Here is a 245,835-nt window from a genome sequence, read left to right as displayed (position 1 = left end):
GAAGCTCAACATATTTAGGGTATGGATTTTGCAGTTGGAATAACCAAAAATTGCAATGTTGTAAAGAGGTTTGTGGACCACTAGTGAATCTTAAATCAATTTGACAAATACCTGCAAAAACTTACTCTAAAGGGCTGTTTAAGCAACCAGTCTTTATAACTTCAGCAGTCTCCACATGAGCTAAAGATGCATTGCCTTGGTTCTGTTTATTGATGTCACTTTAGTTCTACAGTTTCGACATGGTATCTAGCTGGTGTTACAGTTTGTAAAGATGCCTTTCAGGAATCAAACATTTCTGCAACAGTTGTTTATGATGTTTTTTGTTTTGTTTTCCCAGAGTTGCTGTTCATTGTTTAAGTCATTGAAAGATGGAGGAATAATACCCATTGCCTGCTCCTGATGCATTTTTTCTTTATCATGCCCAGAAGCTTCTGACCCAGGATGTCTCATTCAGATCCTTTTTCTTCAGAGAAAATAAAGGCACGAATATTCCAATTGCAACAAATATGGGATTTCATAGAGGGCTGCATGCTATTCAGTGTAGCTTAGTGCTTATCTGCATATATGTTTATCCAGATATTTATTGCTATCTAGTACAGATTGCAACAGAATGTTGTAGGACACAATCATGTACCTTTTACACATCTTACATCTCTGAAGAACTTTTAAAATCTTTTATAGAATAGAGAATGATAAAATGGGACAACCCAAGGCAAAAATAATTTTAAGACCTTTAAAACCAGTATTGCAAACTAAAAATCAATGCTCAGATATTTCCTAGTGACTTTTGTTTCTATTTTCTTTTAAACACTACCATTAAAAAGAGGAATTACAAGGGAAGATGCCCCCCGTAGCTTTCTGTCAGATGCTATCTTATTTGTAAATACTTTTTGTGGTTTAATTATTCCCTTTGTTGTTATTTTTTGCCTTGGTTAAAGAATAAGCCTTCAAATTGTTCTGTGATCTTTGTATCTATGCAGATGAGATTTGGAAATTAAGGAAACTTGCCTTAGCTACATAATTAAGTGCATAAAGAGGTCTGCCACACTTTTGGGGGTGTTTTTATTACTTACAAACACATATAATATGAAACATTTGGGGGTTTTAGGATTTAAAGAAATATTTTTGGCAAAAGCCCTACTAACATCAAGTTGTGTAAGCAAGTGATAAATTGCTGCTTTAGCAGAAAAGCTTTTCGCTTTTCAGTCCCACTGCTGCTGTCCATTTGGCATTACACCTTCAGCCCTTTCATCTACTTTAATGAAATATACAGCTGTCTTTACTTATGGCTGGTTTTGTACAAGCATCCCTGGAGCGTGCTGTACAAAACTGAGGTCATGAGCCAGAAGACTGTAAAAGGAACAAATTAGACTGTACACCTGGGACTGGGAATGTCACATTGCTTGTTCCTAACTGTTATGAAACCTTTCAGTCCTCACAGAGGTTTTTAGGAGCATTTGAATGCAGAGCTGCTATGGTACATTTTGCCATAGAGTTACTACTGCACTAATCCTGCAAACAGATAAGAGAGGAAGTAACAGGTTATTTGATTCTCCTCTCAGTGTGTGCTATCTATATGTGTCAGGAGGTTCAAGGATGAAAGCCCATTAACCCAGAAGACATCCTCCTCTTAGAGTGTGTCCACAGGGAACATTGAACAAGGCATGTGCCTCCTCCAGACAACCAAAAAATTGCTGGATGAAAAGGTATTTTCCCCAAAATCTTTAGAGACGGGACTTGTAAACATTGCTAAGAAGGATTTTACAAAAATGCCCTCAAATTATCAATGGAAACAGAGTTGAAAACCTAATTTATTTTTACCTGATTGCCCACTTTGATCACAGGCTGCATAGACAACAGTCTTGGTTCTTACAAAGGAAACTGGTTTCAAGGCAAGAGGCACTTCATGTGTCTGTAAATATCCAACACAGCCCATTGTCATTTATTTACTTTTCCCATCATGAAAGCACCGTGAATTCTGCTCTGCTCACACATTTGGGGCTGTATCATCAAAAAGATACAGAAATACTGCACATTTTTTAGGTCCCAAAGGTCAGATGGGTCAGATGTTTGTTTGAATATAGCTCAGCCAGCCGTTGCGACCCAAATTCCCAACCAAGGAGTGTCCCCAGAGCCCAAGTACTTCACAGGGGAGACAACAAAAGGGAAAAGTAGAAATATTTTAGCACAGACATAAACGCCAGGAAAATTCTGTCCCTGTTTGATGTGCAGCTCACACAATTTTTCCACTCTCTTGCTGTGCCAGGTGTCGCACTGTGATATTTTCGAACTACTAACAAAAAGTTCAGTGCCATACCCCAGAGAAATACTTTCATCAGGGCTGCCATTTGAGGAGAAAAATACAGCTCATAGAAACAGAGAAAATACAGAAAAATACAGAATCATAGAAGTCTAGAATTGTTTGGGTTGGAAGAAACCTTATAAAAATTGCCTAGTTCTAAACTCCCTGCAATGGGCAGGAGCACCTTCTACTAGACCAGGTTGCTCAAAGCCCCATCCAACCTGGCCTTGAACGCTGCCAGGGATGGGGCACCCACAACTTCTCTGAGCAATCTATTTCAGTGCCCCACCACCCTCACAGTGAAGAATTTCTTCGTAATATCTTATCTAAACCTTCCCTGTTTCAGTTTGAAGCCATTACCTCCTGTACTATCACTTCATGCTTTTAGAAATGTATAAAATTAATTTGCAAATACATGTGCATTTATTATCTCTCCTAGAAACTGCCTCCTGGTTTTGCACTACCACTGGGAAAGTACTAAAACTTAAAGTGTTGGAGGAGTCATTTCAATCTTAAACACAACTTCAAATGCATGTAGACAAGATGAGCAGTTCGGGACAGATGAAAGGAGACTAAGTTCCTCTCCCATACCTTATGATGCTACTTTTCAATCTCATCCGGCTTTTTTCGGGATACTTGTTTCCCTTAAGTTTTTCTTGTTGCCAGTGTCTCACACTGGCAACCCCTCTTGGTTTCCTCATCTATTTTCTTCAGTCATTATGGCACCAGCAGATCTCAAAATACTCTTCTCATGCTAAGGTATCTGTGGGGCTCAGGTTTCCCAAGCCATTTTAGCCTAGTTTTTTAAAGAAGGAAGACTGATGCAATTGAAACATTCAGTTACTGCTCAATCCCTCAATTTTACTTCAGGAGTTCTACCTCAGCAATTTAATTTGAATATATATATATAAATTTCTCATACATTTTCTGAAAAGTTGCAGCTGGAGAGAAGGAACAGTCCCAGGTTATCATCTTCCCTCTCTCCCTGAAAACCTGTTGAGTGAAATCTGCCTGTTTTCCACTGGGTTTTTCCTAGCCTGAGTCAAACCAGACAACCTGGCCAGGCTGTGCCCACCTAGGGATGAGCCATGATGGGCACAGCCTGATGATCTGAGGGTGCTGAGCCCTGGGAAAGCTGGCATGGGGAGAATCAGGGCCAAGGACAGAGGAGAGGGAGGTTGAGAATAAAATGGGACATGGGGGAAAGATGCAGGCTCTGTTGTAGTGGACATGAAAGGATTGAAGATGGAGAAATTAACATGGAAATTGCCAATTTAACCAACTGAAAATCAGTTTTCATTAATTTCACCGTTCACAGAACAAAGTGTTTAACAAAGAAATTAGTATTCAGCAACTCAGTGGTTTTATAATGGTGATCTGAGGAGAAATGGAAAGAAGTGAAATTTACTTTAAAAAATTGACTTTTGCTAATGGAAACCTACCTTTAGCCTTACTGGCATCATTGGCGTTTGCAGCCACGTTTATTAAGGAGACCATGTCCTCATGCAGAAACTGCAGGCAAAAGGGAGCTCTGCTGCCTAGCTGTAACCCCAGCAGTCAGCACAATTTCATTTTGTTAAAATGAAAGTCTTGGAAGCAGGAACAAGGAACTAATCTGAAAAGTTTTGAAAAAATATGCAGAACTGGTTGTGATCTTGATGCACTCCCACAGAACATTTTGAAATCACTTTGCAAAAACCTGCTGCTTCAGGGAGGTGTGAGAGGCGCCACCACAAAGATGGGGAAGGAAAAGAATAACCTGTAAGAGGAAAAAAACACTCTTGCACTGCTACCCTTCTTGCCCACAGGCAGGGGAAGGGCATCCAGAGGGCTGCCCTTACAGCTTGCTTGGATGAGATGAGCACAGCCTCAGTGAAGTAATTTTGTGCAGAGAGCACTTGTATTTGCCATTGTTCCAAGGGGCCATTAATCACAGACTTTCTGATTTACTAGTAGATAATCTAATTTATAGAATTGACAGTATTCTTTAGCAAACTGGCTGTGCTGTGTAGCAATCCAATTCCTGCCTTTCACAAAAAGAAAGCATTTGTTTAGTTTGATTCTTTTTATTTCTCCTAAAGATGGATATATGTATAGATGTTGCACATATATATAGGTTTTGCATTGTAACATCTAATTAATAAAAATCCTTCAATTTTACTGAAAACTGACATAATTTCACATGAATACTGCAGAATTTCCATACTGCTGGTGTGTGACATTTTTAGAGAGCAGCAGGTCGAATCTGAAAGCACATAGCAGGGTTTGTGCTGTATTAAGTATAGAAAATAAACCAAAAGAAACAGTTCAATTTCCAGTGTTGTCTGCAAACAGTGCCCTGCCAAATTGCATGGAAATGGGCAGAAGGTTTGATATGCAATACTAGAAGGAAAATTCCCTCCAAAAATTAGAGATGGCAGCAAAATATCTCTTTATTTTCTCCTCTTTAAAGAAAATACATTGTCTTTGCTTTCCTCCTCCCCACAAAAAATACCCTTTCTTTTTCTCCTCTCCTGACACCCTTTAATTAATGCTCTTTTTTAGGTGACACTGGGCTCTGTGGTTGTGTGGCTGAGTGGATGCCTAACCTGCTGAGGGATGAGGCACCTGGGGAGCACCAACAAAAAGCCCCAGCACCCACCCCAGCTGGGCTCCTGTGAGCAGCTCACCCTTCTCTGTAAGAGATGTGAGTGCCTGTGTGTGCCAGGTTGGGAGAGGGAGGAGACACACATGTCTAGATGTAAATACAGCACATCTCCAGCAACACTCAGAATGTTATAGGTGTTGCTAACCCCAAATGGGATGTTATCCTTGCCAGCAAGCTGGAGTGCAAATATTGTTTCTCAACCAAGGGCACCACCACACCAAAACACAATGAACAGAAGATGCCAACCAGATGTGTCCTGCTGCCCTGCCCTAAGGGCAGGCAAGATCATCCACCTGCTGTGGGAGACCAGCAACCTTGGAGGAGGGAATGGGCCAACAGGGTGTGGGCTGTGTAGCCAGGGAATGGTTAAGGTCTTGAGTTTCAAAAACTTCAGCAGTGACATCCAAAAGGCACAAAGCACAAATGTATCACTGATGCCAGCAGAGACTTGATAAACACCCAACTCACCTACACAAATTTATATGGATTGGTACCTAAAGCTAACACCATATAAAATTTCAGGTAGCAGCCACAGCAGTAACTTGCTCCTGACCCTGCCTCTGATATGTTAACATGAAATATCATTCAAACAATGCTATTTCTCAATTTTCTTCCAGCCGAATTCTCATCATACCAGGTACGCTCAACAGGATGCAGGTCACTGAAATAGAGGTAAAACCCAACAAATGCTGCTTGATGTGCAAGGGAACACTTGTTTACCTGGGGCACAATGGTGCAAAGCCTTCAGAATTCTAATACATGTGAATAAAATTGTGACGTAATCTACATTTTAATTGTGCAGTTTGTCACTTGCAGGAGTATTATCTGGAAAATAAACACACAAATAGATGTGAACTAGAACTGCTGTAGTCAGTCAAATTACACAGGAAAAAAAAATCCTGAGGCTATATTACAAGGAGCAGAGCCCAACATCTTATTTTTGCTCTCTTAAAATCAAGAAAGCATTTACTGACTTGCAAGAAGTTTTAGGAACTCTTATCTAAACCTTTTGACAAGTTTCAGATGGAAGATATGGTGTTAACAGAGCAGAGCTGCCCCTGACACCCTGTGTGCTGGAAGAGCTGCATGGTATGGGTTGTGTACACTGAATTATACAGCCCACATTCCCATCGCACCTTGTGTTGTATCCTGGTGTGTGTTCACCCCGTAACATCCTGTGGGTAGCTGTTCCAATGCTGAAACCTTGGGTTAACCTCATGATATTTGACAATTATTGCACCAAATGTGAAGGAATCTAGATGAGTTTCCACTCTTAAACAGAGCTTCATGTTGTTTTCAGTAACCCAGCCAAGTGGTAGATAAAGACTTTGCACAATGCCTTTACAGAAAGTAGAAGTGCAGAGGATTATTTCAGGATGTAGGTGGCAACTGAAGGGCTAATCTGTGGTGAAGACCCTGGTCTGAGGTTCAGGGGGCAGAAATCCAGCTCCCAGCTCTGTCATACCCTGCAGGAGTGATTTTCAGCTAAAATCAGAGCCAGTAGAAGTCCCAGATGCTTTTAAGTTAGGGTTTGCTTCCAAATTCAGTGCTTGCTGTCAGCTGCCCTGGGGAGGGCATCTCCTGAGCCATGTGGGTCTTCTACTTCCTTTGATGTCAGAGGGAAAGATATGAGATTTGACTTTGTGGTCCTGGTCCTTGGACATCACCTGGGGCTGGGGAGTCCTGGAAGTTTGACCTGGTGTCCTACAAGAGCCATTGAACAAATGTGGACAGAGCTTGGATCACAGGGACAGAGCTCTGGGCTCCCCTTACTGCTTCCCTACACACAGCCAGGAGCCTTTAGCAGGATGCAGAGTTTGGCTCCCTCTTGTGCTCTCTCCTTTTAACAAATTCATTTAGGAAATTCAGTGCAGTGGAATATTTTTAATATGTGGCTTAGAAGTACATTTAACCTTGGGCTGGGCCCCCCATTCATGCTGCCATGACCTTGAAGACATTCAGGTGAGGAATTCAACTTCTCACTCGTCTGGGTAAGCATGCTTTTAAAAGTACAGGAAAACAAACAAACAAACAAACAAACCACCAAAACCCAAACAAAGGTGGAATGGGATTGCCAAAGTGGTTTTGACAGCCTGAGATATGGCAGCCTGGGATGCATGTGAACAGCCTAATAGGGAAAGGACTTCTCTGTAGAGATGCCTGTTTCTGCCCTCTGCCAGATATAGGTTAGGAATTTCTGAGGGAAGAAGCCAAAGCACTAAGATATGACATTTCTAGTGTTTTACAGAAGGTGTCATTGTTGTGCTGTTCCATTTGACAAATTTCTCTCCAGTGTCCAGGATGCTGCAAGTCAGTGCAGAACATTAATCTTTTCATTCTCTACAGTCTATCCTATATTAAGCTCAAGGTTAAATATTTCCTGACAGAGAATTTAACTATACATTTAGGCAAATATCACAGGCTAGTCCTCCCCTTCATTTCCTTTTCAGAAGGATTAATCAGGTATGTGTGTGTGTGTAATCTCCAGAATCTAACCTTAAATCACTGGTAATAAAAGAAAATCTCTGTTTTAACCAAGTGTCAATAAAAAGCAGACTGGAGAGGGTGTGACAGTGGTTACAGAATGTTACCTGCACTCTTTTGCCACATCCAGTGGTAATGCTCTGATCATGACACAGACACCGGGAGCACAGAGGCTCCCAGGACCAAAGTTGGCCCCAGGAAGGTGCCCAGCAGCCATCAGGAACCTGCTGGTTACACCTCTTCAGCAGTGTCACACTGGTTATCACAAGCATCCCAAATATCATGCTTTTCTGAAGGCTGCCTGACATCTCACTCACAGAATTAAAGCAGAGGAAGTCACTGATGTATAAAAATAAAGAAAGCCTAAAATACCTTCTGCTATGGCTGCTGAGGAATGACCCAGGATGCCAAATGCCTGTCTTACTGTGGTGTCACACACTTGCAGCTTAACCACCACAACCCTCATCATCCCATAGTACTGCTATGGCCGTATTTGATACTTTTGCTCCAATTGACTTTTTGCACTTTTGCTTCAATTGACCTGCTATGATGATGCCATTTTCCCAGATCAGATTCTGCCATAGACAGTGACGTCACCCACAAATGATTTTTCACTCCACACAAGCTTTCAGTGAAACAAATGAGAAGCTGTGCCATAGAAACAAGAGCAGAATGAGGTCAAGACCACTGGAGAGAAATGGCCCACTCAGGACTTTGCAACTGAGTGAAGAAAAAGAAAAGTCTCATCTTGTTCCCTGCCAGAACTAAAATTAGTCTTTCCTTGTCTGAACCAGATTAATGAAATAGTGAATACTGATCTACGTAGTTTTCAAATTCAGGACTTACCTGACAGCTCCCACAGACTGGGCATAAGTGCCTAAAGCTCCTGGCAGCAGATCTCTATAATACAGTAAGGCTCTCTCCCTTGTGTTCAGAGGGGCTGAGCACATATCATCCATGTTTGGAGCTGCTCTTGCCCAGGTAAGAGCAGTTAAAATGCATTGCCAGCTCCCAGCTAGTGGGATTTAAGCACAGGTAGTCCTCTCTCAAGCAAAGGAGCCCCTAGATGGCATTGTGAGACTCCTCTTCCACTCACCAGCACTGAGCTGAGCTGGGATATTTCCTGCCTTTTTGTTCCTTTTTATTAAAAGAAATAAAATCCTCTAACCCTCGCAAAACAAAAACACCCAAACAAACAAAATAAAATAATAAACAACAATCAAATTTAAAACCCCAAAACAACAACTACGCAAACTTCAGGTTTATATTAATTAATCTCACTTGCATGTTATATATTTGAAATCAAGACAGGAAACTTGATCTGATGCCTTCCCAGCTTGCTCCAGCTAGAAACATCTCTTTGTAGATTAAAAGGCAAGCCAATATGTCTTCATTATGAAGTACACTTGTACTATTACCTGCTTTGTGCAACTGCAGTTCTGCCTCAGGTTGGTGCCATTATGGCATATTCAAATCGTCTTGCTTGGCTGAAGCAAGCACCTTTCTTCCTAAAACATTTTGCTTATACTCCTTAAGTGAGCTTCAGAAAAGATGTTGTAAGGTAGTCAAACATCAGTCTTTCCATCATAAAATATTTAGGACAGAAATAGGACTGATATTCAGGTTTTTGTTGCCCTGAACTGCTCTCTTCTCCGTACTGTGGCTGTGGACTTAAAAAGACGTGGGAGAAGAAAGCAAAATTACTCCTGCTCCCCATTAAATATACAAAAAATATATACTGCTGTTTTACTGGTAGCAATCAGTTAGGAATGAGATAGCAGGAAAATTAGGATATTATTGGAGCTCACAAATGGTCACTCTCCTGCCTGAGACACATCACCCTCTTTGCAGAGGGTATAAAAAGCAGGACTGGGAAAAAAGCAGGGGGGAAGGAGTATAATGGACCGAAACAACATCAGAAGACTTTCCTAAGGTGGTAAAAGCAGGAACTAAATTATGGCCCTGGATCAGTACCTTGCTAACACATCCAGACACTAAACCTCCAGGGTGAAAAGCAAGGTTCACTAGTGGTACCTTGCTCAAATGTGCCCACACACTGATTCCTATGACCAGCAAAATTTCCACTGGGCAAGAACTGACATGAATGAGGGAAGAGCTGGCTTCTTGCTGGCCACAGAGCACCACAAGGATGAGGAGCACTGCTGCAGCCTCCTGTTTTACCTCTCCTCATCTCTTCCAGCTGCCTTTTGAGTTCCCTCCCAGCATATGTTTATTTCTGAGCCCTTCCTGACTCTTCTAGATTTGGTCAAATACATCTCAAATACCTAGAAATCTATAAGGGACTAGAAAGGACAAAAAAAATCAGTCATTTTTCTTTAGAAACTAGGTTAAAACCAGTTCTTTCCCCTCAATTGTATCACTCATAAGCTCTCTCCCACAAGTACTCTCTATGACTCCAGAAGTGACTGCTGGTGTAAAGAACACAGCTCAAAAGTAAAATTTAGTGGCATAGTTCCCTAATCTGTCAATCAACTGATGGTGCAGCCCTGTGCACAAGACAGGACACAGTTTTCTAGGTCAAGTTACCTGTTTTTTGGCCATAGTATGCATTTGCTGGCATTCAGACTGAGATCCTACAAACTGGGAATAAAAAAGTAGCCCCCTTTCTTTCATTTAAGTGATTAATAGAAAAAAAGCAAAACCAAATAAGCTAAATGCTACTAGAGCCCAAACTATTAAGAGCTGGTTGGTATTTTGGCAAAATAAGAGACCCAGGTAATAAACCACTGTCAGTGGCAAGCCATTGAGAAGATGCAAAGGATCAGACTGGAAATGTGCCTACCTGTGTCCCCACACTGGGAACAGACCCCAGGAAGAGGAGGGTCTGTGTCTGCTGAAGCAGGTTGCTCCAAGGAACCTAAGAAAGGTGCAGTGCCTTTCTCCAGTTTTCAAAATACTTCCTGCATGCTTGAAATTGTGGACTGCATCATCTATCTCAATACAAGTCCCCTTCCCTACCTAATAAAACCATCTTATTTCCCCAGAGTGGGCTTATCCAGCCCGTCAAGCCAGCACAGGGAACAGACAAGGCAGCAGAGGAGGAGCAGCTCTGTAGAAAGTTCACCATCTGGGATGGGCACCCTGCTAAAGAAGACGAATATTTTCCAAGTCACACTGATTTCCTCAAAACAAAGTAATAAATGCCTCAAGTCCATAGAATAGAGAGCCTATGTAAGCAACACCACAGCTGCTCCACCACGCAGAAAATTGGGCAGTTCTCTGGAGGCAGAGAGGCTGTGAGCAGCCATCCAGGAGAAGGCTGTGCCCTGCCACCCTTCTGCTTCCAGTTGTCTCCATCAGGCTCTTGCCTCTTTCACCTTCACTGACTCTTCTACAGTGTGTAACTGGCTTAGCAGGCAGCCACAGGGGAAGCACCAGGGATGGGTGAGGCTCCATCTGGATGGTGCACTAGTGCCATGGGATCTTGGCCATGTCTCCCTACTTCTTTCTTTCTGAAGATTCTTTTCCTTAAAACAGCAACTCCTCTCTGCCTCCTGGTGCCTAAAACTGGTGAGTATTTTCTATTTGCCTTCAAAGCCCTCTGAGGGGCACTAAATGAGTAAGACCTATTGACAGTATTTTCACTGCTGTCAAGGAGCACTCCTCTTCCTCAGTCCACAAAAGAGCAGGTGTCAGCAGTCCCTGTCATGGACCCCAGGCTGTCACTGTGACCACAGCTGCAATATCACAGCAAGTCTGGGGAAACCCCTAGTGAGATGCACTCATTAGCTGCACCAGTGGTGGGGTGAAGCACAAATACCCATGCTGTGTGTGTAGCTGAAATATGAGGTTTACTATGCAGAGGAGGTTTGCCTTGTATGTGACTACAAAATGCTCCTGTCTTATCTATTTATAGCTTCTCTGTGACACCATGTGGCAGCTGCAGCTGGCTGGCTGCAGCTGTGCTCCTGGGGGTACCACTGATATGGAGAGCAGAGCAACACACAATCACCAGCCTGCCAAGAACACTTATACAACAGCACCTTCAGAAAAAAACCCAGTCCTTGGGCTCACAAAACCCATCCTATGGCTAAACAGTGAATTCAGCCTCACACTGAATTAACCCAGCAGGCTTGCTTGTGTCAAACACACTCAGATAACTATGCAGCATGTTTGGAGAAGCTGCCCCAGACCAAATGCTCTCACTAAAGGCAACAGCTTTGGATGAGATGCTGACTCCAGGGGCTACTGACAGATGAGAAGGCAGCAGACTTTATTCCCATTAGCATCTGTCTTAAGTGAATGTGCACTCTCATCAGAAAGCCTGAAAGTTAAATCCAGGGTAGAACATGCACAAAAAAAAAGCTGAAAAGATAATCCCATCAGTCCACTCAAATGGGAATCTGAGTCAACAAATCTAATGAGATGGGGTCAGTGGACCACACAGATGACAGAGGAGCCTCTCACTGCTGCATTATGTCCTGCAGTCCCTCAAGGTCACACCAGCAGTTTTGATGCAATAAACTAACTCTCCGGGCACAGGATTTCACCACTAGATGTCAATGGTATTCTGAGTTTTTGAAAGGGAAGATACCGTTAAAAGCAAGTTAACTGCAGGAAAAGTTTGTTCTGGCTGACACCGGCCAACCACAAGTCAACCAAACTCTTTGCTTGGTCAGAATGCTGATGTACTCTTTGCAGAGATGCCCCTAGTAAGAGCCCTGTCTGTCTTACAGTAACATGTGGCTCCAGCAGTTTCTTGTCTGGTTATTATTGGGAAATTATACCAATCTTCACCATACTACTCTCTCTCAATGTCCTCTGAAAACTTTCACATTTAGTCTTTCCTCATTTGCATTTGTACAAAGCTGGACCAGGTTCCCTGGAGTCACTCAAATTACTCTGAGGAATCAATCAAGTTTACAAAATGCACAGAATTAAATTTGATTGACTAAATGACTTTATACTCTTCAGCAAAAACTCCAATTTAAAAGCAAAGTGAATTATCTCACTTAAAATTAGGTAAACCTCATCAATTAAGCAGCAAACGAGAGTCTAAATGAATTTGAGACATGTGTGAGTCTTCTTCAGATTTGCATGCTATTTTCCCTTAACAGTACTCCCCTGTTCTACCTCTGCTGCACTGGACTTGCTGAGTTCCTTCTACATCCTGTCTTATGCCCCTCTTCTAGTTCCTACTATCATGTCATCACTTATTTGGACTTAAAATGTGGCCTCCAACTAACAATGTGCCCTGAAGCTGGAGCATATAGCTGTAGCCTTGAGCCAAGTTTAATACTGGCAGCTGGTGTCAGCCACAACAATTTTCATCACTGTGAGTGTGACAGAGCACCCAATGGTGCCTGGTCCTCTTCTGGCACTGCACCATGATGAGAGGGATTGGCCTTGTATGAAGCCTAGTATCAGTAGCAGATAAAGTAGTTCAGGGTTACTTGCTACTTAAAAGTATTTTAGATTGAAGAGAGAGAGACCATATTCTGTTTTGTAGTGTAGCCAGAGACCCAGTCCAATATTTGGGTATCCTGGAGTTTTAAAATGCAGTGGAGAACAATGTACGTTCAACTTGATTTCACACAGTCTTTCTGAATGAGAGTGAGACAGACTTATGACAGCAGCTGGCTTTGTTTTGATGAAAGTTTTACCAAGCTGCTTGACATAACTTGAAGACTTCAAATTTTTGAGGGTTTTATGGCCTAAGAATTGTCACCTGGAGCTACTGAGCTGACTTTCTCAGCGACATTTGAGTATACCACAGTCACCCCCACCAACAGCTACGCTTGGCTGGAGACAAGCCCACAGTGACCTCAGTGACAGCTTCATTGCTCATGAGGCAACAAAATCCCTGACTGGTATTACTGAGAGCTCTCACAAACATTTGTCAGGAGCCTCCATAACCTACCAAGGAGGTGCTTGATCTGGAGCTTGATCCTCATCATCCTTTTCCATTTCTAGGTCTGAACCATCCCTGTTTACATTAGCTAGTAAATTCCCTTCTAGCAATCCACAGCTCTTTGCTTTCAAGCCATCTGTCACGGCTGGCAGTACCTCTCTCAAGGGGCACTTCACCACTTAGGTTAAATAGACGAGTTCTGCCAGTGCCATTTTTGCCTGCTAAGTAGCACTCCCATCTAACACATTTCCTACAGAGGCAGCCCTATGCTCAGCTGGGACAATGGCAGGACTTTTCCTTTCCTTTATTTTTCTTTATAACCTTATCTGGAGCACTAGCAGTCACTCTGAGCCAGCCCTTTCTCTGCTGCAGCCAGGAAAGGACTTGATGTGGTATTAACAGTAGAACAGAACAAAAAGCTGCAAGTTTTAGAAGCCCTGATAACTTTCTGCAAGAAAATCTGATTGAAAGACCAAGAAATTTATAGCCCATCTCCTTGCACAAACCATCTTTTAAGACCTATCTACTCAAGGCAGGCTGCCCACCCCAGTTACTGTCCTTCAGTGTGGTTTTAGCTCATCTGATTCTGCTTAAAAGCACCTTCATGTCTTGCTCATGTACTTCTATAAACTTATACAACTGAATCACATTTTCAGCTATAAAGGGTGAAGTTTGGTTTTCCAATCAAATTTTATTCTCAGCTATGTTGATCCACTATTCCTTAGCACCCCCAGCTCTACTCTGACTCCTTACCAGAGAGATGAAAGGTGAAACCTCAGGCACAGGAACTAGTAGCACTAGGAAGGTAAAGAGACTAAAGGCAGGCCACAAAAAACCTCTTAATAGGAATCAGCCCTGCTTACAAGCAAACCCAGCCTTATCCACCTCTCCCTGCAAAGTAACAACTTCAGCCAAAAATCCAGGAGCAATCAATCAGACCCATGCAGAGAATAAAAAAGGCAGAGTTTCCTCTTCATGTGCTGCATTTGAGTGACCTCCCAAATGGCTCTTCTCTTTCCTCTCCCTAAAATGAGTTTTTCCCTGGGTTTTAGCTGCCTGGTTTCTCTGGGATGATTGTGGGGTTTTTTTAATGGGGAGGATTGCCTCTACCTTGATATTTCCCCTGGGGAAATCGAACCTGGAAAAGGTCAGCAGCACTGTTCGGGATAAAGGAGGTTTTCCAAGGCTTTCCAGATTGTACTGAGAGGAAAGGTAATGTCTTTACAAATATTTTGATGGGTAAACTTGTGGGTGTTAACTTCCTTGAAATGGGTCTTAAAGCCTCTACTAACTTCAGGCTGTAGGTTTGTTGCAGAGCCCAGACAGCTCCTGGAACAGACAAGGGTCTGCACAAGCCTGAGTTTCTGAGTTTAGGGGTAAAACAGTAGGTGCAAGCGGGGAATATGTGGTAGGCAGCTCGGGAATGCTGTACCTCCCGAGTTCCTCAGCAATGGGAAAGGAAGAGGGCACCATGCAGCTGGGAGTTCAGGGTAAAAGGAGGCTGCTCCCTCTGAAACCCACAGAGAGGAAAGCCTGCGGGTGTGTGCCCCAGTGGACTCTCTCTCTTTGTTCGAATGAAGTTGCAGGACTCCTCTGTCTCCTTTTTGGGCATAAACCTCTGGTGTTTGTGGATTTTCCTGACAGTACCACTTTCCCTCCTTGGCATAAGAAGCAGATGAAGAAGCTCTGCTGAATAGTTCAGCCAGTTCCCTAACGCAGGGATTCTCTACATCCATGGATTTGCACCTCTGCAAGTAAAAGGGTTGGAGGTACAAACCTCCTGGGGAGACCAGCTGTAACTGCTTAAAACTGCAGTGGGCAGTGGAAATTAAAATTATGCAGACTGTATCACTGACATACTTTGAAAGGCTCTGACGCAGATGCTACTTAAAGGTTTTAACAGGGGGTTTATGAAATGACAGAATATTCTGAGTTAGAAGGGATCCAGAAGGATGATCAGAGTTTCTCTCTTAAATGAATGGCCCCTACTGGGATCAAACCCACAGCCTTAGCACTGTTAGCACCGTGCTCTAACCGAGTCAGGGCCATCAACAGACCTTCCTCCAGACAAGAGGGAACGAACAACACATCTCTTTTAACAATTGTTTGTTTGGCCCACCTCTGCAGGCCTCCTCAGTCTCCCAGACTTTACCAACACTGCTCAATTCTTTTAACTCTGTTACAGAATTAACTACAAGCATTTCACAGTGTTATTACCATGAGTGTAAGGTGCATCCCACAGGTCTCCAGTGTAATATGGTGGACATTGTAGGAGTGAAAGACTTACTTTCTTTGGGGTTTGCTGTTGTATCTCAGTTGCCATCCCACGGCAGAAGACAGCAGGCTCTGTGTGGCATGAAAGTCTGCCGGGATGTGAAACACAGCAAATATTTGGGACATTTAGTTTTCAGGTTGAGCAGTTTTTTTCCCCCTGAGAAGAGGAAATCATCTCTACCTGGGGTAGAGCATTTGTCCCCATGCAGGTCAGTGCTGCTCTGCAGGAAGGGCTGTGCTGGCCCCGAGCAAACTGCCCCCACCTGCTGCCTCTGGGGTCACACAGCTCCTGCAGCAGTGGCTTATCACACACCCCTCTGATCAGTTCAAAGCCACAGAGTCCCTCCAGCAGCTGAAATTGCAGGCCTTCGCCAATCACGCTCTTTGTGTTGGAGAGGGGTGGAGGAGTCCTTATTTGAACAGTTTAGCAAGATGGTCTCCAGGGACATCTGCAGCCCAGCAGCCTCTTCTAGCACAACTGGAGCTGTAAGGCAGCTGTCCTCAGCTCCACACCCTGCCATTTGTAAATTATCTAAAAGATATAATCACTCTTCTTGTGAAAGTCTCCTATTAAGAGCAGTGGAGGGAAGGAGACTCCTTTCTGCAAAAAAAGGAGCTTGCATGTAGCCACGTGTGGCCTAAGAACTGCAACAGGTTTGGAGGTTCTCTCCCAAACTTCTGGTCTACACCATGGAGAGCAATGCTATTTAATGAAGGGACAGTGATAAACCACTGAGACCATAAATTCTTCAGATTATGCAACTGGATCTGGAAAAGTATGTCTGTCCGTAATGTATCTTTAAACATCCTTATGGAAGAGAGTCAACAATTCAGGCTTTTTTAAAATACTAAGGTTAGAATTCACCCTGTCTGTATAGTAACACTAGCACAAAAGCTTTTAAGGGCAGGCTTAAAACTACTTAAGGTGCAGGCAGTCAGAGGATTAAGTACTGCCTATTTGTAAAGTACTCTGAACAGACATCATGTTCTAAGTACCAAATGTTATTTCTGTCTGAAAGAGCCAGGTTTGGCTTGCTGGTTCCCGGGTTAGCAAGTGGAAAGAAGGAAGGACAGGGCAAGCCTCGGCTGCTTTACTGTGCACTTGCAGCCCATCCTGAGCTCTGCCTCCCTGCTGCAGACCAGCCCAGAGGAAGGAAAGGAAACAGCACCATCAGGGATGACTGATGACAGGGGAAAGCATCTGCTGTCCTCAGTAAGAGGATCAAGTGCCAATAAGCAGACTACAGAGGATATGAAGATAGATTTACTCCTCCCCTCTCCCACAGGGACTTCTCATGATGGCTCGAGGCCCCTCTTTGGCTGTGCTGTGATGACAGGGCACAGCTGAGGCCCCATTAACATCATTCCTGCTTTAAAATGTTGTTACCAGCAAGTCCCACTGACCAGAGACAGATGAGAAGCTCTGAAAGGGGTCAGGCTCCTGAGCCTCTGCGAGTCTGCATCCATCTCACAAATGCAGTGAGGGTCTGTGGAACTGAGTGACTGGAAGTAAAATATTCCACATAGGAACAGTAAGTATATGTGGTAGGCATAAAGGCACAGAGCCCAGACTTCATTAAGGTAGTTTTTATATTTTGAAAAGCAATATTAAAAAACACTGGAAAATGCAAGATAAACATAACAGTTGCTTCTACAAGTTTTAACCTTGTATTGCTTGGCCATTTTGACATATAAATTATTGCTTACTAACTCTCATAAATACACGACACAATAATATGTACAGAGGCAAACAAGCATGAAATATGCAAAGGAAAACATTGGCAACATTGATTCTGGTAAATCAGATTATTTCATACATACCAGGTCTCATGATGGTGGATAACTACTAGCTGTAGTCCCTGAGAAGTTAGGTAAATACCTTAATTTGGGGGTTTCTATTTTATTACTTTTAATGCAAGCTGACACCATTATGGCACTCAAGAGAGAACAGGCAGGTGTTCTTACCTCAGCTCATTGACTTCATCCCAGTGTTTAACAGTGTATAAGATGACAATAAATAGGCTATGCAAATAAATAGTACTCTGCTAAAATGTTTAGTATTTACATCTTTCTTTGTAATTTTACAGCAGCACAGGTCTTATTTCTGATAACACCCTTTCTTTTGCCACTGCTATGCAAATGGAATTTATTGCTATTCAAGATGATGTTGGAATCAAAAAGCTGTGCTAGAGAAACATCTAAATTTGTTGCCACAAAATCCCACATCAAAGAGGTATAAAGTGACACAGCTCTTTCCTTTGTTCTAATTACTCCTCTTAGGTACTAAAAAAAAAAAAAAAAAAAAGAGTATGCAGAGTATTTAATCCCAGATGTGATAAATGGAATTTACAAGATTTATAGATTTTATACCGTGTAACCCAATTGCACTACTGAAGGATGTAAAAAAAATCACACAGTATCACCAGTGCTGGACCCTGGCAGGGGCTTTATAATGTTGCCCTTCCCTAGTACAGGGTTTACTTCTAGTTCTTCTCCTAACTTCCACACCTTCAAACTGCTTGCCAGTCTGCAGCAAAGCTCTGCAATACTTTACCTGTGGAATGAAGACACAGAAGGGCCTTTTTTAAATAGACATATTAGCTACAGGTTTGGGCTATCTACTTTTCCTTTATGGTAACAGTTCTAAGGCCAAATTTTCAACATTAAATTGATGCAGCCACGTTGGATCCTCATGCTTGAAACTTAAATCCAAGTTATACAGTGCACTATAAAAACTAGTTTGTAAAGCTGTGACTAGTTGTCCAACTGGTCACAGCACAGATAACATGGTTAATGCTGGCTGTGTGCCTTCAGACTGATTTTATGCCAGCTGCAAGTGGTAAACACCTGATTTAGTGTGAAATTACAGCGGTGCAGAAAGCCAACACCTCAGCTGGCTCAAAGCCTGTTGGTATGAGTTAACCGATGCCTTTACTTCGAGTTGGCAGAGTGAGGAGTGTTCCAGGTAGGTCTGTCAGGCTTTCAAATCAAAGCCTTGACACAGAGTCATCTTTCCTCTTTTTCTTTCTTTTTTCCTTTTTCTTCTTTCATTTCCTTGTCTTTTCTCCAGCCCAGCTGCTGCTTCATCCATGGTAGTTACCAAAACCATCACAGAGCCAAAATGCAGTGAACTGAGAAACAGCCCCCCCTTCTCACCCTGAATACTTTTGAATGCTCCCTCTACCACAGATTTCCAAAACAACTTTGTGGACTAGAGTGTTGCACCACACAAGCTGAAGCATGCAGGCTGGTCTACACACAGGCTCCTAAAAATAATGCCACAGTAAAAAAATATATATATATCACAAGAGGGAGCTCAAAACCTAGGAAAGCATCCAGGTAGTGTGGCTACGTTAAGAATTCCGACTGCTGTAGTCCTAGGAGGAACTGCAAAACACAAGCAACAAACTGTATCTGGTTTTTGTTCTTACACTGCAGAAAGGAGCCCACCACAGCTAGTATCTTCATTTGAACAGTTTTGGTCTATTTGCACAAAAGAGTTATTTACAATATGTGCAGTCACATCTACAGAAAAACATAGGAAATTTTTACTCCATGGCCAGCAAGAGTTTATTTTTTTTTTCTTTTTACTGGGTAAAAAGAAATTTTTTTCTTAAAAAAAAAATCATATAGTATTTGATAATAACAAAGTACAAGCAAATACATTTCTGAAACATCTGTTTCCTTTACAATAGATCTATACAATATTTCACAGATGGGAAAACTGAATGCATTCTACAGATTCCCCCACAGACTACTTGTTAAAGCTGCTTTTTAAAAAATCCCTTTAAACCAGAGATAACACAATGATGAAGAGCATGCTACTTCAGTATTCCCACATTTTAGTAAAGGAGCATTTTCTTGGAAGCGTTCCTCATGTGGAAAACATACAACAGAGATGGGCAAGCAATGCAATGTATCCACCCTGCTGTGTGAAGGGACCGTCACCGTGAGTCAGTGCACAAACACACGCCAGAGAGAACCCTGCACATTGCCTGTGGCATTCACTAGATCATTTCAGGGCAACTCCTTGGCACTGGAAACCAGGTGATGGTGGTGCTCGAGATGTAGGTCAGCTGTAGACGTGGCTTTAGAAGTGCTGCCTCAGCACAGGCCCAGATGCGGTACTTTTAACTACATGAGAATTGTTGGGGAGGGCTGTGAAAGGGACAAAAGCAGAAAAGGGACCCTGATGCTGAGAGCCTGGTGTGTATGCAGGTAATTACACTGGTACCCTGTAAGGGGCACCTTTTTCTTTTTTAAAAACTAGAAGCATGTGCAAGTTAGGTGAAGTTTTACTTACTGAAATAATATTTCCATTGGGGGGAATTAGAAATGTAGATGGATCTAGGCATTTGCCTCTGAATAGATACCAAAGAGGCTGTAATCCAAGCAGAAAACAAAGCTCCTGCTATAATAATTTATAACACATTAACTACAGGAGCCAGTGCTAAATCTGAGATAGCTGAAAAGGAAGAAAATAGCATGTTTTCAGTATACAAACAATTGTGTCCATAAATTGCAACAGAAGTGGATTGGCTCTTACAGCCTGTTTTATAAAGCATATTCTTAAAGGAGCAATAACAGAGTGAACTGTTCACTGCTGACGTCCACATCACAACACACTCTTGAGTTTCATCTGGTTGCACTGCCTTGTTGTATTCCTGTTGTAGGTTGCTCACACATCTCAAATACTATGCTCCAGTGGACTCATGGGAGCTGCACAGATTGCACATTATTTTTGGCAACAATACTTTGGCAGCCTTGAATTAGTGAGGTACATACTGTGGTGAACTGGGAATCAACCCCCTTGCGGCATGTTGCTGGCTGAAATGTTTTGCTGCTGTGACACGATGATTCCTTTCTTTCTAATACTGGCAGGATCTGCATTGAAAGCTACACTGGACCAAACAATATTTTCACAGAAACCAAGCTCCTGAGCTCAAAGGACACTGCTCCACTCCCTCAGGTCCCAGTGACCAGCAGGAATGGCACCAAGCTTGCCCTGCAACTCTGTGAGCAGCTCCTTTGTCAGCTCTCGCCCGATTTTCCAGCGCATGTTGTGTGAGCTACTGATAAAACTCAGTAAACCATTCTCATATAGGGAAGCAACATGCTTGGCATAAACATTCACTTAATTCAAAGTGCTGCAGTTCCAAGAAGCTGTGTGCGCTCACGCTCGCGGCTCTATCCTGTGAGACAGCTCAAACAGCGCTTGCTGGTTGTCGATGACGTGCAGGTGGTGGACGTATGGCTTCAACTCGTGATGCTCTTTCGAGGGAACTTCGTTGCCTGCAAGACAGGAGAAAGGGGATGGATCAGAAAACTGTGCCTTGCCTGCTGCTTCTAAAGTCACTGCTGTGCCGCCTGTCAGGTGCTAGACAGCCACAGGAGAGACAGCCAGTAATCCAAAGGACTTGCTGTTTAACTGCAATGCCTGAGGTAGCAGCTAGATAGGGAAAAAGGGAGAAGAAAAAAAGAAACAGGCAATTCTGGGCAGCCAGCATGCACAAAGGAGGGGGACACGAGGACAGCAAGAAGCTGACTCCTCCCAGGAGGAAGATTTAGTTCTGCTGGCAGTACGGGTAGTCCATCCCTGCAAGGGTGGTTCAAGGTTTCCTTTGTGCTGCTCTTGCAGCACAGTGGGACCTTGAGCAGGGGTGGGCAATCCAGCCTGCAACTTTTTAAAAATTTTAACACAGTCTACAAGACAGCAGGCCCTGGATGATTTTCTTCAGAGCTGGTGAAAGGTGACAGTGCAGCAGATGGATACAAAAGCTCTTCAAAGCTGCTCTGACAGGCCCCCGTGTTTTGATCTGTTCGGCTTTTGATTTCTGATCTAGTAACAGAGACAAAAGTCATGCTGTCATTTCATGGGAGTTTACACAGCAAGAGGAATTAGCTGTGTAACACACAAACTGAAGGGTGGCCTGGATAGCAGCTCTTCTCTGTTACAAGCTGTATGCTCAAAATGGACCTGTGGGAACTCACTGCCTGTGAAACCCGCCAGCATGGCTGGTACTAGCGGAAACAGAGAAAAGAAAGACAAGCCCAAGATCCATCAAGACAGCCAGAGAAAGCAACATTGCTGACTTCTGGCAGATGAGCAAAGTTTGAAAGGCTTCATTTGTGTCCACGTCCTCAAGGAATTTTTGATAATATTACAGTAATTGAAAAAGAAAACCCTTCAAAATTCCCTGAACCAATCAGCTTAACTCACACCCTTCTTCCCTCTCCTTTGTTTCATTATCATCCTTTTCTCCACACTCTCCAGCTGTATGAGAAATTTTCCAGGAATCACCAATCCCCCTTGTTTCTGAGGACATCTCTGTGATGCTGTGTGGGTAACATGGATGTGAATGCAGCCATTTCTGCAAGTGGCTGCTAATGGGGCTCCTGGGCAGCTGTTTCAAAGAGCTCTTGCAGAGCTCCCACCTAACTTGAGCAATGTTGGAGAGAACAGGATAATGTGATAAATTTGTGTCAGGACACAGAGCTGACCTTTTTGTTCTGAGGGAACAGGATCCCAGCAGCTGTGCTGAACATAGTGAAAAACATCTGTATTTCTCATTAACACTTCAAATGACAAACGCTTGAATTATGTTATTTTCTCAGGCTGCTTTTCCTCACTTTGGAAATGCTATTATTTGTTTTCAGAATTTAGGATATAAATGTTATTTCCATTAAACAGGCATTTCAGTTTTCCTTGGAACCTAACCAGTTTCTAATCCAAAAACATTTTGGCCTGCAAGCTTAATACACGTGATACAGTTCATAAACAATAATAATATTCCTTGCTTAGTTTTCTTTGAATTCCTTCCTACAGTGAGATGCCTGCTGCTCTAAGACCAATCTGGGAATTGATGCAGTAGAAAGATTCACATTCCTGAGAGCAAAATAAGCCCACTAGAAAAGGAAACTGTCCATAAAGTCTCAATAAATATTCAGTGAATTCATTTCATGCCTAAACGAATTTTAGGGGAAAAAAAAAGTGCCTACAGGGATGTCTGTATAAGCTGCTTTTTAAATGCCAGCTTCACAATAAATCACGTCTGTGCAAAAATAAAATAACAATTGCCTACTTCAAACTAGCAGATTATATGATAAATCTCAGGTATTAACCTTGGATTTATCCTGCAAGACTTACAAAATCACTTGGAAAAATAAAAAAGGCAAAAATGAGATTAAATATGTTCAGGGAAAGTGCAAAAAACTCTCACATCACTGAAAGGAATAAATATTACTTTTCACAATACCAAATAGGAGATATTTTAATTTATAGAAGCATGGTTTGGATTGATCAATATTTCCTTCAGTATCTGAATTAAAAGAAAGCACATCTTGCTCCTTCTGCCCCTCTTCTTCTCTTACTTCATCTATATACATTTTATATATTTATATATATATATTTTTACATATATATTTAGAAAAATTACTCAAGAATAATACTGAGCCTTTCTTTAAAAGTAATACTGTATATGCATGTGGTAATTCTATAGAGCAAACATGTTATGTTTAACAAAACTCTTATAAGTTTATTTTAAGTATATTACCTGTTATTCTCCAAGGTACCTGTATTAATAATTAAAATTATTATTATTGGTTTTTTTGTTGAAGTCAATGCTGACAGCTACTGAAAAGTCAGTGGAAAAAAAGATATTATTCAACTCTATTTTCCCCAAGGCTGCAGCACAATTCTGAATTTCTCTTTGAAAAAGAGGCTTCAGTGGCCTCAATAAACAACATGTTTAGTGGATTTGGCTTAAAAACTAACTGCTTCCTAAAGTAGTTCTTGTGTTCCCTTCCTGTATTTAACATCTCTGCAGAGAATAAGAATACTGAGAAGGAGAAAAGCAAGGTTTCTCCTCTGTAAGCAGCAGAACAAAGACAGCTGAAGTTTTCTGGCGTTGGTCCCTTAGGGTTGGATTCTCTAGTGGCTAACAAGGCAGAAAGAACAAAAAAAATTCTAAAAAAGCAAACAAAAAAAAGTCCTCTGTGCAGCTGAGGCACTCCCAATCATTGCCTTCAGCACAGATCCTCTAGTGTCTAGAGCAGGCACAGCTATCTTTGCAGCTTCCCCTAGAAGAGGAAACAACCCCCTTATTTCTTCCTACTCAGCCACTTTCGCAAGACCCACAGGATCTTCACACCTTCAAGACTTCTACAGTTTTGTGACATGTCCTTAAGAACCCTGGAGAAGCAAACAATTGCTCCTGGTGAAGAGCTGAGTGAGAACCATGTCGTGGCTGCTGGAAGCCAAGGCAGCTGTGAATTCCTTACCAAAACACTCGGAGTGGTCTCAAGGTTATTGTTTCCCTGAGATTCTCCTTGGGGTTGCTGGCCCCAAGGTAGTAAGGTTTTTCCCCAAGGTTGCTGTTCCCTGGGAGTTTCCTCTGGGTTGCTGTTCCCAGAGGTAATAAGGTTTTCAGTCTTCTCTTTGCCCTAAGTGTTACACACCAGAGGTAGAGACGACACGTTGAGTCTGCCGGTGCACATTTCCAAGGTTGTTTATTCTTCATTATCTCAGTCCTTTCTCAGCTCTGCCAGGCCTCCCTGGCAGGGTACCTTATCTTAGTTCTTTCTCAGCTCTGTGAGGCATCCCCAGCAGAGCAGGACACACGGCAGACTGGGGCGGATCAGAGAGCCTTGTACCTTATGTACGGTCCCCTTGACCCAACCACTGTCCGAGACATATTTTTTATTTACAAAATTTTACCAATACCTATTACCTATACTAACATGTCAGTTCTACTCTAAGCCAATCTCTAAAACCCAACTCAGCACAAGATGGGGGACGAGAACAAGAACAAGGAAGACAGGGGCCACTCCCCAATTCCTCCATCTTGTCTCTTCAGCCCCATATGCTAAGAATCCTAATTTCTATATTTATATTCTATAATAAACCATCCACTACTTATTTCAAATTCTTAGGATTTGTGATTCTTCCTGCATGTGAGTGTTCACTCCCATGGACAGGAATCAGAGTCAGTGTCCTCCTGGGACCTGTGTGGGTCTAACTGACCCCCCTGTACAGATCCCAGACCCCCCTGTCCGGTCTCCAAACCCTCCAGGGTGGCCAGAGGGATGTTCTAGACTCCGACAGAGTGGCAGGAGACTGAGCTAGCTCGGTCATAGCTGGGAAAGGCAGACACAGCAGCAAACACCAGAGGCCTCCATTACTAAGGGCAGCTGGCACAGACCTTACACAGGGTTCTGAAGAGATGGCAATTTTTGCAAGAAAATAGCTTACTAAAATTTAGAAGCTGTTCCTAGAAACGTTTTGCAAACTAAAGCTTCCTCCAAATGTGGTTTTTGCTATGTTGATCTTCAAAAAAATGATGCCCTCTCTTGCCTATTGGTTAAATAGATTTTGGCCACATTCTGCTGCTGTAGCAAACCCAAGCAACTGGAAAGAAAACAACGGGAGGAAAAAACAAACAAAAAAACCCTCAACAAACCCTCAAGGATGTACAAAGGCAAAATAAGTAGGAAATTTTGTCTACTCACCAAATTGGTTATTTCTGCAATGTCTCAATGACCGAACAGTATCTGCAATCATGTGCTGTAAAGGGAAAATAATAAACATCAGTGCAAAGACCTGGGACAGATTCTGTCAGTAGAAAAGCCTGAAAAACTTCCTTGTCCTACACTGTATAGCAAAAACAACTGTGCTAAGGTAGAAAATGAAGACAGCAAGAGAAACGTAGCTCTTTGTCCTAGTGATACCATTTGATGAAACAAGGTTAGTCTAGATGTCTTATTGATACCACACAGATTAAATGAGAACAGCTCCCTAGGAACCCATGGAAAGTGGTAATGAAAATAACCAAACAATTGCTCGCTTTTCTTCCAGTGACTTTTATTAAACTGAAAGCCTGTAGCAAGGAAGGCCAGTGGACTGGATGAAGGCTTGGGGGTACAACCCCAACTTTATCTAAGGTAGTGTGTAGTCTGCAGCCTCTCCTTCTGTCTCCACATTTGTATAATTGGACTGTAAGCCTCTCTGTGGCACAGACTACACCCCTTAGTGTACTCGTGTAATGTCTACCCCACTCAGGCACCACTATCAGCCAAGCAGTTCTCTGCAGCCTAACCAGCAAAAAAAACCCCAAAACAAAACAGAGGCCATAGCCTAAATGATGCAGAGCACCCTGACACCTCCACACCTATGTACCAAGTAAAACTGTCCTGGAGGTATGCTATTTTCACAAAAGCTGGTGCTCACAGGGATACTGGATGTTCACTTATATTAAGCAGAGGAAACAAAAGGTTTAAATTGGGTTTCTCATTCAGGCTCAGGTAATCCATTTATACAAAAATTGGGATTACTCACTACAAATCAGTAGAGGGAGCTTATTTTCACCAGATACTACCCATAAAGTTCTTAAGCCATTACTTTTCAAAAAATTTTACTGTTTCTGAAGCAATTGCTCACCAAATCTTGTAAGTAACAGAAGCAAATTGCAGTTAGCAGGAATGTTCTGAAAGCTCATGCAAAGAGCCGATGCTCATTTCATATCTCCCTCAAAAATTATTAGAGGTGGAAAGGATTAACTGTCTTGAACAGAGTATGTTTAAGACCAGAATGATGCAGAAAAGCTCATCTCTCAACATCCTGGGAGTGGCTTACAAGGCTCTTCCACAGAAGCTTATCATGAGAGCACATTTAATGGCAACTTCATATTTCTTTCATCAGTAAATCAAAATAATTTTTCTTGTTACCTGCTGTGCTTCATTTGCCATGAAATTATACAATCTCTTGTGCTGATGTCCTTGCACTGATTATAATGAAGTTCTAATGAGACGATCTAGATTTCATGATCAATAATAATGTGAGTACTGGCAGTACTAAAACTTCCACCAGTGCTGCTGCAGTCATGTTTCCCAGCCAAAATCCTCTGCATTTGGGTTTTATAAGTCAGAGAGACCCACACACCACACATACTGTAACTCTTTGCTGTCTCTCCTTTATAGTCAGTGACTGTGAGGGTCCGTCCCAAGACTAGCTTCTGGAGGTGATGCTCTGGTAAGGAAAGAACCTTTTTGAGCGACATCTAAAGCAGAATCCCAAATCCTCTGGCTTTAGTACCCTAATTATGCATTTCTCTCTGGTTTCAATTCTCTGGGATCCAAAAGTAATGCAGAAAGTCAGCCAGTGTATCTGCAGAGCAAATGCTATCTCCTGACTGCTTAAACAGGTGCATGCATCCTTGTTAGGGTGATGAATAACACACATTTCTTGAGGCTTTTCAGCCTACAGCTACCCGGGATCATTAGCACTCCTTTCACTGAGGACAGCACAGCCTCAGGCTTGGGGTTGCACAGATATTTGGGGGTGTGGGTGGAGAACCCAGAGCTGCACGTACACAGTCCTTACAGCTGAAGGCTCTGGGTAAGCAGGTGTTATCACAAATGGTAATGGCCACTGACCTGTAATAGAGTTTGCTGGAGTGTGGCTAAGACATGTCATTGCCAAGACATAGCTGATGGCTGGAAAGAAAAACCTGAAGAAGCCACATTTTAGTGAAACAGCTACAAAAATACCAAGGAACACCTTGAGATGTGACCGTGTAGTAAGACTATATTTTCATTTATTCCTTCAGATTTAGTTGAAGAAGAAGGTATGATACTAAATATTGATCTAACACTATAACAGGCTAGACTTTATCCATAATGCAGTTAAACAAACCACTGCAACCCCTTCACCTTTGCTAAAGCTAGGTAACATTCCTGAGACAAAAGATCACTTCTTTTTCTTCTCTTTGCAATTTTCCTTCTTTACATTTTGAATTAACTTTGTATCCACTGCTATCATTTCATGTCAAATCAAATTCAGTCATGCTAGGATTGCTGAGTTCTAAGAACATTAAAAAAGCATGGATTGTAGGGAGAAAGACCTTTTATTAAGGAAACTGATATAGTTGGAAAAAAATAATCATTCAGACTGACAAGTCCTCTTTCAGGTGAGATGTTTAATGCAGAAATGAAATATTTCAAAATAATGATCCAAACGGAGACACGAGAAACCATCTTTGCTTTGAAATTCATAAGTGGAAATTCTAGTCATTTATGACAGTGAGTAAGTTCCTTCCCCAAAGCAGTAATCTGCTATGGTAGAATAATTCTTTTCTTCCTTTTCTGCAACAGCAAATTTGCAGGTGAGGTTCAGTGGCTTGATCCAAACCAAGCAGGAGTCAGTGTCAATCCTAATTTTTCTCTGCAAAGGCCAGAAAGTGCTCAGCACTTCAGTGTTCAGTACAGGAGAGCAAGGAGGACATTGTTCTTCGGGACAAAGCCCTTACAATTAGAAAAGGAACACGGGCTGATGAATACGTGATCACGGGTAATGCATCTTGTGAGTTCACGGCCATTGACTAAATCCCTTACCGTCCAACTGAGCCAGGGTAATACCAGTGTGCAGCCTGAGTTTCCACCACACTGATATTTAAATCTCTCCTAAGCCCCCACTTCCTAAGCTTGCACTATTGCCTGCATTCATATGTACAGGGCTGCATGAGACAGCATGTTTCTGAGAGCGTGATCTGAATGATAATTTGGAGGAAGTGTCAATCCGAACAACCCTCACCCCACAACCATCACCTCAGCCTTCCCCCCCTGCCATTTAAAATGTCCATTATCCATTTGAATGGAAAAGGTGAGATCCTGGCTCACTGAAGTCAATTAGCAAAGCTCCCACTGCCTCTGGGGACACAATGGAGACAGAAAGGAAAGGGGTTCCTACCCAGGAAGCTTGTATATGTTAAACATATACACGATTACACAACAAACAAACAAATGAACACAGCCTGCTAAGACTGGACAAGAATTAGATCCTACATATTCACTAAATAAATATATGGGTCGGGGAGGGGGGATTTTAATAACAATTGTGGTGCATCAAGGGCTAGTTTAATTTACATGTTAATTGGATGTACTTCCAAAAGGCAATGAAGAAGAACATGCTAATGAGTTTTATGAAAACACTTAAAGGTCAAACAGTTAATAGAGTTGGGACAAGGAAAACCTTTCATTAAATGCAAATCAGTATTCTTGTAAACTCTGCAACAAGAAAAGGTACAGAAATCAAATAGAAAACACGAATAAAAGGAGCTCAGGTTCAAAAGTCAGAGTCTACATCTGCTTGCAAGTTGAAAGAAACATATATTATGATAGAATGTGAAAATAAGTTCAACATCTGGTTCATTAATAACTCTGTGGTTGTGGGTTCATTCCCAAACAAGTGTAAACAGATGGAGAAAATAGTTGGGCACAATTCACCAACCACAGCCATCTGGACTAACAGTCTCATGACACACCTGGACAGTTGCAAAGAACATTTTGGTTTCTTGGTCAAATACTACAGGCCAACAAAACAAAAAAACACAAAACAAACAAAAAAATCCAAGCTTCTCTACTCCACCACTGTTCAGATATACAGACTTCGGCTTTCAGTACCATAGAATCACAGAATAAGCAGAGCTGGAAGGAATCCACAAGGATCACTGAGTCCAGTTCCTGGCCCTGCACACACCATCCCCAAGATTCACATCATGTGCCTGACAGCATTGTCCAAACTCTTCTTGAACTCAAGCTCAGGCTTGGTGCTGTGACCACTTCCCTGTGGGAACCCATTCCAGTCCCCAACCCCCCTTTGGGTGAAGAACCTTTTCTAATATCCAGCCTAAACCTCCCCTAACACAACTTCAGGCCATTCCCTCAGCTCCTGTCACTGCTCACCAGTGACAGGAGATCAGTGCCTGCCCCTCTTTCCCCTCACGAGGAAGTTGTGGACTGCAATGAGTTCTTTAGGTTGAGCAGACCAAGTGACCTCATGAAAACGTTATCAAAGAAAACTCCCCAAACCAAACAAAACCAAGCAACCAAAAAACACCCAATAAAAACTAAACAAACCACCAAAACCCAACACACATTAGGCAACTCAAACCTCTCTCAATGATACCATGCCAGAGTAGATGTCATATGAGACCTAGAGTGAATGAGGTCAAAAATACATCATAAAGTGGCCCTTATGCATAAAAACTACAATAGTGATATTTATAGTCAGTTTAATTCTTATTTCAGGCATTATTTTCTTCCTCATTTAACACAGATCAAAAAATTTCACTTTTATTTGAGTTCTGTAAAATTACAATACCACTGGCAGGTGATAAACTAGAGGAATCTTTCCTTAAGTGATAAACTAGAGAAACATTGAGGAAATAAAAATAAAGGAATATAATTCAGAGAAAGCTGAAGCAGGAGAGCTTAACTCACAAAAAGCAGCCCACGAGGTGGTGTGCAGGAATTCACCTCACCAGCTATAAATTAAGAGTGGACTGTGTAGCAGTGATGATCACCATTATTGGTTTAGCCATTTCACACAGAGGTAGAGGAGGAAGGAATGAGGAGAGGAGCAGAGGAAAAGGGCAGGGGAAAGAGATTTGGCTGCTTCATCCTGCTTGCACTTTTTTACCCCTGTTTATTTCTTCCTGTAAGAAGAAAACCTTACAGTCTTACAAGACAAGGAAAGCAAAGCAAAGAAGAGAAGATGTCTGTTTTGAAAAACAGGAAGGACAAAATTAGCTTACCAGCTTTTCAAAATTAACAAGGTTATCCAGAAATGTTTTATTTCCTTCATGGATGAATGTTACATCTGGAAAAAAAAACCAAAACAAAAAAACCCACAATTACTACTTACAACCTCCTTTTTAATGCAATAAATAAAATTACTAAACAGCAAAAAAAAAGGGGAAAAAAAAAGGAAAATATCCCACTAAGGATTGACACAATATCTTGTAACAGTGAAAAGCCTGGCCTAATGATGACATGCAGAGATTATTAGATAACAAAAATATTTACACATTGATAAGAAGAGTATTTTTTAAGTGGGGACAGGGACTTCTTATTAAACCTGATCTGTGCTACTTCTGGGATGCATAATAGACAGAGGATGGCTGGGAGCAGGGGAGGGCATCCAGAGGGATGGCCCTGCATGGCATGTCTGCTCTCCACACCCTGCAGCACCAATCCACACATTCTGCCCACGGCTGTGCCCAGGCTGGGACAGGTCTGTCCCTGAGCCCAGAGCTCCACAGGGGCAGAGCTACCAGATGCTGGAGCTGTCTCTGACACCCCTTCATCCCCCTCTGTGGGACAAATGACTGTGAAGTCCTCCCCAAAGACAAGGGCTACAGCACTGGACAGCCAGAGAGGATAAACACAAGACACCAAAGTGAAGTGCAAAGCCTTGAAATAAGCATCATGGCTAGGGAAAAAAACATTTTCATGTAGTGTTGTTTGAGGGAATTTGCAAAGGCAACAAAAAGGTCAGAGGAAAAGGAAAAGGTCTATATTTGGCTCCAGGAAGAGAACTGAACACAGTGTAATGAACTGGAGGGAGTGAATATCAGGCAAAATAAGTGTTGCCAAGTTAAGATTACAATTAAAAGAGTAGCTCAAGGCCATTTTTCTCTGTTTTTCTGATGCGTATTAGGTCAGAAGTGAGACCTGTCTTGGACATTAAGTACCAAGAATATGAATAGATTTCCCTGTGGGAGTGGAAGCTCTGACTTCAACAGTGCACCCTCCAAGTTACTGAAAACACTGGCAGGAGCACCACCCCAACAGCTCTCTCCTGAGTGTGAGGGTACCCAGGAGATCCCTGAGGAGAAAATGCTCAAGGAATGAATGGCACTGCAATGCCTTTTACTCCTTCAAAGTCACAGCTGCCACTGGGAGAAGGGTACACAGTAAATGGGACAAGTGTCCCTCTCAGCAGAGGTGTCAGCCTCCAGCCCACCAGCCAAACTGCACCTCAGCATTTCTCCTGTCCTCACCTCTGGGACTCCCTCTGATACCCACATGGACCCCATGGTTTTGGAGGATTTCAGGAGTGGAAACCTGCAGAGAAGCTTTGTGCCACACCGCCCTCCATCCACCTCCATCTTCACCCTCCCTCGAAACAGCCAACCTGATTTATTTCCTTGGGTTTCAAAGGCTCACTCTGTGCCTGAGGGGCATTTTGTAATTGCTTGGAATTGAAATGCTAAACGGCTTCAAATGCTGGTGGAAACCTGGGGCTGGGGCTCTTATGGGGGAGGTGGTGGAGAGCTCCTGTGCCTCTAGGGTGGCTGGGCTGGGACAGACAGGATGCCAGCCTGGACATGCAGAAAGCACAGCACATGCTGCCAAAACCTCCAGCACCTTTCCTACCCCTGGGCTGCATGCTAAAAAGCAGAGGGAAAGGAGGGAGCACGACCCTCTGCACCTCCTCTGCTGGGCAGCTTTGGGGCACCCAGGGAAAAGGACACCACTTCAGGACACGGGCAGTACTTGTGTCTGTATCAGTGCAGTTAAAAACTGTCCATCACTTCTAATGAAAAACCTATACTGGAAGCAGAAATTTCCACACAGCTTTTTAAGTCATTGACAGCAATGTGTATATCTCTGAGGGCAGAAGGAACAGAAATTTGCTTTGCAGCCAACAACTAAGAGTCTAGATAAATTCAGTGGAGCAGAAAATTGCATCTGAACTAGGTTATAAGGGGATATCACAGTATTTTATTACACATTTGAAAAATCTGCCTGATTTTCAAAAGCTGCGTCTGTGTGCTGTGAGAGCTCTGCATTTAAATTTAATTAACTTTTAAAAGGACACTCCGAAGTTATTTTTCATAATTTAAGATTTTTCATTTTTTTAATTGAAACTACTTTTGTTCCTATTGTGATGAAATACAGCAATTTGCTGAGTTATTAATGATTTCTGTGTTACCCATTCCTATTTTCTTGTCTTGGAAACGACCTTAATACAAATATGCTTGATATGGAATAAATTCCATTGCACTGTGCAATACTTTGTGAATTACCAACCTTGGCAACATCTTCTTATGGACCACTTTATTGAAGGACATTACTGCATTAATTTTAAAGTCTTCTTGCTATCTCTAATACAAGTTAAAGACACAAATGCTGTCTAGGTGCATGTTCTTACACACCACACCGTAATGCCGCACCAGTATTATTGCTACAAATGACTTATGTTTGCTGCCTTTGTTTGCAGGCAAGACATACTCCAGAACACTTTAAAAATATTGATTTTGAAGCCTTGATAATTGTATCCATCTGAATTAATGCAAACTCCTTTGATGTGTGCAAGGAGAGGAAGTGTCTGGTGGCTCCCAAACTGTCACCCACTGATCTGGAGAAACTGCCTTCAGACATTTCACAGCAGCAGCAGCAGGTTGGAATAAACAGCCTAAAGAGAACACTTTCAGAATACAGGAATAAACAAATGAATTTGCCATGTTCAAAGACTAGGCAATTAATAATTAATGACTCCAAGACAATGGAATATTTGAAATACTTGCCACTTAATTAGCTGCCCAGCTCATTGCATTAGCAAGTAGTTGTACTTTATTTTAAAACATTAAAAAATAGATAGTAGGATTTTATTTATTTCTTTCAGACCTATAAGAGATTTGGAAATCCTCTCCTCTCAGGACAGACAGACAAGGCAGGTTCATCCCAACAAAGCTGGGAGACATCTCCCAACAGGCATCTCAGAGCAGCAGTGTGACCAAGGCTGCTGGTTCAGGGGCTTGCAGGGTCACACTTCTCCACTGAAGAGGCTGTGGCCAAAGCAAAAGTACATAGCTCTATCCACACTTGACAGGATTGTATGAAGTTTTAAGACCTGTGTAAAAATTGGCATCTTCTCCATCTTAAAAGGAAGTTGTTTATTATCCAGAGCAAGTGCTATCTTGTCAATACCACTATACTGTCACATACTCATCTTAAGAGCATCTGAAGGAAAAATCACCTTACACTTATTTTAATTAACAACAGTGAAGAGCAGCCAAGCTTTAACGTTACCTTTCAGAAGTAAGGGCATGAAGGGGATTTTCGGAGACTTCATTTTCTTGAATGCATCTCTGTAAGCTTTGTGATTCAGAGAAGGATCCTACAAAACCATTTGAGTAATAGACAGAAAAATCAATAGGCTATAAAAAGAGCAATTCTAAATCCATTACGGGCTTATGATCTGAACATGATTTAGATATAAAAGGTTTCTTTGGGATGCAAGGTAGCTAAAGGTTTTCTAGGCCAGCTGACATGCTAAACTGAACAGGAAACGTAAACAGTGAAAGGAACAAAAGCAATTATGTTACTCTAGATGAACCAGTGTTAAATTGAGAGGAAGCTGCAGAATAGATTCACTTGGACTGCTCTGTAATTTCCCCACAAATTTCTATTAGCAAAATCTCTTACTATATAGCACAAAATGTATCCCTGAATGTATTGCTGATTAATTTCTTCTCAAAAAAAAAACCCAAAACCAACATCACCAAAACAGCAACAATAAATCCCAACAAAAAACTGCTTTAAGATCCGTGGAGCATGCTAGAGACTTTCAGAGAAAATAAGGCAGTATGTTTCAGTGGCATTGTGTAGGCAATTTAAGAAGTCATCTCAATTTCCAATCTAAACATTTTTCTACACCAGCTCACACAGAATCTTTAAAAGGCATTTATTTATAAAGAATTCCAAGTACAGAAGCATGACAGCTGCTAAAGGTTGGATCTCCTGTTCCCTGTGCCAAGCAGCGATGGTACCATGCACCCACTTCTATGACAGCCAGAGAAAACATTTGTTTATTCTGCTTTGATAATGCTGACAAAGACCCTCAAGCCTCAGGTTCTGACATTTGTTTTTTAAAACTTGAGCTCTCTTTTTCTCCTGATCTGCAGCATATTGCATCAGAGGAAGGCTGATGAGCTACCAGGGCAAAAGAACAGCTCCCAGATTGATGCTGGTGAACCGATACATTTGCCTCTCTGCCTTTCCTCCCTCTGTCAGGAACAGAGCCTCTTTCCTTTTCATATTTGCAGACCACCTTGGAGAGCCATGTGGCCTTCAGCAAAGCATGGATCTGACATGACAAGTCCAGCTCCACACAGTAACCAGCAGACTCCAAATAAATTAGGAAGAAGGAAGGCAGGTAAAGCTAGCAATGTTTGTCTGCTGTCAACACCATACTTACTGTCAAACTTTCAAGTTCAGTGAAAAGTTTCTTGAACTTCCCAGGGATTTTCTGAAGTGTGGAAAACAGAGGAAAAAAAAAAAAAAAAAAAAAAAAAAAAAGAGAGAGAGAGAGATAATTTAGGCAGAAAAGTGCTGAGGTTTTTTTTTTCCATGAGACTGCTCTGGGTGAGGTGCCTGCTGAAAGCACCAACACATACTTAACCCTGGCTCCTCAGCTCCCAGAGCCATGATTACAGACCATGTTCAGTGCAATGCCAGCAAGGCTCTGGGCCCTACAGCCTCATCTTGGGGACCTGCCCCCTTCTTTTATGGAAACTGCTTGTTAGCAGCTGGTTTTATTTTCTTCCTCAGCTTCTGTGACTAAATGTCCATATCAAGCTAGAAGCAGTAACACAGGCTGAGAATTCAGAAACTGATCACATCCATGTTAAATCATTTGTTGTAATCAATCTTCCCCCAGAACATGGGTTCTAGAAATCAACAGGTGTCATACCAGTGCTGTTTGATGCATCATGCCAGTGCTGATCAGGGTTAACACTGGCACTGTACTGGTGCCAAAGTGAGACATTTTCTTAATAAACTGATTGCTTTGTCTCTGGTATCTGACCCTAATCCCACAGAGAGGTGCATAAAACACTTTCAAAGGGAGCCCAGCCACAAAATACTGTCTTGCCCCTCATGCCAACACCTGCTCTACTCCACAAGCATCCACTTTCTTTGTTTCTAAGATGCTTTAATGGATTCACATTACTACACTCAATGCCATTGTTTTGCAATTTAAATTTTCATGCTGGTATTTCAGACTTGAAGAATGGTGTGTGGACCTTAAAGCCTGTCTATTTTTTTGAGCCATAGTAATTAGACTAGTAAAAGAGATCCCCTCTTAGTACAAATCCTGTCTTGTCTTTGTCCTTAGATCCTGACAGCCACAGTGACACTACCAAGAGAAAAGAGATTTAGAACAATTATATTAAGTGGATGTGTACGATTAAAACGCTAAAATGATTGAACATGGAACTGCAATTGCATGTTTTTCTCTGTCTTAAATCAGGGAAAGTGAGGCTCATTAAAACACTGGATACTGTAGGAAAAAAAAAGTAGAATATGCTTGGGAGCACACTACTTGTTTAAGAAACCAAGTGCAGAGCCAATATGATTTAGCATCTAAATGGCTGCTTAAATTTAGGTTCTTTCATCCACATGTGTAAGTGATTATAATTAATTTTAAAACATTGCTCTACTTTCTAGAAGTCACATTACTAATGCAAATAACCTTCCGCTTTTGAAACTTCCAGTGCAATGAAGTTTTACAAATCAAAACAAAGAAAGGATGTGACTTGATAAATATTTTACACGCAGAAACGTGACATATTTGCAGCGGTACATATGCAGATGCACTCTTTGTTCCGACAAGCAACACACTCTGCTCTTCCTGAGAGAAGCCCACTGGCAGTGCATCATCTCCAGGGAGATGCAGATCTCTGCCTGTCCCTGCTCAGCAGAGACCTGTATCATTGCCTCTGAGACCACGCTGGGTCTCTTCCACCCTCCTGCCAAAGCCCAGAGAAATGGAATGAGGGCAACTTAGGAGGACGCCAGGGCAAAGGTTCCCCGGAGAGGTGTTCTAAAGATGTCAGAGGGGAGGGGTTTCTGTATCATCATGCTCAGGTATGCAGTTTTCTCTAAAACTTTTACTTCACCTCTTATTTAAGTCAGCTCTTCCTTGCCTATCTGAGTTCCTGTAAACAGCCACTGTCCTTGTTTCTCTGAGTGTCAGAGCCTCAGATATAGAAGCAATGTTTCCATAGACATGGTTTTGGCTAAGGGGCAGACTTTGCTCTGGACAGTGTCAGACAGGTTTGTAGGTCTCTAATGGCCCTTTGCTCCCAGTTGTTGGTGCTCAAGCAGATCTCCAAGGCAGGAGATCACAGCCCTTCTCTGTCACTCTGTATTAGACTGATGTTTTTGGAGTACTGCCCATCTGTGGTGCTATGGGCATGAAGGAGAGATAAGGCTTCAACCCACCCCACTCAATTACTCCTTCCCCAATATTTGGTTCATTGGCAGATGCAGTAAACTTGCAGATACTGTAACTCAGTGTGGATGCTATGACTCAATATGGATGCCATTTGGATGGAAACTAAAAATCCACAACAGAATAAATACAGATCCCAGTGGAACTCTCCCTTAAACACACTCATGCTCTGTGTAGCAACCAGTAGCTTTTTAAACAAATAATCTCCATTCTCCAGTATGCTCCTTATTCATGGCTCATCTCCTAAATTTGTTGCTCAAGATGAGCAGCTTAAAAAAAACCTGATGAAAGACAACTAGAGAAGGATTACTTCTACTTTGTTGTTTTGGCTATTTAATTGAATTATTCCATAGTAAGGTATTGCTTGTTTGGAGCCACCTATGCAAGACTTTCTGTTCTCACATCTACTTCAAATGCTAGAATAATTTTGTTTTAAGAGGATAAGATCTCCATGCTTTGTTCTTATTTAAAACTCTGAAAGGACACATTTAGGTTTTTTTCTTTTTTTAGTACCTGCATATCTAAGGTTTCAGGTCATAAAGAATTTTCTCCACCAACACTCCCTCCGTGTTTGATTTCAGCATGAAAAAACAATAATCAGAAAGAAAAGGTAATTCACCAGTATGCAGCCTTTGTGCAAAATGGTTTTGACAGTGGCTGAAAGATATAAAGATGTGTCTTACCTCCCAGGTCTGAGACAGCCGGCTGACAGATGCAGTGTTGAGACCCATAACAATTGCAAAGAATGAATTCAGATTTCTTTGGGCTTTACAGCTGAGGAATAAAAATATGATTTTTTTGTACTCAGAATCAGCGATAAATGGAATGCACACGTATCCTAGGTTACTGAGTCTCATTTCAACCCTCAGCACTAACATACAATCATCTTCCATATAATGAACTCATTAAATGTCCTCTCATAACCACCTGCAGTCTAGGTGATGGGGTCTCTAAGAAGTTTTTTAGAAAACGTTCTATCTCATCAACCCTGTTGTTGGCAGGTTATTTTTTTCCCTTTGCTGTCAAAAGTAATTTTCCCTTTTCAATGTTCAAGGTACTCCCAACTGTCCTTAAACATATAGAATAATTCCTTGACCTCTATTCTGTTGTATAATAAATATTTTCATCTTCTTTTCTATAAATTGTACAACATAGGTTCCTTCAATTTCTCTTTGTGGTTGTGGTCTGCAATCTGCTTTTCCATATTGTTATTATCCTTCACTGAATCCTTTGTAATTTATTTTAACTCACATTTAACACTTATTGCCTTCACTACTTTCTCATGTAGTGAGACAGTGGGAAGGGAAGAAGAAATATAATTACTGTTCTATGTTCTTATGCAAGCATAAAACAAACAGCAAATTATTTATTTGGAACAGCATCACATTTTGTCCTTTCTTTTAATTTGTCATCTATTGTCACCCAAGGACCTCTGTCACAGTGCTCTTCTTTACAATCATGCATTTATTTCTTCAGCTTGGTATTAGCATTCTGTAGCTGAATTACTTGGCATCTATCTAAATTAAATCTTATCCTACTGTTGTTTGCACATGCCACTAGACTCCTTAGATAATTCTCCTTATTTTTTTCCTATCTATTCTCCAATGCATTTGCAATCACTCATCATTTTTATTGTCTAGAAATCTGGTTAGTGTTCCATTTACACAGGCCTATAAACCAGTTACAGCTAGCACTGGTTCCAGTACAGGTCCTGATGGAAATTCTCAATATCTCCATTTTTTAACATTTTACTGTATACAGTCAGACCATGCTTATTTCTAGTCCATTCTCCAGTTCATTAGGAAACTTGAAATCCTGAAATACTGAGTCATTTTCAAACAAAAGTATTGCCCTGTCTCTTGCAGAACTTTGGATACCATACAAATATATGGGTGCATTTGTGTGTGAGAGTGCAAATCCTCTGTTAAGTTTATTTTAAGTATGAATGAATCCACTGGTTTCACTGGGATTTATCATCAGGGAAAAGTACATGCCAAGGCCTTAGCCTGGAAAATGGCCAGAACTTGTTACAAGTTTTATAAAGCCTGCCCTTATCACCGTGTAGTATCTTGAGACAGTGTATTTCTCACTTCACTTCAGCTGTCTTCAAGTTAATCCTAACTTTGTTGCTTAGATTCCTTTTATCATTAAAGCCAGGCAGCTCCCAAAGGCAACTCATTCCAAAACAAGGAAGGTGTCCAACACAGCCTGCATAAACTGTCTGCTGGGTGGGCCCATTCCTCATAGCAAGCTGCAGAGAGAAGGGATGACTCTCACAGTCAGCCACTGCTTGCTTGGGGAGCAAAGAGGCTGCTCTTGTCATCTCTTTGTTCCAACCTTACACTTGTTTCTTGAACTCCCCAGGATGTTAATTTCTAATAACATGCTAATTGGTTTCTTTATTGAACCACTTGTTTTCTCTTTTAGACTACTCATCAACAGAAGTGTATGAATTTGTTTCTTAAAAACTCTGTCTCCCTTCTATGTACAGACACACTTGTGTAAAATGTTTTTATTTTCTTCAGGCGTTCCTCAACAGAACAGCACACAGATGATGAACGTTATATCTTAGTCCTGGTGCTTTCCTGGCCAGAGGAAAATCACAAAGATTCCTGGCTGAATCTATGAGCAGAGAACAGGGACCAGCCAGAGCTGTTCATAGTTCCCTACCTCTCTGCCTTAGTCACAAACAAAACAGGAGGGCAGCTTGGCTTGTCTCATGATGCTGTCCTGTGCTTAAGCACACCACCCCTCCACCCTAATTGTTCCTCTGTCATCAACTCTTCCAGAACTGATGAGATACAGTGGTGTGTTCATTTAGAAAGCAGCTTTTATGATGAAAAAAAATCCTGTGAAAACCACACACTAGCTTATTTCATCACCTGTGTTCTCCAGTCATGGGCACTTCTGCAATACACTGGGAGAGCCTGGCTACTGACAATTGTGTTTAGTCTCCACAGCTTTGGCTTTTCACTTAGCAGAATGGAATCAGTAAAAATAGAGCAACCCCTTAGTCTGGTAACAAATATATTCTTATTCATGTAGGATTGACACAAAACTTTTCCTGGGATGCAAATTAATGCTACAATGGTGCAAGCAAGCACATAGAACCAACAATTTTTGGCCATTGATAAGGCAGAAAATGAACATATTACTGGATACCACACAACTTGCAAACTAAATCAGATCAGATTTATGAGTTACATTAGATTAGATTAGGAGAATTAATTTCTCTAAAGGCACTGCTTCAGCAGAGGACAGTCCTTTGTATGTAAGTGCCTTGCAAATTAAATCAGCCCAGTCGATGAAGGGAACAATTTATACATTTTCCATGAGCATGCATATTCAAATATTGCAGAAGACCAACAAGTGAAGAGAGAGGTGAGGAGGATGATTGCACATATTTAAATTTTCTTAGCAACCAAGGAAATGGAGCAAAGAGTGGTTACAGAGAAATCTCTGTGTGTAGTATATATTTGTATTCTGTTGCAAGACATAGAATAAATGCCAGTACTATTTAGTAACAGTGAAAGAGTAGACTGTCAAATCTAACATATGAAAAAGCCTACCTCTCCAATAAGTAAAAGGATACTCCAGAGAGGATTAGATGGGGCAACAGCTTCCTGGAGTAAGGTTTTTCTCTAAAGGCAGGACTTTCAAGTTTATAACAGAGTGTTTTGGTTTCTATCTGGTCTTGTGTGACTGTTTTCTGCCAAATAGTTCAGTCATGTGGTCCTCAGGTTATCACAGCTAAGAAGGAGCTATCTCTGCCCCATCAGGGATGTTGCAGCTGGCACTGCAGACACAGCAGCTCAGCTGCCAGGAGAGATTTGAGCAGCACACACTCCACCACGTCTAGTTTTGACCAGGCTTTGCTGTTATCTGTGTTATCTATGGACTGTTTTATTTAGGCATGTTTACTAACTATCAAAACACAGGATGACAAACCACGTGAATTCAAGGATTTCTGTTGCAAGGCCAGTAACTTACTGGGCAGCAATCTTGATGAACTTTTTCACTAGCTGTACACGTTTGCAGAGCTGGCTACAGAGGAGGATCTCGGTGGCAACCCAAAGCTGGACCTCATTGCATCTTTGAAGCAGAAGACTGAGATTCTCAGTGTTTTCAGCACTGCCCTGTCTGCTGAATGTGAAGTATATCAGCTCTTGCTGGAAGACATTGACAACATCATTAGGGATATAAAAACAATTTAAATATAAATGAACTATTAATAATTTAGAAGTATGTTTTTGAAACCAGCTCTGGTGACAAATGGTTATTTTTTCATTATCCATGAGCAGATCAGAAATTATTCAGGTTTGGCTTAGCAAAATCTAGAGACTTATTACAGAAGGCAGCTAGACTGGAAATCCTGCAAGGTACACTCTTCTTGTTAGAATTCCCAAGGTTCCATTTCTTGCTATAGCCAGGTATAAGACATAAACAACCTATTTCTGTATTTCATCACTTCTGTTCCAGTATGAAAAAACAACCATATCAAACCACTGCAGAATCTGAAAAAATTCTATTCAAACTTGTTTTTGTATTAGCCAATTTTTAATCAATAGAGTGTAGGTCTTGATTTCTCTTAAAAAAAAACCCCGAACCTGTCCAGTTTCAAATTTAAACTGTCTAAACTGAATAAAAGAACCCAAAATGAAAGAAAAGGAAAGCATCTGGCAAAAAGCAAGGGAATTTCACATTCATTTTCTCAGAAAGCCAACATGCTTTTCAGTAAACAGTATTTTCAAGAGAGATTTTCTGATGTTAACTGTGTGTTTTACTTAGCAACCCAAACCAGAACCTATCAAAGTCATTGAAACAACCCAATGGACCCTGAGGTGCACCATTACCCCATTTAATAAAGCCTGCCCAGTATTTTTCATCTTACTGAAGCCTAACAAGAACAGTAATGTGACCATCTGAATTGCTGAACCTGTGAATTCTTTTGTGGCTAAAGTAATATGAAAGAAAGCTATTTGTGGAATTCCATATTTACTGAAACACTCTCAAGTGCACAGGACATTTTGCACATGTAACACATTCACAGAGAGGGTTTTTAGAAAATAATCATGGTCTTTTACTCTCTTGAGGCAAATCTCAATAAAACACATCAGGTATACAGGGAACGTATGAGATGCCTGAACACAGGAAAGTTACAAACCTTTTCAGTCTCAAGGATTGCAAGATAACTCTTGGACCTGTCACCACTACTGAGAGCTGCCAAATCATGCTGTCATGACAGTGAACCAAGCACCCAGGAGCACCAATGCTCCAAAATGCATCACAATGGTGCAGTGCTGCATGACAGTAATATACCTGGAAGTGCATGTGGTGCTCCTTACCTCGTGAATTGCATTGAAGAGGCTCCAGTCAAAGTTTGTTAGCTCTAAGGCAAGATCCCAGGTGTTAATTCCCAAAATCCTCACAGATCTTTGCTGCAATTCCTCATTTTCAGAAAATGGGTTCTAAATGAATAGACAACAGCAAAACAAATTCCTCAAGAAATGCCAAAGGTTCTGCAATGAAATAGTTACTGGACTAAGGTACCAAACAGAGCTGAGCAGGTAATCTCCTCTAAGTGCAGTCCGAGGGCTTTTTTCCCCACTAATCAAAATGAAGGAACTATAACCTATTTAATAAATAGCTTGAAATGGGAAATGGGTCAATAAGATCAATGATTTGCTTTGGAGAGTGAGGCCTTCTCTTTCTCTCCTTCTCTCTCCCTCTCCCAAGCTTGAATATACAACACTGGCCAAGCAGACAGCATAATGAAAATAAAATCCCTTCAAATTATCAGAAAATAAAATCTAAATTAAGACATCAGTAAATTTTCAGGTAGAAAAGAATCCTTCTGAAAACACATCGGTTTTAGAATAAATACACAACTTGCCCTCCAGTCCACTTTTACAAATACCATAAATCCATGCATTTTATGATTAATCTATCCCAAATGTAATCAAGAAAGAGTAAAACACTGTGGGTTCTGATTCAGAAAAGTGATTTAGTATATTACTGTGGAGTGCTGTGGTACTGCTGGTGCCCAGGGTCATTTGACATTTCCCTTATTAGCTGGGATTTTCGAAGTTTTGCATTTCTCTTGGCTTTTTTAACCTCATCAGTCTGAAACTTGGCACATGAACCATCTGCCAAGATGAAAAATTATTCTTACCAGTTAAGCCATTACTTTGGTGCTATATTTCTGACAGTTACAGCAAGTTTTGCAATTTTTATTACGTAACTAATGAAAGTAGGTTGGCTGTCACCTGTCTACACTGGAAACCTTCCCTTAATATTCACATTTTCAGAGATGGCTCCAACGCCGGAGATAATGGGGATGACAGATTACAATGATAGTGGCATGTCAGCTCTTCGGGGCACATTGATCCAACCAAATGTAAATAGACATTTCTCATCCTGAGGATGAATGCACAGATCCTAGGGGTACTGACAACATGTAGAAGTCAGTTGTGATACAGCCCCTACTCTCTCCTGGAAACATCTGCATAATTAGCAGAAAATTATTGAAACAGCAAAGTGCCTGACTGTGCCTGCCTCACAGAGGTTTTGGGAAAGCATGGAGGGAGGCAGTTTGCTATCCTGGTTTCTGAAGACAGAGGGAGGGATGAGAGAGATCTGCTGCCTCTTGATCTGCTGACCTTCCCAGCCCCAGCGAGAGGACGGAGAGACAGGCGGGCAGAAGGAAGGAGGAGGACACACCACCAGTGGTACACACCAGCTGACCAGGGGGCTGCCACAACACAGGGGTCTCACTGATGGGTCTTGTGGAACTCACGAGAGATCTATTTCCACATGTAGTAATTCCATGGAATTTGTCCACCACTTGGTATGATTATGTATCAGCCAAAGTGCTACAGAGGCACATGGCAGGGCGGGGAGGAAAGAGTCACAAGAGCCCTGAATAATCCTCATCCCATCCATTCTGGTACAAACACAGGTCAGCTTTTCCAGGCTGATCTAGATTGAAAGATTTAAGCTGCACAGAAGCTTTGGTTTATTTAAAATTGATGAACAAATTCCATTACTGTTCAGTCAAATAACTGCTGTTAATGAAAGATTTTGTTTTTAAGGAATAGAGCAGCTCAGTAAGCTTTACTAAGGAAGCAAAAAATAAAGTCTGCATTGAAATAGCCCTCTGAGAGGAATACTAAGGTTTTGGAGTCAGACCAACAAAAAATGGAAAATATACAATACCAATCCTTACCAAAGAATCGGTCAGATCTTTTCGGTATACAAACATACGACTGGAGGACTCCAAAGATTTTGAGATAGCCAAATCATTTGGTTGTAGCTCATGTTTTTCTGTAACAGCAGAAAAAAACCCAAAGGAGTTTCAGAACAGGAGTAAAAGCTGTATATGAGGAAAAAAAGGTGCAATTGTATTTGTAAAGCCACATCAACCCCTTAGAAGGTAACTAAGCATCAAATTCAGTCTTTGTGGGAACCCATCATCTCCACCCTGCTCAGGCAAGATAAAGGCAAGACATTTCTGTTGGACTAGAGCACAAAAGCTTCCCGCTTCTGCTTCCAAACTGCACTTCACATAGACAAGAGAAGAGACAAGCCCTGAAATCATCTGTTCTAGTCTCCTATGCCTTATAGAACATTTAATTTCAACCCAGTGTATCTAGTACAAATGAGGTGACTTTTGTTAGAGCAGAGTGTCTCAGCCTCCAGAGACTGAGCTGCTGTGTGTCACTGGAGACAAAATCAGGGTGGAAATCAAATCAGTAGCCACAGCCATTCAACAGGAAAAGAAGTTTAAAGGATCCCAATACCATGAAATTCACCACACAGAGCCAAGCTGAGTAGTCCTTTGTAACACAGTATTTACCTAGAGTAATTAACTAGAGCTAATTCTAGACCTAGGGTAATTAACTAAGAAATATCTGAGTAAAAAAGAAGGACACAGATAGCAAAGAGAAAGGACTTTTTTCCTCCACTCCAGAGTACTGCTTCAGCTCTGCAGAATCTTGAATGAACTAGAGAAAGGTGGGAGAAAAATACAGCAAAACTCCAAACACAGCTTAAAAACTGCCCTGCAAAAACTGTCACTTCCTGCAGGCTCCCAGTAATCCTCTGGAGACCTGATACATGGCAGAGCCAAAACTACACCAAGCACAGCTACTCTGTACTCTGCCCATGACAAGTAGCACCAGGAGGAGTCTGAGGGCAAACACTTTCAGACAGTTCTCCCTTTTATCCATGCTCACTTATCCATTGATACACAGATACATTATGCTGAACTATCATTATATTTTTTTCAAGGTAATTGTGAACAAAGAGCTTGCTTATCCATTACTGGAGTACAATAAAAACAGGTTTTCCAATGCTCATACTGCTGCCCTCCTAGTGGATGAAAGACAAGAGTCCTAAGTCACACAAATAGCAAAAACACAAAGCAGAAAAAAAAAAGCATAGCAGGTTGGTGTTTATTACTTGCAGTACAGGATGCATAAGAAGAAAGATACCGATATTGTTGTATTTCAAATTAACTGTGGCAATGTAACTAACATTTTAGGGGTTATAGAGGTCACAGACAAATGGCTTTCCTACTACACCTGCATTATATTTACTGTTTCTCATTGAACAACCAAGTGGCAACCACTTCTATTTTGTGGCTTTCCTGGGAACCAATATAGCACGTTTCATTATTTATGAATGGTTGGTTTTCTTTGGCTAAGCAGGCAGTTAGAACCAGATTTATTGCTACCAGAGCAAAACTTGCCCTGCTCTGGGACAGGACAGAAAGACCTGGTTAACAACAGCAGCACAGTGATTTTGCAGTACTGTGAAAGGCACTGGAGGTGAGTTTGGGCACACACAAGGGTAAAAAGAGTACGTCTGAAAATGATGTAGCCTGGATGGCCAGGACACCCACGTGTAATGCTCCCAGTGGCCGCTCCATGCCCAGGATCCCAATAACCACAGCAGGACACCATCTTCCTGCCACCCACACCAGTGCACTCAAAAATACGTTTATTCAATTGACCTCAGCATGGGGGAAAAAACGTGACCTTGCAGTTCTGAATCAAAGTTATAAACAGAACAAGCACTTGTGTGTATTTCGTTTAACTAGACTGACAAAGAAAAAGCAACGAGTGCTGTAACTTAAAAGACACATCCTTTGTCTTAGGGTGTCAACACCAACTAAAGTTATCTGAGAATATTGCCAAGATGTTACACATTCTTAGACCTTTTGTAGATACAGTTTCACGATTCTATGCACCTAGTTAAATTGCTTCCAAAAAAACCACCACAAATATCAAAACTATCTGACCAAGGAGCTTGAGACCTGCCAAACACCAAAGATCTTGGGACTTTAGCTGGTCCCTAGTATCACTCCACAATCACTCTAGTCTTTCTCAAAAAGACCATAAGCCCTTCTATTTAATGACTAAAACAATAGGCAAAAGATGTCAGTTGTTACTTACAAAATATTGCTGAGATTGCTCTCAGTATCTCAATTGTGCAAATACGTCTTCCTTCTTTCAGCTCAAGAATATTTGTTACTTATGCCATAAATGAGGAAACAGCAATGCACATAGTATTTGCTATTCCCTTCTCTATTTTTAAAACAAACCGTGCCTCATTGCCTACAAAATTAATTTAGATTTCAAAATAGGAGATTCATCTGTGGAAAAGAAATAAAACCTTGCAACGCTGCTGGAGACTGAGAGTTCTTTACACTCACTTCCCAGCCAAAAGATGCTTCATCCCACAGTACCCAAGAAAGGGCTGTTGCCATGGAAACAAGTCTCTGGGAAGCAGCTCCTCATTGTTCCCCTGGTCATCCAGCTGTGGGCCCATAGAGGAACAGCTGGATCCTTGCATCAGAAAACGTCAGCCCTCCCTTACCCGATGCAATAAAAGGTAAGTAGTCAGGTGAAGGGAAGTTACTTACCACCAGAGAATGAGACTGTCACCAGCGCCAGCTCCTCCTCCGGGTACTGGATCTTTTCTGCCACAATCTTCAGTATCTCCTGAGCTGAAGTTGACACTTGAGCTTTCACACTGACGTAGGAGTGCTCCATTATATACACACGGCAGAAAACTGCACAAAGGAAGAAAGACATGCTCAGCTGTAAGCAGAGATACCTGAACAGAGCAAGGAACAAACTTGCAGACCCCACCACAGCAATGCCTCAGCTGCCTGGCTGCTGCAGGAAGGACAGTCACTGCACCCTGACACAAAGGACATGAAACTAAGCATAAACATCACCATTTTCCCCTCCCCACTTCCTGTCCCTGGGAAATGAGAGAGGCAAGAAAATGGAAACATAGGCTCCCACAGCAATATCTATTTAAGACTTCCTACCCTGAGGATTTGTCACAGACAACCTCCTTTGCTGCCTACCTTCTCTGAAACTCAGCTGTCACCATTCTTCTCCCTTCATTTTAGGTTCAGATAAATCACATTCCTTTCAGTATATTTCATATCTGCTGCAGAAATTATTTTGGACCTCCATTTCTACCTGGAACAGGAAGCTTTGCAAGAACAGTGCTCCCAGGTTTTCAACCACTCCTGATACCTTGTCTGTCTAGACATCTAAACTACTTGCATTGCCAGAGTGTTTCAGCACCAGCAGAGACTGCCCAAACAGCCATAGAATCAGTTCTGACAACTAATTTCCTGAATCACAAGCAGCACATATAAATGGGACTGGTTTGGAGAAATTCCCTGGACTCACTACTTCCACTGAGGTCCATGAGTAGGTTCAGTTCTGTGAATGCTGTGGTCAGCTCAGGAATTACTTTTTTCCACTACAAAAAGGGATGTACACTCTCCCTGACTGCCAGAATTTTAGGTTTACATCTTTTCCAGAGTTTGCTGTAGCTAGTTATTTGAAATACGGCTGCCACACTTAAAGCAGAAGAAACTGAGCTGTAGACTTGCATAAATATTTTGAAAATTATGTCTGCTAATCAGAATTGTCACAGCTCTTGGTTTCACACTCACTTCAGTGTTTAATTAAACTTTCAATTTCCTTCTACTCTAGCACTTCTTACTATAAACAGGCTGCTACCATGCACCACAGGACAACTTTTCTTCTCCAGAACTGTTGTATTTTTTTTTTCTATTATCTTTATTGACAGATGTATAGAGCAATAGCTCTTTATTTGTCCTACAGATCTTCATGGCTTCAGGGCACTTTCATTAGTGAAAACTATGCCAGAAGCAGTTAAGAACTCTCTCCTTGGGAATAGGGGATTTTTCACGATGTAGTAAAGAAAAAAAGGAATATGAGAAAGAAGGAGGAACTTAACATTGAGTATTGGGGGAAAAAAACCCCATTTGATTTTATAATTCTTTTTTAATCTGTCTCTGCTGACAGAGAACAAATGAGATGCCCATTCTATGGCACAATCTTTTATCAGAATGGATACAAATCATGAAGATAGAGACTTCCAATTGCACTTTAAATTACTAGGTTGAAAAATAAATTTTAAAAATTTCATAGGAATATTTGGACTCCATATGCAGAGGGACACACCTTGCTTACAGTGAATTCCTTTGAAATGTCCTCTGTCATTTGCAAAGGGACAATGGCAGGAATGTCAATTTATAAATGGGCTATTGATCTAGCCTTTCTTTAACACTGAACTAAATCAACCCACAGGTCAGATGCTCAAGCACAGCCACCACGGTGGTTGTGATTCTCCCCCTCACACCTTTCCAACGTTCTGTCTGTGGTATCTCTTGGGATGGACCATGTCAGCTCTTCCAGGAGCCTGTGCTACTCCTCTGTGAGAAGGAGGGAATGCCAGCAGGAGGAAGTGGCCATGGGCTGCAAGCTGCCCTGGTAATGATTGCAACAGAGGATAAAACACCTCTGCTTTGGGGGCATGGTGCAGCTTGGACAGACCCATCCTCCACAAGCACCATCAGTAAGAGAGCACTCCACCGCCCAGGGTTAGATGTCCACCCCCTGTATCTGTCTCTCTCTTCCCCAACTTCACTCTGGCTATTTCATTCCTTCAATCCCATCACAATCCATGGCTCCTGCTCTCAAAGAGTGAGACAAAAGCAATTTAACTCAGTCAGAACTGGCCTTTCTGGGCCCTGTCCTGGTCACTGTGCTACCACAGTCACACGGTCTGTCCCCTCTCTTGCACCAGTACACTTTCCTTTCCAGTCACACACAACCTGTGTCCAGCCTTGACAGAAGAATGAGTGGGGGGGTTCTCATCTACAAATAACATTTTCAGAAGAAACCTTGGTAACGTGAATCTCAAAGCCCCCTACATTTGAAGCACAAAAAGAGGATTATCTATCAGCAGAATGTACGGTGCAAGTCTTTCAACTTGGCATAGAACAAGCTCAGTTTTTATTCTGTCACAAATGAGCACTAAAAATACCCTGACTTCAAGTGAACTTCCGGAGGCTTGTTCCCAGTAAGAAATGAAGATACAGTGCCAAAGAGCGAGGCTGCCAGGCAGGAGGTCCTTCTGCCCTTCCCTGCTCGTGTACACGGTGTTCTCCCCTGTGCCTCCTTCCTCGCTCGGCATTACAGGAGGGGGAAGCCTCACTGCCTCACAGTGTTACTGGTGATGGAGGGAGATTGCCTTTTGAAATGGCTGACATTAAAGTGAAGTGGCACCTTGCACTACAGGCAGAGGTGTTTTTGAGCAGAGAAGGAGCTAGGGCACATTCCCAGAGTTAGCAGCTCCTGGCCCATTCCATGTGACAGGCTTATTCATTCACCTTTCACAACCAAGATATAGGTCAAGAGACCAAGAGCACGAAATGGAGCAGAAGCAATGCCTGGACTGCCAGCACACCTGGGACACACACAGGACTGTGACAGGGGTGCTGGACATACCAGACAGGGCAAAAACCCCTTGAGATACCATGGCACTATTGAGCCCTGCAAACCAGGAGGAAGGAAGGTAAACTTGCACAGCCAAATATCTCTTCATTTGTGTCCCTAAGATCTCGTTCAAAAGCTATATGTCAGCTAAAGAATATTTACATTGAAGTCCTTGAGAAACAACTTTATAGTTTTTGAGGTTTTCCTCCACTCTTTCAATTATACTCACTTTCTTCTGTTTCATTCATGGTTCCTCTGTGCTGCAGCCAGTTCTCCTTAACACTGAACTGGTGGAAAAAGGTTTTAGTCTGTGAGGGAGTGGAAAAGAAAGAAAGGGAAAAAAAAACCAGTGATTTTTTGCATCCCTGCTGTTTACAAAGCAGTAATTCACAGAATACAGCATTTAACCCATATGTCTGGCCAAAAGGTTTCTGTATAGGAAGTACATCCACCCTTTCTTGGAGCAGTAAACTGGGAGTTGCCTTACTAAATAATGGCCAAGGTGGGGATTTTGGAGGAAGCAGAACATGCCAAGGCTAAGCAGTCTGCACAATTCAAGGTTTTTCGTATTCATGTTCAGAGCCCATTTCTTATACACTTATTCTTATATACATTTCCTATGTACCAATCAGCCTATTTAGCAATTTCACAACAATCTCATGTTCTGCCTTCCACATTTTTGCAGTGACATTTTAAGCTTGTTACACACTTCAGCTTCAACCCAGTAAAACTGACGAGGACAGCAATTCACCTCTGAGCAGTTCGTATGCCAACTTTCTCTGGCTGCAACTTCTCCCTCCAGTTAAACAGACAGATTCGTGTTCCTCTCTCTTTGTCTGTCCCTGTCACAACAAATCCGCCCTTTGCTCTGTTTACTTGACATCCATGTCAATGCCTGTGTTCAGCCTGCTTTGCCCAGCTGCCTACATCCCTCTGGCTTGGTGGGGACACACTCCCAGGCCTCTCCTGAATTTTGACATCTCAAAGCATCTTGTTAACATGCTAACACTGTCACAGCCACTTCAGGTTAGTTCACACTGCTGATATCCAGGATGCACTCAAAGGAAAAAAAATGTTCCTTAAGCAGAATTGAGGGTCTAACCTCACTGATGTGTCCTGTCATGTTTTTGGTCACCAGTCATGTTTGGTTAAGAAGCCAAGAAAAGAGAGGGAGGTGGGCAGAGGGGGAAAAAAAAGGTGAGATGGTAAGATATCTAGCTATCAGCAACAATCAGGCTGGCTTTACCTTTCGATGAGGTGAATATTCATCTACAGTGCTGAAACAAAAAGGAAAATCACAATTATTTTTCCCAGCCAAAGCTTAGGAAGTTTTAGCTATTACAAATGTTACAATATCAGAACGTTTCTAACAGTAAATGGTCACTGCAGAAAGGCTGCAGAGGTTCTTCAGGAAAAATGTAAGGCTTCTGTCTCAGCCACAGAGCTTTCCTTTGACTTGCAAAATTGATATAGTGAAAAGCAATGCTGCCAGCCCATGAGCTGTTGGAGCAGGCAAACACAGCAGTCAAGGTCACCCTTAAAAGCACAGCTCCTTCCACTTCCCCAATGGCCAAACCATGGGAACAACCTCCATTTGTTGGAAAAGCAAGGCAATTATAGATGTCATAATTATTAGTAAAATAATAACTCTGAGATGACTATTCCAAGTGATTTGCTTCTCAGTACTGCAGAGAATGAAGGTACCATCTGAAGTGACAGACTGCAACTTCTGAGGGAATTTTTGCCAGCTTCTCCACAAACCATTGCTCTGTCTGTAAGTAATCCCAAATTAAATTGATGGGAGTGAATGCTGAATCACAAACACTGCCCAACAAACATCAGAAAAAATTGAATAATCCAGCTTTAGTTTTAAGAAGAAATGATTTGTAAAACTGAATATGCCACTTGCATCACTCATCACTTTACTGAATCATAGAAAGATAGCAACAAAAAATAAATTACATTCTGAATAAAAGAAGACTTGATCATAAACATAATCAATACTTACTGACGGCGATGCATCCCAAGAATCTTCTGAAATTCTTTCAGGTCCTTCTCAAGAATGGGATACTCATACACATCATCTAACACATTTCTGTATATTGTCTACAAAACAAAGCAGTATCTTTAAACACCTGACCACTCACACATTAATCTAAGGCATCACATTAGTGGTCTAAGTCAATTCAGATACTATCCTACTGAACCAAGTTTTATAATTATATTTATGCAAAACCTGTAAGGAGGGAATGTTCCTATTTAAATTTCCAGACTGGTCAATACTCAGCTTGCCTTTAGAGAAACACTCTTACCTAGTACTGTGTATCAAGAGAGAGGGCAAAATGCTTGTACTATTTTGTCTATAAACAGGAAAATTTAAAACACCACTTGTGGCTATTACATGAAACCTGGGTTAGGTCAGAATAACACATTCTGAAGCATGACAGCACAACACACCATCATCACTTATCCAAAATGACAGCAAATAGGTTCATTAGATTAAGACTTTTAAAATGGCAAATATTATACTTTACCTTTCCTCACATCTGCATGCATTTTAACCTGAGTTGATGTCTCCCACAAACTCCCACAACTCTCCCTAGCAGTAAACTAATATGTAAATAAACTTTACTTTTAATTGTGGGGGGACATAGTCATGATTGAAATTCTAGGAAATATTTTCTCTACCCTTTTTGCATGCAGATCCTTCTCTTTCCCTCCTAAGGAAACAAGGATCATACGTATGAGCTGAGTCACCAGGTTTGCTTTAGCCCCTACATTCATACATTTCTGCATGAATAGATTTTAGCCTCTGACCCTGTATGTTGGTTTTGCACATCTTAGCTACAACCACCATTAACATTATTGCTGTTTAATATTGCACACAAGCTTCCAGAAGAGGCACTGTGAGACAGTGCCCAGTCACACCTCCATGGCCAGAAAGCCCTGCATCCAGACAGGTGCAACTCAGTGTGACATAACTGATGCCTGAAATGATGTCCCCTTTCCAGCACAGCAATACACATCTGGTACCAAACAGCAAAAATCCCAAGGTCTCTGCTTCCATATGCAGTGTGTGCTACTTAAAAAAACAAAACAAACAAACAAAAGGAATCTCGAGATTTTCTCCACATTGCCTTCGTCTTGAGCGAGTGACTGCAGAGATAAAAGACCCTTAAGAAGATCTCCAGTTGCAAAGAGGCTCATCAGTAAAAGTGAAAGATACAACAAAGTCTCCTAAAATACTCTCATCTTTCAACCAGCAGGGAAAAAACATAAATTGAAAAAAAAAATCAGTAGCCACATTGATTTTAGGTTCATAACAATAGCACTATTTTCAAATTAACAAGGGAATTATAAGAGCTTTTGGAACTCATACGGAAGTATGAGAAGAGCTTTGCTAACAGGTAAGGAACAAAATTTTATTTATCAAAAATACATAAAGCTACATTGCTCTCCACATACACCCAGCAAACACCATGGAATAGGATGTCACTTCTCAGTCAAAATTGCATCTTTTACAGACACCTCAAAATGCTCTACGTCCATGATCCTCTGGATACCAACTGCAGACCCTATTCTGACAGACATGGTTGGTGTGTCCAAGGAACCTCCACATCTTTGTCATTTCATTTCTTACCTTCCTAACTTTTCCCATTTTCTAGAGACCAAGGGAGTTCCACAAGTTTCATATTTTAATATTTTTAATGTTGACTGTATTGACAGTACAGGATTTCTGTTCAAACTGACTATATTTAAGGCATTTAAAGAAGACACATGTAAATCATTTTATATTATAGATTTCATGGAGAAGATCTAAGTATGAAAAAAAAAAAGTTTTATAGATTTTGCTGTTGGGGAATTTAGATACAGTATGTAATTAAACAGTGCTGAAATGCATCACAGAAATTGTTTCAATACCTTTAAAAATTGTTTTAAATGCTCATCTTCATGTAGCCAGTCTTTGTAGAGAGAAGTCCACTGAGACACCAAATGCAAGACTTTTCTTTTCCTACAGGACACATCAGAGTCGTCTTCTTTCCCTTGGTGGTTCTTAGCACAATAGGTGCAATAGGTTAAGGAACACAAAACAGGATCACAAAGAAACCTGAAAATTAACTGCTGGCAAAGACTTCGCAATAATCTCATATGCTAATGAAAGGTTTTTTCCACTGCATTGGTCAGTTTTATCCTGTCTGCTTTAGTAGCTTTAGGAGTTTCATAACTTTTGGGAATTAAATTCTCAATAATAGGAACGTCAATTCATCCTCTGTGCCAACAGGATTTTTTTCCCTTACAGATTAGAGAGGTGAGTCTATAAAAGTAAAATCAATTCCAAAGGAATTATACAATGTTCAGTCATATCTTTTCTGCACAACTGAGAATGAACCTTTGTCCTGAACACCGATGCCAACATGAATGTCTGTGGGAAGGAGGGCAAAGCATCATTAACAATAACACAAAAAGCAGGCAAAGGAAGTCAGTTTCTTTTTGCCTGCACAAATTACACTATCTGCAGAAGTGATACTGTTAAAATTAAAAAAAAAAAAGTGAAAGATTATTTCTACCATTGTTCTCTATTCAAAAGGCAGAAGCACCAAATGCCAGATGATACTCACTTTGTACACTGTTCCAGTCTCTTCATGGTTCTTAGTTTTATAAGGTAAAAAACTGATGTTTTCACCACAAAAGTTAAAAATAGGGGAAAGATTTAAACAAACAAACAAACAAACAAATGACTCATTGTATAGCCACAAGTTTATTCAAACATTGATCCATAGTTTCACATATTATGGAAGTAATTAGAAACACATGAAAATAATTATTTTATCTCAGAATGAGTTAAGACTTATATCTTGTATTACATGATAAAAGGAGCAGAGATTAAAATTCTTTACTTTTTCTCCTTGTGTATTCTATAATGTATTATGCACATGTAGGTATTCTATGAATTAACATAACCTGGGGAGGTTTTAACCCCAATTAAAATTCTACCTCGTCACACTTATAAAAGTTTCTTTATCTTTAAACAAAGCTGACATAAAATTGCATTGTTGCTTTGAGTTAGGCATCTGTTTCAAAACCAGACATGTAACTTTGAAATAAGGCTCAAAAATAGATAAAGCTACAAGTAAATGTGTGACCCCTGTGAATACAACCTTCAGTAAAAGGATATTGCCTCAGAAGTGCCTGGCACAAGTCATCAGTTGTCATGAAAACCGTGTATGTGAGAAGGAAATCATCCAGGAGGGTTTCTGCAGAGGAAGACAAAAAAAGCCCAAGGTACAATAAATTAACAAGAGCAGGAAGAGAGTATATATTCCTGTTACTGTGCATGGCAGGAACAGGACCCTCACCCTTAAAAAAAGGCCCAAAGAATACAAAATACATAAACCTTTAAGTTTTAAAAAGTTAACAATGTATTGCCACTGCCGAGATCAGTCCTTTTATTTAACAAGTACATCCTCAGCTCCCAAAGCACCAACAGTCACAAATACGCACAAAATAATTCATCATAGCTCAGGAACCAGTAAGAAAGAGTCCTTATAACAAACACTGCCATCCTGGTTAGCTCAGCTGCACACAAAACAACCTTTCCACACATTGGCTTGTTCTAGAACTTCAGAACAATAGCTTTTAGCAATCAGAGAAAAAACTAGGATTGCCATGAACTGTGATTAACCTCTATGCACAATAGTTGAGAATCATGAAATAAATATATTCAAATCTTTAGATGGTTGGTTAGTCTTCTGGGCATCATTGTAAGTGCTGAGAAGTTTTCCCTAAGGTTTATTCAACTGTAATTGTAAATGTAATGGAGGCTTTTTCTCCCTTTGGTTTCCATCAGTGTTACAAAACCAGGCTGAAGGTAGCTGCTAACAGACCATCCCTACACGCTGAAGCTGCAGCACCTCAGGTTGTCAGGACAAACAGACAGTTTCAGATTTCAATACAACTTTTTCATTCCTCATTCCCTTGTCACACTATTTTTAAGATTTTTTCCAACCTTTTACTGCATACATTGCTGGGGTGAAAGCACTGGGTTTGCTCTTGGGTAGTAGGGCTCAAGGTAATCTCATGGTGGTCTTCAAAAACCCAGTGGCAGAACAGAGATAAGACCAAGCCTGACTTTTCCTGGAGGTGTGCTACAAAATGATATGGGGCAACCATCAGAGATGGCAACAGAAGAAAATTTGTCTAGATTAAGGTACTTATTTTTTCCTCTCGTGAGGAGGCCCAATGTAACAGGTTATCTGCACATCAGCATCCAACATCACTGTATTCAAAAGCAAAGCTCTGAGCATCCTGGTCTTACTGAAGCTGCTTCCAGCACAGGTTGGACCCAATGGTTTCACAGCTCCCTTCCAAATGAAATTATTGTAAAATTTTTAAACACATTTGATTCCAATTTTAGTAAACTACTCATGCACGATCCATGATCCAGAGTTTTGAGTTCACATAACAAAAATCTTTTCTTTTACGCAAACAGACAATGTAATTGGTCTTTGTAACCACAAAATAAAAATATTTCTGTTTGTTTCTCTGGTTTTGGGTTTTGGTTTTTTTCCCAAATTGTAGGATTTTCCTCAAGTTTTGAAGGACTCCTTTTGACTGTATTTCTCTTAATTTCAGCAAATATGCTATGTTCCCCTTAACAAGAGGGGAACATAGCATATGTTTGTTTTTTCAGATAAGAACGGAAACATGGACAGAGGCTGAACAATAACAGAAGTGATTTCAGTTATATTGTAGAGCAAAACTATTTTACCAGTATAACTGGCTGGTATTAGCACCAATTAGACTAAGATTTAAGTGGTGGATTTACAACTGCAGACACTGAGGGCCAAACCATACCTCACATGAGAAAAACGAGGCTGAGACCTGATTCCCATATCCTGATTTTCTCCCTATTTGTTTGTGATCTGTTCCGGTCAAAGCTAGCCCTTTTGTACAAGGGTGCAACAGAGAGCATCCCAGCAGCTTTCCACAGCAAGACTGCAATTTCACAATCATTTAGACCAATTTCAGTTGCAGGTGCTTTGGACCTTATCTGTCAATTATTGATCCCACAGCTGCGGTGCACAATGGCAATTCATCCATACACCATTCACAGACAGATGTCATATGGATGAACATGGATGGGTAGCTAATGACATCCCACCCTGTGAGCATGGGATTCAAAATACCTCCAGTGTCCTTTGAAAAAAATAAAATAAGTCTATCTAGCTCAATGCATTTAACACTGCTGGTCTAGAGTCCTGATTTAAGGATGCATAGTTTAAACCTCGTGGACTCCAAAGCAAAATAATTAAATTATTTATTCTACCCAACATTGTTAAAAATGGTGGAAAGTATTATCTCTGCATAAAAAGAGTATTTTGTCTCAGTAAATGAAAAGACATGGTGAACAGCTTGTTCTCTCTCTGAAAGGTCATCTATTCATTCTCTTGCACGTCTTTTGGATGGTACAATGAGGCTATTAAAGTTGGAGGTTTCACAAACATTTATTTGGAAACAGCTGAGCTTGGAGTCAACAAACACATTTTAATTCTTTATTGAACTATGTGACTGTGCACTGATCCCCACAAAGTCAAAGGGATTTTTTTTCAGCAGATTTACACCCAATTATTTCCTTGATTTCTTACTCTGTGTAGGTGATATCTGAATTTCAGCAAAACATAGCCATGTGTTGGGAAAAGAAATTAACTCCTAGTTGAAGCAAAGCTGCAATAGTATCAATGAACTTCTCTCACTGTTCAAAAGAGTGTGACTTTATCGTAATAACTGGTGTTTACAAAAGTACTTATATGTTTATTTTTTGTTACCTGATAATCTGTTTTCCAGATGCTGATTCTTCCAGCATCCCAAAGTGTTGGGATGGGAAGAAAGACTGGTTTTACTATAATGTCAGTTTCTTGCTTTTTTGTTTTATTTTCTTGCAAGAACTATTTTACAGACATTACTAATGCGATTCTCATTCAAAAAAAAACCCACCCCACAACAAACCAAACAGTGATGGAAAGTCTGGAACTGTACATTTGTTCAGATACCTTGCAATTATTTTTAAGCCCTCTGTTCATCTCCATCTCCACATCCTTCCATTCACAGCCTCTGGTTTCTAACAAACCCACCAAAACAAGTTATATCACTCAGCCCACTTTAAGCTGCACAAATATATACGTAGTGATTTCATTTATCCTCTAAATGCAGAAGAAAGGCTAAGAAGAAAAGTTAATAAATTATGTTTCCTACAGTTTGTGTATAGGCTAAATTTCTTAAAATTGCCTCTGAACATGTTTAGAGATTTAAACCCTAGAGGAATGTTTTGAACAAAAAAAGTCTGGCTTATACATGTGGTCCATTAATAGCATCACTCATCTGTTAAATTACTTTAACAAGTAAGCAATGAAAATGCTTTTGCAAGATTAAATATCTATTACCAGACATCACCTAAAGACTTTACAATAATAATCATATTTTTAAATGCCTGAACTAGCTTGTAGGTATTTCCCTGAAGTCTGACTGTTCACTGTAACTATCTTCTGTATTTTCTTCCTAAATGCTCTGTAATTTAAACTCATTCTAGAATGGTTTCTCACGTCATAGGAGGAACACAAAACCTGAGGGTGTACTTATACTTCAAAAATAATTTGCTCAAAACAAACAACTGCACACTTGTCAGACAGTTTTGGGTATTAACACGTATCCACAAATGATGATTTGCTGGTCTTAATCTACAAATGGAGAGACAGGGTAACCATGAGAGGATTTATTCACAACCTATTATTCATTCTGTTACTAATGGCCACTAAGAGCAGTAAATTTGAATGAGAAAGGTACAAGTTGGGCTGACAATTAGGAGCAAAAGTCTTTTTGGGATTTTTCTGTTTAGTCATATTTGATTTAAGAGTTAAAAAAAGGCAATTCCAGTCAACTCATTAATAATTTACAGTTCACCACACCCCCACTCAGAATGGCAGTGAAATGCATATCCCTTTTAAAATTTTACTCCATGTTCGAGTTTTTGCCTAAATTTATGACAATTTTCCCTATCATTTCTAGACAAAAATTTTTTCTAGCATTTGTAGCAAACAGGGAGAAAAAATGCATAGTAACTGTTGGAAAGGAAAGGATATTGAAAGGGAAATCTTGGTTCAAAAGCTTGTGATGCTATGATTTTTTTTATTTCTCTTTTTCATGAATTTTTTATTTAATCTTTTCCTTCTGGACATCAATCTAACTTTTCTTTGTTCCTCACAATTTTCCTTTATTTGGCTAAGCAATTATTACAAAGTCTGTGGTTCAATTGCAGCTAAGGACTATTTCATTTCAAAAACAATTTCAAACATTTTAAAGCTTCATTAAGACATGCAACAGAACCAGCATGAGTCCCATGGCCTCCTCTTCCTGCAGCTCTTTGGAGACAGCCTCAGGCAGTAATCTCACCACACCAATTGTGTGCGAGTTCCATAGGCATAAAAATAATTTAAAAAGCAGGCAGTGTGCTTGTTTGTTATTAAATAATCAATTTGCACCAGCTTCTGCTGAGAGAGTTTCTCCCAGGCTGTGAGTCCCCACCTTCCCCAAGTGAAATCAAGCACAGACACAGCTTTACCAGGAATAGTTAGTACTGCTCATCCCATGTTTCTGCAATGGACAAGTCCTTCTGCAAGACACATCCAGGGTGGCTGAGGGGTAGAAAGAGCAGTATAGAGACACTCTCACCCACATGAAACAGCCAGGGGACATTTGCTTCCAGCTGGTTACTGAAGGACCCAGCAACACATCTACAGAAGTTGCAACTGTATTGCGTGTATAGGGTGATGACAGCCAACAGCAGCAATGGTGCATTTGGTGGGGAAGGGGGACCTAGAGCCCAGAGATCGTAAATGATAAAATATTTAGGTGAACAACATATCATATGTTCCCATCTACTAAAAAAATGGACAGGATTCCCTGCTGCTTTCCATGTGCCCACTTACTTCTCTAACAGGAGAAACCCCTTCTCTCTGAGAAGACAACTCCACAAATACCAGTTCAAAGTGATGGTACAATTAGAAATGCCAGGAGGAAACAATAGGTTTCCTACATGGGTTTGCACACCAAGTCTGATTTTCCAATGGTTTCTTTTCTCCTTTCTCCACCCTGTTCTCTAGGCAGGCTATCAATTACTAAGGCTTAGGACAGAAATCAATACAGATCTGTAAAGAAAAATCATCTGTGACACACATTTAACAAATCAGGACAGGCAGTACACTTCTGGGTGTTGCCACATCAAACATCTGTACCCTCTTCTCAAACGGGAGCATTTTCTTAAACTACTGCAATGGTATGAAGGAGGCATCAGTGGAGCAGCCTCCCTTTAATAGCTTGTAACATAAAACATTTGAAGAAACTTAATCTAAAGGAAATGGCTTTGTCAAACACAGTAAAAGCTAAATTAATATGATTAAATTAGATATATTTGAGAACAGCTCTAAAAAGCAAATATTAAAAGAGATATCTCATAGAATGAGCAAAGAAGGAAAAGTATGGAAACATTCCGGTGTTATAGATAGCTACACATCTCTAACTACTCACCCAGCAATTCATGTGTTCCCATATTATTTACTGGCCTGCCTGTGCACCAACCAGCATCTTTAGACCACCACAATGAAACCAATAGTGCATCTACATCTACATTACCAACATGTCCAACAGCTCAGGCTGCATTTAGTGTACACCTATTGCCCTACTGCTAATATTAGACATACTGTCCAGCTAAGCCAGATATAATTATTCCTAATGCCTGAGTCATTAATCCCTTTATACCCACAAGAAGAGATAACTTGATGACAAATTCCAGTTTGTCCTGGTTTTCGAATCACACTACTACATCCTGAATAGATTTTGGTTTGTTACATTTCAGTGGCTACCAGTCAAAAAACAAAAACTGAATATACAAAAAACAAAAGCAGAAAAATAAGCCAAACATGTCCTCCCACTTTAAGTGACAAACTGACTGCTGAAATGACACGAACTATTCCCTTTTTTATATCAGACTTTACAGAGCAACTTTTCAGACTCTGTTCTTTCCACTCTGTGTAGTGTTTCTTTTTCCACGTTCTATCCTTTCCATCACATGCTTATTTAAATATTATGAAAAAAATAAAGCAATGCAAAACAAGGCAACAACAGCATTTAAAACATCCAATACATTGAGGTTTTTTCTTATAACTGCATGGCTTAAAAAAGGCAAATTCCTCTTCACAGAGGAGTATAAGCATATGGGCTCCATGCATATAGACTCTATATTCCTTTCTCTGCAGATTGCATATGTCATGTACTGCTAGTTGGGGAAAGGGTACTGACAGTGAAATCTGTTACACTGCAAAGAAAAACAAGTAATCTGATTTTTTGGGGGGGGCGGGGGGAAGGTTTAAACTTATCACCATTCTGAACCCAAATCTCTTCGACTCTGCACTGTACAAATCCATTGTGAATGGCTGTGCAAGAATTACAGAAAGATTTAAGAGGTTTTCAGGCTTGTATTCCACACTAAATCGGATTATAAGAAAATATAGATAAAGCACTGGAATGCAAGTCTTTTTCCACTTTATGCAAAGTAGTGATTCAGCTTTCTCCAAGGATTTGCTGGTGCAGGCCAAACCTGTATGAAGATTGAAAGAAAACCAAACACCACAACAAAAAAAGAAAAAAAAAAGCCTGAGTGAACAAGCCACTGGAATTCAGTAATTCACAGGTTAAAAATACTCTTGCCACTGTAGTGGCAAGCCTTAGTCATGCTACAGAGCAGTTGTGGTTGTCACTATGTGTGTGAGAGAGAATAAAAACCATGCCTGAATTAAAATTATAACACTCTAAACCCTCTGCTTTCCAAGCAGAGGAAATCGCTAAGTGTCCTTCCTTTCTGCTCAACTTATCTTTCAGAAATGTAACAAATAAAAAGAGGTCATAATATCTTCTTCATTTTCATGATGTAAGAACTTTAGTATAGTGTATTGTTCATTATCATCTAGGAACTCCAGCAGCATGAAATACAAGTGGGGGCTACACATGCATCTTTCAAGTATCAGTGCAAACTCTGAGGGACTTTTGTGTGAAAATGAAATCTCTTTGATGCTTGGGGGGTGGGGGGGGAATATTTTTGAGACAGACAAAGATGAAGAGAAAAAGATATGTTTTAGACAACATAGAACAAAATCTAAAACCCTTTAGCTATGCCATTTCCCATTTGTGACTATGGCAAAGATAATAAGATGACCATATGGCCAGCTCCTGACATCCCCTTATGTTAATATACTTACCAGTATTAGCCAGAATTACAAATTTAATAATCATCAACAGCTCTGCTCTCGTTTACATTCAGTGAATCATCCCTACCTTGCAGGATCAGACACTCTTCTGTAACATTTTGTGAGGCACATACCCCAGAATATATTTGGGAAAAAAAAGTCAACAGCTAGACCAGCTGAATCCTTTGGAATTTTCATCCTCCTGTGACTGAAATGCTGGGATCAATAAAACTAATGCACCTTCTGACCTCATAGCCCATATTGGAAATAATTTTTAAAAAGAAAATATTCACTGATGGGGTTAGCAACATCATTCTGATCAGAAACAGTTACAACATATATCTCTCACAGTCATCAAGAAAAGCAGCCCTATGAGAAGGGGTTACAGCTGGGCAAACAGACACATGAACCCTGTGCCTGAGTAAAATGGATGCTGATTACTTACTATTCTGTAGGGAATAAATAGTTTTTTCTATTTTAAATATTCAGTCACTTAGTTCAAATTAAACAAAATGAGGGCTACAGCCCTACAAGCTTTTCAGCCTCTCAGTGCCGAAAGCTCATAGCCTTGATAAATTCTTGTCGCACCTCTTCTTCCCTTCTGCAAAACGAGAAAAATTATAACACACCTCAAGGCAGACAATGCTACACGTAGATTTTTTGTGTGGTTTAGTTCACATAATACCATGCAGTGCTCTGAAACCTCTCAGCAATGCAAACACAGGTCCTGAGAGCTGAGCTGTAATCAGAATATTGCTTGTTCTGCAGAAAAGGAAAAATGATTTGACAGCATCAACTCTTTTCAAAGGTAGAAGTTTCTCAGTAATCTGTAATTCCACAGCAATTTACTAAAAATGTCAGGATGTCTCTGAGTACAAACAGTAAATGCAAATTGCTATCTGATCTAGCAAGATATTGCTGTTGTCTGAGAGGGTGCTGAGAGGTCCCAGCCCTCCCTTGCATTCAGCAGATGGTAACAGTGCTCAGGACCGTGCAGGATTAGCCCTTAATTCAAAATCGAATCCTCTAATAGTGCTATGCCACCATGGACACAGCTTGACGCAAAAAAAATGAAAATGATGAAAATGATGCTGAGAAAGAAAGGTCAATGAAAAAAAGGAACATCAATATATAGTTTGCTGCTAATGTATTAAAACAATTATAGTAGTTATGTCACCTAACCACCAAGGCACCAAGAAATCAATGCACAAAGGAATAAAGAGCAAGACATTAATTTCTGGCATTAGGTTAGAAAACTAAAATACATAAGGGCAAGATATTTAACCCGTACAACCACATTTTTTATTAGAGCATGAAAGTCAGAACTAGGAATCATTTCTAAGGTCATCTCCCAGAAATTCCCAGCAGTATTTTAACATCTGCAGAATGAATCAAACACATTCTGTCTGATAAGGTCAAAGAAGCTCCTGAAGTTGCATTCCAGTTGCTGTTATCACACACATTGGAGCAGCTCCTTATTTGGTTGGAGGGACAAAAAGCCCTGAAACCACAGGCAGAGAGCAAATGTCAAACTTGTCCAGCTTTAATGAGACACTAATTTTTCCACATAGAAATCAGAAGCTCTCTTTTTTTCCCCAGGTGGGAGGAAGCCCTGGTTATTCCTGTGCAGCTATAATGGTCAGGGTTACTTGAAATTATTGGACAAATCCTCTACGCCTTATCCATTTCGAAGCATTGGAGCTGCTGCCTATAGCAGTCACTCTAAGCTATTGATACTTTTTGTTAAAAAAGTGTCTTTGACTGCTGCAACTAAAACACTGCAGCTTTTTCCCTGCAGTGAAACTTGACAGTAAATGTGCATATTTTAATGCACATGTGAAATGGGAAATCCTCACACAAGCAGAAGGCAGACACTCCTTGTTCACATCGGGCATCTCCCAAAGTACTTAAGGAGAAAAACCCATCCTCTCTTTCCATCTATTGATTAAAATAAGCCAGCCAGGCCAGGATTGCCTGGAGCAGCAGGACAGAGGATAAAAGATTTAATGGTTCTCTTTCATCCTTCTGCCTGCAGACCAGCTGCCTGAGCACAGCCTGCTGTGATGTGCCCTCCTGGCTTTGCACCTCCAGCTTGCACAGTGCCTGGCACCCCAGGCACTGGTGTGGCTCAGTGAAAGCTGTATGAGTAAGTACAAGGTAAGGGTCTGCAGCTCTTCTGTCTGCAACAGGAACTTCTTTGAGTCAGTGCCACCATCCTCCTCCTCAGGCAACCAAGGAGGTGCAATGTCTCCATCAATGGCACAAGTTCCAGGTGCCACCAAGAGCTGTCACTGCCTCAGTGGTGCCCGCAGGACAGGACTTTTTGTGGCCTGGTGGCAGCACAGCACACAGCCATCCTGCAGCAGCTGACAGCAGTGCACAGAGAGGGTGCACAGTGCACCCTCTCCCCTCTGCCACTGGAAGCCTGGTCCTACCAACTGGGAGCTCTAAGGTGCCTTAAGGCTGCTAGAGCCGGGTCCATGAGTCCAGCACACATTCCAGTCTAAAGAGAACTTGAAAATCAGACATTTAGCTTTCAGAAAGTTAACACAAAGGAAGATGCACTTGATCTTTATTCTTTTCGTCTTTGCTGCCCAACACTTACCAATGCCATCATTGAAGAATAACCAAATTTCAAGTTCAGGATGCCTTTGTCATTGCTGAGTTGGAAAATCTATGCTTAGGAAACAGTAATCTTCAAATCTAATGTTACATATAAGCACAGAAATCATCACATCTTCAAAAAATGCTTATGAGTTTCTGATTTCTAGATCATTGAGATGCTTTAAAGCAGTCTGCTTCTCAATGACATTTCTGAGAACATGAGCCCACACTTTCAGTTTACAACCCAAAAATACATATATATTTGGATATATATATATATATATTTAAAAACTCTTAACTGGCATTATTTTCAAGTCGAGACTATTAGCCCCAAAAGGCTTTACTTCCAAATCCACTGTATTTGGACAACATCCAGCCTGGCAGATTATGACAACTGGAGTGTAGTGACCAGAATACATTCCATGCTGGGACATGACACGGATAAAGGACAGGTCAAATCCCTCATGGCAGTGCCCCACCTGAAGCTCTGCAGGTCAGGTACAGTGCCTAGACTTCAGCATGCAGCATTATCCCACCACCTGCTGCCAACTGCTTTCCATACAACCAGAGGGACAGGTCCCTTAGGGGAACAGAAATGTACAGATCTGCACTGTGTATTTTTAAAAGTGTTTAGCAAGAAGCTTTGATCTATTATTTTCCCCCCTACAAAGCAGCAAGGGGAAATTTCTTTGTGCTTCAGCCCAAGGAAGGAGATATAAGGAGTATCTTGTTTGCCCCTGGGAGCCAAATTATCATAAATATGCTAAGCAGTGCAAACTCCCCAAGATGTGGCACTGGAGCATGTGCAGTAAACATCACAGCATCTCTTCAGGGAAGCCTAGCACGACAAAGGCTCCACTGGCAAATCGCTCCTGGCTTCTGTACATTTGACAGAATTGCCTATAAAGGGAATGATGGCATTTTCATCTGAGCAAGAACTGTTTAATTTGGTCCAAATCACTGTACAAGACGGGAATAGCATGCACTAGGACTAATGAACAGACCACACATTTCTTCCAGCACAGGAAAGGTCAAGTGGTGGGATATTTTTGGTGTATTGGGTCACACACACTAGGCTAGGGTCTTGCATACACAGCTGTGGCCCCCTGTCACATAACCTCAAAAGCAGAGACTCACTTAACATCTTCTGACATGTGGAGGCAAAAGACCCAGCCAAGGTGCTGCGTGACTGTGGTGTGTTACAGGCTCTGCACAGAGAGGGCAGAGGGGAGGGAGGAATACATCTTGCAAACCCCACAGGAGACCCAGACAGACACTGGCATACTGCAGTGTCACTGCTGTGACACACTGAAGGACTGGGAAGGATGCCACTTCCAGCATTTTGCCCAGGGTATACCATACCTCAGGCTGATGGGCAAACAATTCTCAGATAGCTCTGAAATAATTTATTCAATATTTAACAACACATCTATGATGCACAGCTGAGCGGGGTGGCACAAGGGACATGGCATCCAAGAGAAGCCAAAACCCAAACAGGGCCATACTTGCATCTGGCATTTCCACACCTGTCTTCCTCCCCACGGCAGTGAAGCACAGCTTCACATTATAAAAGCAGAACAATGAGCACCGGAGCACTCATAAAGCAGCTGCATTTTGCTTCCCCATGTGGTGAATGGTTCCAAAAAAATCTGATGAGTTTCATGATGGTGGTGTTAAAATACATTGTTACACTAAGTGCAGAATAATTTATAAGATAAAGGTCCTTAAATTATGACCTGAAATTTTACTTGCTACACTGAGACACCCAAATCATTCCAGTGACAGGTTACCATGTAATTAAAGACAGCTTTTATGCTTATTATTATTATTACAACTTAATGGAAGACAGAAATAAAAAATGCCTTGCACATAGCCTGCATATGTATTAAGAACATCTAAAAGCTTCAAACAATTGTGTTTGTCAGTACAACCCTGTGCTGACAGCTGAATGAAAGCAATCACAAAGGTTCTTGCTTGCACTGTTTAAAGATCATACAGGGGTAAGACACGAGGAACAGATATTATCCAGAGTTCAGCTGCTTGTAAGTATTAAAACACCTGCACAGGCATATTTTCCCATGGCAGCTGAACTGTGTTTGTGTGCAATTTGGCTGCTTGCAATACACAGCACCTCAGTGCTACATTTTTAAGATAGAAGACCCTCACTTTGATAATTTTCAAACTATTTACACTCATTGGGGGGTTCAGCATTAGATCCTTGGTTCAACTGTACCATAATTACTCAGGGTTTTTTATTTGATGGTCTTGCTTATTTCAGTTAAATAAAGTGGAAATACTAAGCAATTATGGATGAAAGCAAAGTGAGGTAATTTTCTAAAGGTTTATATCCACTTTTGCCATCATTTCAGATTTTTAGTGTTATTTATTGATTCATTCACAAAAAAGAAATAGATGCAAAACAGCTCTCAGATAGGTAAAACTTTGGACTGGTATAGTCCAGCTTTCTCCCTTTGTCATCTTTCTTTTCCAGGTCTTATGAGATACTGTGTTTTTCATGCACGCACTAGAAAGCATCTAATGCAGGAGATGCATTCTGTATTTCATGAAAAGTGCTCAATTTTTAGTCCTTCATCAAGACAGCCAGCTGTCTCCTGGACTTCACAGGGCACAAAGGAGTCTCCTTGGCTGACAGGTAAACCCCACCTTTCTGCACAAGCACACACAAATCTGATGCAACATTAAGGAGAAAGGTAAAAATCACCAACAGATAACAGATAACCACTGTATTAAACAGTGCCTGTTGGATCATCTGCTCTGTGACCATGTTTCACCTCTACAGCACCTGGCTGTGACTAGTGCTCACTGCCATCTTTCATTTCTATGGCTCTTTTAGGCCACACTATTGAAACATTTCACTTATGGCCTAAAAGAGCAGTTTTCATAAAATGTGGTTTATTTTGCCAGTGTATAGAGAAAAGGAGGCAGATATGGGCTCAGGAGAGGGGGGAGGTACCTGCAAAGGCTGAGTACACAACCACTGTTCCATGCAGACAACACCAATGCTTTTGGCTAACATCATGAAAGGTGAGTCAGACGGTGAGATCTCACTGCAAATTGCCTTTGCCTATCAGTTTTTCAAACCCTCTCCAAATTAAATAGGCTAACAGCATAATTTCTCCTTTTTTTTAAATTAAATTGATTTGCTTATTCATTTAGTCATTAAAGGCAATTATAATTTTTTTTTTTCTTGCTAAGAAGCAGTATGCTTTCTATATCACCACTGCTTAGCCCAGGGGAAATCATCAATTATGTGATGACAGTCTCAGACTGCAATCACTTGTCCATGGCTGCAGCCTGGTAAACACTTCTGGTAGGTGTAACCCTTTCTACAATCTCTTTCAGGTTACAAAATAGTGAGCGTGTATTTATTGTTCCTAAACAGCCTGTCAGAGAAGGTAGCAAAGCATCTTAAAGGAAGACTCTGAGGATTACATACCACTCTTCAGCTAGATGAATACTTCATATATAAGAACATATATTTAAAAGTGGTTCTCCATACCAGTTTCTAGAAACACATCACTGATTACAGCAAACACACAGGAGCTGGAATTAATTCCATTGGGAGCTGCTGTTCTGAAGAAACAGTAGCCCACATCCCAGAAGGACAACGAACTATAATATGCAAGCTCATTTAATCACTGTATCCAATTACAAGGAGGAATAAATCATCACACACATGGCTATGTCTGAATTTTAAAAGGTAAATAGATCATGAATAGTCAAGACAAATGCTGTGAATATCTGGATTCACAGATTAGCAGAGGAAGTGGTGCATTCACTTTCCATTTGAAAATTTTGTTCCATTTGAAGCTTGATTGTACAGAGCTGACATTCTCTGCAGTACAGGGACACAAAACTCTGACATTCACCTCAGAGGAGTTTGTGTATGGTCTAATGACAGACTTTCCTGGTCTCTCTGCCCTAATGCACACCCAGGACTCCCCTAAGTCACAGGTGATCAGAAGAGGAGCTGACTTTCTTCCAAACACTACAGATACCAGCAATTTGGGCAACTGCTCCTACCCTTTGCTGTAAACCCCCTCATTCCAGACCTACATGACCACAAGCTCCAGAAAGATCTGAATCCTCTCCATTTGTCAAGAAAACCCAGTACAGCAGTTTCTTGCAAAGCTGATGGCATTTTCATGTTTTCCAGATGCTTTCAGAAAACTGTTATCAAATATTTATTGTTCTTTGTAATCAAGATGATAGTTGTAACTTCCCAAATTACATCTTACTAACCTTGGCTCCCTGAACAAATTTCCTATCCGTTAAACTATGATGTAACATGAAATGTCCTATGGCCCATTTGCATGTCAAAACCCTCACCCCAGAAGGGAGATTAGATTCTCATTAACAATAACAGGATCTGTATTCGCACATCAAAGAAAAAAACCTGTTCAAAGTATTTACATAAGCTGCACAAGCAGCCCATGACATATTTGCCTGGAGAGATGGGCCATCATACTGGAGACTCTAACAAAATTTCCTTCAAGCCTCAATACTACACACACCTCAGGAAAATGCCTTCTTTGCAATGGGAGAAGCCCAGTTTCAGCTGGCAGAGACCTTCCCCTGCCTACAGGTTTAGACTTAGCTTGTCCAACATGCCCAGGTTTCCCAACTGATCACATCCCAAAATCTCCTTGTGTGTGCTTTGAGGCTTCTGCCCCAAGCAAACCTCAGAGCTCCCGTGAAGGCAGTGGCTCCCCAGGGTGTCACACTGCCCTGGGGAAGGGCTCTGTGCCATCAGCAGCCCCTGCAGTGATGGAGCCTCCAGGGTGTTTGCAAGCTGCTGTGGCCTAGGAGCCCTACAGTGTGCAAGGAGAGCAAGGAGGGAATAGACAGTGTCCCTTTGATCCCTGGCCCTGCTCCAGGGACATCCAGGGGACAGGCCTGCAGCATGTCCAGGGCTGCCTCCTCACAACAGGCTGGGCTCCACCAGGCCAGAGGTCTGGGCCTGTTTGTCCATCCTAAGAACCCCTGGCTGCCCCCACACAGTCTCTTTGTTCAATTTCTGCATAGCTGAAGTGGCAGTGAGGAGGTGTTTTGCCTGCTGGAAGGTGGGATATATGTTTGTGGTAAATCGCTAAATCATCCTCTTGTAGCCTCCCTGCCACTGCTTGGTGGCATGTACCAGGATGGAAATTTTCCACCTGCTTGTTACAGAGTTAAACTTTACAGCCAGAGACAGTTAACATCTACAGACAGTAAGAGAGAAGCTGTAGTCATCTTAACAGGCAAAATGTTTGCATTTGCCCGTTCTTGGTGGTTTTCACTCTTTGGGGCAATGCTACATGGCCACTACTGCTTTAAGGCTTTGAATGAAAACCCTTTGACAATGGGGATCTGACAAATGCTATTTGTTTGTGGTTGTTTTTCTCTGTCTTTTGTTTGCTTCCAGCTTGTGGCTGTGCATCCCCCATGATGTTACTAACAGTATCAGCAAACAAAATCCCATGGACAAGGCTCCTATGGGGCAGGGAATGAAATCCAACAAGGGTTTCATTATTGTATTGATGCCAAGGCTCTGAATTCATGGCTGGGAAAGAACAAAACCAGGATCTGGCTTTCTGGTTTTAACTGCAGTGGCTCCTAGAGAGAGGTCAACCAGCCCTAAATTCCAAGAAGGGGATGTGAAGAGAGCTAAAGAAGGGCTGCTTGTGGAATTGGCAGAGCATTTTGGGCAGTGAGACGAGGAGGGATAATGGCAGGAGAAGGATGCATGGTGTAGAAAAATGAAAAAAGGAAAGAAACTGAAAAGCAATAAAATGTGAGGTATAAAAACTTCCAGCTGTCCCAAGTCAGACAGCATGATTTCTTCATGATTACATCTCTCATTCTGGCAATTTATATCTCCATCAAAAGTCAAGTTCAAGCAAAGAAATAAAATCACAATTCATGCCAAATGCCATCGCAAGAAAATCAAAGTTTTTTATTAATAGCTTCCACCAAAATTGGACCTATCAATGCTGCCACTTTATTTACATTCATCTATTTTCCCCAAACCCTAACCCCAAAACGTTTTTGCACTCAGTGTCTTTGCAGCCAACATATTTTCACGTCAGAGAGAATATGATCTTGGTTTTAGAAGGATCTCACAAGCTTTGCTGAACTAAGACAAGGTCATCTCATCATCTCAGCCTGGCTTGGGAGATAGCGGTGTGAGCCGCTGCCACAGCTACAGCTACAGCTCACATCGGTATTTTTCACCTTGTCTAAAAGATGGGACAAGTAATGTGTTTTATTGCAGTAACTGATGCTATTCTCTAAAGCTCTTTCTGTCAGTGCCAGCTATGAAGGTAACTGACATCTCATGAAAAACCTTTGGCTGTCAAAGTGCTGTAATTCTACTCCTATTTCAATCTGTGAAAGGATCAAAATTGACTCTTCAAAAAAAAAAAAAAAAAGCAGGACTGTCTTCAGTGCCAGCTACACAGACTCTTGTAAAAGGTGTTATACACCCCAAGTAATACCAAACTGGATCAAACCTTTCCCTTTAAAAAAGCAACAGCAATTTAAAGCTTGCATTATGAGCTTACCATTTGCAGTTAAGGCACAAAGCTTCTGAATTTATGCTCAGTGCATTCTGCTCCATTATCTCCTTTTTAGACAGGCCCCTCCTCTCTCACAAAAGTATTCCTACTACAGCCATTTATTTCTACACCCAACAGCCAATCTTCTCCCTTGCCCACTAAAATCAAAACCTAGCAAAACATCACAACAAACCACAGCAGAACACCCTGCCGACCTCCTCCAGCACACAGCAAATTTGGCCTTTAGCAGCTGCTGTCTCATCTGCTCTTTTTCTCCCTTTCCCTGCAACATCCCTCCCTTTTCCTAGAACATGCTAGCGAAGGCAGGAGCCGCTGTTAGGGCAGGGCAAGAACGTGGCTCTGCTGCACCTGGCAATCCAGAGTGTGCTGGCTCCAGTTTGCCAACACCCCAGACTTTCTCAAGCAATTGTGTTTATTCAGCTACACAGCAAGCAGAGTCTGTAATGCAGCCCAGGGTGCCCAGCTATTAAGGGAGGTCTTAAGAGCCCACAAAAAGCCCATTGGGAAATAGGCAGAAATCTATACCAATTAATGGTTCACAAATAGGTCTTGGGTTGTGGCTTTTTGTTCTTAATCTCCCCGGGTGACCTCTGAGCCCAGGGATTTACAGAAAGCAGTAAAGTGGGAAAGAAAAGGACTGCATCAGTACACTGCACAACCAAGCATCACCGAACGGCAGTAACAGGGAGCATGGCAGAGAGCTTAGTAAAGTAATAATTGTAGTTTGGCTATAGTCAAAACCAGTCCCACTCTTGCTCACAAAAAGACCAAGGCTGCTGCTTCCATAGTACTGTGAAACTGTTTGAACTCAGGGCATGTTGAGAAGGATTGCGGGGGAAGGAGGAATTAACAGCATGAGAGTAAATTTAGTTCACAAGAGGGAAAAAAGCCGCTTTGAAGAACAGATTTCTTTCAGATTCTTAATACACAACCTCAAAGCACAGGTCTGCAGTGAATCCATCCTTCCACCCTGTGGGCGGGGAATGAAGGAGCTCTTTATGTTCCTCAGAAAATGTTAATCTCACAAGAAAAGCATTGTATTATAGCAACTTGGAGCACTGGAAACACTGGAATTCAAACTCTGAGGACAGTGCATGAACTGTATTCCTGGACTCAGAGATACAGCAAGCACATCAAGATAATAGTTTTATCTTTTCAGCATTCTTACAAACAAAATTCTCTCATTCCATAAAAACTTTTTTCAAAAAAAAATTTAAAAATCTGAGTTTCAGAGCACCATCTCTGAGTTTTATATCATTACAGATTCTGCTTTCAGGAAGGAATGCTTTGCTGGATCCTGAGAAGAAGGTTCCAACTCAACATTCATGGCAGTAAGTGCTAATAGCAACACGGGAGCCATTAGTGTACAAACAGTTACTCAGGTCAGCAGCTGGGGAACCTCAGTGTGATCCAAGAAGAGCACCTGGATGAGAGTGCCCAGCTTTTCAACAGCTTGCAGATCAGGGGTTGATAGTAAAAGGCCTTAAGAAGGAAGGAGTGAAACTGAGCAGTGACAACGATAAATGGGGGACCTGTGGTGAAGGGCCCCATCCTTGGGGTTCCTGAAGGACAAGGTGGTCTGCGGCTCCTGCTGAAGGAACAGGATGTATGGACACTTTATAAGAAGCAGCAACATTGATATTTCATTTTTACACTTCCAGTTCCTACTCTCACAGCTAACTGACCTGCCAGCCCACACTCCATCTGTTGCTATTCCTCTTACGCTACTCTCTTAAAAATCAGGTTCCATTTTTCATCCACTAGAAACAGCACTTTTTAGATAATTGTACATGTTTTCTAGTCAGCTTCAGTGAGCCACATTCTGGGAAAATATGAAGCAGGGCTGTATCTGGGGGCTGAGAGGATCTAGAAAGCTGTGTTATCTCTGCAATAGAGGTCATCCTCTCCCATCATGTGGTTTGATCAAACTTCTGAAGGGAAGTGGATGTCTAGTAGACAGAAGTCAGTAAGTGCTACCACAGTTTAGATTCATTTCAGAATTTGGCTACGATTTTTCGCTAAGCTGATGTTGACTTGTTTTGGTTTTGGTGTTCTTATGGCTCACTAGAGGCAGTATGACACTAGCTGCAACAGAAGGTACCTGGCCTGCTTTATCTCCAGACCTGCAGCTGTGGAACTGACCTGACATCCTGTATAACATTTGAGCCAGACAGGGAATCAACCTAAGTGCTTGGCGTATATCTAAGGTGAAAGATCTCTTGATGAGAGAGATTTCTTTGGCATGACCCTGTGCAGTGACTCAGTTTTCCCTTCATGGTCCTCAGTCCGAACCTTCTGACCTGGGAACACGAGTTATTTCTGCTACATTGGACACTGACCAGCCACACTTGAGTGGTTAGAAAAGGATTCAGCCTAAGGTAGAAACTAAGAAGCAACATCTGCTATTCTTTTTACCACTAAAATACAGGAATTTTTATAAAGTCTTCCAATAATTTTTATCCCTTCCATACACTTCTTGGCTTAGCACCACCAGACAATTAAGAATCTATCAAAAGCATCATTCTGGAAAAAGTTCTGTAGAAACACTTTTCAAATATACAAACATGTCTTTTTATGATCTCAGCTACTTAATGCATCTGGTTATTTATATATATATAAAGATATATCATTTCATATATCTGAAACACTTACTCCACTGATTTGACAGTTATAATACCTAGACTTCCAATGTTATGAGGGCAAAAGGGATGTTACAAATAACTGATTAAACGTCTTTAGGGTTATATTTCCAGCAACCTTACCAAGTTCCCAGTGCCACAACATCCTATCTTCCAGGCACTCCATCAATATGCTTTTATTACCCAAGCTTATTTTTTAATACAACAAATGAACGTTTTCTGCCTTTTCTGACTTAAAAGCCTTTCCCACTGTTAAAAGAAAATTATTTTCCCCCTAAAAATATTCTCCTGATAGACCTACACTTCCCAATTCTTTTCTGCTTAAACAACTAAGATCATCAAAAACCCTGATACTGTCTACAATGCACATCTTCATAATAAATGGTTTCACACTAGGCTTTCATGACAGCTCCTTATCACTTTCTCACATAGCAAAAAGTGACAATTGGCAATAATGAATCATTGAATTACAGGGAAGACAGAGAAACGGAGAACACTATGATCCCATTGGCTGTCATATAGAATGAGTAGCTTTTTCTTCTGCAAATTTCTTTCTGCAAATGTTCTCAAACACAGAACATTAAACACTTGGGGCTCTACTGGGTATTCTTGCATTGAGTACAAAAATAATATATTTAGGTGCCTGTAGTGCACAAAGTGCCTCGGTGCTCCTGAGCACACCAAAGCCATGTGTTTTTCTGCTGGCTACCTCAGTTACTTTCTCCCCCTAAAAGGGTCTAACTTGCTAAGTGTACCCACAGCATAAAAGTATTTGCGGTTGATGAACTGAAAAAATACCACCTGTATCAACAGAGAGAGTCCTGATCAAGAACAAGAGTGTTTATCATTCCCCATGTTGACTCTGCTTTCCCAGTCATTGGATACAATGGTGGGACAATTCAGGAACAGCATTCCCAGACTCTGCCTTTCCAAAAGTTTGCCCAAACAAGTTTTAGTGCCCAAGTGCAAATAAATCCTTTTCAGGCTCCATGTCCTCATTTCTCAAAAAAAAAAAAAACAACTGTCTGAGCTCCTGACACAAGAGAGCATCTTAGACATATTCCCCTCATTGGCATTTCCCATTATCTTGGCACCGCAGCATGTCACACACTGTCTGTCTGCAGTGAATCCCAGACATGCTGCTCCTTCTGCAAGCTGATTCAGCTCACTACTGTGACAGAAAATAATCCTGTCAAAGGAAAAAAAAAATCCTATGAAGATACCTAAGTCTACTTGGCACAAGATCAAGCCAAGAGGAGGAGATGAGGTAGCATGGCAAAGTGCAGGTGGATGTTAGAGGATGTCAGACCTTCCCATTTGAGAAGCCAGTGTCACTGCTGGCAGACTTGGTCCCAACTTCATGCTATCCCCAAAGCTCCTGCTTCGCTTGTTCCAGCTTCAGGTTCCACCATGCCATCTGCAAAGCCATTCAGCAGAAAATGACTCCTACTCTGCTGCCAGCTCACTCAAGTTTTCCTACCTATCTTATTATAATCTTAGATTCCAATTAATTCTGCAACATGCTGCATGTAATACACTGGGTCAGGTCAAAGATCCCCATAAAAAGAACCAGGTCTTTGACAGAAGATGCCCAACAGAAGAAAAAATAGCTCAGAAAAAGATAAATACAGAGTTATCTGTATCAGACAAACCCTCCTATCTTCCAGCATCAGGCACTGTAGACTTTCCAAATTGGAAGTTGTATTGACATCACCACAGTAATGGAGCTTTTGCTGGATTTTGCCTAGTTTGTTTTTAAACCCTTCCAAGTTTTCGTTTCCACAGAATACTCACAACAACAAATTTCACAGTTTAGCTGTGCATTATACTGGAAAACTACTTCTCAGTTGCCTTCCTACAATGACCAGACCTAGATTATTTATTCACAGATGTATTTAATCTATAATTCTAATCACTCCTGCTGCCCTTTACTTCCTTTTCAACCTGAGCTGGGGGAGAAGAGGAATCATATTATACATTCCATATTTCACATTTCCACAATGGTATAACTACAGCTCTTGCCTGGCTTTTATCCTAATTAGCCTAAATACCACTCGCCTTTTGGACCAATGCTGATCAAAAATTTCCACGAACTTTCCACACTACCTCCATAGACCTATTTTCTGCATGATAATAGTCAAGTCAGCACCCTGCTGAATATGTATAATAAGAATTTCCTCTTCTTCATGGTAGAAAAACACATTACTTTGCATTTTTCAAACTTGGATCCCATGTGCAATTTTATCCTGCAGTCACATAGATTTTTATTCCTTTCATCTTTCTGCAGCCATAGGGCTGGTTTGAGGGGCCTGTTCCCAACTTATTTTCCCAGTTCTACACTGCCCCATTCTTATTACTTTCATGAGACTAATTCTGAGTTGGATTGGCTTCCTGATGTAGCACAGCAGCTCAAACAGGCAGTCAGATGTGGGAATAATAGGGTGTACATGAACATAATTTTGCATGGCCGCCAAAGGTGAAACTATGGCTTTATTTACTGGGAGACCCTCAATCATTTAATAATACCAGCACATGCTGTTACCTCAGATTTCATCCTACACTCAGCAGCACCCAGTCTTCAATGGTGAATTCCCTCCATTTTAAACACAGACAATTTATTCCTACCTTTCATTTTTCTCTCTTTAAGTAATCATCAGTCTGAAAAGCATCTCCTTCCTGATCAAAACAATCTTTAAATTTCTTTCAGGATTTTTGGCAAGGGACTCTATCGAAAGCATTTTGAAAATATGAATATAAGATACAGGCACACCAGATCATATCCTCATACTCTTTCAGACCTTTACCAGCTCTACAGGATACACAAGATCTGAACTGTCTGCAAAAAGCAGTCCCCACATTTCCTGCTTCTCAGTATATTTCCATATGCACTTCTTCCTTCTGCGTGTACTGTACTCCCACCCAATTTCCCAGCACAAATTCATAACTTCATGCTGAAATTTTGTATCTAATCATATTCCTGCAAGCAAGTCGAGCTGCTAAAGACACCAGTCCTTCTCTCCTGCTGTCCTCACCTGCACATCTCTCGCTCCCTGTGTCAGGGGGGCAAACTTTGTGTCACTGACAGATTAAGTGGATCAAGATACTTATCCATCTTAAAACTAATCATTTAGTATTTCCTAGGTTAGTATCAAGCAGGACCAGCTCCCTGCTTTGGTGTGCTACAGAATCACACGACAGACTGTAGAATCACAGAGGCACCAGTGGCAGGAGTGGCAGGGAAAGGCTGAGGTGCTTCTTTCAACTACAACAACAGTTTATGCTAGAATAATGTATTGATAAAATGGCAACCTTATTACTTAGATATTCCCCAAATAGAACCATTTCTTTTAATTGGTATCACATTTTCCACCTTCCTCTGCCACTCAAGCTGCTTTATATGATAGATTACACACCACTGTTAGGAGTTCAGCAATTTCATATCAGAGTTCCTTTAGAAGTCTTTGGGGAGTAACATCTGATCCTGGTGATTTGTTACTATTCATTTTATTGATTTATTCTAAACCTACTTCTACTGACAGTCTAATTTAGAGATAGCTTAGACTCACACTGCATGAAGCAATGGTCATCTGCAAGAGCCTCCCCAGGTTCTCTCATATTGAACACTGATACATATTAGTATTTTTTAACTTTTCTGTTAGTCTTACACTGATGTGATCTGCTAAACTCTTATTCCTCTCCTATGGGCATGGCAGTAATAAGCATTTAGCCCACTTATTTTACCAAATCTTCCTAAACATCAGGGAAAAGTTTACAAAATCCCTCAAAATATGACTGACAACATTTCATTATAAAGGACTGTTAAGAGGAAGGGTTAGCAGGCATTTATTTTCTCCATACTAAAACCTGGAAGGTAGGATCACAAAGTGTTGGGCAAATATTTATTCTTGTTGACATCAGTCCACATGCATCAGACACACTTACAGTGACTGTGTGGCTATCACAGGAGTACATTTTTCAACACCTTTTAATCATCAGTGAAAAGCAAAGTGAGCAAAACACCTAATAACATCCTTCATAACTAAGAAAAAAATATCAAAAAGCAACCAGACCTTTTTTCCTTGGAATATTAAACAAAACACAATCTAGAAAAGGCAGAGCTGTATCCCTTTTTCACAACTTCATTCAGCAGCTGACTACAGCCAGTTCATGCAAGATAGTACCATTCTCCTCCAAGGTCACGTCCAGTTCTGCAGAGGGTGCCACTGCCCAACAGCACAGCAGCGGCATGGGTGCAGTGTAGAAACAGAATGTGTTAAACAAAAGTAGCTCTTACTACACGGGACTTCTAGGACAAATAGACATGGTCTGAAGGCCCCTCTGAGGTGCTATGTCACAATCCTAAAGGTAAAACTGTCTCTGTATGACAGAGATAAAGACAAGGGAGAGTTCCCACTAATCCAAGGATCATGCACTGTCCCAGATAAGGTGACATAGCATGACACAAAGGTCATTATTCCTTTTTGTTTCTACTGCAAAGAAATCCAGACCATACTTACACTTTTCTGCCTCTCTTTTAGCTATGTCATGAGGACTCATCCTCTTTTTCTGGCCCTTTAATCTTTCTCCAGGCCCTCCATCATCTGCCATCCCAACTTCTGCAATAGCCTAATAAAACTGTCATGCCCCCATCTTGTCACAATCCCTTTCACCCAGTCCACTACAAAATGCATCTGTTAATACCGACACCACCGTGTTGTTCTAGCTATACCATTCCACATTTATTTCCTTTCTCCAGATCACACTTTCCCACTGCCCCTTGCTCTCAAAGACCTTCACAAATTAATCTCTTCTCTATTCATTCCTGAAAATGAATCCCATAGTAGGGAGGTAAAAGCTGTGGTGTCAGCAGATGCAATGGGGGAGATTATGTTCTACTTCAGCAATGTTCTGCTTAAACTGCCTGAGAGAAGTGACTCAATGGACTGAAAGAAATGCTCTGAGTGATCCAGGCAGGCCTGGAGTAGTAGCAGTGGATGTGATGATCGCTACAACATCCCAGAGGCTCCCAAATGTTGAATGTAACCACCACAAAGCAAGACAGTATGTTTGAACAGAGACCAGCTGGAGGAAACTCCAAAGATGACATCAGGATAATATCTAGAGAAGGAAATGCTGCTAACATCCAAGAAATAAAGATTTTACATAAAAGAACAATGATTCCGAAATAAATGGTGTAGTCAATGGGAAGGGATTAGAGATCCTGAGATGGTAAGACTTGGCCTCTTGGAGATGACTTGTTCAAATCCCCACCCTTGAAGAGGATTAGCCCAGGAGGTGTGTCTTGCATCTTCCATCTACACACCGACATATTTGAAGTGTATCTCTCTATTCAGGTCTTAAAACCTCAAATTACACTCTAAAATGCACACTCAGCAGACATTCCCCAGTGATTCCAACCACCTTAGAGATGACTCAGAAAAGTTGTTTGCTACAGAAATTTAAAAATTCCATCCATCCCATGGTAGGAAAGAAGAACAGTCTTCTTGGGGGTTGGCACTTTACAGATTATAGTACCTCAGTGAGATGAAAACTTCCTCCCTTTGAGATAGATGGAAGGCTGGCAAGCCTTTGTTAATGGCAAGCCCAAACTAAGGGTGATGTCCCAAGAACTCGAATATACTCCCTGACAGAGTCATCACAAAAAATCCCTCAGTCATCACACAATTACTAAGTAAATTAAGCCTAAAGAGTCTTGGAAACCTCAGGCTTTCCAGACACCCTGCCTATGGAAGTCACCAGAGCAACAGACTAGGCTAGCTTTGCAGATTGCAGTGTCCTCTTTGGGTGTTCTCAGCTGCTAACAGTGCTCTGTTATGCCACTGGGATAACTCTTCAGGTTGGGTCCTACCTGTTTATTATAGCAGAGTTTATTAAGCCGAGTGCTTAAGGAGTCTTGCTGCAGGTTTAGCCGCAGCTGAAGGAAGCCTTGGAGACTGTGCTGGACACCAGTAAAATTTGTTCCAGACCAGCCTCAAAACCTGCTTTATGCTCTCAGGTGCAAGTGGTGTCTGCTGGCTTGGGCTAGAAAATGGAGGTTGGCTGGGAGCAATCCATGGCACATCATTCAGCCATGCCGGCATTTACAAAGGGCAGCGTTCCACGACCACGCCAGCCCAGGATAGAGGATTGTTTTGTTAACAGCCATAGACGGCTGCAGTTATGATCTAGTGTACGAAGGATGGGAATGAAAACATGCAGAGCATCCCTCCTTGGGAAGCAGTGCAAAGGGTCAAACAGAACAACAGCCCCCTGTGCACCAGCAAATGTAAGAACAGCCCTTTCTCATGTTCTCTACAGACACAAATAAGGAAACAGCACTGGGGGCTGCAGGGAAAGCAAGAGGCCATGGAAGTCATCCTGGAACTGGCAAACTGACAGCAGGAGCAGCAGCTGGGTACAACAACATTGTTCTTTTATGTTCTGTGAAGCTATGCCTGCTAAAACACAAGCCTGCAGGGCTCTACAACTCGATCGAGATGGGCCAGATTGGGACTAGAAAAAAACCACAAAACCCAGCAAATGCAAGCACCCAAACGACAGAAGGATGCCTTCAGGTACACACACAAAGCTGTACATATGCACAATTAGCATCCCATACTCCCTCATGCCAAAGGCAGCTGAGTCTGCAAAACAAGCTGGTAAAAACCATTACAGGGCATCCCCCTCACAAACCACTGGGAAACATAACTCCTGAAGTCCTTCATTTTGATGAAGTTCTGTATTACCAGATTGATAAAGTCAGAAGAAAATGACATCTGAGGAACTACTCTTGAGGGAGTGGAGGGCTGCTGGGCAAGGTTTAGCACACATCTTTGTGATGGCAAAAAATCGAAGGCACAGTTACATTGTTCTGTCCCTGGGATCCAGTTAACCCTGGCTACAGGGCAGAGTCTAATTATTTCTTTCCAAAGGAGTTAGGATAAGGCAGAAGTGAGGGGAAGCTAATCAACCTTTAAATACTTTACTATCTGCTAACAACCAAGCAAGTGGTGGTTTAACATTTGCTTTGAGGACAGTTTACCAGTCCCTCAGTACAACAAAAAGACCAGGCTTAGGAACAGCCTCTCTGTGATGTGAAGGAGAGAGAGCAAAGAGGTTTAAAAAAAAAGGTAGTACATGGGAGGATGTATACAGCATCTAAGGTTTTGCATAAGGAGTGCTTTGCATTTACAAACACCAAAATATAATGCATATCAATACTGAAAGTATCATTGTTTTCCGGCAAGATTGTGAGCTTTTAAAATAAGATGAAGCAGACTATAAAGACTGGCAGCTCCCCAATCTGTGTGTGATAAACATTAATGAGAAAACTTATTCTGGATCCAATATTTGACCTCAAAAGGCCAAGGAAGGATCCTCACTACACTGCCTATGAGCTGGTTCAAGTAAATTACACCCATAACTAGCCTAGTGCATCTGTAGAAGGGAAACAGCCAGAGCCTCTCTCTGCACTAAATATTAATGTCAAGGCAGACAAAAGCAGCACTAGGAACACTGTAATAATATCACTGACAGACACCTCTATGTATTTCTTTGGGGCACCGACACATCAGCACTAGGAATATGCTTATTGTCCCACATTAAACTAATGACTTGTTCTGAGACATTCCTCTGGGAATCACAGATGTTATTTATATTTTCAGACATTTAAAAGGATTAAAGTGTGTTTATTCTCAGTAATCTCATCTGTAGAGAAAGATATATACAGGCATCAGGAGTATGCATTTTAACTCTGTTGGGGATAGACAGTGCCATTGGCAGCCACCTACCCTCCTCTTCAGCATTCAGGACCTCCAAAAGTCTCACCAACCTGGCTGCTTCCATTAAAAGTATCTATGAATTGCAGGTTACAGGCACTTCTGATAAACTATTCCATGAGCTTTTGGTGACAGCAAGCTGTGCATATAGCCATGAGATCCAGCTGGAAATTAAACTGCATGTCAAGTAGCCCTATTCATATAAAATTGCTCTAGGCTAGAATGTCTCTGGTTGAAGACAAACAAGTAGAGAACTGGGCGATACGGTGTGCCCTGGGCTATGAGGAAATTTATAAGTCATTTCTATTAAACAGACGTGCCAAAGTGGTGGCAAAACGAGCAGCTGGCCAGGAGGTGAGGTGCACTGCAAGCGTCCGGATGGGCAGAGGAGCAGCTGCAGGCTACGAGGGATGGCAGCCCAGCCTGCAGAGAGACGGTGCCGTACAAAGCCCGCCGCAGCCTGCGGCAGCCGGAGCCGAGGGCAAACCGCTTCAAGTTGCTGCCGAGCGGCTCCGCTACGGCCGGCGCTCCTGCCCCGGGGCCGAGGCCGCTCCGACACCTCCCGCTGCCGCGCCACGCTCGGGGATTCCTCCCCGCATCGCCCCGGCTGACGCCCGGCTGGCAGCGGCTTTCGGCCAGGGGTGCCCGGGACCGATCCTGCGCCTCGCCGCCCTGCCGACACCGGGACCGGCACCTCTCCCCACCCCCGGCCGCCGCCGCCTCCCCGCCAGGATCGCTCCTTACCCGTCTCTTTGTCCTGGGCGGCTTCCAGGTGCAGGTCGCTGAGGAGATGCTCCAAAATCTTCTCCGGCGTCCCCGACACCACCACGTATCTGTCGGAAAGCAGAGAGTCCCCGGAGTCATCCTCGGTGGAGGACTGCGAGCGGCTGCTCCACTCATCCTCCTCGTCCTCCTCGTCGATGTACTTGAAGTAAGGCACGTCGAAGGTGGGCAGCGGCCGCTCCCCGCCGCGGCCCGCCAGCGCCTCGGGCACCCGCACCCTGCCGCTGCCCATGGCGCCCCGCTCCCTGCGCGCCGCCGCCCGGCCCTAAGCTCCCCCCGCGGGGGCCATCGCCCTGCCGGGGCCGCGGGCCGCCGCCCCGCCCGCTGCCGCCGAGCCCGGCCCGGCCGGTCCAGCCCCGCACGCCCGGAGCCGCGGAAGCCTTACCTCCCGCGCCGCTCGGGGGCCGGGCTGCGTGACCACACCTTCCGCAGCACCAGCGCCGCGCCGGCCGCCTCCCGCGCCCGCTCGCCGCCGCCTCCATCGTCCGCCTTCGTGCGCAGGGGGAGAGCACAGAGAGAGCCGTCAGTGCCCGCGGGGTCGGGGCTGGGGCTGCCACCCCGCCGCCCGGGCGGGCCATGCGGGAGGCAAAAACTGGGGAGGGGGCTCTTCGCACCCCGGGACAGGGAGGAGGAACGGGCTCCCTTTGTGAGCGGCACTGGGCTCCGCGTGTTGGATTTTAATTCACAGAAGCCAGTGCGAGGGGGGCTTTGAATATGAGGGTTTCCGTGTCCCCAAGGTGATGGCTTGTTTAATTCCCAGACAGTCAAATAAAGCAGAGGACAGGTAACAATAGTCTGAAAGCGGCAAGTGCTCCCGAGCACGCCAGCAATAGAGAGGCAGAATACACCTTCTATAAAGCTTCTCCCCTGTACTATAATAAAGGCAATAAAAACAGTGGGGCAAGCAAGAAATGTGTGCCTCTGAGCATCTCCCAAAATACTCTGTGTACGGATTTCCCTTCTTTTCAACAACTTTTTAACTTGGGAAACCAACACCCCCACAGAAAGTTCAGCCCGGTGACCGCCGCGCGTGTGAATCCTGGCTAAGCTGCGGTTTATACACCGACCTTCTCCCGCCCTGCTCCCTGACAGAGGAGGGAGCTGGGGCACCACCCGTCTGTGCAGCCCGCATCCCCAGCGCAGGCAGAGGCAGCTGACTGAGCAGAGCGGGAGATGAGGGCTGCCTGCTGACTGAGCAGGGCGCATTGAAACGCGGCGGCCGCCCAAGAGCGGCGCGCAGCCCCTGCGAGATCCTCCCGCAGATTCAGTCACCGCACAGTGAGCGACACAAAAGAGGCAGCTGCTTCAATGCAAGGACATCGCAGTAGGTGCTGTTCCTCTATTCTGACCTGGTTTAGTTATATTGTTCAGTATGTCAAATGCAAATACGAAGGCCATACGTGTACTACTCAAAGAAGAGAAAACAGCATTTGTGTATCAAGTGTACAGTATCCAGCAGTGGAAAGGACTTCGAATGGGTAAAAAAATGCTGAGGAACAGAGCTACCTTGGCAAAACAAGGGAGAGAAACCACTTTACGATTCCTCTTTCTATTATTTTTTTATTCTAAGACCCAGTGAATCTGACTGCTACTTCTGGTTGTGTGTGGTGCAGGATGCCCAAAGATGCAGCCCCTGCCCTGAAGAAGTTTTCTTTATCAGTGAAGAACATGTAGAATTGATCTATTAAATTTCTGCAAGGTCAGACATACAGGTACTGAGCCAATTAATGTCAGATATTCATTGTAACACTCCCAGGAGACATTGCTGAGCAGCCGTGTTACAGGAATACTGATGCATAATTGTAATCTTCCATTTCACTGGCCCTGGTTTTTTGTTGCCTACATATTTGATAAACTGCAATGAAAGAAGCAGCAAAAGAGAAGGAGAGGAAGAACGAGAAGCAGGCACAGCATTAAAGCAATTCAGTAAAAGGGAGATTTATCCAAACAAATAAATCGCTCCATTTCTCTGTCTCTTCTCTGGCATTTCCATCCTCTAAAATAGCCCCAATCCTCATTTCCCTGTGCTCACTGACATTCCAAACTGCAGCACATATGGAGAATGTATGTGATGTATGGTGCTGTATTTGTACAAGCCATCCATTTCCTCATAGATGGGAATGGATTTTAAGCACACCCATATACATTACATACATGAGCAGCTGGCAGCAAGTCAACAGGGAGCACTGGGAGGGCGAAAGCTCTCTCATACTGAAGGAACATTAACAATGCTTGGTGTGGAAGATGGTGTTTCCCCTTCAGCATCTCACTAGGCAGAGATATTTTCAAAAAACCTTTGGAGCAGGTGCTTTCAAATTTACAGCATAAAGTACCCCAATGGTAAGATTTTAATAAGGCTCTTCCTCTTGTCTTTGCCTCTTTTAGCAATTTCAAGGAAGAGAAAAGTCCATCTATTTTATCAGGGAAGACAAAAATTGGGCAAAACTAAGGCCAATTGAGTTCAAGTTGGATTTTCATTACCTATAATAAATATTTCCACCAAAAAAGGAGAGGAATAGAGAATTCCTTTATTTTGCTGTCTTATATCAAAAGCAATCTCACTTTAAGAGAAGAATGACTATTTCATTAAACCTCCACTTATATGTAACATATTTTTGTGTTCAGTCAGACCCTTTAATCATACAAGCCACAACAATTAACCTGAACAAAGCAAAGCACAAAGGCGAGCCCTACATATTTTCACAGGTTCCGATTCCAATACAGATATTACTCTAAAATGACATCAAGGCACGCTTCATTTAGCAGAATCTGGAATGGTCCATGAAATAATTCCTGCTGGAAGAAAACCAGGCTGCTCTCAGCATGCTCCGTCTAAATCCAGTGACAGATGAGAAGGAGGATTCAAGGGGCCCCCAAGTGACAGCAGTGTGTACTGAAGGGCAAGGCAGCACCCTAGCAGAGTCCCTGAAAGTCAGCAGACTGACTCAAGAGACATTCCCATCACACTTCCAATTAACAACGAAGCTTTTCAGCAGTTTTCCAGACCTTCACACAGCCCTCGCAACCTGTGCCAGCCATACAGGGGCACAGAGGCACAGCATCACCATCTCCCATTTTATGGCCAGGCAGAGGAATCGGGGCAGAGGCCACCACAGAATCCCAGTTGGTGATGCTACACTGGCACCTGGACCTTGAGCCCCCCTCACTGCCTATCTGATATTTACTTTGCTCCAGTGTAGTGGGTAGGAAATTACTCCCAGCAGCCTTGATCAGAATACATTTGGACTTGAGGTGGGACAGGAAGAGGTAGAGCACCAAAATGCCACAGAGGTAAACTGCCATCTCACTTTTCATGTGGCCTTATGCACACTCTCCCTGTCTCCTCTGTACCTTCAGAAGCATCATTCATATCCTGTTAGGATGTTATAATCAATCCATGGTGCACATTACCCATCACAAGGAAATTTAGCTAGCTCTGCATCTGTCAACCACTATATTTCCCATTTATTACAGCTTTTAATTAATCATCTCTTGATAGCTAAACACAGCACTATCAACCTCGATGTCAGTTCCCAGCAGGAATTTCAAGTAAACAGCAAGGTTCTCTGGACTCAGTGGATCTTCCAACCAATATTACAGCCAGTTTTCCACTCCTCTCATCCATCTTCCTAATACTGAGGTAAGCCATTAATAATCCTGGGTAATATATTTTAACAGCAGACAAGTGCTACCTTTATTTTCAGCATGAAAGGAACCCTGGGGTGGTATAAATATTTATGTGCTTATAGGAATGAAACAGCTGGAAGTCCTTGCTTAGCGGGCCTCAACTTGTGAGTTACACTTTGCATGAGCGGGAATATGACCCCCTGAATTTAGCACAGAGGAATAAGGAAGCAGAAGAAACCTACGGCATTGTTGAAAACAGCCACAGTGGGCAGGCTTCCTTATGGGAGACATTAATTTTCTGGGTTATTTGCAATTGGCAGGGAAGAACGCAATCTTGGGCCAAAGCAACTGGTAACTTTGGTATCAGGGATATTTCTGTGTTCCTTGAATTCCTAAGTTTGGCCTTTTAATTAATTAAAAGAGGATCCAGCACCCAGAATGCACTGCCTCCTCTCTTCCTGTGAGAAACCTCCAATGCTAGAAATAGCAATTAAAAGCTGTTCTACTTTCTAACAGAAAAAAATAACAAACATTATGCTCTGCAACAGACAATATATTCAGAAGCCTGCTTCGCTGAAAAGAAAATCCATTTTCAGGTAATTTCTCTAGGACAGGACAAAGATTAATTTCTGTATCTATGTTACCCATTACTGAAGTGCCTGTTATGCTGGAACATCCCTAACCAGCAGTGCAAACTATGCACTTCTCAATGACAGAACTTTTGTCCAACATTTCTTGAACTGCTTTCTTTGAAAAGGGATCAGACACAGAGCTACCCCAGCCAACACCAGATCCAGACACACTGCCAGTTTCAGTGGGTAAAAAAGTAATACAGGAACCAAGACATAACCTATAAAGCACCTATAAACTGAATGGAGCATGGAAAATCCAGTGCACAGATTTTCCCGGTGCCAAAGAACCAAGCAAAGGCAAAGAGAATCTTCTTTGGGCAACATGCAGCAAAACAAACTTTACACAGGCTATCTGCTTTAAAATCACATTAAATAACAAAGAAATTGCCTCTTCTAGAAGTTATGGAGGGCAGGAACATTTTGTTTTCCTAGCATAATTTGGTAAAACTGACTCAACACAATCAGATAATGTCACTCACTTCTACCTCTATGTCTTTTGATGTGGGTGCCAGGTCATGCCCTTGACAGGTACGGGAAAAAGAGTATGTAGAGTATTCCCAGGGCTGTTTCTGTTCTGTAGAGGAGACTACTCCCCTCAGTGAATCTAAGGAGCTTCCCTCTGCACACAGGAATATATCCATGTAAGCAGAATGAAATACAAGAGCAGAGTCAGGAAGCAGGTTCAGAAGAACAAGTGTAGAGAAGCTTCCACTGCTATGCAGGTCAAATTGGTGACAGAGCCTGACAAAAGCCACAAAATAACAAGATCCTAATTTCCAAAGATTAAGTGTTTTGCTGGGCAGGTGTCTTTTTTCTTGGATATTATAATATCTCTGGTAGGTACTATCCATGCAAAAGAAGAATTACAAGAACAAGACAGAAAAGTCAAGTCAAAAAACTGAGAAACACTGACTGGTAATCTTTGTATTATCTAATGTAGCTCCTTTGAATAAAGCACTTGGGGTTTTTTGTTTGTTTGGGTTGTTTTTTGTTTTCTGTAGGTTTTTTGTTTTGGTTTTGTTTGTTTGTTTTTCTTTTTACTCTGTCCTGCTCCATCCCTACACCTCTCCCTTGTTCAGCATATTTTGAGACCTAGCATTGAAACGATGTCCAGGCTAAGACAAAAGGCCTTTGCAGTGTGGCACTGAGGTCCCCAGACCTGCCCACTGAGGTCTACGTTTGACACACCAAAAGTGACAGAGGTAAATCTCCATCCTGGCTCATCACATCCTACAAGCACATTCTGGTTGTAGCAGCCAGGAGCTGCAGCTGTACAGAAAATCTTTCACAGCTCAAGCTGAAGCATGCTCAGAGCTTCCAGAGCCTTCAAATACTAACCTCCAGAGCTCTAGAAACTCTTTACAGAGCTTGTACAAACTGCATTTTTTGGCCTCTAACTCGGGTCATATTTGGGCAAATACTTGTGAAGATGGCAAAAACACCCCAAAGGGATTTTAGATCCCAACTCAGAATAATAAGGGTATAAGAGTTTTTCAGAGAACTACTGCCAATTTTTTTTTAACCATAGCAAAACAGTATTTACCCCTAAGTTCACGCTTAGCTGCCTCTGAACAATGCTGGCTGCATTTTTCATATAGAATTACATAGGCTGATGCAGACATCTTTCAGAATAAACAAAAAATATGCAACAACTCCTAGAAGTAATGGAAAATTAAGTCTTACAATGTGAGACATTTGCTAGTGCTAATAATAAACAATAAGGTGAGTCCTGGTTATAAAATATAGGCACATTTATACTGCAAACATAAAAGAAAGGCGGGGGGGGAAGAACCAATGAAACATATTCTATTAACAGATCTAAGATATGCTTTCAGACAGCTTCTATCTAAAGAAGCTAGATTCTGTCTAGCTTCTAGACTAAAGATGATCACCTTCTTATACTTCATTGTGTTTCTCCCCATAATCTGTTATTGTGGAAACTGCAAAATCAGATCTAAAGTCACCAAAGTACAAACACATACAAAATTTACTCTATTCTTGACAGGCTCTCCCCCTTCATTTGACAAAAAAAAAAAAAAAAAAGGAAGTGAACAGATCACATTTAATGTGAATGTGGGTTACCATATCTCTGATCTCTGTGGATAATCCATCCCAGAATATGTTACTGCATTTCACAGTGTTTCAAGAGGGATCAAAATCTGTACTAAGATGTTTGATTCACTTTCAGCTACCACAGGAGAAGATCTTTCAAAGTCACTAGTACAGCTCAATCCCACTATATAAAGAGGAGACTATAAGGAGTATTTTTTCTGCAGTGATTACCTTCTCTTTATTTTAGCTAGATGAAAATAAAAAAGCAATTACTACTCCACCTCAACTTAAAATATCAAAAGATGAAACTTTTTCAATGGAACTGCCTGTTTTGTAGTTGCAAGATCACCACCTTTTCCAAATATCAAGGGAAAAATTACCTTACAGGACTGCAGGACCATCAAGAGAAGTTTGTCATATGGCAATTCGTAAGTATAAAAAAAAAGTTACATAAGGCTGTGTTATTTCATTTCATTACAAAATACAGCTCATAGGATATACATACTGCATTTTATTGTTTTTTCTGAGATCATGATCTTTTCCCCAGTTCTCTGTACTCCAATATTTTTGTTTTCAGCTGCAGCTGTTAAATCCTTTCATAAAACAGCTAATCACAGTATACTGGTAGAAATCAATCGGGAAATGACATTAAAATGTCTCACACAGTGACTTTGTTTTGACTCTCAGAGACTTCTGACCAGTATGTAAAACCATGAAACACTCTAAATATTTGACCACAGCCTCCCATCAGGAAAAAGCACTCAGGCATTGTTCCAAAAACTTCCTAGTGGTCTCACAGATGCACAACAACAACATTCGGCTCAACACAACCTCCTCTGAATTTATCAGCTACACAAATGGTGATAAAATGGGTACAAGTCACAACATGGGGAAAAAAATCAAAATCCTTTGTTGCTGAAGCCAGTTTTGAATACTGTGTCTGATAATGCACAGAACAAGCCCTTTTAGAAGAACCGGTGGTGCTGTCATCTGCATACTGAGCATCCCCAGCAAAGGCAACGTTAATAACAAGTTATCCTTGTAGAGGGGTCAAAAGGACAGTGCTGGTAAGACAGAGATGACAGACAACAGGCATCAGGGAAAAGATTAATATCCCTACACAGTCATACATCAAGGAACACAATTTTTGCCTGTAATCCCAAAACTGCTGAGAGTAGGATTATCTCTGCTTTCTCTATTACTAAGAAGAAAGAAACTGCTCATGGGAATAAGGCACTGCTAAATGTGAGTCCTTATGTGAGCCGAAGGGCTGCAGTCAGGTCCTAAGGAAAAAAAAACCCCAAAACCCAGTTGTATAATTTTCCCAAGCAGTGGTCCAACTACAGGCAGGGTGGGGGGTTCATTGTGCAGGCCACTTGAAAATATGGAAAAAGTTTTTGTAGTTAAAGAAAGGCAAAAGAAGTGAAAAAAGAGGAACCTCATGAAGCTTTTCATATAATCATAGAATCATTTATGTTGAAAAAGACCTTTAAGAGGAAGTCCAACCACCAGAAGGTTCACAGTTAAAAAGAAAAAAAAACCACCTTAATATTCTTTAGAAAATAACAGAAGCATAAAATCCATGACTGACAACAGGAATCCTGGTGTACATCTCCCTGTGGCACACTTCAATGGTGCTGAGCTGCAATACAGCTGCAGATACACTGTTTGGACAAGTATCCTAAATGGAGACCAAATTGTTTGTACCCCTGACTGCTCCCCAGTTGCCTCTAAATATATTTAAAGTGAGAACACTTTGAGGATTGGGCTTTAATGAACCTCTAACACAGGAAAAAAGGGCATATTTTCTAAATTAATATGAAAAAAGCCCACTACTGGTGTCACAACCACTGGAGTGATGTTATCATAACCTCAGCACTCCACAGCTCTTTATCAGTTAATGAGAAATGTGTTCCCACAACAGCTGAAGGCTGTGCATTTCAGTTTCCCCTTTCTTGGAGCCTACACTCTTCATAGCTGTTAGTGGGTAAGTTTGACAGCCTGACACAGAGCTACCACCTTGGCAAGGAGAACTGAGGAGACCTTCTCTCTGCAACCACAAAAAAAAACGAGGGGAAAAAAGAAAGGGGAAGGGAGTGAAGAAAGACAAAATTGGGAGGATGGTATTGCTATCATTCTCTTGCAGCTGGCAGGACAGCATTTACTTGAAAAACTGTCAGAATATGGAAGAATTGCAGAGCATCTGAATTTGTAGAAAAACCTGCACCACACCAGGGCAAATTAACATGGCAGTAGAAAAAAAGGCGGCAGATGTCAACCATCCCTTCCAGTGGCCCTGCAATTAATGTGGTGGGGTATGGAGCTGTTGGAAATTTCCCAATTAAACTTTTCACTGAAAAAAATGTTAATTCAGTACAACTGAAACTGTGCCAGAACATGTCAGTTTGAACAGAGCCAGCCAGGCTTCCCCCACTGCCTGCATGCACTACCCACCCCAGGCTGGCAGGGCTTCTGCATCCCCTGCGTGGGAAGGGAAGGGAAGGGAAGGGAAGGGAAGGGAAGGGAAGGGAAGGGAAGGGAAGGGAAGGGAAGGGAAGGGAAGGGAAGGGAAGGGAAGGGAAGGGAAGGGAAGGGAAGGGAAGGGAAGGGAAGGGAAGGGAAGGGAAGGGAAGGGAAGGGAAGGGAAGGGAAGGGAAGGGAAGGGAAGGGAAGGGAAGGGAAGGGAAGGGAAGGGAAGGGAAGGGAAGGGAAGGGAAGGGAAGGGAAGGGAAGGGAAGGGAAGGGAAGGGAAGGGAAGGGAAGGGAAGGGAAGGGAAGGGAAGGCACTAGAATAGTGTCTTCCAGTGATGTCAGCAGCAGTGGTTCAAGCCTTAGCTGCAGTGAAGAGCACGAGGGAAATGATATAAAAACTGCAGGACTTCTGTTTCAGCCAGGAAGCAAGGAGGAGTGCCAAGGCTTCAAGGAGGACTGCAGAGCTAACCTAGGACTAGTAACACATACTACTATTACCATATAGTTCAGGGAAAGAAAAATGGACTGTGTAGATATACAGAAATTATACTTCAGAATAATTCTAACATCAAATGGGTGAAATTCTAGAAATTACTGCCATATGAGGGAAAACAGATAACAACTTGATTAACATCTAACAGGGCTGGAACTTGATTTCTCTGGCAGCCCCCATGCAGCTTTCACTCAAGAATGAGAACTGCAGAACACAGCTCACCAACATCAGTAGATTTAATTTATTAATGTAGACTAATATTAACCTTGGTAAGGACACTTGTACAAAGGCCTTACAACCTTTATAATGGAAGCAGCGATAAATAAGGTCTCCTGAAGGAATGGAAGAGAGATGGCAGTAAATATATGACACTGTCAGCCTTATATTGCTCTAATTACCAGTTCTGAACACATACAACTTATAAGTCAGACAAGACCGATGATGCCTTTCTTTGTCTTTCACTCCAATTTACTAGGTGTGTAGCAAAATATTATTTTTAAAAACTCACTTATCCCCTTACTGTTTCTTAGAGAAACCTTTGTCTCTTGACTTATGTCCATAATACCTCTCAATGCTGTCAATGCCGTCACTCCAATAAAAATAAAATTAAATTAAATCTGTACTCCCATTATAAGCCACAATTCCAAACTAGGATGGTTAAAACTTGCCTATTGTTGCTCATTACACTTATCACTGTAAGGCATAGATCTTTTTGTTGAAGTGTTATGCTTGAGGAAGGATGCAGATAATTTTTCAAAAAAGAGTACTCAGCAAAGGTCAGGAGCTGATTCTGACATCATAAAAGGCTTAAGAAAAAAGGTTCTCTAAAACTGAGAATACTATATAAAGCTCAAGCTCATTCTCAAGAACTCCAGAATCAAACTCTCTCAAATGCACTGACATTTAACCACAAGTGTGAAAAAGCACTGAGTAAAGGAGTAAAAAAAAAAAATAAAACCACAATCCAAAGCTAATGTTTAAAATCAAAACAATTTATTTGACTTCTAGACCAATGGCAGTCATCATAAAGTAAAATTTATATCCTGTGGTTTAGTGGTTGTTTTCAACTAAGTTAGGCATAATACAGTGATTTCCTTTGAGGAAAGCATGAATCACAATGGCTACAATTTTCTTGGGTTGGGATGACAGTTCTAATTCTCTCCAAAATAGCCTGAAATCACCAGCTTTATTACTAATGCTTTCTAATGGTTCTTTCCTTATTAATTAATTCATGAATCTAAATCGTTCAAATATAGATAAGCCACTAATCACTCACAGACTTGATAAAGGATCCTAAGTAGACAGAAATGTGTAGAGCATGCAATAAAACTGAAAAAAAAAAAAAAAAAAAAAAAAAAAGGAGTTAGAGGGAAAAATAAAACTCACTCCTTCCACCTAACAGCAGGAGATTTGATTTTGCATTTATTATGCAGGATAAAATGCTCATTGATGTCAATAGTAATTATAGAAATGAGAAAAATCAGGCTGCTTCTATATAGAATGTTCTTTTCTAATGTTACATGCATAGGAGCATTTGTTTTGTTTGTTTTAGTGCAATGTTTGTTGTGCACATTTAGCAAAAGGAAAACATAAAAGAATAAGAAAGGTGGGAAAGAGCAGGTTAACAGTCAGTTCTTGTCAGCAATAATTAATTCAGAAATGGAGTTTATAGCACCCAAGAAATAAAGAAATTTTATTGCAGGATTACAACAAGGAAAAAGAAGAGTACTCTCTTGCATACCTATATAAAGAAAATACTATAAAATGATTATGTAAGTTTTCATGTATTGAAGAAAAGTGTCACAAACAATACAAATTACAGAAAAAATGTGTGATACCTCATTATGAAGCAACATTTTATATTTCTTTATATTTTATTATTTTAAATAACCATATATTAATTCCCTCTTATTTTGTGCCTGATGGACTCATGTACCTGCTTGTTACATGCCTACATACTCTAAATTTATTTCAGTAGGAATGTTGGGAGTCTCCTCTCTGCTTTCCTCAGATAACACAATCATACCCAACTTTAGAAGGGAGCTAAGTTAGTTATACCAAGGGCAACCTCAACATTTATTCAAGTTATGGAATGTAAAAAGCCTTGTTACCATGGCAACTAGTAAATGACATTGTATCTGCAATGAGATGCAAGGCACCTTGAGTAAACACTCATCTGCCTCCTTGTGTGACCTCCTCCGCAGGGAAGGGCTCCTTGGCGGAGGAACACGTGCAGAACTGTGGCATACTCCAGATTTCACTGTCTCTTCTGCAAAAAGTTGACAGAAGTCATCCAAAGTGTTATTTTTGCAAGGGGAGATTTAACCAGATCTATCATTAGAATAGGAAGAAATACTGAGGGGGAAAAAAAAAAAAAAACAAACACAAAACCAAATACTGAATGTTTTGCTGGGATTCGCCTCAGTCAAGACCATGAAACCTTACAGTGGCAGTGTACCTCAAACACACGCTGTACCCCCGGCCCCAGCAGACCGTCCACAAGAGCAGTGGAGAGAAAAGCGCTGCTGCCAGCACGGAGGCTGCCAGACATGCAGCAGCACATCGTGCTGGGGCTGTTACCGCCTCCAGCCATCTGCTCCACCCTTCTCAGGGATGTTGCCCCCCGAAACACGGACATCTGATCTACCTGTAACCAGGCTGCTGCTTGTTTTGCCAGGCTCTGATATTATCAGCAGCTAACATGCCAGCTCTGCCTGGCAGAGCCTTCCCTTCTGCACATGGTAGGGGAAACTGTCTTCAGAACAACCCCTCAAACCACATTGCTCAAGTGACAGTGCCATCCATGAAGTCACAGCCCATCTATCATCCACTGGGCCTTTTCTGTACTTCCCTGCTGCCCTTTTCTAGCTCTTTTTAAGCAACTACTATGCCTACATACGACTCCTTCTCTCTTCGTTAAATTCACCATGAGGAGCAGCATTGACACCAGCCTCCCTTGGGTCACTCCCCTTCTCCTTCCTCGAAGTATCTCCTCCTGAGCAAGCTGGTGCTACCTACAGGGAGGGAGTGACACTCCATGATGCCATTTATCAGCTTCTGATATCATCCTGTATGCACAATGATTTCTTCAGCCAACAAAGGCTGCACCAGGGGCTGCATTGTCCACTGACATATATCGTCTGATCCTGTTCTTTTTCTCTCATCACATCCCATTACTTTCACACTGCACACTACAGACGACTTAGACACTCTCAACACCTATAATGCCAGTCAAGGAATACTGAAACTCTCACATATCTCTGATCCTGGCTTTCCTTCCCCCATTTCTAGCTTTGATTCCTTCCTGACCATCCTAGCTTTAAACAATTTATACAGCTTTCTAGCTATCTCCTTTTCATGTTTAACCATGAGATCCCATCTAACAAACTTCTTTCTCCTTGCTCAGGATATTATTCTTATGTCATATATCTCATAAATTCACCTTCTCTCATAAGTCCTTCCAGAAATCACTTAAACCTGTTTACTTTGTCTTTGCTGAGTTCTTCCTTCTCACATGGCTGGCCATTTGCTGTTTGACCTGAGCTTTGATAGGTAAAGAGATGCTGTGGGTGAAGAAGACACACAGTCTGGAATTCACCATCTATCACAGAGCATTTGAACAACAGAAAGACAAAATGAGATGTATGAACAGATGACCAGGTCTTAACTCCCTAATAGAACCCTGTGGAGAGGGTTACAATATCCAAGTACTCCAGGGAAATAACTAATGATCCTTTCTTCAGTGAAGTCATGTTTCAAGAAGCAATTGCATGAGTTACTAAGTGCTTGAGACTGCCTCAGTAATTGCAATGATTTATTTTATGCATCATCACAACTACAGCACTAGGTCAGGAGGACATGTGCCTTATGGATGCCTTGAATTTTAACACAGGCACTGGAGACAATCAGAAACACAGGGACCACCATGGGGGCAAGGGGGTAGGGGAAAGACAGTGTCTTTAAAATCCTATCTAAAACATTAGGTTCCCATTAAATTTTTAATAAAATTAATTATATTTTCAGACAACCCTAAGCAAAAGCTGCTTACGTTTTCTTCTGCTCCCCTAAAATGCAAATGATCACAATCTAATGTTCCTAAAATGTTAGGAATTTTTTCCACTGTAAGTAAAGAATGTGCAGTTTACAGTGTAATTACCCACTCAGTAAAGACAAAAAAGTGAAAACATAAGCATCTTATCTCTGTCTTACACCTCTGTTTATTCCAGATGAAACCATCCCTGTGCACAGCATGTTTCTTCACTGACCCTTCCTCTCTACTGGTGCATTGGCTGCCTGCTGGCAACCAGCAGAGAGACCTGGGATGAGACTTGGGCTCATGAGCACTTACTTGACATGGGAAGTATGATCCCTACACACAGCTACTCACCTGACCTACCAAAATGAGGCTGCACCAAGGATATTTTGTCAGGTCACCCATCCATGGTGCAGGAGACTGTGTTTGTGCAGCTTCATAAGGGATTTGTTAGCAGCTTCCTGGGCACCCCCATCCTCCTGACATTACTTAAACTCCTTTCTACTTTTCCTTTTAGCTACGTAAGGCTTCACTGGCACAAAAGGACATTTTTAGGATAACGATAAGTTAAAGTGCTGTCATCACCAAAACTTTCAGGGTGTTAGAAGATCTTGAAGACAATTTCTCTCCACCCCCATAAACTTCAAACTATTCCCCTATGATAACTCAAGAAAAAGCACTGCTAACCCTCAGCACTGTTTTTCCAATTACTGTGTTTCAAGGTTAGCAGTGTAAAAACATAAAGCAACCCAGTTCTCAAGGTCAAAATAAAAAATGCAGCAATGATATTCCACAGTAACTTTCATTCATTTGGTATTCAGGACACATTCTTTCTGAATATCAAATCACAAAATCATTGCCAATTCATCAGATTTTGAGCTTTAGCTTATTAAATATTAGACTACGCTAAAAATAAAATGCAGGTTTTCATTTGATCTTATTAAAATGCTTCTGTACAGCATGATCTAAGTCTCTAATTATCTATATCTCCATATTATCTCAATTGTTATTTCAATATAAGCAAATCCATTACAACGCATTTTAATGAAAAATATTCATATACTAATAAGTGGTAAAGCCACTTAGAACCAAAAAGTTGAATGTCAAGATGCTAAAAATGAAAATGCTCCTCTACATTGTGTCTACCAGGAAATCAAGAGCTCACACCACATTTGGCAGTGATTTCCCATGATGAAGCAACTCTTTGGTGCTTTCATTTCCATAAAAGCTTTAGTCTATTTAGAGATAGCTCCTAGCTCCTTGCCCTTAACAAGGCAATACAGATAAAGTTCATTAAATATATTGCCTAAGGTAGGAAAGTGAAGAAGTTTTGTTGTTGCAAGCACTTAACCTGTGCATGGAAAAAAAAAAAAAAAGAGTAATATAATTGGAACAGATTATTTCTTACAAAAGCAAAGGTGATATGGACATATTTGTATTGCATGTTCTGCTGAGTTCACAAAATTGCCCAAATGAAGAATCTCTGGATGGGATATATTATTAGACCTTAATCAATAGGATTTTTTTCAAGCAGGGTGATCATCCAACTGTTTGATGCAGATCTCTTCCACACACGAGAGCACTGGAATACCGGAAACTGCAGCATTAATGAATTACAGGGAAGACTGCAATGCCTGTGATTCCAGAGCTAATCTTGACAAGATACTGGTCAAGCAACTTTTACAGCTTTTTGATACTTCTGCTGGAATGCTGAATTTTTGTTACTTCTTACAGCAGGTAAGACATTAATTTCAACCATACTTAAATGAGTAAATTGCTGTTTGTTTTACTGTTTTTATTCTTAGGGCATCCTTAATACATATTGAACACCACAGAGATTAAAAACTAATAGCATTTTAAACCAACAGTTCTTGCATGATTTACTATAAAGCTTTTGTCTAATGCAAATATTTGCTATTTATGTGCCACTGCAATGAAAGCAGTATGTGTCAATTGATTAACCAGTAAAAATACGACAGAACTGGAGAGCATTGCTACAGCAGCTGCAAAGGAAAGCGGTGTGGTGAAACCGTAGCCTTTTTGCCTACATAGTACAAAACCAAGTTTTGCTCCAGGGAAGAGACAGTCATAACTGCACACATACATATGTGTGTCTGTGTGGCAGCTGGGGGTGGGAGATGAGAACAGACGAGTTACGGGGAGCATACGGCCACCCAGTGCAAGAGCAGCTCTGCTCTGCGGGTGGCTGCGGATCCCACACAAATCAGCACACCTACCCACAGCTCTGCTGGAGAACTGGAACATGCTCTCCCTGTTCCTGCACACATTCCTACAAAGGAGCGTCTAAAACAAAGTAAGAAAGGCAGATCTTTAGGGGTCCCTGGAAATGAAAGCTATAGCTGACAGGCTGAAAAAAAAAAAAATTATAGGGGCTATTTTTGAGAAAGTATTGGATTTGAGCATCCCACATTAAAAAACTGCCACCTGCAGCAAGTTTCAGGTGGTTCAGGTGTTCAGACTTACAAAGGGTATCTGCTTTGACCTATCCACAGTATCACTCAGCCACCCAGTGCACCCTAACTACTCGAACACCCCTTCTGATGACCAAGACTCAGATTTTAATCAGAAGAACTGAAAAATAGGTTGAAACTTTTCAGAATCTGCTAGATAAAAACATGATGCAATCTGAAAAGAGGAAGAGGAGGAGAGGACTGTCAGAACAGATGGGTCACCAGGAGAAAGCAGCTTCTTTATGTTAACAACTGAAACTGTGTGTTTAAATGACTGGTTCATTCCATAGTGTGAAAAATGGTTCCATAAGTAGTCTCACTCTTATAAGTGAGAGATTATATATATATATATATATATATATATATATATATATACATATAACTCTCATAAGTAAGAGATTACCTTTGCTTTTAACAAGGTGTGCAGTTTGTTTAATGAATAAATATGTACAGCATATGCACACACAGGCAGGTGTGTCTACAGAAGGAGAACTGGGGAACCATGAGCACTACAAATTCCTTGGTGGAGAAGGATTTTGCCATGCCCTTGGTGAAATCCTAAGGAAGGCCCCAGATGCAGGAGGCCATCACCTGCAGGGTGCAGGATTTGATAGCTTCCCAGTGAGGCATCGGGCACTGCCCAAATCTGTTGGAAAAATCTCGTGATGCCAGTGATAAAGCAGGTAGGAAAATCTTACCTAGGCTCAAATTACTTCTGTCTCTGTGGGAAACAGGAGTAAAGAACTCACTGCAAACAGAGTTCTGCTTAAAAGTCACATGCTTCTTTTATATGAGTTCATTAAAATCCAAGAAACCAAAAAGAAATCAATAAGGCCCAAAGATTAGCTCAATACAAGTACTGCATAGAGACTGAGAGATTATTTAGACAGACTGAATTAATGTGTGGATTCCACTAAAAGGATTCAGGTTTCTCACCTGAGGAGACAAAGCCAAAGTGTCAGTACACTTCCAGCTATTTGGCATTCATACAAGGAAGCCCAGGCCTGAATGTATCTGTTTTTTAGCTCAAAGCCTGAACAACCAGGCTTTGCATATGAGAACTGAAATTCTGTCTACTTCAGTCAGCTCTGATTAGTGTCTTCACTGACCCTGACCACATCCAGTCTCTATTAACTTGCTAAATATGGCCAAACAGCATATATTACAAACAGTAAGTCGATTTAACAGTCGTATTTGTATCCGCAGATGTGTTTTAAACATTCCTGCGGTCAATAATTCCCTACTTGCAATATACAAGTATTTTGTAAAAAGGCCTAAACTGATACTGTATTCATTGAATAAATATTAGTACCTCTAAAAACAAGAGAGACACTGTGATATGGCAATCAGACCAAAAAAAGGTGATGCACATTTGCATTCTGTGCTTGTCTCCTACTCTGCCAAAAAGAGCAAGCTTGTCTTTGTTCCTCCCAGCACCAGACTAAGCAGGAATGCTTCTCCTGATACAACACACAGGTCTACTCCCCTCACCTCCAAGGGAAAATGGAGATGAAAGGAGGGATGATGCTCTCAGTCCAGCCACTCCAAGTGAGAAAGCAGCATCGCCAGGCTGGCAGGGGACAGGGCTGATGCACAGCAGCCAACAAAGGCATGTGAGCTGTAGGCCCTTCCCTTGATCAAACAGGGCTGTGCAGCTCAGCATCACCCCCTGTTCAGAGCTTACACTTGTTCAGAGCCTGGAAATCCATCTAAGATTTGATCTTCAGCAAGCTGTTAAAGGAATTACCAGCTACTATTCACGCTCTTCCTGGGTTAGGTCATCCTATTATTTTCCCAGTCATCAAAAGAGGCTAAAGTACTTTTTCCTGCAACCAGCAACTGCTGCCGCTCCCACGCGTCAGAGCCTTTCCCGCTCGGATGCTCGCGTTCCAGGCAGTGACAAAAAGAGCTGGGAACTGCCTGCCACACGGCATCACAAAAGGTATTTGAGGAAGGCTGCAAGGTCATTGCTAATTTCAAACCCTGTTTCATGTTTCCACATGAAACACCTAATTAAAACTTTTCACTGGGTAGTTAAAATGAAATCTGTGCATATGCACTCGAGACCTCATTTTCATGTGCTGTGAATTAGAATGCAGGAGGTGCTGCACACAGCGGTAGGAACACTAATCGAGGAAGGAGAGGAGAATACCTGCTTTGATTTAGAGGAAGATAGTCAGCAAAAATACCACTAATAGCCTGGGTTTTCTTTCCTTTGCTCTCTGAGCTGCCACACGGAACCAAGGAAAATGGATGCAAGTGGTACCAAATCAGCGTTCTCCACAGGCGGCCGTGTGTCAAGCACATCTTGCAAAATGCCAACACCTTCCACGGCTACGGTGTGACAAAAGCTTTTGACTCTACAGGCTATATCCTGCTCTCACCAAAAAATAGCTATTAACATCAGCAGGAGCTGAATTAAACTTTAACATGGAGGCACAGTGAGTGATGGAACGGCCATAGCAAAAGGACAGGCCTGGGGGGAGATTTTAGGGAGGTTTCATGATTAAAATAAATGAATACTGAGAGAAAAAAAGGAGCCTGCAAAAAATACAAGGTCAAAGTGTCCTTACATTCCTGCTGTTTATATGGCTTCAACAAAGAAGGCAGAGACAGCCACTTCACAGCTGCCATTTTTCCAAAACGTCCTCAGAACAGATAGCCTGACTCTGGTCCAGGAGAGGCAGCTGAACACAGGGAAAAGGCTGTCTCCACACTGGCATGCTCCAGGTGGTCTCTGAGCATGCCTGCAGGAACAGATGCCAACAAACGCTGTCAGCATTTATTCTAGTGAGGTCCTGACATAGGCCTCATTGACTCCAGAGCATCCTGCCACTGGAATCACCACAGAATTGCTCCAATGTAGTTTCTATTCAAATCAAAGCAAAGTTCGACATGCAGAAATATGTTCACTTGTTTACTGTCATTTAACAGGTATTTTCTGTGTTACTGGCCCAAATCTTCACTTTAATGAAACGGAACGTTCTTTCTGAACTTATTTAGGAGGAAAGGAAGAAAAAGAAAGAGAAAAATGGATACCTGGAGCACTGAATCCTTTTCAGATGACTCTGTTCTCTCAGACAGCTACCAAATCTCAGACTTCCAAAGAGGAAGCTGTGATAGACAGCCATCGGTTTCTAGCTTATCAGAAAGTTTTCCAGTTATCTTGGGTATTTCTTTTTAGCCAGGTCTAGAATATGAGCCAAAACATGATGTCCTTGATTGGTTTAAATCCCAACAGAAAAGTCTGATAAAACCATGAATTACTTAAAAACTCTGCACCACTGAAGGTGAAAGACAAAATTGCTACTTCTGAAATTCAGAAACTGCTTAAAATTTCTGACCTAAGTTTGCACAGTACATATTCAAAGCATTATCAACTTCTCTTTTTTATCTTCTTGAATTTAGGTAACAAATTCTGTGACTTAACAGAGAGATCTAGACACCTTCTACCCCAGAAAAAGGGTAGAAGTAACTGTACAGAAGTAGATGGCAGGATACATCCACTGCATTATCAGCATAACTGGGAATTTATTGATGTCATAAATCAGGCAAATAGAAAAAAGAACATTCAGGATGTCATCAAATGTATTTATCACACGGAGAGAGGGATAATTTAATGTCAGAAAACAAAAGAGCAAATGCTTTGACCTAATAAACTGGTAATTTCTACTTCTCCAAAGGGAGAATATGATAAATTAGTTCTGTGTAAGCCTTTGGACAGTCTAGAAACATAAGCAGGTTAGTGGTTCAAAATCTAGAGAGAAACATAGAAGCAGAGGACAGTGACAACCTGCAGATTGCAGGTCTCAGAGAGTTTCTCTACTTCTTCCTATGGATAAATGGAGCAAGGGCAGGACCAAGGAATCATGCTTTCAGTCTTGATACCCCCAGAACTGTGTAGTCCTGCTGTCCATGAGAAACAATCCTCCTGTTCTCTCCCTGCTCCTGGATGTTGACCCCCACTCATCACTCACCCCCTTCCATGTGCATGTGTGCCTTCATGAAGCCACTTGGTGAAACACAGGATCTAGATAAAAATACTGCCAAGAAAATACTGCCAAGCAAAAAAAATGCAGGGACATTTCATTTGACCCAGTCCAGTTTCTGGATTGGGTAAGTCACAAGGATTTGGGGAATTAAGGAGGATGGCTGTGTTTCAGCAGGAGCAGCAGAGTAGCTCTCTCCAGCACAGGTCGTCCCTGACACTGTATCTCATACTCACCCCATATCCATGCCCCCATAACATGAGGGGAACCAATCTGATTGGAAAATAACCCCACAAGGAAGGTGTATCCATTGTATTTTTCAGCTTTATTATTCCCTGTGTTGCTTCACAGAGCAGCATTACATGGGCCAACCCAGGGCTGGGGACAAGCATTTGGGGCAGCACAGCCCCTGAAGCGATGCCAGAGGCTGCATTTGTATGGACTGCAAATGTTCAGTCTGACCTCAGCCATTCTCAGGATTTGAAAAAATTTCCAGTCTGTCAATATTTCAACCCACTTCCAACTTCCTTGGGATCCTTGAACCACGTCTCAAGGATCCCAAAGCAATTCCTCAACATTCATTAACGACTGCAGGTTTTATGGCACCCTTCAAGGTCTCACATGTTTAAGACTTTATTTTATACCTGGGTAAACAAAGGTGCAGAAAAATGATGAGATTTGAAGAAGGTTATTTATTAAATAACCAACAGAGTCAAAAATAAAAATTCAAAGTTTTGGCTTGCAGGTTTTAGTCTGCTAAATACCATATGCCTTTTTTACCCCTTTCAGCACAGGACCTAAGTTATTGTCCCACACAAGAATGAGTCACCATTCCCCTCTAAAGAAAGCCCCGAATGCAAAATGTGTATGTGGAATTTCCTCCTATACAAAGCAGTATAATATTACAGAATAAATCAAAGAGGAGAAAATTAGGTTTTCTTCTCTTTTAAGCACTAGGATGAGCATCTGGAGGAAAGAAAGTATTGTGGAAATATGTAACTTGACTTAAAGGAAAATAGTGAGGTTTCTATTCAATGTGTTCCTATACTATGCTAACAATATATCATGGGAGCACAAGCATGACTCAAGTGCCTTTTTTTATAAGGAAAAGGATCACATAATTTCACCGCTCTTTTGCACTCCTGGCATGAGGATATTCTCCACCAAAATGTTGGCCACATTAAATAGACTCAATAAAAGGAATGGTAAGTCCTCTTAAAAGTACATAGTAAATAAATCTATTATTATTTTTATAGTGCTGCAAAAGACTGAAACAAGCATGCAGATGATCCCAGTCCTACATCTGAGTAGGAGGATCCTTATCTCTGGCAAACTTTTTCCATTTCAAAAAGATGCCTGTGCCTATTCCATACTGAAAAAAAAAAAAAAAAAAAAAAAGGCAGCCTAGGACCTGCAGAAGCCTTTTCTTCTCAGAAGATAAAGAAGCTGACTTATGAGGAACAAGTGATCACCTGGGGCTATGTATTCATTTCAGCAGATGAAAAATCAAGCATCTGGAATAGGACATTCCCTCCAGAACATGACAGAACTAGATTGCACTCCCTGTTTCCCCTGATGCAGACCAGAGACTTGAACTTCTGCTTACCTCCACAGCAAACATGCACCTAACTCTTAATTACTTATTCTTACTCAACAAGGAGCTATATCCTGTCAATCTCATTGATAGATCCATTTTTTCTTGGCTTGTAATTGAAGACTAAATCAAAATTGCAAACTATCATCTTACCCTGGTACAGCTGCTAGTGCTGGCAGGTCCAAGAGGTATAAAGAGAAACAGCAAACTCCTGTGCTGACATGCCTAGTCCATTCTGTTTAAATGACTTTAGACATCTATACCACCTCATAGCTATTCAAGCCATGAAAGTTTTTGCAAAACTGTGTTATAGTTGTCATGACCACTTGACACACAGCTCTGCAAGAGATGCAGAGCAGCTGCCAAGAGTCAAAAGCAGCAAACCTGTCCCCAAGCTGTCCAATAGATCTGTCCCAAACAGGGCAGATACAACAAAAGTGACAATGTTTTTAAAAAGTAATGCACAGATTTCAGTCACTGACTGTATTCAGACATCATTTGGTGTCAATGTTTTAAAGAATATTTTTCCATTAGCACCCTGATTCCTGACCATCAATCCAACAGTACATCAGCACAATGCCACAGCTTTGTCAAGCTAACAAAAACTGCAGCTCAGGACATGTCCTGACATTCATTCTTGTCTCCTTGCAGGCGTCCAGCTGGGCACCCTAAAAATACCCCTGGTGTGTCATGGCTGGAATTTCCTAAAGAAATTCCTTGGTCATGAGTAATCTACACAACCCAAGGCTCTAAATCGTTAATCTTCGTTGTAAGCCTTTCAACAGCTTCAGCTCAACCACTAACCTGCTTCGATGAGCAAATCATCTGTCTCCCTAATGAGACCACAGATTACCAAAGTCAGTACCCAGCAAATTAACAGAACTGTTCCTCAGTATCTGTTGTCCTTTCTGAAAACATACCTGTCTCATATAATATAGCTCTTCCATCTTGAATTAAGTCACAGAATCAATGCACTCAAGCTGTATGTACTTGTATTCTTTTAAACAGTACTTAGTTCTAACTAATATATAGATTAATCTGTAAAGGGATTACGGAGTGGATTTAGGAAATGTTCCCCTTCTGCTGACACAGAGAAGTACTGGAAGAGCCTCCTCTGAACACTACTGCCAGGTTATGAACATCTTATTCAGTTGATCTGACTATGAAAATGATACTATAATCTAAAGAACAGTCTCTCCTCTTGCTGAGGTGAAAAGCCCTTTTACAATTTTATTTAAACAATGATACTATAAACAGACATGATTTTCTTAATAAGTGCAACACTTCATGGAAATAATAACTGGAAATACCATACAACACATTTTCACATCTATTACAAAGGCACTATTCAAGTTGTAGTTGACTAAAAGGAATTTCAAAAACTATGGTTTAGTGCAAATATGTCTTGAATGCATCCCAAATGTATGTTGGAGGGAAAAAAAAGGTATGATAAATGACTTCAAATGGCTTTACACACACAGCTTGTTTTCTATATTATAATTAATGCTAATAACAAACAAACCTCTCCAAAAAGCAGGCTTGCTCTATACTTGAATATTTCAATACAGATATTTCATCTATTTTCTGTCAAGGCAATTTTTTTAAGGAAATGAAATATTTAAATTACATAAAAATACAAATATTCAGTTTCACATTTCCCTAGGCTGAGTATGATTTGCATGTAATGATGAAATTAGAACTGCAAGCTTGCATAGTTTTTTTATGCTACCCCACATTCCATATTAAAATAATTTCTGTGTGTTTTAGACAATAATTTAATTTTATTTATTTATCAATACATTATAGGAATGCAAAAGCACAGAGAAGAATCTTAACTGCCTATTTAAAAGCTTATTTAGTTCTATTTACTTCCTATTCATTAGCAAAGCTGAAGTTTTAAGAAACCTAACACATATCGTAGGTTCAGTGCCTTCATTAAGCACCTTATTCTTACACATCAGGAAGTGGGAATGGAGGAAAAAAATCACTGTTAGTTTTTGTTTTTCTCTACAAGTCTGTGAGTACCATTATGGTTAGAGCACTTTGCAAGCACTGTATTTACCAGAGAAGAAGTTGGCACTGTGTGCTACCAAGGAACACCAGTTCCAATATACCAATCTAACCTGGTCACTGTCAGCCTCCAGTGGCAAAATCAATAAAGCAACTCACATATAACAGAAATGGAGCACAGAACTTTTTAAGTTATGACGTTGTTCAAAGCTCTTTTTTCATTCAGACCATAAATGTGAAATTATAGCATACCAGAAAACTAAGAAAAAAAAGCAGTATGGACTTTCTGATTTTGTACAAATCATCTTACAGATATAGATATATATACCCCAATTCTACACCCTCCAGAACACAGCCAGACTAAAGGAATCCCTTCTCCCACCCACTATTTCCAAACCAAGCTTTCTTCCAGTGAGCCAGCCAGCTGTCACATATATTCCCTCTTCCAGACCATCTGCTTTTTCTGAGAAAAAATAATTATATTTCATCTCCTGAACTAGCAACCCAAACCAATCCATGCTTCACCTGTTCCTTGTGGGCCACAAACCTTCAACACCACATCTCAAAGAACATGTTTAGGTACTTTATCTGCCAAAAAACTTGTGCGTCCACATGTCATCTATCTTTTTTAAGTGAATCATTAACTTCTGTCCTCAAACTCAGATGAAGGTGATGACTATTTATTTGAACGACAGGAGAGTTTACCAGTCCTCCTAGTCAACCAGTCCAGCTCCCTGTCACAATCCACACTTCATTCACTGCACAGGAGAGAGTTACTGGGGTAAAAAATCAGTACCAAATTCTTCAGTTAGGCTGAGGACCCTTTCTTCTTCACAGGAAAGCACAAGAATCATCAAAGTTCAACTACAGTACATTTATATTTGCTGTTAATGCTGGAAACCCATGTGAGGCTGCACTAATCTGAAGAGACCTGCTTTAGAAACACAAAGGGTGTAACACCAGAGGAGTCACAACTCCATTTCCCATCACATGCCGGGGACACAGTACATGGAGAGAGGAATTATGCATATGCACAATTCTAACTGTTATGAACGGGGGAAAAAAAAAAAAAAAAAAACAAAAAAAAAAAAACCACCCCACAACTGACCCTCTCCTGGCTAGAGTAACACCCCCCACACCCCAGACAATCTGAGCAGGGAGAGCTGCCCTGAAGGAAAGTTGCCTGGCAACTTTTCCCTACCTAATTGAAATGTGAAAAGAAGCTGCCCACACCTAGATAGCCCTATTGTCCTTTGTAACTACCTCATTTAGCAAGAGTAACTTCGGCTATGACCAGGACAAATGCATATGCATTTGGATATGCAGATAGGGCAGGGCCGCCCCCGTGGATCCTGGGAGGTTTTTTGGGGGATACTGCACCCCGGGACAGGAAGCTGGATTCGTCAGAAGAGAATGGGATAGTGCCCTGGCTGAGCGGGGAGTGGATGCACCTCCTGGCCTGGTTTGAAGATTGGCCATGACCTGTGAGGAGCCTGAATGGAATGGGAACTGGCCAGCTGAGTGGACTTATGCAGAGAATGGGAAACTCTTGAAACTTTTCCCTGAGGGCAAAGAGCTGACTGCCAGTGCTCTGCCTTCTGATGGTTGACCAGAGGGAACTGCCAGCTGTTTCTATGGGAACAAGGACTCAGCATCCACTGGGACAGCACCTGCTCCTTCAGATGGCTGCAGTAGTGTGGAAAACTCCGATCGGACTTTGCAATCCTGCTGATGATTTTAATAATGAGCTGATCACTTTAATAAAGAGCTGAATATTAATAAAGGCATATGCCCTGTTCTTTTCATAACCCCATGTTCAAGTTGGGGTTTTTTGTTTTTATTCATATTCCTAGAAGAGAACAAACTGGAGAACTCTGCTTAAGGAAAAATTTCCCATTGGCCATCTTGGAAAGTGCAGCTTAACTTCCATGCAGGTTATAAAACCTCCAGCTTTTAACAGTGACACTGGCCCAGGCTGACAGAAACACAGAGAAATGCAAGCCAGCAGCATTTCTGCTTGGAGCTGGGCTGCCAGGAGGCCAGCCTGGATAGCAGCCTCTCCAAGGGCAGGGAGAACAGCCTGGCAGGGTGCTCAGGCCTCTCATTTACAGCCTGCATGCCATTCCTTTGAGGAAGGCAGATCATCCAAGAAAGCCTAGTTTGAGCTCCCCAGGAGGGAAGGCTGGTGAAAGCTTTAGTGCAGGGATACTTGCTGAGAAATGAGGGTCCTGTGGAAAACGCACAGAGCATCTCCATTTTAATCCTGCACTGAATGCCCATCACCCTTAGTGTTACAAAGAAAGCAGTGTAAAAATAAGCTATGCTTTAAAAAAAAAAAAAAAAAAAAAAGAAAGATGGGCATGTTACACATAATAAGGATGCCACACCCTGAACATGTTGTTCCTTTAACATTTACAGTGAACCCAAGGGACTGGAGAGTAAGCTGATGCCAATGAATCTGCCATCACTTTTGTCGCAGCAGGATGATATGGGAAGGTCTGAAATCCTGGATCCAAGCAGTACAATTTACTCACTACAATTCAGCCTGCTGCTTTTCTCCTTGGGGAAGAGGGGGGATATCTGCCTGGAGCAATGAACCCTGCCCAGCCAGTCAAATCCTGTCACCTGCACATGCACCAGCTCAGCTCACACGGGAGGAAGGGAGGGAGAGGAAGGGATGGAAGCTCACAGCTTCCTGAACACATGCAACCCACTGCCCTGCCATGGCAAAGTGTGCATTTTTTCCAGTGAAAGTCAGTTACCTGAGTCAGCTAAACTGAGAAGCTACGACAAACCTTGCCCATGTTCAGGGTGCCTTCTTGGTGACTATTCCTAAAGAAGTCAGTAGTTTAGCTGGGGGCTTACCAGACACACCCTGGCCCACCCTACAACAACCAGCAAAGTGCAGAACAGGGGGAAGAAGCAGCACTAGCTGTAAGACAGTCCCCACCCAGAAATAAAGGGCACATGAGGAATAACCTGGGGTTCTGAAGTCTTTTAGGTGACAGTGCTCTTTGCTGTCACCTCTAAAAGCATGCCCTAAAGGTCTAAAGGCATATCCTTGCCTGAGACCAGTAATTGTTGTGTTATTCTGCTCAGGATGGGTATGAGCAAATTGCTTGAGCTCCTGCTAAACTGAAGTCACTCATCTCCTAAATAGCAGCAATTGCTAAGTACCATACTTTTCAAAAGGAGAAGAAAAGCTGAGTGCCGCTTTCCTTTCCATTTTTGGAACTGTACTGCAATCTGTGCAGCTACAGAGCTGCAGCTGACTCTACAGCACCCTTTGCAATGACCAGAGTAGCAGCAAAAATATCCACTGAATTTTTGAGTATCTGTCCCAACATTCCCCTCTAGTCTATGCCCACATATCTATTATCGTGTTTCTAAATCCTGAAACACAATAAAAATCTTCCATGGATTAAAATCTTCTTTGCTTAAGCACCTAAAACTTTTAATTGTGTTTTGTGGATACAATTTAAAGATATATAGACATTCTCCCAGATGTCCATTGCTAGCAGGTCAGCTGAGAAACAGTTTAATCTTGGGGAATTAGCCTGGCTAATTGCCCTCCTCCTTTCTGCACACCTACTGATACAACTACACATCTAAGTAGACCAGATCCTCTATACTGCTCAACAGCATGAAGTTCTGAAAAAACACTTCATCGTTCTCTTTTCCTTCGTACAGCCTTATTTCAGCAGGAACCTGCAGATGAGCTTAAAAGTATTTATTTTCTAAAGCACATGTCTCTTTTCTACTGTCCAGTGAGCAGAAAATGGAATAAATTACATATACATAATGGCAAGAAACATAAGGACTAGATGGGATTTTTTGTTGTTTCTTGCAGTTATTATCCTCTGCACCTTTAGATGAATATGCAATCAGAATAGAAATCTTTACTAGGAGAACAAAATTAGGAGACATTGTCCTATAAGCAGAGCAGTCAAGTTTCACTGCATTTTCAATCTAGTTATTAACATCTGAATAAGTGCCTCCAGAAGCATTAAACAGAATGCTGCTTTCTTCAGTGTACCTTTTGATTGAAAATAAAATTTAGAAGGAAAAAACCCCACAAACTGCTGAATTCTCTATCCCTTCTTTTTAATTCGTGCTGAAAAGTTTCAGCCAATACTTGCATCCAAATATACCCAGAGTGAAGTAATTTTAAGATAATTTAGAGTAAGTACTTGAAGCACTCATATGCCTTATACATTATTTAAATACACTACAAAACCCAACAATTTGGTAAAAAGCATCCTGAAATCATCTGCTATATCCTATGTGTATAAGATATTAATAACAGCATCTGACAGTTAATGACAACATAATAATTTAAGTGTGTTGACAATTATTGACCTGAACGCACTTTAGAGAAATGTAAATGCCAGAGGAGAGCAGCTACAGCTCCATGACTAATGCGTGCCCTGGATTCTGACCATCAGCTTTGCTATTTCAGTTTTGTGACCTATATCTCCCTCCCCTACCCGAAAGAAACAAAAAACCCAAATAAGAAATGTCTTACTTGTTCTGGTTTCTCCAGTGCTTTTCTATCCGCCTGCAAAAACTGGCAGTTCTCTCTCGCCAGCTTTTGGACCAGCTCAATCCGTCCGATGTCATCTCTTCCCTGGAGCTTGCATAAAACTCCTGCCTTAAGGGTGGGAGAAAGAGCAAACAGATACTTAAATCCACAGTCCCAGGACATGACACCGCCACAGACTTCAACCTTAAAAGAAATGTATCTGTTTTGTCATATTTGCAGTACTTCGGTGCCACTTGCTGAGCACAAACAAGTCACTGCTTCCCGGGAAACAACTGGAGAGGAACAGAGGCACATCTGAATCTCCAAATGCATCTACTCTGGAGGGAAGAAGGCAGGGCTAACTAAATCAACCGCTCCTCTGAGTGCAACTATCAGATATGCTGTGTTTTATTTGTTCCTGTCAGCCTGTTTCCTGTTACATAAGAGAACAAGAGCAAGAGGTTAAAAACTCATGGGAAAGTTAGCCAGGAACAGCCCTGGAAAAAGAATGAAGTGCAACACAAGGCACTCCTAAAAATAACAGGCTACAACTCTCTCTGCTCCCACTCCAACCATTTTTCACATATGCAAGATTCAAGAGTTTAAAGACAGTTGTGCCACATTTATTTATCCCATAAATAGCAAATTTGTATCTCTTGATTTTGTTTAGAGAAGGAAGTGATATTTGCTTTAAGAAACATGTTAGAACTATTTTTTGGCTAAACCTGACATTTGTTCAAGCTATACCCATAGTGTTTTGTCAAAATATTCAGCAATGGTCGTTTTCTAAAAATGCTGGAAAGATGCATATAAAAAAATGGAGTCATGCCTGCACGCAGGCACAGTAGAGACTCATCACAAAATTAGCTGATATGGGCTAACCTGCTTCTTCCAAAGTCAGTGGCTGATATCACTGTCCATGATTTGGTTATGGATACAGCCTCTGCACAACTGAGACCTGGGGCAGTGATACCATGCAGTTTTTATTAGCCCAGATGTTTCCTGACGGGAACAGCAGATGCCTTGGGAGGGCCCATCATGTGGCATAGCTATGATATGGCTATATGACTTCAAAGACAATCTGCAAATAAACATTTCCCCCCCCTTTCACTGTTTTCTTTCTGCTGTTCATCTTGAGTTTAAATGAATCACTACCTACTCCAGAATTCACAACACATCTTGTGAGTCAGCTCCAAAACGAGGGATGCCCTGACTTGCTAACCCTGTAGGGTCCATTCCTTTGGCCTTGAGCAATTACTGTCCATGGCAGATGAAGGTGTGAGAGTGCCCACCCAAATCATCCTAAAGTCTGCTGATTTCTCCAAGGAAGAGAGAAGTGAGGCTTAAGATTTCTTCAGCTGAAGAAGAAAACAAATACACTTTATGAATAAGTTCTTGAATGCTGATGGAAAAAAATAGGCTCCACAACCAAGTCCAGAGTCATCCTTACCCAACTCATTGAAAGAAATTTGTACATGCCTACATTCTTCCAGTCAGGATGAAGACATCTCCCCACAACTCTGCATCGGACACTTCTGCTCTGATGAAGTAAAGGATTCCAGATACAGACTGTGCCCTGAATGTCCTATGCTCGTCCTGAGCCAAGCCCTCTGAGAAACCCAGCTTCCCCACATAAGGAGCCTCCTCACTGGTTTGAAGGTCAGAATCCCACCGAGAAAATAAGAATTGCATTCCTAATCTCAAATTCCTTACACAGTCTATGAGTGTAGTGCCTTATCTTCTAAATTGAAGACATTGGTTTATAAACCAGTTCTGACACACTCTTATCCCTTGCAGGTCAGCAGTAAGACTGATTTTATCAAATGTGGAAGAATATAGTGAACTAGTTCTCCAGACTTGTTTAATCAATAGAGAGAAGAGGGTATTTAGGAAGAGATTTTTGGGTTTTTTTTACTCTACAGCAGACATTTTAAAATGGTCAGATCAATTGTTTCCTAACATTCTCCTTTTTCTCCAGTAATTTACACAGGGAACCTAAGACTTGGGAGGCCTAATGTCTGCACTTCCAACACTTTGAGTGCTTGGAGACAAACTAAATCAAGCCTGCTTATTTCATGGGGGCAGGATGCTTCTAGCAGAGTATTAAATCAGTGTAATGTAGTCTAAGGACAACTTCAAACTGTTATTGTCTACTAGGACTTCAGGACAATAACGATTTTGACTCTCTCTGGATCTGGGACCTTAGTGCTGTGGAGGCACTTTTTGCACCTTCCTGTTGTGCTGTCCTGGTTTAGGAATGGCACTCCCCAGTTTAGTGCTCCCACTAAATGAGACTAAATGAGGTGCCACTTGCTCCCTCCAGCTTCTCCTCCCCCACCTCCTTCGGGTATCTGGAGAGGTGAATTGGAGGCACAAAAGGTAAAGATCACAGGTTGAGACAAGAACAATTTACTGAAAAATGCAATGAAGTAAGAAAACAAACAGTAACAGCAACAATAATAATGATATATAGGGAACGATTCACACGGAAACCCCTCGACAACAGACAGTACCCAACCAATCCCTCCTCCACAATATCCCAGCCTGGAAGAGAATCCCTTCTCCACCCCCACCAATGATGTGAGGTGGTATAGAATAACCTCTGGGTCCTGGCTACTGCAAAAACTAACCCTGTCCTGGCTGGAATCAGGACATGTGTCCAGAGAAGGTAGTCCATGACCTACAAGTGGAAGAGATGGTTATGAGTCTCTGCTGAACAAATATTTATTGATCTTCAGTGTGTGAAGCAAAACCCAATGGTTAAAAATATTTATGTTAAGAAGAGGAAGGGGGGCTTCAGCTTTGGGGCAAGATTGGCTTCAGAATGTTCAAGTGGGACAAACGTCCAAGAGAAGGCAAAGTTTTGAAAGCTGGGTCTCACTCTCTTTTCACCACTTGCCCTCCGCCTGTGTTCACACAGAGCATGTTGCTGCCTTCCACATGGATGAGCATCCCAGAGGAGCAACTCTAAGGACAAGCCCATTAGTCCTTGCACAAACACGGTCTGTATTCAAACTGGCAATTTCATTGAAGAATCACATTGTCCTATTCCAAATAACCACCACGTAAAATACTACGTTTTAACATGTCGTCTCCTCCTGTCACAGTTATTCAATTTAAAGAGTTGCAGAGAACAGGAAAAAAATTTATTTAATTTGGTTTCCAAAGGATAAAAATTTTCTGTGAGGGCTAAGGTATTATTAAATTAATTGCATATGTTTAGCTCTGGGAGTAAAGAATGCACTTAAAACACAAAAGGCAAAACATGTTTTTTCATAATAAAGAAAAAACTAGTAATCCTTTACTTTTAGTTTTGGTTTCCTCACTTATGCTGATTTTCCTCTACAAATCTTTCTGCTAAATGCTTGTAAGAAAACATCCAAGTCAATTAAATAATTAATTGATGACAGTTTCTAAACCTGGTTAGGAAAATGTTGACAGTCTCCAATTACTGGTCATTTTCACTTCTCAATACAAATTTAATTTTCAGGCAATATTTTGGAAGCTGTTAGACAAGCAGGTAAAGGCAAGTCACCTACTTGCAAAGCACAATTTTGATTTTCATTTTGTGCAAGCACACATCCTCCAAAACCCTTGTTGGTGCTTAGACCTCTAATTCAGGTAGACCAAAACAGATACAATTACTAACATATGTGAAGGTGAAAATCAAAAGGTTGCATAGTTTAACTAGCTTTACCTTAATGAATGATAAAAGAATATACATTATAATAAAGCTTTACTACCATTCATGGCTCAAAATTACTATAATTAAGTGTGTTTATGTAATCTTTGTAATGAAATTTTAAAAAGTGTAATGGAAATGAAAGCAAATTAGTCACTACTGAGGGTGGAAAAAGAAAGATGTTAGCAACATACTTTCTGTTTCAGCATATCCATTGGAAAATATTCCCTCTGCATAGGCTGTAAATTAGCATCCTAGCAATGACACAGAAGTGAACTAACACATCCCTAGGAAGACAAGATGGGATCTTTTATTTACATAATTTACATTGTTGATAGCATGTTTGCTTTTGAAAATCCCCTTGTCAATTTTTTCCACACTTTTAACAGTTTTGTCAAATAACTCAAGTGTAAATGAAGCCTCTCTCCCACAGAGCTTTGTTTAGAGCAGGGACCACACCCTTCAATTCTATTAACAGAAGGTTTGTGGTGGTTTGGTTTTCTTTGACTGTTCCTCTCTCTCTTTTTGTAGCTGGTAAAAAAACATAATTATTACTGACTTCACCTTTAATCAACCTGAAAACTTAAAGCCATGTGTCACTGCCTCAAAAGACAGGATCCCTTGCTTTGCTCCAGTCATATGCACAGTCCCACTAAGGTGGAAAAATCATTCACTCCTTTATAACAAACTGTATCTGGCCTTCACTGGTAACAAACTGGAGCAACCACTGCTTTGTTAATGCTCCTGCTCTCCTCCCAGCAGAGCACATGAATGCTTTTGTTAACTGCTCATTTAATAACTAGATAATTTTAAATGTGTTTCATATTCTTTCAAATTTTAGAAGCTGGTATACAGTCAATTAAAATCTGGGTGAATCAATACCCCAATAAAAAATTTTTATGGGCTTTTGTAATTATCCCAGATAATCTCATTAGCTGGCTACTTAGGAGCTTTGCACATACATTGTTTATGTCATAAATGGGGATAAACATTTAAAAAAACTATAATAACCACAGCAACTAAGTAAAACTAGGAATACATTAAATCCTTCCCCTCCCCCCAAAGAAATCCAACAAAAAATACAGAAAGCCAAATTTTCTGTGCAGTGAGGTCAGTGTTTCCCTCTGTGTCCTTTCCATATCTCTGTAATGCGCTCTTGGCTACATGGCTTGTACCCTTTCAACAAGGCTTGCTCACAGACATCAGCATAAATCCTGTCTTTCCTGCACACAACTCTTCAGTTTGGCAAGATGTTAGGGAGATGAATCAGAGGCAGAAACTGCAAGCTGCATACAGGGGAAGGAGAAAAGGTGGCAACTGGTGGAGAATGTAACATTTGCAAGAGAAACAGAAGGAGAAAAAACCAGTCAAGACTGGGAAGAATCAATTTTAAATTAAAAGCAATAATCAGTACCAGTACAATGAGCTATATGGTTACATTTGCACAGCTTGAACACATGAATGGAATGATTGAATGAATTGCAGATTAATCAAAAAAGATTCACAGAATTAAAAAGGGTAAGAAATTCAAATAAAATACTCTAAAAGGCAGTTTAGTTTCTTCTGAGCAATATCCAGAAGTGTGCTTTGGTTGTAAATCAGGGCAGTTATGGAAAGAAAGAAGATGGTTGTTGCTTGCACTTGAGTGACTAATAAGTATCCCTATTTCATTGCATGTCTACTTACAGTGATTAAAATTCAATCAAAATGTCATATGCCCTTGCCTCCTAAAACACATCTCATTTTACTTTCACATCTGGTATATGCTATGTGTATTATCTAAAAGGAGCAGAAAGATAGCTAAAGAATGCTGTCCAATTGCAACATCATGGGATTAATTCCCAGAGTAATCATCAGTCTTATTCTAAATGGTCACATAAGACAAGATCCAGCAGACTTTCTCCCTCCTACATGCTCCCTGCACAGAACATCGAGGAAAATCCATTTCCCAGAGCTATTGAAAGCAGTTCTTCAACTTGTAGATCTGAAAACATTCCCAAGACTCCATTAATCTTACACTTGTACCTGTGCATCAGAGGTATCCTTGAGCTCTTCTAGTCCTCTTATTTCTTGACTGCTGTTTTCTTCATTTTGATGAATTGCTAAAATAAGAAAGATGAATACATTGGAAGCAGGCAGGTTTAAATCACAAAAAGCAGCAAAGTTGCATGACCTACTTTAGATCAAATAGGATGACCATTCAAGGAATGTTTCAACTTCAGCATTCTAGTTAACTCCTGGAGTGGTTTTGGACAGATCCTATCAGGTACACCTTATTGGGTTTGGAAAAATGCTAAACACAGTATGCTTAATGTTTCCTCAGGCAGTAAAATCCAGTACTAAATAGTTATAGACAAACAGCTGTTATTCCTGATAAAACAATGACATTTAAGGAAACTCCACATTGTTACAAGATATCATGACTTGTAAGTAAAACAAAACAAAACAAAAAACCCAAGGTTTTCTCTTCTTCCATTCTATTGCAAAAGATCAGGTCAGACTAAACAAAATAAGCAAATTTATCCCTCACTTCAGACTTGGAAAATTCTTTGTAAGCAAAATTATGTCAATCTCCAGAAATAAATTATTGCAGGAGATGTTTTATTCAAAGTTCTTTGCTCCTGGCACGACAGAAGAAACCAGCGATCTCACCCAATTAATACAACTTAAATCATCTAAAATTAGCAAGTGCTGCTAGACTTTAAAGTTTTGTTTAACACTTGTAATCCCTTGAAGGGTCAAAACCAGATGTAGCAGTTTATCCAGCTGAAGAAACAAGGAATCTCTTACAAAAGAATGCCTCAGACATCTGTATTGCAAACAGCTTCATCTATAGGCAGTTTTACTATCTATACCCTGAGCTATCCTTTCAGTCAGCTCAGCCACCTGCTGTATTTCAGTGGGACATTGAGCCCTCAGACATTCTGAAACGTGACACATGGCAGGCTGGGAGAGTCCCGTCAAACCACACGCAAAGTGACTTTGTCTTATACCGTATACATCAACTTAGAAGAGCCACACTCAAATATCCTTGATCTTGAGTATGTCTTGAGTGATTTCCTGGTTTAGTCACAGCATTTGTGACACCAGCAGTGTCCTTGAAGCAGCAGAGCTGTCACATCTACTTCCTGAAAAACACCTCATGGCTTTGATGGATGGGTGGGAGGGCTGAGCTGGTGTGCTTCCTCCTGCCCAGCTCCTCTCTCCTTCGCCCCAGTGTACCTGAGCTGCTCATCAGGCAGCCACAGCCCACAGCACAGTGCATTCAAAGATCACCAGTCCTGTGTTGCCTTAAAACTATGTCTGCAGGTTGAGGCAGCCCAGAATTTGATTGATGAGCAAAGGGAGCAGGAAAAGGGCTGGAAGGTAGCAGTACAACCTTCCCCAGACATCCTCACCCATGCTATCCTCAGCCCTCAGCCTGAATCTTCAGTCATGACCAGGTTACCTTGGCCAAGCTAATACACCTAACGTGAGGTGCAGCTTGGTGTGTCTGCATGGATGCTCTGGATCTGCTGCAGACAAAAAGCAGCCCAATGTCTAGGCAGCATCTAGCAACTTGAAAGAAAAAAAAGTAATTCTGGACTGTTCTTGACCTCTAAAATAAATAGTATGGATTTATTTTTTCTTACAGCATGATTATTGCTGATATTACTAAGCCATATGCCATATATGCCATATAATTTTGTTCCTTCCCCCACAGTTATACTATCAAAAATAAACCAAGGTAATAAAGATGTAATTATAAAAGGGAAAATAATTCATTCTGTCAATACAGTTTATTCTATTATGGGATCTTTTTAAATCCATTATCAAAGGAAAACAGAGTTCTAACATAAGTCTTCACCATGGGGTTTGCTGGAATCACTTTACCAGCAAACCTCTGAAATTCAAGGTGAATACTGAAAACAGGGGGTCAGGCTATAGCTGCAACAGACAGAATATATAATGGGCATTAGATCCCAGCATATTTAAAGCTAAGCAAAACCAAAACACTCTTGGGATATTGTGGGATATCTCTGCCTCAGCAGAGAGCAGCCATGTGTGACCCCTGCTTTTCTAGTGCAGGGCAGAGTTTCTAAAAGCAACTTTATCCAGCCAGGCTGGGGGCTCTGTGCAGTACCTTCCTTTGTAACCCATTTCCCAGCCTTCCTCCCCAAGACCTGCCTCATCCTCTTGTAGTCCCACACATGCATGACCCTGTTCTACCCACTGCCACTGTGGGAGACACAGGGCATTCAGGACATTGATTTGTTGCCCACTACAGAACAACCTGCCTGAGATGGGAAAGCTGCAATGCCAGAAGGCATTAACAAATGCTAAAAATTGGTTGTTGAGCAATTTCTCAAATTGTTAAGTCTGCATTAGCAGAACCTTTCCCCAATTCTCTGTTCAATTTTCTGATTTCTTCTAAAATCAATTTGCTGTAGGTACTCATGGGCAAAACATCCCCCCAGACTCTGGGTATTAATCATGGCATTTAAAGGAGTGGCACCTTGATAGTAACAAGACCGTCGGTCCAGCTTTAAGTGATTTACATTGATCCAGGCAGCTTTTCCTGCACAGACGGGCGCTCCACAAACAGCTGTGCCAGGGCAAAAGGTTAGTGCCTGCCAAATGGCTTCTTGTCACAGACCTCAACTACAAGTGTCCCCTTCCCTATCCAGTGCCAGGGGAAACACCCCAGAGCATCTCCAATCAAAGTGGACAGGGAGACATTCAGGGAGCAGCACCTGTGGCTGACCCGGCTGGGCAGGCAGGTTGGAGAGTGGATGGTGTCTGGCCAGGGAGACAGCGACAAGCAGCAAACACCCAGAACTGAGAGCAGCAAGATCTCTTACCTGGCACAAAGGGAAAGAGAAAGAGGGTGCATGTCCACAACCCCCGATGGGTACAGCTATCCTTGACTGTGGAATGATTTTAACATGAGCAGTTTTAGAGATGATAGGAAAATTACCTCAGTTTAAGTGTACTCTAAGTGAATGGCTTAAAAAAGCAAAGAAAGAAAAAGCTTTTTTATCAGCAATTTCACAACTCAAGTCTAAAAAAACCTGAATAAGTTTATCATCTAGACCCAGCTCTCCTTGGCTTCAATGTTGTTTAGACTGTGTAAGGAATGTAGAAAAGAAGCAGTAAATATTTTCTTAAAGGAAGAAAAAAACAAACAGACCTCACACTGACGTTCTTGCAGCTCTCTTGGGAAAGAGGAAGCATTTTGCCTCTTTTTCATGAAATTCCATCACAAACTTGATTTTTTTGTCCTCCCTGCCTCTTATCCAAACCCATAAGAACCAGCCACAACTGAACCATTTAACTACACCCAGGGACCAACACTCAAGGAATCACACCATCTCATATTTTTTTTCCATCACAAGAACACAGTGCCTTGAAGGCTGAAGTGGCAACACAGACAAGCAACAACCCCTAATTATATTGTCTTGGTTTCTATAGGAAAATCTTACTATGTGTTTTGTCTATAAAACAGACAAAACCCACATGTTTCTTAAAATATTCTGGTGTATTTAGAAATTTATGTTACCAGGGGCCATCACATACGTGTGAGAAATTGATTGCAGTATTTTTAGACACAGTATGCCTCCTATCCCCATAACAATTCATAGACACTCCTTGAATGGGTTCAGGCACTGCTCTCATGGGTTATTGTGCATGCAATACAAGTTCTGTTGCAAAATATAAGAATTCAAGGATAATTTCCTACTTACTGTTAGCTGGCCATTTATTTTTTGATACAAAAAATTGACACTGCAAATTCAACCATAGGAAAAGCAAGCTTAGGGTGGGATGGGAAAGTATTTCCCAGGCAAATACTGATTCTGGAATTTGTACATACAAAAAAAAGTTGTGAACTTTGGAGCTGAGCCAAATGCTTCCTTCTCCACCACCATAAATCCAGATTTGCTCCCTGATACAAATATCCCAGCACATTTTACAAAGCAGCTATAATACGGAAAGGCAAAGGTAGCTTACCCTGATCTATATGTATCTATTTAATGTTACATTTGGGTTCAGGGTTGAGATCTGAGACAGGAAAAAATACAAACAAATGTAGAGTGACCAATTCCTTTTTCTACCTGCAGGATTTCTCCTTTGGAGGAAAGGTCATCATGAATGAAAGATGTCTAATGAGCATTAACTTGCTAATGTGCAGTTCAAATATGTCAATTTGCAAATTAGTCTAGGGAATTCAGGATTTTGATGTTTTATGGCCACTTAAGGATCACAAGGGCCATCGTCTGATCTGAGTTGCTTGTGTGTCCACAGAGCAGAGCTGAGATTTTAACAGATTCCTCTGTAAACTTATGTTATTACAGAGAACTCTTGTGGGGTAGAGTTTTGTCCTTTAGTAATTCCATTTTAGATTACTAAATCAGCAGAAAAAAAAATGAAGAAATAAGAAACCGAAATAAATCCTTTTGTACCTGCTACTGCAGCAAAATCAGCAATCACACGGGGTGTGAAAGGAAAGGGAATTTAACCACTGCTCACATTGGAACTAACCAACCATGCTCCCCCCTGCTTTTACAGCCGTGCCACAAAGTTCAGAGTAGACTCGAGGCACTGGAAGGGATTTGTCTTTCCAGCAGCAAGGAGCACAGCACACATGCTAAAGGGCTCACCTCAGCTACACAGGCTGGCATCCAGTGAGGGTGACCACAGACACCAGCAGCACTACAGACCTTCTCTTCCCTGTGGAAGAATCTGCCAAGGTTACCCACAGAGCAGTCAGTGCCTTCCTGACACCCTCTTCTTTATACCACAAACTTGCAGGTAAATCAATCACATTTGATGAGTAAGATTTTTAAAAGTCACATAATATTACAAGCACATTATTTCATTTTAATGCTTAGTCTTTTTCAAGGTAACACAATCATTTGTCCAACTGAAAGTGGGAAAGACAGTTAAAAAAATCCACTCATAAAGCAACTCCTGGAACCCACAGCGTTGTAATCTTCCCAGAGGCTTTGCTTTATTGTGCTTTCTTCCTTTTCTATAAATGAAATTTCTTCTTTCTACCCCTTCTGGCTGCAAAGATAACCTTTCAACACAAACCAAGGCACTAGCGTCATTCTGCTGCTGCAGCCAGCCAGACTGGAACAATAACTCCAGGAGAGGTGTGAACTTCCTCCGTTTGGCTTCATAGGGTGTTAACTGTGGAAGCTAATTATTTAAATGTTTAAGAAAGGACTGTCATCACAGTTAACCATTTTGCTGCTGAACAACAGGCAAAGACATCTGTAAGCAGCTGGCTCTGGGTGGCACCCACATGGCCATTCCAGGACGCCGGTTTGGCTCCCCATCACTGCTGCACTGACTGTTCCCCCTCTGTGCTACCGAAGGCATTTGGGATTTGTGGACTGGCAAAGGATTACTACTAACCTGGCTGGGTTTGATCACCCGGCTGAGAACAGCAGCCGGGGGACAAGGTCACGCTGCTGCCAGCGCCCTTGTGCCACACAACCCTCGAGCTTGCTGTGGAATCCGTCTGTGGGACCAAGACCGCTTGACTTTTGGGGACAAGAGCCCACAAAGCACCTTCAGCAGACGTGTTTCTGCACTGTCCTAGGCTGCAGCTGGGCTTGGGGGATTGCAGCTGCACAAACACTGCAGGCTCACCTGGGACTGCACAGGCTGGTTGAGGACTTCACTGTCCCCACAGCTGCTCCAGAGGTAGCTCTGCTTGCCATACAAAGCTTGGTCACCCCTAAGGCTACGTTGCTTATGTACTCAGAGATGCTCTTTCATTTCAAATGCAGACATTGATTTATTATTTAGTGTTGTTCTTTAACCTGATAACATCCTAGAACATCAAACTAGTCTGCCCTTTGTATGATTTCAGTCTTTTCAGTACCCTGTGATCACAATTCATATATGAATCTCTTTTATCTAGCCAGTAAGTAAAAGGCACCTACATGCTGTCTACAGATAGGAGACACATTCCCACCTTGGAAGAGTTAAAGACAACTTCTGAACACAAGAATTTCTTTTATTTGACAAGCCAACAGACTTCCACTGCCTCTCCCCTGCTGGATGCTTATAGCCTGCTGTGGGAATTTTTTTGTCCCTGTCAAACCAAAAAGAACTCAGGAATCTGCAAGAATATTCCCAGGGGGAAGGCTCCGGAATTGCCAGCAGCCTGCACTATTTGATTTATTGTCAGCTGCTGAGAAGCTCCCAACTTCTAGCACTCTTCTTCCATTCCAAATTTTTAAGAAGAATGTTTGTTTCTCTTCTGGATTTTTTTGGTTGGTATTTTTTGTTTTGTTTTGTTTTGTTTTCAATGGAAGTCATTAGCATGAAGCTTTAAAAAACCCCACAAACCTCCATTTTATTTTTTTAATCACATAACTAAGGCAATTTCATTATTTTTGAAAACTTTACTGTTATTTTGAACAATGGAACTTGTGATATCCCTTGCTGTTCTTTGTGGAGGGTATACAGCAAGCTCCAGAGAGGCTGGTTACTATGGCAGCTCTGAGCTGTTTGACAGTGTTATAATGTTTGCTGATGCTTATTAATTTATCAGAGTGGAAAAAAATGAATAGCTCATACTGACACCACTGGGGGAACTAAAAGCCAGATCCTCTAGGCTATGTAGAGCACTAGTGCTGAGCAATGGAAAAGATGAGCAGCCAGTAAATGCTTTGCAAACCTCAGATTTGGGGACCATGTTAGACCAGACCACATCCTCATGCAAGTTCCTGCATTTTCCAAGGTATGTTTCCAAACTAAAGAAAAACTAAGAAGCACTGAGTATCTCTGAAATCTCCAAAAGCTACTTGTAAGAGAGCAATAATCCTAAGAACAAAACCTCCCGACTGAGAATTGGTTCCTTATTTACCATGAAAGAGTAATCTTTTCTCAGAAATTACTGAAAAGAGACAGCTTTTTAAGCTCATCCTTAACATGTTCCCTTTTATTAGCAATATAAAATTGCCTTTGAGCTTTCTTATTCCTTCCCACTATTTCTGCATATATACATGCAAATTATGATACAGATTTCCCTTCACTGAGTACATTACATATCTCTGAAACAGTTGGCAGACCCCTGGGGGGGTGTTGCCCAGACAGCTGTGCAATCAGCTGAGTAAATCAGCTAATTAAAGAAACAAAGAAAATGCAAAAATTATTAAAGACAAACTCCTGCTTACAGCATTGTTCAGCACCTCTGTATGAAAAAAGCACAGCAAGCACAAGATGGAATAAAGGTACTTGTAAATCAGTGAATGAACTATTGCACAAATGACAAAGATGCCATTTTCTCTCAAACCCTGATCAGGGATGTTATGATATTTATGCTTTGTAGTTTAAATCAATTTAATGTAAACTACTCCAGCATTTTATTTTACAATTACAAAAGTGTGAAATGTAATGTTGGTCTCATAACTGACTTCTGTACATAAAAAATGGTCATTAACTTCTGCTTGACCTTAGGTGTAGAAGTAATATTGAATTTGCACAGAGGGTACTCATTATTCTGATTAGTTTCCACACAGAAAAAGAAGTTCCCAAGGGTCCTAGTGCTACAAGCCATTTCTCAAATCTCAAATAGGAAACAGGACTCCAGAAAATGATGCAAGAGCATTTCCTCTCATTGCAGAGTTTATCAAAAGGAACAGATAACCGCAAGGGTAGGTATTTGCAATCTAAACAGAGCAAAGCCACTGTGGTAAGAAAGGAAGGAGGCTGGCAGATGTAGATTTGGTCTTGCTGATCACCATTAAAGGTGCCATTCCTTTCCATTGCTTCTAAATGACCACAGGAAGGACAAACTATAGCTTAAATGAGGCTCAGGTCTGCCAGCATAATATAGGCATTATAAATTAAAAAATTAATGTACCAAGTAAAGCCACCAATATTTCCCAGCTCAGTCAGATAATGGTCATGTCACATTACTGTACAACTCGTTTTCTTAGGAACTTGTTTATTTTATTTATAGGAACCAAAGTCTTTCATCTAGTTTTGAAGGTCCATATTTCATACAAGGTAGTGGTGCATTAAAAAAAACAAAATTTGTAAAACACCTCTGGCTAAACAAGACAGGCATTTTTTAATAGATAAACAACTACTGTTGATTCACATGGCCACAGAAGATTGGGTTTTCAATACCTGACCCTTTGTGATGCATGCAAAAGATAAAGCCACATTTTATACTCACTTTGTGAACATATGAAGTCATATTTTTTATCAAGGAGAAAAAAAATGTAAAAAAATTATATGAAAATGCTATAGGATTACTATAGGAACAGACAAAAGCAAGGGGTTTTGTACCAATCACAGCTCAGGGGGAACCATTTAATGCTTGAATGCAGAAAGTTTTAAATTTTACCCAGTAATTGTAGATATTTGTTCTCATGCACAGGATATTTAAAATAAAAAAATGATCACGGGGTAGTGAATGTACCTGTAACAGTGTTGTCTGAAACGAGATGATGGAAGGATAGAGAAGAAAGAGCCCATTACATGATCAGAGAATGGGTCCTGGGAGCAGATCAAGCCAGGAGGTATGGCCTGTTGCTGAGCAGGCTGGTGCTAAGTGGAACACTGGTCTCTATTCTATGGAAACATCCCCCAGGCATGGCCAGGAAAGGAGCAGGAAACAAAGAGGACTCTGAATAAATAAATTCTGTGAACTCATTGTAAATGCCACTCCCAAAGCCCCAGTAAACAAAACATTCACCGGGGGGTTGTTTTTTGCACAACTGCTGTCTTTCCGACCTTACCGTGCTCTTTTTGCATATGTGCAAAATACCTTTCCCCTACACAGCTACTCTGCATGGCTGATTTCTTCTGTGTGAGTGCCTTGGATCACACAGAAAGAACTATGCTCAAGGTTCTACAACAACTGCAAAAACAAAACCATAAACTGCCAAAATCCCTCTCACCACAATTCCCAGCAGAAAGCTCTTTTCCTTCTTTTCCAGCTCTGAGTCCATTCTGCTGTATATCAGCTGTTGAATACACAACAGCTGGTAAGCGTTACCGTGTAGTCCTTGCACTGATGTTGTCCAGGACATTTCCTACCCCCAGCATCACCCAGGGTGGGCACAAATGAGTATCATTCCCCAGTAGAAGGGGTCTGATCCTGCCCTTTGGAAATGCAGTCATTTTCTGGGTGTACTTGATCTCAGGAATAATGGAAGAATCCCATGTGATGTAATACATCATTGTAACCCCCCCTGCTCCCTAGGGGTAGGGATTCCCTTCAATAGGGCACAAAATGTTTTAAAAAGATTGCTTAAATAAGCAAACATGATTTGAATCATAGAATCATAAATTATGCTGAGTAAGAAGGGACCCATCAGGATCATCCCTGAGCAGGACACCCCAAGAATAACACCGTGTGCCTGAGAGCATTGCCCCAAAGCCCCTTGAACTCAGAAAGACTTGGTGCTGTGACCACTTCCCTGGGGACCCTGTTCCACTGCCCAAGAACCCTCTGAGTGAAGAACCTTTTCCTGATATCCAAACTAAACCTCCCCTTACTCAGCTTCATGCCATTTCCTTGAGTCCTGTCACTGGTCACAAGGGTAAAGAGATCAGCGCTGCCCCTCTGCTTCCCCTTATGAGGGACCACTGTGAGGTCTCCCTCAGTCTCCTCTTCTCTGGGCTGAACAAACCAAGATCTTGATCTTACTTCAAGACCTGAAATCACAGACCTTAAAGAAATATCCTAAAGTGCAGTGTAATTTTTAAGATATTGCTGGCTATGTTTTCAGGTGAAGTTTTTATTTCGAATCCCATTTCAGTGCACAGGGCAAAAGTAAAGATACAGTCACCACGACCTAACACAAGCACAACAGTCCTGGGCCTTTACTTTAAGTGGCCATTTCTGCAGGGTGAATCCTCTAAGTATCATTTGCAGAAGAATTTGCAGAACTCTCATTCCACACAGTTTACCGATTTCAGCCCTTGCTTTAAACAACTGGGTGCTTGGAGGAACTGGAAATTGTGGTGAAATGAGATACTACTTAAGTAAGCAAATCTATTGAAAAGAGATATGAAGAGAACAGAAAAGCAGTAAGATCCTACTGATTTACCTTTTTCCCACCCTTCAAACTTTCTCAAATCTTTCACAAGGGAAAATTCACACTTCTCTGGCATGTGACTGTCATCTTCTTCTGTAAATAGGACCAAGTTTTTTCATACCTCATTATGCCCTTTTTCAGCGACAAAATGGTAACAAACTGTGCACATTTTACTCCAAAGATACTGAATATCTGGTTGTTTATGAAATTCAATTACAGTTATGTAATTCAATAGTACTTAATATGTTTGAAATTGACATGCAATGCTGAATTAGTCTATGCTTGAATGACTTTGGTCACGTACTTCTTACGTCATTTTTCAAGTGTGTATACAAATCCAACTAATATTTGTAATGGTTTTCATTTTCTATATAACAACACTTCTACAAGTGCTTAAAATGAATAACCTAGCATAGGGCATTCAGATAGCACCGTATTATTGTAGAATAAATTTACTGAGAAGTCTCACAAGGATCTGTACTACTGGAGAAAGTGGGCTGAAAGATAAAGATGCAGTTTCCTGAGTTAAATAAGCTGATAAAACAGCTTAATGCTGCCAAAAGTGTCTTACTGGGTTCCTTCCCACACACCTCCACCTCTCCACCCTGATAAGAAGCTGCCACCCTCACTTTTGTCAACTCTAGTACATGTTGCTGCTATACTGTATGCTGCTCTGGTTGCCCCATCTCAAAAGTAATATAATAGATGTAGCGAAGATAATCTGATTTAATGGAAGAGATTTGGTATGAGGAATGGCTAGTGGTACAACAGGGAAATGAGACAATTCACAGGGGTATGACAGATGTGCACCAAATCCTGAAGAGTATAATGACAAATAGGGAATGGATTATTCACCACTCTCTGTCAGCAAAGAGCTATATGTCAACAGAGTGAGGGTCACAGGAATGCATTTAAAACAAACAAGAAAAAATATGTTTTAACACACTACACATGTGAATTGTGAGACTTGCTGCCACAAGAGATGATGAAAGTCAGGAGTATAAGCAGGCTTAAAAAGCAATTTGATAAATTAATGGAGAAAAGGTCCAGCAAGGGTTACCACAGCAGTGAGGGTACGGCAAAATCCCTCTATCACAGGCTGGCAGATGCAGAGTATGTACACCAGAAGGACTGTACTTGTTCTGTTTCTCTACTCTAAGCATCCTCTACTCATCCCTCACGGTAGGAGCGTTGCTGGATGGACTTTTAACCTGACCCAGCCTGACTGTTCTCGTGTGTTTAACCGGGCTGACATTGCCTGGAGTGTGTTTGAGTCGAGTCACGCAATCAGCTCTGACAGCAGGGCTGTAGAGGTGGTGCAGTGCCTGGGAAAGGGAATAGCTGTTCACAGCCTGCTTTTCATTCATGTCGGCAAGGCTCAAGCCCCAGTGACTGCTTCATACTGAATCGTCTGCACTAAAATAAAAATACGAAGCAAATCACATCGGCAGTTAGGTTCTGACAGAAGCAATACAAAAGGGGGAGGGTGGCTATACATACATATATGTAAGAATAGGGTGGAGGCAATCCAGAAGAGCTCAAATATGGAGTTAATACATTGCAAAAGTCATATTATTATAAACTATTACACATTATTATAAATAAAATGTAAATGACATATTTAAAAGATCAGTAGAGCTTGCTAATTCAAGAATGGCATGACTAAAATGTATCTAATTATACAGTAGAAACCTGAATATCATTCATTAGGGGGAGAAAAACCACACACAAGTTCTAGGGCATTTGTGGCTGCCCTGCCTTTCACAGTGGGAGGGAGAAGCACCCACAGCACTGCTCCTGCAGTGCCTGGGGAGAAGCTGAGTCACCATCTTCCTACCTCATCCATACCCTGTCAGCTATTATCTTAATTAGCCCTGTATTCACAAACACAAAGACAAGAGCCATGCTCTTATCAATTGATCCTTTGCACAAATAAAGTTATAGAAATTCCTCTTGCTATAAAGGGATTTGCTGGGTGATGCCACGGGGTGCAGCTCAGTTTGTGCACAGAAATGCAAGGCATCTTGTTTGTGGATGGGATTAACACCAGTACAAAGCATTTACCTGACAGGTTGTGATCAGTTCACATGTACCCGTGTAGCTCTGCCACCACCTAAAGCCTCCAGCCTTAGGCTATTTGCTGCTTTTTATCCTTGTTTTAGCTACCATCTCTAACACATAAGAAACATGTCATGAGCCATGACAAGCAATTGAGATAAATGCCAACCCTTGTAAACCTTCAGACTGGAGGCTGCATTTATGTTACGTTTCAGCACATCAGTAGAAGCTATCAGAAGCCAGCAAGGTATAAATAAACCAAACAATTTAATGCCAAGTGCCTACAATTAAAGAAAAAGTTCCCTTCTGCTCCAGTTACTTGTTTCACCAAGACCTTTTACCAAACCACAGAAGACAGCATTTAATCTATTTATTTCTAAGGTTAGGCAAGAATAATTTCAATGCATTTTTATAAGCCACACAGAAGTGCACAAGCTCATTTTTCCCTCCTAGTCACCTTTATCATGAGATTTTTATTCTAATGAAATATAAATGTGATTTCAAGTCAACAGTGTTACCGAGGACCATCAACACTTCTGAATTACAGAATTATTTTATTCTGGTTTAGTTTTATTTGCAGAGAAACTAAAAGTGCTGAGCTCCCTCTGCATGAAGGCTCTCAAGCATGGCTCTGTCAGCATATGCCTTGTTATCAGAATGGTATACTTGCAGTACACATCTGGAATATGAAAACTGAGCCTTTTTCCCCACAGCATAGAAGTTTTTAATTTTTCAGATTCCTCATTTTTCTTTCAGCATCTGCTAGTTTTATGAATTTCTCCTATTCTTCTACGCCACAGTGAAAACAGAAGAACAGCTCTTGGGGAAAGGCATTCTACCCCACACCCTGCTGGCTTTTTATTTTCTCTTAGCAGACATTCTCCATCAAGTCAGATCCTGTACTAGCAAGAATTTGACACTGTGCCCTACCCCACAGCAGGCTCAGGTCTCTACCTCGGTTTCTGTCAGCAGATACAGTGTGGAAATCCCTGCCACAGCCAGAACTCTAATAGGTGCAGTCACTGCTTGTCACATGCATATACTAGGTAGCAAACCCAGGCTTCATTTAAACAAAAACAACTTGTTTCACTAGGATAACCTAAGGCAATACTTGCCCCCCCTCGCCTCCAAACACAGTAAACTTTCCTACTTGGAACCTCTTCATCTCTCGCACAGGCAGCTGTGGTGTTTAGGTGCTCGTGTAGTGCTTTCCATGCAACTTAACATAGTGATTACTACAGCAACTCTAGACAAATAATGCAAAAACTTAAACTGTGAAGGGTCTCTCTGAGGGCAGAGATACATCCAGAAATTAAACTAATTCAGGAATACATTATATAGCTCTTGCATTAGCCAAAAATGCCTTTTTTTTTTTTTTTTTTTTTTTTTTTTTTTTTTTTTTTTTTTTTTTTTTTTTGGTGGGGAAAGGGGGCTGCTGATCTCTAGGAAAGCTTTGGTTAATGAACCAGTCACCCTCTGCAGCCAGGTTCCAGACAGCAGGTTAGGACCATGCCCATCACCCGCCCTTCCCACTCATGAATCCCAGGGTAGATGAGCCAGGCTCTCACACCATTCACACCAGCCTGGAAGCCACCCAGGGCAGCTGGCCCAAAAGCCATGTTCCACTCTTTCCAAGCCAAAATAAACTCTTTGTCTGATTTTCGGTGGCTTATTTCCTGGAATTATATGGAGTCTTGGAGAGGGTTAGAGGAACAATATCTTCGAAAGATACAGTGGCTCTCAGCTCCAGAAGTACTTTCTCTAAAACGTGCTTCACTTCACGAGGCACAGCACACCATAGCTTGATTGCTCACAATAACTGCTAAACTGTGGATTTAACCACCAGCAATAAAATAAAGGAACATAATCAACCACCCTAATTTACTCTGCACCTATTTTACTAAAGGCATTAACTTAAATTAGACTTTACAGTTATGCCTGATCGTACACCCATTTTTTACAGGCATCCAAGATGGGGCCTAAAGAAATGCAAATTTCAACAAGCATGCACTAGTTAAACTGACTAAAGAGTTTTCTTCTGTTCAGATCTGAACAGATATTTTAAGTGTTTACATTAATAATACATTAATGTATTAGGAAAGGCTGGACAGCACCGCAAAGCTCTGCAAGGAGCTTTGGTTTTTAAGGCTGATATTTTTACTTGAAATATTTCTACTTGTTCATTGAGGATTGCAATTATACCAATAAAAAGGAGACTCCAAGAGATAGCCTCCTTTTGGATTTTCATCTCTTGCACCTCTATCCTAATCCAACGTCCATCCCATTTTCTACTCAAACAACCATCCACCAAAAGGAAATACGAGGCTAACCACAACTCTTTTTTAATTATAGCTAGTAGCAGTAGTAATATTTGCTGACAAAACTACCTAGAAGCAGAGAGATTTCTTATACCTCCATAAGCAAGAAGCAAAAGTACATGGCACCATGCTCATCCCATTTAACAGGAAAACAAAAAATTACCTTGAGCACTTCTTTAAAATAGCCGGTTTTCCTCTGCACTGAGCCAGAGCAGAAGCATTTCCATGTTCAGCCATTACAAGTCAGGTGGGACTGGGGTGACACCAGGTAAAGGCAAGCAGCTGAGGGGTGCTGACATCATAAACTACTGCAGCATTTTCAGAAGCAAAGCTACCATACAGAAGCAATTCAGGTCTGAATTCACACTCACATTTGCATTTGCTTTCTACAGATTTACATTTATAGATGAGTGTGAGTATAACTTAGGGGTACTTCTATTTCTAGAAAAAATGGCATCAAACCATGCCTAGAATATTTATTTTAATATTTACATATTCAGAAGAAAACATTTTCACATACACCAGCCACATCTTACAAAAAAAGGAAAATGACCAATTTATTTGTCTTAAACGTATGTCAAATAAACACATCAGCTTTCTTTATAAACTGCAAGCCTAGAGAAAATAATGATTTTGGCCAGAAGGACACCCAAGTCCAACTGATTTTATTAGCTAGGTCATTAGACATAATGAGCTGGAAGGAGAGAAGCTTAACTGTAATTGCATTGTGCTGTATACACAGATTCTCCATCACTATCTTTTCTTCCCCATATTAAAAAGACAGCAGTGACAATTCAGATACTTCAAGAAATGACAAATGGGAACAGCACTACAAAACCCCTCTGAAGTTCAGCTTGACTCACCTGACTTCCTTGCTTTCAAGGCAATGACAGCAGCCAGTTCTCTCTGTACCTAAAATATCAGGAAAAGGAAAGGATGGTTATAGTTCCTAGCACAGTCAAATAAAACAAAGTGCAACACTGGTAAGATAAGAGCTATCAATGTTTTGGAGCAATCAACTGCATGTGGAACTATGACTGGTTTTGAAACTACAGTCAGTTTTTCCAGCAAATCTATCTCCATTGCAGCTGGGAATTCTGTGACTTTAATTTCATGTAAATACCACACATTCCTTATGGAGTGGGCAATTCAGTAGCCTGACCTGTAATTTATTTGCACAGCATATCTTTTTCACAAGTACACACTTGAATTTTCTCCCTTCCCCTGTTACATATTTGTTTTGCTTCTGGTGAGCACACTGTAATGCTGGATTTATTGTGTGACTCCAGAATAAGAAAGTCCTTCATGTTGACAAAGGTTCGTGTATGTAATTGACCTTCACTTTTTGGATCTTCCAAGAGGAAAAAACCTCTCCTAGTAGCATGGCTGAGAATTTCAGGACCAAAATTTCACTTAAGATGAAAATGCAGAAGTCAGGGCTATTTTCAGTTTTACAGGCTCCCTCACTAGCTTGTGGTAACACAGCCCTGCCATGCTGACCAGCTCTCTTCCTCATCCTCTTGTCCCTGCATTCTTCATATTCTCTGTATAGACCAGCTATTCTCTCTTTAGTCAGCTCAGCTCTACATCCCCTTCTCTCCACAGGTCTATTCCTCTTTATGTCACTTCTGTTTCTACAATTTTTCTATACATTACTCTTGTGCTTCCTAATTTTCACTGCTATCATCTGTCCCACTGCAGCTGCTTGCACTTGGCCTACAGCACCTCAAATGCTCTCTGCTGCAAACACCTCAGTTCTTCCCTTCCTCTGCCCCATCCATGCTCCCAGATTCCTTTACAGATCTCTCAGCTCCTTCCAATTTCCCTAATTTTCCCAAGACAGCTTGTCTTCAGTATTAAAAAAGCCCAAATATGGCACATTACAACTTTTTCTAGGGATTGTCTCACCTCTCTGTACAAAGTCTCCAGCAGTGCATACTAGCCATCTTGTCTAACAGACCTAGGCAAGGCTCAAGGCTATTCTGCAGTGGCAGGTTTGACATGCAGTTTCTGTGAGACATGAACTTTCAAACATCATTCTAAAGATATGTGGTTCAACTGTAAGGCACAAAGCCCACAAAGGATTCCCACAGTAACACAATTTCTAGCAACAGTTGATATCCCACTCTAATGACTCTGAAGAGAAGTTTGAAAAAGTGAAAGAATGTGTTAGCATTATACTGGTCTGAGCAGAAAGACAGACAGAATCACTCGGGGCATCTCAGTACAATGGTAACACCAGCACCCACTGATCAGATACCCAGGAGCCACCCAGCACTTCACTCTGCATGTGGCAGAAGGCAGTCATACCAGAGGCCACATCCTTCCTCTGCTTGTATCTTTCTTTCCTTTGTGGCAAAGGACCAAAATTATTTTTTTGCTGCCCTTGCAAGGGAAAAGGATCTTTTCTATTCCTTGATGCTGCCCTACTGAGAGGGACTGAGTTTTCTGCCACTCCAAGCAGGAATATATGAAGGCAGTGCCATGGTTTTCTTAAATGTCATCCTGTTTCCAGCACAATTGTGCAAGCTGGCAGTTCCTTTCCTTCCTTCCTGTACACTCATTCCCATGTCTGGAGAAATATTAATCATGGATAATGTAAGCATAAACTTCAAGTAAAATGGCAAAAAACAGTTATTCTGTGGAAAAACAACTCGTGTACTTCCTTGCAGCAATTGCTATAAACAAGTATTATAAAAATACATAAAAGCTATCTAGTAAAGAGCAGGATTCTCAATAAAAGCCCAAGTTGTTTCTGAATAACAACATCATGTCTTTTCATGGCCACAATTCTTGGACCCTATTCCTTCATTAAACTTAGAAGTAGGTACCCATGTTGATGCCTCGATTCTGGTCTATTGTCACAGGTTACTGACTGTAAGAAGCATTTCACTGATGTCCCATCTTTATCTTTTAGCATGTAATAAATACATTATCCTAAGATTATCCTTAAGACACCCTACAACTTGAAACAATTGCAAATATGTGACTTAACCCAATAAAATATTCAAGAAATGCAAATCTCCATGGCTGCAAAGAAAAACCCATCTTGTCAGAAGAAAAGGCAGCATTGTGAGATCTTGCAGTTGTATCTGCAGTATTATGTTTGCTTATAAGATGGCACCTTTTAGGTTTGAAAGATAGTGCTAGAATCACAGGTAATTAAAAGGCTAGGTTTCTATATTTTGTCTGTGTTAAGCTAAATATCTCATAGTTTTCTGCAGGCCAGGAATGCAGCTGGTCTTTTACTCAACTTGAGCAAAACCCTTCAGATAAAGCAGGAGGAAAATATGATCCTCTGGTGTTAACAGTAAGCAAAAGTTGCTTCATCAAAGAGTTCCATCATGACAATCTGAGCTCCCTCTCATAGGATTCACTGCAAGCACAGAGAATTGGTACTGCTGAGCATCCTTCTGGATTTGATTGGTGTCCCTAGACTCCGTAACCTATACGCTTATGTCTATTTTAGCATAAATGCACTTGACATCCCTGCTGGACATGCAATTCCTCTGCATCATTCCACCAATGGAAATCCATGTATAACACTCATTCCTCACTGCACACATGCTACCCATTATCATACCTCTTCCTAATAGCATTTCAGTTACCTCCTGTTTGGCAAAATCAATAGTTGCACATCACATTGAAGATAATAATGCAGACACAAAATAAAACATATAAACAAGAACTATGCCTACCATGTTGACATATTAAATTTTAAAAAATGTTTTATACATATAGCTTGCTGCTGCAAAACTAACACTATCCAAACAGTATCCCATTTGAGTAGTGTTGCAGATGTCAAAACTGATTCAGTTTAAAGGCCAGTTCACCACATAATATTTACAGAAATATTATGAAAGTCTGAGAGAGAACATTTTGTAGGGGTAGTTGGCATGTTACCACATCTTAATCAGTTTTCTTTTTGCAATATAGAAAAGTGTGCCTAGAAAGTGATACCCAGGTATACTTCTGCTTGATTATTTATATGGTGAATTTTTATGGCTCATTTATATTATAGATATATTTATATATATAAATATATATTAAAATATGAGCCATATTTATATGGGTCATTGTCTTCAAAGAAGAGAGATTTTTGAAAAGTAAATAACAACTACTGATATTTACTGTAACTGTCTTCTTTTATCACAAATCTTATCATTTTGTCATTGTGGACAAAGCTTTTGCATCCAGCAGACAGTGCATACCACCTCTACTTTTTTCCTTTCTTTTTTTTTCTTGGTAGTTTTTCATAGTCATTTTTGTGTAACAGTATTCTAGATGTCATTGTGCCAAGCAGGACTTCAAACCTAGAGACATAGTGTCAGTCCTTACAGATCCTCAAAATCAAATCCTGCAACAGAAGGCTCCAAAAAGCGGGGTTTTGAAAAGCAGTAAGAGTCTAGTTCACATTCTTGTATATCAAGTTTTGATAGTTTGATGGGCTTAAAATAAAAGTAATACTAGTTCATGACTTAAAGTACCAGAAAATTATTTCCCAGATACACCTCATTAGCATCCTGATATTATCTTCTGTTTTATCACAAGGTAAGGTAAAAAAGCTTTGCAGTGGAAACACTCATAGCTATCCCACCATGTTCTGCTTTTAGCACACAAAACTCTGAACATGAAGCTGCTCTTTGGGACACTACATGGGATGCATGACAGCTCTGGAATGCTTTTTTAAACCCATGAGTAATTGTTGCATTTTTTTAAAAATTCATGACCAAAAAGATTACCTGATGCAAATGTATTTCTAATGGCATTTTGCACTGCTTGCAAATTTTGCACTGCTTGCCGTTAGAATTTAAGTTTGATGGTTTTGTTGGTGCCTCATGTAATGAAGCATATAATATAAGCACATAATGTGATAGATTAAAAGAGGGATTTATATTCCAAGCACACAGATTCCTCCAATGTTGCTTGGGTTGGATCCTCACAATCAGCGTAGGTTTGAAAATTTGGAATGGAATCCCCTGAAAAAAAAAAAAGCTGACACAGAAACCTTCTTTTGACCCAAAAAAGTGTTTTGTTCCATGAAAAGTAAAAAGAGAAGTAGAAGAGACAGCAGTAGGATTTGTATCTCCAATTAAAAAGTCAACTCTAATCTTCAAATGCTTTAGTGCTGGGCTGGAAGTAGGGATGATTTTGTGGGTTTTTTCACACTTCTGAGATACTGGTATGAAGAGTATTATGAGCAGGATTTTCAATTATGAATTCTTCAAAGAAGAAGGGTTTAATTTTGTACAAAATACACAAAACCTAGATACTGGATAGTCCAGACCTCTGTTGAATTGTGTGAGCTGAGGTTTCAAATTCTTCTGGGACTAAAAAAGACATTCCAAAAGGCTGCAGTGAGTATTTTAGGTCCAAATCTACTATATGAAGGAGAGACAATATTCTGGGGGGATAAAGAGGAAAAGTTCTTATATAGATGTTAAAATTTGGAGGATTCTGCTCTGGTCTTGAGCCTTTTCCCTAGGGGTAGACTAGAAAATCATTACAGAGGCACTAAAATGTTTTGTGGAAAATCAGAAAATGCAGTAAAAAAGATCAGATTCTTGACATCACCATGGCAATAGAGGGGTCTCAGGCCATCTGGAGACAGAACTACCTAATTTTTCTTTACCTAGTTAGGAACAGCAAAAAAATGGTTCATTTAAGAAAAGCCTGTCTATGTGCCCTACTGCTGGAATGACTCAGGATGTATGAAACCAGTTCACAGGTTTGCTCTTGCAGCTGTGAAACACTCTGAACTCACTGTCAATTAGGTGTTTAAGGATATTCATGCTACTCAAGTGCATCCAGCAACTGCTAGATCCAGCTCTTAAGCTCAAAAAGTCACTTTGTTTTGTTGAGTGTGTCCCTTTTCTTTAACTGACAAAACCCCCCATTATTCTATTTTTGATAATCAAAGCTTTTGAGAAATACTGGCAATGTTTTATAGAATTGGTATTTTGCAAGTTTTTGAGAAAAATAGAGCTTTGCAGAAAGTTTTTCAGTTTTCTATTTTTTTTTTCTGTATGGTTAGGAAAATGAAGGATATTGAGGTTCTGAGTTCACCTTTCATTTTCAGTTAAGAAAAAATGTAGAGAAAACAAGGAATTTGAATATTAAGACAATTTTTAAAAGACATTTAAAACCCAGCATTTGCTTATGTCATACATTTTAAAATTCTCTTGCATAAAGTTGAATATACAGAATCACTGGCTTTCCAAACACATTACGAAATGTCTTTGTAAAGACATTTGTCTTTACAAAAGACAGCAAAAATTCTCCTTTCCTTCCATTTTCCATCAATTTCAAGATAGCACTTTACTTATTTTTCTTAAAATAGCTCTTATCCTCATGCCTTTTTCATAAAAACTTTACCTTGCTTGGTCTATTTATTGTTTCTGTACTTTCTTGCAAGCCAAAAACAGAACTAACACTAATTCCATGTTTTGATGATACCGTGACTTAGGTGCAGTGTTCACAGAACTGCACAGAGTGGTAGAGGTAGGAAAGCATCTCTGGAGATCATCTGATCCAAACCGCTGCTGAAAACCATGGCCAGCTAGAGCCTGTCCGTCAGGTATTTGTACACCTCAATAAGGTCCTCCCATAGCCTTCTGTTCTCCAAACTCCACTCCCAATTCTGTCAGAGTCTCTTTGTAAGTACTGTATCCCCCACCCATCTCCATGGTCACTCACATACTCTCCAGGACCTCCATATCTCCTGTACTGAGAGATCAGAACTGGACCCAACATTCCACATCTGGCACACCAGTGCTGAGGAGAGGGGAATGATCACCTGCCTTAGCCTAAGGACAATGCTCTTACTACTGCAGCTCAGGAAGCATTTTCTTTGCCACAAGGGCGTGTTTCTCGTTCAACCTGCTGTCTGCCAGGATCTCAGGTCCTTTCCTTCAAAGCTACTTTTCAGTCAATCCCCAGTTTGTATAGAATCATGAGGTTATTTCTCCCAAATGCAGGATATTGCATTGCCCTTTGTTGACATTCCTGAGATTCCTGTTGGCTCATCTCTCCAGACTGTCAAAGTCCCTCTAAGTGGCAGCATGACCATAGAATCATAGAATTATTTTGGTTGGAAAAGACCTGTAAGATCATCAAGTCCAGCTGTTAAGCCAGCACTGCCAACTCCACACTAAACCATGTCCCCAAGTGCCACATCCACTTATCTTTGAAATACCTCCAAGGATGGTGACCTACCATTCCTCCCAGTGTTGCATTGCTTGCTAATTTTCTGAGGGTGCACTCTGTGCTATCATACAGGTTACATTAAATGGAGTCAGTCTAGCTTAACTTTCTGAAGTCCTGTCTGTCTGCTTCTTAGAACAAGGATCCCACAAGATAAACAACATGCACTAAAGTCTAGCACAGACAGAATAAGCTATTGTTTATTATGGTGGAGTTTATTGAGGCTAAACATGATTGGGAAGCTCAGGTTTCCCAGGGGGGGTCTCCTAAGAAGTTTGGGATAATCTACACAAGGATTCCCGAAGACTTATCTCTCCCTTTGTTTCCCATCAATGTACACTTGACCAAGAGGGTCTGAGTGTAAAGCACATGGCACAAAAGTCACCTTGGTCCTTCAAGCTGGTATCTTCTGGGCCATGAATAGCATCTATTACGAGAGCAGGCTGCTGCAGTCCTTGCTTGGGTTGATTTTAATAGCTTTGGAACTGTACACTAGGACCTCAGTAAAGCTCTCCCCTTCCAGAGACTAAAAAAGCAGTCTACATATAGAAACATCTGTTCACTTAGAGTAAGTCTTTAATTTGAAAGGATCCAAAACATGACAATATTTCAAACATGATCAGTTCAAACTTTGATGCAATGACCTTACCGCAGAAGTGAGACGAGCAAGAATTTCAGCATTGGTTTCTGCTGTATCTTCTATTTTTTGATCAGGCCTTAAAAAATAAAAATAAGATTTTATTATTTCTTTCATTCTGTTTCAACATCTTTTGATTCCTGGAAAGTAAGGGACTGTGTAGCCACAGGCACTAATGTAAAAGGGCCTTTGAGATTCCACATCAAAATGCAGACTGCAACACGACAATAATTAATCATGTCAGTAACAACAGAGGACACCCTTTGTCCCTGGCTGTCAAGAACTCTTTTGATCCCACCAACGTGAAGCAGTGAGAGAATTCTTCAGCTATAAAAATACGATGAAGAATTGAAGAATGCAGGACCCTTTAGATCAGAGTTGCTCATCTGACTCCATCATTTTCTTTGCTAGAAACATTCTATAACAGAGCAAAGAGTTTTCTATCTGCCCGCCACCCAGCTTTGCTAAGGTGTGGAGCAGTATCTATGGAATACAGCTTCATGTAGATGAAAACAGACAACATCAAAATAATTGTGTGATGTGAAATTCGATATTCAGGAAAAATAACTGAAAGTGGAAACAAACGTTTAAGAAGCCATAAATAGCCAAACTAAAGCAATGGCTGAGAACAATATTAGTAACTCACAAGAAACAGACTTTAATGTGTCTTTTAAAAAGTGAGGCAGTGAAGGTAGAATCCTCCCAGAAACTGTCCCAGAAGTCTGGCCCATGTGGAAATAACCATACAAAAGTGGACAATACAGGAAAAGACTGTGTTTTTCTTTAAAACAGTCTAATTCCCATCACTAAAATATCTGTAAGCCTTTCAGAAGCTTTATTGACAATCAGAAGCATTATACCAATATGACAAGGTTATAACTATGGGAAGAAGTCAAAGAAAATGCCCTTGGGATCTTTACTTTTCATGGTAGTCAAGAAGCATGCCAACAAGCTGAACAGATACACACAACTGCAGCTGCTGTAATAAACATAAATCCCAGGTATTAGCAGAAGCTTCTGTCTTTGACTAAATTATTTAATTGCTTATTTGCCTTGATGTCCTTAGGGAGAGAGCTGGCAACACATCTGGAATATGCAGCTGGTATATTGCGGTTCTTACATCCCATGAAATTTCATTCCCTGATATGAAAATTAAGGTCAGAAAGCATAGAATGACATATGCATTAATTTTGGGGCAAACAAATTGAGATTAAAATGGTAATTCAGATTAAAATCACAATTATTTTCATAACTGCCTTTCCTATTCAAAGAAAATGTGATTTAACATTTTAAGTGTTATAAACAGCCCAAAAGAAATAAATGAATGAATTTTCATTTACAAAGACTGATTTATTCAGGGGTTTTTTTATAATTTGGAATGAGATTAAAATAACTGAACTCTTTAGATGTTTCTCTACACATCTGTTCTCTTCTGATCTCTCAGAACCAGGCTAGGGCCTGATTCTTCTAAATTGGAGGCAGAAGATAGCAGCTCAGTAGACACAGCCACAGATGCAATCTATAAATCCAGAACAGCACATAGCATAGCTGGTTCCTTCTTGGGCCTTAATCACTTCATCTTCTGTTTAAAAATACTCCCAGTATTCATCTGCATATGAGCATCAAATATTTCTGAAACCATGAATACACTAAATATTACAGTCAGCTCTTCAGAATCAGAGAGGAAGGGTATATTGTGGCAATGGACAGGCCGATGGACAAATGCAACAGTTATCACCCTAATTTTTTCAAAAGTGGACAGCTAGGACCTAGTGAGTCTGGTATCAAACAGGAGCTACAAAGCCCAGGCTAATTAGTGCTTATACAGCTCAGTGATCTGTGGGCACAGACTGATGAGCAGAGTGGATGCAGGGATGCTTGTCCTAAATCTGCAAGCAGGGAAGTCAGTTTCCATACAATACCTGAGACCTGTTTGTGTTCAGCAAAAGCCTTCCAGGAACTCCATAAGGCAGTAACTAAATCGATATCCCACCCTGGCTATTACCATTAAAACCAAATCACTTTTAAGAATGGTTACTTTTCTGATATCAATAAAATGCGAACTATTTCAGGACAGAAGACAGAGAATATAGTGTAACACTCCTGAAAATAAAAAGCAGTGTAAGATTAAGAAAAGAACCTCTGGTAACATATCTTCCAATAATTTTTAAAAGTATTATGGGATACATTTCAAGAGTCTCAGGTACCGAGTGCATTCTTGAAATGTTCACTAAGTCTACTAGTGGTTCTGGAAATTGTTATAAACTTTCCCATTTACAAAGAAGGAAATAGAAGCACACAAAGATTAAACACCATTGTAGTAACTGGAAAAGAATTCAGGAGGCAGATTTTTTGTTTCCAGGCTATTCACTTGTTTTCTACTCAAGTAGAATGACTATGATTAACACTGGGTGTTTAATGACCCCAAGAAGCCTCTTAATTTGTCCCACCTAATCTGACAACATTTACAGGAGCTGAATCCTGTAGAATACACACAATATCAGCCTTTTGATTAGCATGAGCTGCTGAAAATCTGCTATGTCCTGACTTGTTTTCCATGGTGAACTCCCACCAATGTTATGTTGAATATAAGGAATTTCCACCAAGGCCAACAGGGAGCATTTATTCAGTAATCATAAGCACATCTCAGGCTTCAAAACAGTATTGTCATTGTAGAGTTTCCCATAATAATTTGGTATCAACACTAAAACTGACCAGGAACAAATACAGATCCATCAAAAATTTGTACAGCACGTAAAATCTGAGCAATGTTTATTTAACAGGTATGCAAAACAGCTTATATATTCAAAAAAAGACAAACTCTACAGGGAAAGGTTTTTAGAACTGTCCTCTTTCCTCATGAAAAGGAGTATATGGCTTTATTTAACCAGGTCAGACAACTTTAACAAACATCTCATCACACCTATTCCCTTTTTGACTGTGTTTTAGCAGTTTATTATTTGCATCAAGCATGAAGAATTTTGAACCTGGAAAAGTCTCCTTCTGCTTTAATATCACATTCCCTCGAGGGTATACCATTGTTTAAAATTCAATTCCTACAACACATACTTTTTCAAAAAGCACCCTCACAAACTGACAGGTAAAAGCTCCAGAAAACAATTTTTCAGTGACAATATTCCCAAAAGGAATCCAGCTTCAACTCAAATTTGAATAATGTGAGCAGGAAGGAGCTGGAAATGTACATTAATGAATAATTGTTCAATTCATGTGACAGGGATCATCTTCTCCTGGAAATGACAGTTGCACTGAAATGATAAAACTGCAAAGCAGACCATAAACTTGAACCTAAAAAGCCTTCAATCCATTTTCCTACCCAGCATCCTTCACTAACACATCAATATGACCTATCCGTTCTGTCCTTTTGACCCAAATCCTTTGAACAAGTAGACAAAAACCATGAAAAGTGGTCTGATTTACAATGATGAGAAAAAATCCCAACTCCCACTAAAATCAAGATCAAAATGCCCCGATATTTAAGGGACAGACAAACTGTTTAGCACCACATTTGGCTGGAAGACAAGAATTTCTATTTGCAAAAATAGTCAAAGGTTTTCTCCCGCGTGACTCATCTGCTTAGAAGATCATATTCTGCCCTGCTACTCTAGCCAGTTTGGGGTTCTTGTCACTTGCCTAGACTCACTCAAGCTGATGAAATAAATGCCTTTTGAAGGGAAGCTCCACTTCAGAACTGCCAATAATTGATTGGTGAGGGCAGTCAGCAGTAGGGAAGGGAATCAAGTTTCTGCTCTGATCCATGTAGATGAAATTACTGAGGTTTCTACCAGCTCAACACCTGAATTTAAGAATCTGGGCTTGAGACAGCTTACAGGGTCTTTGGACTTTGTGATCCTTTAAAATATTTCTTTTGGATATTGAATGAGCATTTTTAAAAGTTAATATGTAGAGAAGGAAAGTATTCATAGAAGAAAGTTTTGTCTTTGGTATCAAAGAGAATAAATTCTAGTACTTCCAGGAAAGGATTGGGTTTGAGGATCATCATGCTAGGGACAATGAAATAATTTAACTTGTCTGTTTAGGCCAACTCCATAGATTTACTAAAGCATAAATGGTCATGAGCCTCCAGAGCTCTCACTAACACCTCTCCTCTATTTTTGACTCTCACTGTGGAACAAATAACTATGTTTTCCTTCTAGCCACTCTAAATAGGCAACCTGAGAGTGCAGACACATGAGCACAGAGAGTATAACATCCAATGGTCAGGTGAAAGGGAAGACAGGAAGCAAAACTCTTAAAAGGCATATTCTGAAAAAGGAATAATAATGTGAGTTTACAGAGCTCTGGCAAATATACAGTAGAAAATTAAAATCAAATTACTGAAGGTACCACCATCTTGTCAATCCATCTGAAAGCTGATCCTGACATGTCACAAGGGCATCTGATCTGCTAGTCAATAAGCACCAGAGCATCCCTGCTGCCAAATTCATGCCAAACCTCCAAATGTAAGAGGAGACCAAAAAAATCACATGATCAGGTAATATAGCAAGCTAGAGGCAGCAAGCTAGTGCCTAAAAACTGGAATATGTCCAAAACCCCTAGTCAAATGCCTCCATTTTTCTACCCATACTGACCTTCCCACATTAAAAGCACATCTCTGCAAGATTTGTCAACCTCCAAAAGAAAGCTGTCTCATTTGGAGGGTCATTTTGGGGTAAAGAGTGTCATTACAAGGCCAGACACAAAATAGTCAGTAGAAGTTGCAAACAGCTGTATATGCACACTTACAGATTGCACATGTCGATCCTGGGAGGAGACAGTGGCAGTAGCTGAAGTAGGAGCTTTACTCCATTCTTCCATGCTTCCTCTTTCTCAAATTCACAGAAAAGGTAGGTACATTCATCTGCTGAGAACTGGTAGAAAGCATGACTGTCTTGGAAATAGAGCTGTCTGTCCACTGTTAGAAAAAAAAATATTAGATACCCTTTAAATCTTCACCACGTAAAGATTCCTACCACATTCTGTATTACACTTGATCTTAAGGCTGAGTTGTACCATCACACAGGACAAAAGGATTGAATACTCAGCACAAAAACAATCCTGACCTCTCCGTTTAATTCAGCCCATCCAAACAGGAAAACCCCAAAACCCCCATTTAAAGATCTCCAGGATCCTGAAATTCAAGCATTAAGACTGATGAGTGTTTAATCAATTTTGGAACCAGTTCAGGTTTAGGTAATAAAAACCTTTTTTGTTAGATTTCTGAGCCTCAGTTTCCGTTGGTTTCTAAACTCTTTTCACTAATGGTCAGGGACTAGTAAACAAAGTTCAGTAATGGGGATGCAGCCCCTCATTACATACTACAATATATACTACAATACATACAACACATCATTACACCAGCTTCTCAAATTCAGGGCTACTGGATTTGTAGACTAGACCTGGAGAAGAAGATGTATCAGTTGTCTTCCTTGAAAAAATGGGATTTAATAGGGAAAAAAGAACATAGTCCAAAGCCAAAAGCACAAGCTCCTACAACAAGTAATTGAGCCCCTGCTGAGTCTGCATGACCAGACATGGTGTCAGTTTAGTTGAAGAAAAGCTTAAGGTAGACTGTCAGTGTACATATGCAGAAATCTTCCACAACTCCTCACCTTTTCACAAGAAAGAGGTTAAATGTCTAGCACAGACCCCAGGGTGGGATATGACCTGAGTTGAGCCACCTAAGTAGTCCCAGCCTAAGTAAAATCCATCAGACATCCAGAGGCTGGTTGCCAGTGTAATTATCACAAACCCCATCAGCTGGACCAAATCCCTCTGTTTGGTGGAGGACTCGGGAACAGCAGGGTAGAACCTAGCCTCACCACCACCTCAAGGAGCTGGAGCCTCTCTCAACCCATTGTAATTAAAAATTATGGAAAATCGAGAGGAAAAGAAAATCATTAATAGCTACAGAAGTCATCTGGTTAAGCCATGATCTGCAGCAACTAAACAGCTGCTGTCTTGTGAGAAACCTAAAATAGCTTGAGGGAAAAAATAAAAAGGCTGGAAAAGACACGCACTCTGTCTGCAACTTGATAATAGGCAATTACAGTTTCAAAAGCAAGAGGAACGAAATTGCCAAAAACAAGGGATTGATCTTTGGTATTTATGAAATGAAAGGTCACAGAAGTGAGTCTCCCAAAGAGAGAGCAGAATAAAGAACTGGCAAGAAAATTGGATCAATCTGTGCTTTTTTTCTTTCCCTCCTCAGATCCAAACCGTGACTCTTGTCCTGTGCAGGAGAAAGGGACAGCCTTCCTCACACTGGAAGTACTGGCAGGACTGACCTGACAATATAATGCCCATATCCAGGAGGAGCTGCCACACTCCAGCTGCTGTAGATCTGCACTTGACAAAAGGGCACTGCTCCAAAAGCCAGTCTACGAGTTCTGATCCGACACAACTTCTCCTGAAAATAAGCAAAATATCACTTCTTAAACTACAGCAATGTTAAAACATTCTTTTATAATAAAGAGCCACTTTTAAAGCTATCTAAAGTCAGCCTTTTTGTTCAGCAGAGAAAACTCTTTGTCTCAGTTCCTAATTTTTGTAAACCTATTCATTTCAAGGGAAAAAATTACATTGGCAAGCCTCAGGGGATACCTCTGGCTACAATGAGGGAACTTATGTTAGATGAACAAGTTCTCTCACATACCTGATTCGTGTAGCATACTTTGCAATATGTAACATTTTTATCAATTTGTGCTACATACACAAAGTTCATCCAAAGATGCATAAGAGATAAAATCCAACTTTTAGCCTCAGGATTTTATTTCCTTTCTGAGCATAGGCGTAATCAGTACAGCTAAATAATATGTATAAGACCTTTAAGTGCTGCTCTAGGATGTACTTAATCTTTCATATTATTGGTAAATGTATATATTTAAATAATAATAAAAAGCAGTGGATTTTTTTTTAAACACAGGTGTGAATGAATGGTGCTATAAGAGAGAGCTGCACATTTTGGTGTAATTGAAAACAGGAGAAAGCATTTATGCTACAATGCAATACAAATGGAAAATCACTTCATTGCAGAACTATTCCATAAATTACATGCAGAAATCAGTGTGTCACTAAATCTTGGAATCCAATTAAGTTCTTTTATAACTCCAAACCAGGGCTGAAATTAATACTCTTTCTTTTCAACCAAACAACTGACAAACACTATTGTATATGAAAATCATAAGCAATTATATTAACAGATATACAATCAGAGCACTGCTGCTTTCTGACAACTGACATTGTAACTTAAGAAAAGCTATTAAGGTATGTGAGACTTTAAAACATTTTTTAAGAAAATATTTTCAACTCTTAGTAACATACACAGAATCTCTCACTCAGAAATTACTCTCGTGTCAAATCAGGCATAGATAAATGCAAATAAAACTCTTAAAGGTGATTAAAACAAATGATTTTGATTTACCTGCAAATGCCAGTAAGGTACACCCTGTCTTTAATCAGGTCAGAAGCCTGTAGAGTAAAAATATTCCTGAGAGCTCTCCCAGCACAGGAACCGCTTTCTCCATAAATCTGAATGAAAAGAGAAATTGAAAACTGTGACAAACAGGGATTTACTCCTGCTGTAGTAAATTGCCTTGCCACTGTCCGCTCCCCCCCTTTGAGCAATGCCTTCTTCACAGGTAAATGACAAGCAAGCACTCAGAGTCTCATAGGAAATGCACCCCAGCTTCTGCCAGTTGTATCATGGGCTGCAGGTGCCCCACAAGCTGGGGTGATTTTAGATTTGCTGCCCTAGAAAAGGAGAGGTTTTACTATCCATCAGCTTCACCTTTGAACAACAAACAAGTTAAATGAAAACACGTGTTATTCTAGTAAAGCAGAGACATATAAGCCACTGCAAAATCACACAGATACAGTTTAAAATAAATATAATTTCCTATGTATTTGAGGTAAATAATTTATTTCAGGCCTAATACACACTGCAAGACTATTTAGTAGTCTTTTCTTTTTGTTCAGAATGTTTGGAGGTTTCCTATGATTGCTGTAGACCAGTTCATCCATGCATTGCCAGGAGGATATGGTCTTTCTGAACGGACACACCTGATTTCCCCACACCTGATTTCCACCCTGCACCTCAAGGCTGCAGATGTGTCTGTCAAAACAGAACCCATCTCAGTCTTCCATAAAACCCAGACTCTGTGTACTTACTGAAGAATTTACCTTGGGCTTCTATTGTGATGTCTCTCCACTGTCCCAGCAAAACACACCAAGTGACACAAAGAACTAACCTGATGCTGTTTGGTTTCATCTTTTTGTTGTTGTTGTTTGCTTCCTATGTTTAGGAACTTTTTAAGGCATATAGAATAGGCCTAAGACAGCAAAGTCTTGTGACATGCAAACCAGAGTTCTCAAATACTGTAAAAGTAATCTAAACAGTTGCAATCGTTTAAGTGACAGGGAAGCAAGTGCAGATTTGAGTTAACAACAATTCAGTTTGCAAACTCAGTAATAGAAGGATGTGATTTGTATCACACACACACAAAATGATAATTTCTTAACTGGATTTAACTGCAGGTCACATTCACAAGTGTCTTCAAGGCTACGATTAAGATGTTGAACGGAAGCAGAAGCATTCCTCGCATGTTGTTTGATGAAATAGAATTAAAAAGAAGCTTCACAAGTACCTTATTTGCAGGAGTTTCCAAATAGGGATTTGAAATTCTTCTGGACAGGGTCTGTAAGATAATTTGATATACTGTTATTTCTGTTATGGTTCTCACATTACAAAAAAAAGGTAGCTGCAATCTAGACTTATAGCTATTGAAATCTACATTAAAAGAATTTATCAAATCATCTGAATAGTCTAACACATGTCTCCAAATAATAATTGTTTCACATCAGGAAAAAGGCTTGGTAAACTCAGTTCTGTAATTTTTATTAAATTTATTCTTGATCTGGAAAAGAAGATGAACAATAAGATGCCAAAGCCTATAGATACACAATTATTGGGTCAGGAAAGATCAAAAATGACAGTGAAGAATCTCAAGATAAATCTAAAAAATGCTGGTTGAAGAGCCAGTATGATGAGCTCAACATTGAAATCAGCATGTACTAGAGGGATAAAATGTAATTACACATACTTTTAAAGCAAACTATCAATTCAGTAGAGACACCTCAGGGTCACAAAACCCTTCTCAAGGAAGACCACTCTTCTAAATGAAAGTCTTCACTGTAGTTAAAAGAAATTAGGATAAATGGTGAATAAAATGGTGACAAGGAGGGCGCTAACTAATGTAGATCAATGCTATCTCTGCCGTGCCACGCGTTGCACTGCTAACAGCATCTCAAGAAATGAATGCTCCAATGTTAGAGGGGATTCAGACAATAATAGTAGTAGGAATAATAAAGGATTTGGATAAATTTTGATACGAGAAAAGACAAAAAAGGCTGTGACTTTACAAAGTCACCTACCTTACAAAGGAGAGATTACAAGAGACATAATGTAATTACGCAATATGGCACAAAGAAAAGTCATTTTCTGTGCTCTGCTTTACATTACATAAGAATAACTGACCACTCAATTAAGTTAGAGAGGATTCATATTTGAGGAGACAGACACGAAAAATCACAAATAAGTCTTCACAGGAGAGAAATAAAAAAGCCAAAATCTTACCACTGATCAATAAAGACTGGGATTTAAAATTATAAAATTCACAGTGAACCAGAACTCTGAAGGGCAGAAACAGGATAAACATCTCCACAAGAATCAGGTTGCCCCTCTCTTACTCACCATGATCCTCCCATACCTTGTCACTATTAAAAGACAAGATATTGTCTAAACTGATGCTTACTTGCAACATCTGTCTTACTACAAGCCTCACAAGACACAAAAACACATTGCCTAAAATAAGCCTGGAAGTGGAAAAGAAGACATTGTGGAGGTACAACAGGAAGATCATGTGGTGCTCCCTCACATTATTCCAATTTGTAAGCAGCATAATTAATTCCTTGCTTTGAGAAGGATCCAATTCTCACTTGTATATTGTAATCATAAAAAAACCCATCCTTCACACCCTGTAAGAATTACAGAATGCATATTTCAATCACACCACCTGCTTTTTCCTCCCTGCATTCTTGTTCCTGTATTTTTAGAAGGGGAAGGGACGAGGAACCACTGAAGCATGTATTGCTGTTCACCCTTCCATGCTCATCACAAACCTTAGTATAGTTCCATGCCTTACAGTAGCTCCATATGGAAATACTGCAACATACAAGCCTAATTTCCCTCTGCCATGCCCAACAAAGATGATGTAAGAGTGCAACACTGCCTCAGATGCCACCTAACCTTCCTAGCCCCATGTCATTAACGCCTTGGTTCTGCAGCAGCCCTGCATACCATCACTTCTCTTGGTTTCTGTCCAAGTCTTTCATTGCACAAGCCTCACTCACTGCAGAAGCACAAAGTTTATACATTGATTTCCCTGCCTCCTGCTCCTTTCCCAGGCTGGCGCCGACAGAGGACAGGGAGTGTCACCCGGGGAGAATCCTGGTACTGCAGTGTGAACTTACATGACAGCATAAGATGAAACTTGGCAAAAAGGACAAATCTGGTTGCCTTCTACAACAGGGTTATAGTGGTGATGGATAAGAGAAGAGAGACTGACACCATCTACCTGGACTTGTGCAAAACATTCCATACTATCCCACACAAATCCTTGTCACTAAAATGGAGAGAGATGGATTTGATGGATGGGCTACTCGGTGGATAAGGAAATGGACTCAGAGGTTTGTGGTCAATGGTTTGATGGCTGTGTGCAGACCAGTGATGAGTGGTGTCCCTCTGGGACCATATTATTTAACATACTCATGTTAACATGAGAACATCGACAGTGGGATTGAGTGCACCCTCAGCAAGCCTGGGGATGACAAGCTCAGATGACTGATACTCTAGAGGGAAAGGATTCCATCCAGAGAGACCTGGACAGGCTTGAGAGCTGGGTCTGTGCAGTCCTCATGTATTTCAACAGGGCCAAGTGTTAGGTCTTGTGCCTGGGTTGGGGTAATCCCAAACATGGACACAGGCTGAGTGATGAGCGGGTTGAAACCAGCCCTGTGGAGAAGGACTTGGGGGTGTTTGTGGATGAAAAACTGGACATGATCCAACTGTATCCTAAGGTGCATCAAAGAAGGAGGACCAGCAAGTTGAGAGTAGTGATTCTACACCTCTACTGCACTTTTGTGAGACCCCCACCTGCACTACTGCACCCATTTGTCAGCTTCTCAGCATAACAAAAATGGGGATCTGTTGGAGGAAGTCTAGAGGAGGGACACTAAGTTGATCATGAGAATGGAGTGCCTCTCCCATGGAGACAGGCCAAAAGACTTGGCGTTGGAGTTGTTCAGCATGGAAAAAAGAAGGCTCTAGGGAGATCTTGAAGTATCTTCCAGTATCTAAAGGGGGCCAAGAGGCAAGACATAGACAGACTTTTTATCAGGGAGCATAGTGAAAGGACAGCAGATAATAATTTTAAACTGAAAAGTTTATAATCTAGGGGTAGATTAGGATTAAGTATTAGGAAGACATTCCAAGGAGTCTGCAAAAAGTGTCTGATGCTGAAAACCAGTAGAGGAAGAAAAACCCCAAACTTCTACTTAATCCTTCAAGCCACATAGTGCTAGCTCTGGTGCATGGAAAACAGGAGAAATTCACAGCTCTGAAACGGGACAAGGGAGAACAGGACAAGGGCTTTTCAGTGGCAGCCTGAACCTATATCAACATGGAGCACAGATGAAACACTGGACAGACCGTGAGTACATTTAGCCTGCCATGCAGGAATCCAGCTGCCCAAAACTTCTAAAAGCATAAGAAAATAGAAATTGGATAGGAGAAAATAAAATTAAACAGGAAGTGGCTTTCTGGAATAGAAAAACGATCTTTCATGTTGATGCTGGTGCAGCCTGTGTAATGTTGGAACATTCATTGCAGCTAGACTGAAATTGATATAAAAATTTAGGATTTTATGTCCTAGCTACTATGATAGATCCTGTTTTCTGGTTGGTTTTTTTTGTTTTTTTTTTAAACTTGTCTCAATAGATATTAGGTACTGATGACCCTTCTGTTCAGCAGACTCTGCTTTGTCTGTTGGGGACAAACTGGGCAGTTGCCTACAGGAGAGGAAGAGGTAGTGGATAAGTGGTCCAGTGTATCTTCAAAGACCCCAGATTTTGGGTGGCTCAGTTGGGGAAGCACCACTCCCCCCTGAAGACATCTGGTAAATATAGGCTGCTCCCCCAAAATTATTTTGACACCCCCCTCCCCCACTGAAAATACTTTTGCAATCACTCTTAAGAATGAGCCAAACTCTGCTTTTAAACCAAATTAATTAGTCATCAAGCAAACAGCTCATCTCTCATGAAAACTACCTTGGAACAGTTATTGATGCCCATGCCAAGAGCTGCTTTCTAGCTACTGCCACCCTGGCATCCCCACATGCCTGTTCACCAGCTTGAGGAGAAGCCTTGCCAAACCCCATCTCAGGGAGAGGAGAGGGTTGTGGCAGCACGCGTGGTCTGGGCACAGAAGAGAATATGTGCAGGAGCTCCTGAGCATTTCTCCAGAAGGGCTGTCCCATCACACATGAGTAGGTGTGCATGGGCAGCTTCATCTCCCCTGCTGGGGATGCAGGAAGAAAGGGGCACGGAGAAGTCCTGTGGGCTGGACAATCCGGAGTCTGAACTAGGAACATGGCACAGGCATGGCATCATCCTAGCTTGGGGACACAACCTGCACGTGACACGAGAGGACAACGGGGACAGGAGGCCCAGGAAGGTTTCAGAATATGACTGCTAATATCAAATCAGAATACACCACAGAAAATTTAGTCTGAAATTGGGAAATGTTATAAAGGAGTTTACTGTGGTATTTAAAATCACAAAAATCGCAAGGAGTAGAGTAATGATGTGAAAACAATGGGAGGATTAAAATAAGGTGACCAGCAAGTAATTGAAACAACCACAAGGAAATATCTATCTACAAACTAGATAATTAACTTATAGAACAGTAAGCCAAATAATTAAATATGCTAGGTGGATTTTTAGAAGCAGAGGCTAATTTAATGGCTAATACTACCATGCAAAGTCTATACTTAAGTTTAAATTAGAACTGCTTCAAATCTACAGTTATTTTAAAAATAAGCTGAGAATTTCTGACATTATTTAAAGTTAAGTATGCAAAGATATCAATGATAATCTTTTAATATATTGGCACAAACTGATTTTTTAGAGGTTTGGAAAGAAATCCCCCACAACATACTAGACAACAAAGTACACTAATGGCTCCAGTGGCAAGAACAAGCTGTATCTTACTGTAGGACCTGACTTAGTTCCTCCCTTGGGAGAGGGTTGAACTGGGTCCACTATAGCAACTCCCTGTGCATCTACTACAACATGATGAATGTTCTGTTCAAGGGCTAATGGCACTATAGAACATGGATATAGTCATATCTTTTGGAGACATATTTGAATTTTCTCCTCATTTTTAGACCTGAGATTTTGCTTTGGCCACATCTCAGCTTTAGAGAATGACTTGCCTACAAGTCGCTTGTGCCTCGCCTCCTGCCCAAGCTGTTCCAACAACTGCTGATATTTCTGCCATTGCCAGCACTGCAGTCACAGTAGCAACAGCAACGCTCCATACATCTGCTAGCAATTTAATCACCAGCACTCCCAGAAAGAAACAAAGTAAGAGTGCTTTGAGCTCCAGTTCAAGTGCTTTCCTCAGCTGGGATTTAGTGCAGTGGTAGCAGCCAGCAACCTGTCTACACTAGAAGTCATAATGTAACACCTCAAAAGAGGCTATAGAAATTGTAGGAAAATAATAATTTCAAATATGGAACAGAAATGTTTTGCCTTTCTTCTAAGAGCTACTGATATTTATGCGCAGTTAGGAAAAAAAAAAAACCCCACAGAAATGGGAAGGGAGAATTTCTTTTTTAGTCAAGATTATTCCTTTCATTAAATCTTCTAGAGTGGGACTTATTTTAAAACTAACAGAAATGAGGAAAGGCAGAATCATGGCCTTTCTTCCCCAGTAAATTGTTCAAGTTTCCACTCCAGATTTTTCAAATATCTAGGTTTTAACTGGTTGAGTTTCCAAAATATGAGCATAATATTCTATGCTTAGGAATTCGCAATGTGCGACCATACTTTACCTGTTTTCAGTTTACAACACACTCATCAATATTTGTCTATTTGATCAGAGCTTAATTTGCAAACATGCCCATAATCAACTCCACACTGCTGAGCAGTTCTAGAAACATTGTTTTTATGTACATATAACAAAATAACCAAACAATTGTTCATAGTTTCAGGGCACTCTCACTATGTGTCTAAAGAATTTAGTATGACAGTTGTGCGTTTCAAACTGGATTACTCAATATATTTAAAATTAAGCAAATGCTTCAGTGTTGTTATTCCATAAATATAAATAGCCTGAACAAAAAATCATCTCATTTTGAAATGCACATGGTGTAGCACAGACTCCCTGGTAATGAGATAATTTCTATTCCCTGACAGGGGGTTTTCTGCAGCTACTCAACACCTGAATCCTAAATTGGCTAATGTGACCATAAAGGAAATTATATATTCAGACACATATCCAGCAAGAATTTAAGCATCCAAACCTAAAATACACTTTCACAAGTACTCATGCTGGAAACGTCTCATATTCCAACCATGAGAGTGTATGGAAAAGGATCACAAATGAAGCTGAATACAAATTCACTCCCCAAAACAATCATCTGCTTGTACTTTTCTCTCCTATGATCACTCAGCTCTAAGAATACAGTGGCTCAGGAAAAATTTTAAAAATCCGTCAGAGGTATTTACTCAATTTCCCTCAGGCTTCTCTCCCACTCCACGCACAAATCAAAAAGTAATTATTTGTGTGTCAACCAGATTTTGTCCTCTCATTATGAACCATGACAATGATAATGCCGTAAGAGTGACAGAAACCACAGCAACTGTTACAATTGATAGAAACCTATGGGGTTTTTTATCCAAAAGGTTTGCTGGAGTTGCTAAAAGCAAGCAGCTACAATAATTAGAGAATTTCCACTCTAGCCCTGATCTGAACACAAATCCTGAAACAAAGCTGGGCTGTACCTGCCTGACACACCCTCCTCAACCTGCAACACAAGAAGGCAGTAATTTCTGCAGGAGAAAATCTCGCTTATTCCCAGTGCTTACTAGTGCCAGGCAAGGAGGAGTGGGGGAAGGGAGCAAAAAATTACCAAACAATATGAATTTGCCACCTTTGAATCTTTTGCATTTGACATCACTTGCTACTGTCTAAATGATAGTTGTTTTAAGCAGAAGTAAGTGGGTGTTGTGTTCAGTAGATGAAACGCTGCCGTTGTTTGAAGGTGGCTGGATATAAGGGAGTGTTGTCATGAATCCCAATCCGTTTCCATGTGGCAACAGATTTTTCCTTGTTGCTAAGGCACAGCAAGCAGAGTTGGTTGGGAAGCTAGCTGACTTTCAGCAGATATCATTCCTATGAAACTGTAGAATGTGCCTGACTTTCTGCCAATAATATTTGAAACAAACAACCTTCCCCCACTGCTCCACTTGAAACTCACTGTCAGAATTCACGGGTAATGAAGAACAACCAATGTGACAGTTCTCTGTATTAATATTTATTTAAGATTAAATATAAAACCCTTTATAAAGAATCTTTTTTATAAAGGAAAAAATCTTCTCCTGCCCATCTTAAACTTCATATACTTAAGTATGTACTTCATATACTTAGCATGTAAAGATCAAAAAGCTGTAAAAAGAAAAATCTGTGTTCAGCAGAGCTTACCATTTAGGGTTCCCAGATGAGCCTGAAGAGCTCTCTGGAGAAACCCAAATGGGTCATTAATGAAAGAAAACTAAGGAGGTATTGTCATCTGTTTTCTGTAGAAAAAGAACTTACAAAATAAATTATTTCATGAAGGGGAAACCCACAATTCATGGTTCATTCTCACTTCCTCCAAAACAGAAAGGGAAGTGAGAAGAAAATGGATGCTCTTTATAAAGGCAAGCAGTGCTCTTTATATTTAAAAACTTATTTCTGAGTCAGTGACACGAAAGTTATGCATTTAGAAACATTTCTTTATTTCCCAGTACCTAGCAAACTAAACATGGCTGAATGGGTTTCTCCTTCAAACAAAACTAATTTTTACTCAATCTGGCATAAACCATCCACTTTCAAAGTCTCTGAAGCCAAGCAAGGAGTTGAGTTTAGTGTCCAAAAGCAAAATTTATTTTCAATGCCCTTTTCTATGCCTAAAAAAAGTTAAGAATAGAAAATATCATAGAAGACAATATGGCAGGGCTACCTGGTTTCTCTCCGTCTTCCTCAGTCCTACCATGGTAAAAAGCCCAGGATAAATCCACCAACACAAGCTCCTCCATCTGTATCCTGCACCTCAAATAAAGCTGCAGCATCCAGACACCCACCCAGACTGAGAGAAAGGGAAGAGTGGTGAGCTGTCAGGAGGGGATGCCTTGGTTAGGAACTTCATGCTACTAAAGAAAGGAGACAGCCTTTACTCTACAACCTTCCTTTTAATGATGAGTTCCATGATCAGATTAAGTATCCTGAAATGAGGCTGCTGACAAGCAGGTCATGTCCTCTCTACACCTTCTGCTCCAGCTTCCCAGTCCAGCCACTCCTCTCCTTTGTGCTTCCAAGCGTGTCCACGGAGCCATGTCCTGAACCAAGCTGAAGGACCAATGGCTTTGAATCGGCTCATTAAACAGAGGTTCATCTCCACAGGGATGGTTTCCCTTGGTGGGGTCACTGGGGAGCCACACAAACACGATCCCCAGCAAGGTGAGCAGCGGGGGCACAGGCGAGGGCTGTGGGACGTGGAGGGAGGCAGGGAGGGACAGCTGTGCTCAGAGGAAGCACTTGTTTATGCTAAATTAAAACTATCCAAGGAATGATGGCATAAAACCCGTCCAATAAATCCTTTCTATGTTGACAGAGCAGAGACTCTGCTCTGTCAACATAAAAAGGAAGCTAACTACGCTCACAAAAAATGACAATACAACATTCAAGGGTGTCAGCAATGGGGAACTTCACTTCCAACCCCATGTTCACATAAATGCATCAGCTGAAACAAAAGACAATTCCCATGTCATGTGCAGCTGTAGACTGTTGGGCATAGTTTGCAATACAGAAACAGAGTTTAAACAAGATTTCTCTTTCTTATAAAAAGAGAATGTACATTTTCAACTTATATGCTAATACAGTGTTTGCAATGAGATTTCACTAAGTATGAAAACAATCAGAATTTTACTGGTTTTTATCATGTTTTATGTAACATTAAAATATGCAGAGTACACTTAATTGTCTTTTCACGTTCCTTCATTAACTAAACTTTATTGCAGCATTTGTGCTCTAGTTTGCCAGTTTGGCCACACATTTCCTAAAGCTACCTTACAAAATTACCTGTGCATTTCTCTCTTCCTGGCTGTCAGCAACATTTCACACAAAAGCGGTATCCTCCCTTTCTTCCAGTACAAAATAGGCACTGTACAGACTGTTACCATAAACACTTAACAATATTGCTGTACTTATATTTTTTAAAAACTTAGCACCTCATAAATACAGTAGATGGTCTTTGTCACCTACCCTTGGTCCCTGACCACCAGCATCTCGTCTGGTTTTGATCTGGGGGGCAGCACATAAGAGAAGATGGGTATGGGGGTTTAGTGATTGCTACAATTTTTTGTAACAGCTAGTATTTCTAATGATGCAAGTTATAATTTGACAGATTTGATTTGGAGCTTTCAAAAGAATGTGCACTGGATATTTCACACTGCAATTAAAACAAGGTTCCCAGTGACAGATTACTGTTTATTTTCAGATAAATCTAAATGAAGACAACAACAAAACAGTTAAAAGAGAGATCAGGAGTAGGAAAACGCAGGTTGTCTGCATGCTTAAAAGCTTTTCAAAGTTCCTCAGTTGACATGTTTCTCGTGTTGCCAGCAAAATACCTTCTCATGACACATTTCCAAATGAAAAAAAAAAAAGAAAAACACAGAATGGCACATCTACTTAGCAAAGGCATTCTGAAAGCCAAGAAGCTTGACTTACATGCGCGCATTAGTAAAAAGAAATTTATGAGGAAATTGTGTGTCGAACACAAGAATAAATGCCCAGGTTGTAAAGTGTTCTTCCTGCAGTTTCTGTAACTTCACCAGACAGCATCCCGTACAATTTCTCAGGCTTTGATGTATGGAGTAGGGATTGGATCAAACAGTCTCCTGGAGTTCCCTGAGCACCCAAATAATTCAGTAGTTGTCTCCTGCTCTATCACTCCCAGACAATCTAATTCTGCTAGTCCAGCTGGCTGTACATGGCATGGGAGAAAAAGTCTGTGGAACTTCAGGGCAACCAGAAGTACATTTCTAGGTGCATTCTGTGTTTAAAAGAGGCTCCTAAGATCACACATTTTCATGTTAGCCTTCCACCAAAACTTTTCCCCATCACATTACCCACTGTGTCAGGTCTCAATTGCTGACATAACCCAGCTGTCAACATTTCTGCACATAATACTGATGCCAGAACCTGACCTTCAGCAAGCCACAGTTTTCAGAGATTAAACACAATAAAATTTTTAAAGCAGACAATCAAGTAAGTGATTCATCTTGCCTGTCACTACCGAGCACCCACCACATAGGTGTAAGTTCAAATATTCCCTCTCTGGTGTCAGGCAAAACCAGTGTGGTTGGGTACTTGATTTTTGCCAGCACAGGCTCAGGGACCTCCTGATGAACTGCCCCCATAACCCAGCTGCAAGAATGCTCGCCTCTGCCACAAGAATTCTAGCAAACAGCAGAAGGGCAAAATTATCCAAGATTGCTGCAGCTATTTCAGTGAACGCAGATGCAGAAACAAAACCCCAAATATTAGCAAAAATTCAGCAAATCAGCTGTGAACGATGACGACAAATGACTAAAAATGCCAATACAGAGTGCATATATTATCAAATAAGAAAATCCATTAAAATCTTAATTCATTCGGAAGCAATTTGTAATTAAAGAAACAGTTTTAGATTTTCAATAGCTAAAATATCTTTAATGCTTCAAGTACAAAAAGACAAAGTTAAAATTCTGTGCTCTGATTATGATTTATGAAAATATATCTCAGTAAATTGCATTAATTTACTACTTGAAAAATGCCTGTCTTTCTGGCAACTTTTTAAAATTTTCTTTTAATAGGCTGCAAGCAGATCATCCATGACTGGGTTTACAGGTGGACAAGGGTATGTTTTTAATGTCCCTATAATTTAGTGTCCCTGCTCCCAGAGAGCCCTGCTGTTACCACTGCCTGCACAGAAGGTAGGTCACCCAGTAATTTGCCAGGAGAGCACAACTGCTCTTTCTGGTAAAAGACATTCAAACTATTTCCTCTTTGTTTCTGAGAAACTGATTTCCTGATTTCACAGAGACCAAGTGGCCCACTGGGAAAAGCACCAGACTGTTCAGTGTACCTCAGTTTTACTCCTGAACGTGGTGTGGTCACAACCTTCAGAGAGACATTTCCCTTCCCACCCAATGGGAACATCCATGAGCACACTCTGAAAGCACTTTGAGACCCACTGGTAAACATCTGCTGTCAGCTGAGGGCTAGAAGCACACAGGCTCTCCTCCAGGTACTCAGGGCAGCCCCACTCTAAGTTCAAATACCTATAGGACATTTAAAACACAACAAATCTAGAGTAAAACTCCCGACTTCTGCTTTTCTTGCTTCTGAGGTTTTCCGAGAGCAGGAGCAGCCTTGAGGGTGGGTGAACAAGCTCTGCTTAAAGAATTTTGCATTCCAGCCTTAACAGTTCGAGAATCTGCAGTGCTGTGGTTTGTGTTGGCAGCGCTCCGTTATGTGACCTCTTGGGAACAATAAAAATTTCACTGACAGTAGCTCTTGGCACAAGCCAGTGCCAGCCTACTCTGAACCGGAGAGTGGGAGTTCTAACCACTTCCAGAAGAACAGCTGTAATTTACTTTTTTGTAGGAAAAACTATTAAAGCTTAACTACTTTGGTTTCATGAAGCAGTCAAGGCCTCGCTGTACAGAGGGCTAAAAAGCACTCAATACGCAAAGAAAGACTAAATCTTTCCCTTAGATCATGCAAACACTTTTTTTAGCAAAGGAGATCAGGAACTTCTCAACTGCTCTTGGCAAAGCTTCAGAAATACCTTGAACTCTGCTACCAGCACCTTCAAACCATCTGCAGAGTGGCATCGTACTAATTTGGTTGGATGCACGGGCAGAGTTCAATAGGATGAAGTTTAATCAGTCCAAGTGCTGAGTCCTGCATTTTGGCCACAATAACCTCCTGCAATGTTACAGGCTGGGGACGGTGTGGCTGGACAGTGCCCAGGCAGAAAGGGACCTGGGGGTACTGGTCAACATCCAGCTGGACATGAGCCAGCGGTGTGCCCTGGTGGCCAAGAAGGCCAAGGGCATCCTGGCCTGGATCAGGAATGGTGTGGCCAGCAGGAGCAGGGAGGGCATTCTTCCCCTGTACTGGGCCTAGTCATTCTTCCCCTGTACTGTACTGGTTAGGCCACACCTCCAGTGCTGTGTCCAGTTCTGGCCCCTCAGTTCAGGAAGGACATTGAGTGTTGTGTCCAGCTCTGGCCCCTCAGTTCAGGAAGGACATTGAGTGCTGTGTCCAGCTCTGGCCCCTCAGTTTAGGAAGGACACTGAGACACGTGAGCTCATCCAGAGGAGGCAACGAGGCTGGAGAGGGGCTTGGAGCACAAACCCTGTGAGGAACGGCTGAGGGAGCTGGGGTTGTTTAGCCTGGAGAAAAGGAGATTCAGAGGGTACCTTATCACTCTCTACAACCTCCTGAAAGGTGGCTGTAGCCAGGTGGGGGTCAGTCTCTTTCTCCAGGCAGCAACTGACAGAACGAGAGGACACAGTCTTAAGCTGCACCAAGGGAAATATAGGCTGGATATTAGGAAAACGTTTTTCATTGAAAGAGTGATAAAGAACTGGAATGGCCTGCCTGAGTAGGTGGTGGAGTCACCATCCCTGGATGTGTTTAAAAAAAGACTGGATGTGGCACTTGGTGCCATGGCTTAGTTGAGGTGTTAGGGCATGGGTTGGACCCAATGATCTAGAAGTCTCTTCCAATCTAGTGATTCTGTGAATTCTGTGAACTCTGATCACCTTGCAAATCTTTAGTCCAGCCATTAAAGCAGAAAAAAATGAAAACTCAAGTGCAAACCACTCCAAAGGGAGGTTTATCACCTCTGAGATGGGGAAGGATCTGAGACACAAAACAGTTCAAAAATATCTGAATTTTTCAATGCAGCAGAAACCACTGCATGCCTATCATTCAATCCTAACTGCTTGGCACATAGAGCAAGAAAGAGTGGAAGGTAGTATGCCATAACTATTAGAATACGGAATGTATTAGAAGACATAACTATTAGAATACAGCATGTGGAATACTAGTAGAACATGAAGAGTCTAGAATATATGAGCAACCACTAAAAGCTGCTTACGTAAATCTAGCTTTCACCAGAATGAGAGGTTACAGAATCAGAAAATATATATACAAGACACAGATGAGTTTTGTGTATTTCTTTTTGCCTCAGTAAAACTGCTCAAGTGCCAAGTAGCTAAGAGACAGAAATTTTACTCAGCAAGATAAAATCAAAACCAAATAATACAAATGACATTACTTGTACAAATTAATCTCACAAGAAAGTAAAAGATGTGCTCAGCACCCCCACAAGGTCACAGATACAGTTCAGGCATCTTTAGACAGGAGCCTCCCTTGTGAAAACAGGTTCAAGAAAGGAGTACAGCTTTTCAAGTGAAGCAAGACTTCCACCCTAATGAGGTAGATTTCCTTAATTATATTCTTCATCCCTAAATTTAATTACCTGCCTTTCTTCTGATATATATCTTTATTTTCATTCTTTATTCATACAAACTATTGTTTGCACACATTTGTTATTACTAGCACATGGATATGTCACATCAGGTTTATGCTGTATTATTTTGAATTTTCATGCTGCAGATTTGCTCATTCTAATTAAGCCTACAAGTCCTTCCTCATACTGCTGTAGGAAGTTTGATCCCTAAGTAGAAGGGTTTTCTTTCCAGTTGGTACCAGTAATTTTCTCTTTTCAACCTCCAGTTTTGAAAGGTAAGGCCTTGGTCTAACAACAGACTTCTGAAAATATCATAAATAGAAACTGACCTATTAGGGCTCTCTGCACTTATTATTTATTTTCAAGACAGCATGGGCCTTCAGAAATGATCCTTGTACCTCTCCTCAGGCTCAGACTACATTCAGATATACAGTCAAAGTCAGTTTAAGCAAAAAGTCACAAAATTTGACAAGATACTATTGCAAAATTAACATCCTTTGAGATTAAAACCCCACTCAAATTCACAGAAAACGAATATATTAAACCATGTTGCACCAAACTTTTGTGGAGAAATTACCTACGGGAAAAAAAATATATTTTAGGCAACCTAACTAAACAAACAAACAAACAAATCTTGCTTCAATTTGTCCCACATCAGTCTCTTGTCCCCCGTGATGTCAGTAATTTCCCTCCAGCAAAACAAGACCTGGCATTTAAAGCAGAAAGTGCCTATCCCTTTATTCCATTTTTTAATGCATTAAAAGCCTTTAAATTACTTTTAAGGCACATTTTCCCTTTAAAAGGAAAATACAAAAAACTCTCACAATTTGAGAGTCAAAAGATTAGAAGATTTTTCTACTTTCTATGTCTGATTATCTGAATTAATTAACCTTTAATTACATTTGCAACTATTATCTAGTTTTCCATCCCAACAGAAGTCCCACCATATGATATCTATATCCTAGTCAATCTTATTCTCATACTCAAAGGCATATGCAAAGGAAAAAACAGCTAGAGTCTAAATTAGCATGAAAAACGTGTGCAGTGGAAAAAAGTCCACACTATTTCAGCAGAACAGGGATCTGAGGTGAATTGCATTTTATGAAACTGAACACACATGTCTGTATAAGATGTGTCTCTTGACAAAGAGGTTGAACTCTCTAAGATTTCAAAAGAACTCTGTACATCAGGTGCTGAAAGGAAAATTACTCCTTCAGATGAACTGTTGTTTTAAACCAGAAGTCTTTTGGCTTGGAAGTTGTGGATGACTTTTTCAAGGCCATTTCAGAATATGCACAAGGCAGTATTCACAGCCTGCACCTGCAGAATCTGAGATAACCACCCAGGAGAGCACCTCATCCCTCACTGGAAACAGCAGCAGCAGCACTGTAACTATTTTTAAAGAAATACTCATTAGAACACGTAACAGAGAAGCAGAGGGACACAATGAACAGCAGCTTGCTTATCAGTTGTGTGAACAGGGCACACAAAAGAAACGCAGAATAGCCTCTGCATTACTCACAGTCAAAGTATAGCTGAGTGTATCCTGAACAGAGCAACCTCAAAGAGCCAGCAGAACCGTCTGCTGATGCCATAGCACAATCAGAGGAAAGGACTCACACATCACTGCCTTTCTCCAGGGTCACGTTTCCACCAGCTGAGGACAGCCAGGCCTGGCAGCCAGTGCTAGGAACAGCACTCTTGGAGGAGCTTCTGATTACCAGACTAAGGAGCAGCTCACACAGCTCACACAGCACTTGAAGCTGCATCCTTCTTGCCCTACCACACAGACCAGTGTCCGGGACTCTTCAGGGTCCTCCTTTATGTATCCATGGAAAGCAACAACATAGAACTGAGCCACCTTCTTCTGCTTCCCCATGTTAAATCCTTATCCTAAGATCTTTGAAGGAGTGCTTTGTCCCATGAGAATAAAAGGAGTTAAAGACTGACCACATTTTTTCAGGCCTAGGGGCAAAGAGAATTAACTCTCTTATTCTTCAATATTCTGCATCACAGCCAAGGCTTGCAACATTGATCACTTCAATATGCTGCTACCCTCCTTCCACTTACCCACTGTATCCTAGTTACTAGCCTACTCACTTTTAAAAGTCACTAATAAATATAATTTTAAGTCAGCAAATGTTTTCTGACCCACACAAAGAAGGAGGTGGAAGAGATGGGGAACTGCTAACTTGAAGTTGTTTCAAGCAATATGCACTGGAAAATTATAATTTAGATTGAAATCAGGGGAAAAAAATATCCAAAAGATTAATATATGACATTATTCCCCCCACAGTGACTGATCTGTCAGAGAGTAGCAGAGATGCTCTATCTGTGTTTCCATGAACACTAAGCAAGATGTCAGTGACATCCTAACAGACTGCTGGGACACTCAGTTTACTCTCATCAATTCACCAAAGCAGCCTGGGAAAAGAAGGTAATTTCTGTTCAGATTCTTCCAGCCTCTTCACCATGACAATCTCCAAAGCTCATCCAGCTCAATCACTTATTCTGCAGCAAGGACACATGACCCACAGGGGCCCTAGAGCAGACTGACAGCAAATCACCACTTACTGTAAGACACCTTCATTTTGAGATACTCTGTCTTCAAAAAACAGTTGATGCTCTCCCCCATCACCTTACTCACTGCTCCATCCTTTCCCACACTGTTTTTTTAGAGGTGACTTCATACCATCCTGATCTCAAACCACCACAAACCCCAAGAGCTTCATCCATCCAAACCAGCCAAAGCCTATGGGTTAACTACCTATTTGGTAGCTTCTCCAGTACCAGAAATAACTGTACCAAAATTAAAAGGATCTTACCAAACTCTTTGGTATGTAGATACATACACAGATGGTTTTTCAAAATGCAAAGTTTTCAAAAAAAGATCAACACAAATTTTTCACCTCTATCTAATCTATTTTCTACTTTTTCTTCGTGCAGTGCCATAATGTCTGTTTTGGAAACTGTAGACACCAGCAGAAGTTAACTGAAGAGGGCCTCTAGGACATTATTCCTGGTCAGTAAACCCTTGCCTTGGAATTCACCTCCCTGCTCCCCCCATCAGGATATGATCAAAAGATCAGATGGGTTCATGAAAACAAAGTAATGGGAATGGGAACACTCTGGAGTTTGGAAGATTACATGGGAGGTTTGTTTGCATGTTTTTAGCATGCCTCATGCTTATTGACGTTTTTAACCTCTTCACTTGTGCCAAGAGATAACAATGACTAACTTAGAAGGGAAAAAGTCATGGTTTGAGAAACAAGCATACACATACTGAAGCTGGAGCTGGCTCAGGCTGAAAAGAAGATGACTCACAGACCCTCAGAATTTAGCTTTGTTTCTAAAAGTCAGATAACACCAAGAACTGCTAAAGCAAGGGATGAAGATGCAGTGTGTTTTCGTGCTTAACTCAAATTAAAAAAAAAATTTGGTTTCCAGGTTCAGAAGTTTCACAAAATTTATCATTTGCTTTTCAGTGACCAGGAACAGTTTTTAACAAGAAGTTATTGTCTCTGGATAGTTTCCTTGGAGTTATTTTTATTTACAGAAGGGACAAATGAGATGTTTTCTTATCGACTCTCACCATCCTGCCTTAAATTTTTTTGTAACTTGTTTTGCTATTAATAAACAACTGAAGTAGGTACTTTTCTACTGCCAAAATAAATGGATTCTCAAAGAGCCTAAGTTTGTATTGTATTTTATCAGACCAACCACAACTCTGATTTAATAGCAGTGTTGCTCTGTTAGCTACACTTTTCTGCCTAAATGCAAAAGACCACTCACTACAAGGACATTTTGTGTCTCTGTTTTTAATGAAGTGCTTTACAAGAATAGAGAACAAATGCTTGTAACGTGACGTTCTTCAAAAGTCTTTGAAGTTTACCTGTTAGATAGATTTGCTCCTAATAGTAATTTTGCCATAAAGTTGCCTAAGCAGAAAAATAAAAATAAATACTTTTTTAAAGAACAAAAAATGGCAGTTTTCCTCACCACTCCTTCTTCTTTGATGTATCAGAGCAGTAGCTACTTCTTAACAATGTATTCTCCACTCCATCGCTAGAGTTTTCAAAGAAAATACTGATAGCAGCAGAGTCAAGAGATACTCCTGCAGAGAGCTCTGTTCAGAGATTATTTGACAGAGTTGTTGGTTACTAGTCTGTGGAAAGCCTTCCAAACACTTGTCCACCCACCAAACAGGAGCTTCACTGGTCATGAATATTCTTACATTCCTCAGAAGAACAGCAAAGCCTTTGACAGAGCATGTTGCAACAAACTCAAGACTGACGTGCTATCATCTGCTTTTCTCGTGTGTTCAGGGACCACCTACACAGCAACACTCTACAGCTGTACCTCCAACTCCAACAAGGACAGTATGGACTCACCCTAACACAGAAAACTCCTCAAAGAAAGATAAGGCAGTCTTTCATGTGTAGACAAAACATTGTAGTTGATCAAAAACACAGAAATAATGGAGGACAAGAGCAGGATTAAATGGAGCCTTTCATTGTGAAAAGGAAAATATAAAGATGGCCCAACGTTGTGTCCTAGGCTAGATGCTGTTTCACGAAACATATTTGTGATGCCAGCATCAAGATAAGCAAATTGTACTCATACAAATTTGTTTAGTCACAATCAGAAGCCTATAAACAGCTTCAAATGGATCTAGTCAAGTAAACAGTGCTAAATTGTGTTTATCCACATCAAAAACAAGGAAAAGTATGCTGACAATTTATATGGCTTTAAATTAACTATATCAGCTGAAAGAAAGCAACCTGAATGGCTGGGAAGACATTTTGTGTGAAGAACTAACCAGTGGCCCTAGGAGCTCTGAAGAGACAGCAGATTGTTAGGATGAAAAACCTACATGATGGGCAGAGGGAGGAAATTGCACTATTTATATAAAACAGTGGTGCAGTCTCATCTGGAATATTACATTCAGCACAGGCCATCACTAGTTCAAAGGGACACTGCAGAAACAGATAGAGTTCAAAACAAGGTAACAAAAATGATTACAGCATGGAAGGAGTCATCTAGAGAGACTGGAATTGCTTGCTTGAAAATCAGCTGAAAAACAAAATAAAAAGTTAAATGTACAGAAGCTGGAAGTTCCCTGCCTCGTAGGAACAGAGGAAGGGTCACTGAAATTAAAGGTAGGTTATTCAAAACTGATCAAAACTAGATGTTTTCATCAACAACAGAATAAAACAAAACTTAGTTTTCCTTTCTTTGTAAAGTCAGTCACCAAACCCTACAGAGAAGCTTTGCAAATTTGTGTTCCAAGATGAGTCTGGAATCAAAACACTATCCAGATTCATTAAAAGACTGGATTTGTAGGTGCACAACATGAAAAGTTATAACTATAGTGGATAATGTTAACAAGCCCCCAGCATCAGAGTATAAACTATTTGACTATTTGAAACTGGAAAAAAAAACCCAAAACAGTATGGCAGAGGCATGCAATTCAACATTGCCCACACACTTTCTTGAAATCACAGGAAACATTGTATTTATGGCTAAAGCTGTTACCTGTTAGATTAACCTTAAAACTTACGTATACAGGACTGGATGAACCAGCATCTTGGCCCAGTACAATATGTTTTTATCTGCTCTAGGCTCCTCTGAAAGAATTGCTTTGGGTTTTTAAAAATAAAACCTCTATCAGTATAGTGTAAATATTTTTGCCACACTGATGGCAAATTATCAATTTATAAATTGAACTCTTTAAGTAGGCCTTCAGGTAAATTCTCAGTTTATGCATACACTGTATGAACTGAGGACAGATATCTAAATGGAAAAAACCCAAAGACACATCACTCCTGCTATTCATCTTGGAGACTCACCAATACTAAGGCATGTCCTGGCAACCTAAGAGACCTATTGATTTGCAACCATTCATTCAAGTGCAGTGAGAGCCATAATTAGATAAATAGCTTTGGTAAAACTAATCTGAAACACATTTGTTTTGTTTAATGAGATAAAACAAGAAATTAAATATCTGCTCAATGTTCCTCTTTGTATCCTTCAGCACAACAGTAAAAATATAAATAAAAAGGCATTAATTTGACTACCATTATTATTTTTTGCAACTTATGTATTTTGTTGCAGCAATTGCTGTCAAAGGCAATTACAAAAATGCTGTTTATGAACTACTGTGTTCTAACAGGCTGAGCATTTTTATCAATCTCTTTTATACATGTGGAATAAAGAGAATAGGTCCTTTAATCACTTTCAGAAACTCTTTGAGCTGACAGAGTATAACTAAGATGGTATGCATGGTGTAAGTTTCTCAAGCATCAAAATTCTAACTTTAACATGATTATGCCATTCTTTATGAATGGAAATTAAACTGTTTAAGTTTTCAAAAGTATTTATAACAGTTAAATCTAACAAGATTAATAACTTTTGTTTCTTAAATATTTTTTCCCAACAAAATGCAAGGAAGGCTACTTTAGAGTATTCCCACACACAAATCAGTTCTAGCACTGACACATGTTACAGTTTATCCTGCTCAAGTCAAAACACACTTAAACTTGGGATAGTTTGTGTCCTCCTCTTCTCTCTTTGGCAGCTAACTGCTAGATTCTGCTTCTGTTCCTTTAGGGCTTGGATCTCCCATGCCTACCTTAACAAACACCACACAACTCAGTTTGTCCTGCAACACAGATTCAGCATCAGACTCGCAGCCCACGCCCCCAGATTTATTTTTACTGCCAAGAGGCTTCAGGCACTGAAGAAATGACAAACTGCAACAAAGCACTGGGATGTGCATGAGCTGGGATCCAGAGCAGATCTAAGTGATCCTTTTGTCTCATTCCTTCAGCCACACAATAAACAACATCTTTGCAACTTTCAAAGCTAACCATGTGTGTGCATTGTTTTTCCTCGCTTCTTTCCATATTTTAAAATCAATTGATGTGTCACTGAACTGCATTCACCTATGGGATGAAATGGAGCATTTGCTCAGCAGTGTGCAGTAGAAGTCTATTGCAGCAAATGACTACCACATCTACCTGAAATTACAAAGGGGTTTAGGTCCACTGGGCCCAGCTCTCTTAGTGAGAACTTGGCCAGAAAACCACAATTAAATGCTTATCATCTTAAAAAATATATAAACAAACCCCAAACACCTGCTCTCTCTCCCTCCCCCAAGCCACATCATAAATTCTTGATGTTCACAAGTGGCCTGGACCTCAATTTTCTGTTGGGGTTTTTCTGTGGGATTTGAGGTTTGAGGTCCTTTTTATTTAGTTTCAGTTTTTAACCCAAAATGCAGTACTTCCTCCTCCTCAATACTGACCTACAAACTGCACACCATTTACTTCATCATGAAGGGCATGGTTTGACATACATTTGTCCCACCAGTGGCATCATTTCAAGCAGCCACAGCTCCGTGCTTGGTGCCACTCATTCCACAGTCAGAGTGCTGATACTGACACAGCCACGACCTGCAGAGAGGCTCAGAAGGGGCAGCTGCAGGAGAAACTACCACAATAAAACACACACACACAGATAAAACACACCCTGTAATTAAACAGAAGACTGCTGGAGAGGCTCTCAACTATGTCTTTCTTTATTGCTCTAACTTGTGTAGCTCATGAATGTCTCAATTACATAAAGGCTTGGGTATGAGGTTCAGGAAGCAGGGAAAGAAAGGCAGTCTCCTCAACAAAAATAAAAAAAAAATGCATTCCTCACAATCCATATTTCAAAAAAGGAAAACTAGAAATCATCTGGCATTTTAAGATTTGATGGCTTCATTCAGTTCTAAAACTGAAGGCAGAAGATCCTTACTGATGCTATGAATACACATCCACTGCTACTTATAGAGATTGAAGGGCTTTTTTCCCTTTCAATCAGCAGAATATTTTCTTTTTGGACTGTAAAAAACTATATGGACTTTTAATCAGTTAGACCACTGTGTCTCTGCAGGAAAATATCTTTCAAAAAATGAATTAATGAGGAAAAATTGTATACCATAGGATTTAAATTATTAAATTAATAATTGACCCTAGCTTAATGCAATGTCCATAAGAAGATCATTTTACAAGGTCAGAATAACCCAAACCAAACAATAAGTTAACTGAGACAAAAGATATAGTGACAGTTATGAATAGCTACTGCATTTTATACTTATAATTTGCAAATATTCACATCCTGCTTCCGTGGCTTTTAACTTTAGAGCCCAAATGACTTCCTTTTTTATCCTTAAACTCATGTCAAAACCACAGGTGCAACAAAAATATTTAAATAAAAAGGTGTTATGGATAAAGTGATACTAAAAAGCAGACTAAAATATCCCACTGAAATGGATCCATACCCATGAACCCTACAGGATCTGCCAAGCAGCCTGATTTGGGGGGAAAGAGTGTTTGGGAGTTCATGCTCAGGAGTAGAGAAGTGGGTGGCCCAGCTAAGCCAGCCCTGAAAGAGTACAGAACAGGGCACTCCCACCCTGCCCAGAGGTACAAGGTGTGCCATTTGATTTCCAGCCCCACAGCACCCTGCTGAGCCCAAACCAACCTTACAGCTCTTTTTCTGTGCATTAATATGAACCCTTCTCAGGAGATGGCTCCCTCACATCCCAAGGAGATGACTGTGTGCGCAGACCTGCAGCATCAGGCACAGAAATGCAGCCAGGCCCATCAGAGGGCTCAAGTGCTTTCGAGAGCCAGACCAAAAGCCTGCAGCCAGAACCAGCACTTCATACACTGCCTGCTGCACCCAGCACCTGCCTGGGGCGACAGAAACCATGGCTGGGAAGGAGCACTTCATCTGGAACTGAATAACCAAATTACACAGTATAAATATAAAGTTACATTGCATGAGTTACATAGTATAAGTATAAAGAAAAGGACCTTCCTTTCCTACATCTGAAATATTACTTTAATTGTTATATAATTAGCATAAATCTGTTTTATTACAATGGTTTCTGTGAGTTGGGTTGAAAAGTCGGCATATCCTGCTTTCCTTTTTTTTTTTTATTTTCCCCTTTTGAAAAGCTATCACTGTCTATTTTCAGCATTTTCATCAGCATAAAAATGCACAGCTTGTTTTGCAATTTCTTCACGGCATAAATGGAATTCAAATCACTGGGGACATACAAGTAACAACAGCTGAATACAAATCTTAACAGAGTTTGTCATAATTGTACAGTATGGTGTTCTTCATTCATCCTGGCAGCTGGGAAATCTAGTGTGAATTAACCAATAATACAGGTTTGTAACCAAGCAAATTAAAGTATACAATTCCACTAAGTGAATTTTGTTTATTTTCTGTAAGTATGTAACTAAGGGGACTATCAGCTCACATTTAAATCAAGAATTTCAACAGGATGTATCACTAGCAGAAGTTTTGCAAATACACTGATTTTACTTCCAGTGGAGTTGATCTTATTTCCTACATAGACTTCCTTGACAAGTTTCCAAGCCATACACAGCAGTACCACATCTGAGGACCTGCAAACTACATCCCTTAGCAAGGGGAGCAAAACCAAAAGTGAAACCACTGAGATCCTTGTCCAACCAGACAAAAAACATGCAAGGCTGATCAAACTTGCTTCTGCAAGTCCTTAACTGAAGGCTTTATTTCCAACACAAGACAATAGGCACTTAAACACTGAGCACAGGCAAAATGAGCTCAAGATATTTTCAGCTGCAGCTCAATTTGCAGCATGGGAAAGGGGTTACAGTCAAGTCTGGTTTATGGCAGGCAGGTCAAAGAGAGGCTTATCAGGATGTGCTCTGGACCAAAGCAGAGAAAGGAAACAGAACCTTTCCCACAGTTTAAAGCAGGCTACTGCATTTTGACGTGTCAAGAAATCTGTGTCAATTTTATGCAGCTTCCATGAACACAAGCCACTTGATGGCACCTACTCCCCATGTGTTGGCAGCAGCACCAGCTATTGCTGCATCTGGACTTTACCAGGGATGCTGGAAAGCAGCTGACATCTCAGTCCAGGAGTTGCCAGCCTCACTCCCAGCACCAGTGTAAGACCACAGGCAGTGGGCATCATCCTGTCAATCAGGCTAATCCCCAACCTCAGGGAGAAAAATAGCTTTGCATTCTGAAAAACTTACTAGGTTACTTCCTAGGGCAGAAGTGTGGGCTTACTTTCCATTTCATTCAACTGTAGTTAATCAAATCCAGGCATAATTTCTCAGATGTCATAACACATGGGCTAATTAAGAAGTATTCTCAAATTAGTAATTCACTGAAGACTGACTATGAAACAAATTATTATGCAAATAAACACATGAGACACTGAAATTCCCCACCAACTGCCATGGTCACTGTTGTTAAAGCTATTTTATCCGTTACTCAATTTTTCATGTGTCACCAATCACAGAGCTGACAAGTTTAAGGATACTATACATGATATGTGAAAGATAATTATCTTAATCGAATACATTTAGCAGGAATACATAATAATCCTGATTACAATAGGAAAAATTCAAGACTACTTACCACAACTATTTTTAGTCATGTAATAGCTGCTAAAGTGATGGAGGTATTAAGTTACTGAGTAGAACTTCTGTGGCAGACTTGAAAGCAAAATGTCACCAGTATCAATCAGTCAACTTCAATAATACTTTTGACAATAAAACTTCCAACTCACTCAGTCAATCCAGCACTTTTGTGTGCTGATTTCAGCCAGTACAGCATCTACACAAAACATCACTGCATCTTTTTAATGCAGAGGAAATGTCAAAATTTAAGTCTCTATAGTATAAACATAGGTACCAGAGAAATTATTATGATTTTTTTTTCTTCTTTTCTCATTAACAACACTGGTATAAAGAGCATAAAGGTGCTAACAAAATGTGTTGATGGCACAAAATTGGAAGCACTGTCAAAACCATGTAAACAGAATGGTGTACTGGAAGATTAGGAGTCTTCAAAAAGTGTAATATTAGGAAAAGAGTGTAATTCAGCAGCATGAAATACAAGGTCACTCAGGGACCACGAAGATGAGAAGCTGCCAACAAGGATATGGACTGTGATAAATGTCAGTCATTTGCGAGAGGATTATCTGGGTATGAAGCAGATCTATATCAAAACCTAAATATCAACCACCACCATGATGTAGACATGGAAGGAAGGACTGTAAATTCTGAGTGTTTCCAGCAGCCAATTATTAATGTCCTGGCAAAACCTCATCAACAACACTATAGTGTCCCCAGCTGCCAAATGAATTGATTAGAGAGTAGCTACTTGAATGACATAAGCAACTGAAAGCTCTTAACAGGAGATGAAGAAAAATTTAGCAGAATGTAGGTTGAGAGAATCTGATGCTTCATTTAATTAAAACAGATTGCATATAGTTTGATTTTTTTTCCTCTGCCAAAGAGGAGTTGTCTCCAACAGCATGACAACTGCTAGTGCCAGAATACAAGATAGATATCCCTAATGCACTCCAGCCAGCCAGCTATTTTCAGCTCAGAAACCTTCTGTGCCTGATGAGGATTTTATGTATCCTCAATACATTTCTCTCTCATGAACTTCTCCAGACTCACCCTGAACTCATGTAGACTTTTAGCAGCTGTACTGCAGCTTCTGTAGTTTATTTTCAACCTGTAACCCCACAGTCAGCTTAAATCCTGAAAAACGTACAGCAAAGTAACTGCTCAAAACAAAGCCATGGTGAAGACAGTCTGAGAATATATGCCTGGCCAAAGATCTCTAGGAACCTCACAGAAGTAACTACAGGGTCTCAGAAGAGAAAACAGTCATGGTACCTCTTCAGCTCTGATCAAGCCAAAAGGTACATCCCACAAAGAAGGTTTCTACAGACCAGCAGGATCTTTCACAACATCTGGGTAATGGGGTTTGACACCATGACATCCAAAAGGTTTTCCAGATCCATTACTGTGACAAAGAGCAACATTGATGCTCATGTATAACAGTATTTATCTGTGTAGATATGAACCTAGAAAACAGAAGAGGTGATTAAAAAGGTGCCTGTGTGTGTGCAAGACAATTCCTCCTCCTCCTTCTGAGCACTTCCTTGCTCTCTCAGGAGCAGTATTAGCTCCATAAAGAACAAAACTGAGTGTGGTGAAAAGGAGTTTTGGCATGTTGGACCTCACTGCTGGTGCTTCCAGAGGCACAGAACTGTATTTCACCATTAGTCACAAGATAAAAGGAAAGAGAAGAAGTTATCTTTAACAGGCAGCAGGAAGAGCAGCAAAGACAGTTCATAAGAAAAGTATTCATGCCTACTACATGTACACTCAACACGTAACTCTAGGATACAAACTGGGAAACAGAGGGCTTTTCCAGAGATTTTGAGGACATGGCAGAGGGGAACAGTTCCACAGGGCACCCACAACAGATCCCTCCTCTGCCTCTGCACAAGCTCTGACACGCACTCAGCTACAAGAGCAAAAGGTTGAGTCATTTTCTGCTATTTTAGCCAGCAGAGGATGATGAGTAAAACCTACACCTGGCAGCTCACTGTGCAAATACATCTAATCATCCATGCCATCTTGGATAACTGTTCTGCACCTGCCCTAAGAATGAATTTAAGAAAAAAAACCATCAAGGACAAGGTCAATGTAGAGTTCAAAGTTCAAGAGCTTTAAAAGAAACACCGGGCTCCCCTAGACAAGGAACTGAATGTTTGTTTTATCTAAACGACTTAAGCAGTGGAGTCTATTCATGTTTACATGTTTCTGTTCACAGCAGAGAAACATCCAAGCAGGATGGTTACTGCAGCTTTTTCTACAAGGTGCTTTTCCATCTCCAAGTTCTTTACATGTATTAGTACAGGACATATCCCAACACAGAAAGCAAAAAATATCTATCTGCTCTCCAGTTTTGAGGGTTGCTGAACTGAGAGGGAAATCTAATTTTGTTACACTCTATTTTCAATTATCCCCATCTCTAGCCACAATTTTCAGACAGTCTAGAGTGAAGGGCCAAAGACTGAGATGTCCAAACAGATTGAAAAAAATTATTTCACCCTATACTGATTTTCAAAATGTAATCAATTATTTTAATGTATATTACCCTCTACTATGCAATGCTTTCCTTTCCCCTGAAGCCCAGGAAATATTTGGACAGCATGAAGTGAAGTACATCCTTAAAACAATTATAATACCCTTAACACTTCCATTATATTTTATTATCCATTGTCCCCAGGCATGCACACATGTAGATTATTTGTGCTTTATAGATGTGGAAGCGAACTGCACTGCAGGCAGTCCCTGAGCAAGTCAGCATCAGAAGCAGAACCCCTGTTCAGGGGTCATAATATTTTTCTAGGAAATTAAACAAGGCAGGATTTCAGCTGGTCAGCATTTACTTGAAAAGAGCTCACCTAAGTGAGCAACACTCCTGATGAAACCAGCTGGACAAATAAGACTCTCAGCTTGGTGTTTGAACAAGTAAAAAGGCACAAAGAAAAAGTCACTGGAGAGGAAGAACAGATTAAGGTTTTTTTGTAAGCAAACAAAACCCTCTGAAAATTAGCTTTGGATTAACTTGAAATATTTTGTTGAGGTAGGAAAAAAAAGGAATCTTTGTTTCATATGTTTGTGTTACTCCTTCCTCCAACCTTACTTTAAGACTTTTAAAATTTTAGGGTCAGGTTTAAAAGTGAAAGTATAAGAAATGCTGCATTTTATTGTTCTGACATATCCCTTTCTTCTCCCAAATACTGTCATTTTCAAGGTTTAAGTTATTCTGCATATTAAATAGAAGTATGTGAAAAGTGTCATGCCCCTAAAAGTCCATTAGGGGAAAGGCACATGCACAGAGCAGACAAGAACCAACACGGGGTAGCACTAATAAAAACAAACTGCTCCCTGGATGATCACACACATAGGGAGACACTCCACACACTTCAGGTGCCCACTTTGTCTGCAGAGCAAGTAAGCGAATTAACAACCCTGCTGGACTCTTTGTGTGAACTGCTCCTGGGAACATTTATGCTGCTGAGCAATCCCATCTTCAGGATAGTCCCTGCAAACCCAGACGTGAGAGAGCACAGCATTCCCATTCTCCACATGGGACCAAGACACTGGTCCAAAGGTCCTGCTGTAGCTTTACAGCATCCCCACACAGCTTCTCCCACAGCTCCAAGGTCATAGAATGGATTGGTTTGGAAGGGACCTTAAAGACAATAGTTCCAACCCCCTTGCCATGGGCAGGGACACCTTCTGCTAGACCAGGTTGCTCAAAGCCCTATCCAACCTGCCCATGAACATTTCCAGGGATGGGCCATCCACAGCTTTTCTGGGCAATCTCCTGCAGTGCCTCACCACCCTCACAGTTAAGAATTTCTTCCTAGCAGAAGATCCACTGGGTTGACTCACCATCCTCCCTCCAGTCTTCCTACAAAGACAGATGGTTCACAGAAACCTTTACGAGATGACCCACAGGGTACCAGGAGGTGAAGCCATAGGTGACACCACCACTAAATCTGTCACACTATGTTTGCTTGTCCATCACACAGAACATCAGCAAAGGCAGGCAGACGCTAAGCTGGAACTCTGTGAAACAAAAGAGGACCGAGGTTCACCAAGCTCAAGTGAGGAGCTGCACGACCCAGGAGCTACCCAGGCTTCTCACCGGCGTGTTAACTCACCCACAGCAAATATTTACAGAGTAACTGTTATACCACTCACTTGTCAAATGCTTTCAGTAGTGGTGAGCAACAACCAGGAGAATAAACCTGAGGCTGCTCTGCATGGTGTCTCCCTGAAGTGTCACACATTTGTTTTGTTAAAACAGCGTTTCAGACCTGCCTGCAAACTAAAGCTGTTACCAGCAGCAGTTCTGCACTGCTTCTCTCCTCCTCACTGCACACTTACTCCATTTCTTTGGTAGTATGCTTTTAATGAGGAACAAACCACACACTCAATTCAGAAAAGGACTTCCTTCATTGGAAAAAAGATATCTGTCGCAAACATCCTCCTAGGGCAAAGCAAGACTTAGCTATTTAACTGAATCCCCTTAGTTCTGTGTTCATATGGACAACTTGAATTGTAATCATGTGGATTACTAATTCGCCAGAACAATAAAAATCATTAGGCATCTCCATACAGGTTAGTCTTTGTTTTGTGTGTTGAATGTGTTGGAGGAAAGAAATTAATATACAACTAGAATCTGAATCCCCATTATTCAAAAATAGCTATTCTACTGTGAAATTATATCCTACTTTTACATTCCTAATTATCTTTCTTGCCTACATACCCTCTTATAACAAAGCATTCACCCAGGAAGTTTGTTTTGAAATTCACACCCTTGTATATTTCACAACAACTTCCCCATGCAGAGAATTCATTTATTTACATGGGCAAAGTACTGCAAAGTTGATGAGGGTACGAACACACAGCATGCTGACTTCCCCCCAACTCTCTGCAGGTGTTTATCAGTGCACTGAAACAAAACAGCAGCTCGCCCGATTCCCCACGCAGACAAACCCGCGTGGATTAACCCACACCTTCGTTTCGACTGCTCAGGAGGTGGGTTACGATCCAGTGTTGGCCTGCAAGTAAGGTCTGACCAGACCGACTGCCCCATGGCAATGCCACCCCCCGATATGGCTCCAGTCACAACTGGGGGACTTCGGAGGCGTGAGCAGCTTCTCACCACAGCAGTTCCCCGGCAGTGGGGGTCTGTACCTGAGCACTGACTGCCCTGCAAAGACACACCACCAGCCTTCTGAAAAATGGGTGAAATTGAGTGAAATTTAGCTGGGGATCTCGGTGATGCCCACCTGACCCCACAGCCTCACTGTCAGGAGACACTCGAGGTTGGGGGCCAGGTGTGTGCGTCCCAGCTTCGCTCCATCCCAGCTGCACACGCTCCAGGAACACGCGTGTGCACCGCTGTGGGAGCACAGGCGCGCTCTGCCTCCCGTCCGCGGAGAGCAGGCACCAGCCTGCACGAGGGGAAAAGGACAGAGGGGAAGAGCCACTCGAGGAACCCGGAGATGGGATAGGGACGCTTTCTCACCCTGTACCAGAGCTGGCAGCGGTGGCCGGAGCCCGGGGCCCGCCGCGGGCACCTCTCCCGGTGGGTGCCGAGGTGCCGCCCGGCTGCTGCCCGGGCATCCTCCCTCCCTCCCTCCTTCCGCCCCTGAGGCCCCCGGCCCCACGCGGGGCCAGCGCTGACAGCCCGGGGCCAGCGCCGACAGCCCGGGGGCGCTGCGGGCGCCGCCCCGCCTGCCCCGGGCACCGCGGCCCGGCGGGCAGGGCACGGCAGGGCGGGGCGGGGGCGCTGCCCCGGGCCGCCGGCGGCTCCCTCGCTCTCTCCTCACTCACTCACTCACTCACCCGGCCGGCGGCGGCCGCGCTTTTCCTCCGCAGCGTTAGCCCGCTCCGCAGCAGCGCCGGCAGCTCCCGCAGCTTCTGCCGCAGCTGCACCGGCGGCGGCGGCTCCTGGGCTCCGCCGCCGGGGCTCCAGCTTCGGGCCAGCTCCGCGCCCTCACACGGCGACGGCATCTTCACGGAGCCCACGGCCATGCCGCATCCCTGCCGGGCTGCGGCGCGCAGAGCCGCTCGCCCGCCGGCCCGGCCGTAGCCCCAGCCGCGCTCCCACCCACAGGCAGGCACACGGCGGGCGGGCGCTCCCGCACGCAGCGCGCAGCACTCGCGCACCTTCCCCCGCACGGCGCGGCCCCGGCGCCGCGGGCAGCCCCGGGCGGCGCAGGAAGCCCCGCCGGCCCTGCACCGCTCCCGCCCCGCGGCTCCGGCCGTGGTAAAGTGCAGGTAATGAGGAGGGTGGAGGAGGCGCGGGCGGGAAAAGGCAGAAAGTCCTGTTAACTCCTTTGCGCTCAGGGACCGCCGCCCGGGCTGTCTCCAGCGCTCCTGGCGCCCCGCACCGACCCCCACCCACGGCGAGAACACGTGGGAGAGTGGCCAGCACGCTCAGAGACTGCGGGTCCGAGCCCAGGCGAGAGGGGCTCGGGCTCCTCCAGGGGCTGGGTGGCCTCGGCTTCCTCCTGGAGCCTGTCAAGACGGCGCTGGAGGAAGTCCCAAGCAGCCTGGTGTGACCCCCAAGCACTGAGCCTGCCTGGGCTGGAGGCTCCTCACGTTTTCACTTGCCCGAGTTGCCCGAGTTACCCTCTGGTCCATTATTTATGGCTGCAAGGGGTGAAGACCTTATCTTTTCCCTTCCCAGTGGGTTTTGGTTTTTGTTTTTGACTCAAAGAGGTGTTTCATCCTCCAATGCCAGCCAGCATTGATACTGGAGAAACCAAGCAGTTCACCCCAGATGAGTGACTTGTTTCCAGTGATTCAGGTAACCCCTGCCATACAACTCCCAATGACAGAAGCCAATTCCCTTCCTATTTGTAAAAGACGTGTCTAGAATTCACTTCCATGGGTTATGGGGACTTTATTTAGTCTCTGGAGCCTGCCTTTTCTAACTCATGATACAGAAATCACTTCATGTCTGCCAGACTATATTCTCCCTTATTTCGATCATAGAACTGATGGTAATGTGAGTCTCCCTTACATATATCTTCTGCCTCAAAGCTACAAATAAGGCTGACCTGCTCATCCAGGATGAGTTTACCATCCTGGTAAACTAAATCCTGGTAGACTAGATGTCTGGGTAAATGACACTATAGTTGAACCAATTTCATAGCCATGTTAGAGAGAGCTGTTGCCTTGTCCCAACCAAGAGGTCCCACTGGTTTCAGGGCTGACCCTAGTACTCCTCCAGCCCCACAGGAAACTGGCTTAACCATGACACTAATCTTGGGGGGGGGGGGAATAAAAAAGGAATAGGTTTTTTTCATCACTGATGTGCTCCCTAAACCAGCTCCTGAGATCACAAGGTCACCCATAGCAGAGAGGTGGCAGATGTGCCCAACCTGTGTCAGGGTGCCAAGACAGAGAACAGTCCCTTCCAGCATCAGTGTGACATTGGATTATCTGTCACCTGAGTGCAGCAGCAGCCTGGCCTTCAGCAGCACTGGCCTGACCACAGTCTGCTGTGAAACAGTGATCCCACTGGCAACCCATGGATGAGTTTGATCCCACTGGCAACCCATGGATGAGTTTTCCCCTTTGCCACCCTTCCGTGGGATCTGGTAACCATCAGACTCTATCCAGATGATCGATCTGGTGGAAAAATAACACCTCAGAAAATAATAGATTTTCCATTGGCCAGACAGCCACATTGATCCACCTTGTGACCAAATAGCTGCAGGATTGAGGAAGGCAGAAACCTCGAAGTGAGGTAAAGCAGAACTGCTCCTTTCAGTAGCAGTTAAATCAACTTAACTGCATCCTGTGTGCAGGATTTGACAAGCAGGATGAATCAAACCAACTTGGGTACTCTTGGAAGGGACAGGGTTTGCTCCAGCCGCATTCTGGCACCACCTCCTTTCTGCTGCTATTGCCCATTACATTAGCCAGATCTGAAGGGTTAAGTGTAAAAAAATAATCATCTGTTTTAGCAGAGTGATACGGCCCATTGCATGATGCCTCCTGTGACACAAAAGACAGAAAAGAGACAGGACAGTGACAGCCTTTAGACAAAAACTGTGCTGCAGACCTCAAAATGCCAGAAAGATCTGGGAGTCCCAGTTGGCAACATCAGCACCAATACATTTGCAAGGACATGGGTGATTATGACAATCTCAAACATTGTCATGTCCCAAACATTTCTATTATTATACTTGATTTGTGCTTTCCAACTGCCCTGCAAAGTAGTTTTGACAGCTGTGCTGCCTGGCAGCCACTTTGTCACAGCTCAGGATGTAATTACAAAGAGAAGTGTATCTAGCCCCAAAAGAATAATGGATCCTTAATTTATGGGATTCACAAAAGGACCATGCTCTTTGTCTGAGTCTTTAGGCACTGCTACAATACAACCCACAGTAAGACAACTCAATAAAGTGGGACTTAATGTGACAGACTGGAGTATAACCAGAAGTCCATTTGATTATGTTAAGAAAGGGTAAAATTATGTCAGTGCTCAAATTTTTTTGTTTGTTTTTTAACTAAGCAAGATAAGTGTAACATGTAAACAGCATCAAAAGAGAAATAAATATGCCCTGCAGTGTATTTAAAAATTATCAGCTGCCAGACAGTATAATATGGACTATCAGTTGTCAAGAAAATTCAGTAGATAGGCCTCTCAAGTTCTTGTTTGGATCACTGCATGTTTGGGGAGGACTGGGGTAGGAATTGTACAAAATTAAACTTTGTGTTGTTTTTTGTGTTAAGTCACTGAAAGTTTAGCATGATGAATGAGTCTGGGTTTTTTGGCACAAGAAAGGGATGGGAATCAGGGAGCAAAACTAGATTTAGCAAAACAATTTCATTTTAAAAACCCAGAACACTGTGTTGCAGGCAAAATGCTGTGTTCAGAGCATCTTGCTTTCAGTGAACTGTCACTGAAGGCACAGCAGGGCTCTGAGGGACTGTGGTCCCTATTCTCAACAGGTCTGGCCTCTGGCTGACTGGATTTCCTGTCCCTTGTGGACACCAGCAGTAACACTAAAGGAATATCAGATCCATTGACCATGTGCAGACATTGGAGATTTCCAGTTTTCCATATTAAATGCTTATAATTTGGTCCAATACAAAGCAAAACTAAGGACATACTCTATTCTATCTGGTGCTTTCTAGCAAAAAATCGAAACTTGAATATACCTTCCAGAGTGGAGTCTGGACTAGGCTTTGTTCCCTTACTTGCAAGAGTCTTCATATAAATATAGAAACATCTATGTTTAAATAGATACAGGATGGAGTCTGGAGACCTAAACAACTCTACTGCACTTTGCAGATGTGGAGCCTGCTTTTTGAATGTGTTTGTTTTTCTTTCATGGTGTAGCACAATCAAAAGAAATGCAGTAAAAACAATGCAAACTGTTTCATGCCTGTATGTGTTTCACATCAGTTTTTAAGTAGATCATTGCAAAAAGAAATAATTATCTGGTATCAGACATTTCCTGACAAAGCCTAATAAACTCTTCTTTTGCGTTTAAAGTATTAGGAGTTCTTGACTCTGCTGAAATAATTGATAGATGCCCCTTTAATTTTCCCTGCGTGAAGTGAAGATAGGCAGTGCAGAAATAAAATTGCAGAGTGCTGGTGTGCAGGAGCTATATATCATTGAAAGGCAGCAGTCCTTTTTGTATATTTGCTCTCCCTGACCTGGCAGGAGACATTTAAAAGAAAGCAAGTTTTTTTCCAAAACAACACCACCACCTGCTACACAACCAGCCAAACACTACTTCCCCTTCCCCAGGCAGTCCTGCTGGAGTAGGGATGGGGGTGGATACTTTCCTACCCTTTCAGAAACTGAGTTTATTTTCTTCTCCCTATCTCTTCAAAAAGCAGGCAAGCAGGTTTTTGCTCATAGCTCCTCTTTTCCCATGCAGGAGGAGCTGACCTTTGTACTACCCACCTCCTGTAGGACATCCAGATGAACATCAGAGGTCCCTTTTTGTGGGATGCTCTCCTGACAATAGTATCCTACAAATTTTATTTTGCCAAATGCTACTCCAGGCCCAATGCACATGAGTTGCATGCCCCTGCCATGCTCTGAGATCCTGCCAGCTCCCATGCTCCTGACATGGCAGATTTTTGTTTCTGGCTTTAAACACGTGTGCAATGACCCTGTGAAAGAGAAGGGCTGGGGAAGGCTTTGCTCCATTCTGCCACTTCAGTGCAGGATTGGGACACATTTCCCAGTCCCAAGAAGGGAAGTGTGTGTGCCCCTCATCACTTCACCCACAGCACAAGTGCAGCAGGTGACCATTCAGCCACTGCACTGTGAGCTGGAGATAACACTGCAGAAGTCTGGGCACCTCTCGCCTTTTTCTGCTTTGGCAATTCTTCATTGGTTCGCTCAGCTTCAGAACAAAACCAACCTGTCCACACCTCAGAGCTGCTAGGGGTCTCCTTTCTGGCTGAATAACTTCCTCGAGACTTTTGAGTTTTTATCTCTCTTCCACCTGATCAAAGAGTGGGACCTCAGTTGCATTCTAAATGTTGGATATCACCAGTTTCTTATGGATATAAATAGCACAAATTCATTGTCAGATTGAGGGCTTATATGTGGCTAGGGCATACTTTAAAAAAATCCTTTATTTGTTTTCTCAAGTAATTTTTTGAAAGATGGTTTAGTACTGTGTCATTGCATAGACCAAATATCCAGTGATTTAAGCTCAGAAGTACTGCTTGTACTATTTCCTAAATGTGAAAGACCTGCAAAATGTAATGAATGCTCAGCAGCAGAAAGATACCAAAATGGGAACAGGGGATGAGGAAGCAGGAAAACAGTGCAAGGTGTGACTTGAAAGAAAGCAGAACAGGAGAATAACTACAAAAAAGAGGGAAGAGGTTAAAGATAAAGGAGATGTATGAGTAGGTGAAGTATTTCAAGTAGTTTCATGATTTGTGTGACTCATAGCTGGAAGATCTGAAGCTGCCTCTCTTAATTCAACCCCTAGTTCTTGCTTAGCAGCCTGTGAACCTCTTCAAGCTCAGCATCTGACCCTTTCTCCCTGCACCTCACTAAGAGCCTCCTGCCCCTCTGCCCCCAGCACCTCCTCCAGCCTTCAAAACTCCCAGAGCATCTTCAAATGGCTGCTCAGCCTGTGTCCTGCCCGTGAATCATCCATGGAATTGGGACATTATCCTTTCACTGAGTCTTCAGCACTCAAAGATAAGAGAGCTCAGGAGCATCCTGAGTTTGTTGCTGCTGTGGTTTGAACCTGAATTGTGAGAGGGCAGGTGTGCAGGTGTGTGTTTGAAATCTTAAATGGATCTCTTTGCATTTCCTTTACCAATTTTGCTTTTTTTAAGAATCACTGAGCCATGATGACAAGGGCAAAACTAATGTAAAACAGCATTGTATTCACATTGTTTGGTGCATAGCAAACTTTTGCTTTCATACAAACCCAAGGAGGAATGCATTTGCTGTGGTAACTGTGATTTGCCAGCGCTAATGAACCTGACTCAAACCCTTCACTTTGATTTGTCTTTTTAACATACTTGGTACCAGGAGACCTTATGACCCCTCAGGGAAATTAAAACTCTTAACACTCATCTGTCTGGCCTTTTCTGTCAAAACAGTGTTGTCATCAAGCTATTGCTCTTTCTCTTACAGGCAAAAATTAAACTCCAAAGCCAATAAGATCCTCAATAGAGTTTGTTCAGTTTGGCTAGTTGGTTGGTTTTTAACTAAACACAGAAATCTCAAAATGACAAATCAATATCTTTTAATTAAAATTTTAAAAAGAAAACACAGAAATGAACCCGTGGAACAGGGGAGTTTTTCTGAGAGCTACAACTGAAATTCAAGTTCCTTTACCCCCCAGACACACAGGCATATACATGATGTTTGTTTTTTTTTTTTTAATGTGCAATGTGAGAAGCTTTACATAAATTTACAGAAGAGATGGTGTAGGAAATTTTGAAAGAGACAAATTGCAATTAGGTGCTAAATTCTCACAGGCAATGGAAGATTTCCCCTGTGTGATTAATGGTTAATCTATTTCTTCTGCAGCTGTTAAATTCTCTGTTTATGTTTAAATTCATGTTTTCTGTTTTAATTCGTATTTTATGCTTCTTCTCCATATGTGGGTGAGGACGCTTTAGCTTCATTTTGTAGAAACTGTGTTTAAGATACTGTGCTGCCTCTTTGAGCATCTGAAATCTCTCAGTGAGTCTTCAAATGCTTAATCTCATCAAGCACATTTGAGAGGCATTGAAATCCAAAAGCTGTTAAGTCTTTAAAAGTATTCTGAAACTAAGCAGCCAGTTGAGGGCTGTGGTTAATGCTTCACTGAGGTAAAAAGTGCAGCACTTCATATGAGACCTCAAAGTCCAGACAGGGTCTCAACCTCAAGACACAAATCCATACAAAATCAGGCTTCATTGATCCCCCTGCTCAGAGAGCTACTGCAAAAATGAGAGAGAGGGAGAGAGAGAGAGAGAGAGAGAGAGAGAGAGAGAAAGAGAGAGAAAGAGGTTTCTATAGCATATATATTCCTGGAGTGTTTACTCAATTTTCATATGAGGAGCTACTGTAATGTAATGACTTTCTCATATGATTATATTATCATTTGCAAAAAGAGGTATTTGCATATATGCGTACACAGATATGAAAGGTTGCCTTTTGTTTCAACTACAGTGTCAGTATCTCTCACTGCCTCCATGTAAACAGACCTTAGGCCCACATAATCTCTTTGATGAAGGAAAAATACAAAACCACATGCCAAACCTTTGGAGTCTTCAGCATAAACCTGGATCTGTGTTGACAAGCTCTTCCCAGAGATAGTAACATCAGTAAAATATTTTCATTCCAAGTTCCTGAGAGGTTGGAAAAATCAACAAAAGAATAGCATGAGATAGATTGCCAGAAATAATATTACTGTTTTAGACATGAAACCGTCTCACAACATCATGCAAGTATTTAAATGCTCTAAAACATTTTCTTTAATTTGATTTGTTTGTATTTTTTCTGGGTTTTGTTTTAACTATGCCTGATTTTTCCAGCTGAATAAGAGGACTGCAGCTGTTGAACAGAAACAGGGAGACAGATGACTGGAAAAGAAAATCAAGTTCAGCTGGGGGTTCAGAAGACAGTCTGCACTGCACAAGGGATGCTGTAGGTTTGCTTAGTGACCAGATGGGCTTCTCTGGTATAGTTCAGAGTAACATTAAAGGTAGTGAAGTGCAGCCATACCAGCACTAGCAGAGGAGATGAGGCTGTGGACAAATCCAGGTGGCTTTGTCCTTTCTATTTGGGTGATGGTAAAGGAAAAAAGGCTCACTCCAGTGGGTCTGCTGGCATAAGCAAAAGTCCAGGGAAAGATACTGCCTTCCACATCTGCCAGTGCAGGAAGGCAGTGACTGTGTGCCTAGGGTACAGTGATCCACACAAGGGCATTTTCAACTCTGTGTCAGAGCTACGGCTTGATGGGCCCTCAAATCTCACTCCAACAGCACTCCTGGGACCCCTGACTATTTGGTTGTCCTGTGGGACATCTGTTCAAAGGGACTGTGGGAAAACATGATCAAAGCAATCTTGTTGTTCAAGGAAGTAGCAGACAGCAAGGGCAGGGTTGGGAAAGAAGTGGCTGGCCAAAGCAGCTCTCCCTGTGCTGAGATATCCAGCACACCTGGAGAAAAGGAGAAATTGTCTTTGTCCTGCCCATCAAAAAACCTCCTCCCCTTTCAGTCTCCTCTAAGTGTTTACAAACACCTCTGGAGACTCCTGAAAGGCAACAGGAGTCAGGGAGTTGAAGAAATTAGGATAGCAAACCATTTTGTCCTAAGATGTCAACGTAGATCCTGTTGAGACCACCCATGGAAAATTATGGATGTTGGCTTGTAGAGAGGTGGGTTTTACTGGAACCTCAGCTACAGGTTCCAGTGTACCTCTGCATGCAAGCAGTACGAGCCCTGGAGTCTGCATGCATTTATCTGTCTGAAATGTGTTTAGACTACCTGGAGCAGCCAGAACTGTAAAACAAGACTCTTAGAACCCAGTCTCCCAACAAGCTGCATCAGCAGCCACGTAAAACCTGCAGGAAGAGAGTCACAGTAAGCACGCAGTATTGTACATGCAGAAGACATGAGATGGATCTTTCTTTCCCTCAAGAAAAAACTATTCTCTCTCACCAAAACCCTGGAAAAATGTCTTTTTTGTATTTGGCCTACAAGACATTTACAGTATTTTCTGAAAATTGGATACATTATCAATAGTAAACAGTGTTATATCTGTAACTGTAATGAAATAAAATTATACATTCACACAAAGATAAGCTATTTCTAGCAATACACCAAACCAAATTAATCTCATTAATAAGTTGCTATTGAACATAGTAATTTACAGACAAGCAATTTGTAAACTATCTAACGATGTATTAAGCAAATAACAGCATTTATCAAAGGAAATTTGAGACATTTTGCCAACTAGAGGACTTGGCTAAACGAATACATTTGTAGCTGGATCTAATTATTGAATTAGGCCTTAAAAAATGCTGTTATGGCAGCCTGCCTGGACTGTTGTGATTAGACAATAGCAATTCTTCCCTTTTCTTCCAGTGTTTTCTTTCATTTACAGCACAGTTTTTGAAGAATAGAGTTTGCAAGCTAGTCCAGCATCCCACATAACAATTAACAGTCAAACCTTTAGGATAATAATTAGGACATACATTATTGCCCCAACCTTATATATGACTGCCTCAGCAGAGTCAGATGTTCACAGCTAGATACTTATTTCTAAACATTGTCCTCAACAACAATTCTAAAACAAAACCCTAACAGACACTACTGAGAAAAATATTGAATTGCATATTTGTGTTTCTCTTTCCCAATTCTTGCCAAACTGTATTTGTCTCAGGGAGAGGGTTCTACAGTTTAATTAAGACCTAGTAGCTTTCTGGTAGTAATAAACAAATGGACTGGTAAACTACTTTTACTGGTGTGTGGTGACTCAATCTCTAATGCTGTTTGGTTCTTCTGACTTGTTAGAAGAGGAAAGAGTAAATACCTGTTGTGACTATTTCAAAGGGTAAAGTGTCTCACTTCCCACAGATTTTCAACAAGCTAATAAAAGGCACCTGGGAAAAGAGGAATATAGGTGGCTGGAGAAGGCTTATAAAGATAGGATGAAACAGTGAGTTCCCCTGAAGCTTGTATTAGGCTTGTATTACAAGCCAAGAACATCTTCCTATCAGCTTTCACTGAAGCTGACAGTCAGTAAGAACTAATTATTAATTTAGTAATTCATGAAAAATTCTTTTTTGGCAAGTGAGAATGCTGTCTGAATGGGAAGTTGTTAAAATTAATTGGGTCACATAAAACCAGACACTTTGTCTGTGAGCCCCACTAACAAAGCTGAGCCATCTTGGGGAATGGCTGAGAACTTGCTCTGTTTTAGAACTTTGAAGCTTGTTGGATCTCATTAACAACCAAATAAATGCATTTCAAAATGGAGAATAGTGTAATGGAATCCGTTCCTCACCTGATTCTTCACCTTTGGGTTCCAGCCGTCTGCAGTCTGTCTGCACAAGAACCACCAAACTAGGCCCCCTTTTGTGTCAATAGAGAGAAAGAAGACTTGGTAGGATTGAATTTGGCCACTGGGTTTTGAATAAGGAAGGTCTTTAAAATGGCATTTTTAACTCCAGTGACTGTAAAGTGAATCAAAGCAAGCAGCTCAAACCTTGGCAGCTGCACTGCAGATATCTAAATTTTGCACTGGGTTTTCATTCACATTTCTGTAAAATGGGCAAAAAATACAACTAAGCCATGAGAGAACATTCACATTATCTTTCATCCAAAGGTAACAAAGCTCTCAGGTAAACGTCTAACATAATGCCCTACATATTCATTGTCTTGGATATCAACTACATGCCTTAATTAAATAAACAGGGTTTGTCTTTGGTTACATCATAAGGAAACTATAAATTGTTTTAAAACTCTTTGTTAGGATCTCCAAGACAGACTCCATGTCTGAAACCTTTGTCCTACCCAAGGTAAGGGTAGTAACTGCAAGGTAAGGCACATACAGACCGTTTGTTCTTTAATCCATTCTCTGGAGGCTGTGTTGCTATGGATGAATACGCAGCACTTCATCTGAGGACACAATTCAGCCACTGTGTTTTCCAGTTGGTAGGCACAACAGAAGAGAGGAGCAGTAAAGGAACAGGGAGTAAAATCACATGTTTGCATTCTGACACAAACTGTAGCATTTACAGAAGAACTCACTGGTATATTGAAGGTAGTGAAATAAATCAGTGTTCACCTAGTCTCAACAACACTGTGGTGAGACTGCAGGACTAAAACTGCCAAATCTCTTTTTCCTCCTTAAAACTGTCACAGATAATCTCTGGTCAAGTAGCTAGCCAGGTGCTGCTTGCCAGCCCTGCTATCAAGATTATGAACATCACAGCCATCATTTCATTAGAACACCAGCCATAAGTCCAGAGCCTCTGGCTAGGCCACAAAGATGTCAACAACTACCAAGGTCTGCTAAAATGCAAATGTCTTCTTCTCCAGAGGAAAACATGAGGAGTTTATGGGGCATCAGCACTGACAGCACTGACAATCAGCACACTGACTACCATATGGCTCTGTCCTCCTGCCATTTGCATATACCTCCCTTGCTTTCTGCCACTGTACAAGCTCCCCTGCCAGAGGCATGAAACCAAAGTACCAAGTGGCAGAAAATAAAAGATGAGGTTGTCCCATAATCCCATAAAACCTTCCTGCCCACATCCCTCCACTGATACTGCCAAATCTCACCCCAAGCCTTCCTAAAGTTCACAGATGATTTAATCAGTTCTGAACAGATAGATCTTGTGATCAAAAGAGTGTCAGAAATGCAAAGCAGCATAAAAGACACCACTACACCCAGCATTCCATCAAGCTGCCAGTGCCCATTGCCTTGAACCTGCACAAAGTTTCACATACTGAGGAGAGGGCATGAACCACAAACTTGACTACAACAGTTAATTTTCCTCCATCGTGGTAAGCTGGTGCCACTTGACAGAAATAGCTGACATGAAACCAGAGAAGAAGGCTCTCTTCAAAGACATATTTGGCATGCAAAGTGTCCTGGGCACACCGGTAACAATCTGCTATTGACTATGGTTAGCTCTTCTCCATTCTTCCTAAACAATAACCCAGGATTAAGTATAGCCTTGTATAAATGAAGCTGAATGGGTATTTTCAGATCCAGGACTTGGTTGAGAAACAATTTCCGTGGAAGCAAAATCTCCTCTAGTCAGTGGCTACACATTAAACATCCTTTCTCACACTTCTGGAACTACCTAAAGCATTTGATGCTGTCTCAGAGGCACAGTTCCTCTTCCTGAGATAAAGAGGCAAAGGTCCAGGGTAACAATCTGAATTGGTCTGAGCTTTCTCTGCAGCAAGGCACTCAAAAAATAATGAGAGAAAACTGCAGCTTTATCAGAAACTATCACACAGCGTTTTTTCAGTGTCTACAAGCAACCACTACATACAGCAGTTGGAAAACCAAGATTTATGTTCCAAGTTGTTACTTGGAAAGTCATTTGTACCACCTTTCCAGACATTGCATAGCATCATCTAGCAGTCATTCCTAGCTGGCTAGGAAACTTGTCTCTGTTAGATTATAATCTGGTTTTAGTAAGTCATGCTTTGATCATCCATCAACTGACTATAGCATGCAGTGTATATTCACAGGAAACTGCAATTACTGTGAAACACTGCCAGGCATCTTCTTGGAAAAGCAGGCTCTCACACACAGGCCGCATTTTGCTACCAAAATAAGCCATCCTGGTGTACACAGTTCTTCCCTCAGGAGGAATACACAGTAAAGCACACCATGGAACTGAGTCAATTCATGCAGCACAGTGCCACAATGTGCCCTGTAAGAATCCCACGTAAGTGAAGGAAATGTACGTGTATGAACACTCATGCTCAGATGAAAGACTGCAAGTGATGACAAATTGGAATTATTTTTGAAATTGGTTTCAAGACTAAATTATGCTCACAGTTAAAGTTTTGCTTTTTAGAAAGATATTTATAACAGGCATTTAAGTCATCTAATTAAAATGTGATTCAGAACTCATGAGCCTGAGAGCCCAACTACTCTGTATGTCCAAAGGGAAAGACATGGATACTAGCTCATGACTCAGGGCACCTAAACAGTTGTGTAGAATCAGACAGTGTAAATACCTATCTTTGCCTTCATTAGTTTAAGATAACCTAAAGCCATGTTCCACTTCAGGTTGATCACCTTAACATAATTGCTTTTGATACAGCAAAGAAGCTGAAGCAGAGTAGAGCAAAGCCATTATGGATGCAGTGAGAGTCACACAACTGCCACATGCAATCAGTAGCACAACTGGAACCTCAGCCCACACTTCTGCTCCTTGCTGGCTTGGGATAGTTTAAGCTTGTCCTTATGCCCTGCTCAATGGGGCCTGTGGAAACAGATTTCAGCTGTCATAACAATGCTTTTGTCTCTGGCACACATCCATGCAAGGGACTCCAGCTTCTCCAATTTCCTGAGTATTGCTAGCTTCCTGGAAAATCTGGAAGCATCACAACATTCTACCCCATTTCTCTGCCACCTGTGCTGCAGGGCAAAGGGTTCAAGTGGTTTCATTCACTTTTATCAGAGTTTCTCTTTTATTTCAAAAAAAGAGTGTAAATATATATCTAGGAAATCTAGATAACAATATTTCATTTCTTGTCTACTTTCCCATTGCAAAACTTAGCATTGCAAAAGATTAGCCTCACATTCCCACTGACTTCAGTGGCTATTTGTTCAGTCATTAAACTCTTTTTGTGTTCTTCTTAATACCTGTTTTCCAGCATATCCAGTGGAGTAACACTGTGGGGCAGCTCCAGGGGCTGCTCTTCAGAATGCAATGCTGCTCTCATAGCAGTGCAACACTGGCTTGTGCTGGTGCAGTCGGGGGACCTGGAGGTGTTCAAAAGCCACTGAGAATTCCACACAGTGGCTGTGTCCCCTTATGTCCCATCCTCATCATTCTTCTGTTTTATCCCAGCATAAGGCTCAGGAGAAGAAACAAATTACTAAACAATTATCTCGGGAGGAGAGCAGCCTTCAAGGTCAGCACATGTAAGCAACTTGCTTTTTCTCTCTATGTTTCGGTTTTACATCTCACTGGCAAAATCAGGAGCAGAACAATGGGAGGCTGCCTCAGCTTTCTGAATGCTTGAGTGTGTGTTCTCCCTCTGCTCCCAGGTGGCTTTAAGGAACAATCACTGGCTTTGTTGATGATGTTTTGCTTTCTGAAAGATTGAATTCTACATCCTGGCTTTCAAAAACCCAGTTCACAGTGTTCTGTCTTTGCCTGCTCCAGTGCACATAGAGGCAGTAGCAAAATGCCAGTGTGGGAGTCAGTGTAGTGTGACTGCTGCAGTTTTGACACTCAGCCATGCAGAAGGATTTAGTCCATGCAGGAAATGGTTTTCTAACTCCTTCACACACACTTTTCTGCTGGAAATTCTTTGCAGGTTTTTGTTTCCCCTCACCTGAAGCTTTACAAGTGAATCATCAACATGAATTGGACTCTCCTTATGAATCTTTTAAACAGCCCAGCTAGAAACCATTTGATATTCAAGAGAAGATGAGGGGACGAGTTAAAATCTAAATCCCTATTGACAGGCTTTTAGAAAAGCATGTAGTACTAAAATGTTACCTTACCTTTGCTCTTGAGGCTGACACTTCTGAGAGAAATATATAATGAACACAATGATCATGCACAGATGCATTCACACAACCTATGCACCTTGAGGGTGTGCTAAATTTTATTTACCTTTACCTTTTTTCTTTGTTTGTTTGGTTTTTGTTGTTGTTGGCATGCCCCTTTAACTCCCTATGTTTAAAATATGCACCACATCTTAGGACAGACTTAACTGTGACCTTGATGTAGCTTAGAAGCTCTCACTATTACCTGCCAGGCAAGAAAGAGCCAGAACTCTTCATTACTATCAGATTACAACACAGAAAGAAACAGGGATAAAGAAGTGCCCGCCAAATGCTGCTTTGAGCAATGAGGCATCAGGTGTTTCCACCACCTTGGGCTGGTCAAGAAAATTAAATCTGACCACATGATGAATTGCAAATCTTAGAGGTATGTGGTCTACCACAACTCTCAACAGTCTCAGAAAATAAAAAAGCTACCCAAAACAGAGAACTGACATTTCAAAGGATCGCGTGAGACACTGTTTTGTAAATTTGGGGTTAGGTATGAAATTATTTCATTTTGACTACACAACCTGATTATCAAGCAGATATGTAACATAAAATGATGTCATAATGCTGCTACTGTTTCTTGTATCCTTTAATAAAACCCAAAACAATGAGTGCTTATTAATATAGTGAAGCAGGTTATTTGATACTACTGAAAAATGTACCTAATACCAACAAACCAAGCACAATCAGGTATTTCTTTTCAACCCACTCAAGTTCTATCAGAATTCAAAGGCTCCTGTGAAAGTTTTTTATTTGAAAAAAGGATGCACTGCTGCAGGGTAAATATCTCCTTCCTTAGTCAAACAGTGAAACTACACAGAGTAGTCTAAGTGTTTATAGTGTCTGCTAGCTACAAGTATTTCTGGGTATATACAGGTTTTATTCCTGTACAAATCCATACTCTGCTGGTCTTGGCTTCAGTCCCTTCATTTTCAACCTTGGTCTTTCCCACACTCTCCTTTCTCAAAGATTTCTGGAAACTAAAGGAGGTTTAAACAAGAAAAATACACTCCTATTAGTCTTTGAGAAACACAGCTACTTTCTAAAAAAATCTCAAAATGGAAAGCAAGCTGAATAATCAGATTTTATATTATTTATATTATAATTATTTTATTGTTTATATTTATAATTCTGATTTTATTTAGACAACTTGTTACCATTCTGCAAGTCCTGAATACTCTGCTCAAAGTTACCTCCATCACAAGAGAGAGAAGCTGTAGCAGAATTTAAGCATGGTTCAGAAATGACCAATGCTAGATGGATGAGAAGGTGGATGAGAAGGTGGATGAGAAGGTGGATGAGAAGGTGGATCATTGGGTTGAAAAGGCAACGTAACAGACAGTACAATTAGCAGCTGTTGTGAATGATAATACCAGTGCTGGCACTGTTAAACATCTTCCTCAGCCACGTGGACAGAGGGATGAAGTGCACCCTCAGTAAAGACACAGGTCAATCCAATGGAGTCAGCATGTGAAAGGCCACAGCTCTCCTCCGTGGTGTTAGTGAAGCCACTGTGTCCAGCTTTACATCTTCCAGAGGTGAGATCCAAGAACTGGTGTGAGCTCAGCAGAGGGCTGCAAAGATGACTGGGCTGGAGGCCCTGCCAGCCAAGGGAGGCTGCGAGAACTGAGCCTGTCCAGCCTGGAACAGAGATGGCTTCACGGCAAAATTCCCAACAATCTAACAGGGCCTTTGGAGGACTGCAGCAAAGATGGGTCCTTTCAGAGGTGCACTGTAAAGGGATGAGAGGCAGACACAAGTTTCAGCAAGGGAATTTCTGCTTGTTTGGATGGATGGAAAACAATTCCACTGTGAACACAGTTAGGCAATGAAAAAAAAATCTAGTTTCCATAGAGATACTCAAATTTAACTAAAGGCTCTGAGCAACCTGTGAGTTTGAATCTAGCCACATTCTGAGCAGGGGCTAGAACCAGAAGTCCTTTTCAGCCTAATTTGATTTGTGATTCTGTGGCTTTCTTAGTCCATAAAATAAAATTAATTTCTACTTTTGAATGCTTTATATGAACTTGTAAAGGAAGGAAAATGAATGCCTCAAAATGTAAGGCCTTTAATTAATACACTCAGGTAAAATGAAATTATTTATGATTTAATGTAGAAGTACTACACAAGACTTTAATCATGCAAATGACAACTATCGCTTCCCTTCTCTACAGGTTCATAAGCTGCACTCATCAACATAATAGCTGATCAACTTCTCCTAGTGCTCTAAGCAGCGTGACTAACATCTGGCATGTAGTTTGTTTCATGGTTACTGGCATTCTCTTCTATCTGTTTAGATCTTGACTCCTTTTGTTAGGGACGTCCACATAAACAGGATGTTTCTCTTTCTGCCTGTGCTGATATCATATTGATGTGAGTTCTCCTGCAATAGCCATTTTTGGCAAGGTAACATTAAAGGCTGTGATTACTAGCAAACAAAATCAAACCTGCATTCAAAATGATAAAATAAAATGGAATCTTGTCCAGATCCTGTTAGAAAAACTGCTCTCTGTCTCCACTTTATCTGATAGCAGCAAATGTAATTTGCACAGCTGTTCTTCAGGGATTTACACAAAGGCTTCAGGCTCTGGGAGGACCTAACCTTTGTTTCTTTCTGGGCTGATTCTATCTCATTTTTATAAGGTCATAAATCAAGTGAAGAGAAAGAGAAAATATATTTGGGCTTTTGAATGCAAAATGAATAGGAAAAAAAAAGCTGTAATTTAAAGCAAAGTCCTCCCCCCTCCCCTTTTTCTTCCCAAGTATAAGCTCCCTGCTGTACAAATCAAAAGTATACACTGAGAAAGTGCCTAAATCTTTTATGAAATGGGCCCTTCACTTGCACTTCAATGGAGCTTGCTGTGCATTAAAATTTCCTTTAATGGCAGAAGGAAATAATTTTGCAGCTAGGGCACAGTGCTTCCTGCTGCACCTGGTGTTTGGGCTGGATATGGGGTGAATGAACTATAAAAGGGAAAGATAATTGATCCGGATGCTTTTTTGCCTTCTCATCACGGACCACTAGACCTGAGATTCCCTACAGTCCAGTAAGGGTAGAAAACTTGTTGGTTTTGAGACCCATAATGATCCTATCCAATCCCTCCATGTCCACACTGTTTCCTGACCTGCAATGTCCCCCATCCTGCAGCGGGCGTGTGGTAGCATGGGGAGAGTTAAGCAATCCAAACCTCAAGCCAAGGTGGGAAGCAAGCCAGCAAGGGTGGCCAAGATCAACATTTCTGAGTTGCCCAGGGACACAGCTGTATGCCAATATTCTCCCACATGCAGCATTTGAAATTCCTCATGGGAAGGTGTGTTTCTCTCAGATGAATACCTCCTGGTGGTCCTTTAGCTCTCCCATGCACTCATCTCATGGATTAAAGACACACAGGGATTTTGACATGAGATGGGCGTGCACCAATGTGCCCAGCTGTGGAGAATTGGATTCTCTGATGCGAGGCATACTCTTTTTTTACTCAGCTCTCTTGCTTCTCTTCAGTCACTTTGTTGTCTGAACAAAAGTTCCCCCCACCAATCACAAGGCAGAGGATGTATGAATCCTGCCTGGTTTTCCCCAAATCCTCCCTATTGCACAATATCCTCTATAACCTAGGATGCATCTCTGCAGTTGCTTCACTCTTGTGAAGTCATCTGAGGGTTGAAATAATTTCTTCATTCTGAAGTTGTGGACACTCATAGAGCCCAGGCAAGACTGATTCGGATCAATGCAACAAGGCTGTGCCCTTACAGACCTATTAGCACCAGCCTTCAAAGAAACCCCCTCAAGCCCAAAAACAACAAAAAGGGGTCTTCAAAGGATGAACCTACCCCCACCACAGCATAAAGTCCCATGCTTGCTGCAAATAATAGTAACAGAAAAATCTGTCCTAACAAGATTGAAGGAAGACACTGAAATAGATTCAGCTGAATTCCCTAGGAAGAACAGATTCCTCCAGCATGGAAGGGATATTTTTTTTCTAAATGGTAGGTATGTTCAATAATACAAAAGCTGCCCTGTCATCATCCAAATACTTGTTTTTATCTCTGTGCAGGCAAGTCTGGCTCTGTTCAGTCACATCCTGTTTTACTATACACTTCCAGTGTGGAATCCTTCCCTACATGTTTTTGTGTTACCCATAATACCTCCAATGCACCCTTCCTTGTAGTGTTTAGGTATAAACTTCACTTACAGACTGATGGGTAGAGCAGGGAAAAGTCCTAATTTCCTTATACTTTAACCAAGGGGTATGTTTTAGTGTCTGTTGTAGTTCTATTTTTACCTGGCATCAGATACGAGATATAACTTGTGCTTAGAATAATTTTTCATCATTGAAGCTGCCAGTGAGTTTATTAAAATTGAAAAGGTAATACCCTGTATTCTTTTATGTATGTGGGTTTTGACAGTTACTTTTGTCTGAACCAGAAGCAATTGAATCTAAACAGCTTTTTAAAGACAAATTTAAAGAAAATATGCACTAGACGTTATGGGGTGGTGGAGTTTTTGTTGTTGTTTTGGGGGTGGGGGGTGTTGAGAACTAGATGTTCAGCTATGATAACAATACATCCAACAGAATGTTGCAGTATGCCCACATTTCCTTGTAGGCTGTTTTTGTACATTCTGCATCGTATTTTATTTCAGCTTGTTTCCCTGTGTTCAGAAGCAATTTGTAGCATGTATCCACACTACATGTTTTTGTGAAGACTTGCACTGAAGCACAGAGTTAAGATCAAAGTTCGTTCACACTTTTGAGGTGCCACTGATAATTTTAGGAGAAGTTTGCAATGAGGGAAAAGATATTTTATCTCTTCTTCTCAGCCCATGTTTATTTGGAGTATTAGAACAAGATGTGTGAAAAGCTTTAAGAAGTGGCACTGAACTGCACTGAATTGCAGTTTGATCTTGTCTACATAGTTTGTGTCCAGCCATTGGATTCTCTGAGAATTAACAACAAATAACTGCCACATAAGGCTAGGAAGCTACATGCCATGGCTGCTCCCTGTAGTCATCCCTCCATTCTCATCTTCTCATGCTAATTAACCCCAAACTCTGACTGCACAGCTGAGTAATGAGCACCATGCATACAGGCAGATAGATGGGTAGCCCTCCCATATGTCTTTTGATTTCCATATCTACCAGAGTAAGGACTCACTCTCTGGAATGGCCTTTCCTATGGTCTTGTTCAGAAAAACATCTTTAATTCTGTTCCAGCTTCTAAAAACAGCAAAAACATATCTTTTCATCCAGTGACTGGCAGATGGCCACTACCTAGTATTTTTTGGTTTTAGTGTACTTTATCAATTCTGCACCTGTACCATTGTCTCTTTGACACTAGCAGACTTCAGTTTGCACAGTGGGTTTCTTTTTTTTTTTTTTTCAGAAATCATATTCCATTGTCTCTGCAATCATTGTCTATTCTCATTTTCACACAATTGCTGCTTTATTAAGAAAAGTGTTTAGAAAGTTCCTCCCAAAACCTTTACACTGAGTGCTTCTCAAGAATCCAATGGTAACAGAACAATTTCTCGCCCACTAGAGAGGATCCCTAGAATGTTAATTAGCAGGCTGTTTTTCTCTTTTTTTTTCAACCTTCCCTCCTCAAATCTGTATGTGATAGTTAAGACACCATACTGATGTGGGCGGCAGAAGAACCAGAATAGACTAAAAAAATATTAAACCAGCACATTGCCTGTCCTAGTGAAGGGACATACAAGAAAATGTTATGGTGGGAAAGTCTTGTGAAAGGGGAAGCCAAGAAATGAAAAACAATTTTTATAGTTTTCTTTGGATAGTCTTACAAATATCTGCTCCTGTGTTTATACTCTGCAGACCCAACTGCATAATTTCACATGGCACAGGATCACATTAGAAGGCAACAACAGCAGAATGAAGCCAATACTGATGCTGTGTCAAGTCAACCATGGGACAAGGCTCACACATTCAAAATTATTGTTCCATTACGCATAGGCAACCGAATACTGCAGCGCTGGCATTCACAGACTCATGCTGATGCTCTAATTCGTTACTCAGCTATAATTATAGGCAGACATGGCAGGAACATGCATAAAAATGAAGTCATTGTGGCAGAGGTGTCTGGAGAGTGAGTGTTCCAGCAGCAATCACCAGCAAGTGGCAGCCACCACCAGAAAGATCCCACCTTTCCAAAGACACTGAAGCCAAGAAGCCGGTGGGATACCTGGCAATGAGAAGATGGGCACAGAGACACACAGGCTTCTCCTCCAAACAGCTCATTCCTAGTGGACAGACAAGCATCACTCTGGGAGGAAGGTGCTGGAGAGGGAGATGAGGTAGCTCAAACCTGACCTTGGTGTCACCCCTTGGTATGTGCTGCCATGTACTGGCTTGCACAACAGCCTCCTCACTTTGTATGCCTGGCTTTTACCACCTCTTCAGACTAAAGTGCCACCATGGGATTTGGTGTTTACTACAGCTTCTGATCAACTGAATCTTGGCAAAGTTGAGCACAAGTCCTCTGAAAAAGCAGAGCTTTACCCAGTGAGAAAATTCTCTGGCCCTCTCTGGGGCATCCTGCAAATTCTGCTGGAGAGATAGGGGGATCCACAGCATCACAGAGCAGTTTGTCACATCAGTGAGTTCAGGTAATGCCTAAAGGAATTCTATGAAGAGTATAATCTGTGAATGTATTTTGTACAGGAATACTGCAATATACATGTGCACCACATACAGTGAACTATGTGATAGGATTTCTTTGACAGATGTACAGCACTTACACAAAAAACAGCTCCTTCCACCAAGGGGTGGAGGTTTCAAATAAAAATCCTGTCTCACCTCAGGAGTGTGACTTACTGTCAATCTTGAGCAGGGATTGTTGTCCCCAATGCTGTGTTTCTAAAACAAATTTTCAAGAATACACAGGATCACATTGCCAAGGCTCACAGTTCATACAATCACAGAACCACTGAGACTCAAAGGGATCTTGGGAGCCACCCAAGCAGCCTCCTCTAAGGTTACTTATTGACTCTTCAAGCTATATGGTTTTCAGTTTTGTTTTGTTTTGGTTTTTTTCTTTTAATTACTTAAAAAGATTTTCATTCTAGGCAAGAGAAAATACTTTTTTCCCCTGATTTGTTGAGAGGGTTTCAATAGATCTGACAAGTGTCAACCAGTCAGGAGGAAATTCCAGCAGCAGTTACATAAATTCCTGAAAACAAGCATGTTTAGAGAAGGAATTCTGATGCTGAGCCATGGCTGTGTCAGTACAGGTACTGCTAGACTTGAAAGAGACAGCACTACATTAGTAACCCTCATCTGAATGACCCCAGGTCAGTTCTAGTTGGATGAGATGTACATTTAAATATCCTCACACCAAAGAAAAGAAAGAAATTGTTACGCTTACATCCTCCACTTTAATTTTGAAACCAATTCATCCATTGTGGTTGTCTCTAACCAAAATGTTACTTCCAAAAAAGTCTGCACTAGATATATTATGGCAGGCAGAGCAATCCCTTCCTCCTGTTGTGCAGCAACAGATCATTCAAGACAGGAGCCTGGGCTGTGCTGAAGGCAGATAAAATTACAGTCAGTTCCCAAAATAAATGTCAAAAGCAGGGTCCTCTTCTCTCCATGTCATGGGAACCATTCCACAGTTGTTACACTTGTTAGACAGCTCTTTCCCCACCTTCCCAGGCCTAAGAAGGAGACCTTGCCTTCAGAACCCTTTCTTAGCCCTGTCCACACATGTCCTGGACTCCCAAACAAGCTGCATTTGTCTCAAGAATTTACCCCTTGGGAGGGGGGCTCCACAACATGGTGCCATTAATTTACATAGAGGTATTGAACAAAATCGGTGTATGACTGCTTCTTTTCTTCCAGACACACATGCTGAAGAGAAACTCAGCTCTACATGAGTAAGCAGATTTTACACCATCAGCATATGGGCACAGAGCTGGTGCAATAGAGATTCCCACGTTCAGCAGATGGCAGAAAAGCCACACGCACTGACCCACAGTGGAAATAAACAGAGAAGCTTTGATGCCTCATTGCTCTCAACTTGTGTTGCACTGTCCTCAGACCTCACAAAACCATCCCCTCTGCCCACCAGAGCACTGCAGCAGGGCTCCAGCCGTGCCTCTCACACAGTCTGCAGCCTTTCCCTGGGAAATGGGCACACCAAGGCCTCCAGAGGGGTTTGGCAGCCCCCAGAGGCTCAGCAGTGCTCAGCACCTCCAGAGTGAAGCCCCACAGGGGTGATTGAAACCTGGACCTTCCACTGTGGTCTGCTGAGTTAGAATGCCAGGCCCACAGTCATCCAGCTGGTATAAAAAATAGGTATGGATATGGTTGGCCCAAGAGCAGAACTTGAGAGGGGTGTTTCTGCTTTGCATGATGCCCAAGCCCTTCCCCAGCACCACTTGAGGACAGAGCTGGGAGCAAGTCCTGGACTTCTGGTCTCAAGGACAAAGACCCTTCACATGATGCAAACTCGACCTCAGCAGCAGTTTGTTGCCAGGGGAACTGTCCGTTTCCTAATGTGTTGCAAAAAAAAAAATCTCTTTCCCCCTGTCTTTTTCAGTGTGTTTAGAGAGTGTTGATCCTGAGGCTAGCAGTCTCCAGGTTTCCTCTCCCAGCTCTCTCCAAAGTGCCAGTAATGAAGCAATCAGGACAGTTCAACAATCAGTGTCTTGATAAAATCCTTCCTCTTTGTCAGTCAGTAGAAAATAAATCACTGGAGCCTGCTACAAAGATACCACCCAGGCATGGATAACATCCCTAAAAAGGGATGCGAAATACAAAGACTAATCAAGGATTCTGCAGCTGTCAGAGGAAGGTATTTTCTATGGTGAAGAAAATATCTCATTTTCCTAAGCATTCCCATGTGATTTTACCTTCATGCAAATTGTAAGCATAGAGACAGGAGCCCACTAGATCTCTAGAGGTTCTGTGAATTTTCAACATCATTAAGTCTAAGATTAAATGAAATTGGAAGCAAAATATAAGCTTTCTGATGTCCAATATATCTATTCTTACCTAACAGTTACACGAGGTGAAGGGGAGGTATAAGTGGCAAGGAGAAAGGCCACAAAAAATTTCATGTTTTTAAACAATCTAAATGGCAAAGCTGGAATGAAAATCAAAAGGCTGAAACAACAGTCACAGAAGCCCTTCTTGACAGAAATAAGTTTAGCTTAGAAAAGAATTCTTACGCTCCAAATACTTTTGTAATTACTTGGCTGAAGAATGAACACATTACAATATTATTTTTAACTTCATCACCTCTTAGAAGAGGATGAAGTCCCAGCTGATGCTGAACTTAACCACTCAGGATGTCCAGATGAGTGTTTGGGAAAATACAGATTTTTTTTTGTTGTGATGTTTGAGGACAAACTTTACCAATTTCTTTCTATTAGAGATACCTATTTGACATGTGCATATTCCCATATGAATCCTGGTTTGGTAGTTTAGGAAATCTATCAGCAAACTGTTCTGTTCAAAGCAAGCTGCCTGCTGCTGGACATTTCAGTAATATGCATTGATTTCAAAAAGGTAATAAATGTACTTTTACTCCAACGTTTAGCTGCTTAACTCTGCAATTTCTCATCACTCCTCTAAAAAAGCTGATGAGACTGACAGCTCATTTTTTTTCATCTTCTTCATGATGATAGAATTAGAATTCATAACCTTGAGAAGACATGGGGATATTCAAGATGTGAGAACTTTATGTTTAAGGTTATAATTTTCCTTTGAAGCATCGTATCCAAAGACTTCAAAAAGAATTTTTCTCTGCAATAAGGAAGGGATGAAGGAGGAGTGGGGAAAAAATAGCTATAACCTTGCAAGACATGTTGGTTGATCTCACAGTATAAAGAATACCTTGGAAGCTGTACCTGAATTTATCTTAGTGTTTACTGGAGCCAAACTCTATGCAACCAAAGATTTAGTAACTGCATTTGCAAATGACTGCTGAGTCTTGCAGTACAGACCATATTTCTTCATCATACTTTTGCTGCCATATGTTAAAGTAAAACCAATTGAGATAATATAAAAGTAGTTGATCAATCTTTCTGCTCCCTGGGGTCTCTGCTCTTATTCCCATCACAGGACAAATGCACAAGCAGGACAGACCAAAACAAGTCTCTAATTAGCTAAGCTAATTAGTTCAAACATGGGACTCAAACCTTTCTCACTATTGTAGGAGGAAAAAAGGTAGTTTCAGTTCCCACTCTTAGTTTCCCCAGTTAAAACTGAACTCTTCTCCAGGTATTCACACACCTGAGAGCCTCCCAGCAATCACATGCCCTGGGAGGTTAACACAATCAAGGAACCAGGGGTATCCATGGGTATGAAAGAGTCAGCAAATATCCAAAGGGATGCACTCTTTCACAACTAAAGCACATACACATCTCTGTAGCTCACCTATTAGTTGTTTCAATTCATTTGGAAATAGAAAACATAATTCTGATATTATTTTTGTTAAAAAAACCCTTTTTTTCTTTTGTCTACATCAAAGGAAATTGGAATTTCTCAAAAGCTGAAATTTATAAGGCTAGCTTTCATTTATTACTTAGTAAAAAATAAAAACACCAAGCATCTGGATACTTTGGGAGTTGTCTTATCTCCAATAAAGTCTGTGTGATACAAACTGTTTTATACCAGCTCTTCCCCAAGACAGTATTCACCTTCCAATGAAATATAGCAGGACAGACTCTTGACCAAGATTCAGTCACCTGAACACACGCCAAAGGGACTCCCCGGAAGGGCAAAAGCTTGGAGGAAGTGAAGGAAAATTAGGATCTGCTTGCCCAGAACAAATACGGAGGCAGCCTGGATGATGAGGAGGGACCCATTGCAATTTATTTATTTGTTTGTTTTAATGCATGGCTATGATATAGAGGTGATGGATTTCAAATCCAACAAAGACTACCAAAATGGCAAAGGGTCTAGAGCACAGATCTCATGAGCAAGAACGGATGGAGCTGGGATTGTTTAGCTTGGAGCAAAGGTGGCTCAGGGAGGCTGTCTACCCGAAAGGAGGTTGTGCTGGGGTGGGGGTTGGACTCTTCTCCCGGGCAAGAAGTAGCAGGACAGAGAAAAACACCTCAAGTTTTGCCACAGGAGGCTTGTATTAAATACCAGGAAAACTTTCTTTCATGTAAAGGGCTGTCCAGCATTGAAACAGCCTGCCATGGGCAAGTGATGGAGTCCCCATTCCCTGGAGGTATTTAAGAGATGTGTAGATGTGGCACTTAGTGACGTGGGTTAGTGGTGGACTTGGCTGTGTTGAGTTAATGGTTGGAGCCAATGATCTCAGAGTTTTTCTCCAACCTAAACCATTCTTTGATTCTATATCAAAATTGCTACCAAAAGAGAGAGTCTGAGTGTTGCCATGAGGTTTTTCCTGTGTGTCAAGTGCTCATATTGAAAGAGAATATGCAGCTTCTCTCCCGCTTGTTAATGTAAACACTGGCCATGTTTTGCTAACTGTCTTTCTTTGTTTACATATTTCTAGTTGGGAGGAGAAAGGTGATGGACAGTTAGTTTGACCAGTGTTGATTAGGAGGTGGGAATTTAATCCTCCAATGGATGGACATTATAGGAGATGTATATAAGTTACTTTGTAAATAAACTTGAGGGAGTTCCTGCCTCCTGCTTGGATCTGCTCACAACCCAGAAAATGTCTCCTGAGTCCCTCTCTTATCGTCAGGATCAGCTGAGGCATCTGAGCTGTACCAGGGCAGAACACAGCAGGTGCAAATTCTGTCACTTATGGGAAAAGGCAGCAAAGGTGGCCAGTGCCAGGATATGAAAGATGGGACCAGAGCCTGGGAGGTACATTGCACAGCTCCAGGTGTCCCACTGCCAAGGGAAGGCTGCACTGGGACAGTGGGGACTGGGCCAGACAGGGTGGGACAGGGGATGGACATGGACAGGAAGCATCAGACAGAAGACTGCTTGGTTGGTTGGAAATACTGATGATGCCTTCAGAAAGGCCGGGGAAGGGAATTTCCTAGAGCAGCTGAGCTTGTCCCCAATGGTTTCATCCCCTTTGTGCTCTCTGCTGTAGTTGGGTGAGGTCATTCCTCCTTCCTCTTCCTCTTTGCTTTTGTGGTGAAGTGACATCTTTGGCTCCCAACCGGACAAGGACAAAACAGACTGTGATTATTTCCTTCCCAGGGCAGGCCAGGTCTTCATCACTGAGTGTAGCACTGGAGCTGTCTTAAGATTTTCAAGGCCACCAACACAGACTGATGAAGGACCCACAGCCTCCTGTGGACAAGAGACGGCTGTCTTTCTGCTAAGCAGCTCAGGCCAGTACACACAAGAAAACAGCTTAGTGTTTCCTCTTGTTCCTGGTATTTCTTTTCAAATACTCATTTGGAATCCCATATTCCTTAGCTGATACACTCTACACTCAATAAATATGCCTTTACAAGAAGGTCAGTGGCAGCCTGGCTAGCTGGGAGGTGTGACTGTCAGTTCAACAGAAAAGAGGCTGGTGATTCCAGGCCAGCTTTATCCTCAGCCAGACAAAACCTGCTCTTTGTATCTAGCATAAACTCAATATCATTTTGGCTCCCTTGGCAGCATCTGCACATCTTTTCTTCAAGCTGTGCTTGTATTACAGAGCAACCACACAACCCCATGTTCATCTCTGCACTTTGGTGGTGTTTGGAAGGTGATTTGGTGGTAATGGATTTGGTTATTTTCAGAAGAAACTCAACCAGGTGCTGTGACTCAGGTGTGCAAAGAGAAAAATGCACTTTAAACTTCCCCGGAAATGCAAAAGCCCAAATGAATGACTGGGGGCATTCACCTGAAGAATCAGACTAACCCTGCTTTGGAGTTAAGGGGCAGATTTCTTACAGTGGAGGTGCTGGGGCTCCAGCATGGGCATCTTCAGCCCTTGGATTCACTCCTGTCACACACAACCCAAACTGGACATTCAGACAAGAGGGAGTTGGACAGAAATCCCTTTTTCTCCTTGTCTCTGCTTTGAGTTTTAGCCTTGAGAACATAGAAAGGACTGTTTGGAGAATCCAATAGTTGCAGAGGATTCAGGGGCAGCACATATGATGCAGATAAACAAATTTCTGATATATGTGACTGGTGACCAGCCACCTTTATTCAGTACAAATTCAGCATAAAGCAAGAAAAAGGAGGAGGGATTACGGAGGGAAAGCAGGAAAAAATTGTGCTAAGGCACTTGTAACAAACACTAAAAACCACCATATAATAATATAACAGCTGAAGCCAAAACAAAACTGTGTGCCTGACAGTATATTTTGATAAACCAGAAAGATGTCTGCTAGAGAATTTATGATATGAGAGTTCAGGAGAAATAAGGATAAACTATTATTAGAAAACATACAGAATATGCAATGCCATTTATATCCAGAAATATATTTTAATCAATCTTCCCCACATTGCACATTTATAAAGCTTTAAAAAAGCTTAGCAGCTCAGTGGTCTTTAGTAACCCTGAATCAGGAGGTGTGTCAGTGGCCCTGCAACCACATAAACCAAACCTCAGCTGTTCAATGAGCGGAATCCCAACCAATCTGATGCACAATTTAACTTGGCTGGTGGAAGCCTCTAATCTGTCTTGTTCCCAGGTTATTTGGAGGCAACAGCTGATAACCACAGCTCTGCATGCAGAGATAAAAACGTGACTCTGAGCAATCTGCAGAAGCAGATGAAGCGCTCTTCCTGCCGTGTGCGGCGCGGCTGACCCCGGCCGGCTGTGAAACCTGCCTGGAGCAGGATGTGCAGGTGGCTCAGGGGTCAGACAGACACCAGCAGGCACCCACCATGGGCTGCAGGCCTTCCCCATCACACACCCAGCTGCATCGTGCTTGCCAGGGCCAAGGGTTGCTCAGACACAGGCAATCAGCAGGGCAGTAAACACAGCAGGCAACCTCAGGGAGTTGTTCCCAGCGTCAGGCAAGGGCTCTTTGGTAGAGAGGAACGAACCTCAGAGGCCTAGGCAGCGTCCAGGAAGGACAAATGATTAACGGGGAGCCAAAGCTCATCTAAATCCAGCTGTATTTCAAATCTCCAAGCTACTGTGCTAAAACATCCAACACTCTGCAGCAAAGTGAGCCTAAGACAGGAGACATGATATCTTTGCCTAAGACTGATGGTTTCCTTAGTTACTTCTTTCTTTCTCCCATTTCTGTGAGAATTCATGGACTTTTAAACACCATTTAAATGAAATTTCAAGCACTAGGAAACTGCATCATGGCACCTAACATAATGAAAGATTCTCCAGCCCATTGCTACACAAAACCCCTATGGCACTGTAGGAGAAAAACAGAGTGATCAATAAAATACTATTGTGTGTGGCACTTAAACCAAAAGGTGTGTTCTTCAGAGAGCAGTGCTTAGAGAATAGACTTCTGTGAGCATGCCGGTACTCAGACCTCATTAAATAAAAGCACTACCAGGTTAATTAGTTAATGTCTTGTATGCACATTGAAGAAATTGATGATGGGTATATCAGTGGGAACTGTCATTTATTTCAGTGTAATGGGGTATACTCTGTATTTGACTGTGCCAGTACAATCCCCTTTGGCCTCAATTGTGGGATCTGAATAAAGGTAGGATATCAGATCAGGACAGAATCTGGCCTTTAAAAATGCTGGTTTTAGCATCAGCTATCTCCTCTTGACTTTAAATTCTACCCCAAAGCAGAATAAGCTCTCTTACACAAACAAGAGGTATATTACATTCTTAGAAAGCAGTTCTCCCTTGCCTGCAATTCCACTCAAGCCACAGAACAGTACCATCTACTCAGAAGTAAGCAAGCTCAGGCAACTGTGAGACACACAAAACATGAGAAGTACTACAGAACAGTGGTATGGACAACTGGGGAGCTTTTACACTATGACAGATGCATACCCACACTACACTGGCTCCCAAGAGCTCTGCAGAAAAATCAGAGCTAGACACATCTGTGCCAATGTCAAAAGGTAAGACAGATAAACACCCTAAAATGCAACTCATGCAGTCCTGTAAGTGTGCTTGAGAGGATTGTGTTGAGGCAGGAAAATACTGGCTAGAAAGCTATCAATAAAACAACCCTCTGGGGAAAATATCACCTCTAGTCCTCCTTAGTATTTATACCCTCCTTAAAGTTGGCTTTCACACATCCCTTAGACTAAAAGCTGAATGTAAAATCCCCCAGTATACCTATAAAGCAAGAAGCCTAGGGTCCAGAACAAGCGAGGTAATCCCTAGAAGGATGATGAGGTTTGGGTTTGCCCTCCAGAGAGACACTGTGAGGGTGGGAATAGACACACATCTCCTGCCAGAAAGACTCTGTATCACCAGCAGTGTCCTCTGGCCACACACTTACACCTCTGTGCTGTGGTGGGGCCAGCAATTCAGCCAAGAAGGACATCACCTAAGCCATCCATTTAACACCTGCACACAGACAACACTTGGAAAGCTCAGCTCCCGATGTTCAGACAATGCATGGCAAGCAGCTCTCTGTGCATGAAGCCAGTACAGACCTCAGTTCTTTGGAGATAGTACAACTAGATATACACATGCATTATCTCATCATAATTATAGAAGATACCCTTATATTGCTGCAGTCTATATCAACTGTTTACTGTTTAGAACTTGACTGTATTTGCAGTTCATAATTGATATTAAATTAATTCATGTATATTGTTAATTTTGAATTCTAGCCTTCAATAAGCCTAAGAAAAGGCAATATGATATTGAAGAAAAAACAACTTATCTCAAGGTAGACCAGTATTATGACTGTAGAATAAAAGATGGTCTGTGTATGGAACCAAATATGAATATCCCAGAATTAATAACCTTGAAGGATCTGTCTGCATGTAAATACATCTTTCTGCCCATTCAACTGCACAATCACTCTGCAAAACCTTAGAGAAAGCAATTTAAAATTTTTTAACTAATTCAAAGAGTGAAACAAATCAGGTAGCTCCAAAAGGCCAAACTATGAAAAATAGATTTCATTACTGAAGCAAAAGGCAAGACCATTTGGGAAATTGGAAGCATGGATTATTACCTCCAAAGACTCAAAAAGTGTCTCTTACTACATTGACTTTTCCCATCCATTATTCATCAGAGATGCCAAATTAGACAATCTTCATGTCAAATCACTCCTCAGCAATCTACAGCTGTGACAGTCAGGGGCCAGGGGCCACACCAGCCCCATTTCTACATTTCTTGGACAGGGGGAGTTATCCCATGTGAGCAGCTCTGGGGCATGTTAGGTGTTCTGCCTGCAGGAACAGGGAAGAGTTTTGCTTCTCCTTGAAAGATGAACTGCACAATTTCAGGCCCAAATACCTCCCTACCATTACAAAAAACTCCTTGTAGGATTTTATCCTAGGCTTCATTATATTCTTGCCCCACTAAGAATTTTGCAGGAAGTCAAGGGGGATAGGAGCAAATAAAGGTAAAAGACAGATTAGATGGCACCAAGAATACTCTTCTGTCAGATAAAAGTGCATCCTGTCACAGTGCCTTCTACGTGCCTCCCTTTACCTTTACTCTGCCACTGTGGCATTTGGTATTGCTTGCCCCATATTTCTGTTGGTTCCTGCACCCTCTGCTCTGCTGTCTCCCCAGCATCTATCATTCTTTTCCTCCCTACAAAGGGCTTGCAATTTCCCCTCTTTATTATCAGTCCCTCCTTTTCTTCCAGAGTAATTTTGAAAGGCTGTCCTGCGAGGCTGGGGAGAACTAAGACTTCTTCTGTGTGTGCAACACTTCTCCACCCTCAGGACGAGAAGAAACATATTGACCTTCTCTGCAGTCAGAGGGTAAAGAGTGGAAGAGAGCACAGCCTTGGGGCCATCCATACTCCAGTTCTGAGGGGAGTAGCGGTGATCAGGGACTGAAGCCCCTGGTGAATCTACCCCAGCATCTCAACAAATCCCATGTTCTGCAGCACCACTTCACAGCCCAGTGTCCTGAATGGTGCCAGACTGGGAAATAAATATGAACAGGATACACATAAACCAGCTTATTTCTTTGCCAGTGCTATTTCAGAACCAGCCTTTCCCAGATAATTTTAGCTTGCTTTACTGGTTGATCCCTAGAGCAAGGGGAAATTCTGTTTTTTCTCTCAACCTTGTTAAACAATATTGTGATGAGCTGAATACATACAGCCAGAGGGAAAATGAGGCTTAGCAAGTACAACTTCTTGGCAACCAGTCTTTAAACAGATGTTCAGCTGTCGTAAGAGGCATTGTGGTGGTGGGCTGGGCCCTAGTACAATGTGCAGCCAAGGATGTAGTGACAATTGTACAGGATTGATTAAACTTCCTGAATGACCTCACTTCAAGGCTCTGCAGAAACCAGATAAGAATCGCACAGCTTTGCCAGGAGCCTTAAAAGGGAAAGGGAGGGAAGAGGACTTCCTGCTGTAAACGTGGACTTCTTTCTCGGGGTTGGGGAGCAGCACCTGTGGGGCCTGGCAGAGAGTGGGGCAGGGCGGCTGCTCTCACTCAGTTTGAGCCTAGAGATGAATGGGTCAGGTGTGCAAAGCAGACAGCCACAGGCACCCCTGGAGCCTCACAGCAGTGTGCAGAGCAAGTGATCTCTCCAGATTCCTTGCAGTCCTGCTGCCTTCACCCCTTTTTTTTGTTCCACTTAAACAGCACTTCCATTCCATACCAGGATCCCAGGGCATGGAAACATCCGCTAGCACAAAGCTGGGGGCACCTCTATTACAAATAATTTAGTTTTCTAACTCACTCCCCTGACCACCCACACCTCAATCACACCAAAAGCTGGCACAGTCCAGTTGATTTCCCAGAGAAAAAGCATGAAAGGAACCATTACAAATTTGGCTCCTCCTTTCTGTGTCAATCTTCCAACACTGTTCCAGCAGGTTTTGCAACATGGAAACACCCTGTGTACACCTGCTTGCTACTTTCCTGGATGGACAACTTGTACCTTGTGTTGTACTACTGCAACAGCATCCATCAGGCTGTGGTGCAGCACCAACACTGAACTGCAAAGGTACTGGGAAATAATGACACCCTTGGTGGTGAATGAAACACAGGCACTGTGGAACTAAACAGGTCCAGGACATGAACTTGGGTACAGCCCGTATTGTTGAACTTCCAACAGGCTTCCTGGCCCAATTGTGTCTTCCAAGAAAATGACCAGGCTTATTTTCAGGGAACAACACAATGTAGTAATTAAGATGACCAAGGCTACATTGTTCTGGGAGAAAGAGCTCACCCATCAGCAGTGCAGCATCCCCTTGGAAGGAGCAATCCCTCATCAGTGCAGAATCCCCTTGGAATGACTGGGACATGGCCCATTCTACCTGCTCACCAGGGTTATCATGCAAAGGCCAGACATGTCCCCTCTTGATGGTGTCAGGAGAAGGGCCACTTTACACAGCTTTCCCCTGGGAGTGAGGGATTGCTCATCAGGGCTGCAAGGATATAGTCAGGCCTCCAGCAGCATGGGTATAGTCAAAGGTATTCAAGTGTTTGACTTCCTTTGATTTCAGGCATAGAAAGTAGAGTTTGAATTTCACCACAATGCTGGGAGCAGGATTCCATGCCACAATAAACCTCATGCTCCCCTGAAGTGATCCTGCTTTCCACCAGCCCCACATCAGTTTTGGTGGCTCTCTTTTCCACAACACCAGTCAATTTACCCAGCAAGGGCACTGGGTGCCTGGCTGCAGCAGCAGTGTGCCTGCAGCCCAGGCTGCTGTGAAGGAGGGGGGATGTTCCTTTCAACAGCAGGCAAATGCATTGTCTTAGACACAAGAGATGCAACTGGAGAAATGAGATTTGCAGTTCTTAGGGAGTAGCGTGGCTGTGGTTCTCTGCACAGGTGGTGCTTGCTGTGTCCTATGATGCCTGCAGAGAACATGTGCTATGCAGCTTAGTTTGCACACCTTTCCCATCAGCATCCTGGGACGTGCATCAGGCACCAAATTAAGTTCTTAAACTCTACTCTTGCAACCCTGCCACTAACTTAAAAAAGGGGCTGGCTCACAGAACTTATGGAAAACAGTTCAGAAAGTTACCCACAGAATGAAAAATATTCTCCTACAAAAATTGCATTTCTCAAAGTAGGAAATTTCTTTGGTTTCTTACCCACAATCCTGAACAGGAAATCAGTGTATCAAGAAAAAAAAAATCAGAGGAGTTGATCATCCCAAGTTTTTTAACATTACACTCACATCTGATGTATTTATATGTTGAACTTACTGTGTGTTACACGCAATACACAGGGTTTTGAAAAACTGCTGGAAAAGGTAAAAGAGCAGAAGAGTTAAAGAACTTGCTCAAGTCCCACAGCAAATCACTGATAAGAATCAGAACAGATAAACAGCAAAACAGAGCCAAATCCAAAGTGATTGGCAAGATGCCTATCAGTTTCAAAGGGACCACAATTTAATCCCTGGAGTCTTGACTTCTAACCTGACCTTGTGGCACAGCAGATTATCAGCTGAGAAACTGCTCTTTTTCAGGTTGATCAGCATGATGGTGTACATGATATGCATATTAATAAGCAACTTATGATAAATGTGTTTTTAAGTACTGTTTAACAAAATAGGTCTAGTAGATATTAAAACCATCAAAAATGTCATTTTTGCCCCCCTAGATTTATGTGATTTATGTGATCCAGGCTCCCAGTCCCTGTTATTCACATACATCCCAAAAGTCTAGAAAATTTAGCATTTGCTTCAGCCAAGCACAGTAAGTTTCCTTCCCAAATACAGAATCTACACCCTGAAATTTAGAATAGCACATTCAAATAGGGTTAAACACTTTCATTTAATCTTTGACATGGGTTTAATTACTGCATGGCTCGATCTCCTGATGCCTTCTCTTCACAATTAGGCTCCAAAGGGAGAAAATCAAGGACAAGAGGAAAGGAAGAGCTGTAGAGGTCACCATGCTCATTATGGGGCATCTCTCATCTGTAAAATAAAGAAAAGAGCCACAACACTGTGCTGCTTCTGTGGCAAAACGCGATGAAGAGGAGGGACATCTGTATCTGATAACACACCTCTTGTAAGGAGGGCAGTGGGCAGCCTGGGTAACCAAACACCCCAAACCTTGAGCACCCCAAAACATGGGAAGAAAAGCCAGATGTTCTGGCCCAGACTGAACCTGCCTGGAGCAAAAGGCAAAACCAGAACTGCCCCTGGAAGTACCCAAGAGCCACTTGCTCCTCTGTGCCCTGGGCTAGCTCTGGCCCTGCATCAGGAACTTGTGACCTGAGCTTCCAGCAGGAGACAAGGATGGCTGGGGATGCCAGCAAACATTGAGCCCGTACCAGAGGGCCTGATAAGCAGCACTCATTGTTTTCTTTGCAGAGGGAGAAAACAGCATTATTCATCTTCTGCACACTCTCAGAGTAACCACATCTGTGCCTTTTGATGTTTAAAAGATGCTGTTATTGAAAAAGTACGTTGCAGACCACAAATTTTTACATTGTCTTCTGCACTTGGGGCTCAATTTCACTTTAACTCTTTTAAAAGCACACTCTTAAACACACTTAGTGACCTTGTACAGATTCCCAGCTGAATTCTTTCTGCACAACACCCAGACCTTACTTGGAATAACATCTCACCCAGAAAAGTAACAACACAAAACAGACATTATTAATATACAAACTATAAATCAGCTGTTAATATGACTATGTTAACTTGCTTACAGTGGAAGAGCAGAGCGTGATCTTTCCTGAAAGCTCAGTCCACTTCCTGATCAGACGTGTCAGCAGCAGAGTCAATGCCACTATAAATCAATTTACTGTAGACCCAAGGTTAAAAGGCTGATTTATGTCTAGCAGTAGAGCAATGGTTACAAAGGCCCTTCTCAGCCCAGAGATTCAGATGAAAACAGCCCCCAGGTTCAGAAATTCTTAATTCCATCCTTAATTAATGCCTGTGATTAAAAATAAAAAGCACACACAGTTTAAGCAAATGTTGTTTGACCCACAGGACTACAAGTGTACAAACACAATCCTTGAGTGCTTATTCTCACAAGCTCAACAAATGTTATTACCCAGTGATTAAGCAATTGTTCAGTATGGTTTAAAAATTATTTTGCTAACAAAACAACAATAAAATTTATCTAAATCCTTCTTAAGGTTTTGATGTAAGTCGACATTATTTGCACTCAAATAGTCTTAGATCAGATGAAAATCAGAAACCTTAAAAATGGCCCAGAACTCAGCATTCTTAGATTTAGGAGAAAAAGGGAAAGAGAATAGTTTGACAAGTTCCTTCCACTGTTTTTCAATCTCACAAGCTTTATCTGCTTAAAAAAAAAAAAATTGTACAGTGAAAAATAAAATACTGGAACAGCTTTGCTAAGAGGATTCCATTCTGAATTTGACAAAATAATTTTGATGTTATTTCAGAAAAGCCCTTACATAAAATGAGTGCTTTTCTGACTTCTGCCTTTAGGCTTTTCCTCAGCTTTCTGCCACACCCTGATGTCTCTGCCACACACCAGCAGCCACCTTTGCCTGGCTCCAGCCTTCCCTGTGCTGCAGAGCCCCACTGCCCATCCCCACAAAAAGGACTTCCAAGCACTGCCAGCAATCCCTGGCAGCTGCCTACCTGCTGACACAGTGCTCCTCTGGGCTGATGCTCCTCCAAGCAATCCCAGAGACCTGTGTGCTCACTCAGGAAAGCAGCTGCATGCCCTCATGATCAACACTGGCACCTGCTGAGCAGCAGCTTTGCCATGTGTCCCATGGATTTAAGCTAGCATCAAATAATATCAGGCCCGTTCAGTTAAGAAGTAATACATTCACAGCATCAGCAGGAGCCAAATGAATTATTTCCAAGTTTTCTTGTGACTGAAGCAAATAGCTTTCTATTGTGCCAATGTTACAGTCGTAACCCAGAAAGCAATTATTTTAGTATCAAAGCCCAGCATCATACGTATGTATCTTTAATGGAGAAAGCAAGTCACTACAAATCGGTAGGATACTGGTGGAAGACAGGCTCTGCAGGCAGGAGGGAATGTTGCTCCAAGCAGCCATATCCCCGCCTCCCCCCAGTAAGCTGTATTAACTGCTCCAACACCTCCTCACAACAGATAATAACCCCACTAACAAGCACCTGACTCAGCCTGCCTATCTGTTAAAAGTGTCACTGACACTCGAGTGGGAGTTCTGCTTAATGCTCCTCTCCCCATGAGGTGAGGTAGCTCAGCACAAATTGACAGCTCTCTCCCCTGTTGCAGCCTTCCTACCTCCTCCTTTTCCATGTCCTACAGCAGACTTGGGGTTTCTGCCACTCTCCCTCGAGGTGCTGGAAGGATATGGTCCCATTCCTGGGGGATTGGGAAGCCCTTTCATATTTGGCAATGGAAAAGGGCATTGAAGATTTATTTGTCATGGAAAAGGGCATCAAAGCTTTTAAACTGACATTGGACTTAAATTCTCAAATGCTTTCAATATGTCAGTCAAAGACATGAGATGGGTAGCAGGATACTTCAGACTCACTCCTCGAGAAGAAGCAGAGGGAGCATTCAGCTGCACCTTTTCCAGGGTTATCTTTCCCTGGAACAGCAGGTTCTGCCCTCAGGGCTTTGGTTAGCAGTAGTGCCTGGCTCAGGAACCATGAGTGCAGTGGACCAGTGAAAGACTGTGATAAACAGTACTGGGTGGGCAAAATAAGGTAGGAACCAACTGGATTTTTAATCTATCGATATTAGTTCTGCCAGCTAACATAAATTTAAAGAAACAAAACAGCAGTCAGAGGGAAACACCTGCAGCTCTTTGAGATCCCCTCAGCTTTGAACTTCTAACTTCTTTGTTTCTCTTAAGCAATTAAGTTTAAATTACGCAGTTAATAATGTGCTGACAGGTTTTTTTAACATGCTTCCCAAGCAAATGTTACCCATGCGCCTGTGATAAGACCACAGCTCAGAAAGGGCACTTAAAAGATGACTCTGAAATTTGTTGTCACATTAAAGAGATAAAAAGCCTTTTCTTTGCCACAGGGATGGGGAAAAGCAAAGGATTTGAATCAGATTAGCCTGCCGGGTACCTAAGAAAGATAAGGGCATGCAGAGTGTATTGACCACATACTGTTCTTGCAGGGGGTTGATAGGAACATATGTGAAGACTTGATGGTGTTGGAAGGATCTGAAAACCCCACCAGCAAAATTTCTTTTGGCTGCGCAGTTTGAACCTGGTTCAGTCCCCCTGCTCCTGTGATCTCCACTACCACACCTGTGCAACCAGTGCTAGATTTCCCTCATGAAAGCAGAAGTTATACATAATCTGCCTCCTGGAAATGTTCTTCTCAGCAGTCCTTCTCTTCCCTTGAGTCTTCCCTAAATCCTGCTGTTCTTTCTCTGTGGTGGTTAATCCCCCAGATAATTCTGCATGTGATTAAGAGATGCCTGGGAATAGAAAACTTTCTCTGGCAGGAAAAGGGAGAGGAAAACAGAAGTTAAAGCTCACTTTAAAATGTTGAGTTGGCTATTTTTTATGTCTGGGTGGTAAGTCCACTGAGACAGCATCAAACTGCATATTTCTTAACCAGTAGCTAGCACCAAAGCCTTGGCTCCATTCCCCTTAGACCTGGGAGCTTTGTGGAGCAGAAATCTTCTCCCATGAGACTCCACTTCCCAGGAAGGTTTATTTCCCCATAGCTGAGATCTGAGACCACATGCCTGGAAGCAGAGAAGGGAGCCTTCCCCTTCATCTTAACCCTTCGTACCACATAGGCCACCAACTTACCAATGTCCCTGACCTGCTGTGCTTGCCCCAGCTGCACACTGCACTTTCCAGGGCAGTAGAAAGGCCCTGGGAACATTTCATGAACATTTCAAGGGCCATGTGCTGTGTGTTTACAGATTTGAACATCCTCACTGTCTCACATAAAGCAAAAGCTAAAACAGGCCCCAGATGCAGCAAATGCTGTATCTTGTCCTATCACAAACTCCACAGGGCCCATGAAGTCAAGATCAGACCCACTCACTGACACTTCCCCACCCTGGATACCTATGCATGAACAAAAGTCACTCAGCCTTCTGCCTGCATTGAATCCCCTGGTTTATTTTAAATCTGTCTTTGAATTAACATGACACATCCGCAAATGCAAAAACTCAAGTTACTCTGTTGAGGATTTAAAGAGGGCAAATAGGGCACAGCTATAAATGGGAGTGAAGATTGCTAGCAGAAAGGACTTTTTAAATCCACAGACTGATGTCCTTTCTATAACTTCTATTTTTGAAATGCATGCAAGCATTGAAGATAAAGCTAGCATCACACACAGTCACAAACTAAAACTGGCCCAAAGCCACAAAAAATGGATGCAGAGAAATGCAGGGTTACATTCCTGCATGGCTGTTTCTCCTCCCCAGTGTGAAGGAGCCACCACTGCCTCTGCCACCTTCGCCCACCAGTGAGAGACAATGAGTGAATGGCTTCTGCTTTTTCTCGACCTTCAGATCTAGGAGAGCTCCCTGTGGCCCTGAGTGACAGTGGCAGACACTTCTCTGCCCCATGGCTCCACCATTTGCTAGACACTGAGTTTCACATTCCTGCCTTTGGGTTTATGCCTTCTGGCCTGGCAGATTTAACCCCGATGCGCTGGAAAGTTTGTGTTGCATCATTCCTGCAGGCCCTGGGCCAGGGCAAATTCATGGGGGAAGCAGAAGATTTTCCATAGGAAAACCCCTACAAGCAGATTTTGGGAAGAGAGCCAGGCTCAGATGTACATTTATGTTCCTGAGCTGAGAATCAAGGGAAACTCCAAGTGCTGTAAGAACAGCATTTGCAGGGTGAGCATGATGCACCTCATGCTGTACATGGCAAAGGGCTTAACTGCTTGAAAACTTGTCTTCCTTTTCCCCCTGGCAAAACTAATGCCTACAATTAGAAAAATGTCATTTCCTACAGCTCCAGACCATATGGCTGTGTTAGTATTACTGGGATTAAGGACTTCCAGTTGTGGAATCCAGCACTGCAGGCAGCTCTGAGATGAGAATTTTTCCCAGGAGAGGAGAGATTTCTCTACTCAGCCTCAGAGCTGTGAACAAGATGAGCTGGCTATGCCACAGATTATTCATCCAGAGCAGGCCAAGCTTCTTGGGAAGCTGAGAAAACTCCTCTCTCTGTACACAAGAGGAAATGCAAAAAGAATTTGGCCTGCTTAGAGAAGATGGTGTTTGTCTCTCACTCCTTTGATGCTGCTATTCCCAAATTTTAGGCTAACCACAAAAACCTGCACTTTTTTTGCAAAGTCTCTTTTCATGTATTGGAATCAATTCTCACCAACACACCTCAAAATCTCCTAGAAATATAAATTTCTGGCAAGAAGAAAAATCAAGCCACACAGTCTGAATACAGTCAAGTCAGCATTAAGAGAAAAAATTGCTAATTAGGTGAAACAGAAGTATCTCAGCCTGGCAGTGCAGAGAGCCAAAACTAATGAAGCACCAATGTTGCATCTTGGGTGATCAATCTCTGTAACTTTTCATTCTTTGTTCTACATTTAAATATTTTAATATTAATTTATTCTAATGCCATCTCAAGTGAATAATGAATTATATCGGAATTGTGGTTTATTAAAAAAACCTCCAACAACAAAAAAAGTCAGAATCTTGTAGATCAGCCTGTCCTGCTTATTAAAACCCAGAACACCTATTTTAAGCAGGAAATCTGCCTATAATGGACTCCCAAGAGGGTATTCAGCCGGCTACAAGAGTTTTATGTTTACCTTGAAAGCAGCCATCAGTATAGGCTTAATGATGTCTAAAAGCATCTCCAAACCCCGTGGTTATAGGCTAAATAACTTCTATAGTCTAAAATAAATCCAATTGTAAATGCTCTAGTAAGAACAAGAGTGCAATAAATAACAATTAACATGCAGGCAAAGTGCAGCAAAATATAGACAGGGTAGGATATTCCTGAAGGTCCCTGTACAATATTTTTCTTACTGCAACAGTTTTTCTAAATTCTGTTCTTCTAAAATAGAATAAGTGTTTCCCAGGGTTTCTACAGGAGTGAGTTCCAAAGCTTAAAAAAAAAAATTAAAGCAAACATATCCTGAACTGGTTTTTTGCGTTTTCTAAGGCAGTCAGAAAATGTCAACCAGGTCACATTTGACCCCCAAATTGTCAAAATGATGAATTTTAATCAGTTTATCAAAGCATAAGGAAAAAAAATAGTATTTTCCTTTTTCAGTCCTTATCTTTTAAACCTTTAAAAAACCAATCCCAGATCTAAGCAATTTCACCTTCTACATAAGAAAGGGAAAATAAAACCTATTTGTGTGCCTACCTGAAATAATCTCTCAGCTGCATCCACCAGCCTAAGAAAATTATTCCTCCCTTCAAAGTCTTCATTTTTGTCAATGTCAGCAGTGTCTCCAGTCTTCACAGGAATATTTGCCTGATCTTTATTCAGCATTTTATATGCTACAATTATTTTTTTCTATTTTTCTTCCCAACAACAAGTAATGAAAAACAATTTTAAGGAGAAGGAGGGAGTGACAGGAGGTAAGATGTTCAGAAAAGGGGAAATCCACCTGAATTTAGTTGTCCTGTGAGGTAGCAAGCTCTGTGGGCTGGCTCCTTGTACAAGAACTTAGGGAACCTGCATTCAGATGTTTCTTAAAATGTCAGTTCAGTGCATGAAGTTCCCATAAAATTTTTTAGGGTTTTTTTTTAGTCTTTTTTAGTTGCTGGGTTTTGGTGGGTTTTTTTTAAATTTGATTTCCCATCATCCTGGCATAAGTATTTCCAGCCTTGTGGCCAGACTGTTGATGCTGAGTCTACTAATCTCATCCATGAATCTGTGACAGCTCCTTCCAACAAGTGTGTAGCATTTGGCAGAAAGAAGAAAATGAAGTCCAGGAAATCATCTTCGTTTATGAACTGCTGCCTCCTTAAGGGAAGAGTTGTTTCTGTTTTCTCCTTCCATCGTGTCTGCAATGGAAGCCTGCACACTGTCCTGCTATGCCAGCCTGCTTGCATGACTACAGTGTTACACAAATCCTACGTTTTGGATGAGGCCACAGGAAATGTTGGATTGCCTTGTGGCTGTAGCTGCTGACTGTACTGTGAGGCTGACAGATTTCAACACAGCCACCGCTCAGCTTCTTTAACGCCAAAATAATAGAGGCAGGTTCCAAACCTGAGTAATTCAGCCAAAGCACCATCCTTCATTACTGTTCTGAAAAGTGAGGCAGGCAAGCCAGGAAATTGAACCAAGGTGCAGGGGGGTGAAGTCTGTCCATCTTTTCCTGGATGCAGCTGAAGCAGCAACACCTGAAAAAATCCGTATTCAGTGGTGCAACCAGAACTACCCAACAGAACAGAATATCATAAATAGTCAGTACATAGATGGCTGGGGCCTTACTACTGCGACTCTGCTGCTGCAGGGATCAAAACATTCTGAAATGGATCAAATGAATAATTAATAACCATTGCCTGTACCCCACCAGCATGAAATTGCTCATTTAATTCTAATCAAAGTTAAGTCTTGGTTTTCCAAAACTAGACTTTCTATTAATTTTACTGCAAAATGCTCATGTTCCTAAGATCCAATGCTATTTACAGTTTGGTTTTCATGACATCCTGAAAGGGTTTGTTCTCTTCATTGCTTGCCTCACAGAGGTGAATTACACAGCAGTAGCAATCTGCAGGATGCCCAAGCACACACGTGGCAGTCAGAAATCCAAGAGCTGCTGAGCAACTTGTTGTAGCAGTACATCCATCTAAGACTGCAAGGACAGCACGTCAGCAGAAGCCATTGGGGGACATACATGAGACCAGAAAGCAAAATGGGGATGTATAGCTCAGACATAGATTCCCTTCACAAACCATGCTAGTTTTTACCTGTTCTGACACAGTGTTTCCTTTCCTTTATGCACCCTCTTTCTGTAGAGGCAGAATTAGCTACTACTCACAGCTGGACCCTTCCCACCTCTCTGTCTCTCCCCCAGAGTCCCTGGCTGTAACATTCTCTACCACCAGCAAAACAAGGTTAGATGCAACTCTCCAGAACCCATCAAAGAAACAAAAACTCAGCCAGAAGAAAGCAAAGCAAGCCATGAACCTGCAATTTACTCCAGAAGAAGTCTCTATGGACATGCCTGGATTATTTTAATAGCTTTGTTGGCTAAAACAGAGTTCACAGTTTGGCAGTTCTGATTTCTGCCTTCCCAGAGGAAGCCCATAGAGACCTTGTTCTCATGTTTTCATTGCCTTTTTTCTTTGATCCAAGGACAGAGGCATGTAGCTGATAAGAAAACTTAAATTCTAATAAATCTGTGAACTTAGTATTTCCTAACATGGCCCTTGAAGTATCTGTCCTGGGAATATGGCAATTTCTATTATATCACAGTGACCATCAGTAACATATCTGACCTAAAAATTAATCTACTCTTAATATTATTATCTCAACATAAAAATGAGTTCTAGCACTAATCACACATCCTTAGAGCTTGTGACCTTTAAGAACTAAATTATTTGAAAGAATATAGAAAAAATGGAGGAAGCAGAAATATCTGCTTTCCCAGCTGAAACAGTCTCCAAGTAATTTGTTATGTGGGGGGCAATTCACAACATAAATAAGAAAACAAATTTAGAAGAATTGAGCACTTCCTTGAAATAACCCAACATCTAACCTTGAGGGTCTATTACAGTAAGGAAATTATGTCAGTGGCAAACACAGGGAGCAAAAACATTGCCAGGATCTGACCAAGGGCCTCATCCCTACCTCAAAGCACTGAAGCAGCATTTCTGAGGGCTGCAGCCTTCCACCTGCATTATCCCCAGGAATCTGACATCCCAGCAGAGGACTGCAGGGGGAAACTGCACTGACTGTGAGAACTTGGGGCAATACTGGTGACATTTTAATGGCTTGACCAACACTGCTGAAAAGTGTTATGTGTTTGTATTCCACCAAAGGCACACAGTACATTATGTGGCACATTAGACTTAAAAGCTCCCAGTGCACGTAATGAATTATGCAGCAGTGTTTATTGTACAATTTTACTAATAAGCCATCCTAGATTTAAATAATAATAATTTTGCATACAAGGCATACAGTGAAAATGAATCATGCATTCCAAGTGCCTGGAGCAAAGCATACCTTCCCTAAGAGGTGGCTTACTGGGAGCAGCTGGTTGAAGGCTTCCAGTTATGCAGAAGAATGAGGACGGGGGAACAACATGCCCCTAGTTCCTCCTGCCATTTCAACCATCCTAGAGCCACCCTTGTGCTGGGAGCTGAGGACTGTAAATATTACAAGGGAGTTATTATGAGGGTAACTTAAGGGCTGTAGCTGGCAGCTGCTGATCATTCTTTCTTGTACATCTACTGCTAAATGTAGCCAGAGATGAGCAGAAGCTGACAAAACAAGTGAGAACTGTGAGCCTGTGAAGTGACAATATATTGATTTGGATTCCATTAATTCAGGGATCACTCAAATATTCCATCAAACCCATCAGAAAGGAAAGCCAGAGTTTTGCAGCACTACTCTATGTGCTTTAGGGTCTTAATGACTTCTGTATTAGTATAATGTAACATTATAATTTGCTACAATTATGTAATTACAGCAATATTACAAAATATTATAATGCATAAAATTAGTATCATAATGTTGCATAATTATAATTTACAATATAATACATGAAACAATTTGTATACTATGCAAAACTACACTATAATGTTACATTCTGGCTTTTCCCGTGCTCCAATTGCAAATTGCCACTTAAAGCATTCACTTAAATGATAAATCCTTATCCACAGCTCCCTTGTGCTTTCCAGCCTACCCTAATTTCTTTTCTATCTTCATCACACAGTTTCTGCCTAATCTGGCTTGCTCCCTGGCCTGTGCTCCACCACAATGTTTTTGCCTTGGCACATGTGGTATTCAAATCTGGTCCTGGTAGATTATAAACCATTTTGAATGAATGCAGAATTGTTCAAGAACGTAATCACAAAGCTCCATAAAAATAAAGCTTCTCCAATACTCGAGGCCTGGCTTTGTCTTTTTCGCTAACTGGAAAATAATTATCTTTTGGAACTATTAGTGGAGCATAGAAACATCCTTTAGTTTGAGTAATAGACTGTAAATTAGCATATCTGCATACTGATTGTTGAGCATATCTGGAACCAATGGATCCGCCACAGTCTGCAGCAGTTGCCTTATAGCTCTATTAATCATGATAGTAATGCAGCCTTGCCCTGGATCACCCAGGGATCTGCAGCCTCCTTTCCAGCTTTGCTGCCTACTTTGCACACTCCTTGCCAATCTTTCAGAGGGAAAAAAATCTTTTCTCTTTTTCAATATTAATCTAGCAATAATAAATAAGTTCATTGTTTGTGCTTTGAAAATTAAAATCCAAATGCATCATCTGTATTACTAATGACTATATATTTTGTTCCAATTTTAGTTACCTTTAAAAATACAGTTATTTCATGTTGTCCCCTAAATTTCAATAGGATTATCTATGTAAATAGGGGAGAAAATCCAAGAGATAGCCAGAAATTTTGTAAGAAATTTTTCATAGATAGTTGAAGGACTTCTTTATGAGAAAATTCACTACTTCTGGAAATTATAATAAAACTCAAAGCTTTGGATACAAAAAATCAGAAATTGGAATTTCCTGCCACATGAAACAAGATTTGTAGCATGGGTGGCTCAATCTTCTCTGGAGTAGAAGCTGCCACCAGAATACACCTGTCATCAAACATGACCAAGGGCTCCAACTCTGATCATAAATGATTCAACATTTAACCAAAGGGCATAGCTGAAAAGACTAACTTTCAACTTATCTCTGTTTAATTTAATTTCTTTTCAATGGCTTTCTATTGGTCTCAGTTAATACAGTCTACTTGGCATTTTTGTGAAGTAAATCTTTCTAGGTTCTTCCCCTCCTCCATCAATTATGGTTTACTCATTGGAAGAGAAAAGAACCAAAAAATCATCCTTTTAAATTAATCCAGAAGGTATCTTTCAACCCCATTAACTCCTCTTCCCTCTATTTATCCATGAAATGTTTGATAAAGTTCAGTCTAGTTTTTGTGACTGGATCACATCACTCAAGGGAAGCCTTTCCAAAAGCTGTTTGTGTTTTGGTGGGGGAGCAGAGCTGCCCTGCCCTCTGTCACTTGGGGAAGCACTGTGCTCGGCTCATCACTTTGGACAACGAGTGCTGACAGATGCACCATTCTGCTTTCTGACCTTAAATACTGTAAAGAACCCAAATTATTAAACACCACCAAACATCCATCCCGTGACAAAATGAACATCCCTGAGGACACGCTTGGCCGAGAGTAACTTAACTCATCAGACACACCGGGAGAACTTGGGCCGCTGCGGTGTGGTGTCAGTAGCGATTAGCAGGAAGATAACTCTGGCGTTATTTACAGATATTTCTGTTTCCATCCCCGTCTCTCCCGGGAGCCGAGCGCTCGCCGCTCCCGGGTCCCGCTGGGGGCAGGCGGAGCGGCCGGGGCGGCGCGGCCCGCGGGCTCCCCCTGCTGCCGCCGCTCGGCGCTGCCCGGTCCGCAGCGGCACCGGTTCCGTGGAGGATGCGGAGGCACAAAAAGCCCTTTTTGACCCGGCCTGAGCTCGCCAACGCTGCAGCGTGAGCATTGCAGACGAGCACAAAGACACGGCTTCACAAACACGCTCTATAACCTGAAAAACAGGTTCGCAAACTGGGAGCGAGAACTAAATTAGCTTCAAGGTATTTAAAACGGAAAAACAACAACAACAAACAAACCCAAACTGGTTTTAGATTGAGGTATTAGAAGTCCTCAAACTGCTAACTGAAGAACAGGTTCTCTGTCAAATGCTGGGGGGCTCTGGCTACAGCAACACAGAGCAAAAACGCCCAAGTCAGGCGACCGTCAAAGCACAATTAAACAAACAAACATTCAGAAACCCACAAAACAAGCCAGTCTTTTAATAAACCCCACAGTTCTGACTACAGAAAATGAGATTTCCTCCCACCACTACAGCGGCTGAACCTCCCCTCTGAATCAGGAGCTGCCAGAGTACACCTGTCACTGAGGACTTTCCTTGAGTCAAACAACCAAACATGGGTGATGCCTGCCAGCCATAAAAGAATTCTAAACTGAGGCATGAGAAATGTACTTCAGGAAATAGCTTCCCAAACAAATAAATGAAAGACTACTCCTCTGACAGCTGCTGGGTTCTTTGGCTGTGGCACCCCACATCAGGGCTGGGAAAAGACAGACAAAGGCTGGAAGTCCAGGTATGGTGGGTCTGGGAAGCAGCTGCCACAGAAAGCCAATGCTGATATGGCTGCTTTCACCTTCTGCACAGGGCTGATGGATACACCATGGATGGCCAAGGTTAAAAGAGAGCCCACAGCCCCAGGAGGAGTGGGGCTGGAAGGACCCTGTCAGGAGATACATGAAGGATTTAATATAAAACTTGCTCTTCTCCATCTCCCTAAGGGTGTCTTTACTGACTACCGTTTTGGGGAAGCTGCAAATCAGCTCTGGGAATATTTTTCCTGCCATAATTACATGCAGCTGCATTTTTAGCCCCTCCATTAAGTACATATTACCTCCTTAAACCCCAAGAGTCTTTTAAACAGATTATTATAAGAGCTTTTTTTTCATCCTTTATTTTTTTCTTTAATTAGCTGTTATTCACACAAATTAGGCTAATACCAAATGAAAAAATATTTTCATGGAATTCACCACAGGCAGTCTAAAGCATCTTTTCAATACTATTTCTGTGCAACTGGGGCTGTGTTGTCCTTATTCCCAGTTGTTTTATCACCTGTCATATGGGCACAAAATTGGCCTGATGCAACCATGCAGTATTACCACTTCTGCTTTACTGACACCTGAGACACTGCCCAGCCATCCTTGGTAACACCATTGAGTGGCCATGAGAGTCTGCACCATGCCCATAAACTGCTCTAAAGCAAAGGTGTGAAATCAGCCATTTCCCCAGTTCCCTTCCCTGAACTAGGCAAAGCATTTGGTGTGCTGCTGTCACTCCCAAGCCATGAAAGGGTTTGGGTTTTCTGGAGCCAGTAGTTTTCTCTGATGTCAAAATACTTCTTGTTGAAAAGATGCAGTGGTATATATAGATATTGCAGTACAAGATGGGTTGTTTTAGGTGGTTTTCCATAAAACAAGGCCTGGGTGTCATGCTCAGTGTTTTCAGAACTAAGAGATCTCCACTGCAACAGGAGATGGGCAGGAGATCAATGTCACCTTATACCATTCTAACAACTAAAACTACTCCCATAAAAGCTCATATTAAATCTTGACTATGGATTAGGATTTGTATAAAGCTGCACTAAGTATTAGGAAGCCAGTCGCCTCACAAGGGAGCAAATTTTAACAAGCTTTTGACCAAGCCCTTCCTAACAGTACCTGCCACAGTTCAAGGGCAGGGCCAGCAGCTGGGGCTGTAACACCAAAGGCCGAGCCACAGCAGCTGCAGCCAGGTCTGGACTGGGAGAAGAGGGGGAGAAGCCCTTGTACAGCCCCAGCAGGGAGTCAGCATGCACTGGAGCCGCCGCACCGCTGCATCCTGACCATCCCAGCTGGTCACCACTGCATGCAGCTGGGACCTGTGCAACACTGCTAAAGCTCCTGCCAGCCTCAGCTGAATTCCAGAGAGCTGTCCCAGCCCTCAATGTGTGATGGGAACTGCATCTATGGTTAGCAAATAATTGGCTTTGTGTTAGACAACAAGGGGACTGAAACTACTGAACACCTACAATAATCCCAGTGCATAAACAACATACTTTGTAGCTCTGCTTGCAGACTAAAAGAGACAGAATCGGACAAGACTAGCATTTTAACCATGGGAATTTTACAATAACACATTCTATGGTTTTGCTCTCGTATCTCTGTCTACCTCTAGTTTCTTTACCACCTCACAATATCTTTTTTGGTGAACTGGCGTCTCAATTGTTCTGATTTCTGCTCAGCTAGGCTTTATAGAAAAGCCTAGAAACAAGCTTGGCTTACACTGAAATGACTCAGACTCTCCCAATTAACCTTAAAGAGAATTGAGGAGAGCTCTGAAGTAAAGCCTTTTCTGATATCTGGGAACCAAACATGGGAGAAGGGGGCCATGGAAGTGTCAGACAGCTCCTGACCAGACTTAAATTAAAAAAAAAAAAAAAAAAAAGCACATAGAAGGTAGAAGCAGACACCAGCTGCCCTGGAGGAATATAGAAACTTTGTTTGCATTCGCAAGAGTGAAGTTGTGAAGGCCAAAGCTCAGCAAGGTTAGAATAGTAGGAGGTTACACTGGTCAGCAAGAGGGACTTCTGTAAGCACTCTGGCAGCAACAAGGAATCTGAGGAAGACACAGCCCTGTTGTGCAGGAGCCAGGGAACCTAGTGACAAATACAGAGTAGGCGGGAGTGCCCAATACTTTTCTTTCTGGCCTTAGATTGCACCAGAAAGGGCTGCCATCTGGCCTCCCCCTTCCTTGATCCCTCTAACCTACTGTGTGGGAATATGTCAGGAAGGAGCAAGGGAAGGGCTCTCCGCTGGGGAGGGTGAGACACAGGTAAAAACAGCACAAGCAGTGAACTTACCATTGGGGCATGGCCCCACAGCCCCTGAGCAGGAAAAGCAGCAGGTCCCATCCCAGGATGTCAGGCAAAGGCAAGGTAAGAACCCAGATCCAAGACCAAACCAGGAAATCCAAGTAATGACTTGGGACAAAACAGGACTGGAAAAACACCCTACAGTAACATCATGGCTCAGAAAAGGGCTCCTCCCCTTGGGCCTGCATTTAAATATTTTGGTCCCATGGTGATTGCTGTGTGGGTGGAGGTCCCATGTGAGAGTGGGCATAGTCATTGAAGCCCATTAGTGCACTCAGGGCCCTGTTAGAAAGTTATTTCCACAGGTGAGGACAGAGTATTGGAACCAATTAGATAAATGCAAGTTCACAGGACCAGATAGGATGCACTTGAAAATCATGAGGTTTTGATTGTGTGGCCCCTCTCTATCATCTTTGAAAGGCCACTGATAGTGAGAGAGATGCCTGATGTTCAATAAAAACACATCACAGCTATCTCCATCCCAGGGAAATGCAGGCCAAACAGCTTTGTCTTAGGTCCAGAGAAAGCTATGGAGAAAATCCTCCTGGGAATCATTTCAGCCACAAGAAAGTCACAAAGATGACTGAAAGCAACCAGCAGAGATTGTTCAAAGGTAAACCATGTCAAAAACCTTTACGAGGCACAGTGTTTCCTTTGCACAACATAAACCAGTTGAAAGAGACTTTATCTATGTTTTATCTAGGCCAGTTTCCATAGACCGTCCTAGATAATTTTAGTAGACATAACACCAATAATATGGATTAGATGATACACCAGGTAACTCTATCAGTGTGTCCCCTTTAAGGTCTTTTGATGTTTTATTTCTTGTTTAATGTAGAAAATTACTTCTGCCAGTTTCCTTTTTATTGACTTTACCTGAGCAGCAGAGTAGGGAGGGAGGCGTTGTTGGCTGGGGTCAGGTGGAAAGCTTTTGGGAAGAGTCAGTGCTGAGATCTTGGGTTTCATACAGTGTATGTGCCATCAGGATAATCTTTTATTCCAATATAGCCAGGCTCAAGGAGCCTCTCTTTCAATGAAACATAGAAATCAACCTTTTTTATTAACTAAAGACAATAGATTGTCACAGGGGTGCATTCAGTGGGACTATCTTTGGAGTAACAGAGGGGATAGTTTCTTCAGGTTTTATTGCCAAGCAAAGGGAATGAGCCCACCTGGAACACCCTGCAGTGCAGAATTCCTCTTTGTTGTGTGCAGCTTTGCATGAGGTGCTGATGCTTTTCCCTAAGTTTCACTGGTGCATCCCAAACCCAGAACTGAGGAACATAAACAAAGCGTTGGGTCAGTTAATTGTTCTCTTAGAGCCAATGCAGTTCCACATTAGACTTGCAGCAGTTTTAGTGCAGCCACTTGTTAAAAGAGGAGGAAAGAAATGTCTTTGTAAAGTGCATATATGTACATTGAAATTGTACAGCCTCTTTGTTAAAGGAACGGAATCTTCATCCATTAAATAAAATATGATAAATTATGTTAATGTCTATACACTATTTTTCTTATTCAACACTCTTTTTCTTATTCACGTATTAGTATTTAATTTCTTAAGTGTAATTATATATGTTCATTCACAAGTCACATTGTTTTTCAAAATGTAAAGACTACCACTTCTTATCTAAACCTTCAATGTCCTCTAACCCACAGCAAACAGGTTCCTCTGTGTTAATCTTCTTTTATGTTCAGGTGATACTGCTATTAAATTCAGATCATAAATGTGAAAGACAAACTATACTGAAGTAACAAATTATTTAAATATCAAAATGAGAAAATACAGGGGGCTGAAAGTAAAGTCTTACACAGGCTTCTAAATTAGGATCTTATCAAAGAAAATTGTTTCTTGCATCTAGTACTCTGCAGAACAAAACTAATCCAGCTGTATCTAAAACTGAACACACACACACCATTTTAGGCAAAGTTCAAATGTGACTCAAGTGTCACTTGAGTGTTCAAGTGTGACTCGAGGGTTCAAGTGTGACTCGAGGCTCAGTGCTGTGACTGGACCTCTGATTCCTAGATAAACTCTTGTGACTACTCATGTGAGCAATTTTAGCACCAAAATATTCTCCCTCGGATGTCTGTGGCCTCATATCCCTCTGAAAGCTATGCATATCCTTAATATTGTGGGACCATGGCTAAGAGACATTCCCTTTGGCTTCTGCTGTGATTTGGGGACAGCTTCTGTGCTGGCACCAGCACCAACAAAAACTGGAGGTCTCCATAGCCTGGTTGGCTCTGGCTGGATGTCACTTCTCCTGGGGACATCTGCCATCTGCTTCAGCTTCATGAATGTTTAAGACTAGTGTGATTTAAAAGAAGTCCTTGGGGTTTTTCAGTGAGTCCTGGAAAAAATGAAATTGTGATGATGAACATGCCACTGGAGTCATGCTTATTGTACCGTACCACTCTTTCCTCTACAACTTTATGCAAATTCTTCAGTGGGTTTTACTGGGATCTGATGTAGGCTGTTGTTCTTTGATGTTTAGGGAAATTCCCAAATTAAAATTATTCCAGTACCAGTTTCATAATTCCATTAAAAGTTTCATAAAATGCCATTCTTGTCCCTCCCTGAAACCATCCTCGCAATTGCAGAATATGTGGTTACAGTAGAAAGAGGAAATGGTTTGTTAAAATGCATATTTTTAAAAGACATACAAATTATTGTTACAGCTAATTTACACTAATGCAAATATTCTTGTTACATTACATGTTTTATATATTGGTATACATGTAATTAATAAATACAGTACAAGTATAATGCATTAGGTACTCATCTGTTGGCCTGACCCGCTTTCAAGGGATGTGTGTTGGCTTCTGGGAGCCTGGGTCAAGAATGCTGAGAAGTTGCCAAGCCTGATCAAACCCACAGATTGTTACCCACTGTTAATTCCTCACGTGGAAGTTGATGCAGCTGGCAGTGCCTCCCCTTCTAAGACAGGCTGAGAAAGTTGGGGCTGTTCAGCCTGGAGAAAGGGAGTTTGCATGGAGACCTCACAGCAGCTTTCCAGCATCTGAAGGTGTCCTACAGGGAAGCCAGGGAACTGTGTTGATCAGGAACTGTGGTGATAGAACAAGGAATAATGGGTGCAAATTGAAAGAAGACAAATTCAGGTTAAATATTAAGATGAATTTTTCTTCTATGAGGGTGGTGAGGCACTGCAACAGGTTGTCCAGAGAAGTTGTGGATGCCCCAACCCTGGCAGCAGTATCAGTTTGGATAAAGCCTTGAAAAACCTGGTCTGGTGAGAGGTGTGCCTGCCTATGGCAGTGGGGGTTGGGACTAGATGATCTTTAAGGTCCATTTTAACCATTTATATTATTTGACTTTATGATGCAATAAGATCTCTGATTAGAAAATACCTGAAGTGTTTGAAGTGGTAGTGGCCATTCTGCTTCTCTGCTGGTGCTGTGGTCCTGTAGTAGCAGAATTCAGCCAGGATCAGGCACCAGAACAAGGTTCTGCAATCAGCTCTGTGCAGACAGTGCAGACACAGCACACAGGATGCAGGTCAGGCACTGGAAACAGCAGGGGAACAGGATCACAACATCATGACTTTGCCACAAAGGGAAATGTCCTTAGTACCAGCACACACCAAGTCCAGTATCCACATGTGCTTCACATCCATTTCTGGTGCCGTTTTTGCCACTGGTGCCTTTTTGCACTGATGCAGGCAGAGACTGTTCCCTCTAACAAAGGCTGATCTGTCAAAATCATATCTCAGAAGGGCAATTCAAAAAGTCGTAAATTCACCAGACTAGAAAATTTATCTCAATGTATTATACCACTGTTCAAAATAGAGGGAAAAGAACTTTAAAACAATTTTTTGTGATCAAATGTATTCAGACAATTAAAAAGGTATACAGTTTAAGACAACAAAAGTTCTTGGAAAGAAATCAAATTATTAAGAGAGCCTTAGAGGTGGAGTACCCTGTCAAGTCAGTGTGTAACTGCAGCAATTAGATGTGTGACAAAATATTGAGCATTTTTTTTAAATCCTTATAGAATAAGAAATCTAAACAAAACAGCAGGCAGAAATCAGGGGTTTTTTTCCTCCAGTTAACTTGTGGTTTTAGTTCATTATTGCTTTCTTCAACTAACTGCAGCATTCATCACCACATAACTTACTTTCATTTTCTTTTATGAGCATGTTTTTCCTTGCCCCAAGTGAAACAGGATATCCGTCTTTCAGAATTTCTGCCCTACCTTTTGTAATACCATTCACTATTACGTGGTAAGAGCAAAAGCATTTAGCAAATCCTGCTGTGATTAAAGGAAATTTGCAGCTTTACTATTGCAATAGATTTAAGCTTTTGTTGAGCTACAGGATTGACTAATGTGGGACAGTTCCTACTTCCTCTTAACTTGATGTCATCTGTTTAAAAGACGAGCAGCAGAAATAATAACTGTGTTTTGCTGTTTATTTTTCTTCTTAGCCATGACACTGACTTTTGATGGAAAGAGATTTAAAGAACACACAAACCTGTTGGAGGTGCCCCTTTGAATCCCCTGCCATCAGGCAGACTACCCCAATACCAATCATGCGAAGAAAAGGGTCTGTCTTCACCCTGTTATGGTGAATGGGGATTTTCCTTTTAAAATAAATTCAAGACAATTAAGTGTCTGTGTCATGGGTAACAAAAACTAGCTAAAAATCATGAAGAGAGATTGAAAAATAAACTGATTTTGTTAAGATTTTTTAATTTGCATGAAACATGCTACGACAAGAAGAGTATACGTGATCATTTCTTAATAATTTGCTCTCCAAAACTTTAGTTTTACTTTGAAATGAGAGGAGTCACCAGAAGAGAACTATAGGGTTTGTTTGTTCTAGGAAAACACATGATGGTGGGATGGTAATAAGGGAAGAAAAGTGACTCTGCCAAGTGAAAGTTGAATAATTATGACTTTCAGAGCAAGACTGTTTCTGTTTTTACAATTTTCTGTTTCCCAGCTTTTCAGCTTCACTAGATGGCTAAATTTTGGGCTCAAAGAAAGGATGAAAGATCCTGACCAATGAATCAACATCTCTGTCCCTTCATCATGAGACCTTGCAAAGTCTCAGAGTCACCCAAGAGATCTTACACTAAATGGGGAAAATCTTGGCCGACCTGTTCCATAGGGTTAAGATTGGAAATGAAAAAAAAGAGGATATATATATAGAGAGGAATTCGAATAAAAATACCATTTTTTCATATATATGAAAAAGGAAATGAAAACCAATATTACTGCTGTTTTTATAAAAGAGCTGCCAACTGTTTTGAAAGAATTGTCTTTAAAAGGTATTTTGATTCAAGTCAAATCACCTATGTATGTGCCCTTTAAAAATATTTTGTAGAGATGTTATCAAGGTTCATCCACATCAAGACCATGTCTACTTTCTGTGGTATTACATACCACTTTAAAAAGGTAGATTAGAAGTGTGTCAGTGGGCCTGTGTGATGCTGGGTCCTCCTAGGTTTATACATTATGAAGTTGCCTTTATTTGCAGGATATGAGCTGTTTTCTCCAGTGGATTGTCACCCCCTGCACAATCCAGGGTGAGTGTTGCTTAGGGAAGGGAACATCTGCTCAGCCCTCTCACTGTTTGTTCAATAGCTGATACCTCTCTCACCTGTTGCCATTTATGTCTTTCCAGAAATTTTCTACACCTGAAATGGTGAAGAGGTGCTAACCAACATATGATTTTTACCACAGCCTTCTAAAACCTCAGAAGTATTAATTTATATGAAGGAAATTATGGCATTAATGTCATTCCCATGAAAAATTTAAGACAAAGAGGTTTTCCTGGGGCTTTACATAGACTGAACCAAAAAATAGGAACACTTTTCATAAAAGGTTTAATTCTTCTAATTCACTAAAGTTGCCTTATTTGTGAAATCAAATAGACAGCTTCAGCTACACAAATAAATTAATGGTAGAGGAATCAGATCTTTTTCCCATTCCTTCAGATATCACAGTTTCTTCATAAAGATGCTGAATACTGCCATGACTTCAGCTCTAGGTATCTGGAAAATCAAAACCACCCCTCTTGTTTTAGCTTCTAAAGCCTGGCTATTATCAGTGGCCTACAGGGGCTCCATAGATAAGACACTGCCAGTGGTTCACCTTCTTTACTACAGAAGGTAACAAAAGGATCGTGCCTAAATCCTTCCTTATTGGTGATAACCTTGAGGAAAATCTTCCAAGGGAAAAAAGCCTTTGAGGGAAAACAGGAATCAATGTGTCTTTACAAGTTCACCAAACTAAGGTCTTTCATTTATTTTTCATTTTGAACTAAATATGTGTCTCAGTATTAGGTTTAGAGTTCAGTAAGAAGGAGGGTCATTTTGAACATCCTTCTTTAGGTCTTAAACCTTGGATGGCAGCTGCTGTACCCTTAATATGCAGTGTATAAATGGTATCTAAATGATTATAAAATACTTCAGGGAAATTGATGTTTTAAAATGCTCAAAGACTAAGCCTAAATAAGATATTTTTTTTAATTAAAAGAGAATTTTTGAAGAGTGTTTCATTGTTTTTAAAAGGGTCAAGACCATTCCACAGAAGCAAATCAACCTTTGGGGACATCTCTTCCAGTAAAGGTGGTTACAGCACCACAAAACTTTCCAAAGAAGTCCCCTCAGAATTCATTCCAAATCTGCTTCTTCCTTTTTGCATGTAATTTCCAGCAGTGAATAAAGCCCTGAGGATAAATAAACTTAATTGTTTTTACATGCCCCCCATAGCCTCTGCCTTGTGTCAAGTGAGAGTCACTCTGCTGACGCACCTCTGGCCAGCCAGCTCTACAGTAGAGTGGTGGCTCCCCTGCCCTCGTTCTGCTTTCCCTCTCCACTTGGCAGAGATACGAGTGTGGGATTTCACAGGCTTGTCTGCCAACTTTGTAATGAGAGATGTGTCCAACTACTATTGGCTAGTTTCAATTTGTAAGGGCTAAAATAACATTATGTGAAGCTTCAGACAAATACCAGGAAGGAAAAAAACCTTTCTGCTGTTGATTTACTGGAACGCACTATCATCAAGACTTGAAGGGAGGGAATTTGAAAGGAACAAATTGCATGGATTGCACAAGATAATAATTTTACAGTTTGATGAACAAGCCAAATAACGCATGCCCAAATGTAAGAACGTAGGTAACAAGCACCACAATTCAGAGCCGTCACGTCTGTCTTAGACTGATCTTTGCATAACTTCCCAGACTAACTAGCTACTACACTTTCTCAAAAAGCAGCTGAATCCACCCCTTCTCTGTCTGTACTTCCTATGTCATTTCCTTGACAGAGTGTGAACAGAGCTGGTCTAGTAAGAATTTTAGGGATAAGGCTGAAGATCATTACAATATATCTATATTGGCTATTAATATTACAAAAACCCGAAGGAACACACAAAAACTATTTTCAAAATGTGAACTGCAGGTTGCATTTCCTATATATACAATATCATACTTCCTTAACATAGTATATCACCCAGGGTCTTATTCAAGAGTCCTCATAGGATTTTTGTGGTTGTTGGAGCAGAAAGAAGAAGAAAAGGTTTATTAAACAGTGTACAAAGCAAGACTTTGCACAAAGACTATGTGTCAGATGTGTACTTCTTGCTCATCAAAATCAGCAGCCAGAGAATTCCCAAGATATTAAAGCAAATTCATAGAATAAAGACTCTTTTTAAAAACATGCCTGGAAGGTTTTGTAGAAATATTGTGCAAGATACAGAGTAGAAATAACTCACAAATACCTTAAGGTAAGGAAAATGTTTCTATTATTTTGGTTAGCCAGGAGTTCTGCTACTTAAATAAGACTGAAAATTTTCTTTATTCTTAGTGCTTCCTAGGAAGTTATCAATCAGCAGTCAGAGAGGATCTCATGTAAGCTTGATAAAAAGAATCCCTCCTGGCATAGGACTACTGATTAAGTGCTAGAAAAGTAGTAGGAGTTCATGTTGCTATTTTTAAAACCTCCCTCTGTTGATCCAAAAGCCCCACACCATTCCTAAGAAATGAAAAGTGTTCTGAAAAACTGATAAGTGCATTTTTTTAAAAATTTTCCTCCAAGCAGTTTTCCTCTGCCAAAAAATGAGTAATTTTTGAAATGAAGTAACTAATTTGTTATATAGCTTGTTTTTTGCATTGTATCAGAGACCATTTTATGTTCCTTGTACTCCAGATGGTCCTAAAAGGCTACCTAGTATAACCATGGTACAGCTACAGCACTCAGCACCTTGCAGATGCTTTGGTGTTTTCCAGGCCAGGTCTGTAACCCCAAGAATTTCACCTACTGCTGCCTTTTCCAGCCTCCCCTCCCACCCCAGCCCCACTGTCGCCACCTCCTCTAGCTTCTTGTGCTGTTCTCTCAGGCCAGAAGCACTGCAGAGTCCACTTGTGGGAGTATCTCGTGGCTGTCCTCCAGAAAATTCACCTGCCTTTCCAGCAGATGTAGCATCAGCAAGACATTCTGGAGAAAATACACATTTGGTGGGGAAAGGAAACTGAGCTGCTAAACAAGAACCATTTGCCCAGCTCTGTAGCAGAGGAATAAGTTAAACAGTGGAGGCCATACATGAAGATGGCTGCTGGTCTTGGCAGCCTCTCTGCAGGGCACTCTTCCACATAGAAGTTAGTCTTCGGTGCATTTCCTACTCCTTTATTTTGTTCATGAAAGTCAATACAGAATACTGTTAGTACCAAAGAATGACTGCAAATCCCAGCAAAGGGGAAGTCATGATCCTCCATTCCCTGCCCAATGGAAAGACTACATACAGTACTGACATTCTATTCTAGCAGTACTTTTTCAAACATAAGATGTAGAGCAAAGGTCAGACCTTAAATGCAACAAGTTTGATATTTCTATATTGATATATCTATATTGATATAGCTATATCCTGCTATACCTAAGCTTTTGAATTAATCGTTGCAATGCTGAGTTTAGGATAAGCGCTCAGTTAACTCCACAGATTTCCAAGAGGGTTTTGCACGTTCTACTGAATCTCAGTCTACCATGAACATCTTGTCAGAAGATGCTCAAGAGAGCTACTTCCCACAATTACTTCACTCATTACATTTACTACCAAAATCCTGGTGGAATCCTTTTGCTGCCACCTTCAATTTCCAGTAACTTCCATTCCCAGAGCCTGCAAGACAAGACTGACAGGTTTTTACCCTTGCTAAGCAGAGGTCAAAGACAGTCAGTCTGCTCCTCTCCCAGCCAGCCCAGATTAGGATGTGAACATGTAGGTTCTCAGCCCCCACATTTCCCTGTAAAAAGTGCTGAACCCTTCTTTCAGAACTGGCAGCATTCTTAAAGCTGACTAATATTGCAGTCCATGTTGCAAATAGGTTTTATTATCATGTTTTATATTATAATTCTTTTTTCCACAGTCGGCCCAAGAATGATCCTTGTACTATTTTATCTCATAGTAATGGAATAGTTTGGCAATAATATCACTCACCAGCTGTCGATGGGTTTTGGTTTTTCTCCTTCTAAAGAGAGGAGACATTTTTCAATTTGTCCATTTTCTAAAAGCTGTGGAGTTTCATGGGCTTTTGCCAAAAAAGAGGATGAGTCAGGCTTCCAAGACATAGTACATGCAGATCTCCTAGATGCAAATTAAGATGTTCCTGGGAAATAACTCTGACTGCACAGCCTGACATACCCAGTGTATGGCCTGAGCAGAACAGGCATTAGCACATGAATCATGGTGGAACAACAGGGAGCTCCACACACAACGTGATGTCATTGTTACATCAATGTTTGGGGCAGCGTAAGAGAGAATAAAGGTAGAGTCAGAGTACAACTGGATTATTCAGCCCAGTTACAAGTTAAATCCAGAGTCCAGAGAGCAACAACAAAGCTGATGAAAGGTCTGGAGGACAAGTCTTATAAGAAGTGGCTGAGGGAGCTGGGGTTCTTTAGCCTGGAGAAAAGGAGGCTCAGGGAAGACCTTATTGCTCTCTACAAGTGCCTGAAAGGAGGCTGTAGCCAGGTGGGGGTCAGTCCCTTCTCCTGGACAACCAGTGACAGGAGGAGAGGACTCAGCCTTAAGCTGCGCCAGGGGAGGTTCAGGTTGGATAACAGAAAAAACTTCTTCACAGAAACAATGATTTGGCATTGGAATGGGCTGCTCAGGGAGGTGCTGGAGTCACTGTCCCTGGAGGTGTTTAAGGAAAGACTGGATGTGGCACTCAGTGCCATGGTCTAGTTGGCACAGTGGTGTTTGGTCATAGGCTGAACTCGATGTCCTCAGAAGTATTTTCCAACCTAACTGATTCTGTGATTCACACACACATATTCCCCTGCTGTGTGTGTTGCCCTTTGGGGCACAGCCCACAGAAATGCAGTAAGTCAGAGAGAAGGTTCAGAGCATCCACTGCCCCTGCAAACCTTTGGTAAACAGAGAGAGACTATTTGCTGCAATTTGATTCTGGCATACAAGAAAAAGAAGGCTGGAAAGGAGACAGTGCACAAAAAAAGGAAATAATGTAACTAATGAATATTATTAGGAGCATTTTCTTGCCTCTGTAGCTGAGACTTAGATGGGATGAGGACACCAGGAATGCTTGGTAGCCTTTCCAGGCCCTGTGCTACCCTGGTCCACGACTTGTTCCATTAAAACTGTGATGAAGAAACTTACTTCCTAACTGCTCACTACCCATCTGCCTTCTGTGTGCCAAACTAGCCACCTACCCTCAATGTCTGCTGCAGTAAGTAGAAATACCTGAGTTTAATCTATTCTAGAGAAACACCATAACACATTCAGAAGTGGAAAGGCTTGCTTATTTGGGGATTCAGTGACCCAGTAATATAATGCTTCTGCTCCACCATCAGAAAAGTATTCAAAGGCACCTTTTCTAGAGGAAAATATCTTTCCTACAAGGGTGACTCCAGTATAGTTCAGGAGGTTATCGTAAACATGGTTTCTGAGGAGTAGGATTCACTGAATGGGTTGCCATGAAATTTTCAAAACTGAAATCTAGATTGCCAGGGTTATGTTCCTTGACATAAGTAATCTAATACAAAAACTTGATTCATGAAGGCTGGTATGGTTTAAAGTTACTGTCTTAAGGGCACTGAGACACAGCCCCCATCATCACTAAAAAAAAAAGAAGTGGTCGAATAGGGAGACATGGCAAAGGCACACAGATTTCAGACCACTGCAGCAAAAATGCATCCTAATTCAGAAGGGATCTTGGTTCATGCAATTTATTTTTCCTTTCAACTGATATTAAGTTAAATATTTATAAAAAAAAGATTTAGTGACTGGGTCTGTTCCTCCAGCTGGGAAGCTGCAGTGCTTAAAGGCTGTGATCTACTGATTCCAAGGAAATACAGCAACAGCATCAACAGCCACAGAGATGGCAGTGAGCCAGGCCAGTTTCACTCAGAAATTTCTCCTGCTGGTGTATGCAGAGCTGTCAAAACCCCCAGTGATTTTTATTGACAACTGAGGGAGTTTTACACCACTTTCCAGTGACAGAGTACAAGCATCTTCTGTTATCTCCTTAGAATATGCTTTAGTAAATTAATTTTTCCATTAATCCTTGAAGAAGGTTTTCTCAGTAAGACTTATCTATTACAGACAGAAATGTTAATGTTTCAGCAACAAAGACCAGCAGTGTGACACAAGGCCAGTTTCAGCTGGGGTAGAGTTAATTTTCTTCACAGTGTCTGGTATGGGGCTGTATTTTGGATTTGTGCTGAACACATGGTTGATAATATAGAGATGTTTTTGTAGTTGCTGAGCAGAGCTTACACAGAGCCAAGGTCTTCTCTGCTTTTTGTACTGCCATGCTGGTGAAACTGGGGGTGCAGGAGAGGCTGTGAGGAGACACAGCCAGGACAGGTGACCCCAACTGACCAAAGGGATGTTCCAGACCAGAGGGCATCATGCTCTGTATATAAAGTGGGAGGAAGAAGGAGGAAGAGGGGGACATTTGGGGTGATGATGTTTGTCTTCCCGAGTGTCGTGGTTGGGGGGGGAGGTGAATGTTTCCAGGGGGATGTGGGCAGTCCAATCAGTGATCAGCTTTTCTGCTGGCACCTGGGTTGGTCACTCAGAGTTTTGGACACGCCTCTGAGGACACAAAGAGTTAAAAGCAGGAGTCTGAGGGGTTCGGCCTCTTTTTCGGATCCGGGTGTCAGCAGAGAGATGTCTCAGGTCTCCTTCCCCCGCCTGGCCACGAGGCTGGGTGGGGGAGGGGAAACACGTGGTCGGCTCAGGTAAGCCGGAGCCCCCCCGGGGGTGGGGAGAAGAGAAGGGACAGAACTGGAACTGAGCTTCCCCGTCCAGGATGGAGGGGTGGAAAACTGTGGAAGTGCCTTCTGTGTGTGCTCACCCCCCTCCTCCCCCCCCAAACTCCGGGAGAAGGTGCTCAGCCACGTGGGGGGTTGCCGAGCCTGAGAGTGCCTCGCCTGCAGCCCTGCCGAGAAGAAACTGTTAACCCTTGCTTGGCAGAAAGAAACTTTTCTTAGACATTGATTCTCATGACTGGTGGTTTTCGGAGAGAGGGAAGCGGCCTGGGACCGAGATGATAAAGCATGATTGGAAGGAATTCGATGGAAGAATGAGAGGAGTAGCCTTGGAGCTGGACTTTTCTTGCATAATGTCAGCCATGGACTGAACTTGAGTCTCTTTTGAACATAAACTGCATTTTTGGGTGGATGCAGCTGCCCCTTGCTTTTGCTACAGTGACTGGCACTTGAAGTGAGTAGCGAGCAGAGAAGAGAGGGGGAGGGTGAGGTGGCACCCTCTGCCCTCAGGGCAGACCTGCTCCTGGAACCCCGGCCCCTGGGTGAAAAGGGGGAGAGCTCGGCATGCAGCATCCTTAAAAAGCCCTGTATGTAGTTTTGGCCTATGAGACAGCGGTGAGAGCGCTGGACATAGGAAAAAGAGAGTGTCACCTTAGCAGACTTCTCCGGGCGGTGCTATGGGTGACATGGAAACACATAAGGGGTGGACCCGTGTTTTCTGAGGAACAGTCTGTGGTGCGAGAGAGACTCCTCTCTCCCTTGCTGAATTGAAGATTAGTTTGTTTTTGAGTGGTGATTGTTTGATCTAAAACCCAGGGGTTAGTCTGTGAAGAGTGATGGGTGGGGAGGTAGAAACTGGGAGAAGAAAATGTTCTAAGAAGTTTTTGTTTCTGTCTCTGTGTGTGTTTAAGAGTATTTCTGTCCCTGTTCTTATGTAATTAATAAAGTTTTGGTGGGTTTTTTTTTGTTTTCAAGATTTAAGCCTGCTCTGCTCTGTTCCTGATCACATCCCACAGGAGTTGTTAGAGAAAAAACATATATTCATGGGTGCACTAACATCTGGCCAGTGTTAACCCATGACACCGAGTAACTGTTAGATGTGATGGAGCCCTGCTCTCCTGGGGATGGCTGAACACCCTCCTGCCCATGGGCAGCAATGAATTAATTCCTTGTTTTGCTTTGCTTGTGTGCACAGCTTTTGCTTTCCCTGTTAAATTGTCTTTATCTCAACCCATGAGTTTTCTGGGTTTTACACTTCTGATTCTCTTCCTGATCCAAATGGTGGGGAAATGAGAGAGCAGCTGTATGAGGCTTGGCTGGTGGTTGGGGTGAAACCATGACAATCAGTCAGTGCTAAAAGTCAGCACTCCTGCATGTAAGAGGAAATTAAGAAAGATGAGAGCTTTGGGGAAAATATGGAGAAATAAAAAAACTTTCCTAGCTGAAAGGCCCAAAGCCCCAAAACCAGTCTAAAAGGTTGTGGTTACATTGTGTGGTACATGGTAATTAGATAAGAGGGAAGCTGGAAGTGATTCTGGGATGAAGCAATCATCCACGCTCATGGGAAACAGGCATGTTCCACGTTCTTCCAGATAAACCTGAAACACTTGTAGGTTCTTGTCCAGTTTTGAATGGTGCCCGTAACCCTATTAAATTGCAGAAAAAATAACTAATTGCTAAAAATAAAGTACAAGAATGATTAGACTTGTAATGATAAACTTCTGAATGCACAACTATAGAGAGGAATGTGATGGTTCTTGCAAACTGCTATATAGACTAAATGTGTTCCAGTTGTAATTCATATAACTTCTTTCAGAGAGTGCCATCTACAACTCTGTTCTAGCTTGCAAGACCTGGAAGCTTATTAAAATCCCACTAGCTTAAGATACAGCATAAAATTCACAAAACTCAGGATCTTTTAAAAATTCTAGATAACAAGTGTGGCTTGTAACAAACCCTGAAGCTGGGAGAATGTAGCATAGTATTTAGTGCTATGATAAAATATCTATCACAGTTCTCACATGTTTAAATTCCAAACAGCTGTTGGTCGATTATAACAGAGTGCTGTGAATATTAAGAATGTTTTTGTAATTTTAATGAGTCCTGCTCTGGGTGATGCTGAGAAAATCCTGCTATATAATTGCAATTTACTCTGCTGCTTTTCTGATTAGAGCTGTCTGGGCTCTTTTTTAGCCTATGCTACCACAGCAAAATTGGCGTATTTGCATTTGGCAGATTCATCAAGCGTATGGCTATTTCTTTAAGAAACCCTGGTCATTGTAATGCCATCCCTAGAAAATAGGCAGTTAATTACCCTTGGGTTCAGGGTCATTGGTCATTGCATTTTATGATTAGGCATAAGGTTTTCTTACCTTCAATTCTAGCATCAGACATAGGAATTTAGGTTGTCACAGGGTTTGAATTATCAGTAAAGACGTGCCTACAAAACATCAGTTAATTACTTTTGATGATGCATCTAACTGGTAATGTGGGCACTTGAAATTAGCATTTGGCCTCAAGAATTTTCTGGTGGGCTTTGACACTAATTCAGTTTGTGTCTTTGGACAAGAGAGCTTTCATTTTCAGTTCCCTGCCTGTACAATGAAGAGACCAGCTGTAGATAACCTACTAGACACTGCCAGTTTGATTAATTATTGTAATATCCCTACAGCTAGCAGCTACAGAGTCAGCCAGGCATCACTGTTTCTTCACACAGGGAAGTTCATCATGGTCTTGTTCACAGAAAAAGGAAGTGGGAGAGGACTCTGCACAATCCTGGAAAGCTGAGAGCAATGGCTCTTGCCCTTGGTCTGGGAGCAGTCACTGCTTTGCTCTCTTGGCATTTTCCCTTTAGCAGGCTCGATGTTATATTCTCTAGCTACGGCCCTCAAGAGGCACTGAACACCTTTGGGTGAGTTATTTGGTGAGTCATCTTCAGCCTGTGGAAAATCAGATTATGATCTTAGGAACTTAGGAAAGGATTTAAGGAGATAACATTCCCTTTTTTGTCCTCACTGTCTTCCCAGGAAATACAGTGAGAGCCTTCAGCATTTTAGCCAGCTGCAAGCCTTTTTATCTTTTCTGTTTCATTCTCAGCAGGTACTTCTAGTTTCTGGTCAAGGGACAGACTTCCTATTCACTTTTTCCTCTAAAACAGAACAAAGTATACGCAAAGTAATGAGATTGAAACCACGTCAATCACTTTCAGGGAGATTGAGCAAAGTTTCCTGAAATCTAACAGGATGTGAAAGCAGCAGCAGCACTTTCAGCAGAACTGTGCAAGCTTCTGCAGCTGCAGCAGCACAGCTTGCTGAAATACCAGGCTGCCTGGGGAACCCATGTTCATGTAACACACCTCCTCCAATGACACCTTACACTACTTCATTGCTTTGAAATTGTTGCTCCTTGAGGTTTATTGGGTGGCCAATCACAAGTTATTCCCAAGTGTTGAGGCCAGCCCTGTTCCATATCTTTATCAGCGATCTGCATGAGGAGGTTGGATGCACCCTCAGCCAGCTTGCAGACACCAAGCTGGGCAGGAGTGTTGATGTGCAGGAGGGTAGGAAGGCTCTGCAGAGGCTCAGGACAGGCTGGATCCATGGGCCACGGCCAAGGGTGTGACCTGTAACCAGGTAAAGTGCTGAGTGCTGCACCTGGGTCACAGCAATCCCATGCCTGCTGCAGGCTGGGGGCAGAGTGGCTGGAAACTGCCTGGCAGAAAAGGACCTGGTGGTGCTGGTTGACAGTGGCTGAACATGCACTGCCAGCGTGCCCAGGTGGCCAAGGGCAGTGGCAGCCTGGCCTGGATCAGCAACAGAGTGGCCAGCAAGACCAGGGCAGGGATTGTCCCCCTACACCCAGCACTGCTGAGGTCACACCTCAAATCCTGTGTTCAAAGTTTTAGACTCCTTTTTACAATACACTGAGGTGCTGGAGAGTGTCCAGAGAAGGGCAACAAAGCTGGGGATGGGTCTGGAGCACACCTCTTATAAGGAGCAACTGAGGGAACTGGGGCTGTTTAGCCTGGACACTCAGAGACTCAGGGAGACCTCACTGCTCTCTGCAACTGCCTGAAAGGAGGTTGAAGACAGATAGGTTTTGGTCTCTTTCCCCAAGTAACAAGTGACAAGAAAAGAGGAAATAGCCTCAAGTTGTACCAGGGGAGGTTTAGACTGGACATTAGGAAATATTTCTTCACCAAAAATGTTGTGAGGCATTGGAACAGGTTTCAAAGGGAAGTGGTTGAGTCACCACACCTGGAGGTATTTAAAAGACACGTAGATGTGGTACCTGGGGACATGGTTTAGTGGTGGACTTGGCAGCTGGGTTAACCCTTGAACTTGATCATCTTAAAGGTCTTTTCCAACCTAAATGATTCTACATTTCTCTGGTGCTCTGGCATCCAATGTTTGGCAAGGTAGTCTAAAGTGGAAAAAAAAATCCCATCTGTTTCTTCTTCTGTTCATATTTAGGATATTTGGAAATTTCACAACAATTGCTAAATTTCATTCACATTTCCCCCACCTTCCTGTCCTGCTAACCCTACTGCAGACCTCAGATACAGTAGATTCAGCTCACATCCAGATTTCCATTCATCTCAGCCTTCTGTTGGTAGCAGTGTTGTGACAGCTGTTCCTTGTGTCAGGACTGACCAGCTGAAGAGAGCAGGGGGAGCAGGCCCCACAAAAGGGCCATTGTGACGCCCACTTTGTACAAAGGAAATCAAGGAATATGTTTCAAATACAGCTAAATTGTGACAGCTCTCCAACTTGCATACAAACACTTTCCTCTATGATTTCCTACTTGTACTGCTCTGCATTTTAAAAACTTTTAACCAAGCCCTGGCTACAAGGCTCTAACTGAAAGCAACTTTGCCTTCTCTCTCCAGTGTCAGAAATTACACTTTCCACAAACGTGGGCCCCCAGTCTGAAAAATTTGGCCAATCAGTGGTACCTTTCTGTGTCTCATAACTACTGATGTTCTGTGGTTTTAGCTATGTTATTTTATTATAGGAGAGCTCACAGATTTATCTTATTACAGGAGAGCTCACAGATTTTACTGGATGGGCTTTCCACAGAATCTTATCCACAAAATATAAAAACCCGACATTTGACTCTCTGAAACGTGATAAACAGAACAATAAATCACTGACCCATATCAGCACCTGGTTTACTAAAAGCAGGATTTGAACTTCACAGTTTACTTTTGGACCCAACCTGTTTCAGCACACGCTGTTCGCTGGTGCTGAGAGCAGGTGCCTCCAGCTCCGTGACTTGGGAGGTCGGTGTGCTCCTCAGTGGCCCAGTGAGGTCAGCCCAGAGATGTCGAATCCAAAATGTTTCAAAACTTAAGTTAGAAAACACAGCCCAGGACCCGGATTCCTGTCCTGGCTTAGTCAGGGCTGGGTTGCAGGTTCTGGAAAGCTTATCCACTGATGCCAAGAATGATTTAGCCAGTGATAGTGTGTGGAAACTGGCTGTGCAAGCTGTTGCAACATACCGTAAGAGCTGCAAAGGCAGCAGGAGTATTACAAGTGCTGTGCTACCACAGCAGTTTGTGCCAAAGAAAATCCACATAAAGAGCATTTATAGACATTCTCTGGCAAGGTTGGTTAATAAGATGGATAGTAAATGGGATAAGTGGCAATCCCCTAGGACACCTGTGGTCATTTCCATATTCCAGAGATAAAGCAAGATGTGAGCAGAAGCCAGGAAAAAGGGGGAAGTGATATAAAAAGGAGAAATGTCTGCTTTTGCCATGATCCAGGCACTTTCCTCAGGGCAGGAGAGAGCAGAAATCAGAAGCAGGTTTGCTCTTAGAGAAGGGATTAATCATTAAGGGAAAATGCCTTGTCATGCTGTGACTCAGCAGAATATGTTACTTGTGTGGAGGCAGCTGGAGGACACAGCTGGAACACAGCAGTGAGTCAGGAAAATCTGGGCTTTGGGCTGCTGCCTTCACCCTTCCTTCCTGCCTTCATGTAGCAATCTGAGCATCTAGGTATGTGGTGATTGCCTTTAAAGAGATACCTCATATTTTCCTGTGTAGTGGGGTTGGATTTAGGTTGCACAGGAGAAATGGAAGTACTGATGACATTGTTGCCCTTTTTGTGAAGTGCTTTTTGGCACTGATCTTTTTAGGGAAGCTTCTGTGGCACAGTGTTAAGTGAAACAGGATTGTGAACCACAGATGAACCCTCTAACATGTACTGTAGTTTAAATTCATGGCAACACAGACCTGTATCACCAGCTTTTCCACAGAAAATGGGAGGAAGAAATTCTGCCACCACAGCCTTATACTATGTGGTGTTTTTAGGGGAAGATTCTTCCAAAAAAAGGATATACCTTTTAATAAATCATATGTTATCCTTCCAGAGAATTAGAGCAAGGACACCAAAGCAATGGAGTGTGTTTCCAAGATGATTGCCTAATTTGACTTTCCACCCCACGGAGTAAAAAAAAAAAGATAGGAATAAGATTTATCCTCAAGAAAGACACTGTGAGGATATAATGCTATCCAAATGCTCTCTCCCATGTGATTCCCTTAAGTAGTACTGCAGAGCAATAAGTGGTACATAAGTTAAAGCAGTTTTTCAGAATTATAGCTTGTCCTGCTCACATTTTAGGAAATGTTAATTTTGACAAACCCTTCGGATGAACCTACAGTGGTTTTGATTTCACCCTTTGATGTTATACAACAGTCTGAAGACCCCAACCAGAAGTAAATGTCACATCTCTAACTCACTGTGGAGTTACGTAACTCACCAGAACTCCCATCCCCTAGTCCCTACCCTGATTTTATAACCCAAGATGCAGACAATAGGCAGCAGGTAAATAGGAAAGGGAACTAAGTAAATTAAAAAGCCTAAATAAAACCTAAATTTAATTTAATAACAGAAAAGGGAAATATGACACATGGTGACATTGAGGCAGCTGTGATTACATGACCTAGTCACAGCACAAACCTGGCTAATTGCAAGCTGTTTCTGGAGCCTTTGTGTGACAGACAGCATGAAAAGGTAGGATTTGGTGAAGACAAAATGATGCTGTCATGAATTTGAAATAGAGTAATATGCAAAAACTGTGAGGTCCGTTATTTACTGGATGCATTCATGGATTTACTGCAAGTTCATGAAACTCAAGCTGAGATCTGCAATGTCAGTTTCATCAGTCACAGTGAACAATCTCTTTCCTTGTCACTGTATTTCTCTTTCAAGCCTCATTGCTCAGCACTCTGGTATTTTCTGGAATTAAAATGGGTAATGCTGGTTGGATTTTCTCCTGAAAATTCTGCTGATAAACCCTGGTGACATCTTAGAACACCCCTGGTGTTGGGCCACTGACAAATGATGAGCCAAGAAACTGTGAGAAGCGTCAGCGTTCCCTACAGATGAAATTAGAGACCTGAGTTAACTTCGACTTTGCAAGCACCAGGCATGCACACTGACAGATGTAGCAAAGTCAGGCTCCTGGCTCAGGCCCTGGTTTCTAATCTGCCTGAGCAACACAGTTTCCAACCCAGACTGCCAGAGGTCATCCCAGGACCGCTGTGACTTCACTGGTGTCTCTCCTGGGGATGGCTGTGCACGCAAGCTCAAAGCTGCACGTAGCTTCTCTTACGAGTCCGCTCTGAAAAGCAACCCCCTCTTCAGAGCTAGTTACAACAGAGGTCACAGCTTACCACGTGTTAAGGAAAGATCTATGCCAAAACAGAAAATATTACAGTAATCCTTTCAGTACCACATTGCTTATTCCTTATTCATCTTCCCCCGCTCTTTTGCCTCCTCTCCAGCAGCAGCACAGGCACAAACCAGATCTGGAAACTGTTTCATCTGAAATCCATACCTCACCGTGTGTTTCTCTTTGTTGGGGGATTACTGTTGGTTGAACATACATCAAAATTCAATTTAAGAAAAATTTAATAGACTATTCACCAATCTACTGTCTTATTTGTACTGCCACTCCTTTGCTTTGGTCCAAAAGTAGGACACTGCTCCCCAAAACTTCAGAACAAACTGCGAGAAAATACCAAAGAAACAAAAAAAACCCCTGAAGAACCATATACAGACTTTTGTCTGATAGGTAGGTTAGAATTCATGTCCTTGTGTAATTCCTCTCTGTCACTCAAGGCTGGTATATGTCATATATCCCGCAGGCTTGCTGATGGAAGTGGCTATTCATAAGCCCAGAAAAACATGCCAGATGGAAAGAGAAGACTGACAAGCCAACTCAGAGGTTTCTGGAGGATGACATGGAAATGAGTGTATATGAGTTGTCCTGAGCAGCTCTAGTCTCTTATTTCACAATTTGATGTGAGGGTCAAATCTTTGAGGTCAACAGCAACACCTATAGAACAAGTCTGTGGCCCAGCTGGGTAAGGACACTGGCAAAAGGACAGAACAGCAAAGCAGCAAGTCATAATGCTCAGATATAAAAAGGACAGTGGTGAGTTTAGGCTCCCAGTCAGCTCCTGGTCTTGCCCTGAGGGCAGATCACCCACACTCCTGGACAAGAGTCTCACCTCCTCATCTGTGAGACTGTGCCAAGGAGAACGCCCTAAGGAGACCATGGCTCTTACTGCCAGAGCCCCCACACCAGCCTGATCATCAACATGGAGAAGAGCAAAGGAAGAACCTTGTCTTCAGAAATCCAGCCAAGATGAGTTGTAAAAACCATGGCAGATGGCCACATGGCTGTAATCTGTGCTTTTGAAAATCTCTCCCTACTTTTTATTAATTAGTTATTATTAGTTTATTAATTCTCAAACACACTATGAACATTACTGAATGGAGAACCCCAGACTCCCTCAGACAACCAAAGACTCTGAAGGCAGCCAAGAAGAGCTATATTTTCTTGAGATATTTTCAATTCTTGAACGTTATGTAACTTTCTTTTATCCTTATCATGTA

General features: G+C 41.5%; 1 protein-coding gene and 1 long non-coding RNA gene across 3 annotated transcripts; both read right to left on the bottom strand.

Moving 5' to 3' along the window:
* Positions 1-17,151: 17,151 nt before the first annotated feature.
* On the bottom strand, positions 17,152-176,630 carry RAPGEF5 (Rap guanine nucleotide exchange factor 5). Of its 2 annotated transcripts, none has more exons than XM_063410746.1 (26): positions 176,225-176,630; positions 146,670-146,720; positions 145,448-145,554; positions 144,312-144,433; positions 142,771-142,939; positions 138,019-138,085; positions 131,030-131,078; positions 115,769-115,845; positions 110,065-110,190; positions 82,552-82,655; positions 82,128-82,216; positions 54,665-54,743; positions 53,410-53,554; positions 51,497-51,594; positions 50,735-50,765; positions 49,718-49,796; positions 46,581-46,730; positions 43,881-43,978; positions 42,001-42,123; positions 40,646-40,824; positions 37,339-37,429; positions 34,619-34,669; positions 33,451-33,538; positions 30,168-30,232; positions 25,087-25,141; positions 17,152-20,871 (listed from the first exon to the last, which is right to left on the bottom strand). In XM_063410746.1, exons 1-26 carry the CDS (start codon positions 176,411-176,413, stop codon positions 20,753-20,755), a joined length of 2,601 nt encoding a protein of 866 aa, XP_063266816.1. In that variant the 5' UTR covers positions 176,414-176,630; the 3' UTR covers positions 17,152-20,752. The 2 variants fall into 2 exon arrangements, with proteins under 2 accessions (XP_063266816.1, XP_063266821.1); XM_063410751.1 differs by lacking the exon at positions 176,225-176,630 and adding an exon at positions 174,260-174,342.
* A 33,272-nt stretch (positions 176,631-209,902) lies between these two features.
* Positions 209,903-211,948, bottom strand: LOC134563032 (uncharacterized). The gene is made up of 3 exons (XR_010083305.1): positions 211,706-211,948; positions 210,796-211,025; positions 209,903-210,055 (listed from the first exon to the last, which is right to left on the bottom strand). It is a non-coding gene; the product is annotated as an uncharacterized LOC134563032 (long non-coding RNA).
* Between the last annotated feature and the right edge of the window lie 33,887 nt (positions 211,949-245,835).

Source organism: Prinia subflava, chromosome 1 (genome assembly GCF_021018805.1).
Source record: "Prinia subflava isolate CZ2003 ecotype Zambia chromosome 1, Cam_Psub_1.2, whole genome shotgun sequence".
NCBI classification, from domain to species: Eukaryota; Metazoa; Chordata; class Aves; order Passeriformes; family Cisticolidae; genus Prinia; species Prinia subflava.
The sequence above is the reverse complement of the archived record's forward strand: the minus strand, read 5'-3'. Positions and strand labels throughout refer to the sequence as shown.

What these genes read in the sequence shown, in the direction of transcription:
- RAPGEF5 (XM_063410746.1), bottom strand. Translation starts at nt 176,413, where the DNA reads ATGGCCGTGGGCTCCGTGAAGATGCCGTCGCCGTGTGAGGGCGCGGAG. An exon ending in GCGCGGCCGCCGCCGGCCGG is followed by an intron (nt 146,721 to 176,224) that starts GTGAGTGAGTGA and finishes ATTATCTTACAG; the next exon opens with ACCCTGTCCAGAAGAATTTC. An exon ending in GACAGTCTCATTCTCTGGTG is followed by an intron (nt 43,979 to 46,580) that starts GTAAGTAACTTC and finishes CTGCTGTTACAG; the next exon opens with AAAAACATGAGCTACAACCA.